At 34.8% G+C, this 240,692-nt stretch overlaps 5 protein-coding genes and 1 long non-coding RNA gene across 14 annotated transcripts; 3 read left to right on the forward strand and 3 right to left on the reverse strand.

Annotated features, from left to right (window-relative positions):
• Positions 1–835: 835 nt before the first annotated feature.
• LOC126809473 (acetyl-CoA carboxylase) lies at positions 836–90,599 on the reverse strand. Its single transcript, XM_050534081.1, has 41 exons — positions 90,435–90,599; positions 79,545–79,745; positions 57,443–57,569; positions 52,123–52,261; positions 50,827–50,936; positions 50,561–50,642; positions 50,265–50,363; positions 49,579–49,796; positions 48,866–49,075; positions 48,546–48,719; positions 47,579–47,740; positions 46,868–47,031; positions 46,370–46,624; positions 45,309–45,390; positions 44,377–44,447; positions 44,031–44,171; positions 41,462–41,590; positions 40,969–41,059; positions 40,430–40,645; positions 39,989–40,108; positions 35,541–35,730; positions 34,633–34,757; positions 29,832–29,945; positions 29,124–29,237; positions 28,631–28,720; positions 28,248–28,366; positions 26,556–26,708; positions 25,701–25,812; positions 25,320–25,433; positions 16,533–16,631; positions 14,457–14,516; positions 11,429–11,566; positions 10,083–10,160; positions 9,332–9,421; positions 8,696–8,767; positions 8,238–8,329; positions 4,640–4,751; positions 2,944–3,099; positions 2,299–2,445; positions 2,005–2,136; positions 836–997 (listed from the first exon to the last, which is right to left on the reverse strand). The coding sequence occupies exons 2-41, from the start codon at positions 79,736–79,738 to the stop codon at positions 836–838; spliced, it is 5,253 nt and encodes a 1,750-aa protein (XP_050390038.1). The 5' UTR covers positions 79,739–79,745; positions 90,435–90,599.
• Positions 57,622–68,524, forward strand: LOC130010671 (uncharacterized). The gene is made up of 2 exons (XR_008785937.1): positions 57,622–57,707; positions 67,604–68,524. It is a non-coding gene; the product is annotated as an uncharacterized LOC130010671 (long non-coding RNA).
• An 11,290-nt stretch (positions 90,600–101,889) lies between the features above and the next one.
• LOC126809860 (uncharacterized) lies at positions 101,890–105,413 on the reverse strand. Of its 4 annotated transcripts, XM_050534686.2 has the most exons (7): positions 104,722–105,413; positions 104,378–104,582; positions 103,953–104,250; positions 103,560–103,745; positions 103,146–103,424; positions 102,833–103,012; positions 101,890–102,705 (listed from the first exon to the last, which is right to left on the reverse strand). In XM_050534686.2, the coding sequence occupies exons 1-7, from the start codon at positions 104,822–104,824 to the stop codon at positions 102,391–102,393; spliced, it is 1,566 nt and encodes a 521-aa protein (XP_050390643.1). In that variant the 5' UTR covers positions 104,825–105,413; the 3' UTR covers positions 101,890–102,390. The 4 variants fall into 4 exon arrangements, with proteins under 4 accessions (XP_050390643.1, XP_055955207.1, XP_050390644.1 ...); XM_056099232.1 differs by lacking the exon at positions 103,560–103,745; XM_050534687.2 differs by lacking the exon at positions 104,722–105,413 and having other exon boundaries at positions 104,378–104,666.
• A 6,869-nt stretch (positions 105,414–112,282) lies between these two features.
• LOC126809858 (calcium-responsive transcription factor) lies at positions 112,283–150,367 on the forward strand. 3 transcript variants are annotated; one of them, XM_050534681.1, is made up of 13 exons: positions 112,283–112,325; positions 119,594–119,798; positions 122,407–122,667; positions 126,253–126,428; positions 126,558–126,747; positions 141,581–141,689; positions 141,950–142,090; positions 142,260–142,493; positions 142,857–143,007; positions 143,536–143,692; positions 144,056–144,195; positions 144,809–145,037; positions 146,296–150,367. In XM_050534681.1, exons 2-13 carry the CDS (start codon positions 119,609–119,611, stop codon positions 146,337–146,339), a joined length of 2,022 nt encoding a protein of 673 aa, XP_050390638.1. In that variant the 5' UTR covers positions 112,283–112,325; positions 119,594–119,608; the 3' UTR covers positions 146,340–150,367. The 3 variants fall into 3 exon arrangements, with proteins under 3 accessions (XP_050390638.1, XP_050390639.1, XP_050390637.1); XM_050534682.1 differs by lacking the exon at positions 112,283–112,325 and adding an exon at positions 112,365–112,728; XM_050534680.1 differs by lacking the exon at positions 112,283–112,325 and adding an exon at positions 112,365–112,682.
• Positions 150,368–153,717: 3,350 nt separating this feature from the next.
• LOC126809853 (repetitive organellar protein) lies at positions 153,718–228,467 on the reverse strand. Of its 4 annotated transcripts, none has more exons than XM_050534669.2 (20): positions 228,357–228,467; positions 227,367–227,525; positions 225,839–225,964; positions 223,154–223,402; positions 220,989–221,147; positions 217,632–218,681; positions 216,453–216,570; positions 215,727–215,878; positions 213,707–213,892; positions 206,306–206,456; positions 191,670–191,788; positions 189,228–189,398; positions 186,231–187,715; positions 165,057–170,141; positions 163,500–163,646; positions 159,198–159,319; positions 157,595–157,757; positions 157,363–157,426; positions 156,983–157,037; positions 153,718–155,511 (listed from the first exon to the last, which is right to left on the reverse strand). In XM_050534669.2, exons 2-20 carry the CDS (start codon positions 227,475–227,477, stop codon positions 155,379–155,381), a joined length of 9,846 nt encoding a protein of 3,281 aa, XP_050390626.1. In that variant the 5' UTR covers positions 227,478–227,525; positions 228,357–228,467; the 3' UTR covers positions 153,718–155,378. The 4 variants fall into 4 exon arrangements, with proteins under 4 accessions (XP_050390626.1, XP_050390624.1, XP_050390623.1 ...); XM_050534667.2 differs by having other exon boundaries at positions 153,718–155,490; positions 172,143–187,715; positions 228,357–228,466; XM_050534666.2 differs by having other exon boundaries at positions 172,143–187,715; positions 228,357–228,466.
• Positions 228,468–228,588: 121 nt separating this feature from the next.
• On the forward strand, positions 228,589–231,542 carry LOC126809861 (succinate--CoA ligase [GDP-forming] subunit beta, mitochondrial). The gene has a single exon (XM_050534690.2). It carries the CDS (start codon positions 228,832–228,834, stop codon positions 230,101–230,103), a length of 1,272 nt encoding a protein of 423 aa, XP_050390647.1. The 5' UTR covers positions 228,589–228,831; the 3' UTR covers positions 230,104–231,542.
• Positions 231,543–240,692: the final 9,150 nt, after the last annotated feature.

The raw sequence follows: 240,692 nt of genomic DNA on the forward strand, positions 1-240,692 counted from the left end.
TTGAATAACCCCCTATATTGACTCAGCGGTAACACCTATCACAAAAGTGTGTATGGAAATGGATTCAGTTACCCCGAAAACGTATATTTTGATAACAAACTCGATCATTATTATGATAAATGGGTAGAAATTGGAATTTAAAAGCCAAAACCAGCGGCCATTTTGTATTTGGGCCAATTTAACCAATTTGGGCATGGAATTTAGACTGGGACTTTTTTATGGTGATAGGCCTAATATACGTCTAGACCGACCATAAACCGTGGTCGGCATTTCTATTGCAGCAACTGCTTGCATTTATGTTATCTTGCCTGGACTAATAAGCTTATTTTGTCCCGTATGTGTGTTGATGATGTCATACCTAAGAAAATACGTCATAGAATCACCAATATTGGCATAATAATGGATATGATTCTGATAATGGTAGGCTACTAATCGTTGCAGTTGTTATGCCATGTATAATACTAAATATTTAATCTTTTTCTGGTCTCAACAAAAACGTTCTGAAATATGTGTTGGATACAAAGTAAATCCATGATTCTAACAGTTAGTAGTGTGAAAACTTGAAAAAAAATCCATAGGGCCAAATAAATTCGATTCGACTGTCCGAAAACTTTGAGGCCTCTAAAAAAATCCTCTTTGGCCAACTGATGGGTCGTTTTTTTCTGTAATACTACTGGGTGTAATCTATCATTTAAAACCAAGAAAGCTTAGTTTGCACATTTCTGCCACAAAAAACCCAGTTCCGACAGCCTATTAATATTATGTAAAGTGATTTTATTAAAACAGTGCATCAAGAGAGATAACTCATGGCATGTTCATCTTCTCCAAATCATAATCAAAGTAAAAACATGAAGAGTACCTTGTTAGGATCTTTATTACATAACCATGCTACACGGAACAAATGTTTAACTTCTTCAGCTAGACCTATTCTAGCTCCACTATTAGCTGCTATATAAATACGTGGTAAACCCAATTTTCTAGCTAGTTCAGATGCTCTCTGAAAAATGTATTTATAGTATCTAAACGTAAATAATAGGTCTAACAATAAAAAAACCAGCGGCTGCCAGGCAGGATACGCCCACATTTTCGAGAGATGGATAGAAAACAAGCTGAAACGAAAGTGATTTTTCCTACAATCAAGGGCCATAATTCAGGAAATTACAATTCGATATGCGCAAATATCGAAAGGAACCAAGATCTTTGAGTTATAAACTTACATTTCAAGTTTCAACAAAATCTGATAAAAATTGTGACTTCTATAGGATCCACAACCTTGATATACCATATTTTTACGCTATTTGAGAACGAACGGCGGCCATTTTGTCTGTCAGTTTTGGGCCGATTTTCACGAAATTCGAACTCAGCCGTCCTTAGGGTGTAACGGTGATATTTAACACATTTTTTTAAATCGGATAAAAATTATGACCTCTATAGGGTCCACAAGCCAAAAAACACGTTTTTGCGTACAATCAGGGGCCATAATTCAGGAAGTTGCGGTCTGATATGCGCGAATATCGAAAGGAATCAAGGTCTTTGGGTTATAAGCTTACATTTCAAGTTTCAACAAAACCGGATAAAAATTGTGACCTCTACAGTGTTCACAAGCCAAAAACGTGATTTTTCGTACAATCAGGGGCCATAATCCATGAAGTTACGGTCCGATAGATGCCAATATCGAAAGGAACCGAGATCTTAGGGTGATAAACCTATATTTCAAGTTTCATTGAAATCAGATAAAAATTGTGACCTGTAGACTGTAGACGGACGGACGGACAGGGGCGACGACAATATACGTCCACATGAAAATGTGGGCGTATAAAAACCCAAGCAGACGGCAGATTATATTCAAGATTAAAAGAAATCATGGGTTCTGTATGACAGCAACCCAAGGAAACAATGATGCTAAAAAAACAAAATCAATATTTAAGATGGAATGCTTAGTAAGTTCAATCTGGTCCACTGTAAAAATCGACCTGACAAAATGTGTAACATGGAAGTCTATACCTGAAATAGAATATCTTCTTGAGGACCAAATGATCCAATCTTATGTGTCATATCATTAGCTATAACAATAATCTCACGTCCTGCTGGATATTCTGGTGTTTTCATTGACATCTTCCAGCCAACCATTCCAATCTGAAAAACAAATTCACTTATTACAATATTTACCATGAAAAAAGTTCAACTGTTATCTGTTAAAAATTCAGGAAACATCTAATAAGTTTTAGCAAGTGAAATACATTCAGTATCCAACTTGTTGACCTCATTTTAATATTCTATTGTTAATCTCTAACTAACCTCGTTTTCACCAGGAAGTCTATTTTGTTGTAGAAGGTTACCATGGTTATCAACAACGAGTTCTATAGATTGAAATACATCATCTGTTGGTTCTATATCTGTCTGTTTAGTTTGGAAATAATATTCCTTCCATAATTTAAACAGGGCCTAAAATAAATTAAATGCATACAATAATTCAGATATCTTAAATCCACAGAAATATGAAAGATTCATAGTAATACAAACTAAAAATTTCATTTTTAATATTCATTGAAAATACATGGTAAAATATAATGAAAACAAAAATTGAAGAATGACTTGATGTCAGGATGCAATATACTCAATCTTAAAAGCCCTGATCACAAACTAAAGTTATCAAGTGGAAATCAAACCATACGGATGACAGAGGATAGGCTACCTACAACAATTAGAAAAAGTTTGATTGCGAAAAAATTGTATCTTTATTCTCTTTCCAGACTGAAATCCTAAACGAAAAGGTTGACAAATCTGGATTCAATTTAATGTAAGGTAGACATGATCTTGTGAATGACCAGCATTTTGTATGGGACGAATCCAGAGTAGGACATGGATTTGTGACTATGAAATTTGCCTTTTATATGCTCACACTCTTTTGGTGGGGACAAAGATATTATAAAATATACAAACCATTTTAAACATGTCCGGATAATCATAAACATAGGTTGTACCACTGGATTGAGCTTGAAAACGTTTTAATTGTAGATGATCTTTAGTTAAATAAGGTGAACTAACAAATAAACCATGATATGGTCCTTGTTTAGCTCCATAAGCTTGAAACATAACCTGTAATCAGTCAAACTATTAATCAGAAAACTCATCCTCAATCAATGACAATTAGTATTGAATGGAACTACAAATTTTGTATTAAGGTAATTGCTGCTTGTGGGATCCTTAAAAACACTCGTTGTAATGCTGCTCCTTGTTAACAGATTTTGCAGTTGTAATAAGAAATTAGGATTCTTCTCCAACAGCCAGTATTGGAAAATGCTGTATCTAAAATAAGCTGATACGGCACCATGGCATTTCTTCACCATGTCTATCACAGGAACCGTACAGATTTTTGTCAAAAATTTATGTTTTTATGAAAGATCAATGGCACAATGATCATGTGACAACCATTATTAAAATTGCTTTAAAATAAAATTCCGTAGGACTATGCCATAGTTGTTATTAATAACCACAATTTTAAAAACTAAGCCTCTGTCGGTATGTGTATCAAAACAAGCGGTTGCCATGCAAGATACGCCCACATTTGCAAGAGCTGGATAGAGAACAAGCTAAAAAACACGATTTTTTGTACAATAAGGGGCCATAATCCAAAAATTTACCGTCCAAAATGTGCAACTATCAAAAGGAACCCAGATCCTTGGGATATAAAGATATTTTAAGTTTCATCAAAATTGGATAAAAATTGTGATCTCTAGAGGCTCCACAACCTTGGTTTTACCTACTTTTACACTATGTGGGCGTATAAAAATAATGGTAAACACTATTTAAAACTAACTCTAACAATCGCTGGTTTATTGACCTAATTCAAACCGATGCATATCACGTGTCATAGGGATTTGGCATTGGAGATTGTTGGAAATATATATTATCAAAGACGGCGCGATTCACAATCCATACAGAGGTCATCTTCTTTCGTCATGTGGCTCAATTTGATGAAAGCAACTTACTGGACCTGTTATGTATATCAAGCTTGTTTTGTTTATTTACCAGATTATCAAAATTACCGTTAAATGTGCTAATTACTTGGATTCTGAACCATATGGTTGATTCTCGGTCACTAAGGTATGACTATTATTGTAGCCAACAAGCAAGTTAATTGACTCCTTAAATTAACAAGTAATAATTAACCAGTTGTAATTTAGATTGAATTAAGATGCCACAGTGGCCATTTCATTGTTTTATCAATAGGCTTTTTCAACCATTGAGCGACTGAAGCCGACAATAATGAGCCAAATAAGATTGAATTATTCAAATTTTGTTGTCAATGAGGTTCGACGTAAACAAATAAACTATTTCATCAGGTGCGGTAACTAATATTAAGTGATACAAAAATGGAGGTTCTTTTAATGTCGATAATAAAGACCTGTAAATAAGTATTTTCATCTGAATCCGTTTAATACACTTGAATTGAAATACATGTATGAGACACATGCTGAATATTTTTTTTATGACTTGCGTATAGATGTTTGTTCAGGCGTTACATACTTTTTTTCTTCATCAAGACAATAAAAAAACTACAACCATTTTTGTGTGCGGGCGGTGCCCAAGAAACAACTTATTTTATTTGAATTGCCTGAAGATATATAATATTTACCTGTCCTGTTCTTTGGTCTGTTATTTCTCTATATAAGTTTATATCTAGATAATAACCACTGTCATTAGTTAGAAATAATCTTATTGGAAAACTTGTTCCTGTTGTAGAAATTCTGAAATATTAATACATTATAATTCAATCTAAAACAAAATTCCTCTATTCCCAACAATCTTTTTTGTCACTGTTGTTACTCCGTAAATCCTTTCTCCTCACGGGTGTGTTGAGATACTCATAGACGTGGGTGGCTTCAAACAATGGTATACAACAAAACATACGCCCACAGCAGCTAAATCGTCCGAGCAGTGGACAAGGGTTGTCGCATATCTATTCTTTTGTAGGTAATTAGGGGAATTTAATAGACAATTTTATACAGATGACATTATAATTTTCGTCGTTTGAGGGTTCACAAGGTTCTAAAAACTAAAACAAGGCCGTAACTCTGGAAATAATCTACAGAAATTGTTGAAATTCGACAGGCTTTTTTGTTTTACTAATTCAAATCATGCATATAAATTTCATACAGATTGGATGATAACTTTTGTCGTTCGAACGTTCACAAGGTTCAACAAAGTAAAACAAGGGCCATAACTCAAGTAATTGACGGAAATTGCTGACATTCAATAGGCTTCTTCATTTTACTTATTTAAATGATGCATATGAATTTCATACAGATTAGGTGATAACTTTTGTTGTTCAAGCGTTCAAAAGATTCAACAAAGTTAAACAGGGACCATAACTCGAGATGTAATTAACAGAAATTTGCTAAAACTCAATAGGCTTGTTCGTTTTACTAATTTAAACGATACATATAAATTTCATACAGATCGGATAATAACTTTTGTGGAAATTGCTGAAATTCAATATGCTTCTTTCTTTTACTAATTTAAATGATGCATATAAATTTCATACAGATCGGTTAATAATTTTGTCGTTAAAGCGTTCACAAGGGCCATAACTCCAGAAGAAATTAATGGAAGTTATTGAAATTATATAGGCTTCTTCATCTCTCTAATGCAAACAACATATATCAATTTCAAAACAATCAGATGATAAAAGTAGTCTGTAGAGTATTCACAAGAAATTGTGGACGATGGACTGACTGATGGGGGCGACGGCAATATACGACCACATTTCCATGTGGGCGTATAAAAATGATGTATCACAATCGTAATTGTAAATTCATATAATCGATTCCTTGAATTTTCAAAAACCTTATCAGGGCCTTCATTGTCTGGTCCGATTTTTGGGATTCGGAATAATAATTGTTGATATAAAATATTCCGGACAGACACCTCCGTTCACCTATAGTGTCATATGAGAGCTACAGCTAGGCACGGCCTATAGGTGCGGAATCTGCTCTCCAAAAATAGCTTCTTTACCGGGTTAATATAAAAGTTTCCTGGCTTGCGTATCACAAAAGTTTCCTGGCTCACCCAACTTATACATAATTGTTTGCAGTATTACATTTATATAATAACAAGCACAACTTTTTAATTTTAATGACTACTGTCAGATATACCGAAAGACGCGCTATCACACGAGGAAAATAGATACAAAGTATGTATTGCATGTTTTCGAAAAGGTTCGAGTATGTCAAATATTGTAGGAGAGAAAATATTGGATCGCATTAAAAAATACTATATCGTTTCCCCTCTAACCCAATACCGTCCAAAATTTGAAATTGTGCAATTTGTGAAGTTGTGAGAGACAATCCTATCACCGCAGTGCTCGGGAAGGCCGCGACTAAATCAGTACCTTTCCCCTCGGTCGCCCCCGATGCCTTCAGAGGCCCAGCAGCTCTTGTCCCCTCAACGAAACAAAAGATAGGTTGCAACATAGGTTGTCGCATATTTATTCCTTTGTTGGTAATTAGGGGCCTTTACAAGACAGTTCCATACAGATCAGATTATAATTTTTGCCGTTTGAAGGTTCACAAGGTTCTACAAATTGAAATAAGGGTCTCAACTCTGGAAGTAATCTACAGAAATTGTTGAAATTTGACATGCTTTTTCGTTTCACAAATTTAAATGATGCATATAAATTTCATACATAGCGGATGATAACATTCATCAATCGAGCATTAACAAGGTTGCACAAAGTTAAACAAGGGCAATAACTCTAGAGAGAGAGAAATGGGGTTTAACGTCCACTCGACACAAACTAGGTCGTTTCGGGACTAACACATGGTTCAATTTTATTTCAATAATTCGCATGCACGTAGGGGTCTTTAGCAGTGGGAGGAAACCGGAGGACCCAGAGAAAACCCACAAGGTTGGACAGGCGACCCTACTCCTTGTCACGTACAACCGGGGAATCGAAACCCCGCCAGTTGACTCAATGGCAGACCGTATGATACAGCGCGCGTGTGCTAACCATTCGGACATCCAACCCCCACTAATAACTCTAGAAGTAATAAACGGAAATTGCTGAAATTTAATAGGATTCTTCTCTTTACTAATTTAAATGACGCATGTAAATTTCATACAGATCAGCAGATAACTTTTGTAAATTTCATACAGATCAGCAGATAACTTTTGATGTTAGAGCATTCACAAAGTTCAATAAAGTGAAACAAGGGCCATAACTCTAGACGTAATAAACAGAAATTGCTGAAATTCAATAAGCTTCTTTGTTTCACTTATTTAAATAATGCATATAAATTTCAGAAAGATCGGATGATAACTTTTGGTGTTAGAGCGTTCACAAGGTTCAATAAAGTGAAACAAAGGCCATAACTCTAGACATAATACACAGAAATTGCTGAAATTCAATAGGCTTCTTCGTTTCACTAATTTAAATAATGCATATAAATTTCAGAAAGATAGGATGATAATTTTTGGGGTTAAAGCGTTCACAAGGTTAAACAAAGTGCAACAAGGGCCATAACTCTAAAAGTAATAAACGGAAATTATTGAAATTAAATAGGCTTCTTCGTTTCACTAATTTAAATAATGCATATAAATTTCAGAAAGATACAATAGGATGATAACTTTTGGGGTTAGAGCGTTCACAAGGTTAAACAAAGTGAAACAAGGGCCATAACTCTAGAAGAAATAAACGGAAATTGCTGAAATTCAATAGGCTTCTTCATTTCCCTAATTTAAATATTGCATATAAATTTCACAAAGATCGGATGTTAACTTTTGGCATTAGAGCGTTCACAAGGTTCAACAAAGTGAAACAAGGGCCATAACTCTAGACGTAATAAACAGAAATTATTGAAATTAAATAGGCTTCTTCATCTCACTAATGTGAACAACATATATATCAATTTTAAAACAATTGGTTGATAACTTTTGGCGTTAGAGCGTTCACAAGAAATTGTGGACGGGGGCGACGGCAATATACGTCCACATATTTCTATGTGGGCATATAAAAAGGAGGGACTGTCAGTGAAGGGATTAGGCTATTGGAGCGAACAAGCATCAGAATCTGTGCATATAGATTTTAAGAAACTATGGATAGGGGAAAGTGAACTTTTTTTTTTAACCCTATGAGAATCTCAACACCAGGCAACTGATTGATATGTTTGTATATTCCTCATGTGATGTATCAACTCAAACTATATCTATTATTGGGGCTAAACATTATATATTACCTAATAGTAAATTTGAGTTCAGCTTGTAAAACTCGTAATTTCCACAATCTGCTACCATATCTCATTACCATATTACGTACTGTATCTTCTAGCTATAATAATAATAATATCATACAAGCTACAAATAAATTAATCAAATTTCATGAATTTCCAAACAAATGTTGGACTCTTACAAAGAGACAATTAGAGCAGACTTTACAAAAGTACAATAATATCAATATCTCCTTACACCATACACTAAGTTTCACAATATCATTATTTTCAAAAGTTACTGATGAAAGAATTAATTTAGTGTAAACTTTACACTATTTACGTCAGCAGTAATTTGAAAATAACTAATGACCAAGGAGATCTGACATTACAAACTGCATGGTTCTGTATCTAGCTAACTAACAACTGCATATTCTAATTTCCTATGTAAATATGTAAGATCTTTAATTTAGAAAATAATGTTTTACCTTTCCAGGTTCGGTAAGGGTTAAAGTTGGTACAAAGTTTAAGAAGATATGATTACAATCAGTTTTGATCGCCTGTAATAGAAGTAGAAATATAAGTCAGAGACTGTCTTTTAGCTTGCCCATGTAATAACCATTATTGTCACATAAATTTTGAACAAAAATAAACTGAAATGCTGTTAATAAATCATGTTTTAAATCATAAAAATTGTCGGTTTTGTTTTGTGTGTAGTGCAGTCCTCCTGCACTTACTATTAGAGTTAGAGAAGAGTTTTAGCCCTTCGTACTGCAGAATGTTCTTGTTCTTTTTTTTTCCCTGGATTTTATCCAGATTATGGCCCTTATTGTTTAAACTGTTTGACGTTTTACCTTATGACGTCAACTGGCAGACTATCGCCATTCAAGAGACGACCAACGTTAACATCAGTCGCTACAGGCCCAGAGCTGTTCAGCGCAGTGGACGCTTACAGCTGGCCCCCGGATCCATTCACTTCATCTGATATTTCTTGTTTATTTATTGTAATGTCTTTGTAGTATGTCTTGTCCGCAGGTTTGTTTTGTTGGTTTAGTTTGCATGTAGTGCAGTCCTCCTACACTTACTAATAGTTATACCGGTAAAATGATAAAAAGATTTCTTACATAAGAATGAGAAAAGGCTACTTCTAAAGCATCCATAGCTTCTAATAATGTTCTTTCACCTTCATTTTGTAGATATTCAAAGGATGCTTCCTGAAACAGACAAAATTATTATTGATATATTATCCTCAGTGAGTTATATTAATCATTTGGTACCAGAAGCTATGGATTATTATTATCCAGAGGCAGATTCAATGGGGGGCGCTAGGGGCGCACGCCCCCCCTAATTTTCCACAGTGCCCTTTTTTACTGCTGAAAGTGCATTTTCTCAGACTCAAATATGTCCGTTCCCAACCCGTTGTAGGGATCCCAAATGACTCAAACCATCGAATCAAACACACCAGTCTGGGAAATAGCTACAGATGCAAGGAAATGACGGATAATTTTCTTGGGACCCTGGGCAGAAAGTGCTTATTATCGAACTTAGTCAAGGTATTGTTGTGATAAAACTATACACCAAGTGTCCTTACTCTTACTAAATTTAAACTAAAGTTATCATGTAACAAAGCATCAACCAATCAAATTGCTTATCTCTGCTTAGTCTAAGCAGAAAATGCTCATCTTCGAACTCCATCGCGACATTGACCTAATAAACACCTAGACCAAGTTTGGACATTCTACCTCAATTAGAAGAAGAGTAATTGTGTTCCAAAATGTGGGACGGACAGACGGACAGACAGACCCATTTTAATAGTCCTCTGCTTTCTTCGAAAGGCGGGGGACAAATAAACATAAAAGTATGTCGCATACTTACTTTGGTAACAAGATCTGAATGACGAATAATAGATCGTACAAAAAAACGATAGTCTGTAACCTCTTGACCTTTCACAACCTAAAAAAAAAGATGTCAATAACAAATAAAAATACAACAATCCAAATGTAACCAATACAGCTGCCTCCATCACTTTTAAAAACATATACTCCACCAAAAGTAGGTAATACTGTTTTTTTATGGTACTGGCCGGTAATTAGTTACTTATCCAACACGGAGATACATTTTTACTATGTAAAACTATTGATTATTAACCTTCACTCCTTATTTCAGTCCTGGATGTATTGTCCAATATATACAGAACATTAAAGGACTTCATGCACAATTTTTATGGAAATATTAAGAAAATCTGATGATGTATGACAATTTTGCATACAACATTTTAGGTACCACGTCATGTATTTAAACTGTATTTAAAATTTTTGCTCTACGGAATAATTGGTAAAACACAGTATACAGCTTATTGATAGTGCAAGGAATAAGGTACTTTTATCTTGCATACTCTTTGTAGCACCATGGGTCTTTTTTTGTCAGATGTGGAAAGTGGCCCAGATGTTCAATTATCTAATTGATCAAATATGATATAAATTATTACATGTATAGTGATTAGTCATTAGCCTAATAATGTAAAAAACCACACTTATATGGATAGTGGAAACTTACACCAGAAATTTCACATGTGATATTTGTTTTCAACCTAGAATTGAATGTTTACCAAATTATAACTCTTTTTATGTGTAAATCTGTCACTCATTCACTCATTTTGATTTAAGTGCAATGTGTGATTCTAATAATTAGCCAAAGATATTAATTAATTCAATGCTACTAAGTTAAAGAGTAAAAATTATAGCAATTTTGCTACAACTTCTCTTTGAAGTACCAACTGCTAAGAAATCTTTCATTTGTACATGCGTAGAAGTTTTTACATACCATCTGAAAACACATTCCTTGACAGAGAGAGAGAGAGAGAAATGTGGTTTAACGTCCACTCGACACAAACTAGGTCATTTCAGGACTAACATATGGTTTAATTTTATTTCAACAATTCGCTTGCGCATAGGGGTCTTTAGCAGTGGGAGGAAACCGGAGGACCCGGAGAAAACCCACGAGGTTGGACAGGCGACCCTACTCCTTGTCACGTTCAACCGGGGATTCGAAACCACGCCAGTCGACTCAATGACAGACTTTATGATACAACGTGCGCACGCTAACCATTCAGCCATCCAACCCCCCTCCTTGACAGACGCTAATAATTAGTAACTTATCATTACAATACATTGACTGGATTAAGATCAGCTCTGTTTACAAGCCAAAATTATACAACATACCTTGGCCTTTCCAAAATATAAATGCATCTTATAATTTGCAGTAGGAATAATCTCTAGATCAAATTTACGTAATCTGTTAATCTCCAGCTGGAAGGCTAATCCTGGTTCCAGATGGCGATAAATTCTATCTTCATGAAACTGAAAAGACATTCATTTTATTATTATAGTAATATATGTAATGTATATCATAATTATCAAAACAGCACTCTTAACTATTACATTGTTAACTTGCGAATTGTGTCTATAAGCTTTTATTAAATTCAGATATACAATATTTACTTTATCTTAATAGTAGATCTGTGAAATATTTAGAAATAAGACATTAAAATGTATTTAATAATGACATGATGATCTACATACTCACTTCTGTGAAATATCAAAATTTTAAAACAATATACAATGATAGATTGCCAGGCAATGAAACATATGCCCCACAGCAGCTTATTAGTATAAGTTGTCCTGGCAGTCAACAAGGGTTGTCACAGATTTTTTCTTTTGTCAGTAATGAAAACATTTACAACACACTAAATGTATGAGTAACAACCCATTAAGTAATTAGTTCTGCCCTATACTAACATTTAATATAAAAGGGTAATAACTCTGGAAGTAATTATCGGAAATTGTTGAAAATCAATAGGCCTCTTCGTCTCATGACCATACACACTGTATATCAATTTAAAGTCAATCATCCCTAAGATATTTCAAAGTGATCAAGGGCCATAACTCTGGCAGAAATTATCGGAAATTGTTGAAAATCAATAGTCTTCTTTGCTGCATGTATCAATTTAATGTCAATAGAATGTTAACTGTAGCCTCTAGAGCATCCACAAGCAATTGTGGTTGCCGGACGGACGGGCAGGTCAATGACAATATACGACCATATTTTAATGTGGCGTATAAAAATGTTTCTCAGTTGAAATCATTTGCAAAATGCAACAGTAATAAAAACAATCATCTTTAAATAATAAAACGCTAACCAACTCCAAAATACAACACAAATATCAAGCAATGAATATTTGCCCACCAGTAGCATCTTTAAGTGGCTATTCAGTTTTCGGGTCAAGGGCAATAACTACACATAAATTTTGACATGATTCCTCTTTACTACTAGCCAAACAATATCAGCAAGTTGAAAATCTAAATTCTCAAAGATTCAAACATTTCTTGACAATTGAAAAGCAAATCTGAATTTTGATAGGATTATTCCATTTAAACAGTTGAAACCGTCCCAGCCAGTTTGAAATAAAATTTACAATCCCAAAACTGTGACCTGAAGAGCCTTTACAAGGTTTAAAGGACAATATTGGTGTCAGTCATTATAAAATATGTGATAGAACTGGTTAAATACATCCCAAATATAACTTTAACACAGAAATCATTGCTACGGGAGATGTGTAACAAGCACGTGAAGAAACAAGAAGTGATGACAAACATGACAAACACGAGTTATCCTACTATATAACTGATTGAAGCAACGAGCGATAACAGACACGCGATCGAATTTCATTTCACCGATAATTCAGTTGAAAATGAAAAGCTATTATATGAGACGGTGATAGGATATCTGACAATTCAAAAAAAGATTTGGCTGTCATTAGATAAAAGATAACGAACAAATTAGAAAAGGTCCATGCATTACCATGTTTTTATTAAGAACAGAATGAATAAAAACAGGGGAATGCACAGGATTTTTCTATTTTTCTCGTTTATCCTTATCTAGTGACAGCCAATTCTATTTTTGAATTGTAAGATACCCTCTCACTGTCCCATATAATAACTTTTCAACTTCAACGGAATTATCAGTGAAATGAAATCAGATCGATGGTCTGTTATCGCTCGTTACATCAGTCAGATACATAGAAGGATAACTCGTGCTTGTCATGTTTAGCGTCACTTCCTGTTTCTTCACGTGCTTGTTACACATCTCCCGTAGCAATGATCTCTGTGTTAAAATTATATTTGGAATGTATTTAACCAGTTCTATCACATATGTAATTATGACTGACACCAATACTGTCCTTTAAGTAACAGACTGTACAATAACTAAATTAATGTATCACTTTAAATTTCTAAGATAAGCCGAACACTCTCAGCAAGTTTGAAAATCTCACAAACTCTGACCTGTAAATTGTTTATAAGAATTTTGACAGATTGATGGACAAGAATATACTCCCACACACAATGTGGATATAATAAAATACCCTTGTCATTCATAAACTATAATAAACAAATACATTTACACCCCCAGCTAACACAGCCAAACATATATGATCCCTTTTACTTGTGTTAAGTCAAGTGCTGTCCATGTAATGCATATATACAACCATAGCATGATGTTATGTGAGAGATTCTTTAAACATTCTTTTCTACCTTTAATCCTGAACATGCGCAGTTATCAATTTGGAATCTACATTTTCAGAAATCATAGGAACGGTAAAAATACACACTAATTATTTGGTATGGTGATGTAGAGATTTAAGACGTGATAAATATGAGGTCTAGAAAGTAAAATAAATGACTAAAGAAAAATGCAAATCTCAAGCAAAGTGGGACAATTTTAATATAAAGAATAAATAAAAACAAATCTGAATATTATTGCCCCTAATAATATCAACTCTAATGTACTCTGTGTAATTTTAACTGTGGTCTATGTAATTCTAAATGTAGTCTATATATTATTTCTAAGTATACCGGTAAGTAATCTGTTTAAATCTAAGTATAGTCTGTGTATTATAAATTCTGAACATGTGGTTTCTTAATGCAAATTTTAGATGTGATTATTTAAATAAATGGAAGTTCTACAAATATTCCCCACAATGAATGTTGTCTAAAACTGTTAATTAGGAATGGGCTAAGCAACATATACATTGAATGCAAAAAGACATTAATGTCTGACAGAAATATTTTTAGAATCTAGAACCAGAGAAGGGTATGTTAGTAATGTGGAATAGTTATGATATAAGTATTTGTATTTATTTTGGGCAAAATAATGCCTTCATTCCAAGCAACAGTTGATAAGCTAGCTTGCCTTGACACTACATGAAGAAGAAGTAGAAGGATTATAGAACCAAGTACTCTCATTTTCCGTCTGCAATAAAATCACCATACAATACATTTGTTGACATATTTTATTAAATAGACTTTCACTAATGTCTATTGTCAGACATTAGTAACAGATGATGATATAGCTGAATATACCACTGTCTATGATGAGATAGCTGCTATATATTCTACAAGCCAACAATGAGCCTGATCTCCCACCTCAATCCCAAAATAAATAGATGACACTGATTTATTACTTATCGTTTATAATTGTACTGACCAATAAAATTGTTTAACTCTCTGCTTAACTTGAGCAGAAAATGCTTATCAAACCATGGACCTTATAATACATGTATTATAAGGTCCATGATCAAACTTAGTCGAGGTATACACCAAACTATACACTTGCTAACATAGAAGCAGAGTTAGCATGTTTCAAATGATTGATAGCTCAAATCGCCCATCTATGCTTAGTCCAAGCATAAAATGTTCTTCATCCATTTCCATCAAGACATTTACCTAATGAACATCTATACCAAGTTTTAACATTCTATCTCAATTAGAAGCAGAATTTTTGTGTCCCAAAAATGTGAAGGATACACAGACAGAGAAACCCATTTTAATAGTTCTCTACTTTCTTTGAAAGGAGTGGAACAATAAACCATAAAAGCTAAATGTAATAAAAAGGTTCAACATGTTACCATATATTGTAATACACAAACACTTTCATAGACACTTTAACATCAAAAAATCTTTGAATTGGATCAAAAAATAAAATTGTCAATTTCACTGGATGTTATTTATGTTAAAAGATAAAGCCAAAAATGAAAGTAAAATCAGTAAACAAGCCAACTTCTGCTTGATCTTTTCGTTCTGTTTATTCTGATGGTCACTCCATTAACATCTAAGGAAAAGTTTAAGAGTCTATGACATAAGAATAATAGTAAAATGCCAATCAAATGTTACCATAATCAAAGCATTTCAAAAGATTTTGAATCAAAGGTTTTGATTTGTCTAATACAGACATGTATTTTAAAGGGACTGTCCCGATTTGAACAGAGTCTCAAAAATAAAAGTCTGAGTATAGAGGAATGGTGTATTTACATTGTCTCAAATTTTCAGCTCAAAATATTGAGTCGTTTGGGCGTGAACATCAAAACTGCTTATCCGGACACATAACCCTTTTAAGATTTCGGGTGAATTTTTTCGTTGGATGACCTGATAATCGATTCCCGTTCCATCAGAGGTCTAAACAATGAATGACCCATGTGCTGTACTTGATAACGAAAGGTAAATTTCACCTACACATTATTTTTATGAAATAAAAGTCTGGTTTTATCCAGACACCGCATAATACAGCTTGGGACACTGGTCTCCATTTCCAGATGAAGACTGACGGGTTTAAGTTGTTTGAAAACGTATCTCATATGTTTTAGTTAGTTGCTCAGTCCTAAGTTAGAGGATTTTAAGGGATTTTAACACAAAATTAAGCTGTTTTATTCTCCAAAATATTATCGGGATTGGCCCTTTAACTGAGATGTAGCAGAGTGAAAAACTGAAAAATTAAACAGAACGAAAGTTTACAATTTGAATGACTTGATGTTAGGGTCGGGACATATTCTGAATGGGATTGGAGGACTAGGCATAACCTCTGTATAACCCCTCCAAACAGAACAATATTTCAGAAATTCTTTCTGGTATTTCAGTAATATCACTCATCCTCCTCATAGATTATCTTAGATTAGATCATATTTTGACAACTGTAAAACTTGTGTAGATATATAAGTTCATATCTTAATTCAGATCTATAATTTTCATCAATTTTGAAAAAGAAATAGACCATTCAATCGAAAACTGAAATAGGCTCAACATAAAATCATACAGAATCAATCAAAATAATATAGATTACAATCTATGCAATTTAGAAGGAATCAAAAGAATAATAATAATCAAGTTGTTGAATTTGTGAAAGGGACAAAACCAGTCTTGCTATTCTGATCTATACAAACACATCACACAAGTTGTACGTAGTAAATATACACGCCTATGTCCATGTACTTACTTCAAACTTAGCTCTGTATGTGAAATATTTAGGTATCTTTCTCTTATATAAAACGACAAATGTCACTCTTCTAATTCCTCTTTCATATAGAGCTGCTTCCTGTTAATAAAATACAGCAAATATTTTCATAAAATATTTTCCATACATGTTAGTTAAAAGGATAAGTCAGAATAAAAGTCAAATATATAGTCTAAAATCATACAAAATCAAAGGTAGTATTAGGCAAAAAAGATATGTCCAAAAATCATTCAAACTGATCAATTTTAACACAAGTTTCCTTTAAATTCTAAACCAATATAGTTGTTATAACCCAGGCATATAGTTTATCTCTTGAATCAACCAAAATTTTCATTTACAGGGATGCCAAAGACTTTTTTTTGCCACTGTAGATGACTTTATGGAAAAAAATAATTTTAGTTCTAACTGATTCATCAGTGATTGTAAATAAATGTAATGAAATGGGGTTTAACGTCCTACTGTTCTATTCCAAACTGGTCTAATTAAGACGGGCATATGCCATACAGTGTGCTATGAGGGAAATTTTGCCCTGACATGGGCACTACAGCCTACTCTTATATTGAATTCCAACTGTCAAGGGATCTTTTACGTGCAAGCCAATGTGTACACTGGTCCTTGGTTTACTGTCCCATCGAACGACTAGACAGCTGTCCTTGTCAGGCCCTCCGTCCTGCATCACCGACAAAGGGGAACCACGCTGGCAGGGCTCACACTGGCTATCAATTTTTTTCCGCCAAAATGGATGATAATTTTTATATAAAAAAAACTTTCATATTTTTTTCCGCCAACTGGAATATTTTATCTGCCAAAAATGTGTGATGAAAAAGACATCTAACAATTTTATATCTCAGCTAGGTTTATTATAAAACAATTACCGATATCTACAATAAAATATACAACAACTTTAAAAATCTGTCTTTCAATAATAGATTAGCAAAGTTTGGATTTCATAAGATCAGATTTTATTTTTGGTGACTTTAGTCTATTTGAACACCGTACTGTACAATATATTTTCAGTATTTACATGTCAAACCTCACCCAAGGATTGCCAATTTTCTATAAATTTATGTGTACAGTGGGCTTATTGTTATCTTCAGGTACCTTAAAAGTATCAGAATCTGAATCCCCGATAGAACGATATAAATTGCAATTCTATTTGTAAGAGATGCTTACAATTATACTCATCGTTAACTTTTAGAGCATTTTGGCGACGTTTGTTAATATTTATCTGTGTTTATATAATGTGAATCATTCATGTCAATTATGTCTATGATGTAATGTGAGTTATTCGGGTGAGCATGTGCGGTAGACGGGAAGTGAGTGACCGGTTGGCGGGAGTGAATGGCCGCTCATGGCGGGATTTTGATGTAATGTCAGAAGGAATAAAATGGTTATAATTAACAGTAATATTGTGGTCTTAACATGGTAGCAGAGCGAGGTTTTCCAAGACCGATGGAAAGTGATTCACGCACATTTCTGGAGTAGTAGGCGACAAAAGTGTTGAAAAATTATCACAGCTAGCGAACTGTCAAAAGTGACCTTGAACTTGAGTGTGAACGAGACAGCGATCAACAGGAAGTGAATTATTAAAAGTAAACCGGGACTAAAAGAGTTTTATAAATTGACAAGCGTAGTATAAATTCAGAAAATATTTAATGATTACAATTGTTGGAAACATTTTTGTGGCTTTAGTCATATTCATATGTAGTATTTACAGTATAAATGGAGGACTTTTAGAAGTAAAGCAGTCTGTTTGGGGTAATAGTTTGAGTGAAATAATATTAAACATGACGTCTGCGTACAAAGCCCCGCCTCTCTTTTCTGATAGTAAACCATATTCGAGATGGGTAGATGAGATCAAAGCTTGGCAGTGCCTCACAGACTTAGACAAATCAAAACAAGCGCAAGCTGTTGCATTAACATTTGATGAACATGATCCTAGTGGAATTCGTGACAAAGTTTTTAGTGACTTACCCTTAGAAACTTTGAAATCTGATGATGGAATGAAGGCATTAATTCAATACATGGATAAATTGTTTAAAAAAGACCAGCTATCTGAAGCATATGAAGTTTATACAGAATTTGATCGTTTCAGGAGACAACCAGACATGAAAATGGAGACTTATGTTTTAAATTGTTAAACAATGCTGGGTTGGATAATAAAGATCGTAAACTTGTATTAACAGGTGTGGATTATGCTCAACCTCTGACTTTATTCACACAGATGTGTTCATCACTAAAGAAATTTTTTGGTCAACAGGCTATTACGTGTACATCTGATAAAGCTGAATCCAAATCTAGTATTAAAGTGGAGTCGTCAGCACTTTTTAGTCAAGATGGCGAAGAAGAAATTTATTTGACTGGTAATAGGTGGTCAAGAAACAATAGTTTACAGCGTTCACTTATGACAAAAATTATAAGTTTAAAACATTCCAAAATAATACTCAAAGATATCAATCTAATCAAAATAAGCCTGTTGGATATCAATTTTCCAAAAAGCTGAATCTACTTGGACCAAAGGGATATCCACTTAGATGTAGCAGTTGTCAATCCATTAGACACATGCTAAAGGATTGTCCAGATTCATATGAAAAGGCTGTGTTGTTCACTGGTAATATTAAAGGACAAATGGAGGTTTTCACCAGTGAAGCTATGAATTGTGCTGTTCTTGACAGTGCCTGCACATCTACTGTTGCTGGAGAAGGTTGGATGAACTGTTATCTAGATAGTCTGAGCTCTCAAGATTTAAATAAAGTTGTGCGTCACAAAAGTGATACTATATTCAAATTTGGTGGCGGTCAGCGGATGAAATCTCGTGAAAAAATTACATTTCCGTGTACCATTGCTGGTGTTCAGTGTGATATAACCAGTGATGTTGTAACAAGTGATATACCTCTTTTACTTAGCAAGGAATCCATGAAAAGAGCTAAGGTCAAATTAGATTTGGAGAATGATATGGCTGAAATTTTCGGAAAAGTAGTTCATTTACATTGTACGGACGCTGGACATTACTGTGTTGAACTTCAGCAAAATGATATTCTGATAAATGAGACATTTATTAGTACCAGTGCTAATACCAGTGATAAACTTAAGACTGTAGAGAAACTACATAAACAGTTTGCTCATCCCAGTGCCGAAAAATTGAAAGCTCTTTTACGAGATGCAACGATTTATGATGATGAATATCAAAAATGCATAGATGATGTTACCCATAACTGTGATGTTTGTAAAAGGTACAAACGCACTCCACCAAGGCCAGTTGTGTCGTTACCAATAGCGTCTGATTTCAATGAGGCGGTTGCTATGGACCTCAAGAAATGGAAGGATGGGATTTATTTTCTTCACATGATCGACATGGCTACACAGTTTTCAATTGCTAGTGTTATACACAATTAGACTCCATCCGTAATTATTGAGCAAGTCATGACGAAATGGATCGGGGGAGGCTTTGGAACTCCAAAGCGTTTTCTAGCAGACAATGGCGGAGAGTTTGCAAATGAAGATTACAGAGATGTGTGAGAATTTGAATGTGGAGGTTCTTAATACTGCTGCTTTTAGTCCATGGCAAAATGGTATTTGCGAAAGGAATCATGCTGTAGTTGATGATTGTGTTGCTAAAATATTAGAAGACTTTCCAAATATGAAGTTACATATTGCTCTAGCTTGGGCAGTGAACGCTAAGAACTGTCTTCATATGGTGTATGGCTGGAGCCCATACCAACTTGTTTTTGGAGCCAACCCAAACCCCCCATGCGTCTTTTCAGATAGGCTACCTGCTTTGGAAGGTACAACAATAAATAAAACTTTTGCTGCACATCTTAATGCCCTTCATTCAGGTCGTCGAGCATTTGTAGCGGCCGAGTCTGCTGAACGTATCAGGCGAGCGTTAAGACATCAGGTTTGGGTTTCTGGCGAATTCTTTCAACATGGTGACAATGTTTATTATAAGCGCGATGATTCAAACAGGTGGCACGGCCCTGGCCGAGTAATTGGACAAGACGGCAAAATAGTTTTTGTAAGGCATGGAAGCATTTATGTAAAAGTACATCCTTGCCGATTGATACGTGTTGGTGATGAATTTAAAAACTCTTCCCTCAGTGAGAAGTCAAGTGTAGGAAATGCTCCAGACAACATTATAGACACACCTGACAACAGACATAAACCTGACAGCAGTTTTGCTTCTTTTCCAGAGGAAGAAGATGACAATAATCCAAGTCATTTATTAACACACAATGAAGTTAATAATGACAATACTACTGAAAATAATGACTTACCATTAATAGAGAATGCAACAGAAAATAGAGGAGATTCCATTAAAATTCCTCATGTTAACGATCGTATTAAGTATAGATGTGGTGACGATCAACCCTGGACAACAGCTACTGTTATAAGTAAAGGCGGCAAGGCTAGTGGTAAATATTGGTCATATTTAAATATACAGAATGAGGACACAAATACCAAAAAGGGACTTGATTTTGCCAGTGAGAATTTAGAGTGGGAATATACAAATATAGATCAACAAACAAACATCGTACAGTATCAGAATTTATCTTTGGAAAGTGAAGTTCAGAATGCCAAACCAAAAGAACTAGCAAATTGGAAAACATTCAATGTGTACAATGAGGTAAAAGATGAAGGACAAAAAACTATTAGCACCAGATGGGTGATCACCAATAAGGAGGTTGACGGATCAGTAATTGTTAAAGCAAGACTTGTTGCTCGTGGTTTTGAGGAGGAGAGTGTGCGTTCTGACTCGCCAATGGCGTGTAAAGAAAGTATTTGATTATTCTTTGTATTAATCTCAATATTAGAATGGAGTCCAAATTCTATTGACATCAAAGCTGCCTTTCTACAAGGAAACCAATTTTTAAGAGATGTATATTTAGCCCCACCACTTGAAGCCAATTGTGAGGGAATTGTTTGGAAATTGAATAAGTGTGTTTATGGCCTTGTTGATGCATCTCGAAATTGGTTTCTGAGTGTGTCTAATGAACTTAAATCTAAATCTTGTGTACAATCTATTGTAGATCCTGCATTTTTCTTTTGGTATGAAGATACCTCTCTTGCAGGTATTTTCATCTTGCCTATTGATGACTTTATTTGGGCTGGAACTTTAAAATTTAAAGAACAAGTAGTAGATCATATGACTGCAAAATTTGTGACTGGGAGAATACAAGAAAACACTTTTAAATACATTGGATTAGAAATTAATCAGTCTGATGAAGGAATTACTTTACATCAAGAAAATTACATTAACTCGATAACACAAATCAGACTTGCACCTGGTCGTTCAGGAAGGAAGTTTGATAACTTGACAAATGATGAATTTAAACTTTTGCGTGAAATCATTGGACAGGTAAATTGGGTATCTACCCAATCACGTCCCGATTTGTGTTATGATGTACTGGATCTTACTGTTTCTTTAAAACAACCGCTTGTAGAGGACATTTTAAAAGCAAACAAAATGGTTAGAAAATTAAAGGGAGATGAATGTAAACTTTTATTTCCAAAAATGAGTTTGTTACAAAATCTCAAAATTGTCATATTCTCGGATGCCTCTTATGCTAACATGAGTGATGGTATATCAAGTGCTGAAGGCTATTTGGTATTTATTGTTGATGACAACAAGAAGAGTGCACCTACTGCTTGGTCATCACGAAAAATTCGACGGGTCGTTAAAAGTACTATTGCTTCCGAGACTTTGGCAATTGTTGATGGTATTGATACTGCATATTTTATTAGGTCTCTTCTAAGTGAAATGTTATTTAAAGATGTCAAGTCAAATAAAATTCCATTGATATGTTTAACTGATAACAAGTCAATCTATGAAAACATTTATTCCACTAAATTAGTACAGGAAAAGAGACTTAGGATTGATATTGCAAGTATTAAACAAATGATAGCTAATGGTGAATTACTAAAAATTGAATGGATACCTAGTAGCAAACAAGTATCTGATTGTCTTACAAAAAAGGGTGTATCCAATAAACAGTTACTAGAAGTTTTTAATTCAGGATCTCTGAATTTAGTTTATTAGTTCTTATTACACTGTATTTAAATTAGTATATGAGATGTTATGTTTATGTTTGTCTGTTTATTCTCAAATGGTTACTTTTAAGACTAGGTAGTCTCTCTAGAGGTTTTGTTTGTATTCCTATAAAAATAGAAAAAGGGGAGATTGTTAATATTTATCTGTGTTTATATAATGTGAATCATTCATGTCAATTATGTCTATGATGTAATGTGAGTTATTCGGGTGAGCATGTGCGGTAGACGGGAAGTGAGTGACCGGTTGGCGGGAGTGAATGGCCGCTCATGGCGGGGTTTTGATGTAATGTCAGAAGGAATAAAATGGTTATAATTAACAGTAATATTGTGGTCTTAACAACGTTAATATGATACAAATGGTGAACTGTTTTCTCTCACAAGAATTGTCACTATTATCGACCAGGGGTGATAATATAATTTGAAATAATGATATTCTATCGGCATGCTTGTATATTTTAAATTCCGTACATGAAGCCACTGTAAACGGACGGAATTCAGCTATCAAAATATTTAATTCTCTTTGAAAGGAACTTTTGGCCATCTTGATTACATGTATTACCATTTTTTTTTAAAGACGAAACGAAATATCAAATAATCACCGCTTGGATTAATCATTAGGAGTAAATAATGACTTGAGATAGGCTTTATATACACCATTGGCAATTATCAATCAACTAATCATTAATCCAAGACAACTGATTAGTATTACTCATTGACGCGATCCGGATTATCAGTCAGTTGATTAATTTATAGTATCCCGCCATGTGATTGACACTCAATAATGGTTAATCCAGTAGACGTGGTACAAGGGTTAATCAGCGAACTGGATGTATGAGATGTGTTGTTGACGTTTGGGAAAGTAGGACGAGGGGAAATGTGTAGGGAGTGAAGTGCTGTAAAGGGATAGTTAGATGTATTATGAATGGTTAGAGTGGCTGTAGTGTTACGGTGAAATACTATGCCGCCATCGTAACACCACAGCTTTATGATTTGTTAGACAGGAGTGATGTAATGGCTCTCAACAATTGGGTATGCTGGTACCGTCGCAACGTAGCCGTGAAATATATATTGTGGGGGGGAAGGGCGGAAACGGAAAAATATACAATGTTGACAGTATGTGCCAGGCATGATAGGGAGTGTGTGGGAGGGTCACCCTCATAACATTTTTTTTTTTTAAATTTCAGTTTTCTGTAAGCAGTGAAAACACTATTTTGGCATTGTTTGCGGGGTTAAACCTAAAAATCACATTAATACACCTATTGCACGATATTGTGAAACTAGCTGACGAAGACAGCTCGGGCGGCGATTGTTCGACTCAGGGCTGCTCTGTCAGTATCTAACAAACGCATTTAGTTCGCGTACAACTTTTAAAAACCGAATGTCAGTATGGTATTTCTCACATAATTGGTTATCGCAAAAACAGAGTAAACTGAAAGCGAGTAATCTCGACTCAAACCTATAGTCTATAGCCTACTTACAGTACTACACTCGTCACTAGGCTTCCTATATTATTGTTTGTGGACGGTTTACTACTCAGTGATAAGCCTGCGCCGCAAAAAGAGGTCTCGCCTTTTATTATTAGTATAATGACTTCCTCATGTGCGGCAGGTTAGTTTGCTTCTAAAAACACTGTTTTCCGTTCCAAAAAATACAAAAGTAATTTTCTACCAGATGACCATGGTTCTTTCACCGAGACTAGATAATTTCTCTCGGTGTAAGGATATAGCTATGGATAAGTTCATACAAGGTCAATAAATCCGCGGTCACTTCGGGTCACACTGTTGAGAAAATAAACCGATGGGTTTGTTTAGTAGCAAATCGAGCGTGAATCAATTGAGTTTGTACTGAAAAATTTTTGAGTGATATGTATGAACTGTCTTCACACATTCGGTTTATAATTAGCGATACACAGGTACAGTGGCAAGTGTTGTACTTCACAGACTGTTTACCTCCGAACTACCTCCGCACGAAATCCCCGATTTGGGTACTTGTTAAAAGAAAAAGAAATAGTACCTGTGCGCATGCCAGTAAAAAAAAACTAAGAGTTCGCGCATAAAAATGCCCGAACGTACCAGGCGCCAGGTCATCCAGGATAAATACGATTAGAATTTTAAGATTTCTTTCCGCCAGTTCTAAAAAAGTATCGTCATTACCGCAAAACATTATCGCCAAAATCAAATTTCAATCGCCACTTTAGGGGGGTTGGATGGCTGAATGGTTAGCATGTGCGCGCTGTACCATAAAGTCTGTCATTGAGTCAGCTAGCGTGGTTTCAATTCCCCAGTTGTACGTGACAAGGAGTAGGGTCGTCTGTCCAACCTTATGGGTTTTCTCCGGGTCCAACGGTTTCCTGCCACTGCTAAAGACCCCTACGCGCAAGTGAATTATTGAAATAAAATTAAAACCATGTTAGTCCCGAAATGACCTAGTTTGTGTCGAGTGGACGGTAAACCCCATTTCTCTCTCTCAATTGCCACTTTCATCATATTTTTATCGCAAATTGCGACTTTGGCGACCGACAGTGTGAGCCTTGCACACCGGAAAATCAGGATGAACTTTCTTGGCCAATGCAGGAATCGAACACTTAACTTCCAGGCTAGCGAGCCAGTGTCTTACCCACTTAGCCACCATGACCCCCAAATGTAATAACTTGAGTAAGATTGCTGAGGGAGCAAAGTTTTAACTCATATGAATTATACCTTGTCATTAACACAGACTTACATTTTCTTTACAGAAAGCTTGAAACTGACCAGAAATAACATCATCATTTAATTCAGCATGACTATGTATACCAATATTTATAATATGAATAGGATCATCTATATCTGAGGTACTCTGAAAAATCAAATACAAAATGATCATTTATACTAGAGCAACTATCATTTATATTAAAGAGGAAGTAAAACGATGTAATTATCTAAACATCATAAAATGCGGCCATTTAGCAGAAAATTCAAGCATTAGCCTACTTGAAAAAGTATATGTTAAAGTTCTTAAAAACGGCTAAATAAAACTGAGTGACTACAGTATTTATACAGTATGAAATATAACAAATACTTCACAATTACAGAACCAGATGTGGAAAAAAAAAATAATAATTACCCGATTGGACAAGGTTTCAGCATCCAGATCATAACCATTATCATGTAATCCTATAGCTGGACTATTAGGGGGGGATTCACAGTTAAATCTCTCCAATAAATAATGAAAGTTTCTGAAAAACATAGTGTCTTGTTTAGCAATTATAAAGACAGAATGCCAGGTAACAAATCATACGGCCACAGCAGTTTAAGGGAGAGAGAGAGTAATGGGGTTTAACTTCCACTCGACACAAACTAGGTCATTTTGGGACTAACACATGGTTCAATTTTATTTCAATAATTCGCTTGCGCGTAGGGGTCTTTAGCAGTGGGAGGAAACCGGAGGACACCCATGAGGTTGGACAGGCGACCCTACTCCTTGTCACGTACAACTGGGGAATCAAAACCCCGCCATTTGACTCAATGACAGACCGTATGATACAGCGCAGCACGCATGTGCTAACCATTCGGCCATCCAACTCCTCCCCCACCCCCCCCGCCACAGCAGTTTAAGGCTGTTGCTCATTTATTCTTTTGTAGGTAATGTGAGCATTTACAAGAAACTAAGAACATGATCAACAACAACCCATGAAGTAATTTTCAGAAATAATTCAAATTTGATTGGCTTCTAATACTTCGTAGTGCTAACATTTATTATACAAAACATGTTCTGGTAATCAGATGGTAACATTAGCTGCTCGGAGTATCAGAATATAATAGGTTTCTTCGTCTCATGAACTTAAACACATCATCATCAGAATGTTGTTTTTTTTCCAAATTGATCAAGGTCAATAACTCAATGTGGGTACATAAAAAAAAAATCAGAATTGTAAATCTAATTGATAAAAAATTGATAATTTTTTTTAATAACACGTACGGTTGAAATTCTTCAAAAGTATTGAAAGCTGCCATGACACCCATTCTTTGACATATTGGTGATTCTTCAAAATGTTCAGATGATCCAAAATTTAAGTCATCATTCATAGGAGCCAGACGTAACAAACCGCTATCAAACCGTGTAACCATCAATCTAAAAATAAACATCAAACATTCAGTTCCTTTAATGCATTTACTATTATATAATTATAATATTTTAATCTTATTTTCAAACAAATTTTCCAAAAATGAATTCCAAAAAGTTGGTATGACCTTACTTTTTCTTTTGTAGACAAAATACATATATTTGTCAAATGAAGTGATGGGATTTCGCCCATATATTCCGTACATGTTTGAAGCTATTTTCCAAACATCCTAAACTGTCCGACCAGGAATATGCCCAATCGTTGATAATAGGCTAGATTGATTAGGTAATTAAGTGATCGACGTATTTATCGTGTTCTACCAACTATACACCTACCTTGATTAACTACTTAATCTACCTTGATTGGCTAACTTAATCATTTGTTGGACAATTCATCAATCCAATCCTGATCAGAAGTCATTGCTTCTCCTTTGTCGGACTATATATCAATCCAATAAGAGTGATTATAAACTTAATCTATGTGATTAACCCATGATTTCTCCATTGTCGGATGCTTCAATCTCCTTGATGTCGGTCGACAACACATAGGAATTAGCCATATATGTCACATATCCTAATAGTATATAACACCCCAAATCAATATACATTGTATCCAATAACTTGTCTGTGATATTTCTTCAGTGGAAGCTGAAGTTAAATAAAGCTATTTCACACACACGCAATGCGGTTATAGTACAAAAACTGAAATGAAAGTAGAAATCTCGCAAGAGATGTGAAATTAAGAGATGTACACATGCTGAATCTAATACGTCTGATGTCGGAGAAAAGATTCTATTTTGATGGCATATTCACAGATCTATGATCATATTTTGAATGGGATTTATGTTTTTAAATAAATAAATAAACACGCTAAGAAATGTTGACGAATATTTTGATTGGAATAACGTAAGTAGTTAATTGTTTTAGACAATAGCGCGTGCTAGAGTCGAATGTGATTATTTAGCAGTTGGTGTCACCCGCTCGTTGTGGTAGAGAAACATTTACTGCCAAATAAATTTCGGGATGTCATTTTTTTACCTTCCGTATTTAAGTGGAAACAGAGTATAAGACGAATGCCAGACTTCTGCTCAAAAATGTATCGACTTATGACCCGAAAAATATGGTAATTTGGGGGGAATTTGAAACAAGTACGGATCTGTAGTAGTCGGCACATTTTAATTCTATGGTATTACGATGTCATGTAATTTTGTAGCAATATTATCGACATAAATTTGAATACTGTAGGGGAATTAAACATGAAAAATAACGAGGTGCACCTATTTTTTTTTATTACGTATGAATTTAAATATTTTGTTGACACGTGATTCTTAATTGTGGTTTGAAAACACCTGCTTAAATAATGATAAGAGTTATGCCCCTTTATTTCCGGGAAAAAATGAAATCCCATCACTGGTCAAACGTCATATTTTAATTTTTTATTACACAGTAATGTTTGTAAAATAGCTTTAATTAATGTCCGCTTCCACTGAAGTCATACAACCAGCATGATTTACACAGCAATACGGCAAAAATTATTTATACACTGACCTATTAGGATGTGATCTGGGTAATAAGAATCTAAATTCTACAATACACAAACCATTATCTAGACGTACATGTTGTAAACAATTTAGTTCATAAGCAATATAAGCTCTTCTGATATATACCTAAAATAAATACATAGTAGACATTAAACACAATTATATCTATGTTCAATTAGATCTATTAAAACAGAATCAATAAAGTACATTATTGGTAATATGCAGACAATATGACATGTGAAAACCATGTCTAAATTATTACTGAATGTAACAGTAAGCATGGTGCATAATGTAGGGTATTCTACCTGTTTAAACAACATTTGATGCCAATATCTAACTTGCTTATAATTTTGGATGGGCTTCTGCATGGATAAACATTTTTATTCTTACCTCTAAGGCAGCCATCTTTACAAGATCATTTTGATGAAAGAAAAACTCTTGCAAAATATCATAAATGGCAGTTTCTGAATTAATCAATTTCTATAAAACAAAATAATAATATAGATAATAAAAACAATATTATTTGATAGTGTGAATAAAATCCAACCATACTCAGAGTTGCTTGGAGGCGCTGATCAATATACATCTACATAAATTAAAACATGTCACAGTTAGATAAACAAGAAAAAACAATTACGATATGATTAGAATTACAGTACACAAGACTGTTAAAAAATTAGGAATCAGACATACTTTCTTTAAAACTAATAATAAAGTAAATTTTCATGAAGTAAAGCTTTGATAAAAAGGTTCCGTTTTAAAAATTATTCTTTACACATTCTGCTAGCTTTTCTATTCTGATATCCCATTTCATAATAACTGGACAGGATCATGAAAGTATAACGTAATATAAATATGTAATATCATTCAAGACAACACCAACCTGAAGATTTTCTGGACAGAAATCATGGCCATACATATCTACTGCTGAAAGGAAGATGGACTCCATTTGGTTATGTCGAAGTTCAAATGGAGGCTGATGCGCAGCTATTAATACCTGTAATAATAAGGGTAATTTTCAAAGAAACTTAAAAGGCTTTCTGATTTCTTAATTTATTTCAATATCATCTGGCAATCTGAATAAAACACAGATCCTATTTCGTTTCGTTTTTTATAGTTCAAAATTTAGTTTTACTTGTCTTTACTACACTAGGAACTAGAAGAGTTGTTATATAACCTGTGTTCTGGTTGATGTGAGGGATTAGCCAATGAAAAAGTCTGTTACGGCGAGTTTTTGGCGTGCAGTGCACGGAACTGTGGGTATCCCAGTAGAAACATCAATGCGGAATAGTAAATCAAACGTCTGATGTCATAGGTCAAAAGCCGCTCGTATGACCCCTGACACGACTTCCCACTACAACTGGTCAGATCATCATGTTGTGAAGGCTATCAAAAGTATAAAAATACAAAACGAAATATACATCTGTATTTTAATCAGATTGTATCATCTGGTTACATTCAATTTCAAATGAAAATTGAAACAAACCAAATCAAACCAGTTTAGCAGTTGCCAAGAAAAATGCATATTTAGGGATAAATTATACAAAACAACTTCTTTGTAAAGTCCACTAATACAAATAATCAACCTTACTTGTCGAGCTCTAAGAGCCACTTTAGCATTTTCTGTTTTATTAAGTTGTGTTAATTCTGATAATATTGTAGCTAGTTCATCCGTTAAACCAGGTTCTTTACCACACAGATGATCCTAAAAAAATAACATTAATAAATAATTAACTTGCATACATCTGTCTCAATAACCATGTTTAACTGTCATTACCCATCTATACTCTTCAAAAAAAGTAGGGGATATTCAGAAACAATACAAAACTGCGGAAATGCACTGTTGTTTCATTAGAGGTAACCAGTGTATGTTAATAACAGGCCAATTGCCTACACATGAACATAAACAGTTCATATGGGCGGCTTATCTGACGGCCCTATTTCACTCGCAAAGAGATACACTGTCAAAAGTGAGAATGGGTTGCCAGGAAACGAAACATATGCCCACAGCAGCTAAATCGTCCGAGCAGTCGACAAGGGTTGTCGCTTATTTATTCCTTTGTAGGCAATTGGGGGCCTTTACAAGACAGTTCCATACAGATCAGATTATAATTTGTAGGTTCACAAGGTTCTACAAACTGAAACAAGGGTCTCAACTCTGGTAGTAATCTATCGAAATTGTTAAAATTTGACAGGCTTTTTCGTTTTACTAATTTAAATAATGCATATAAATTTCATACAGATCAGCTGATGATCACTTTTGTCATTCAAACGTTCACAAGGGTCATAACTCCCATAACTCTAGAAATTATTGACAGAAATTGCAGAAATTCAATAGACCTCTGTTTCACAAATTTAAATGATGCATATAAATTCCATACATATCGGATGATAACTTTCATCAATCGAGCATTAACAAGGTTGAACAAAGTAATAAATGGAAATTGTTGAAATTCAATAGGATTCTTCTCTTTACTAATTTAAATGACACATGCAAATTTCATCCAGATTGGCAGATAACTTTTGATGTTAGAGCATTTACAAGGTTCAATAAAGTGGAACAAGGGCTTAACTCTAGACGTAATAAACGAAAATTGCTGAAATTCAATAGGCTTCTTCATTTCACTAATTTAAATAATGCATATAAATTTCAGAAAGATCAGATGATAACTGTTGGTGTTAGGGCATACACAAGGTTCAATAAAGTGAAACAAGGGCCATAACTCTAGACATAATAAACTGAAATTATTGAAATTAAAAAGGCTTCTTCATTTCACTAATTTAAATCATGCATATAAATTTCACAAAGATTGGGTGATAACTTTTGGCGTTAGAGCGTTCAAAAGGTTCAATAAAGTGAAACAAGGGCCATAACCCTAGACGTAATAAACGTAAATGGCTGAAATTCAATAGGCTTTTTTGTTTCACTCATTCAAATAATGCATATAAATTTCAGAAAGATAGGACGATAACTTTTGGCGTTAGAGCGTTCACAAGGTTAAACAAAGTGAAACAAGGGCCATAACTCTAGAAGTAATAAACGGAAATTATTGAAATTAAATAAGCTTCTTCATCTCACTGATGCAAACATATATCAATTTTAAAACAACTGGATGATAACTTTTGGCGTTAGAGCGTTCACAAGGGCTTAACTCTAGACGTAATAAACGGAAATTGCTGAAATTCAATAGGCTCCTTTTCGTTTCCCTTATTTAAATATTGCATTTAAATTTCACAAAGATCAGATGTTAACTTTTGGCATTAGAGTGTTCACAAGGTTCATCAAAGTGAAACAAGGGCTATAACTCTAGCTGTAATAAATTATTGAAATTAAATAAGCTTCTTCATCTCACTAATGCAAACATATATCAATTTTAAAACAACTAGATGATAACTTTTGGTGTTAGAGCGTTCACAAGAAATTGTGGACGATGGACGGACGGATCGACAGGGGCGATGGCAACATACGCCCACATTTCTATGTGGGCGTATAAAAATGGACATTTTTGATTTTTGTCTTAATAATGAGTAATTGCTCCACCAATCCTCAGACATTCAGCAATTTGTCGTGGCATGCTCCTAATCAACCGTCCAATCACGATTTGAGGCAATCCTTTTGCAGTGCCACTGCTAATTCTTGCAGTGTTATGGGTTGATGTTGACGTCGACAAAGACGTCTCCCGATCATGTCCCAGACATGGTCTATATATTCCTCCCCACACTATAACAGACCCACACCGAATCTGTCATGCTGTCTGACGTTAACGTTAGCATGACGCTCATTTATACACCTCTAAATGCGAGCACGCCTATCGGTGAAATCCAGAGAAAATCTGGACTCATCTGAACATTATAGCGCCCATCGACGATTACCCCAATTTCTACGCTGCCTACACCATTGACGTCTGTTTGCCATGTGCTGGCGAGTTAATGGAAGCACAACATATGCCGTTCGCCCTCAATTTCGCAGAACCTGTGTACGAATGTATCGATCCTGGGCTTGTGTAATCGCTCTATGACGACCTGAACGAGGTCTATCATCAACATTGTGTGTTTGTTGGTACCGGTTCCACAGTCTGCTGATCACAGACTGGGACACATTAAGCATTTTGACTACTGCTCGCTGTGTAGAACCCATTTGAAGCATGTAGACGTTCATCATGTTGAAGACGTCTCATTGCAAATTAAACGTAACACACTAAAGCAAAGATACGCTAAACAGTAAATCTTATGAAAGAACCGATAGGAAAGCAAACATGGATAGGATAAACCAGCACACAACAGTTTTCATCAACCCTTCCTTGAAGTGTCAAATTTGACAATGAACCCCTCCCACGTGTATGGCGCTATTGCGTGTCGCAAGTGCAGCTCAGTGGTTCTGTTGGGGCGATAAGTTCTTCATTTGTGAACATACTCTCAAAGCATGTCAAGTGTCCATGACTATTTATCATATCACAACCTGCATAGGTATTTGCATTTCAATATCCCCTACTTTTTTTGAAGAGTATATATGAAATGTCATCTGTAATCTTAACTTTTAATTTTGAAATAAAATGTGCAAAGTACACATCAATCTTTCAACAATTCTTAGTCACATGGATTTGCATACAAGTAAAATACAAACATATGCAGATGAATTTATATAAGCTTCGGCTTGTTTTCAAATTCATTATATCAGCACATTGTATATATACATGTACTTGTCATACTCTAAATAATTGTTTAAACAAATTAAATATAAAATATATAAATTAATATCTATAAGTTTATATAACAAGCAAGAATACCATATTAGCATTGCTGATAGCTAATACATAACAAATACATTAAAACAAACCAATATTAAAATTAATCACATCCACAGCAAACATGAAGCATATTATTATAGACATTTATTTAAAATAAACAAACAAAAATTTGTCTTCATGTAATTAATTTTTTCTTCTTCTGAATTATGTTCTCTTACCTTCAACAACTCATTCTGTAAGGACAGTATTTCAATAATAAATTACACAACAAACTGTTTTTACAATTTAAAGATACTTTCTCGCGAAAGTATTTAAAGGGTAGTTATTATCAATAAAAGTATGGCAAATTTGGTATAAATGGAAAGTAGAGACTAATCTTACTAGAAAAATACCAGATTCCCTGAAAAACATCCATGAGGCGAGCAATGGGCAAAAATTGTCAGGGTATCACTAACTGGCAACCCAATGGCTTATTGCCTGCCAGCTTGAAGTTGGCAGAAGATAATCCAAGAATTTACTTAGGCTTCAATATGTATGGCAAATGGACAGTAAGTAACGACAAATACATTCTGAATATGGACCCTCCCTCAATCAAGTTACATGACAAACATGGCTTCTAAAAAAAGATTTTTTTATATCTTAGGTATTTGCTTGTGATTGCAATGTTTTGAGAGGGATTTGAAGCAAATTTTTGATAGATTAAACATGCATTATGCAAGAGCAAAATCTGCTTATTACAAGTCTTTCTTTAGGCCTGAAATGTTATCTAAATTATCAATTAGACATTAATTAACTTATCCAGACCATAATAAACTCTTGATGTCAAGGCTAGCCTTCGATGTTGGCTGGATTAGATTCCTATATATGGCGCTTAACGGCCATTGATAATTAAATCAAAACAGTGGATAATCGAGACTATGCTGTTTATATTAATGATTTTAGTAATGATGACCGAGACTATGCGAAAATTTCACCCGCTTCGTTCTCGGCTCATGGTGGATCAATTTGACTAAAATTTTCAGCAAATTACCTTTACACTATCTAGAATTTAACTATTATAGCGAGAACTGCCATCTCTTTATCTTATCTCCTATAATGTATTTTTAATTAGTTTGAATATGTTTTTAGTCCAAATATATCATCAAATCACCCAGTTTGTGCGCGGGAAGGCATCTTTAAACTAAATTTTTTCTGTATTTACTCATCATTCCAGTAATATTAGAATTATGTGGTTTAATCAATAGGGTTTAACATCCTACTTTTCTTCCCCAACTAGGCTAATGAAGACATAAGTTCAGTTAAAATTTATGAACTGAAAAATGTTTGAAATTTATCTACACTCAATAAGAATAAAGTCACCCCAAATCTATATAATTTGTGTATGGGCACATAATTTAGAGATCAAACCATACTGAAGCACCTGTCCAAGTTAAAAAAAATTGAATACAAATCTGAAACTTTCACAAAAAACCTTGTCCCAAGGGTTGCTGAAATTGTTGACAACACAAAACTATTCTATTTGATACACATTTACATATCAATATGCCACAGAAGATCACACAAAGCATTCTATACATATATATATATATTATAATAAAATACTCAATAGCTCAAGCAAGTTCAATATATAAAAGGTGAACTTACAATTAACATTATAACCATGGTGTTTTTAAGTTGTACTGCTAGATGTGAAAATATTGTAGCTACAACTGTTGCCATATCATCTTTATTTCTTTCACGTATCTGATACACACATTTATCATAATGACCTAAAATAGCAGACACATTAAATATAAACCTTCTTAGTACTTCCTGTAAATTATGCTTCATGGTCAAGATATAAAATACCAAACAATGGGTATATTATTAGGGATGTGGTTATAACGGCCCTATGCCATAATGGCCAAAAACAGGTTTGGTCAAAACGGCCATACTTTAGTCATAACGGCCAAACAGTTTGGTCATAACGGCCAATAAATTTGGTCACAATAGCCCAAAAATTTAGTCGTAAGGGCCAAACATTTTTAATTTAATGAAAAACAATATATTTAAATAAAACATCGATGTGGTGCTACAGTTATACACACCATGTGTCCTGGAGGCATAACAACCCAATTCAACCCGGAAAATTACATGCTGTAAAGTGTAATTGTAATTCAATTGAAAGAGGTGAGTACTAATTAATCAATTGATTAGATAATCCCTAATTAGGTACTTCACACCCTCTGATCTGATTAGGTGATTTTTTTTATTAACTAAAGGTAAAAGAAATGCCCATCTGCAATCCATTCAGAGAAAATCCAGATAACCTAATCAGAGCAGCTAACAGAATAAGAGAAAAAAAACATGTATTGTGTTAGAAAATTTCTAAGTTATTTATTGTGATGAAAGTTATAATTACAAATTACAATATCGTGTTACAATATTACAAAATTTGTTATATTACAAAATATATTTTAGGTTTTAATTAAGCTATATTTACAAATATATTTTAGGTTAAGCTATATTTACAAATTTATTTTATAGGTAAATGAAGATGCAATACCACCTACCTTGTTGAAACTGCAACTCCACCTTCAGATATTGTCTGAGTAAATCTTGTACGACTGACTTCATGTGTCCACGTATACCACTTCTATATCGTTGTACTAATTGTACTATACCCTGAGTTGTCATAAAGAATACATCACGTTCGGCTCGTCTAGTTAAAGTAGCAGCATAGCTATCAATAACATTAGCTATCTGAAAATATAAAAATATGTTTAAATACAAATATGTATAAATGCGCAAATACACAAATGGTAAATGCATTTCGGATACCGTTTGTAAGTATCAAAATTTATTGTTATGATTTTTCGCTATATATACAAAAGAAAATGAACAAGCCAACAGTGAGGCTGATGCCCCCTGCCGAAATCTCAAAATAAATAGATGACACATTAATTAATCGCGCATTTATTTTTTTCAAAAGTATTGAGCAATCAAACTATACACAAAGTTTCATCACTCTCTATCAGATAGAATTAAAGTTACCTTGTCCCAAAGCATCGACCAATGAAATTGCTTAGCTCTGCTTAGCTTTAGCTCGAAATGTTAAGCATTGAACTCAGTCAAGACATTCACCTAATGAACATCTACATCAAGTTTAAACATTCTATCTCAATTAAAAGCAGAGTTGTTATGTTCCAAAGTCTTGACCAATCAAATTGCTCGTTGCTCCTTAGCCTAAGCAGAAAATTCTCATCATCGAACGTAGTCAAAAATAGAGAGAGAGAGATGGGGTTTAACGTCCACTCCACACAAACTAGGTCATTTAGGGACTAACATATGGTTTAATTCTATTTCAATAATTCGCTTGCGCATAGAGGTCTTTTAGCAGTGGGACGAAACCTGAGGACACTCATGAGGCTGGAGAACGTAGTCAAGGTAATGATAAAATGAATCTATACTCGGAGTTTCATCACTCTCACTTAATTAAAACTAAAGTTATCGTGCCCCAAAGAATCAACCAATCAGATTTCTTATCTCTGCTTACCCTAAGCAGAAAAAGCTCCATCAAGGCATTGACCTAATGAACGCCCACACCAAGTTTGAACATTCTACCTCAATTAGAAGTAGAGTTATTGACCTAATGAAAGCCTACACCAAGTTTGAATGTTCTACCTCAATTAGAAGGAGAGTTATTGTGTTCAGAAGTCTCGACAAATCAAATTGCTTATTATCGAACTTAGTCAAGGTATTGATGTAATGAAACTATACACCATGTTTCACCACTTTGACTTAATTAGAACTAAAGTTATCGTGTCCCAAAGCATCAACTAATCAAATTGCTTATCTCTGCTTACCCAAAGCAGAAAAGCTCTTCTTCTAAGTTCATCAAGGCATTCACAGCTCAAATAGAAGGAGAGTTATTGTGTTCCAAATTCTCGGCCAATCAAATTGCTTATCGCTCTGCTTACCCCGAACATAAAATGCTCATTATCGAACTTAGTCGAGGTATTGATGTAATGAAACTATACACCAAGTTTCATCACTCTCACTTAATTAGAACTAAAGTTATCATGTCCCAAAGCATCAACCAATCAAATTGCTTATCTCTGGTTACCCATCTTCGAACTCCATCAAGGCATCGACCTAAAAAAACACCTACACCAAGTTTGAACATTCTTGCTGAATTAGAAAGAGTTATTGTGTCCCAAAAAGTGTGACGGACAGACGGACGGATGGACGGACAGACGGATGAACCCATTTTAATAGTCCCCTGCTTTCTTCGATAGGCGGGGGATATGAATTTCATAATAAGTTCTACAGGGCTATGATGCACTCACTGTATGCTAAATACATAACAAGATCAAGACACACAAATATAACCAATATTTTTTTTACATGTTTACATGAATAACCAGTGGCTGCCAGGCAGGATAAGCCCATATTTTGCAAGAGATGGATAGAGAACAAGCTAAAAATAAACAGGATTTTTTGTACAATCAGGGGCAATAATCCAGAAAGTTATGGCCTGAAATGTTCAAATATCAAAAGGGACAGAGATATTTGGGATATAAAGGTATGTTTTAAGTTTCATCAAAATCGGATAAAATTGTGACCACTAGAGGGTCCACAGCCTTCGTATTACACACTTTTACACAATTTGCGTACAAAGAGCAGGCATTTTGTTAGGCAGTTTCATTTCGATTTTCCCGAAATACAATTCAACCTTCAGTATGGTGGAATGATGATGTATTTAAACATTTTTTTAAATCGGAAAAAAACTGTGACTTCTAGAGAATCCGCAAGCTAAAAATGCGATTTTTCGAACAATCAGGGGCCATAATCCAGGAAGTTAAGTTAACGAACCAAGATTTTAGTGTGTAATGGTGATATATTCATCCGTTTTTTTTTTAAATCAAATAAAAATCGTGACCTCTACAGGGATCACAAGCTATTAACGTGATTTTTTGTTCAAACAAGGGCCATAATTCAGGAAGTTACGATCCGATATGCTCCAATATCGAAAGGAACCAATATCTTTGGGTTATAAACATGTATTTCAAGTTTCTAGCGGGTCCACAACCTTGATTTACCAGATGTTTAAACTATTTGCGAACAAGGGGCGGCCATTTTGTCCAGCAGTTTTGGCCTGATTTTGGCGAAATTTGAACTCAACAAACATTACGATGTAACGGTGATATATTCAAACATTTTTTTAAATCGAATAACAATTGTGACCTCTAGAGGGACCACAAGCTGAAAACGCGATTTTGTGTACAGAGGCCATAATTCAGGAAGTTACGATCAGATATGCGCGAATATTGCAAGGAACCGAGATATTTGGCTTATAAACTTGTGTTTCAAGTTTCATCAAAATTGTATAAAAATTGTGGCCTCTAGAGGGCCCACAACTTTGATTTACCAGATGTTTACACTTTTTGCATATGAGGGGCGGCCATTTGGAACTCAACCATCCTTAGGTTGTAACAGTGATATATTCAAACGTTTTTTTTAAATCAGATAGAAATTGTGACCTCTATGGGATCCACAAGCTAAAAACGCGATTTTTCGTACAATCAGGGGCCATAATTCAGGAATTTATGGTCTGATATGTGCAAATATCGAAAGAAAGCAAGATCTGTGGGTTATAAAGATGCTTTTCAAGTTTCATCAAAATCAGATGAAAATTGTAACCTCCAGAGAGTCGCCAACCCTGATACACAATATTTTGACACTATTTGTGAACGAGGGGCGGCCATTTTGTCCGTCAGTTTCGGTCAAATTTCTACAAAATTCGATATCAACCATCCTTAGGGTGTAACAGTGATATATTCAAACGGTTTTTTAAATCAGATAGAAATTTAAACCTCTATGAGATCCACAAGCTAAAAACGCAATTTGTTGTACAATCAGGGGCCATAATTCAGGAAGTTATGGTCTGATATGTGCGAATATCAAAAGATCTGTGGGTTATAAAGATGCTTTTCAAGTTTCATCAAAATCAGATGAAAATTGTAACCTCCAGAGAGTCGCCAACCCTGATACACAATATTTTGACACTATTTGCGAACAAGGGGCGGCCATTTTGTCCGTCAGTTTCGGTCCAATTTTTACGAAATTCGAATTCAACCATCCTTAGGGTGTAACGCTGATATATTCAAACAGTTTTTTACATCTGATAGAAATTGTGACCTCTATGGGATCCACAAGCTAAAAACACGAATTTTCGTACAATCAGGGGCCATAATTCAGGAAGTTATTGTCTGATATGCGCGAATATCGAAATAAAGCGAGATCTGTGGGTTATGAAGATGAATTTTAAGTTTCCTCAAAATCAGATGAAAATTGTAACCTCCAGAGAGTCGCCAACCCTGATACACAATATTTTGACATTATTTGCGAACGAGGGGCGGCCATTTTGTCGGTCAGTTTCGGTCCGAAATTCGAACTCAACCATCCTTAGGGTGTAACGGTGATATATTGTAACGTTTTTTTAAATCAGATAAAAATTGTGACCTCTATGAGGTCCATTAGCTAAAAACGCAACTTTTTGTACAATCAGGGGCCATAATTCAGGAAGTTATGGTCCGATATGGGCGATAAACCAAATCGGATAAAAATTGTGACCTCTACAGTGTTCACAAGCTAAAAACGTGATTTTTCTTACAATCAAGGGCCATAATCCATGAAGTTACAATCCGATACATGCCAATATCGAAAGGAACCGAGATCTTAGGGTGATAAACCTATATTTCAAGTTTCAATGAAATCGGATAAAAATTGTGACCTGTAGAGTATTCACAAACAATTGGCGACGACAATATACGTCCACATAAAAGTGTGGGAGTATAAAAACAAAATATCACAAAATACATATAATGCATCCCAAATAATCTAATCTTATATAGCTCTGGTGTTTATCTTATTTACATATATTTATCCTCTCATAATTTCCTAAAACCATTAAATTCTTGTATGAGATTCTCACTGCAATGTAACAATTGAAATTTACCTGTTGACTAGGAAACTGACATAAAACTGATGTAATATTACTGGCATAAGAAGACATCAGTTTACGTATAGACCTCTCCACTTTAACTGGAACTCGACCAGAGATCATGGATATTAATTCCTGAAAATCAAAAACATTCTGAATGTAAATTTGCCAATGTTAACTTAATAGTTTCGTTAAGTATATTTACATAATTGAAAAATATTCAGGGCTAAAAATCAGGTCACATAATTTATCAGAGAGTTACATGACAGGAGTTGTATAGTTTAACTGCTGGTGATGAAAGCATGGCATGGAAGCAATCAAACAGTTCAGCTAAATATTTGGGAGACTAAATAATGGGGTATATGAGCAACTGGAGCCAGAGAGTGACATAGGTTTCATAGCTGTACTTTCGGTTCAGGGCTGTATACAATAAAAGATAAAAGAACATGAGTTTACCTGAAGTTCTAACAGAGGTAGTGAAGGGTCTTTGAGACATTTCATCATAGTTTCTACAGTAGCTGATAAACGTTCTTTAAAATAAGGTTCTGGTATGATATATCCTGAGAGTATATTTTCTAGTAAAGTTCTAGCACTCTGAAATACTTGATGTAATTTATCACCATGTGTTGATGGACTGCTAGATACAGGTAATTTATCATTAAATGGTTCAGCCTAAAAATGAATACCAAAAACAAGTTAGATACAGATTAACCTGTACAGTGTATCTATAAAGAATACTGTTATTATTCATTGCATATAAAGTATATGTTGATGTTTGCTAGTGTAGCAGTCTCTGTCGTGTGTTTGTTGGTTTTTATACAAAGGCAACAATAAATAACTATAAACAATAAATAATTTTGTATGTCTTAAGAGATACAACTCCTTTGATCTTGATGAGCAATGTAATTATTGAATTCTTAATATACAATGCACTGATCTTTGCTTTGCAGGATGGATGTGAATAAGTTTGTATACAATGAGAGAATGTAGAGTACCTGTTGAACACGACTAGGATCATCTAGTTTAAGATGTGCTACAACACTACCTGGTTCTAACACAGCTCCAGGTCTTTTAACATAATGAACACTGTAATTAAATCAAAATCTTTAAATCAAAGATGCATTATGTAAGATTTCAATAAAGAGCTGACCGTTCTCGCAATAATAGTTAGAACCTAGATAATGGAAAGGGAATATATTGAAAATTTGAGTCAAATTACTTCATTCTGAGCGACATTGGGGCTGTTTGGAGAATAGCGGAGTCTCGATTGTCATTGCTACTGATGTTACAATAGTTCATACAAAATATACTTAGATGGGGCAATAATTCAGACCTTTTTTAAGAGGGGAACCGACTAGAGGAATGCACATTAAAATATAGAATTTTGTATTAATGAATATATGATGAGTTTTTTTCAAAACAAACACCATTACCTGAGTTTATTGTGCTCTTAAAATATTGATTTGTATAAGAAAGAGAATTACTTACCAGCCACTTTCTGTGACAGTCAATTCCATGACCATCTTCATAACTTCTATTTCAGCAAATACATCACCAGCAAAAACATGGCCACCATCATCAACTAAATAATTGATCAATTTACCAGCTGAAGAAGATCTGAAAACAATATAAAATACACAAGCTTTTAACTTTAAAATGGGATGTATCAATTTGAACAAGCCAACAGTGAGGCTGATGTCCCCCGCCGAAATCCCCAAATAAATAGATGACACATATTAATTAATCGCACATATATTTTTTTCAAAAGTATCGAACAATCAAACTGATTATCAACTATACACGAAGTTTCATCACTCTCTATCAGATAGAATCAAAGTTATCTTGTCCCAAAGCATCGACCAAGGAAATTGTTTATCTTTGCTTAGCTTTAGCTCGATATGTTAATCATTGAACTCGGTCAAGGCGAACATCTACATCAAGTTTAAACATTCTACCTCAATTAGAAGCCGAGTTGTTATGTTCCAAAGTCTTGCCCAATCAAAATGCTTATTGCTCCTTAGCCTAAGCAGACAATTTTCATCATCTAACTGAGTCAAGGTATTGATGTAATGAAAATATACACCAAGTTTCATCACTCTCACTTAATTAGAACTAAAGTTATCGTGTCCCAAAGCATCAATCAATCAAATTGCTTATCTCTGCTTACCCTAAGCAGAAAATGCTCATCTTCGACCTCCATCAAGGCATTGACCTAATAAACACCTACACCAAGTTTGAACATTCTAGGTCAATTTGGAGAGTTATTGTGTCCCAAAAAGTGTGACCGACAGACGAACCCATTTTAATAGTCCCTTGCTTTCTTCGAAAGGCGGGGGACAATAAAAAATTATCTACTTAATTAGAACTAAAGTTATAGTGTCCCAAAGCATCAACCAATCAAATTGTTTATCTCTGCTTACCCTAAGCGGAACGGACAGACAAACAGACAGACGGACGAACCCATTTTAATAGTTCCCTGCTTTCTTCGAAAGGCGGGGGACAATAAGCATGAACATTTACTCAATTCGAAGATCAACCAATCAAATTGTTTATCTCTGCTTACCATAAGCGGAACGGACAGACAGACAAACAGACAGACGGACGAACCCATTTTAATAGTTCCCTGCTTTCTTTGAAAGGCGGGGGACAATCAAAGTAGGAGAGTTATTGTTTTCCAAAGTCTCGACCAATCAAATTGCGTATCGCTCTGCTTACCCTGAGCAGAAAATGTTCATTATCAAACTTAGTCAAGGTATTACTGTAATGAAACTATACACCAAGTTTCATCAATCTCACTTAATTAACTAAAGTTATCGTGTCCCAAAGCATCAACCAATCAAATTGCTTATCTCTGCTTACCCTAAGCGGAAAATGCTCATCTTCGAACTCCATCAAGGCATTGACCTAATCAACACATACACCAAGTTTGAACATTCTAGCTCAATTAGGAAGAGAGTTATCGTGCCCCAAAGTATCAACCAATCATATTGCTTATCTCTGCTTACCCTAAGCGGAAAATGCTCATCTTCGAACTCCATCAAGGCATTGACCTAATAAACACATACACCAAGTTTGAACATTCTAGCTCAATTAAAAGTTATCGTGTCCCAAAGCATCAACCAATCAAATTGCTTATCTCTGCTTACCCTAAGCGGAAAATGCTCATCTTCGAACTCCATCAAGGCATTGACCTAATCAACACATACACCAAGTTTGAACATTCTAGCCCAATTAGGAAGAGAGTTATCGTGTCCCAAAGCATCAACCAATCAAATTGCTTATCTCTGCTTACCCTAAGCGGAAAATGCTCATCTTCGAACTCCATCAAGGCATTGACCTAATAAACACATACAACAAGTTTGAACATTCTAGCTCAATTAGGAAGAGAGTTATTGTGTCCCAAAAAGTGTGACGGACAGACAGACGGACGAACCCATTTTAATAGTCCCCTGCTTTCTTCGAAAGGCGGAGGACAATAATTTTTGGAAGTACTTTGGGTTTTGTACTATTAAACTCTATACTTGAATGTTAAGTTTGAGCAGGAAATTATAGTCTAGTTTATATTCACAAAGGATTATGAAGAAAATTAGCAATTTCTGGTAAAGGGTTTGCACCAACATATTTATTGTATTTGAGAAAGTTATCTTTTCTGTTTCTGCATACACTTGCAATGCAATATTGATTATATGTTTTGGGTGATAAACTGGTACTTGAATCAGAATTTCTTTCTTTACCATTCAAGGTGTTTCATGTTAGCACTTTTTATCTTGGTGTTCAGAGTTTAAACATTATATTATTCATATAGTGCAACATTGGAGATTGGATTTCAAACCTTATTAGGAAGAAAATGAACAGGGAATTTGAACTTGTTTCTATTAAACATCGCCCACACAATATAGTCAAATCTTTCAGACATGTACTGAAAATTCATAAAAAATAGCAGATAGGGCTGGTCAATCATCAGGAATTTCAATTATTTAATTTTTTTGTTAGAATATATTTTGAAGAAGAGATAAAGAAATGGGTTCTACTGTTGACGGGTTGTCCAATTTCATACCTTAATATAGTTGGATCATTTTCTTTATAAAGAACACAGGTTTTATTGCCTATAGTAATTCTATATGAGCTAATTTGTTCTTTCATGTATGTTGTATAACTAGAACCATCAATAGATAGTAACAATCCTCCATCTGTTAATCTGTAAAACATTTCATTTTCATAATATCAACAATCTGAAAGTCAAGTATAATAAATTATAGAGTTTGAAAAGTATTGCTGACTTCAGCGAAAAGTTTAACCTCTAGCTGGCCGAGCATTCCTAGGCTAAATAATGTATTCCTGAACAGAACTTATTTAACTATGTTACAATCCAAAATATATAACTTTATCATAGAAATTATTACCTATGAGCCTCAACATCCATATGGGAGTTATTGATACACAAAAAATATCCATTTGGTCCTGTTTTTATAACCTTTAAAATAGAAATATCAGATATTAATACCAATATCTAAAATATGATTTTCAATATCATGGATAATTTGTTGAAATTATTTATTTAAATATTCTTCATACCTGGCAAATAGAAGTAATTTATACATTTCAGTACATGTCAAATGAGAGAGAGAGAAGAGAGAGAGAGAAGAGAGAGAGAGATTTAACCTCCACTCGACACAAACTAGATCATTTTTGGACTAACACAATTTTATTTTAATAATTTGCTTGCGTGTAGGGGTATTTAGCAGTGGGAGGAAACCAGATGACCAAGAGAAAACCCACGAGGTTGGACAGGCGACCAGCGGCCCTACTTATTATCACGTACAACAGGGGAATCGAAACCACGCCAGTTGAATCAATGACAGATCTTGTGATACAACGTGCACGCTCTAACCATTCGGCCATCCAACATCCCATGCACTGAACAAATTTCTAGCTTAGTTATCAACACAATCTGATTAAAACACAGATCCTATTTCGTTTCGTTTTTTATAGTTCAAAGTTTTGTTTTATTTGTCTTTACTACACTAGGATCTGGAAGAGTTGTTATATTACCAGTATTTTGGTTGAAGTGAGGTATAAGCCAATGAAACAGTCTGATACAGCAACTTCTTGGCGTGCCATGCATGGAACTGTGGGAAAACCACGAGAAACGTCAGTGCTGATTGATTAATCAATGACTGACGTCATTGGGACAAAAGCTGCTCGTACAGCCCCTGACACGACCTTCTAGTACAACTTGTCAGATCTTCATGTAGTGTAGGCCATCGAAAGTATAAAAAAACAAAACGAAATATAGATCTGTATTTTAATCAGATTGTTATCAACATAATCTTACCTCCATACAGTATTTCATTCCTTCATAAATAAATTCAACACTGACATTATTCTTCAAGGAGAAAGACGGAAGAATCTGACCTCTAAATAAAATAACAATCAAGTTTTAGAATATAATGCAACCAAATGATAAAGTAAAACACACACCAATTGGATAAAACATTTAGCCACCTCACAAAAATATGGTTTTCAGAAAAAAAAAAAAAAAAAAAATATCTGATGCTCAAGGATGGTTTCAATTTTTTCAAAGGATTATGAATGACTGTTTGGTACCTTTGGTAACTAACTATTTGGTTCCCTACTACACAAGATATGTTAACTATTTGGTACATAACTATACGACATGTTATCAATTTTATTTCATTAATTTGCTTGCCCGTGGGGTCTTTACACTGTAAATCAGGTATCATTTAATCTTGTGTATCTAGCATTAATTTCTTTCACATTCGTTGAATATCAAATCTTTGTTTAAAAATTTGTAAAAATCATTTAAAATCACCCAAAATCATCTAATTTGTACTTGTGTCCAGTTTAAAGCTGACTGATTAATTTTGATAATGAGTGTCCAATTTACAAATTTTTAAACAAAAATTGGATATTAAACGAATGTGAAAGAAATTAGTGCTAGATACACATGTACAAGATTAAATGATACCTGGTTTACAGTGTTAGCAGTGGGAGTAATCCGGAGGCCCCGAGAAAACCCACGAGGTTGGGAAGGCGACCCTACTTTGTCACGTACAAGCGGGGAATCGAAACTACACCACTTGACTCAAAGACAGACCTTATGTTGCAACGCATAGCGTTAACAATTCAGCCACCCAACCCCCCTCTATACAAGATATGTAAACTAACTTTTTGGTACCTAACTAGTAGTAACTACACTACATATGTTAACTATTGTCTTGGTTTATTTTGCATCAATTTCTACCTAGAAAGTCTCCCCAGTTATAAATTTTAATATATGTACCGGGTACATCATTGAAACATTCTCCATTTATAATCAATGAATCATTTCATAACAGGGTTTACAGAGAATTCATTTTTGAGTTTAAAACCTACTTTTCAAGTGAAGTTTGGAAATCTGTAAAATTACTACGTATTTTTTTATCAGCAATGTGTAAAGCTCCACATATGACACCTAGTATTGTATCAGGTTTTTCAGCTTGTACTTTCTCAGCTATAAGTTTATCTAACCAAGCTGTTGTTATATAATTCTGTTGATACGCTTCAGTTTCTAATAGTTTTATAAGATATTCTACAGTGGTTCGAAAATCACCACGGATTGACAGTTCCTTCAAAGCAACAACCAGGTTCCTGAAACATAACAAAAGATTCACGTACAAATACTATTCTTTACATCATACATAATTTTCATGCTATATCAATTACAGGTGGGAAGACTGGAATACCATGAAGGGATAAAGTGTCTAATTCACAAGGATTTGACAATCAGCTAGTGTGAGGATTGAACATGCATATGTACGATTACAGATCTAGTTGCACCGAAACACTACGACCGAGTGATCCATATATTTCAATAAATCTATCACAACTTACTCTCTAGCATCTTCTCTATCCTCTCCCCAGGAAAAACAATGTCCAAACTGTGAATCAGCAAATTCATGTAAACCACCTGATGCAGCCACACTAAAATATCCCCATACATTCTTATTACTTCTGAAGTTCAATTCTTGTACTGTACCAGAACTTGGTTTAAATCCCTACAAAAAAATTTAATCAGAACTTCAATAATAAACAAAATGTTTGGTAATAAGTGTATCTACTTACGGTCTTACCCTGTACAAAAGTTATCATCAAAAGAATTGATTAATGTAAACTTTACAGTAATTTCATCAGTCACAATTAAACATATTGCCTGGATAATCAAGGCAATATTTACACAATTAAAATAGGCTAAACTTGTTCATCAAATGCAATTGATTTTCGGTTATAATAAGGCACTTACAAAATGTTCATTTGCGAGAATGGGTATTTAGTTGAAGTCTGACACAAACACATATTTAATTACATAGGTGTAATATTTGGCAGTATCCCTTTAATATGAATACGTTATTGTAAACAGACTGAAAACAGTTCAAAGGCATCTTCTTTGATTGGCATTTAGTAACTGAACATATTAACACAAGGTACAATTTTATGGATACACATTTGCTTGATAAAGACGAGAGTATCCTCGTCGAAACGTCGCTTAGTATTAAACTCAGTTCTAAGACAGGTTATATATCTCCAAATAATGTTAATATTTACCTCATCTGGGTTTTCACTTGTTATTCTAGCTGCTATTACATGCCCTTTAGGTACAGGTTCAACTTGTGGTGAGTCAAAATCTATCTTATTTTCACCCCATGGTTCTTCACCATATAAACAACGGATATCTTTAATTCTGTATAATGGTATACCCATGGCAATCTGTAAGTAATCAATAGGAACAGCTTCATTTAAACTTTTCCATCTCTGTTAATCATGTTTTGGAGATCTTCATGGCAAATATTTACAAAATTGGTAAAAACATTATTTGTTGAATTTGTCAAGAATTTCTAATTGGAAATCGAACAGTGCTATTTGCTCTCAATTTGAAATCAGTCATGCTTAACAATGAGCCAAGTATATCCAGACAATCTTATACGATATATTACAGAGTCAGGAAAAGGACCCAATCAGATGAAAACACAGATTCTATTTCTTTTGTTTTTTATAGTTCAAAATTCCGTTTTGTGTTCACTACACCAGGATCTTGAAGAGTTGTTAAATAACCAGTGTTCTGTGGGATATGTGGCATTTGCCAATCAAATAGTTTTGTTCACTCAAGTTCTTATCATGCAGTGCGCAGAACTGTGGGTAAACATTTGCAGCAAGAGAAAACAAAACAAAGCAAAATCAATTGACTGTCGTCATAGGGTCAAAGTCGCCCACATGACCCATAACGCGACCTCTAACTACAAACAGAACGAAATATAGATCTGTATTTTAATCCGGTTGAAAATTCAAAATCTTGTGAGATTGGCCAATATATTAATAGTCTTATACAAATCATTCTGTTGATTAATATATCACATTCTCATGTATTTGTGCACCATTCCGAGATAAAAACCCTATTGATTCCAAATTGTTGCAACTGTTTCACACCACTATTGCTGATAATTAACCAAGGTTTGTGTTTAAATAGTATATAAGAGAAATTCACAGTTTGTATGGAGGTTGACTATAAACGTACCTGAAGTTGTGCAGATGGTAAATTGACATCTGCTATCATTTCAGTACACGGATGTTCTACTTGTAACCTAGGGTTTAACTCCAGGAAATGGAAGTTATCTTCATCAGCATTATATAAATATTCTACAGTACCAGCACTCACATATCCTACCATCTTAGCTAAGGTTACAGCCGACTTTAATAGAAAATATAATCAAACAAGTGCTTTTTATTTTCTTTCTACACATCAACAAAATCTGCAAAATCGGCCTTAATAAAGAAATTGAAACCATTGGTTCCCAACATGAAACCAATATGATAGATCAAAAAACATAAATGTACCTTTTCCATTTTCTCGAAAACTTCACTTTTGGAAATGATTGCTGGAGCTTCTTCAATGATTTTCTGATGACGACGCTGAATTGAACAGTCACGTCCAAATAAGGAAATAGCATTACCATACATGTCTGCTAGAAGCTGTACTTCAAGATGTCTGGCAGCAGATGCAAGTTTCATTATAAATATTGGAGATCCTTGTACTTCTGCCTGTACCTAAAATCATGAAAAATATTTGTTTATTATTTTTTAAGTTGTATATTTGCCTACTATACCATGTCCTAATATTAACAGAAGAGAACATAGCAGTAAATTAGAAGGTATTATTTTTCTAGAACCATCAACAGAGTTTCAAATGTTTACAGAATGATTTTGGCTTGTTAAAATGATTACACAGTCGTACATTTACAATTCTCCAGACGAAAGTCACACTGCTGTTTATCAGGAACATGAAAAAAGACATGAAAACCATGCCTCCATTAAACAAAACAACAAATAAAATATGATCTTTAAGTGGCATTTAGTGATTGGGGTACACAATAACAGAACACAATTTTTATGGGAAACAATCACTGGTTTTATTCTAATAGCACGACGTTTCGACAAGTATCCTCTTATTGTTATCAAGCTCGAAACGTCGTGCTATTAGAATAAAACCAGTGATTGTTTCCCATAAAAAATGTGTTCTGTTAAATAAAATATGCTAGTGTTCTATGTACCTGTCTGAAAAGATTTGGGAATTCTTCAGAATTTTCAGCTTTTCTAATACCCTTTCCACCACCACCTTCTGATGCCTTGATCATTACAGGAAATCCTATTTTTGTAGCTGATGCTAAACCTTCATCCACAGTTCTAGTACAACCTTTATTATAAATTTCACTGGGCACATTTAACTTTCCCGAGGACTTCTCAGCTTCAGTAAGTTGTAGCTTTAATCCTAAAATATTAGATAATGTCATTGGAAGTGCATTATATGGATTGAAAAGGTTAATAATTATAATTATCTATAAATAATGATGTAGTTGTGAAATGCTCACATACATTCAACAAAATCTTGTAAACAATTTAACGAGGTCTGAGGATGGCAAGTCTCTTTCAGAAAATATGACAGATCACAGAGAAACAACACATGAATAACCTTTTACACTCACAGTGAACCTGCAATTCCAAGAGCAATATAAAATGTCTGTATAATATTGTATATTAGCTTAGTTACCCAACATTGATTTCCTGAACTATAATAACGTGATAATCATTCAATACAGCACCAAATACAAAATAAATAGCACCCTTAAATTTTGTGTAAAAACATGGTTATTATGAAGTAATTTTAAAATTTATAAGTACAACTGTTTGATTTTCTATAGGAAACAAACACAAACAAACAAACATCCTCTTATAATACCTGAACCACTCCATGGCAATGTTGGAACATCTGCTGTTTGTGCTACTATAGATGAAGCTATTTTATCTCCTAATGACCACATAGCATTTTCTGGTGGACCTGATTTTTAAAATGTAGAAGTGGGTTAATCAATCTATTACTACTTAAAGCAAATCCCATTATCAAAAACTATTCTTTTATAACAATCATTTTTAAAGAACTATTCTTTTATAAACAAAAATATAACATAATCAGTTATTTTTAAATATATGTGAAGAGATATATTTTTAAATACATGTGAAGATATGTAAACTTACCAATAAATGAAATGTCATTCTTATGAAGGAGTTCTGGCAGTTTAGGATTTTCAGAAGCATGACCCCATCCTGCCCATACAGCCTGAAATTTAACATTAGATATTCAAATTCACTTCAATTTAAAAATATCCGAATTTTTTTCAAGAATCACACGAAAAACACATAATATCTACCCTCTACAAAAGGAATTGAACTTATCAAGAAAGAATTCTGTGTCAAACTTTAAATATCAGTGGAATAGTACCAATAATAAGTAGAAATCTTACCTGGACTTGTGTTCTTTTAGCAATATCTAATATCCTTTCTACATTAGCATAATTATTATTGTTAGAACCACCTGGAACTGGTACATACTGATCAGCCATCTTAATATATTCTGTAAGAAAACATATAAAACATATAAAAGCACAGTTTAACGATACATTCCCGGGTACAAACTTGGTGATTCTCAAAACATTGCAATTGTCAGGGAACACCGGGCTATAAAAAAATCAATCAAAAGAGGTCATGTTTGTATCACGTGACACAATGGGTGCGAAGTCGGAGGAGACTTCATTGCATACAAAAGACGATGTTGCCTTTATCGCTGACTATTTATTACAAATATAGAAGCCTAATTAAATTCTCGGATTATCCACTGCCCGGGTCTTTTTCCGTGATTTTTAACTCAGAAAGTGTTGTACGTCTAACTCATCAACATGTACATCAAGCGCTCAATCTCTGCATGCAACCTTCGACGTCACGAATGCAGAAACTCCTAATCGTCGGGCTGTCGATTAGGGAAACCCGTACATTTTCGTCCCGTATGCGCCCCATGGGTGTTTTTGAGGGAATCCAGTATTCTTCTAGTAAGACTGGATATTTCTACTTTCCATATATACCAAAATTGCCATACTTTTATTGGAAATAACCACCCGATAAATACTTTTCTGGGAACATAGCTTTAAGACCAAAATATGTGTCTACTTATTATTTATGGTTATATGTATGTAGGCACTATGTTTTTCTGTTCTATATCAATATCAATGCTAACTATTAAGAACTGGGCTCCACGAGGCGGAAGAAACATGCAGGTTCAAACTGATCAACAGTAAATATTCGCTTGGCTGCTACTATCGTTGTGAGAATGACATCTATGTGAGTTAATTAGCTCTCAATTTTAATTTTTTTTCTACTGCAAATTAAATTCTAAAACACTTTTTTTATTGAATTATTAAGAAATAAAAAATAAAGGTGTTGGAAGTATATCTGCATAAAAAAATATTTCCTATTTAATGTCAATGGGTAGGCCTACATAAAATAGTATGCGAAGGTGTGAGTAAACAGCACCAATTCTGCCCAGACCAGTTTTGTGTTACTACGTCCAATGTAAAGAATGCATGTGCTATCAACGCCGTATGATGTGACACGACATATACACCTATACTGCACATGAACTTATAGGTCAGTCATCTTGCTTAAACAGGTTGATGCTGGAAAGCCTCGATTCGAGTCTGGGACATTCAAATCTTAATAATTTACAATCAAGCGATTCCCTCAAAAACATCTTTAAAACATTTTACCGGCATTTGCTTTCAGATCTTCTGGTGTAACCATAACAACAAATCGTATTGCTCTTTCATTGCGAAATATTTCATACGCCCATCGTCTGACAGAGCGCATACATTTAACAGCAGCAATTCCATTATTGGCTACAAGAACCTGAAAAATTTGATAAGAAAAATAAACTTACATTTGATTTAACATATATCACATGTTATAAAAAATATCTTATAAATGTCCACATTTTCCCCACCAAAAATCGAGCTATTCTGATCAAAAAGACTTATATTATGAGCCAGGGGAGTATAGTACTGGTAATTACATGTAGCCGATCATTGGGATATAAAGATATGTTTTGGGATATAAAGATATGTTTTAAGTTTCATCAGAATCGGATAAAAATTGTGACCTCTAGAGGGTCGACAACCTTCGTATAGCATAGTTTTACACAATTTGCGAACAAAGAGCGGCCATTTTGTTGGGCAGTTTCATTTCGATTTGCCCGAAATTCAAATTCAACCTTAATTATGGTGGAAAGGTGAAATATTTAAACAGTGTTTAAAATCGGAAAAAAATATTGTGACCTCTAGAGAATCCGCAAGCTAAAAATGCCATTTTTCGAACAATTAGGGGCCATAATCCAGGAAGTTAAGTTTGGGTATCCGCGATTATAAAAAGGAACCAAGATCTTAGTATGTAATGGTGATATATTAACACGCTTTTTTTTAAATCGTATAAAAATTACCTCTACTTAGACCACAAGCTAAAAATGTGATTTTTTGTTCAATCAAGGGCCATAATTCAGGAAGTTACGATCCGATATGCTCGAATATCGAAAGGAACCAATATCTTTGGGTTATAAACATGTATTTCAAGTTTCATCGAAATCGGATCAAAATTGTGAACTATAGAGGGTCCACAACCTTGATTTACCAGATGTTTACACTATTTGCGTATGAGGGGCGTCCATTTTATCTGGCAGTTTTGGTCAGATTTTCACGAAATTCGAACTCAACAGACATTACGGTGTAACTGTGATATATTCGAACGTTTTTTTTTAAATCAAATAATAATTGTGACATCTAGAGGGTCCAAAAGCTAAAAACGCGATTTTTCGTACAATCGGGGGCCATAATTCAGGAAGATATGATTCGATATGCACGAATATAGAAAGAAACTGAGATCTTTGGGTTATAAACTTACATTTCAAGTTTCATCAAAATCAGAAGAAAATTGTGACCTCTAAGTTATTTATAGTTTACATGAATTATCAACAGCAACCACTGAATAAGTTGGGAATTTTTTTTTTAGCCTGATATTGAGAAACCTACACTTGACACAATATCAGTACCGTGAGAAACCTACACTTGACACAATATCAGTACTGTAATATCTGTATCAGCAGATTTTATGCAGGAATCTGATGTCGGTAAAACCTGTAGCATATCAGCACCCATATACGCCCATAAACAGCAAAGCCGTCCATGTTAAATCTTGAATCATTCAATAAATCCAATAGAGCAAGTTTTAAAAAATCTATTATGATCTCTGTATTAAGTTTTAAAACTTTGTGACCACAAAAATAAATACGCGAAATGCATTCAATAATTGGAAATTCAATGCGCAATCTGTGGAAATCAAAGCCACATTTGTCTATATGTGGGTGTATAGCTACTGGCTTATTATGGGAGAAATGAAATAGGGTTTAATGTCCTATTGTTCTGCTCCGAACTGGGCTAATGAAGACGGGCATATGCCATACAGTGTGCTATGAGGGAAATTTTGCCCGGACAGCTGTCACGTATGACAATATCTTTATTAGATAATGATAGGTTACAATGTGGTTTGTCGTGGATGTACTGAATAATACATATATATTCACGCTGGTATTGCTGAATGTTTCAAGGTCACAAGTATTTGTACATTAATAAATATAGTATATATGTTATTGTTGTTTATTACAGTTTATGACAACTGGTGAACATGTTTTCAGATTGTGGTAATAAAGTTTGATTATAAACAGTTGATTTTATTGTTATTTGTAAGATGTATGATAGTTATTATTTGCCAAGGTTGAGTAATCCACATGTCTGGTTGCAGATATGATTGCATTGAATGCATGTGAACTGCCTGTTTTGTTGTCGTGATTTGATTGGTTGTGAGTGAAACTGTAGTATACGTGGTGGGAGATATGAATTTATATTGTCACTCTAATAATGGATTTTGGGAGAATCACACATATTCATTGGTCATATCATTCATGAATCATTCGTAAAGATATATTTCAACTAAATGGGTGTTAGACTGTGTGTCTCGTTGGTTTTGACTGTGTGTCGTTATAATGGTAATCTGTGTGATTATGAGCAATAATTAGTACATTTACTTGTAAGTATTGTTTGATTTTTGTAATGTTGATAATCGTGGATGAATAGAAATAATTTGATTATTTGTTAAACATTGTGTTATGTTTTATAGGTGACCTGATTGTGATTGTGATTGTGATTCTGATAATGTTAATGTGCTACGGATAGTGTTACCTATATTGTTAGTCTGGTCGTTATTGTTCCAGTTAGTTATTTTATGGTAATTAAAAGATATACACGAATGAATAACTCATCAACCTTATCATCTTAATCATCTTAATCATCTTTTTAAATGTGCCGTGGAGAGTCAAATAGTTGGTGACTGCTGTGTGCGCGTGTACCATCAAATCGTCATCTCATCAACATATAAACGTGATTAGTGGTCTTTTGAATCGGTGGAGACGGTGATATTATTAGAGAATAATTACATAAATATATATATATATATACATATTATAATTGTATTGACATATATTGTAGTTATATAAAGATATTTAAATTATACTGTGTTTTGTTAATGTGAACTATAAGTACATGACTGTCAATCCGCCCCAAAAAGAACCAAAGGTCCAATTTTGTGACAACAGCTGCACTACAGCCTACTCTTATATCGAATTCCAACTGTCAAAGGAATCTTTTAAGTGCACGCCAATGTGTACACGAAACCTCGGTTTTTCGTCCCATCCAAATGATTAGACAGCTGTCCTTGTCAGGCCATCCGTCCTGCATCACTGACAAGGGGGGACCACGCCGGAAAATCTGGATGAACTTTCTCGGGCAATGCTGGGATAGAACAACCGACCTCCAGGCTAGCGAGCCAGCGTCTTACCCACTTATCCTGGGAGAAGAATATACTTGATCAGTCACATCAAATATACATTCCCACGAAAATATTTATCAGAGAGTTATTTCCAATAAAAGTATGGCAATTTTGGTATATGGAAAGTATAGACATTCATGGGGTGCGCACAAGACAAAGATAGGTTGCCAGCCAACGAAACATACGCCCACAGCAGTTAAATCGTCCGGGCAGTCAACAAGAGTTGTCGCATATTTTTACTTTTTTCGGTAATGAAACATTTATAATACACTAAAATCTGATTAAGAGCAACAACTCAGAAAACCATTAGAATTTGTTTGGTTTTTATAAAGTTCTGCCCCATGCTAACGTTTTGTATACAAAACTTTTAATATCATGGATTTAGCTGTTCCAAGTCATAAAAATTCATTGAAAATCAATATACTTGTTCCTCTGAAGATCTTAAACTCTGTGTATCAATCTGAAGTCAATCGGATATTAACTTTGGCCTCTAGAGCGTCCACGATATTTTTCAAAGTGATCAAGGACCATAACTCTGGCAGTATTTATCAGAAATCACTGAAAACCAATAGGATTCTTCGTCTCATGATCTTAAACACTGTGCATAAATTTAAAGTCAATCGGATATAAACTTTGGCCTCTAGAGCATCCACAAGATTTTTCAAAGTGATCAAGGGCCATAACTTTGGCAGTAATTATCGGAAATTGCTAAAAATCAATAGGCTTCTTCGTCTCATGACCTTAAACACTGTGTATGAATTTAAAATCAATCGGATATTAACTTTGGCCTCAAGAGCGTCCACAAGATTTTTTGAAGTGATCAAGGGCCATAACTCTGGCAGTAATTACTGGAAATCGCTGAAAAACTATAGGCTTCTTCGTCTCATGACCTTAAACACTGTGTATAAATTTAAAGTCAATCTGATATTAACTTTGGCCTCTAGAGCATCCACAAGATTTTTCAAAGTGATCAAGGGCCATAACTCTGGCAGTAATTATCGGAAATCGCTGAAAATATCAATAGGCTTCTTCGTCTCATGGCCTTAAACACTGTGTATAAATTTAAAGTCAATCGGATATTAACTTTGGCCTCTAGAGCGTCCACAATATTTTTCAAAGTGATCAAGGACCATAACTCTGGCAGTATTTATCGGAAATCCCTGAAAATCAATAGGATTCTTCGTCTCATGATCTTAAACACTGTGCATAAATTTAAAGTCAATCGGATATAAACTTTGGCCTCTAGACCATCCACAAGATTTTTCAAAGTGATCAAGGGCCATAACTCTGGCAGTAATTATCGGATATCGTTGAAAATCAATAGGCTTCTTTGTCTCAAGACCTGAAACACTGTGTATAAATTTAAAGTCAATCGGATATTAACTTTAGCCTCTAGAGCGTCCAAAAGCAATTGTGGACGCCGGACCGACGGACGGGGGCAACAACAATATACGACCACATTTAAATGTGGGCGTATAAAAATCTATTGACATCCCTAAACGACAGGCTATCAGTTTAGTTGTCTGCTTGTGTGACGTGTTGATCAAATGCCTAACAGTTTTGAGAACATTGAGAGAATTAAAAGTCCAATAGACTATGTGATTAAATGCCGGGGGAAAAAGTTGGCAGAGGATAATCCAGAAACTTACTTGGGCTTTGATATTTTATGGTAAATGGAAAGCGACTAAAGGCATCTGTAACATTAATGGAAAAGTTACATTGACTGTCCAGTTACTGCCATTAACAAGCATATTATATCAAAGCCACTATATTAATTAATGCAATCATATGGGGTTTACATCATCTTACTTTTCAGCAACAATTGGGTTAATGAAGATGGGCACTATATATAAATAAAGCTATTGCATCTGATGACAGATTTCTATACTAGTGTAATCAAGGCAAACAGAAGCAGCTGGCAATACTTGTCAAATAGTTGATTTAAAAGGTCAACTATATATATCATTCAGTAGACATGTGTTATAAAGGTTTTCACTCAGCCAAGAATAAATGGAATAATAATCCTTCAGACTTCAGTCACGACATTTTACTCAGTGAATATTAAATACAGGTCTCACCTTACTCACACCTCAACAGTATCTAATCAGCTATTTGCAGAGTACATGTAAATGCCAAATAATATCTAAATTAATTTACCTTGTTGATTACTTTATTTCCTCCAAATTTCTTTACAAACTCCTCTGGTGTAGCAACACAAAAATCTTTTAAGCTAGCACGTCTTGATAATCTGTTTGTATCCAAATTGACTCCGGACATAGTGTGCCTTCAAAGAAAAAACACCATTTAATCATGTTTAAAACAAGACTTGCTAGTCAGCAGCTAATTGAACATGTATATGAGTTAATTAATGTTCAACCTCTTCCAATATCAACAGGCATACTAAGGATATTTTTAGTATCAGGTAACATGTTTTACTCCATATTGTTTTTATTACCCTGCAGACTACAGGTGAGCAGACTGGTTGTAATAGCCGTACACATAAGTAGACATTGTATATCTGTGTAGTATATATAGAAGCAAATCAGTGTTAATACTAGATTATTATATTTTTTCTTTGTTTATTGGGATTAACAGTTTACATATTACTGTAGTTCAAGGTAATAAAAGAGTAGACGAATTCAAAAGATATGTACTAAAAGATGCATTATATAAGATTTAGATCAAAAGTTGGACGTTCTTGCTATAATAGTTCAAAAAATAGATTCATATAATGAAAAATGAAAATATTGAAAAATTTCAGTCAAATTACTTTATTCTGAGCACAGTTATGAGTGAAGTTTTGATAAGATAGTATCGATGGTCAAGTGCCATTGCTACAATAATGAACATAGTCTCGATTTTCCATTTTAAATTAAATTATTAAATGGTGCAAAGGTTTTAATCCATAGGCAGATTTAGGCCTGTGCACACGAAGGCCCTGTCTGTCTGCAACAATCTGTCAGTCAATTTTTTGCTGCCAAAACTTGTGGCTTCCATCAAAGTTCTAAACAGAAATCTGTCATAAAAGCAAGCATTTGGAAATTTTATCCATCCTAATGAAATTTGGAGAAAATCTGTTGGACTGTATACTTTGCCTCAGATCAATGGTGATATATTTCACAGCTATGTGAAATTGCTAACAAACAATTCTTGGTAATGTGCAGACCATTCTACCAGCTGATTTGAGCTGATAACTAATCAGTCACATTAATCCTTAATCTTCATTAAATCCGCTCTGTTGGATGCATTATTATCTCACCAGAAATTGTATCGAGTAAAGCACAAAAAATATATAGATGAGAATAAATATTATCATTGCAAAAGCTACAAATTTATTGGATGCATGAAACATTCATCTTTAGGTAAAGCCCCACAATGACTGTTGGCTAGGTATGTAAATATTATTTATTCACTTTATCAATAATAAGCTTTACTAAAAATAAAATAAAATTTAAAAAAAATCTTTTACCCATCCAAAATTTCAACAACCTCTGTGGAACTATTTTCCATATTATGAGAATTTTCAGAGACTGGTACATAATAATCCATGTCTGTTTCAAATGCAAGCACCTTACATAAGAGACATATTATAAGCAATGCCAACAAAATGTACAAATAACCTGTCCTCGCTGTAAGTAATGCAGACAAATTCTTCAAATAACCTGTCCCCTCTAGCAAACTTACAAATATCCATACAAATAATTCACCAAGTAACATTGTCACCACTTTAACCGAACTTATTAATCTATAAGATTAATTAGCATTATCTTTAAAAATTTAAAATCATGTGTACATGTCAACATTATAAAATGAAATGATTTTCAGTTTTAAAAAAACTACTTTTATATATTCAATTATAATTCTGTGTAATGACTACTAATTAGAATAAGTTAAATAACCCCAAATAAATGATAACAATTTGTTCTAAATCAAATATTTAAATGTTCCATCAACAATACTTCTAGTGAATGGCAATGTTTATTAAAAGATAAACAAGCCAACAGTGAGGCTGATGTCCCCCACCGAATTCCCAAAATAAACAGATGACACATATTAATTAATCGCACATTTATTTTTTTCAAAAATATCAAGCAATCAAACTGATTATAAACTATACACTAAGTTTCATCACTCTCTATCAGACAGAATCATATTTATCTTGTCCCAAAGCATCGACCAATGAAATTTCTCAGCTCTGCTTAGTATTAGCTCGAAATGTTATCATTGAACCTAATGAACATTTACATCAAGTTTAAACATTCTACCTTAATTAAAAGCAGAGTTGTTATGTTCCAAAGTCTTGACCAATCGAATTGCTTACCACGCCGCTGACCCTGAGCAGTAAATGCTCATTATCGAACTTAGTCAAGGCATTGATGTAATAAAACTACACATCAAATTTCATCACTCTCACTTAATTGGAACTAAAGTTATCGTGTCCCAAAGCATCAACCAATCAAATTGCTCTCTGCTTACATTAAGCAGAAAATGCTCATCTTCCAACTCCATCAAGGCATTGACCTAATAAACACCTACACCAAGTTTGAACATTCTAGCTCAATTAGAATAAGAGTTATTGTGTCTTCGAAAGGCAGGGGACAATTAATATTAATAGTTAATAGTATAGTACAATAATATACATGTAAGAATTAATTTCTACTTGTCAGCATATATTACACATGACACAAACTTTATTTTGATCCAAATCATCCTATATAACCATGGACCCTCTTTTATAATGTCCATGAGATAACAAATACTGACATGTCATTATTTCCTTACTCAAGCTTTAACACTGCTCAGACAGGGTCGGTTTAGAATTTACTGAGGTGAACACAACAAACACATATTATACGTCCCTGCAACTAGATTTATATGCTCTAAAATTAGTAAACAAACCCAACTCCTGTTAAATCTTTTGTCACATATTGAAACAACAGATCAAGCCCGATTTTCACCTAAATTAAAGAAGTCAAATATAAACATTATTTCACTACCTGGGTTTCATTATATTATTGTATAAACAAGTTCATGTTAAAACAGTATATTCTAGAAAACTTTAAAATTATGTACAAGAGTAAGCTTACATCAAAACATCCTGTTTCAAACATGTGTCCTGAACTCCTGGCTTCACCAAATGTATAATGACCTGTCTGTGAACTTTTGATCTTAAAGAGACATTAGGTCTCTCTCAATGAATTATAATAAAAAAATTTGAAGCACACATTTTTACACAAAGCCTTTCGGTACTTATTCAAAGTATTTATTCATGCATAAAAATTTAACATTTTTAAATGAATGTTATGGTTAACTCAACCATACAACTTACGTTTATATAATTTTAGAAATAAATACAAAAGTTAGACCATGTTCAAGTTTAATTAAAGATGCATTATGTAAGATTTAGATAAAGAGCTGGTCGTTCTTCCTGTAATAGTTCTAAAATAGATAATGAAATATAAATAGTTTGAAATTCATTTACTCTGAGCGAAGTTAGGAGTGTTTTTAGTTTTGAGTTAAGTCTTGACTGTTAAATACCATTGTTACGATTTATAAACAAAGTCTCTATTATCCATTTTAACCATAAATTATTATATGATGCATGTGTTGTAATCCATTCAATATTCTAGAGGGTTGATTATGGGCTTATATGTGAATATCTAAATAAAATTTAAATTCCCCCCCCCCCACCAAAAAACCCTGCAATATGCAGATTTAGCTCTTGCATTTTTAATGGACAATGCAGAGAAAAAAAAAATTAATAGACACCAGCATGTTTAATTTGTATATTTGAATAAGTTTAGATTAACCAGGAGATGGTGAGGTTTTAGTTTTTGTTCATGTATCTATTCTAAATAAAGAATCTCCTACGAGTCTTTTTTGATATAAAAAATATCAACACAAGTTGATAAATTAAAAAAAAAAAGGAGGCTTTATACATATATACAAGTCAACAGGGAGGAGGATGTTCCCAGTTGAAATAATCCCAAAATAAATAGATGACGCATATTAACTAAACGCACATTTATTTTTTTCAAAAGTATAGAGCAATCAAACCATACACTAAGTTTCATCACTCTCTATCAGATAGAATCAAGATTATCTTGTCCCAAACCATTAACAAATAAAATCGGTTAGCTCTGCATAGCTTCAGCTCGAAATGTTAATCATTGAACTCAGTCAAGACATTCACCTAATGAACATCTACATCAAGTTTAAACATTCACCTGATAGACACCCACGCCAAGTTTGAACATTCTACCTCAATTAGAAGGAGAGTTATTGTGTTCCAAAGTCTCAACCAATCAAATTGCTTATCACTCTGCTTACACTCCGCAAAAAATGTTCATTATCGAATTAGTCAAGGTATTGATGTAATAAAGCTATACACCAAGTGTCCTCACTCTCACTTAATTAGAATGAGAGTTATCGTGTCCCAAAGCATCAACCAATCAAACTGCTTATCTCTGCTTACCCTAAGCAGAAAATTCTCATCTTCGAACTCCATCAAGGCATTCACCTAATAGACACCTACGCCAAGTGTGAACATTCTAACTCAATTAGAATGAGAGTTATGTGTTCCAAAGTCTCAACCAATCAAATTGCTTATGACTCTGCTTACCCTGTGCAGAAAATGCTCATTTTTGAACTCCATCAAGGCATTGACTTAATAAACACCTACACCAAGTTTGAACATTCTGGCTCAATTAGAAAGAGAGTTATTGGGTCATTCCATGTCAACTGGACTAATGATGGGAACATGACCCCCTCCAAAAAAATTATAAAAAAATATATGTTATAGTATATGGCCTTTAACTAAGAAATCTGAAATTTTACCTCTCTAGGTTGGAAACTCACTGAGATATGGCCATTTGAAATTAGGGTACTAAAACAGATCATAAATTCAGTAATTTTTTTCAGGTTTTCGGATGCTTTAAACTCACATTTCCAATAGGAGTAGGACTCTCTAACTTTGTAATCTAAGAGATCTTTTGGTGAAGATTTGAATGTAGCATCACACTAATTGTCCAATGCATACTGTTCGCACCACCAGGTGGCAAAATGTGGAACAAATGAACTATTCACTTTTATTTTCAGGATTTCCACAGCCTCTGGCAAAGTCACTATCGTATACACAAACTCCAAAATTGGCATAGTTAATGTCAGTCTTTTTTGATATAAAAAATATCAACACAAGTTGATAAATTAAAAAAAAAAAACGAGGCTTTATACATATATACAAGTCAACAGGGAGGAGGATGTTCCCAGTTGAAATCCCAAAATAAATAGATGACGCATATTAATTAATCGCACATTTATTTTTTTCAAAAGTATAGAGCAATCAAACCATACACTAAGTTTCATCACTCTCTATCAGATAGAATCAAGATTATCTTGTCCCAAACCATTAACAAATAAAATCGGTTAGCTCTGCATAGCTTCAGCTCGAAATGTTAATCATTGAACTCAGTCAAGACATTCACCTAATGAACATCTACATCAAGTTTAAACATTCACCTAATAGACACCCACGCCAAGTTTGAACATTCTACCTCAATTAGAAGGAGAGTTATTGTGTTCCAAAGTCTCAACCAATCAAATTGCTTATCACTCTGCTTACACTCCGCAAAAAATGTTCATTATCGAATTAGTCAAGGTATTGATGTAATAAAGCTATACACCAAGTGTCCTCACTCTCACTTAATTAGAACTAAAGTTATCGTGTCCCAAAGCATCAACCAATCAAACTGCTTATCTCTGCTTACCCTAAGCAGAAAATTCTCATCTTCGAACTCCATCAAGGCATTCACCTAATAGACACCTACGCCAAGTGTGAACATTCTAACTCAATTAGAATGAGAGTTATGTGTTCCAAAGTCTCAACCAATCAAATTGCTTATGACTCTGCTTACCCTGTGCAGAAAATGCTCATTTTCGAACTCCATCAAGGCATTGACTTAATAAACACCTACACCAAGTTTGAACATTCTGGCTCAATTAGAAAGAGAGTTATTGGGTCATTCCATGTCAACTGGACCAATGATGGGAACATGACCCCCTCCAAAAAAATTATAAAAAAATATATGTTATAGTATATGGCCAATGCATACTGTTCGCACCACCAGGTGGCAAAATGTGGAACAAATGAACTATTCACTTTTATTTTCAGGATTTCCACAGCCTCTGGCAAAGTCACTATTGTATACACAAACTCCAAAATTGGCATAGTTAATGTCAGTTTGTCTTATATCAATTTACAAAAGATTCTAAGTCGATGGGATATATACTTTTCCAAATATTCAGTCTCGAAATTCATTGCACACTGAAAACGTACAAAATATACCCATTTTCACCTTAAATTTTAGCCATGTGGGACAGAGGTTAAATTCTTAAAAATTTGATAATAAAACTTCAAATACCCTACTATAGGATATATTAAAGTCCATCTTGTGCATTTGATGGCTTATATTTTTAATTGGCACTTGAAATCTGTGCGGTGATGAAGCTTTAATGGCTGTTATCCAAATTGTTGACTTTTCATGTTGATTTTAAAATAACTTCTAAATGACCTATACTCCTCAAACATGTCGGTTTAGAGTAACCTTTTACTAGATTACAAATATGTATATAGGTAATCATTTTGGATGTACATTGTATTGTTCCAATTTTGCCTCCAAAATGAGAACAAAATGGTTAATACGCTTCACGAATTAGAAAAATGGGTTTTGATGATCAGATTGAAATTATTTCTGAAAGACTTAGACCCCTTATATTTGTCATTTTAGATCAACTCTTAACATAGAATAAGAATAAAGACTCTTTGGGTTCAGGGAATATCGTTTCAATTTAGTTTTGCTTTAAAAACGGGTGAAAGCGTGGTTTGTCTGCCTAGAAAGTCGAAGTACGACCTTATGTAGTTTCACTATCACTAGACTACAGGCCGCAATTCTTAACGCATCGTCTTGAAACTATGTATACAAGTTTCTTCTTATACCCTAAGGATGTTCCCTATTTTTTTTTGGTGCGTGCCAGACCCCCAGTAGCAGAGAGCCACGCTCAATTTTTGCATGTGTCAAGCCATGATTCTTAATGGATTGTCTTGAAGTTGTGCATATTTATTCCTTTTACCCTAAGAATGATCGCTATTGTGTTTTGTGCATGACCAACCCCTAGGGGCAGAGCCACGCCTATTTTTTCTTTGTGTGTCTGTACTTTTCATACCTTTACGATGACCGCTATTATTTTGGTGCATGCCAGAACCCCAGGGGCATAGCAACGCCCATTTTTTTATGTTTATTGCCTAGGGGACGCAATTCTGAATGGATCATCCTGGAGCGTGACAGGGGTCCGGCATGCATCAAAAGTTCAGAATTGCAACCTGTGGCCGATAACACTGAAATCTGGTGTTGCTGTGCCCCTGGGGGTCGGGCATGCACCAAAAATAATAACAGTCATCCTTTGGGTATAAGGAATATATATGAATAGTTTTCAAAACAATCCATTAAGAATTGCAGCATGTAGGCAAAAAAAACACACAGACACACTAAGAAAAAATGGGCGTTGATCTGACCCGGGTTGGGCAAGGACCAAAAACAATAGCAAACATACTTAGGGTATAAGGAATAAGTATGCAAAGTTTCAAGACCATGTGTTAAGAATTGCGGCCTGTAGTTTTCAAGTGTTCAGTGATAGTGTAACAACATTATTGTACTTCAACTTTCTAAGCAGACAAAACAAGTTTTCCACTGTGTTTGAAAGCAAAATTAAATTGAAACGATATACTCCCTGTAGCCAAATGAAATGAGTCTATATTCTTATTCTACATTATATAAGTTGCTCTAAAATGACAAATATGAGGGGCCTAAGTCTTTCAGAAGTAATTTTAATCTGGCTGTCAAAGCCCAATATTCCAATTTGTAAAGCGGAATAACCATGTTTCTCATTTGGGAGGCCAAATAAATATTAGAACAATACAATGTAGATTGCATATTTGTAATCTACCCAACACAAGCATTTACTCTAAATAGACACGTTTGAGGGGTATAGGTCATTTAGACATAATTTTAAAATCAACGTGAAATGTCAACAATTTTGATGATAGCCGTTATAACTTTATCACTGCACAGATTTCAAGTGCCAATTAAAAATATAAGCCATCAAATACACAAGATGAACTGTAATGTATGGTATAGTAGGGTAATTGAAGTTTCATTCTCAAACTGTTTCAGAATTTTAACCTCTGTCCCACATGGGCAAAATTGAAGGTGAAAATGGATGTATTTTGTACGTTTTCAGTGTGCACTGAATTTCGAAACTGAATATTTGGAAAAGTATATATCCCATCGACTTAGAATCTTTTGTAAATTGATAAAAGCCAAACTAAAATTAACTATGCCAATTTTGGAGGTTGTGTATGCAATAGTGAATTTGCCAGTGGCTGCGGAAATTCTGAAAAAAAAAGAGTGAATAGTTCATTTGTTCCACATTTTGCCACCTGGTGGCATGAACTGTGTGAATCACACATTGTGTGATGTAAATTCATAATCTACACCAAAATTTGTCTTATATTACAAAATTAGAGAGTTCTACTCCTATTAGAAATGTGAGTTTAAAGCACCTGAACACCTGAAAAAAATTACTGAATTTATGATTTGTTTCAGTACCTTAATTTCAAATGGCCATATCTCATCGAATTTTTGGCATAGAGAGGTATAATTTTGGATTTGTTAGCTTAAGTCCATGTACTGTAACATATATATTTAATAAATTTTTTTGGAGGGGGTCATGTTTCCAACTTTCCGAAATTTGGTCCACTTGACATGGAATGACCATATTGTGTTCCAAATTCTCGGCCAATCAAATTGCTTATCGCTCTGCTTACCCTGAGTAGAAAATGCTCATTATCGAACTTAGTCAAGGTATTAATGTAATGAAACTATACACCAAGTTTCATCACTCTCACTTAGTTAGAACTAAAGTCATCGTGTCCAAAACATCAACCAATCAAATTGCTTATCATCTTCGAACTCCATCAAGGCATTGACCTAATGAACACCTACACCAAGTTTGAACATTCTAGATCAATTAGAAAAAGAGTTGTGTCGCAAACAGTGTGATGGACAGACAGACAAACAGACAAGCCCATTTTAATAGTCCCCTGCTTTCTTCGAAAGGCGGAGGACAAAAAATAAAATAAAATTCTTTGGTATAGATTTAATTTTACTGAACCTGACTACATTACGGTGTAGTGATACATCATTTTTTGACAGCAAGTCACCCATTCTATATATTGACCCGGTGTATCCTTTAAAGACCACATATGATGAAAAACCAAAATTTCATGTACGTATAGCCAATGGTTACTATATCCACTTTACGGGAAGTTCACACCAATCTGATTAAAATTAATTTGTCTGTTAACATTTAAGTATCAGACACGCCAAAACGCTTTTCAATTTTCAATTACGACCTTAATCCGGTTGATTGGCTGGTGACGTCACAGGCACTACACATAGTATATACATTATCTAAACAATATATCACTGTCTGTACAAAATATCACTGTCTATACATACCACCAGTTGACAAGTGTCTATTGACGGTCAAAATACCATGTGACTGGCCTAATCATAATCACCGAATTATTGTCTTACATTGTTATAGATTAGACATTTGTGATTTGAATATTTTAGAGTGAATTTAAAATGCCGTATCAAGCCGTAGATCCATTTAAGCGTCTCAAGCAATTCGCACATTTACCGGTAATTTGGACAACCCCGTAATACTTGATATCTCAAACTATTCTCTGTAAGTACAGAAATACAAATGGTGCCAGTCATTTGTCGATATATTCATTATTAGCTATATATAAATACACAAAGAACAACTTTTATCATAACTCCATTTGAAATTCACAGCAAATATGGAATTTTCCTATGACTATGCATAACAATAGATCGCCCTCATTTCTCAGCCAATCAACGCTGGGAATCTTATTACCATGTATGGTTCCATGCACACACACGTTCAACCTAGAGTGATGTCTTTGATCTGGCCGGTGTAAAAAAAGACAGTTACTTAATCATCGAGGTGTAAATTAATTTATGACCCCATGTCTGTGCAACTTTAGTCGAATTGATTAATTAATGACATTAACGACACTAAACTTGCCATATTATTATCAATACACAAAGATAGTTAGATGACCCTTCTCAATCTGTTATTCAATTTAGATGGTTACCAACAAAATTTATTTTACAGTTAATTCTAAAGTATATTGAGATATTTTTCATATTTCATTTTCACCATCTATTTCAGAGTAATGAAGTCAAATCCGCATGCAGAAAGAAAGGTGCCGTACGATGGCTACAGGAAAACGAGATACAGTTGGCTACTCTGATAACGGATCGTCATGTTTGACTTTTAAGATACATTTTGTATGACCACATCTTTTTACTGCTGTACTCGGGAAATTACTACCACAATACTCTTCTGACGAAAATGTATCTCGAATCGTTAGGACTGCACATGATGGTAGAGGAACTTTAAAACACAGTATTAAAATCACTGTCGTGAGAAGAGAGCAGGAACATTATAAAACAATCTAAATTACAAAACAAGTTATTCCGTAGTCAATTGTTTTATTTAATTAGGGGATTAAGGAATCAGTCAGGCATTAATGAATACACACGCCGGCTGTATATAACTAATTAAGGAATAAACATTCCGAATATGCATTCAGTCACTGTGACGTCACTGGCGACTGAGGGGATTAAGAGTGTTTTCGACAATTGGCAAAGTCGTTTTTACGGGAGGTGGATAAAGTGGATATAGTAACCATTGGCTACACGTACCAGAAATTTTACTTGTCCATCTTATGTGCACTTTAAGGTTATGGGGAGTATTGTAATTGGTAATTGATTATGGTAATTGAGAACTTTTATATTACTGGATCCAAAAAGTAGAATATTATACCTCTACTTCTAAATGTCATTCGAGGAACTTAGTTTCTTTTTGATTAAAAAAAGTAGTTCCTTTCTAATTGACCAATCAAATGTAAAGTGATATCTCCTTAGGAGATTATGAAATTTATCACACAATCAATATCTACTGTAGAATGTGTTATTGGGTGATAAAGTCCTGTTGACCCCATTTAAGTGTAATCTACTATGTAATTCTTACACTGTTTGTACTTCTTATTCTATTTATTTACCTGTTTATAAACAAATTCCAAAAATATTTCAAAGAAAAAGTTCATTTCATTATACCAGTTACTAGTACCTGTCAATGTTATATAGAACTCTTTTTTTAACAACTTGTATACATCAATATCACACAGTGTAAGCTTACATTCTACACAGAAAGATCACCAAATCTTATGTTTACATGATAGTCTGATAATCTGTTCACGTGTTATGTCGACCAATGCTTCTTCTCAGAAGGTTAAAGACAGGCTGCAAGACAATGAAGCTACATCGTCCGGTCAGTCAACTAGAGTTGTCACCCATTTTTTCTTTGGTCAGAAATGAAACATTTACAAAAACTAAAATCTGATTATTCAAAGTAATCATGGGCCATAACTTGGACAATATTTATCAGAAACAATTGGAAATCCATAGGATTTGTCATCTTACGACCTTAAACATACATTATGCAAGAGCTAAATCTGCCTATTGCAGGTCTTTCTTTAGGCCTGAAATGTTTTCTAAATTATTAATTAGACTTTAATTAACTTATCCTGTCCATAATCAACTCTCGATGGCATCGGATTTCTCTGATATTAAATAGATTAGAACAGTTCAGCCATATTTTGTTTTTTAAGCCAAAAATGGAGGAGCGAGACTTAGCTTCAAACAACCAGCACTGTGGTTGAAATTATTGCACACGTCTTGTCAAACCTTTAAAGGCTAATATCTTCACTCGCGATAGAGTAATTTGAATGAAATTTTCAAATTATTCATTTTACATTATCTATTTTCGAACTATTATAGCAAGAATGGGTAGCTCTTTATCTAAATCTTACATAATGTATCTTTAAACATGGTGTATAAATTCAAAATCAATTGGATGATAACTTTGGTCTCTAGAGCATCCAAAAGATTTTTCAAATTGATCAATAGTCATAGTAATTATGGGAAATCGTTAATAATCAATAGGATTCTTTGTCTCATGACCCTAAACACTGTGTACACATTTAAAGTGAACAAGGGCCATAACTCGGCAGTAATGATGGGAAATCGTTAAAAATCAAAAGGCTTCTTTGGCTCATGACCTTAAACACTGTGTATAAATTTAAAGTTAAACAGCTATTAACTTTAGCCTCCAGAGCGTGGACATGATTTTTCAAAGTGATCAATGGCCATAACTCTGGCAGTAATTATCGGAAGTAATTGAAATTCAACAGGCTTCTTCATCTCAGGACCTTAAACACCGTGTATAAATTTAAATATACAACCACATTTCAATGTGGATGTACAAAAACTATGTACACACAAGGATTCTATTAGTCAATGCTCAACAAATCTTCTGTTAAAGGCTCAATACCACTCTTGTTGTAACAGAATAATATGTCCCAATCTTTATTCTGGTCAACAAATTGTACTATTTTACAGTATTCCAATTAATTGATGATACAAATTTCATCTTAACACACCTACATGTAATTTAAAAAATTGGAAAAATTAAACTAACTGATTTGACAAGCCTAATCTAAACCTTTTCAAATGTGACTTGGATTTAAATATATTTTCGAACCCTCTGAACAAGTAAAATAGGATGTAATGGATAATTTACACAACAGGTAGGACACTTAAACATCTAATACTTAGAATAAGGCTAATATTTATTTACTGGAGCTGTCAAGCCAGCAAAAGTGTTATTGTCCCTTTAAATCACCTTAAAGGGCTATTATTATTCATCCAAAAATCAATGACAGCTAATTATGCTAGATAAAGAACATTATAACAAATCTCAATACTGGTTCATCGATAGCCAGTTTACAAACTGAATTTTAATTGCCATCTTCAACTGCAAAGCAGACCCATTTTGATCAAATGCTGTATTGAATAATTTACTAATTCCCCCCCCCCCCATTTTTTTTATTAAACTTTCATATGTATTACATGGTCAAATGTTTGGTATTTGAATATTTCAAAATTTTGAATTTCGCCTCTGATGTTTTCCGTGCCGACAAGGATGTTTTCGAGTGTACGCGCGCACGCATGCGCGTCACATCCCTACTTTCGTGCACACCAACTTAACACTTACCGGGTACCTGGCCTATGGGCCCAAGCACAATTCCAAAAAATAAATTTTAGGGCTCAACCCATGGGGGGCAGGCGGTGGCCATTTTCCCCGAGGGTACATAAAGTTAAACAACAAATAGAGATGGAACTAGGTGTTCGATTTTAATTTTGAGACAATTTTTGGATGCCCCGAGGTCGGAAATGGGGGAGTAGCCGAAGTTTCAAAGAGATAGGACCATTTTTAAAAAAAAAAATCCACCATAACGTATTTAGGTGCTTTTGACTTCGCCCATGCGCTACGCTGGAACCAAAGGTAGTATGAGTACCAAATTCCGGCGAGGAACTTTTCACGTTGGTACCTAGGTGCCAAGATAATTTCAAGGCGATACCTGCATTCGTTCAATTCAAGTCGTTTGTTCTTGGCACGGCTCCCGGTCACTTTTTTTTATTTTAAGTACAATTACGGCTTCTATAAGGGGAAAAAAGTCGAATTTCACTACGACACCAGTACCGATTGTCCGAAAACCATGAAATTTTGACAAAATACACCCATTACCACCCCAGACTCTGTGCTTTAGTCCCATTTTGATACGATTAAAAAAAAAAAAGAGTTTTAGCAACAAAAAAAAACGATTTTTGGAATTTAATATTAGTTTTAATTAATTTTGAAATTGCAAATTCAAAGGGATTTTATCGCCTCTTCTGTATGTGATAGGTATTAGTACTATTCACATTATCCTTAAAAGACAATTTTTTAAAATGACCGGAATGATGTTTGCGACACTAAAATCCGAAATCGCCCATTTTGACCTTTTTTGACTGCTGAGGCATCCTTCCGGTGGTCAAAATCTCTGGAATTTCTAGCGGCTGGCTGCGCCGCGATGATATTGATCACATATTAAAAGAAGAAAATGCTCAGATATCAAGAACAATAAAAAATCGATAAAATAGGGCAATTTTTTAAGCAAAAAAAACATTGATGGGTGGGGGTGGGCTTCGAATTTATTTTCAACATTCTCGGAATCCCACACTCTTCTATTTTTAATATGTGTTAGTTAGAATCCCAAGGTACATTTTGTGCAAATTTGAAGGCAATTAGCTTTAGTGAGAAATGTGAAATCCAAAATGGCCGCCATGCAAATTTCCAAAATTCTATTTTTTCCTCTAGTTTTACAGTTACACAGGGGCCAAGGTGGTGTCTAAATCTTGATCATCTTCTCGTTCTCGTTTACTTTTAAGTGCTACTCCTCTCTCATTAGCAAACATAATCAAATGAAACTTGACAAGGAATACCAGTCACTTTTGGGGCTTGTTTTTATCTACTTGTAGGTTGCTCAGTCCTTTGTCAAGCTATGGTATGGCATGCCTCTGAACCAAAAATTTCACGGCGTTGCACCCCCACCTCTAAGTGCGTGAGGTCGGTCTGCCTACCCTCACTTGGAGACCCCAGCATGTCTCTGACCGAACCGAATGACGGACAGGGGTGACCTCAATATACAACCATATAATAAATCAAAATCAGATTTAGAGTTTAGTAATTTATATTCAGATAAAGTGACACATTATCCGTGTGACAAACCATACATCATCTGTGTACCTGTCACCGACAAATTATAATAAATACTGTCTATTTACAACAATAAATATAGTTAGGCCTATATATAAAATATAAAAGATAATAAATAACTTATGTAACCTGTCTTGTGAAAACATTAGACAAAAACAGAAGACATCCATCATTCATAATGTTCACTGTGCAGTAATTTTATTAATATATTACCTCCCTCATGATATTACAGGAGAGAAGTTCAGCCATTGCAGATTCTTTACACAGGACCTTATTCATTATCTAGTAATCAAAACGTTCCACAATTCACCTATAACAAATTAGAATGCTGAGTATGATGTCATCAGGATAATTGTCAGTCACTGTTTATAAATGAAATGAACGTCCTACTGTTCTGCTCCTATACTGGGCTAATGAAGACGGGCATACGCCATACAGTGTGCTATGACGGAAATTTTGCCCGGGCTGCGGCACTATCGCCTACTCTTATATCGAATTCCAACTGCCAAGGGACCTTTTACGTGCATTCCAATGTATACACAGGACCTCGGTTTTTTGTATCATACGAAGGACTAGACAGCTGTCCTGGTCAGGCCCTCCGTCCTGCATCACTGACAAGGGGGAACCATGCTGGAAAATCTGGATGAACTTTCTCGGTCAATGCAGGGATCGAACACCCGACCTCCAGCGTCTTACCCACTTAGCCACATGATCACCCACTGTTTATAAACAAAACCATGCGATCATACTATAAAGATAGGTTGCCAGGCAACGAAACATATGCCCACAGCAGCTAAGTCGTCCGAGCAGTCAACAAGATTTGTCGCATATTTTTTCTATTGTCGGTAATGAAACATTTATAATACACTAAAGTAAAATCCGATTGAGAGTAATATCTCATTAAGTAATTATCAAAAAATCATTAGAATTTGTTTGGCTTTTAGTTCTGCCCCATTTACACTAAATACGATTAAGAGTAACAACTCAATAAGTAATTATCAGAAAACCATTAGAATTTGTTTGGTATTTATAAAGTTCTGCCCCATGCTAACGTTTAATATACAAAACATTTAATATCATGGATTTAGCTGTTCAAGTTATCAAAATTCATTGAAAATTAATATACTTGTTTATCAATCTAAAGTCAATTGGATGATAACTTTGGTCCCTAGAGCATCCACAAGATTTTTCAAATTTATCATTGAAAACCACTGGGTTTCATCGTCTCACTACCTTAAACACAGTGTATACATGTACATTTAAAGTCAATTGGATATTAACTTTAGCCTCTAGAGCATCCACAAGATATTTCAAAGGCCATAACTCTAGCAGTAATTATCGGAAATCATTGAAAATCAATAGACGTCTTCGTCTCATGACCTTACACACTGTGTATAAATTTCAATCAGATATCAACTTTAGCCTTTAGAGCTATCAAAAGATTTTTCAAAGTGATCAAGGACCATAACTCTCATGACCTTAACCACTGTGTATAAATTTAAAGTCAGTCGGATATTCACTTTACCCTCTAGAGCGTCCACAAGATTTTTCAAAGTGATTAAGGGTCATAATTATGGCACTAATTATCGGAAATCGCTGAAAATCAACAGGCTTCTTCGTCTCATGACCTTAAACACTGTGCATAAATTTAAGGTCAAGTGCACATTAACTTTAGTCTCTAGAGCGTCCACAAGTAATTGTGGACGCCGGCCGGACGGGAGCGACCACATTTCAATGTTGGCGTAAAAAAATGAAGACTATTAGTATTAAATTATTATTGCAAGTTAACCATCATGTCATAGCAGGAGTGTCAATTTAAGATGATACGATTGGTATTCAAGTTGAGCATGGTTGTAAATATATCTGTAAATAGCGGTTGACCCGGTGCGACAGTGTGAGATGGTTCCTGGTGTGTGATTACCGTTTAGCCGAGCGCATGCCCAGTTGTAGGAGTCAGTTCACACCGTTATGGACGCGGTGTGCAATGACTCCCCATGATAGGATTTCCCCCAAGATTTTCTTACGGTCAAATCGGTTTCTACACTATTATCTACCAATATTTACATTATTACTACCTGGAGAGGGTGTCGAGTTTCTATTGTTTGTTTATTTCGATAACTGAAATACAACTTGATGATCTTTATGTGAAAATTTAATATAAAATACTTGTCCCTTGTATAATCTGTCATGATGATCGATCAATTGGTACTACTTGTCTACTACAAATGATATAGTCAATAGAAAATGAGAGAATATTTGGGTGTGAGTCAGTTGTATTTTACGTCCGGTTCCACCGAGGTGATATCGCAGACAATAACATATTATATGTGTGAGTTAGTTTTATTTAACGTCCGCTTCCACCGAGGTGATATCGCAGACAAAACATATTATAATTATAAACATTCTTTTATACCTGTGATAAATGAAGCCACGGGAATATCAAAGGCCTTAATCTGTCTTTGGAGGTGAATTAATTGACAATTTCAAGCCAATCATCAATTTGTATGGTTTCCACTGATTAACGTGTAGCCTTACGCCTAATCACTAAACAACGGCAACAAATCACGAATGATAGAAGTATCAATTTCAAGTTAATCAACTTAGATCTGTTGATCGTGTAATTACTGATCACTAAAACAACAGCCAATCACGATAACAAGTATGTTTATTAATGACAAAACTCTAACCAAATACGCAATACTTTTTCCTGAACTGATCAGTGATCAGGAACCATCTCACTATGCCAGAAGTAGATATAGCTGTGTTGTTAATGAAAACCAGGCCTATGTTACTCCCCTGTCCGAGCTACCCCTATACACCAAATTTCAGCCTCGAGACAGCCCTAGTGTTGCTGCCAACCCTGAACAGACAGACAAACAAACAAAAAACATTCACAAATATTAGTATAGACAGGTACTGAAAGAAATATAACACAGCAAGTTACGCCCACATTTTGCAAGAGATGGTCAGAGAATGAGCTTTAAAAAAGGCGATTTTTTGTACAATCAGGGGACATAATTCAGGAACGAAACATAAGCCCACAGCAGCTAAATCGTCCGACTGGTCGACAAAGGGTTGTCTCACATTTATTCTTTTGTCGATAATTGGGGGTATTTATTTACAAGACAATTTCATACTGATCAGATTATAATTTTCGTGGGTTTTTATGACGTTATGAAGTCAAACCTCTGGGTCATTTAAGAGTTAAATGATCTGTGTAAATTTCATACAGATCAGATAATAACTATTGTCGTTAGATCATTTACAAGGCGCAACAAAGTGAAACAAGGGCCATAATTTCAGAAGAAATTAGCGGAAATATCTGAAATTCAATGTGATTCTTTGTTTTACTAATCTAAATGATGCATATAAATTTCATAACTTTTGTTGTTGGGAGCGTTCACAAGGTTCAATAAAGTGAAACAAGGTCAATAACAAAGTGAAACAAGGGCCATAACTCTAGACTTAATTAACGGAAATTGCTGAAATTCAATAGGCTTCTTCGTTTGACTAATTTAAATGATGCATATAAATTCCATACAGATTGGATGATAACTTTCAATAAAGTGAAACAAGGACAATAACAAAGTGAAACAAGGGCCATAACTCTAGACTTAATTAACAGAAATTGCTGAAATTCAATAGGGTTCTTCGTTTGACTAATTTAAATGATGCATATCAATTTCAAATAGATCGGATGATAACTTTTGTTGTTAAGAGCGTTCACAATGTTCAACAAAGTGAAACAAGGGCCATAACTCTAGACATAATTAAAGGAAATTACTCAAATTCAATAGGTTTTTTCGTTTCACTAATTTAAATGATGCGTATAAATTACATACTGATCAGATGATAACTTTTGTCGTTGGAGTGTTCACAAGGTTCAACAAAGTGAAATAAGGGCCATAACTCTAGACATGATTACCGGAAATTGCTGAAATTCAATAGGCTTCTTCGTGTCACTACTTTAAATGATGCATATAAATTCCATGCCATAACTCTAGACGTAATTAAAGGAAATTACTGAAATTTAATAGGCTTTTTCATTTCACTAATCTAAATGATGCATATAAATTCGATACAGATCGGATGATAACTTTTGTCATTGGCGTTCACAAAATTCAACAAAGTGAAACAAGGGCCATAACTCCAGAAGAAATTAACGAAAATTATTGAAATTAAATAAGCTTCTTCATCTCACTAATGTAAACAACATATATCAATTTCAAAACAATCAGATGATAAATGTAGTCTGTAGAGTGTTCACAAGAAATTGTGGACGACGGACGGACGGGGGCGACGGCAATATACAACCACATTTCCAATGTGAGTGTATAAAAATGGGATAAAAATTGTGACCTCTAGAGAGTCCACAACCTTGGTATTAGTATTACTTTTACACTATCAATCTCCTAAACAGAGTTGTCTTCCCTTGCAGTCCAAACTATCTTTGCTAATGGCTCATTTGACTACGCCACCAAGATTCTTCGTGTTGATGGACAATGACAAACAATACGATTTAAAACAAATAAATGATAATATATTTTTATACTATTACCATATTTAAATAGAAGTGGGGTCACAATTGCAAAGTAACAATGTATTTACAAATATTACAGCGATCTCTTTCGCATAAGATTACCGGGTTAAATGGTCGGAAATACGAACTGCACATGTCGTCGTGCTAATTTTAGAAGATAACACATGTGGATTTGTTTACCTTTATAATGCTATCGTAAGGCCTGATACATTTACACACGAAACATGCAAAATTAGACTGTTTTCTTTCGGAGGGGTAATAATTGATGATATTTTCCCCTAAAATTGACTAAAACTCATCAAGTGTTTATAACGCCAGGAACTTTTCTGACAGATGTCATTTTCATCATATAGTCAATCACATGACCAATGACCTCTAGGTCAACCAGTGTAGTGCATGAGCCGGGGGCAGAGTCAAATGCTGGATAGCAAGACTTGTGTGGAGAGTGTTACACTATTGGCGTACGTGGAGCAGCCATTTTGTCTGGTAGTTTCGATCCAATTTTCACGAAATTCGAACTGACCCTCATTATGGTGTAACAGTGATACATTTAAACATTTTTTTTTAAATCAAATAAAAATTGTGACATTTACTGGGTCCACAAGCTAAAGATAGGTTGCCAGGCAACAAAACATACGCCCACAGCAGCTAAATCATCCAAGTGGTCAAGGGCCGTAACTCTGGAAGTAATCTGCAGAAATTGTTGAAATTCGACAGGGCTTTTCGTTTTACTAATTCAAATAATACATATAAATTTCATACAGATCAGATGATAACTTTTGTCATTTGAACATTCACAAGTTTCAACAAAGTAAAACATGGGCCATAACTCTAAAAGTAATTGACGCAAATTGCTGAAATTCAATAGGCTTCTTAGTTTCACTAATTTAAATGATGCATATCAATTTCAAACAGATTGGATGATAACTGTTGTCATTAGAGCATTCACAAGAGTCAACAAAGGGAAACAAGGGCCATAACTCTAGATGTAATTAAAGGAAATTGCTGAAATTCAATAAGCTTCTTTGCTTTACTAATTTAAATGATGCATATAAATTTCATACAGATCGGTTGATAACGTTTATCGTTAGAACGTTCCCAAGGTGCAACAAATTTCAGAAGAAATTAACGGAAGTTATTGAAATTAAATAGGCTTCTTCATCTCAGTAATGCAAACAACACATATCAATTTCAAAACAATCAGATGATAAATGTAGTCTGTAGAGTGTGTGGACGACAGACCGACGGACGGGGGCGACGGCAATATATGACCACATTTCCATGTGGGTGTATAAAAACACAATTTTGCGTACAATCAGGGGCCATAATGCAGGAAGTTACAGTCCAATATGCGCAAATATATGAAAGGAACCAAGATCTTTGGGTTATAAACAAAAATTTCAAGTTTCATCAAAATCAGATAAAAATTGTGACTTCTAGAGTGTCCACAAGCTAAAAATGAAGGGGCCATGAAGTTAGAGTCTGATACATGCCAATATCGAAAGCAACCAAGATCATTGGAAGATAAACCTATATTTTAAGTGTCGCCAAAATCAGATAAAAATTGTGACCTGTAGAGAGTCCACAAACGGACAGGGGCGACAACAATATACTTTCACATGAAAATGTGGCTGTATAAAAATTTTAATTCATTTCATATTTTTTTTTAACTATTGTATTAAATGTCATAAGACTTAATCTTTCAATAATCATGCCAACAAATTCTTTGTAGAGAAGGTATTTGATATAACAGACAAATCCATAAGAAGTTATATTATCAGCATTATAATCACTTTATATTAAAGGGCTAATCCCAATATTTTTTGGAGAATAAAACTGCTTAATTTTGGGTTAAAATCCCTTAAAATCCTCTAGGGCCGAGCAATTAACTCAATATTTCAAACAACTTAAACCTGTCAGTCTTCATCTGGAAATGGAGGCCGGTGTCCCAAGCTGTATTATGCGGTGTCTGGATAAAACCAGACTTTTATTTTATAAAAATAATGAGTAGGTGAAATACGTACTCCGACTTTTATTTTTGAGACTCTCTTGAAATCGGGATAGTCCCTTTAAACATGTAATATTATGTCTTTAGATAATCAAGATAATAAATATACCCTAGATAAGTCATTGTGTTAACATCAACATATTGAAGATAAATCAAAATTAAGATCAAACCATGATAAAGCTGGCCTCAGTGCATGTAGATGTACTACATGAATATTCCAACACCCACTGGTTTCTTTGTGATTATCTTAAAGTTGTAAAAAAGTCATTATGATATAAAGCTTGTGATGCATGCATGCATGCATGCAGACAATATTTGCTATACTATATTTGCTATCACACCTATTGGTGTGATGACAGTACATGGCTTTCGATTTGAGAGAGCTGACACCAATACATGTATATTCCTCGCTATTTAAGATTTGAGAGCATGATTTTCTGTTCACATAGAATATCTCGACGCTTTATCTAATTTTTTATACTTCTGAGTTCTGTTACTGTAAATCTAGATTAGAGATGCAATAATAGACATCAACAGTAATAGGCCTATACTACTTCCGTCTGTGATATTTAGCTAATTGGTAAATGTAACTTTCAAGTATTTTCTCATAGTACATACAAACTGTTAAATTTGTTGATATTTTCTACTTTTAAATTTCAAATGAAATTGTAAGTTGACATTAATAAACACAGTTCTATTTGACATGTAATCACGCTGCTCTTTAATAGCAAATATCAAATTATTGATATTAAACTGTCTCTAGGTTGATTTGTATTTTTGGTTTGAGAGATCTATGACTCTGGAAATCTGAAGGTTAAAAGAAGTGAACTCCAAGAACTAATATGACACGCTAAAGAAAGATTGATCGCTTCAGGCAATATATTACAATAAAAACTGACCTCATGCCTGGTTTAGGTGGATTATGTGCTTCTGGACTAGAAAAATGTGAAGAATCTGATGCATCATCTTTAACAGCATTATTCTGATGTTGGTCCGCTTCAGCTTCAGGCAGACCCGAGTCCTCTTCTGCATCTATTGATTCCGATATATTAAATAAAACCTTTTTGTTGCCTTCTTTTCCAGTCTGGGCCATCTTTAGTCTAAAATACATTAAAACATTTGAAAGCCTCCAATAAAAACAGTGTCAACAAGTTAAAAAAACATATCTTAATTCATATATGATCAAGAAAGTTCAGTTATTGTCATATGTGGCATTCTTACTATACAGTAGCTACATTAGAACTTCACTGAAATAATAACAGTCAATTTAAGATGGTTTAGAAACAGATTGAAAACAAATATCTGATAGATAATAACAGAGTGTCAAATAATTTAATTTTAAAACATTAACATTAATAAGCAATCATGAAGTGTTATTATTGATAAATTCAAATTGTAAGACATATCAAAAGTGAGACATTCACACACTGCCCTTTGTGTACCCACCAATAGATAAACTAATTTATATAGACTGTGATTATATAGTTCAGTTCAGAACTTTACTACAAAAAATTGAGATAGGCCGGACATATGATTGCCTCTGGGCAGATGCTTTGATTTATTTAACCTTATGCCAGGGCTAAATCTGTTTATTGCCGGGAGTTTTGATACCTTCAAACATTATATAAATTTATCATTTAGACATCATTCACATGACATGCCCATAATCAACACTCTAGATCATCGAATGGCTTAGATATTGAGTGGATTGGACAAAGTCTGTCATATCTGTGTTAAATGCTAATATGGCCAGAAATTGCCTATACACACATAAGGGGACTGGTAATTGAAATTTTGTTTTTTATCTTGGCAATGGTACGGTACTTAACAGTTGTGAATATCAACTTTGGGCAGAGTTTCCATTTGCCAATGGTCAGCAATTCATTGCTATTTCTTGTCAAAACATCAAACATTCATTTCTCATCAAACTTTTAAATTATTATACTGTATGTATAGCAAGAACAGCCAGCTCTTTCTCTTAAGCTCGCATAATATACTGAGCGCCATGGAAAACGCATCACTTAGTTTTTTGTATAACAAAATGATCCTGTAAACATCTTATTTATTTTGCTTTAATCAACGGTACAAAGTCAGAGTGGTCAAAACCAAAAGTACGACACAGATGTCAGTAGCATGTGTGTCCTCCGCGGGCTCTTACGCACGCTGTGCAGCGACATCCATGGAATTTACCTAGGTTTGAAAGAAGGCCTGGGGCAAATTGTTCCATTCTTGGACAAGAGCAGCTTCTAAAGCAGCAATGGTGTGCATCTGTGGTCTCCGATACAGACGGCGTCCAATCTCATCCCAGACATGTTCTATCGGTGCCATGTCCGGAGCCATGGCTGGCCAGTCCAAGACATTGATGTTGTTAGCAGCCAGGTAGTCCATACTAAAACGGGCAGTATGCGGACGTGCATTATCCGGTTGGAAGTGCTGAAGCTATGGGTGCGCTCGAAACATCGGAACAACAATTGGTTGCAAGACATCATCACGGTAGGCTAAAGCATTAACGCGACCCCTGCAAATGTGTAGGGCGGTCCGGTGATGAAATGTGAAGCCTCCCCACACCATTACACTTCCCCCACCCCATCGATTCATTCCGAAGACGCAGCAGTCTGCAAGACGTTCCCCAAGACGTCTCCACACACGTTGACGGACATCAGTGTGATAAAGATGAAAGCGACTCTCATCACTGAAGAGCACACTTTGCCAGTCTACTCTTCTCCATGTCTGGTGTCCTTGAGCCCATATCAAAGGCCGCAGACGGTGATGATCCCTGAGGATAGATCCAACATAAGGTCGTCGTGCACGGAGTCCTACGGTGTTGGCACTTACTGGTCCTTGTCTTCTGACGACTGCTGCACCTGTTTGAGTCGCTGGGCGGAATCTGTCACGCAGATGAGTGATCCAGATGTAGCGGTCTTGAGCCTGGGTTGTAACGAGTTGTGGACCAGGACGTTGACGGTCACGTGTTGATCCAGTAACTCGAACACATTCCACCAACCTTACAATAGTGGACTGATGTCAATTGAAGTGTCTGGCAATAGCATGTGTAGACATGCCAGCCCTGGACATTCCCATGGCTTCATTCCGTTGATTTTCAGTAAGTTTCGGCATCTCTAGCTCGATTCCTTCATACGTCCAACAACAAATTACGACAGATTTGACGTTTCACAGTTCATGTACTGCACATTAAGTTGAAAACATGCTTTTAAAGGCTCACACACAATGCTGCACATGAATATTGGGTTTTTCATGTACATCTCGTGCAATTTTTTTTTTGCACACAGGCCGATATTTTTTGCGTTTGGGAGCATTGTGTGAAACAATAGTTCATAGTATTGCATAATATTATACATACAAAACCACCTAGTAATAAAATATTTGGGAAAAAAGTGATGCGTTTTCCATGGCGCTCAGTATATATCTTTATGGTCATTCCATGTCAAGTGGACCAATTTTGTGTAAATTGAGATTTACAACTGACTACCTCAAAAAAAAATCTGGAAAAAATATACGTTAAAGGGCCAATCCTGATAATTTTTTTGAGAATAAAACAGCTTAATTTTGTGTTAAAATGCCTTAAAACCCTCTACCTATGGGCCGAGCAAGTAACTCAATATTTGCGATACATTTGCAAACAACTTAAATCCGTCAGTCTTCATCTGGAAATGGAGACCGGTGTCCCAAACTGTATTATATGGCGCCTGGATAAAACCAGACCTTTTTTTATAAAAATAATGTGTAGGTGACATTTACCGTCCGCTATCAAGTACAGCACAAAAGGTCATTCACTGTATAGACCTCAAGAAACGGGAATCGATTATCAGGTCACCCATCGAAAAAATTAACCCGAAATCTTAAAAGGGTTACGTGTCCAGATAAGCAGTTTTGACGTTCACGTCCAAACGACTCAATATTTTGAGCTGAAATTTTGAGACAACACAAGGTCAATACACCATTTCTATATATTTTGGTGCTTAAATTTCATATGTACTCGGACTTTAATTTTTGAGACTCTGTTCTAATCACCATCTGAAAGAAAGGTTGCCAATTGGTATTAAAAATTCTCTTATTTCTGTTAGGTTTTCATCTCTGTTGTTTATATACTTCTAAAGTGTCTAGAAACTTGGCAATGTAATAGAACTGCATACATAGATTATGATTCTTTGATCAAATTTGGGGTAGGGGGTATCCCTACTGTAGTTACCATCAAAGTTGAAAAAAAAAAAATAAGCAATTATTTTATTTTTCACGACTTTGAAGTGCTCTAGAAACAACATTGTTGTGTCTTGATGTCTAAAAATTGCATACTCCCAGGCTTGTCCCACATAATCAAACTGACAACCAAAATAGGCATTTTCACAAGACACCAACTTTAAGGCTTACTAATGTATCTTTGAGATACTGCAATTTTTAGACTTCTAGACACAATGATGGTGTTTCTAGAGCACTCCAAAGTCGTGAAAAATAAAGTACTTGCTTATTTTTCCGACTTTGATGGCAACCCTTTCAGTAGGGATACCCCCTACCCTAAATTTGATCAAAGAATCATACTTCAAAATACCGGAACGTACGATTATCTTGGATTAATGATTACTAATAATTCTAGCTTTAAAACAGCATTTTGTGACCAAATTTTAAAAAAAAAACCTGACAAGCGTGGTATGCGATAAAACAAAAACTATGCTGTACTGAATCCCTGCCCTGTACAGTAATGATAAAACTTTATCATTCTATTGTTAAGCAGATAGCCCTTTATGGGACAGGGATTTGGGGTACATACATTATCAAAAACAAAAACATAATTAATATTAACAGATGGGGAATAAATTTTAAGAAAATAGAAATACGATCAACATATCCATTTTAAATATGCCTAAGTGTGCCAGTAACATGGGATGTCTCTGGACATACATGTATACATATGTATCAGCGCAAGCTTCTTTAATTTAAAAGATTCTTCTCAGGTAATAAAAACAAACTCCTTGACATGACATTTGTAGCGGATTATGAACTTTCTTGTAAAACTACTGGTTCAAGAAAATCGTTCATAGGATTGTGATTTTAACCAGATATTTTGAACTTGAACAAAATGACCTAAAAAAAATAGTGAAATAAAATCTGCCACCGAAAACAATTTTGTCGATCGATCCATAAACTTCGGACGTAAGCCAGATTTTTATGCGATACCATTCTATCTGCAATGAATTAAGTCAAAGGCCCATAAAGATGCACTGACTTTGATTTGGCTTAGCACACACGATCTCGAGATAGAGCGTGGTTGTTATAAAAATTTTCCGCCACATGCACGTTTATGTAAACAATGTAATAAAAATCAAATAGAACTATCTTCGAAATTCAAAATTTACACCAATTTTCAAAAGCACATCTCGTGCAATATGATGAATGTTTTAAATCCCCCAAACGAAATTGCTAGTCCGGTAAAGTTGCTTCATATTATAAGCATCTCCAAGAAAGAGCATCAGAGTTACCTGTTAAACATACATTATGAAAAGGGGATCACGTGGCTAAGTGGGTAAGACGCTAGCTCGCTAGCCTGGAGGTCGGGTGTTCGATCCCTGCATTGGCCGAGAAAGTTCATCCAGATTTTCCGGCGTGGTTCTCCCTTGTCAGTGATGCAGGACGGAGGGGCTGACAAGGAAAGCTGTCTAGTCGTTCGGATGGGACGAAAAACCGAGGTCCCGTGTACACATTGGCGTGCACGTAAAAGATCCCTTGGCAGTTGGAATTCGATATAAGAGTAGGCCGTAGTGCCGCTGTCCGGGCAAAATTTCCCTCATAGCACACTGTATGGCGTATGCCCGTCTTCATTAGCCCAGGTTAGGAGCAGAACAGTAGGACGTTAAACCCCATTTCATTTCATTTCATTTCATTTACATTATGAAAGAGCTAAATCTGCCTATTGCAGGTCTTTCTTTGGACCTGAAATGTTATATAAACTATTAATCAGACATTTATTAGCATGAAAAGACCGTAATCAACTCCCAATATCATCTTATGTGTCGGATTTTCACTGGATTTGAATCGGATTTCCTGCTCAACGCTCATTGATGATTTAATCCGAAAATGGATAATCGAGACTATGTTTTTTATCGTACCAACTTTAGTAATGATGATCGAGGCTAGGCCTAAAATATATCGGTTCAGAGTCTAGCAGTTTGACTGAATTCATCAGAATATTCCCTTTTACATTATCTAGTTTTTAACTATTATGTTGAGAACTGCCAGCTCTTTATCTAATCTTCCATAATGTATCTTTAACCAACACCCATGTTCAATATAATATGTTTATTATACTAATACTTAAGGTAGAAATAGTTTGTTTACTTTCCATGCTTGCTTAGATCATTTTCGTTTTAGCTCTATACTGATTTTCATATACTGACCATCTTTTGATGCTAGTAGACCTATTATATAACATTGTACATCCATAAATGATCACACCAGATGTTATGTTATAATTGTATGATCAACTTTACTTTAAACTGTGTATGCTGTCCTTGGTGGATGCAATGATACAATAAGATTTAACCTTATCTTGTCTTAAAAGCTCAATACCACTCTTGTTGTAACTGAATAATAATATTACTAAAATATATTCTTAATAATAATTGTGAATTATGTATTGTAAGATTCTAGAAAACCCACAATTGGATTTCCTTAATTTTTGGTAAGAAACACAGTTTAACTCAATATGATAAAACAATTATAAATCTTCAGACTGGTAATGTGCAATACAGGAATAATTATTTTATGGTTAGTGTGTGTAATAATACCAAATTGACAATAAAACTCCCAAATTTTGTAAGGTTAATTTTTAAGATAAAATTTTCAGTCAAGTATTACGGTACATGTATAGTGAAAATCTTGCTATGAATTGAAATTATTTGTGTTTGCTATCCAACACTGTAAACCCAACCTTTCCCGATCCAGAATCACGAAATCAGATTGATTTGAGAATTTTTATACGGGTTCTTTCTCTGGCAGCAAAAAAAACAACGTCAGTACGATTTCAAAATCAGAAAGGCACTTTAATCAAATCATTCTAGAAAACGACTTACAAATGGATCAAAGCAATTTTTTGTGAACAGTATGTTGACACATTAGTGATTAATTCATCACAATTCCAAGACATTACGAGAAGGTTTAGAGTCTGTACACAGTCTATGCATCAGTATGTGGTGTGTCCACCACGAGTGTCAATAACAGCAACACAGCGCCTTGTACATGGAGTGGACCAGACGATTGATGAACACCATTGGCACTTGGAACCACACTCTCAGAAAAGCCTGGCCCAATCTATCGGCTGTGTTTGGTCTCGGTACGATCTTATTAAGTCTCCTCTGAATTTCATCCTAAAGATGTTCAATCGGGTTTAAGTCCGTACTAAGGGCTGGCCAGTGCATAATTTTGACACCGTTCTGCTGTAGTAAGTCCTGAGTAACACTGGCAGTGTGGGCACGGGCGTTGTCATGCTGGAAAACGTTTCGATGAAGTGCGAAATGTGGAATGACGTGGGGTCTGAGAGCTTGATCGATGTAGCGCACTGCTGTAATGCCGCCTCCTCTCCCTGGACCAAGATTTTGGAACACCACAGGACTCACTCTCTGGTTCAGGCCGACTCCACCCCAAACCATTATGCTTGGACCTCCCCATGAGTCTTGTTCCATGACACATTGGTTAGAATATCGCTGGCCACGTCAATGCCATATTCTGGTCCTGCCATCTGCAGTTGTTACGCAATACCGACTCATATGTGAACAGAACAGATCTCCATTGTCTGTGTCGCCAGTTCTGATGTTGTTGGTGAGGGGAGAGGATTGGTCCACGGTAAGGTCTTCGGCAATGAATGTTCTCCCTGGTGAGACGCCGGCGCACTGTATCGGTACTGATGGGTCTTCTGTGTGTTCCCACTGTCTGATGTGCTGTCTCAGATGCCTGTGTGAAGGGATTCCGCATGTGCTGTCGCACAACATGGTGGTCTTGTCGCCTTGTGGTAACCCTTGGTCTACCAGTTTGGAGTCTCCAAGCGCCTGGTTCCTCAGAGCTGTCGTGAGCCGTGGCATGCTGCTGATGTTGTAGTGTGAATGATTCAACCTGGTATGGGGGTGCATTTTACAGGGCTGGTCCATGAGTTACATGAAAATCATGGAGAACACATTACCATCTCAGAAGTCAGGTTGCGTTTTTGAGAACATTTCCTGCGTTCAATTCTGTGTTTGGGAAGGAGCCTTATTGCTCAGGTAAGGTTGGAGATGTGGTCACAAATATACAATAAAAACATTTGGCAAGTTTTATTCCGCAATGCGTCTATTCAGAGTAACATCTGACGTTTCTTTTGCTGCTTAGTATATTAACCTTCACACCACTCTAAGGACAAAAATCATTTACCCACAGCTGCATCTCTGAACTTTCAACAAAGTTGTGAACAAAACAATAGACCTTGTGTACAAAACAATACACATCAAAATAAATTAAATTCAGTCAATTCTAGGAATCATGAATTTTTTCAAATTCCAGCATCTTTTTAGTTTTCTTAAATGTAACTTACATTGTAAGCTTACAGTCGCTATCTTTGCACCGTAGATTACAATCACAATTCCACCAGTATTCTAAAATAAACTTGACTATAGTCAAATCGGCTGATTTTCCTAATTGTTACGTTTTTATTAAGACTTTAATCTACGCAAGTTGACAAATCGATATAATTTCAATGGTCCATTCAACAATATGCTCCCAAACCTCCTAGTAAATTCGCGACTAACGGACACTCATTTACTTCACGCCCTTCTGGTGCTCTGTGCTCATTTTTGCTTTTGTCTGTACGATCTGAATAACATTAATAACAAATATTTTTTTATGTCCCGGTTTCTTACATGAATAATCAGGAAGACATACTTCAACATCTTCATAAAGATTTTATAGCAACAGTCTTACTGGTTTTTTAGGGTTTTTTAAAAGAGCTACAGTTCTATGTTTGTTCTTGCAATAAAACTAATATGTATGCAAACTGTCTAGTTCACGCTTCCCTAATATAATATTGAATTAAATATGAAGGGAGGCAACTCTATTCGTTATCATCGGGAGGCAGACCACCATTAATTCTGTCCTCTTTGCCCATTTCCAACTTTTCCCCAGATTTTTGTTGAGCCGAATGCTTTTCACTACAGACAGAGGAACAAATGGTCATGTCTTTGCACTAAAATTTTTATGAGGTTGACCACCAAAATTTTGAGATACACAAGCTTGGAGAAGCATACTAAAAACATGTTGTAACTAGTTGCCGTACATATCACCGCAGCCAACCTGACAACCCTGTTATCCTCCTGCCTCAAAATCATGAATATTTACCAAAACCTGGCAGAAAACCCTCTTCGTCCATTCTTGACCCAAAAAATCAACAAAAATAGGCATGCAACAGGGTAGTTATTTTAGTAGGGCTCTCATATTTTCATTACTAAAGTAACTAGCAAAAGGGGAGAAAAGAGACAGAGAGAGAATTGCTGTAAATAGACGAACTACAATTTGTGGGTACCGAGATGGTGAAATTTAATGGTGGTCTGCCTCCATAGGGACTCAGACTAGTAATTATTTCCCCTTATTTCATGATGGACGAATGTAGTGCGAGTTATAAATAGACAATTTTTCCCTTAATTTTTTTCTCCCCTCTTCCTGCATTTTTGGGTTGACTTTTTGGTCTAGAGTTGGAGAAGATAGGTTGCCAGGCAACAAAACATACGCCCACAGCAGCTAAAACTTCGGACAGTCGACAGGGGTTGTCACATATTTATTCTTTTGTAGGAAATTAGGGAAATTTAATAGACAATTTCATACACAGATGACATTATAATTTTCGTCGTTTGAGGGTTCACAAGGTTGTAAAAACTAACACAAGGGCCGTAACTCTGGAAGTAATCAACAGAAATTGTTGAAATTCGACATGCATATAAATTTCATACAGATCGGATGATAACTTTTGTCGTTCAAACGTTCACAAGGTTCAACAAAATAAAACTCTAGAAGTAATTGATGGAAATTGCTGACATTCAATAGGCTTCTTCATTTCACTAATTTAAATGATGCATATGAATTTCATACAGATTAAGTGATATAAGTTTTGTCGTTCAAGCGTTCACAAGATTCAACAATGCTAAACAAGGGCCATAACTCTAGATGTAATCACAGAAATTTGCTGAAACTCAATAGGCTTGTTTGTTTTTCTAATCTAAACGATACATATAAAATTCATACAGATCGGATAATAACTTTTGTCGTTAGAACATTCACAAGGTACAACAAAGTGAAACAAGGGCCATAACTCACGGCGTAATTCAATAGGCTTCTTCGTTGCACTAATTTAAATGATGTATATCAATTTCAAACAGATCGGATGTTAACTGTTGTCATTAGAGTGTTCACAACATTCAACAAAGTAAAACAAGGGCCATAAATATGGATGTAATTAACGGAAATTGCTGAAATTCAATAGGCTTCTTTGTTTTACTAATTTAAATGATGCACATAAATTTCATACAGATCGGTTGATAACTCCAGAAGAAATTAACGCAAGTTATTGAAATGCAAACAACATATCAATTTCAAAACAATCAGATGATAAATGTAGTCTGTAGAGTGTTCACAAGAAATTGTGGACGATGGACAGACGGGCGGGGGCAACGGCAATATATACGACCACATTTCCATGTGGGCATATAAAAAGGGATCAAATTTGCAATTTCATAGCAGTTTTGGGTAATACTGATGATATTACAGCGGGGGAATAGGGGGTGTAAAGTGTCTTTCTGCAGAGCAATCATTGTGTCAGATTAAGTGAGGTTTTCACCCCAGTCATCAAATCCCTGTAGCAAAAAATCTGAACGGTCAACCCAATACCCCCTGTTGAAATGCAAACAACAAATCAATTTCAAAACAATCAGATGATAAATGTAGTCTGTAGAGTGTTCACAAGAAATTGTGGACGATGGACAGACAGACGGACGGACAGACAGACGGACGGGGGCAACGGCAATATATACGACCACATTTCCATGTGGGCATATAAAAAGGGATCAGATTTGCAATTTCATAGCAGTTTTGGGTAATACTGATGACATTACAGCGGAGGAATAGGGGGTGTAAAGTGTCTTTCTGCAGAGCAATCATTGTGTCAGATTAAGTGAGGTTTTCACCCCAGTCAACATCAAATCCCTGTAGCAAAAAATCTAAACGGTCAACCCCCTATAAAATTATGATGAGGATATTGCCGAATGGGGACGACAAATGTGGTCCCCATTGTGCCTATAATTATAAAGATTTGAACCCAATGGGCAAATAATTACTAGCCTGAGTCCATAGCATGCCAAAAAAAAAAACCCAAAACAATCTCCAATTATATCCAATGACCAATGAAATAATTATTGGTAACGTTCTTGTCAGACACTAGTACTAGTAGTAGTACTAGATCAGATGTATGTTTTTTTATAGTAGATTACTAGATACCGGTACTTCGTTTTCAAAATTAACTGAGGGTAAACTAAATTGTAGCTACAGACAGCTAGAAGAGATAAACCAGCAGACACGACACTTCATACACACAAAACACGGGCATTGTACTATTGTAGGTAATAAATATTTTTTATCAAATAAATTCAAGGCCAGAGTGTATCATGTATGGATCCGGGTCAATGAATTATTTACGAAATTGAAGTTTCAGAATATTAGCCTAACCTAAAAATGAATGAGGAACATTTAGTTACGGTACAAACCTGTATGATAGCCAGATCCAATACGAAAGAAGCTATACAGTCTGCTTTTACCTATCCATAACTATAACACGTTGGTAAATTCAAATTTAAATGACGACACCTTAGCTTAACAGCATACGTAACAATAACACTAGAGCTAATGAAACTTCGTCCATTCAAGATCGGGTGATAGTGGCGTGAGTAAGGCATGCGTATTCATGTTCACGGGCCAAACCATACCGTCCATACTCTCGGTTATCCAGGTTGTTTTTGTTTTTGTTTTTTACCGACAGTCATAGATTTATACTATGAACACTATTTATAACTCTATCTCTATGGATGCCGACAATACAATAATATATGTTTTAAAGAGTTAGATTAGAAACATTGAAAGCTAAAAATATTGTTTTATAACCCCTTTGTTCAAATCGCGGTACGATTTGATCATGACCTGGAGACTTTTAAGTTAGTGTTCGCGGTTTGAATGATTTTGGGACCAATAACTTGCAGGGCATGACCCAGATGGGGTGGGGGTAGCGAGTGGGCGACTGCCAGGGACATCCAATCAAAGAGTGCCATTAAAAGTAATTAAGCCCGTGAAAACGTTTGAATGGTAAAAAGGTTTCCCTTAGCAAAAAGTCCTACAGAATACCAGTGTAAAATTCTATAGAAAATCTATAGAGTTTTTTGGGGGGCGTGTGAAAACGTTTGAATGGTAAAAAGGTTTCCCTTAGCAAAAAGTCCTACAAAATACCAGTGTAGAACTTATTTATTTTTTTTTGGGGGGGGGGGGCGTGTCCCATTTTCTATAGGATAAAATTCTATAGTGTTCTACAGAATTTTGGGGGCCTGTAGGAAATAATGGCCCCAACTATTCTACAGTTTCTGTAGCGCACATCCTATAGTTTTTCCTACAGATTTATGGCAAAATTTCTATAGGAAAATACTATAGTATTCTATAGGTTTTTTTATTGAACTTTCTGTAGGAAATTCTACAGTTATGTATAGGAATGAATACTGTAGTATTCTGTAGTTTGGGAATTGGGCCACTATAGTTTTCTGTAGGAATGGGTACTATAGAATTCTATAATTTTTTTTTTATTAAATCTTATTTTGGGAATAAATATAGTTGGCCCATGATTTCTTCTAAATTGATAAGCTTATTTTTCTCTCATGAATTCTTCTAAATTGATAAGCTAATTTTTTCTCTCATGGATTAATCTGAATTATGTTGATGATTCACCAGCCGGAACCATGAAAAGTTCTTTTCTTGATAAAACTGAAATATAGGGAAAAGAATAGGTAATAAAGTTAAATAAATAACAAAATCACATAAATCTTATCTAATTAAAGTAATTTAATATTATTGTTAAGAAAGTAATTTTTTTTTTTTTTTGGGGGGGGGGGGGGGTGAAAACGTTTGAAAGGTAAAAAGGTTTCCCTTAGCAAAAAGTCCTACAGAATACCAGTGTAGAATTTGTTTTTTTGTTTGTTTTTTTTTGGGGGGGGGGGGGGGCGTGTCCCATTTCCTATAGGATAAAATTCTATAGTGTTCTACAGAATTTTGGGGGCCTGTAGGAAATAATGGCCCCAACTATTCTACAGTTTCTGTAGCGCACATCCTATAGTTTTTCCTACAGATTTATGGCAAAATTTCTATAGCAAAATACTATAGTATTCTATAGGTTTTTTATTGCACTTTCGGTAGGAAATTCTACAGTTATGTACAGGAATGAATACTGTAGTATTCGGTAGTTTGGAAATTGGGCCACTATAGTTTTCTGTAGGAATGGGTATTATAGAATTCTATAGATTTTTTTTTTATTAAATCTTTTTTTGGGGAATAAATATAGTTGGCCCATGATTTCTAAATTGATAAGCTTATTTTTCTCTCATGAATTCTTCTAAATTGATAAGCTTATTTTTTCTCTCATGGATTAATCTGAATTATGTTGATGATTCACCAGCCGGAAGCATGAAAAGTTCTTTTCTTGGTAAAACTGAAATATAGGGAAAAGAATAGGTAATAAAGTTAAATAAATAACAAAATCACATAAATCTTATCTAATTAAAGTAATTTAATATTATTGTTAAGAAAGTAATAAAGTATACTTATCTTTCTATCTTTAATCGAATCTGTGAAAAAACTCACTATTCTCTTCAGTTTCTTGTTAATACTATATTAAGTTGTTATACACTGAATTTTTTAATTTTAAATTCAGCTAGTGGCCAAACAGATTTCAAGAGAGTACATTGGCTGTTTACTATAGTTTGTCGACAGGTATGCACGGTTGATCTACGTGGCTTCAACAAATATAATTTGAGTAAAGAATCTGCTATAGTCATTAAAATCTAACTAGCAGGATCGCCTAACAGTCAGACTGTGTTCAAATAAACTTTGTCTTTATTTCATTGACTTATCTGAAGAATAATTTATTATCTGATATTTTTATTGTGAACATCTTCATTTACTGGCATTTTTTGGGGGGTGGGGTGGGGAATTCCTTTGAGTGTCAACATGTATCACTATTTCATTCATTTTATATACACTATTTTATACTTTATATTTTATTTTTCGTGGTAAGCTTATTTTGGTTTGTCATTTGTTATCACAATAAATTAAGGAAAACTGCATCCAGGAAAGTTATGTTGGAAAAGTTTACATAATTCACACAAGTGCATCAATATATAATTGTAAACTATAGTATGAATAAAAGACATCGCCAATTTATGAAATCTGTAGTATAGAACATTGTTTCTACAATATTATGTAGGAAACTATAGTAGGCTAATTTTTAAAATGGTTTAAGTACAGTATACATATAAATTTTACAGAAAACTATAGAAGGCTCATGCATTATCTTTTTCTCCACAAAATCTATAGCAATTTTTCCCCCTTAGTTTTCTACAGCATGTCATAGAAAACTATAGGAATATACTACTGACTTGAGACAATAAGTTAGTTCTATAGAAAACTATAGTTTTTACCACCAAATCTATAGGAATCACAGCTGACACGAGAATTCATAGTTAGTTCTGTAACAAACTTCAATTTTCAGCACAAAGGCTATAGAAACTGAAGGATTACTCAACTGACTCGAGGATACAAGTTAGTTCTATAGAAAACTATAGCAGCACCAATGAATCTGTAGGTTTATTTTTTTCCCAATAGTTTCTTACAGTATTCTATAGAATTCTATAGGAAAATACACTTGGAAAATATTCATCTACCAATCCTACACAAAACTATAGTTAGAATTAGAGTTAGAATTTCGTAAAAATCGGACCGAAACTGATAGACAAAATAGCCGCCCCTCGTTCGCAAATAGTGTCAAAATATTGTGTAACAGGGATGTGGTCCCTCTGGAGGTCACAATTTTCATCTGATTTTGATGAAACTTGAAATGCATATTTATAACCCAAATATCTTGGTTCTTGTTGATTTTCGTACATATCGAATCGTAACTTCCTGAATTCGTAAATTCCGGGAACGAACGAACGATTCTAAATAAAACTTGCAATGACCGTACATTAATATATGAACATCTGATCTTCATTAACATAATATAATATTGGTTCTTAATAATTACGCATTTAGAATAGGCTAACTCCTAACATTGTCCGATGAGAGTTACTTTCCTTTGCCAACTTCCTTTTTAAATAATAATTTATGGGATTGGTCGATAAAAATAGCACAATCATTAAGGGCAGATAACTTGAAAACGTGTCTCCCCAATAGATTTACCCAGGGTATAGTGGAGTAGAACGGAATGATTTGGTGGTAAAAACTATAGTTTTCTATAGAACTAACTTATTGTCTCAAGTCAGTAGTATATTTCTATAGTTTTCTATGCCATTCTGTAGAAAACTAAGGGGAAAAAAATTTCTATAGATTTTGTGGAGAAAAAGATAATGCATGAGCCTTCTATAGTTTTCTGTAAAATTTATATATATACTGTACTCAAGCCATTTTAACAAATAGCCTACTATAGTTTCCTACATAATATTGTAGAAACAATGTTCTATACTACAGATTTCATAAATTGGCGATGTCTTTTATTCATACTATAGTTTACAATAGAATTTAGTGATGCACTTGTGTGAATTATGTAAACTTTTCCAACATAATTTTCCTGGATCCAGTTTTCCTTAATTTATTGTGATACCAAATGACAAACCAAAATAAGCTTACCACGAAAAATAAAATATAAAGTATAAAATAGTGTATATAATATGAATGAAATAGTGATACATGTTGACACTCAAAGGAATTCCCCACCCATGCACCCTCCAAAAAATGCCAGTAAATGAAGATGTCCACAACAAAAATATCAGATAATAAATTATTCTTCAGATAAGTCAATGAAATAAAGACAAAGTTTATTTGAACACAGTCTGACTGTTAGGTGATCCTGCTAGTTAGATTTTAATGACTATAGCAGATTCTGTACTCAAATTATATAATTTGTTAAAGCCACTTATATAGGTCAACCGTGCATACCTGTCGACAAACTATAATTAACAGCCAATGTACTTTCTTGAAATCTGTTTGGCCAGTAGCTGAATTTAAAATTAAAAAATTCAGTGTAACAACTTAATATGTTAGTATTAACAAGAAACTGAAGAGAATAGTGAGTTTTTTTCACAGATTCGATTAAAGATAGAAAGATAAGTATCCATGTAATTTATTACTTTCTTAACAATAATATTAAATTACTTTAATTAGATAAGATTTATGTGATTTTGTTATTTATTTAACTTTATTACCTATTCTTTTCCCTATATTTCAGTTTTACCAAGAAAAGAACTTTTCATGCTTCCGGCTGGTGAATCATCAACATAATTCAGATCAATCCATGAGAGAAAAAATAAGCTTATCAATTTAGAAGAATCCATGAGAGAAAAATAAGCTTATCAATTTAGAAGAAATCATGGGCCAACTATATTTATTCCCAAAATAAGATTTAATAAAAAAAAAGTCTATAGAATTCTATAGTACCCATTCCTACAGAAAACTATAGTGGCCCAATTTCCAAACTACAGAATACTACAGTATTCATTCCTATACATAACTATAGAATTTCCTACAGAAAGTGCAATAAAAAAAAACTATAGAATACTATACTATTTTGCTATAGAAATTTTGCCATAAATCTGTAGGAAAAACTATAGGATGTGCGCTACAGAAACTGTAGAATATTTGGGGCCATTATTTCCTACAGGCCCCCAAAATTATGTAGAATACTATAGAATTTTATCCTATAGAAAATGGGACACGCCCCCCAAAAAACTCTAGATTTTCAATAGGACTTTTTGCTAAGGGTGTACGTTTCGATACACATACAGATATCGGATCGTTATCAAGCAAAGGGTATTTTATTGATTTATTTGATTAAAGTCGTTGTATACATATTATTGTTCAATACTATGCCAGAGGAATGACGAAACGATGCATATCTATAATTTTAATGAATCTCCACATCTTGTACAATTAATGATATAAACAAACGATGTTAATCAAAACAACGATGTAATACAAACAGTCATTTTCCCTCCGAACTCCCAACGACCTCTAGCGGACACTAAAGGAACTAAAAGCTATTAAGAGTTACCTCCAATTAACTACTTTGAATAATATATAATTACTATGACTATCACATTTCGAACATATCCCCTCCTTGATGTGTTTCCCAATAACCATCAACAAAATAACCTACAATAGAAAGTGATCTACAATACACTGACACTAGAAACTATGACAATGATCTACACTAAAGAGCATTTTGAAACTATTTACGATTTAACTACCGGTATATGAAACGAATGTCTATAATAACTAGCAATGTCTTTTTATCAAACTGTCTCTATTTCCGATAACGATACGATTTCAAAGTCTATTTAACGAGACGATTAACTATTATTCGATGTCTACACAACTAGTATACGGTGTATATGCCTCTAAATGACTCAATCTGTGAATAGGCCTTTTAAATACCGACTGACCTACTTGAATGTCAACGACTCGAACATGACCATCGCACTGCCTGGAAATGTTTTAATTGACTCTGCCTAAAGGCCACTTTCCACGAGGGCTGTGTGGGTCTATAGCTATAACTAAGTCAACGATCTCTAAGTTTTTACTAGAAACATATCCCCTTTTTACGATTATTAAGAGTGGTCAGAAATTCCCGCACACACCGTCGCCAAAACTGCTTAATAAGATCCTGAACATGTCGCGAAGACGAGGATTAAATTTCAAATAATCGACAGATTCAGGTGCTAATTACTGTCCACTACATTGTCCAAACAAAAAATGGTTAGGCGTGAGAACTGGATCATCGGGGCTATCACTAACATAGCATAATGGGCGCGAATTTAACAAGCCTTCAGCGTTTATAATTGCTGTCAATAGCTCCTCATCAGTTATCTCTGCATTTCCTAATATCGAATCTATAGCTTTCTTCGATGTCTTGATAAGCGACCCAAACACTCCACCGAAATGTGGAGCTAGTGGTGGAATAAACTTCCAGTCGATTCCTCTATTAGCTAAAGAACTACCAATTTTATCTTGATCTAAAGTAAGAAACAATTCTCGAAGTTCACGGTTGGCACTTACGAAATTAGTACTGTTATCCGACACTATACTTGGATAGGTTTGCCTCTGCGACTAACAAACCGATCGAAGGCACAAAGAAACTGCCAGTGTCTACTCCATTATATCTCTAGGTGTATAGCGCGCGACGATAAGACGGCAAATAAGCATAAATAACGCTTAGTTCGCACTTTACACGACCTTGTACTGTCAGGTACGGTCCTCCATAATCGACTCCAACTCTTGCAAGCGCTCTGAAAGGTACACCTAAACGCATTTTAGGCAATGGGGCCATAAGTTGTTCTACTGGTATTCTTAATCTCCGACTATTTAACTTCTTTAATCAATTCACGACCACGAAGAATCCAATACTCCTCTTTTAAACTAGCGAGGGTATGGGAAGTTCCACAACTATGATTTCCTAGTTCATGATAATAATTAACTATTAAGCGATAAATCTCATGTTTCTTTGGTAGAATAACTGGATTACGACAGTCAAACGATAAATGTTCAGCTTTCTGAAGTCGACCATCTGAAGTCGAGTCGAGGAATGGCTTGAGTTGCACAAGACTCGATTTACTATCAACCATATTTCCCTTTTCTATACACCTGATCTCATCAGCAAACGAGTCATGTTGAGCATATCTATACCAATAGTTTTCCGATTCTATCTGTTCATCTATCTTGAGAATACTATCTCTACGGCGATCATCAACGGATTTACAAAGATTATTAAAGAATCTAAATACCCACGAAGTAACTCTGACTAAATGAATCCCTTTCGAATATCTAACCGGGTTAAGTCGACCTAGATCTGACTTCACTGGAAAAGTAACAAATGCGGAAGACGCGTTTTGACGAATTTCCTCCGATTAGTCCGAAGCGGCATCTGGAACGATTAAATCTGTTTTCGGCCAATTACAACTGTCATCTACAGGGGCGGATTGGGGAGGACCGGCCCGGGCTTCCGTGTCGGAGCGGCTCCTTTTACTGATCGCGGAGCCCGGATGGGGGGTCCGGGGGCTCTCCTGGAAAATTTTGAAAAATAAACCCCAAATATGCGATTTGGTGGCATATCTGATTATAATCTCTGTCAAATAATATTTGTCATAAATCGATTAATTTATGCCAAAACTTTACAACCATCAACCTGTGAAATTATCATATCGTCTCATTATGCAGGATTCCTAATTCCGGCCCACACCCAGCACACCCGGCCCAGAAAGTCTATTATACCAGCCCATTCCAAACTCCAGTGATGGCTTGGCGGCCCGTTAAAGCCACCGGCCACATACAACATGATCATCATCGCTCCATGGCCGGTCCAATACCCCCCACCCCACCCATATAATGTTCAGCAGAAAAAGGTTTTTTAGACGAATTGGACAAAATTATTTTTTTCATTTTTTTACGACCGGCCCTTCGGGCGATCGCCCAATCGCCCGATGGCCCAATCCGCCCCTGGTCATCTAAAAGAAAGTCTGGATCATGCCACCACAACTTACTATTACTTAGAGCTTCAACCGATATGCCTCTGGTAGCTAAATCCGCGCTATTAATTTTCGTTGATGTGAACCTTTACTGTTCTGGAATGGAATGACTATGAATTTCTCCTATTCTATGAGCGACGAAAGGTTTGTAAATACGAGACTCGTTACGAATCCAATAAAGGACATTCTGACTATCGGACCAATACGTAGCATCTGTCGAGGGCACTGATAAAGTTTCACAAACTGTGTGAGTTAAACGTAACCCTAGGACTGCTCCTGAAAGTTCTAATTTTGGAATTGATAATGTCTTAAGCGGAGCGACACCCGTTTTAGAAGCAACTATAACTACCGAAATACTATTATTGTCATATTCACATCTTAGATAACAAACAGCGGCATAAGCTTTTTCTGACGCATCTACGAATGTAACTGACGCATCTACGAATGTATGAATCGACCGACTATTAACTACTAAAGAATATGTGACAAGGCAACGAGGTATTCGAATTAGGTCCAACTGCATAAGCTCATTAAACCATTTGTTCCAATATGATGATAAGTTGTCTGGTAACTCTGTGTACCACTCTAAACCTTGAATCCACGCAATCTGGATACCTGTTTTTGCACGAATAGTAAATGGAACTAAAAAGCTCAAAGGATCGAATAGAATACTTTTCTGGGAACCCATCTTTAACAGTACTGTAATCTGATGTCTCACTTCTATGGCTTTTGGTATTGACGAAACACTATCTAATAAATCATCCACATACATCGAGTTGAGGATTGATTCTGAAGCTAAAGGGAAGGCTTCTTGATTTACAGTGGCATGATGACGAATAAGTGCTTGAGACAGAAACGGGGACGAAGTATTTCCGAATACTAAACGTTGGTACTCGAATATCTTTACAGGTGCGTTTTCGTCCAAATTTCTCCATAAAAATCTGTGATACTTTCCAGGGGCGGATCCAGGAATTTTTGCAGGAGGGGGTTTGCCAGGTTCCTGAGACAATGTATCCCCCCCCTCCCGCATGGTCTCTATCGTCATTTTGGCGTATATAAATACACATTGAGCTTTTTAAACAGAGAAATTCAAAACCTCGTTTGACGTCAATTTTTATTATGAATTAATACAATGACATTGTGATTCAATTTCATGGATGCAAAGCATTAATTTTGATATCACATAATGTCTATATCATTATCTCGTGCTTTGAGTGCCCATCCTGTCCCACATCTCACGATAAAGGATAAAGCTCACGGCCAAGAATTTTTTTATGTAGCTGAGCGGGGGGGGGGGGGGGTCGACCCCTCTTGATCCGCCCCTGCTTTCTGTCATCTTGGTCTATCTGTATTTGTAAGAATTTCTCGGTGATATCTGCAGCTATTGCTATCTGGTTACTACGGAATCTAATTAATATATCCAGTGCCGGACTGGGCCCACCTGTCCACCTGTCCGTGACAGGTGGGCCTAAGCTCATTAAAAAAAGGTGGGCCTAAGCCTATAAAGAAAAAAGAAAAACAGAAAAAGAAAAAAAGAAAAGAGAGGGGGGGGGGAAGAAAAGAAAGAAAGAAGGAGAGTACAGGACAGGAGAAGGAAAAGATAAGAAAAAAATGACTGACAAACAACACAAAAAAAGAAGTGTACTACAAGGAAAGAACTTTATGAGTTTGACCTCATTATACCGAGAACCGTGTAATTCATCTTTTAACCTCTACTTAGTTCAGGAAATCAAAAATTTGCCTTCTTCTGCTTTGGTCTGAAATGCTTGGAAAATGGGTTTGAGGTTGTCAATTTTCAAAATTTTCCATAGGGGGAGACACCCCCCTCCCGACCCCGTTTGCCGCGCTTGTGACGCGCTGAAGGCGCGTACTTGTGTGGGCCGTGGTCAATGACCTGACAGGTGGGCCTTCGGCCCACCAGTCCGGAACAAATATATCTAAAAGTTCTCGCTGTAACTTTGGGTCTGAATGAATACAATCATTTAAAGATTTACCTTCATATCGAGCGGCTGCGTCCAGGACTATTCGAACCTTCGTTGTCTCTTTATTTAGGCGAACTACAGCGAAATGAGGAAGATACCAAAAAGTGCTATCTGAAAGCGATTTAACTTCTGCTGTGTAACCTTTAAGCAAATGATCGTTCATTATTCTTTTATACTCTTCTGCGATTAGAGGACGTGTCTTTTAAGATCTCTCTAAGGTTTTTAATCTGGATTCTGGTAACTCGTAATTATCTTCAAGAATAGGCTTATTTTTCTTCCATGGAATTTTAACTCGATAACGATTATCAACCAGTTTCATCGATTTATCTACACGATCGAGTATCTCTTGTTCTACCGGTGTGGCTTGTTTACTACTGACGACTATTGTAAAAGTGTGGTTTTCGGTGGGTTTTTTAATCTGAATATAAGAGAGATCCAATATTGTCGTTTCAAAGTAATTTATTAAGTGAAGATAATCATTATTCAAATTCAAACATTAATAACAATATAACGTAAATACTATGTAAAGGATGGTGTAGCTTATAATAATATATATACATAGGGTGGTGTAGCATATAATAACAATAATAATATATGTATAATTTCAATGTAATACAATAGAGCTAACTCGCTTGTGAAGAGGTACAAGTTACTGATGTAGAATTTCTTAAATGTACGATCCTTATTAAATGTAACTAATAAATATAACTATTAAATCTTTATTAAATATAACTATTAAATCTTTATTAAATATAACTATTAAATCTTTAGTAAATATAACTATTAAATCTTTATTCTCTATTTAGCAACAAGTATTAATCGAAAATAACATATACCGTACTTTTTAGTCACTAATTATTTCCACTAATCTAAATAACACATTTCTTTAATAAACAAGTAATCTATCGAATATATAGTACTTTTCCGTCTATTAAAAATATATATTGTAAAATATTCGCTAGAAGTTAAACAAGTAGTAAATCATGTAAATCCTTACTTTTCCGTTTAATTTAGCGCGAACCATTTCTAATTATTTTAGACATTAATTATCTGTTATTGAAACATATTTAAACAAACAAGTATTTCGTCGACAAACGTACTTTTCCGTTTTAATAAATATATATATTGTAAAATATTCTCAAGTAATTAAACAAGTAATGAATCATATCAATTCTTACTTTTCCGTTTATTAATTAATATTTTACGTAGATGTAGAAATATCTATTAATGTAATACTCGATTCTACTAATCGTATTGATCCGATATAAAAGGATATAATTCTAAGTCAAAGGTTAGAATAAAATATATATAAAGTTTAAACAATTAAAATATACATAGAGGCTTACCTGAATATAAGAGAGATCCAATATTGTCGTTTCAAAGTAATTTATTAAGTGAAGATAATGGTGAAAGTTTAGCTAGATATATTTGATTCCCTGACAACTCATCCCAAAGACAACTCATCCCAGACAACTCATCCCAATAAAAGACAACTCATCCCACTTTTAAAGACAACTCATCCCAAGTCAAAAGACAACTCATCCCAAGTCAAAAGACAATTCATCCCAACTTTTAAAACACCCGACTCATTCCAAGTTACAAATAAATACCACAAATAATCACTAATATATGAATTTATTACATCAACAATTTATTAAATTATACATTTATGTATGAATTTATTACATCGACAATTTATTAAATTATACATTTATGTATGAATTTATCACATCAACAATTTATTAAATAATACATTTATGTATGAATTTATTACATCAACAATTTATTAAATAATACATTTTATTATAACCTCAACAATATTATCAACTAATACATTTTATTAGGCCAGTCATTTAGTAATTTAGTCTGTCAGTTTGTCGTTCAGTCAGTCATTTATTACGTAAGTCTGTCCTTCAGTTCGGTCCATATATCCCCCCACATCTTTTTAGTAGCTGGTTGGTGCTTATTTCCTGACTGGTATATAAATTCCAAAGTTGAAATAACTTGCTTTGTGTAGTTCGTGATTGTTTTTTCTGGTGTCTTCTTAATTTTCCTTCTGAGACCATTTTCATTTGTGTCGGTAGCTGCGCTGCTTCTTTATACAACAACGATATCAGTAGATAAAACTGTAAATTCCCTTTTCTGGCCTTTTGGTTGATTCGATTATGCCATCCCTCGATGACTTTTCTAAAAAACTTATATACAGCATCTTTCTGGCTGTAAGCAGTCTACAAAAATATAAAAAACTAATTGTGAATAAAACATAGACTAATTGTGAGTAATACCAGACAGTTGTGAATAATATCAAATAATAATATCGTTTTCAAATACTCAATTATTTCAAAAGTAACATACCTGAAGTCCGTTTTCTTGGATCTTTCTCCAAACCGCCTGACCCCAATGGAACGCACAGTCATGTATACTTGGGTTGTCGAAAACTGACCTTAAAGCCTGCCAGATCCCTGCCTCAAAATCTGCAACAAAAGCCTGCACTGCAGGGGCTGATGGTGTCATATCCATGATGGCCTTGAATACCTGTGAAGATTAAATAAAATTGTTAAAATGTCTTTGTTTGTAGTCAGTAATATGTCTTTTTTTACCGCTGACCTAGTAATAAGTCTTTTTTTTACTGCTGACCTTAATAATATTTCTTAAAATATTTACATACCTTCTTGTAGTCTCTTTTAGACTTTCCTGACATCAGTACAAACGCCAAGGGAACTTGCTTGATACTTTCACCAGATTTTAAAAAACTATGGATTGACAATAGCTGGTAAAATGGTTTGTTTACTATTCTAAAAGTACCATCTATATACCATGTCTTAGCTTTTCCAAGAAGTTCAATTTGCTTCTCTGTGGCAAAAAGTAGGTGTCGGCCATCTTTTGTGTGTATGTCTTTCTGTAAAAACACCTCCGGAATAGCTGTTGCCAAAAACTCTTCATTGATCTAGAAAATAATGGTGTAATTATTATTATTGCTTATTATATTGAATATTTCTTATTATACTGATGTCATTATTCAGTTACTATGAAAACTGATGGTAATATTTACATAATATGTCTTTTTGTACTTATTCCGTACCTCAAAATCAAGATCTGTTGGATCAGCTGGTCTCTCTTTTTGTCGGAACCGATTACAATATCGAAGCAGGTTCGAATAAATGGGTCTGGATGCCTCTGGTTCTCTGTTATCCACATGCTCAGCTAGGATATTATCAACAATATTTTGTGCTGGCTCGAAGAGTGTCATAGGTGCCTTTACTTTCAACTAAAAATATAATATAATTTCAAAATATAATACAATGTTTAATTTCAAAATATAATACAATGTTTAATTTCAAAATATAATACAATGTTTAATTTCAAAATATAATACAATGTTTAATTTCAAAATATAATACAATGTTTAATATAATACAAAGGTGCCTATAATATGTAATGAAATTTAATATGTCAAAATATAATAAATGTTTACCTCAGCCTGGATCTTGACTGCTGTCAATATTCCTGGTTTGGCGGCGTGGGAGTGCTCTGTGTTGGCGTTGTACGTCCCGGCTCGTTCCTTTATAATAACTGGACAGAGGGTTGTTTTGTTGCGAATACTACACCGCCATTCAGTACTGCCCTTGTTCTGCCTTTTCATGGTAAAGGTGTGTCCGTCACTGGACACAAGCTTCCTTTTCCCTCGTTCGGTACCATTATCCACGACCTTGTATGTCACTATTGCTTCTGTTGTTGATAAATCGTCGCCTATGGACTCATCCGTCAATGAACTGTTCATAATAAAAATACAATAAAAACTGAATGTTAACAATATAAAAAAACTTGTATAGATTATGATATAGGATAAGGATAATACTAAAACTTGTTCTGGATGTGATAAACTATGCTTGTACTTACTTTTCCTGGATATTTTCTGGCATATCGACATCAGGGCAAACGGATAAATGGAATGTAGTCTGATCAACAGGTAAAGACAGTCTTGTACTCTCCGCCCTCGGTGAAGTAAAACTCGTGGTTTCATCAGGTGCTGAACATTCAATACATTTGAAGGCCACCATTGTCAATTCTTTAACCATCCTGCGGTACTGAGCTCTAGATATATCTGAAAGATACAATATTTTTAGTACAATAGTGTTGAGTTTTGAATTGAGAATACAATAGAGTTGAGTTTTTAATTTAGTACAATAGTGTTGAATTTAATACAATAGCTTTGAATTTAAAAAACAACATTAAAGTCTTACCAGTATTACATGTCCTATGCTGCCATCGTTCACACCCGTCACACTGAACAGCCTCCTGTCTTGGGCGAACTACTGACTCACAAACTATACAGCTATCAGACATTTTGAAAAATGATACAGAAATATTTGATTTCAGTATTTTTATACAATACCCCAGCTTTGACACTTACTCAAACCATTGTAATTAGCATTATGATATTTGTCTTTGATGTGCTTCACCAATTTAATTAGTTTGTAATAGGGGTAAATACTACAACTCAGTTTAGTTAATCGTTGTTTTGTTAATTGATTTTGTTTGAAGTGCTTCATGATGAAAGAATAAAACAAACACATCTACCAATGTGTTAAAACAACAAAGTACTAAAACAGTAATACAAACAGTAATCATCAATTTATTACAACAACAATATCAATTTGAATAAAACAAAGAGTAATCACCAATTTGATTAAAACAACAATATCAATTTGATTAAGATAACAAATTCTGATTGGTTATGGTCTGAGTGGTCTTCAAAGATAGCAATTGTATTGAAACAAATATCACTTATAAGTTATATTTGTTGGGATGAGTTGTCTTCTAACCCATGGTTTAAAGTTGGGATGAGTTGTCTTTTATAGTGGGATGAGTTGTCTTCTAACTTGGGATGAGTTGTCTTCTAACTTGGGATGAGTTGTCTTATATTGGGATGAGTTGTCTTGAGATGAATTGTCTTTGGGATGAGTTGTCTGGATACCATATATTTATATCTTCCAAAAATCCCGGCAAATATTAGAGATGCCACGTGTTGGATTAATCTCATTTTTTGATTGGTGGAAGACCATTTACGGAAGACGCCCATTACTCGATACGAAATCTGATTGGCCGGATCTAGACTCGCTTGACTTAATATGTCAGGTAACGACTACGCGAGTAATAGCGTCAGTGTAATCCTAGGTATTGTTTTTAAAGTTAAAGCTGTCACCATTAATCTTACTTAATTACTTTAAAATAAACAACCAATAAAGGACCCTCTATTCAAGTTCTTCTATATCAGTATACAATTATATAATATGCTTAAGATCTATTGACACCAAATCAGCGTCAAGGTTGATTTATGCAATATAGACTCGACGTCTTTAATAAACATTTTTAAAATGCATAAGAATAAAATATCTAAAATAAAATATATTGCATATTTTGTCAATGTACACTGTTACACTATACCCATAGACTCTACATCCCACATCTAAAGAAGTAATGTGTTAGTGTCAACTTCCAGACTGCTCATTATATTAAATGTCCTAGCATAATGTATAATGCCTATACGATTGTGGATCTAATGCTCCTAAACAAGTCCAACCGAGTAGCGTAAGACGTGACAAATCATACATGGATTTCTATTTTTTGAATACAAACGATCCAGAACGACCGGTGTTAATATATATTATATTTTGGTTTTGACGTGAATGACGATCTATTAAAACCTTCTACTTCTTCTTGTGCTTCTGTTCTAACTTTAACTTATGCCGACAGCCATCTATCAAGCGAAACAATATTTTCATCTTTTTTCTCAGCAACGATCCAACGCTTGAAATGTGTCACTTGAATTGTAGATAGGTTTGATTTGACGATACAATAAAACATTGAATTAGTCTCGAACTCTTCGTTTCTGCCGTTATCTTGAAGACTGATGATGGCTAATTCTGATATTTATCAGCGAACTCTTCTATACTTTTTAAATTGGGACTAACCGGTTTCATTTGACGGATTGTATCTAGGCTAAATGCATAAGAATACCTCGACGCTCACCTCCGAATTTATCTTCAAGGCGTTTCTTGATTGCTTCATAGCCTACCTCTGACCCTGGAAAACCCTCAATAGTTTTAAGTGCATAGCCTTCTAAACATTGAAGAAGTTGTAACATTTTATATGCTGGACTGCATGTTGTTATATCTATACATTCAAAAAACGCATCATTAAAAATCTGATAAAGTTTCTTATCACCCGAGAATTTAGGCACGTTGTTGTTGTTGTTTATTACAGATTTAATGTCCAATACAATGAATATGATATTATGGACAGGTTGATTTAATTAAATTATTTACAATTGAAAATTGTTAAAAACACAAATTTAAAAAAAAAAATTACTCAATAAATGCGATGATACATGTCCTTATCAATCTGCTGAGAATTATTAAACTTTGGTGCGCTAGTATAACAAATTGTTGACTATTCGATGACGCTCGATCTTTTGGCGAATTCTTATCATGGGGTACGGGGTCAGGTTCTGGTGAAGAAATATTTTGAATCGGAGTGCTAGCTTCACTGTTATTGACACGATTTGGTCCTGTATCACTTGACAAATCGGCCCCGTTTGTCGCGACGCAGGAGCGCCATCACGTAGTGATCTCTAAAACTATTATGGCCACTTCCGCCTTCATTTCTATCGGGTTTGGAGCTCAAAGTACGGCAATAAACTCGTTCTAACTTGACTGAATGAAAAATCTAACATACCTTTCGACTTTGTGGAATAACAATCTATAATTCTACTGATCTTTTTTTTGAAAATCTTATCGGATTCCTGAGAACAGATGTAGGCCTATTTTCTTCATGATCACCATCAAAACATTGAAGAATCCATTATGTCGTAAATTTTATGTTAATTAGATTGCCATTACTTAGATTTTCCTTTTTCTCACTGTTTTATTGTCGATTTGGGATGATACGAATATTTAGTATATATTAAAGACGTCTCTATTCATTTGACGTTTAAACCTATATAATGTACATGAATTTTAGGTACTATTTTTTTTTTGCGGATGAATACAGCTGTTCTGTAATGCTTAATATTGATCTGTAACATTAAGAGTTAAGTGGATTTATCTCCCTTTCATGATTAATAATAATGTTCTCATGAGCCGTTTTTTTTTCGGCATGAAGCCTTAGTGCATAAGGTACTTATATGTGTATCTCCCCTGTTGGGAGCTATGTATACTATTATATTTTCTTACTTGACTGTCATTTGGGTTTTCTCTCTTTGTTTGCTCTGTACCATGTCCCCTGTGGACCCTTGATTTGAAATAAAGCTATTATTATTATTATTGTATTCTGTTGTAGACTGTGGAAATTTTGGATCCATGTACGTGTGTCGACGCTTTAAACCTTCTAACTGTTTAATTCCATTTTTTTCATTGAAGATTCTTATATTACAAATCTTTCCTTACACTAGAAACGTAATCACTGGGTGGCATAATCGGAGTTATCTCTCTTGAACCAGCAATAGGCCTACCCGAACTCAGTACTTTCGACAATACATTCCTGGTTCTTTCAACAACTTTGATAACCGAGGGGTCATTCTGAACAAAGTCTAATTCTGCATCATATTTATTTTCGTCAATGTCACAGAGAATTAATAAAAGATCTATAACGTATTCTTGAGATGACAAAACCTGTCCTAGAAGTAGAACGAATACGACGGCTAGATTCAATTTCTGACTCGACCTCAGAACATAATAATACAGTCCAGGCCCGTAGCCAGCTTCCTAGGTTCGGAGGGGCAGTGGAGTTTTTAGGGGGGGGGGGGCACAGTCTATAATAGGTATTTTAGAGCTATGGTCGGCAATTTTTATTTGGGGGGGGGGGGGAAACATTTTTTCGAGGGGGGGGCATTGCCCCCCCCCCCCCTCTGGCTACGGGCCTGATACTGTCAAATTAATTCTGGCCTTTGTTAATTGTGTTTTCAACTTATGTTTCTTCTTCAATAATTCTTCTAATCTATTATCGCTATTATTACTAGTATCTTTACTTGTGTTAACTGTCGCTTGGGGCAAGTTGGGGCGAGCGCGACTGGTTTCGCGCCATTATAATATATTATCACGAGTGTCTGTATATCTGACATTTTCTATGCTGACGTTCGATGACGATTTTCGATGTTACTTACGATTAACTAACCTCTCTCTGCTACCAGAAATATGTTTGATACTATGCCAGAGGAATGACGAAACTATGTATATCTATAATTTTAAACATGCATTATGCAAAAGCTAAATCTGCCTATTGCAGGTCTTTCTTTAGGCCTGAAATGTTATTAATTAGACATTAATTAACCGATCCAGACCATAATCAACTCTAGATGGCATCGCTAGCCTGTGATGTTTAGTGGATTATGGGCCGATTTACTGCATAACTTTCCTTCACGATTTAACGATTAAATGGATAATCGAGACTATGCTGTTTATCGTACTTACTTTAGTAATGATGATCAAGGCTAGTCGGAAATTTCAACTGTTTAGTTCTCGGTTCATAGTGGATCAATTTGAATGAAATTTTCAGCAAATTGCCATTACACTATCTAGTTTTTAACTATTTTAGTCAGAACTACCAACTCGTTATCGAATCTCCCATAATGTATCTTTAATGAATCTTCACATCTTGTACAATTAATGATATAAACAAACGATGTCAATCAAAACAACGATGTAAGGCAAACAGTCATTTCCCCCCGAACTCTCCACGACCTCTAGCGCAGGGTGACCAGTGACAATTTTCCCATAACATAAGATCTGAGTTAAAATAACACTATTTTTTACCTATAAAAACACTAAATTCATAAAAACAATACCCCCCTTCGGAAAACTCCTCGTTTTTGTTACTCAAAAAAATATTCAAAGATAATTATGGGTTTTTTTCTTGATTATATAATAAACTTTTGTGTAATGTAAAAGGTAGGTAACATGCACTATGCTACATGTTTGTGATACAATGGCGATTTTCTTGAAATAGTAGGCCTAAACCCCGCCGTTAGTCAAAGTCTATCGCCTATCCTACTAAAAAACAATTTAGCTAAGTAGATCTAGATAAGAAATTGCTTAGTCGACAATAAATTAATAACCATCGAAACAAACAAATATAATATAGACCTAAAATCATTGTATTTCTACCTAATAATTTTCATATTATAGTAAGGTAAAAAAAAAAAAGAAACAGCCTACCTTCCAATTATATTTAAGAAAGCCTGCGTCGTATCTTATAGACATACCGTAATCAATAATCACAATTATCTATAAGAACAAAAAAGCACAAAAACCTTACCAAGTCTCAAGTAGATTGCCAGATCCAAAATAAATTTATCAGAAAGAGATGGGTCTATTTAAGAAGAATAAAATTAAAAATAGCCAAACATAAATGATTTATTAGACTTGATTTTTTTTTAAAAAATCGAAATAATTGATTAAAAAAACTTTCCAATATAAAAACACTAGATTTGTAGGTTTTTTTCAAAAACATTCACTAGAACACTAGATTTGGACAAAAACACTAGAACTGGTGTTAAAACACTAGCGCTGGCCACACTGCTCTAGCGGACACTAAAGGAACTAAAAGCTTAAAGAGTTACCTCCAATTAACTACTTTGAATAATATATATTAATTATTGACTATATCTCATTTCCAACAATTATAATACAATTCAGTACTTTGAAATGAACAAAATTTAAATTAGTCAAGAGTCTTCCTGCAGAAACCGGAAAACAATAATAAATGATTTCCACCGCTAGTTTCTGAGAATTACCCATTCTGAACATCTGAGACACGCTGCGGAGAAGTATCTCAGACACAGTCACTAGCCATGATATTCATATCACGTGATCGACACATCACAGGTCATGACATTGGCGTCAATGGGTCATGAGGTCAATTACATTGTAAACAATAGGTTTATCTTCAGTATTGTGTCCGTTGCACCCATAAAGACTATATAATTCGTACAGTCCCAACATGTTCTCTCTTCTTCCAATGATTTTTTCACAAAAATAACATCTACAACTCATAGAATTGACGTTGTCTTCAATGACAGCGTCTGCGAGGGTTGTTCATAGAGGCCGCCATATTGCACTATTTTGTGCGTCGGTCGGGTCTATTTCAGATATACACAATCAATTCTGTTGATGTTTTTAGCGTTGGGATTGACTAATAGTTAACGTGTTTCAGTTCTAAAACAAATATTTTAAACTTTAACGCAAATTTAGAAAATAGCCAAATTCTGGCTGGGATTACTGAGCAAAATGGCCATTCACTGTATACGTGCGAAAAAAAAGCTAGCCACCAATTAATTTTTGTACGTTAGTTACGTACGAGAATTACCGACACGTCAGTTTGTTGAAATTTAAACCCACTTTTAAGACCTACGGCGATATTATAAAGGCCAATATCATTTGAAAACGCTTAAATGGTGATGAAAATATCTTTGCTAATTTATATTTATCACCCAATAATACATTCTACAGTAGATATCGCTTGTGTGATATATTTCATAATCCTTAGGAGATATCGCTTTACATGAATTTGATTGGTCAGTTGAAAAGGAACTACTTTTTTTATTTTCAAAGAACAGTTTATTTCTTATTAAAAGTTACTTTTTTTATATTAAAAATGAACTATTGTTATTCAATTGACCTTGATTGAAACACTGGGTCAATATAAAGGACTTTCAATGGTTGAATTGCTGTCAAAAAATGATGTATCACTACGTCGTAATGTTCAGTAAAAGTGAAATCTACAGCAAAGAATTATATTCATCTATTTTTGCATGTAAGAAGGGATTGGGTGATAAATAAAATCTCCTACTCGTCTTTTTTGATATCAAAAAATATCAACACTCGTTGATAAAGTAAAAAAAAACAAACTCGGGCAGAGCCTCGTTTTTTGTTACTTTATCAACTTGTGTTGATATCTCCATATATTCACCACAACAATATATTATATATCGAAGATATAGGGAGAGAGAGAGAAATGGGGTTTAACGTCCACTCGACACAAACTATATATAGATCATTTCCGGACTAACACATGGTTCAATTTTATTTCAATAATTCGTTTGCGCGTAGGGGTCTTTAGCAGTGGGAGGAAATCGGAGGACCCGGAGAAAACCCACGAGGTTGGACTGGCGACCCTACTCCTTGTCACGTACAACCGGGAAATCAAAACCCCGCCAATTTGACTCAATGACAGACCGTATGATACGTGCTAACCATTCGGCCATCATTTACATGTAAATGATGTTTATTGTCACAGATTCACAGTATTATGTATGTGTACTATATATAGTCCCTAACGTTCTTGCAAAATTAATAAATAAAATAACTATATAGAAATAATTAAGTCCCTATAGGTTACTCAATTTTTACTCATGTTTGATATTATAAGTTTTTTCTGACCATCAGACTTATGCAAAATCTTCTCCCAAAAGTCCAGGAAATGGCATTTCAAGGATACTGGATTCAAAAATTTCTCCGGAGGACCATGCCCCCCCCCCCCCTATCCTCCTAGAAAACTCGCACCTGTGGACCTGCGGTGCTCGGCTCGTGGCTGCATCAGTCAGTCTTATTTCTGCTAAACACCCCCCTCCTCCCCTCGCCTCACAAAACAACAAAATCGATATATACGCTATTGATGTTAGGATGTTAGCTATATAATTCAAGCGAGTTCTCTCCCAAAGAAGATTCCATTGATTTTCTCATCATACTGTGAATCGAATTATGATTCCCTTTCACGCATGCGTAGTAACTACTGACTTTTTGCCTCATTTTGGACGCCATATTGAAGACGAGGTTTGGGCGATTTCGAGGTTTGTGACTCGTTTTCGGTATAAAGTACCTGCCCTAGAACGTCCGGGTGTTGTTATCAAATAAATATTTTGGAAATACATCTATCTAATACGTCTGTCAACCCCCTTGAGTAACAAGATACATATAGATTTGGTCAAAATGTGTCGGATACGTAGTGCTGCTAATGTATTCGCATTTATTGGGTCACGAAAGGGCTGTCATCCATCTGAGCCAAATCGCTTACTACTTACTTCTAACTACACGGTCTTGTTAATCAGTTTTCGTAGCTTGGTTGACAGATGACCGGAAATTGCCAGGTTTATAGCTAGATGTAATGAATTAGGGCTAATAGTAGGCCTACTGCCAAACCTGAAATGGTATGAATATGAATAACAATACTTACTCTTGGGGTCTTAGGTTAAGGTAGGCAAAAAAAAAGGAAGGGGTTACACATCCGTAAAATAAAATGCACTGACTGTTGTTAGAATGAAAGACAATAATTTCTACTGTCTGTTCCAGGCGACACTATACGACTCGAAAATTGCTCACTATTTCTTAAATTTTTAATTAAAATGGTCAAAACTTCACGACCTACCTTGAATTGTCACCCCATTACTTTCTTCGTCGAACCTTAACGCCTATAAGTTTGATAAAATCCTTTATTCTCTTGTAAATTTTTCATTTTTTCGACACAAATCAATTTCTCAGAACATAAAGATTACCACTGCGCTTGCGTAAGTTGGGTCACTCGTATATCAGGTAGGGGTATAAGGTATTCCACAAATCAGATGCATCCGGTTAATAAAATTTGTGCGGGAGGATTCGCCGGTTTGTTTTGCGGCAGTGCGACAGCGAGGGGTGTGTGTGTGTGTTTAGGTTTATTTGGTTACCTGTATTTTAACATTCCTTAGAGATATTCATAGTATTGCATGTCTCCTAAAATATTCCCTACAGAACACTTATTTTCAGCATTAGATGGCCTGGTAACCTGTCTGATAAAGTGTAAATTTGTACAATATCTTATAATTTTATGGACTTAAATAGTTTTGATTAACAGTATCTATTATTATTTATATTCGCGTTCCACAGGCACACAAGATTTGTTTCAGATATTTGCGTAGAATAGATAGAAAAAACGAATCGTAGAAAATATAATTCCTTGAATAACGGATAATCCTTTCATCACATGCATTTGCAAGTGCACGATGATGTGTGTATATAAGAAGGTGGATACTGGGTAAGTGATTATTGTTATTTACAATTTCAAGATGAAGATTACGCGAGATGTGAGCCAATGTATTAATCGTTTATTTACTTATTTTGAGAAACAGAGTAACCTGAATTATAGACGGTATAAAAGTCCCAAAAAAGAGATTGCTTACGCATTGAATATACCCTTAAAATCTGTGTAAGGGGCTTTGAAAAATGACATCTACAACGCAGGAAAATAATAAAAAATAGCAGGGTTAACAAATGTTCAACAAAATTAGATAATTTTGACCTGATGACAATAAGAGGGACCATCCATAAACTACACGACAATGGCTAGTATGTAAGTGGAGTTCATTTAAATATGTTTCATCATTGCTATTTGACTTTTACACATATGCCATGTTCTGCATTACATAACCTTGATTTAATGATTATATACTGAGCGCCATGGAAAACGCATCACTTAGTTTTTCGTATAACACAATGATCCTGTAAACATATCTTATTTATTTTGCTTCTTATTGTGAACAAAATTCAAATGGGAACACATCAATAACAACACATTTGTACACTTATGGATGTTTAATCTTTAATCAACGGTACAAAGTCAAAGGGGTCAAAACCAAAAGTACGACACAGATGTCAGTAGCGCGTGTGTCCTCCACGGGCTCTTACGCACGCTGTGCAGCGACGTCGCATGGAATTTACCAATGTTTGAAAGAAGGCCTGGGCCAAATTGTTCCATTCTTGGACAAGAGCAGCTTCTAAAGCAGCAATGGTGTGCATCTGTGGTCTCCGATACAGACGGCGTCCAATCTCATCCCAGACATGTTCTATCGGTGCCATGTCCGGAGACATGGCTGGCCAGTCCAAGACAATGATGTTGTTAGCAGCCAGGTAGTCCATACTAAAATGGGCGGTATGCGGACGTGCATTATCCTGTTGGAAGTGCTGAAGTTGTGGGTTCGCTCGAAACATCGGAACAACAATTGGTTGCAAGACATCATCAATGTGAAGCCTCCCCACACCATTACACTTCCCCCACCCCATCGATTCGTTATGAAGATGCAGCAGTCTGCAAGACGTTCCCCAAGACGTCTCCACACACGTTGACGGCCATCAGATAAAGATGAAAGCGACTCTCAGTCTCATCACTGAAGAGCACACTTTGTCAGTCTACTCTTGAGCCCATATTTTAGCCACTGACGGTGATGATCCCTGAGGATAGCTCCAACATAAGGTCGTCGTGCACAGAGTCCTACTTCTCTTAGACGACGTCTTACGGTGTTGGCACTTACTGGTTCTTGTCGTCCAATGACTGCTGCACCTGTTTGAGTCGCTGGGTGGAATCTGTCACGCAGATGAGTGACCCGGTTGTAGCGGTCTTGAGCCTGGGTTGTAACGCGATGTGGACCAGGACGTTGACGGTCACGTGTTGATCCAGTAACTCGAACACATTCCACCAACCTTACAATAGTGGACTGATGACAATTGAAGTGTCTGGCAATAGCACGTGTAGACATGCCAGCCCTGGACATTCCCATGGCTTCATTTCGTTGATTTTCAGTATGTCTCGGCATCTCTAGCTCGATTCCTTCACACGTCCAACAACAAATTACGACAGATTGACGTTTCACAGTTCATGTACCGTACTGCACATTAAGTTGAAAACATGCTTTTAAAGGGCTCACACACAATGCTGCACGTAAATATTGGGTTTTTGTGTGCATCTCGAGCAATTTTTTTTTGTGCACACGGGCCGATATTTTTTGCGTTTGGGAGCATTGTGTGAAACAATAGTTCATAGTATAAGTATTGCATAATATTATACCTACAAAACCACCTAGTAATAAAATATTTGGGAAAAAAATTGATGTGTTTTCCATGGCGCTCAGTATATATATAACATATAACGACGTTACGCACGTCCCACCAGTGAGTGGATTGAAATTTGTTTGCAGCTTTGATAACATGAGATATTGTACTTGCATGCAGAATTATTAAGAATGGTGACCTTACATCGTCCTCCGCAACAATGCAATTCCCACCAGGTGTCACTAGTAAAAACTCAGTTCCACGTGACCTTATTGATGGTAAGAGAACCGTATCGGTATTAAATTCTATATTAACGACAAAAACTAACGTTTGTCAACACACGAGTTCATAATGAATGTACAGGAAAACTGTGCTATAAGGTCAACAATGAGGTCACGTGGGACCGCCGCGTCTATAAATTATGTCCCTTTCTCTCTAGCGAGGACGCCCATAGAGATAATTCAAGGTAAAAGCTTAACACTAAAATTTGGACGGCAGTCAAGTTGACGGCATTGAAAGATAATAAATCTGTTCTTATCTGTAATGTTAAAAAGGGTTAAAACATTCATTTATGAAAGCTTTTACTACACCTTATAACATTTTAAAGTGTCTCCACATTAAATCAAAAATACTTTAATTTTAGCACAAGAAAAGACCTATGTCGCCCGAAGTAACACCAATTTTAAAATCAAAGACGTTAAGCGTCTGTTCCTGGAGGCCAAGGCTAGTGTGACAATTGGAGACTGGGCTAAGGCATGTCAATTTGTCTGCGATATCACCTCGGTGGAAGCGGACGTAAAATACAACTAACTAAGAAGAAGGCATGTCAACGTCATAGACAAGGTGGAGGATCAGTTTTGGGAAGCTGGAAGATTGAATGAGGAAGTACCATCAGTCGTGATTTCGTTCCGGAGTGACAGCGAGTATGAGTGTGAGAGGAAAGGATTTGGGCGACAATTTCAGTGGAGAGTGTGATAGTGAAAATGTTGCTGAGAATATTGATGGCGGTGGTGTTGCGAATGAAGATTCGAGTGATGATGATATAAACGTGTGTAGCGTATGTGATTGTGAGAACCCACCGGGAAGTGAATCGGATGCGATTGTGGATTGGGTGGGCTGTGATTTGTGTGAAAGGCGGATGCATGTGAAAGTACTGGGAAAGAGATTGATAAGCGCAAGTGTGGTGAATTGTGTAGATTTTTTGCACAAATTGTACGATAGATAGCGTGAATGTAGGCCAGACAACTTCTGTAAAATATATTGTATATAGTCGGGGCATTTTCTGTGAATTTGTGTAAATAAATGATTTGTATAAAATAGTTTATTTTCAGTTTTCTTGTTTGAAAGGTAGACTTGCAGAAATTGAATTAAGTTCAAGATGAATCAAAAAGAATAAATTAAATCTTCTTTGAGCGGCATTTAGCAATTGACATACGTAAAACAAAAAACATAATATGGAACACAATTACTATTTTATTTAAAGCGACGTTTCGTTGAGGGTTCTCAACGTTTTTTTGGGTTTTTTTGAGAACCCTCAACAAAACGTCACTTTAAATTAAATAGTAATTGTGTTCCATATTATGTTTTTTGTAATAAATTAAATGTATAACAAAAAAACACCCGTGGTCTGAATACAAAACACAATTACGTGCCCTTGATCTATCAGTTGACCTTGTGTAGCTACAATGCCGTTCCGTTTTCTGTCATATTATCACTTGCTTAGGGGCATTTCACAAAATAAAAAAAAAACTAAATCAAACAAGAAATAGAGTAGGCTATCTATAAAAATATCTTAGGAGCGCCCCCTTTTCAATTGGATTAAAACTTTTCAAAAAAAAAAAAAAAAGAAAACTCTATCAATATATTGCCAATTATGGTGGTCCACCAAGGTATATATCTTTCTAAAAAGTGCTACAAGACCACGATTTAGCAGTCTGAAAATAGTATTAAAAGTCGTACAAAGCCGAATAAAATCGACAATTATATATCTTATTATTCCATAGCCAGATAGACAATTCGTTTGAATTGTCATTTAACCTACTTCCAAATTTCCATGATGTGTCGCTACAATATTGAATCAAACTTTGTATGTAGTTTATATCAATTTCCAAAAGCCACTGGAGTGGGGCGGCCAATTTAATATCTAAGGCAGTGGAGTAAACAAATGTGGTCTGAAACCAAATAGCAAATTTATATTACCTCCCGTAAATAGCTCATTAAAGCAAATTATATTCTACTGAGCCGAAACAACTATGTAAACATGCAAGTAGGACGAAATGACCCCAAGTCAAATCCACACCCCTGTTCGATTTGGTTTATTCCAAATAACTAGGTCAAGCATGGGCTTTCTTCATTACCGCAAAATAAACAACGATTTTTCAAGAGAGAAAGGTTATATTATATAGCTTGGTCTGAAATTAGTTAACGTGCGGTAGAAAGTAAAGGGGTGACAATTTCAGGTATGTCGTTACGTTTTAACCATTTTAATTAAAAATTGAAGAAATAGCAAGCAATTTTCGAGTCGTAGTGTCGCCTGGAACAGACAGTAATAAGAATCATATATAAATTAAATATTGTGAGGTTGGTATGTCAAAGAACAAAGTGTTTCAAAGTCCTGTTGCAGGGAGGTGGGCATCATGACAATGTACCGAAGAATTAAAGAGAGGAGGATTATGTGGGCACCTCTATTGTCTTGTTTTTCTGGCAATCGAAAAGCCATGCAAATTGACAAATAAAAACAAGGGTCGATCTTGAACTCTTCTTACTGGTTTATATAGGCCTACTAGTGCTGGTTATTGCCACTGCAGTCACGATACATATTGCAATTAGTGCTCAAAGAAATAAGACTGTTTTATATCACAATATTGATGTGTATCAAAATAAGGACCAAAACAATTTGAAAGTGTTTGTGTACCTTGTAAGAGTGACAGGTTGGTTACTGAAGCGCCAAAAAAACCCTCCATAAACAAGAATCACGATATATATCGATTCATCGTCTCACGATTCAGTACACGTTTTGTGAGACTTAGAAGGTGAATCGTGATACATCAATTCAACGATATATCGTGGAGCACTATATACAACTATTGTAAAGCCAATAAGTAATAAACGTTAGTGGGATTAGAAAGAGCTAAAGAAAAAAGCACTGGAGAATTGTCATGCCTATAAACCGGAAAATTTCAAAATATTACTTACAGTCGATATTGTAATTGACATTGCATTGTTTACAAATAAGCACACTGATTGACAATTTATATACGCCCACATTGAAATGTGGACGTATATTGCCGTCGCCCCCGTCCGTCCGTCCATCCATCGTCCACAATTTCTTGTGAACGCTCTAACGCCAAAAGTTATCATCCAATTGTTTTAAAATTGATATATGTTGTTTACATTAGTGAGATGAAGAAGCCTATTTAATTTCAATAATTTATGTTTATTATGTCTAGAGTTATGGCCCTTGTTTCACTTTATTGAACCTTGTGAACGCTCTAACGCCAAAAGTTATCATCCGATCTTTCTGAAATTTATATGCATTATTTAGATTACTGAAACGAAGAAGCCTATTGAATGTCAGCAATTTCCGTTTATTACGTCTAGAGTTATGGCCCTTGTTTCACTTTATTGATCCTTGTGAACGCTCTAACGTCAAAAGTTATCATCCGATCTTTCTGAAATTTATTTGCATTATTTAGATTACTGAAATGAAGAAGCCTATTGAATTTTAGCAATTTCCGTTTATTATGTCTAGAGTTATGGCCCTTGTTTCACTTTATTGATCCTTGTGAACGCTCTAACGCCAAAAGTTATCACCCGATCTTTGTGAAATTTATATGCATGATTTAAATTAGTGAAACGAAAAAGCCTATTGAATTTCAGCCCTTGTTTCATTTTGTTAAACCTTGTTAATGCTCGATTGATGAAAGTTATCATCCGATATGTATGAAATTTATATGCATTATTTAAATTAGTAAAATGAAAAAGCCTGTCAAATTTCAACAATTTCTGTAGATTATTTCCAGAGTTGAGACCCTTGTTTCAGTTTGTAAAACCTTGTAAACCCTCAAAACGACAAAATTTATAATCTGATTTGTATGGAACTGTCTTGTAAAGACCCCCAATTACCTACAAAGGAATAAATATTCGACAACCCTTGTCGACCGCTCAGATGATTTAGCTGCTGTGGGCGTATGTTTTGTTGCCTGGCAACCTATCTTTATAAAAAGACACCAAAAATGTGTAGCACCATTATTTTTTTCAGATATTCTAGAAAAGAATGACCAAAGATGACGAAAATACTGTTAGTTCATCAGACATGGTTATGGTTGGCATACCAGTTACCTATGTCACATCTTCGACGCAAGGGACACAACTTTTTGCAAATCCAACTGTTAAATCAGAATTGTTAGAAAACAATACATCTGACCTAGTCAATCCAGGAACAGTACTGACAACATTGAATTCAAGTAAATATATTAATTGGTTGAATATCTATCTGTAATATAAAACCTCTTTTACCAAAGATTGAATGCTTCTATACTTAATCCAGGGCTCAAAATTCACGAAGCCATCGCGGCCATTGCTGTCGTAACCATGGGAATGGCTGTCGATAGGTTTAAAATAGGCCGCCAAAATTGCGGTCGTAAATTTCGGAGAAAAATCAATAAAAAATACGACAGCCATTGGCCGTAGAAATACCTCAAATTGCCGTCGATAGCACTCATATTGGAAGCCAAATTCATATTGTGTGAGATGCGTTTTTTTCGTAAAAATTGGCTAGCTCAATACCTCCCATGATAATTGTCTTTTAAAGCATGACTGTTCGTGTTCTGTTTCTACGAGTAACGTTACTAAAAATAGAACAAATTATCAAATCAGAAATTGTATGATTGGTAACCCAACATAGAGATCTCTTGAGACGCGAGAAATTACGAGATGGAAACGTGCAAATTTTGACAAGTACGAATGTCAGAGAAAAGATTCTATTTTGATGGCATTTTCTAGGGTTTATGATTATATTTTGAATGAGGGATATGTTTTCAAATAAAGAAATACACAAGCTAAAAATATTTAGAAATGTCTGCAAATATTTCGATTGGAATATAGTGTAAGTAGTTTTGTTATCTATAGTTGATCGCGTGCGAGTTAAGCGCTATATTTAGCAGATGACAGACGATGTCACTCGGCATTGTGAAGAGACGTTTTCTAACAAAAAAAAACGTTTCGAAATGTGAATTTGTGTTTTACCTTCATCCATAGGCTATGTCAAGCGGAGAAGGAATATAAGACGGAAACCGGGCTTACACAAGAAAAGAGTATCGACATATACGGTAAATGAATTACTTTGTGTATATCGTCACACGTGGAGGAAGAGAATGGAGTTGTCAAGTAGACCATATGTGCGCAGAATCCCCGAATAGCATAGCATAATTATCAGACGTTTTAGGGCGAGTGTCATTAAAAAATCGAATGTCGTATGTCATGGAAATCTCAATAAATTATAAAAAAACTAATGTTTTGAGAATCGTTAAATGTTGAAAACACTTGCGCAGTGTCCGCATCCGTTTTTCACTGCATTGTGTATGCGTTACTTTTACTTTGTTTTTAGTCCACAATAAATTGTCAGTTGTTACTACATGTAAAGCTTAGGCCTACTAAACGCCTGAAATTTTCCACTACCGCGGCTAATTGCCAGACTATAAATAGGTTGTCATATTTTTAAAAAACAAATATTTTTAGAAAACTCTACAAAACTTAATTTCTAAAAGCAAGAATAAAACGATCTATAAATAGATTACTGTCACTGTTAGGCCACAAATACCACAGACAATCGAATGCTTGAATGGAAGATAGTCAAGATCATTTAGTATTTGTTCAACTGTTCGAACTTACAATACAAGACTTGAAGACTGCACCTATGTACGTCCGCTGCAGGTGATATTTGAGAATTTTCTTACACAAGGTCACAAGCAGACGCTTTTTAAACATCTGCGGTTGTATTTAATTTTTATCCAAAAAGGATGTTGTTTTGTTCGTTTTGATAAATCTATATTATAAAAAAAGCAAAGTTTAAAGTGTATGAATAAAGCAATTCTTACCCACAAGTCTTACTCACACTGTAGTCAGCTTTAATGCATTTATATTTAATTTATTTAATAGCAAAGTGACATTATTATTAAATATCGCGATATTTAACTATATCGTTGAAAAAAATGCCAATATCGATATCGTCCCTTTTTGCAATATCGTACAGCTCTACCCCACAGCATCGCGCACTCGAGTGATAATATAAACAATTTTACTATTATATCCTCTCTATTTTAATATTATTTCATCACATCATACTTGTTTCATTTTGAGACTTTGTTTGTGGAGTGATGAGGTTAATACTGTAAAACAATTAATTTGTCAATCAGTTGAGGCTATTTAATGCTTGGCAGTGAGTGCTAATAACGTACACAAATGTCAAAACTTTGAGCGGTAATTTAAAAAGTGCTATTTGAAATATTTATGTGGTCTTGGTGAAAGAAAACAATGTTGTGGCTATCATTCCTGGGTTTGAAGGTCAGGCATCATATGAAAACGAATACCGATTAGTAATTTTTTTAACCGGTTGGCGGTTGAACAGTGCAACCGAACCGTGACCGGTTAACCGAGTGACCGTTTACATCTTTAGTCTCTTTATAACATGATTTGAACCAAGAGCGGATTCAACTGCATGGCTTCATTGCATTATTGAAGTTTATTAAAATTTTCAACAGATTTTAAAAAATGGCCTTCAATAATCTCAAAATTGTAAAAATGGCTTTGGTGTTGAATAAAATGGCCTTAGAAAGGCTTTGCTGTCTACAGCCGTTTTTCAAAAAATGGCCTTAGATACAGATCAGCGAATTTTGAGCCCTGTAATCTTACTCATCTATGAAGTATTTACCACCATCTCTAAATTATCAAAGTAAGGTGCCCTTTTTTCTTTCTGGACACATTGATTTAGTGGGATTTAATATTTGAACTTGAAGGTTCATTCACTTCTATTACTATTACATAGTTCATGATATTTTCTAAAATTCCTTTCAGACCATTCCACATTGCAGAGTCTTCTTGCCACACCAATAAACAATCCAGTTTATAACTCATTAGATCAAATACAAATTATTACAGTCAATACACCATCAGATCTATTGGCTGGTGGTTTTACTGATGGAACAGGTCGATTACTTCAAGTATTACCCAGTGGGCTGGGAACAGGTTCCGAATATGCTACTATTATTGCAGTTCAAGACCCCTCTGAGTATTTACAGTTAAAAGATGACACAACAGATATTACTGAAAATTCTGGTTAGTAGTGCTTGTAATAAATTAAATTTATATTTGTCGTTATGGTCCTTGGGAGCTTAAAAAGCTTCATACCTTCAGAATTTCCAGATTAAGACCAGTTGTGGAAAGTCAATCTGATTAAAATACTGATCCCATTTCGTTTCGTTTTTTTTATAGTTCAAAAGTTCGTTTTACTTGTCTTCACAACACTAGGATCTGGAAGAGTTGTTATATAAACCGCGTTCTGTTTAATGTGAGGGATTAGCCAATGAAATGGTCAGTTACGGCGAGTTCTTGGCATGGCATGCACAGAACTGTGAGTAAACCACTAGAAACGTCAACGCTGGTTGATTAATCAATGGGATAGTACTTTTATTAACTCCATTGATTTTCCGCGCGAATTAACTTTAAATCTTTCAGAAATATTAGTAAGTGATATTAAATCCTTTGACTTTGTTCCAAATATAATATGTCGACCCAAAGATCCCTTATGGATGAATGCACATCTTAGAAAACTGATAAGATAAAGAAATAGAACTCATAAAAAGTCAAAACTATTAAATGATTCGTACAACTGGTACCTATTTAGACAAAAACGAAATTTAGTTACAAACGAAATATGAAAATCCAAAAAAGCCTACTTAGATAAAATTGATAAATTAATAAACAAAAATAACTTTAAGGAATCAAAATGGTGGTCTTTGATCAAAACATGTCTTTTAATAAGGGAAATTCTGAATATAAACTACCGCCACTTAAATCGAATGATACTGTCTATTTCAAAAATGTTGATATGGCAAATCTCATGAATTGTTACTTTGTGTCCCAGTCAGTAACAATGCTCTCCCTTTTGTTACAACCTATAACACAACCTATAACACGACCATAAACGACCTCTCTGTAAATCAATATGACGTTGAACTTACGCTCCTAAAAAAGAAAACATCTAGTGGTCCTGACAACATTAATTATATTATTTTGAAAAACATAGCCAATTATCCAAACTGCTGGAAGGAAGCTAATATAGTTCCGATATATAAGAAAGGCGATATTCATGATTGTTCTAATTATAGGCCTATACTCTTCTCAGCTCGATTGGAAAAGTGTTTGAAAAAATCGTTTACAAAAATATTTTTAATTTCACTGTACGGCACAACCTGATAACCCCTTTACAGTCAGGCTTTCAACCAAATAATTCGTCCGTTTACCAATTGATTGAGATGTATGATTATAAATGTAGAGCCATTGACAATGGATATGAAGTCGAATCCATCTTCTTTGATATAAGTAAAGTGTTTGGTCGTGTTTGGCACGAGGACCTATTGCATAAACTAAACTCAGTAGGTATTAGAAATAAAACTTTAAAATAAATCAAAAATTATTTATCGAATCGAAAACAAAAGGTGCTAAATGGTGGCCAGAGTTCTTCTTTTCAAAATATTGCTTCTGGGGTACCCTTGGGTTCCATTTTAGGTCTTTTACTATTTCTTATTTGCATAAATCATATTGTAAATGACATTGAATCTAATATACACTTGTTCCCTGACGACACTTCTCTTTTTTGAATAATAAATAACCCTAAAGACACACAAGACATTTTAAATAGATATATTGAAAAAATATTTCAATGGTCAATTAAATGGAAAGTGGATTTTGACCCATCAAAAACTGTAAGTTTAACTTTTTCAAGAAAATTATGGCCCTCAAATTTTAAATTATCGCTAAACAACTCAAATATAAACGATGAAGTAAGTCACAAACATTTGGGCCTTTTTTTCAGTAAGTCGTGTAACTGGGATGTGCATGTAGATTATCTTACGTCCAAAATAAGCAAATTGATAAATTATCTGCAAAGTTTTAAATACCGTCTAAAACGAAAAATGCTAGAAACTATATACAAGTCATTCATTCTTTCAATTTTCGATTATGCAGATTGTGTATGGAATAATTGTTCTAAAGATAAATCAACCCCAACCTGAAAAACTTCAACTCGACGCATTGCGTACTATAACCCGTCTTCCACATGGTACCTCTCGTAACATACTTTATACAGAAACTGGAATCTGCGGAGTTTACATTCCAGTCGAATAGCATAACCAGGAAAATATTCTACTGAACACTTAACACATAAATTTGTGATTAAAACTGAGTTTTATTCACTTATCTATCAACAGTTATTTAATTACCATTGAAATTGATCAGATCATTGTTTTGACGATTGACTCAGTAAAGGTGTATAACATGGGAGATTAGCAGTTCATTAAATGCTATATCCGCTGGGAAAGGATATCGCTTCGATCACGGTCAGAAGACTAATCCTTGGTTGTTATTGGGAGTTGGAAGTACAATGAAATAGTATGATTGGGACTGGCTTCACCGGTTAAAATCTGTAATAGTGAGCTTCCCGTATAACAGAGTGCAGATTATAAGGAATATAGAAGAAAAATATTGGTTCTTTTAAAAGTTGGTCGTACATGTGTACGAGAGTTATCCGTAATACTGAATTGGTTGAGTCAGAATTCACTGTATATTATACATTGGCCAAAAGCTTAACTAATACATTTCTAAAGAACTGGGTCCACCAAAGCAATACCACCAATTGATAATGCATGTTGGTAAAACATACGTGGCAGGTACATTAATGTGCACAATTTTAGATAAGTTGGACAGGCAGAGGTTCTTTGGAAAAAACTGACAAAAATGGACTTGTCTTTCTGACTATCAACAATCGTAATTGCCATTAAAAAAATGTCCATGGAAAAAGAGAGACACTAACATTATAATCAGGCCGGGAAATAAAGATTTTTACTAATTTTAGTTATACCTGACAAAATATCCACACTAAGCAATGAAAGACAAATCTGTGCCACATACCAGAGGGATTGTATCTGAAAAACCTTAAATTGTGTCTGAAGTTCTGTGACAGGACTCGTATATTAAGGCTTGGATTTAATAGATTGTTTTTATACGCCCATATTCTCATGTAGATGTACTATGCCATCGCGTCCGGACGTCCATCTGTCCACAATTTGTTTGTGGATACTCTACGGGTCACAAATTTAACCCGATTTTGATGAAACTTGAAATGCATATTTATAACCCAAAGATCTTGCTTCCTTTCAATATTTGCGCATATTTGATCGTAACTTCCTGAATTGTACAAAAAATCATATTTTTAGCTTGTGGTCCCGCTAGAGGTCACAATTATTATCCAATTTAAAAAAAAAACAACGTTTGAATATATCACTGTTAAACCATAATGTTGGTTGAGTTTGAATTTTGTGAAAAACGGACCAAAACTGCCGGACAAAATTGTCACCCCTCGTACGCAAATAGTGTAAAAATCTGGTATATCAAGGTTGTGGAGCCTCTAGAGGTCACAATTTTTATCTGATTTTGATGAAACTTAAAACATATCTTTATATTCCAAAGATCTCAGTCCCTTTTGATATTTGCGCATTTCAGACCATAACTTTCTGGATTATTGCCCCTGATTGTACCAAAAATCATGTTTGATTTTAGCTTGTTCTCTATCCATCTCTTGCAAAATGTGGGGCGTATCCTGCCTGGCAGCCACTGGTTATCTATTTAAATACTTATTTACAGAAATGGTAGAATCTCTAGTATCAGCAGATGGTGTATCAACAGAATTAAGTAATGTTGTATCAAGTGAATCTGTAGCTCAGATACTGATGCCCCCTCCCCCTCCTCCTGTCACTAGTCAACAGGTAGAATTACCACCTGATTGTCCATCTTGGGCTGCACGACTCAAAGACTGTGAGGTACGTATCTAGCTATTGGTGCAAGCTACATAGATAAACAGAAGTAGACATCATTTATCTTACAAAACACTGTAAGGAATATGATCGTGAACCTGAACTACAAAATGATTGGTTTTTTTTCTCATTCAGAAAATTGGTGATTCTTACCGTGGTTATGTGGAAAGTGAAGTAGATTTAGATCTTTTATTAACATATCATAAACAACAAACTCAGAGTTTCTGGGGTACACGACAATCACCTAGTCCAGGAAAACCATCAACAAGACTCATGTGGAAATCGCAATATGTTCCTTTCGATGGCATTCCTTTTGTTAATACAGGTATAAGCAAATGTTTTATTTTTTCATTTGGATGAATCTGTTCTTTTGAGATATCCACATTGCTGGTATTTATAAATGCTTGTACATGCACTGTAACATTGGTACCGTTTAATCTAGCGTAAATAGCGTTAATTTCTACTCTTGTGTCCAATTATTCATAAATATTGTTGAATTTCGGCGAATAGTGCTCAATTTGTACTTCTATCGAATTTCAATCTCACTGTTTAATTTTGATTACCAAGAGTCTAATTAACTAGTGTTTAGTTTCTCGACACGTGTTGAATTATAAGCGTCCCGTCTAATTAGCACGACTGTTCAATAATTAGTTGGACTGTTCAATTTCCCGAGCCGTGATTAAAATCAGTCATGGTGTCCAATTACGCAAGGTGTTCAATTTTGTTGTCAAACATCTAATTTCACGTGCGATGTTCAGATATTATGATGTGTTTAGTTGTTGGTCATTGTTCAGTTTTACCGCCGAATGTCTATTTTGCCGCATTATGTTGAAATACTGTAATAAGTGTTAATTTTAGTACTGGTCTGTGAAATATTATTTTTCAGTATTCATACGACGGCAGGTATCAGTACAAATGTCGCGGAGGTTTGACGAAACACGATTATCGTGCCACGATAGTCGTGTGACACAACAGGCCTCAGTGTAATTTTACATGCAAAATTAACGGTATTTATTTGTCATAAACAATCGATGTCGAAACGATATAATGCCACGATGTTATGAATGTTGAATATTTTCGTTAATAATATGGACGCGTTAGTCCACGTTGTATAGTGAGAACACGCATGTTCACATATTCTGCACAATATATATGCGGTTATATTTCCAACCAGTCATGTAAAGCTGCATGTCTAGTACATTTTAAAGGACACGTATGCATAAGACTATACATGTATTACACAGTTTACATATTTATGCTGTGTTCAAATTGTTTTGCATATTTACTGTATTAAGAGTGTATAGTTAAGAATTACTCTTGAATTACGGCAAAGATAGACTTTAAATTGTAAACTATAAAGGTATTTTGGTTATCGGTCTTACAAATAGAAATAAGACATAAATAGAACTTGCAACGGGATTCGAAAGCGCTTTCAAGTCAGACGTAAGCTCGTACTTACCGTAAAAATGAACTTAACGCAACACAAGTCTCCGATGTAAGAGAATATTAGTTAATTATAACCGCTATCAAATCCACAGAAAAATCCAAGGCACTCGTTTTATTTTAGAAAAGAATAACTGTATTTCGATCGAAGAGTCTATTCCACATGAACCCCAAATCAATGATGAACTGTCAACTTGTTATGTAGTCATTCACGTGCAGATTGGTTTGAATAACAGAAATGTCCCGTGTATAAAAGATCAAAGAATAAAATTGCACATAGCCACTTTGTTTATCTAAAAGGGGGCTCCTTAGCACTTTAAGGAATTATTTTTGACCCAATATTAACCATCGCCAATTTTTTTAAATCATGGGATAAAGTCAATCAACAAACAATACGGGTCTACTTTATTACAAAAACATTGGTGAACTTATCATTTTGTCTAAAATCATAACGCTAATCAACAAACAATACTATTGTTCTTTATTACAAAAACATCGGTGAACTAATCTCAGTCGTGATGGCGAGCCAAGCTAGTTGATTATTAGGTAAATAAAACAATATAAACAACCAATGAGTAAAACTGATTTATTCCAATCAATTATACGAGTCAAGTATTACCGTAACCGTGTACGAGTTTGCTTCTGAACAGGTTAACTGATACCCGTTCAACTTGTAAATTCCAAATACAAATTGCTTACCGTATTCATGCCATAGACACTAATATCCTAATTAAAAAAAAACGTTCCGTTTCCAATAATTATCACAGACACAAATATTAATTTTGATTGTTTTATCCACATACAGTAGAACTTGCCCGGGTGTGCACTCCTAATCAGCGAACACTTGCTTCAACGAGCACCCCAAAATCCCCCCCCCCCCCGATCGATTTTTAAGTAATTTAACCCCTACTAAACACGCACCTGTTCAACGCGTGCAACGGGCATCACGATTAATTCCCCCCGTAAAAATTCTACTGTTTCAACGGTCACTCCTCTAACGCGGCCAACGGTCACTATTTTACTAATAAATTGAAATTCAACAAAACATCGCCCATTCAACAGCCATTGTTGAATGATACCATCTTGTCGTTCTTTCTTTGTAACACTCCCGCTAATCCCGTGAGTAGTAGTTAATTAACTGGACCCCCACTGATAAGGTAAAAAGAAATGTAAAAATAACAATCAACCCGGGATTATCTGTTAATTAATCTTTTGTTTTATTAAACGACTAACCTGATCATTGTTTTCACGCGTAACGACACTGTAAATCTGTGATAAAATCAGCGATGGTTTTTTGTTCATGTGCTTTTTTGATAAAATAAAATTAATTCATCGATTTTCTTCACAAAAATGGATAAATATTATCGAATGCATCACAATGGTAGACAGTAGTTGAAGGTTGTTACAAAATGACAAGTTTACAGAAGTTATGTTCAAGATTTGAGTAAAGAATTTTCTTTCGGCGCAAGATTCAGCAACGGTCAAATTTATCGATGCAAGTATTGATGTTCGCTCCCAATGCACCCAAGCGTAATTAATTTATGTCAGCACAAAAAGCACCGAGATTTTATTAAGTGGTCACGTAATCGCTAAAATAGTTGGGGTAGGAAATACTCAAATTCACGGCATTTTGAAACGCTTTTAGATGCTATGATTCGGTATGATGAAAGTAAAAGAAATATTGGGGGGGCCAGAGATCCAGTATTACTTAACAAACATGTATACGCGACTACTTTAAATTCACAACTACTGTGTGAACCATCGTAAATTATAAAGGCATTTCTTCGATTATGAACAAACTACTTAACTTTCGTGTGTGTTTGAAATCAACTCCCGTCCAATAAAATATCCCAAGTATAAAAATGTTCTCTTGACAAATTTGACTATTTACTTGTATTTTCGACTGATTCGACGACAAGAATGATTTCGTTACGTGTTGGACGACCCCATTGCAGCTGTTGAGGGGGTGGTTTAATTTTGACAGATAGTTTGATAACCACGTGTTGCAATGAAAACAAAGCGCGATCATTACGATCGTTTGAGTTTGGGCGACGGAAAATATCAACTGAAGATTTATATGGAAACCATGGACCGTATAGTCCCGTTGGTTGGATTCTCTGCCGCTCGCACGAGACATGACGAGATCTCAATTGTCAACAGCAAATCAAGCGATGTGATATTTGACAAAGCTGGAATTTATACAGATTAATTTCTCGAACTTACAGTATTCTTACATGGTAATTTTTCAACCCAATAAGTATTCCTATCTGGTAGTGACGAATTTCTCCAGTTTAGAACTTTGAAATTTCCAAATGCAGCAGTTGATAATTGTGGAATGATCGATTTCAATATTTTTTGTAAGCACTTTGGTTTTGCTAAATACTCCAAATTCCCGCATGGACGAAAGATTTTAAAATTATGAAAATAAAGTTCAGGAATAATACTGTACGGAATGATGATTAATTGTGCAGAAGTAAAAATTAAAAGAATGTTTTAGTAGGTTTGTTTTTAACGAAAACTCGACATGGTTTTTTCGAATTCACATGGGCGCGTCCGAAGTAAACAAAGACGATGTGTTGATACATTTACTACATTTATAGTAGTCTATCTATGTATGGGTTACAAAGAAAAAAAGAGTAGCAAGATTAATAAAAAATATTATGAATTGATTTATGTTTCTTTGCTTTTAAACATAATACTGGTAATTGCGCGAGGGGAGGTAATTTTATTTTAGTCACGATTGTCCGGTCTATTTTTTGTTGCGGCACAGAATTCTGAAGGCTTCGTGGACGTTTCCTGTGCATACACGGTCCATGTTGAAACCATTGATCGCCAGTCTATCCAATTTTATTCACAATGAAAATATCACTGATACTCGTAAAAATAAAGTCATATATATATATATAAACTAAAAATATGTTATTAATTTATCATATTAAAGATAATCATGGGTAATATTTAAGGCCCGTAAAACAAATGTAATTGTTGTTGTGCAGCATGTGTGTTCAAAAGAAAATGATTTCGTCCGAGTAGCTAATTAACACAAAATATTTCAAAAGGTGTAAAGTTATAAAATTTGCAGAGATTTTACTAGAATGTAAAAGACGGCAACAAAATCAAAGAATACGGACAGTTATGTGTGTGAACGCCCAAACTCAATGCCGAGCCGAGATTTGTACTGTAGCTTTTTCTTAAACCAAACTTGAATTGTCGTAAAAGTGCCGATTTGCTATGCTGTCACCCCTTATACGAAATGATATCTCCCGGAGAGTGACGTAATCAGCTTCCATATTGGTATTTTTCTGTGTCAAAGTTTGTGGGAATTCAATTATTTTCAAGAGAGAACTTTTTTATTCGTTGGGATAATTAGTTGTGCAGTGGATTTTATTTAACGGGAGTTGATTTCAAACACACAGGTAAGTTTATAATAACGAAAGTTAAGTAGTTTGTTCATAATCGAAGAAATCCGTTTTAAATTTACGATGGTTCACACAGTAGATAAAAAGTACATGTATTGTTATTGTTATACTACATGAATAAAAAATATATGCGATCTATATCTTTATTTTTTGTGGTAGGGGTTGGGGCAATATTGGATAACTCTAGTCAAAGAGCACCTCCATTAAACATACATTATGCAAGAGCTAAATCTGTCTATTGCAGGTCTTTCTTTAGGCCTGAAATGTTATCTAAATTATTAATTAGACATTAATTAACTTATCCAGACCATAATCAACTCTAGATGGCCTCGCTAGCCTGGGATCTTAAGTTGATTTACTGCATAACTTTCCTTCTCGATTAAACGATTAAATAGATAATCGAGACTATGCTGTTTATCGTACTGACTTTAGTAATGATGACCGAGGCTAGGCAGAAATTTCATTCGCTTAGTTTTCGGTTCAAAGTGGATCAATTTGAATGAAATTTTCAGCAAATTGCCTTTATGTTATCTAGTTTTTAACTATTATAGTGAGAACTGCCAACTCGTTATCGAATCTCCCATAATGTATCTTTAAGCAGCTAAATCGCTAATATTTGGGACCTAGAAATTGACACAAGTGGGTCGTAAGTCATATAATACTGTAATATGAATGTATATAAACTGATTTACATTCAATCGTTTCCGTTTTTACTCAAATTTCAAATCAGTTATGTTCCGTGAAATAAGCCAGCAGTCTCAATCGAGTGCAAATTCTTAGCGTCTGGTTATTCCAGTCTACATACGCCGTTTGGTTTGCTGCAATATTTCTAGCCTCGTTCCTCTAGTCTCTTGATAGAACTAGGGCTGAAACGCATTATGGTACACGATTCGTGTACCAATGGTAAAATATTTATTTTGTCTTAAATATTGGATATCAGAAGCCCACCCTTTTCCGGTAAGATCACAGCATCAATGTTGTTTTAAATTGACAAATAATTCGTGTTTAAATGTTGAAGATTTTGGATGATATTGAGTTAGAGACTTAGCTCCTTTAATACAAGTTCTACTGTACACACAGAGTAAACACATCTAACAACCAGATCTTATGAATTTGGACCTCTTCAATAGTTATAAAGCAGATCAAAGAGTGTAGAATAAATTGCTTAAAGTGCACATAAGATGGGTTTGGGAACATTTGGATATGTGTAGCCAATGGTTACTATACCAACTTTACGGCAAGTTCACACCAATCTGATTGAAATTAATTCAGTTATCTTCTCTCAAAGTCGTAAAAATGGACCTCCTGTGAAAACGACTTTGCCAATTATCGAAAACACTCTTAGTCCCCTCAGACGCCAGTGATGTCACAGTGACTGAATGCATATTCGGAATGTTTATTCCTTAAATACCTATATACAGCCGGCGTGTGTACTCATTAACGCCTGACTGATTCCTTAATCTCCCTTAGTTCTTAATTAAATAAAACAATTGACTACGAAATAATTCGTTTTGTAATTCATTTTAATTTAAGATCCAATTTAGATTGCCTACAACTTTTAAACTTTGAAGTCTTGAACTCTTAATTAATTTTTTACAATATGGAACTTATTGGACGAACACTTTTAATATGTAAATAATATACCGGTCCAGCTATGTGTTTTTTACTGCGAGCACTTCGCTTTTCCACATAAAGTGTAGTGTCGTTAATATTTGTCATTAATTAATCAATCCGACTATAAAAGTTATACAGGCATGGGTCATAAACTAATTTACACGTTGGTGTTAGCAGTGAGTGTTAGTGGGATTAAGAATGTTGATTAGGTAATTATCTTTTTTTACGCCGGCCAGATCAAAGACATCACTCTTAAGTTGAACGTGTGCATAATACCTCATGAACGAACTAATGGTAGAATCGTACACCCACACATTAATTGTATAAAACCATTAAGTTTTACTCATCAGTTGTTTATAATCATTATTTTTCCAATAATTATTGCTCACCAGTGTTTTTGTAATGGCGTTTAAACAACAATCGTTTATCTTCTTTTTAATAAAAGTATTTTACAATTGCATTGACAGTTTAATCACCCACCAAACGGCACAAGGAACTCCACGTATGATCCCGTGCAATTTTCGTGCCAAAGTTTAACCTCAATTACTACACCCGTAGTACATGTAACCGTAAATGGTAATAAGATTCCCAGCGTTGATTGGCTGAGAAATGAGGGCGATCTATTGTACATGTTATGCATAGTCATCGGAAAATTCCATATTCACTGTAAATTTCAAATGGAGTTACGATAAAAGTTGTTCTTTATGTATAGAAATGGTCATTATTATTATATATAGCTAATAATGAATATATCGACAATTGACTGGCGTCATTTGTATTTCTGTACTTAATATATCAAGTATTACGGGGTTATCCAAATTACCGGTAAATGCGCTAATTTCTTGAGTCGTCTTCATTTGACACGTGGCCTATTTAAACAAAGGCAGCTTAAATGGATCTACGGCATGATACAGCATTTGAAATTCACTCTAAAATATTCCAATCACAAATGAAAGACGATAATTCGGTGATTATGATTAGGCCAGTGACGTGGTAATTGGACCGTCAACAGACGCTTGTCAACTTGCCGTGTGTATTGATAGTGCTATGTTGTACAGACGGTGAGATATTGTATAGATAATGTATATCCTATGTGTAGTGCCTGTGACGTCACCAGCCAATCAACTGGATTAAGGTCGTAATTGAAAAATTGAAAAGCATTTTGGCGTGTCGGACACTTAAACGTTAACAGCGGACTTAATTTTAATCAGATTGGTGAGAAGTTGCCGTAAAGTTGATATAGTAATCATGGGCTATACATACATGTAATTTAGATTTTTGATCTTACGTGGTCTTTAACAGAAAAATCATGCTTTATAAGTTGTTAAAAGGGCGTGGGGCTATTTAAGGAATGACGTTTGTGCACAATACAATGAAATAATTACCACCGGTGTAAAGAATTATTTTGACAGAATATGTCAACTGCAAATATGATGACTAAACATCAGTTTGTTCAGAAGACGCTCTGCATGCGCGAACTTTCAAGTCTGTACCGATTAAAAAAATTAAACAATCCCATATATCCACATTCTTAAAAACTGGAGGGTTACCGTAACACAGTAATCGCAATTACTCGTTAAAATTGGTATTACATATAACGGGTGGAGTAGGGGTCCGGCCAAATCACGATGAATAACTTCTTAGTCATATTGTAAGTGTAACTGTGTTTTCTTTATTTTGACATTCTGCTAATTGAGAAACCATTTGAGTAATAAATACAGGTTATTGAATGGACTGAAGCTACATGTAAAATCACAAATACATCAACATCTCTTTTCAAAATTTGTAATTATTACTACTGACAATTAACAATAAAAGTCATATTGTCCACACGACTACAGCAAGGTAACAGTTTGTTTTTAAAGGGGCGTCTACGTTCTGTCAATCGGTTTCTTTTGATGTTACGTGTCAATTCTCATTATGGAACTTTGATTGACAGTATGCATCCACCAGACTCTTTGGTGCCAAAATTTCTAACGAAGACATTAATTCCAAAGAGCTATTTCTGCCTAGAAAGTATGGCAGCATAAACTCAGTATAATTTTATGATTGGCGTCGCCATTCAGTCTGACGAACAGTTCCGTTTGACTTTTCAATTCCACCTTACTTGTTGTTCTATAACCCCTAATCTAAAATGCTCTTTCGATCTCATCTAATATAGTACATGCCACAAAAACATCGAATTCACTTATTTATGATATTGAAATCCCCATTCTTTATTAAAAATGAAACTTAAATATATGATACAATTCCTTTTTAAATTGGCTTTCTATGAAATAAAGTTTGGCAAAGTTATGCGTTACATATAAGCATGAAATGTATTTAGTAGGTTTTATTTGATCTTCAGCGAAAAAGGGTTGTCGTTCTATAATAATAAAAAGAAATAAAAAGTCTGAATTATTAGTTTATTTTCACGTTTTGTCTTACAGAATAGACATTTTGTTAGCTTTTGACACATGTGTATTAATTCTACAAGCCTTCTGTGTTTATTGCCCGAGATAATCGCACTACCCTTCAACCCAAAATGCTTTCTATAGATCCCATATTATGTAATATACATGTATGATTGGTGCAATACATATGCTGTTAGTCTTAATTGCGAAGACATTTAAACAAAAGGATTTAATCCGGGTAGGAGTCGACGTGTACACACGTAAATCAGATGCGTGAGATTTATCATTCGTGGATGTGTTGTCAGTGTGGGAAATACTGTTTTAAATGGATATATAAATACACGTTTTATGATTGTGGACGAAACGGTATGTGCATCTCAAGAAAGCTTTGCTTCGGAACCGTCCCGTCGCCATTAAAAACCCAACATCTGTTTCACCGTTTATTGCTCAGGTAAAGTTGAGGATGTGGTCACAAATATACAACAAGCCAACAGTGAGGCTGATGTCCCCTGCCGAAATCCCAAAATAAATAGATGACACATATTAATTAATCGCACATTTATTTTTTTCAAAAGTATCGAGCAATCAAACTATACACTAAGTTTCATCACTCTCTATCAGATAGAATCAAGATTATCTTGTCCCAAATCATCTACTAATGAAATTGATTAGCTCTGCTTAGCTTCAGCTCGAAATGTTAATTTTTGAACTCAGTCAAGACATTCACCTAATGAACATCTACATCAAGTTTAAACATTCTACCTAAATTAAAAGCAGAGTTATGTTCCAAAGTCTTGACCAATCAAATTGCTTATCGTTCCTTAGCATAAGCAGAAACTTCCCATCATTGAACTTAGTCCAGGTAATGATATAATGAATCTATATTCAGAGTTTCATCGCTCTCACATCATTATAACCAAAGTTGTCGTTCCCCAAAGCATCAACCAATCAGATTGCTTAACTCTGCTTACCGTAAGCAGACGATCTTCATCATTGAACTCCATCAAGGCATTCACCCAATGAACGCCTACACTAAGTTTGAACATTCTACCTCAATTAGAAGGAGAGTTATTGTGTTCCAAAGTCTCAACCAGTCAAATTGCTTATCGCTCTGCTTACCCTCAGCAGAAAATATTCATTATCGAACTTAGTCATGGTATTGATGTAATAAAGCTATACACCAAGTGTACTCACTCTCATTTAATTGTCCCCCGCCTTTCGAAGAAAGCAGGGGACTATTAAAATGGGTCTGTCCGTCACACTTTTTGGGACACAATAACTCTCCTTCTAATTGACCTAGAATGTTCAAACTTGGTGTAGGTGTTTATTAGGTCAATGTCTTGATGGAGTTCGAAGATGGGCATTTTCTGCTTAGGGTAAGCAGAGATAAGCGATTTGATTGGTTGATGATTTGGGACGCGATAACTTTAGTTCTAATTAAGTGAGAGTGATGAAACTTGGTGTATAGTTTCATTACATCAATACCTTGACTAAGTTCGATAATGAGCATTTTCTGCTCAGGGTAAGCAGAGCGATAAGCAATTTGATTGGCCGAGACTTTGGAACACAATAACTCTCCTTCTAATTGAGGTAAAATGTTCAAACTTAGCGTAGGTGTTTATTAGGTCAATGCCTTGATGGAGTATGAAGATGAGCATTTTCTGCTTAGGGTAAGTAGAGATAAGCAATTTGATTGGTTGATGCTTTGGGACACGATAACTTTAGTTCCAATTAAGTGAGAGTGATGAAACTTGGTGTATAGATTCATTACATCAATACCTTGACTAAGTTCGATATTGAGCATTTTCTGCTCAGGGTAAGCAGAACAATAAGCAATTTGATTGGCCGAGACTTTGGAACACAATTACTCTCCTTCTAATTGAGCTAGAATGTTCAAACTTGGTGTAGGTGTTTATGAGGTCAATGTCTTGATAGAGTGCGAAGATGAGCATTTTCTGCTTATGGTAAGTAGAGATAAGCAATTTGATTGGTGATGTTTTGGGACATGATAACTTTAGTTCTAATTAAGTGAGAGTGATGGAACTTGGTGTATAGTTTCATTACATCAATACCTTGACTAAGTTTGATGATGAGAATTGTCTGCTTAGACTAAGGAGCAATAAGCATTTTGATTGGTCAAGACTTTGGAACATAACAACTTTGCTTCTAATTTAGGTAGAATGTTTAAACTTGATGTTGATGTTCGTCTTGACCAAGTTCAATGATTAACATATCGCGCTAAAGCTAAGCAGAGATTAGCAATTTCCTTGGCCGATGCTTTGGGACAAGATAACTTTAATTCTATCTGATAGAGAGTGATGAAACTTAGTGTATAGTTGTTAATCAGTTTGATTGCTCGATACTTTTGAAAAAAATAGATGTGCGATTAATTAATATATGTCATCTATTTATTTGGGGATTTCGGCAGGGGACATCAGCCTCACTGTTGGCTTGTTAGAACTAAAGTTATCGTGTCCCAAAGCATCAACCAATCAAATTACCCTAAGCAGAAAATACTCATCTTCGAACTCCATCAAGGCATTGACCTAATAAATACCTACACCAAGTTTGAATATTCTAGCTCAATTAGAAGGAAAGTTATTGTATTCCAAAGTCTCGGCCAATCAAATTGCTTATTACACTGCTTACACTGAGCAGAAAATGGTCATCATCAAACTTAGCCAAGGTATTGATGTAATGAAAGTATACACCAAGTTCCATCACTCTAATTAAACATACATTATGCAAGAGCTAAATCTGTCTATTGCTGGTCTTTCTTTAGGCCTGAAATGTTATCTAAATTATTAATAAGACATTAATTAACCTATCCAGACCATAATCAACTCTCAATGGCATTGCTAGCCTGCGATCTTTAGTCGATTATGAGCCAATTTACTGCATAATTTTCCTTCACGATTTAATGATTAAATGGATAATCGAGACTATGCTGTTTATCGTACTGACTTTAGTAATGTTGTTCAAGGCTAGGCGGAAATTTCAATCGCTTAATTCACAGTTCATAGTGGATCAATTATTCGCGCATATCGGATCGTAACTTTCTGAATTATGGCCCCAGATTGTACGTAAAATCGTGTTTTTAGCTTGTGGACCCTATAGAGGTCATAATTTTTATCCGATTTAAAAAACCGTATTATTTCGTGTGTCTAGTCGTTCGGATGGGACGAAAAACCGAGGTCCCGTGTACACATTGGCGTGCACGTAAAAGATCCCTTGGCAGTTGGTATTCGATATAAGAGTAGGCTGTAGTGCCGCTGTCCGGGCAAAATTTCCCTCATAGCACACTGTATGGGCGTATGCCCGTCTTCATTAGCCCAGGTTAGGAGCAGAACAGTAGGACGTTAAACCCCATTTCATTTCATTTCGAATTTCGTGAAAATCGGCCCAAAACTTACAGACAAAATGGTCGCCGTTCGTTCTCAAATAGCGTAAAAATATGGTATATCAAGGTTGTGGACCCTATAGAGGTCACAATTTTAATCCTATTTTGATGAAACTTGAAATGTAAGTTTATAACCCAAAGATCTTGATTGCTTTCGATATTTGCGCATATCGGACAGTAACTTCCTGAATTATGGTCCCTGATTGTACGAAAAATCGCGTTTTTAGCTTGTGGACCCTATAGAGGTAATAATTTTTATCCGATTTGAAAAACCGTATTATTATATCACCGTTACACCCTAAGGACGGCTGAGTTGGAATTTCGTGAAAATCGGCCCAAAACTGACAGACAAAATGGCCGCCCCTAGTACTCAAATAGTGTAAAAATATGGTATATCAATGTTGTGGACCCTCTAGAGGTCACAATTTTCTTTTGATTTTTATGAAATGTAAGTTACAGGCCTTGACATAAGGTTAAATAAGGGGATCAACGAATCGTTCTCCTGGTTTTTAAATGAGGTGATCAGTTTTATGATCGCCTCAAGACACAAGGAGATCAATTGATCTCCTAAAATAATCACCAATTGTGCAGTCCACCTGCCTTGATATGACGGAATAAATTTCCACGATGCACTTACGGATCACTCTGACTTCGGCTCTCCGCGAAGCTCGTAGTTCTTGCAGAAAAACCTGATTGAGACCGAACCATGAATTTTTATACTATAGATATCTATGGATCGAACACGATTTGGTTAATTACTTTCAATCTTGCGTACACGAAAATTGAATGCTGAATTTTGTTTTGAATAACACAGGAATTGATGTAAAATAAGGTGAACTATTCGTCACTATCCGTTCGTCTGCTGTTCATATCGTGATCGAAATTTTGATCCCCCTTGTTTACATTTTGGTGATCGGCAGGCGATCGACCGGTTCGATCTCCTCTTATGTCGAGGCCTGAAGTTAATAACCCAAAGATCTTGGTTCCTTTCGATATTCGGCATATCGGATAGTAACTTCCTGAATTATAGCCCTTGATTGTACTAAAAATCACGTTTTTAGCTTGTGGTCCTTGTATTTTATCTGATTTAAAAAACATGTGTAAATATATCACCATTACATGCTAAGATCATGGATCCTTTTGATAATCGCGGATACCCGAACTTAACTTCCTGGATTATAGCCCCTGATTGTTCGAATATTGGCATTTTTAGCTTGCGGATTCTCTAGAGGTCACATTTTTTTTTTTCAGATTTTAAATATTTCACCATTCCACCATAATGAAGGTTAAATTCAGATTTCGGGAAAATCGAAATGAAACTGCCCAACAAAATGCCCACTCTTTGTTCGCAAATTGTGTAAAAGTAGGGGTCACAATTTTTGTCCGATTCTGATGAAACTTAAATCAATATATCCCAAAGATCTCAGTCCCTTTTGATATTTGCGCATTTCAGACCATAACTTTCGAGATTATTGCCCCTGATTGTACAAAAAATCCTGTTTGTTTTTAGTTTGTTCTCTATCCATCTCTTGCAAAATGTGGGCGTATCCTGCCTGGCAGCCGCTGGTTAACTATTATAGTGAGAACTGCCCACTCGTTATCTAATCTCCCACAATGTATTTTTATCTCACTTAATTAGAACTAAAGTTATCGTGTCCCAAAGCATCAACCAATCAAATTGATTATCTCTGCTTACCCTAAGCAAAAAATGCTCATCGTCGAACTCCATCAAGGCATTGACCTAATTAACATCTACACCAAGTTTGAACATTCTAGCTCAATTAGAAAGAGAGTTATTGTGTCCCAAAAAGTGTGACAGACAGACGGACGAATCCATTTTAATAGTCCCCAGCTTTCTTCGAAAGGTGGGGGGCAATAAAAACATTTGGCAAGTTTATGCCCACTCGTTATCTAATCTCCCACAATGTATTTTTATCTCACTTAATTAGAACTAAAGTTATCGTGTCCCAAAGCATCAACCAATCAAATTGATTATCTCTGCTTACCCTAAGCAAAAAATGCTCATCGTCGAACTCCATCAAGGCATTGACCTAATTAACATCTACACCAAGTTTGAACATTCTAGCTCAATTAGAAAGAGAGTTATTGTGTCCCAAAAAGTGTGACAGACAGACGGACGAATCCATTTTAATAGTCCCCAGCTTTCTTCGAAAGGTGGGGGGCAATAAAAACATTTGGCAAGTTTATGCAATGCGTCTATTCAGACGCTGCTTAGTATATAATAGCTTAGCAATCATTAATAAATGAAAAAACACGTTCAAAGTAGTTTAGTTTCTCACAATTCTTAAAAAATTTATACAGGCTTTAACAAAAGTTTAATTAGGTATCGTTTCAGTCTGATTAAAACAAAGATCCTATTTCATTTCGTTTTTTATAGTTCAAAATTTTGTCTTTACTACACTAGGATCTGGAAGAGTTGTTATATTACTGGCGTTTTGGTTGAAATGTGGGATTAGTCAATGAAACTGTTCTCTTACGGCGACTTCTAAGCGTGACATCCACCGAACTGTGGGTAAACCACTAGAAACGTCAGTGCTGATTGATTAATCAATGTATGACATCATAGGGTCAAAAGCCATTTGTACAACCCCTGACACGACCTTCTAGTACAACTTGTCAGATCTTCATGTAGTGAAGGTCATCGAAAGTATAAAAAAATGAAACGAAATATAGATCTGTATTTTAATCAGATTGGTATCGTTTCAGAGTGCAATGACCCATTACATTATTTATATGATATAAATTGTAATATTATTACTGATGTAATTTTTATATCTTGTCTGATATGATGTTGTTTGTTTTTCATGAAATATATAGATCAATAGGATTTTAGTGTAGTATTCCAGTTGACAATATTTCTTATTTCAGGTAGCAGAGCTGTTGTTCAAGAATGTCAGTATGGTCCTAGAAGAAAGGGAAATTGTAAATCTAAAGGAGACCCAGATACAAGAAAATTTAAGCAAACATGTCCAGCTAGGTAATAATCAATTACATGTACTTGGTTAATGAATGGGGTCGTCTCTGATTTCATTTACTTGTTTTTGAGCAATCCCTTTTGTAATATGGTATTGTTAAAATAGAAATCATTAAAGCAAGAGATTCATCCATACAATATCAATTGTAGATATCCATCATTAGTGTTAGAGATTTTAATAGTTAAAAATGAAATATTCCTCATAAATATCAGTTATGTAGTAATAAAGTAAAAACATACCTAGTACTGTATTTTTATTATAGAATATACGTAAAAAAGGTCAGAAAATTTCCAGAATTTGCTGTCGATTTTCTGTATCTTGATAAGAAGTCTTTGAAAGCTGCAATGGATAGAGCATTTCAAGAATTAAAACAGAGAGGAATAGATGGTCTAGGTCAAGAAAGGTTGGTAATTTTGTTAATTCTAATTATTTGTTAAATTATTTTTTATAGTACTGAAAATATGCTTATGGGTGCAAATGAATCAGATGGTTTTAATAATGAACCACTATGCAATATCTTCTGCAAATTCTCTAGAAATTTAGGCACCTACTTATTCTAAAATATATTTCAGACATTATGTGCAATTACCAACAGAAAAGGCTCACCAGTTTCATGATGAAGGATCGGTTGGTTCCCTATTAACAACAGCACCTAGTAAAACTGTTGATACTTTCCCTGAAGAAGAAGAAGAAATACCCCAATCAGGCTTGTCAGATTCTAATATTCATCCTAAATTAGCTATTAAAATACGAGAACTAGTAGCTGCAGGAGAGACTGGTGTGTATACAATTAGAAAACAACTCCGGTAATTAAATACTTTCATCTTTTTATTATATAAACATTTAAAAATGATATTAGTGAAGTGATTAAAAATTCTCCTTTCCTTCAAGCTACAGTTGAGTAATATTCATGCACACACAAAATACTGTTGTCATACTCTGTTGTCACCTCTGTTGGTTAACTTTATCTTTTGCATGGTCCAATAGCGCTGTTTGGCTACTTGTAAGTAATAAGCCTGTTAAAATCTGTTTTTGTCTAAAAAGTAATTGCAGAGCTATGGCCCTTTAACAGAAGCCTTTCATACTTTCTTACTATTGTTATTCATCTGCTTATAATTTAAAGGTACATTGTTGAGAGTTTTATTTAGGTGTTCATCAATATTTTGCAGATGTTATGTAACGAAAGATATGTATCCTGGTACAGATATGCCAGAAAGACATGACTGGACATTATTTCCTACTGTTAATAACATCAAAAACCACATACATCAAGCTCTTAAAGACATTGAAAATGGGACACTGGCTCTCACTGCCACTACTGTAAGTTATTTTCCTCTTGATTACTAAATTTACTTGGTCATGGAGATCTCTCAGGATTCTAAAAGCTAGATTTTAAGTATGTATCTGGTCATGATCAAATTATCTTTAGTTGATTTACATAATTATGATGCTGATTGATAGAACAACATACCATCTACCAATATTTGGGTAATCAGCAGCCAATCATGCGCAGAAAATGAGGTCATTTTGTATCCCTTATATAGTTTAAAATGAAACTGAAATATTTAATTTTAATCTGAGTGGTGGCTTAGTAAGACGTTAGCTTGATAACCTGGAGATCCCAGTGTTGGCCAAGAAAGTGCATTGTAGTTTCCAGTGTGGTTCCCCCTTGTCAGTGTACACATTAATGTGCACTTACAAGAACCCTTGACTTCTGAAATAAGAGCTGTTTGTAGCAATGCTGTCCAGTCAAAATTTCTGTCATAGCATACTGCACCCCTTCAAGGAATGCTGCTTTAAAGATAATAGAAAACTAAGAAAAGCTAATGAGATGTTTTTATATTGTAGGTAAATGTAGAGATTATAACAAATACAGAAGCTAGCGCTTTACCACCACCTAATTCGGATACACTTGGTGCTGGAGAACCAATTGTCTGGCCTAGAGTTAGTGGTACACCTATACCAGAAACTGTAACTGTTACATTAACACAAAATGCAGGAGATGGTAATACTTTTAAACGGACCTCAAAATGTTGATTTCCTTTCTTGTTTATTTTGATTTAATCTTCTTGTATTCACATTCTTGTAAATTCTTGAAATTTATATAACCATTACAACATGAACTGCTTCTGTAAGTTCAACTGTATCAAAGGCTGTCTAGAAAGAATAATTTAAACTGTTGGCTGATGTTACAAAAAGAACATTAATGGCTCTTCGTTTACATTAGCTGTATATACTAGGGTATAGTACGGTAATTAGTTTTCTATTGAGTTTTTTTTTTTGCGATCTTTGCTTGGAATATTAATGGTTTTACTTTTCCTAACTCACAATGTATTATTAGTGTTATTATTTTGCTGGTCTATTTCAGATGGTCACCATGTTATATCAAGAATAGAAACACATTTAAGTGATGGTACAACTCATGTTAGTAACACTATTACACCAGAAACTGCTCAATTATTATCACGTTTACATCCGGGAATGTTTCCTGCTGGAAGTCTTTTACAAGTAGGTACCATGGTATTATATTAATATAATAGTCCTTATTTTCTTGGTAATTATATCTCCCAAAGCGCGTTGGCAAGAATGTTTTGACTGGGGCAATAGCTCCATAAGAAACTGATAGTCAACACAGAATTACAATTATGGTTCCTCCTTGTGATAAATGAAACGATTCCAGTAAGTTTGAAATATAATTCTCAGATACTCTTGACTTTCAGTGGAACAGTCCATGTTCAAATTGAATACTGATCTAAATCATAATTTAGGAAATATAATGTAGCAATTATCAAATAATAAATAGCCCGTACCTTTAGTGATAAATGGGATTTTAACACTCTAATGATAAAAGTTATCATCCAGTCTGTATGAGATTTATGTGCATTATACAAATTAGTGAAACAAAGAAGGCTATTAAACGTTAGCAATGATATATCATATAAAGATTTTGTTAGGCTGACTGCTTGGCAGACTTAGCTGCGGTGGATGTGTTTAAATCAGAAACCTATTAAAGCTTTTCCACATGAACATCCTCATTTGTCCTTTAAAGACAGTCTGGGAATAGGAAAGATGATAAAGATGACTTTATCATTTGTAAGAACATATTTTTTTGATTTATCAGAATGGTGATTTAGTGGTGGGTAGTACAATGAGTAATACAATGGTTGAAGATACAGATCATACTGTTATGGATACATCTCATGTAGAATCTGCTCTAGGTTCTACAGAACCACCACTACATATAGTAGATGAAACCTGTTCACATATAATGGAAGAAGATGAGCCATTACAATCAAAAACAGATGATTTAAATGATACCTCAATGGTAATAGGAACTTATGACTGTACATGTAAGTCTTTCCATATAATATTGTAATGTTGTTGGGATTGTCCCAGTATCTGCAGTTTACAGATATTCTAGATATTTTATACTGAACCTGGATTGCTTTTCCCTATTAATTAACAAGGGGTCTTAAGGTAATTTTATATGTAAATGATAACTGTAAAGTGATTAGAGATAGGTATCTCAAACATGAATAGTCTGCTTTATCTGGACTCAATTTGATTGGTAACATGAATTATAATATAGAATAGTGTAGCTGCTAGCCTTACTAAGGCCATGTAAAAGTGATACCTTGTTTCTTCTCCCCATGCTCTGGGTAAACCTAAGAGGGTGTGCAATAAACACAACACAAACTGTAATTTTCAACACAAACTCGTGTAAGGCCTTTATACACTATGAATTTGGTATGCTTTCTCATTCTGCATTGGCCGAGAAAGTTCACCCAGATTTTCCGGCGTGGTTCCCCCTTGTCAGTGATGCAGGACGGAGGGCCTAACAAGGACAGCTCTCTAGTCGTTCGGATGGGACGAAAACCCGAGGTCCCGTGTACACATTGGTGTGCGCGTAAAAGATCCCTTGACAGTTGGAATTCGATATAAGAGTAGACCGTAGTGCCGCTGTCCGGGCAAAATTTCCCTCATAGCACACTGTATGGCGTATGCCCGTCTTCATTAGCCCAGTTCGGAGCAGAACAGTAGGACGTTAAACCCCATTTCATTTCATTTCGCTTTCTCATTCATATGATATACACTTAATAGTAAGTGCAGGGGGACTGCACCACACAAAATTTACACAAAAACAAATACACGGACAGGACATCATACTCAGGAAAACACAAACATACAGACAATTCAAAAAAAGTGAATGGATCCGGGGCTGGTCGTAAGCTCCACTGCGCTGTACAGTCCTGGGTCTATAGTGACACAGACTTCACTCAAATTTGAAAACAATTAGGAATACAACCCAAAGAACCCATTGTGCAATGCCAGCATGAGTCATGATCTGCTATATGCTACACGAAATACGAATGTAAGCATATGTAGTAAAAATCAACTATACAAGTAACCACATCAGTGAAATGTATAAAAAAGTAGTCTAAACTCTAAATTCAATCAAGAAACGCTTCAGTATTCAATACATATAGGGTACATGTTCCATCCATCACAAAAACAAAACTGAATACAAAGAAGCAAATATGTTTTGAAAGAAAGCGTCAAAGGCTAGGGAATAATTAAGTGACATATGTCTCTCTTTTTTTTTAACAGGTGATAGTACTATGGATCCTCTAGAATCAGCTGCTAATCTGTGACCATAATCAGTACTTCTGTTGCTGAAACAAGGGTTTTATTAAATGTCTCTTCTTAGCTCATTTCAATACATTATGTTCTCTTTCTAGTGAACAAGTCATGTGATTTTTTATACGCCTACTCTTAAAGTGGATTTATATTTTTGTCACCGGTCTGTGCATTTACAAAATTTCATTTAAATGTCTCTTTGTTAAGGTTGCAAATTGATTTTACATAGTTATTGCCCTAGTGTATGAGGTTAGTAGGGACTTGCTGAGATTATTCCACATGTCGTAAAGAGAAGTTTTAAAATTCATTGTGGCTTAATCATTTAAAGCAGTCAGCAGAGTTATTGCCCTGATCACCGAAACCAGGTAATCTATTCAAGTTTATATTAGGTTATCTATACATCACAACAGGACATTTTTTTGTCTTTGTTCAAACAGCTGTTGGCGAGCATATATTCAGTGCCCATTTTTAAGATCAAATCCTTATAGCATTACAATGACCTTATTAACTGAGAAATAGAATTTGATGAGAAGAATTAAATAAAAATTAGATCCAAATAAAAACACCCTGCTATTTGTAACATTGTTATTGTCCCCCGCCTTTCGAAGAAGCCCTGACAAAGACAGCTGCCTAGTCCTTCGGATGAGACGAAAAACCGAGGTCCCGTGTATACATTGGAATGCACATGAAAGATCTCTTGGCAGTTGGATTTTGATATAAGAGTAGGCGATAGTGCCGCTGCCCGGGCAAAATTTCCCTCATAGCACACTGTATGGCGTATGCCCGTCTTCATTAGCCCAGTATAGAAGCAGAACAGTAGGACGTTAAACCCATTTCATTTCATTTTGTTTCAAAGAAAGCAGGGGACTATTCAAATGGGTTCGTCCGTCTGTCTGTCTGTCTTGTCCGTCAGTCTGTCCATCACACTTTTTGGGACACAATACTCTCTTCGAAGATGAGAATTTTTGGCTTAGGGTAAGCAGAGATAAGCAATTTGATTGGTTGATATACATGAGACACAATAACTTTAATTAAGTTAGAATGAGGACACTTGGAGTATAGCTTTATTACATCAATACCTTGACTTTAAAGTTTGATTATGAATATTTTCTGCTGAGGTTAAGCAGAGCGATAAGCAATTTGATTGGTCAAGACATTGGAACACAATAACTCTCCTTCTAATTGAGGTAGAATGTTTAAACTTGGTGTAGGCGTTCATTAGGTGAATGCCTTGGTGGAGTTCTATGATGAAGATTATCTGCTTACGGTAAGCAGAAATAAGCAATCTGATTGGTTGATGCTTTGAGGCACGATAACTTTGTTTATAATGAAGTGAGAGCGATGGTACTCAGAATATAGATTCATTATATCATTACCTTGACTAATTTCGATGGTGAGAATTTTCTGCTTAGGCTAATGAGCGATAAGCAATTTAATTGGTCAAGACTTTGGAACATAACAACTCTTTTAATTGAGGTAGAATGTTTAGACTTGATGTAGATGTTCATTAGGTGAATGTCTTGACTGATTTCAATGATTAACATTTCAAGCTAAAGCTAAGCCGAGCTAATCAATTTCATTGGTTGATGCTTTGGGACAAGATAATCTTGATTCTATCTGATAGAGAGGGATGAAACTTAGTGTATAATTTGATTGCTTGATACTTTCGAAAAAAATATTATAAATGTGCGATTAATTAATATGTGTCAACTATTTATTTTGGGATTTCAGCAGGGGACATCAGCCTCACTGTTGGCTTGTTAAATATTTTATTCGGTTTTATCAAATGTAAATGGTGACCTAATTAAGTTGGTTTTTTGTCCCCGCCTTTCGAAGAAAGCAGGGGACTATTAAAGTGGGTTTGTCCGTCCCTCTTTCTGTCTGTCTTTCCGCCCATTGTGTTTCCGCTCGTCTGTCTGTCCGTCACACTTTTTGGGACACAATACCTCTCCTTCTAATTGAGCTAGAATTTTCAAACTTGGTGTAGGTGTTTATTAGGTCAATACCTTGATGGAGTTCGAAGATGAGCATTTTCTGCTTAGGGTAAGCAGAGATAAGCAATTTGATTGGTTGATGCTTTTGGACACGATAACTTTAGTTCTAATTATGTGAGAGTGATGAAACTTGGTGTATAGTTTCATTACATCAATACCATGACTAAGTTCGATAATGACCATTTTCTGCTCAGGGTAAGCAGAGCGATAAGCAATTTGATTAGTCGAGACTTTGGAACACAATAACTCTCATTTTAATTGAGTTAGAATGTTCACACTTGGCGTAGGTGTTTAATAGGTGAATGCCTTGATTGAGTTCAGAGTTAGAAGATAAGAATTTTCTGCTTAGGGTAAGCAGAGATGAGCAATTTGATTGGTTGATGCTTTGGGACACGATAACTTTAGTTCTAATTAAGTGAGAGTGAAGACACTTGGTGTATAGTTTTATCACATCATTACCTTGATTAAGTTCCATAATAAGCATTTTCTGCTTAGGGTAAGCAGAGCGATAAGCAATTTGATTGGTCGAGACTTTGGAACACAATAACTCTCCTTCTAATTGAGGTCGAATGTTTAAACTTGGTGTAGGTGTTTATTAGGTGAATGCCTTGATTGAGTTCAGTGTTAGAAGATAAGAATTTTCTGCTTAGGGTAAGCAGAGATAAGCAATTTGATTGGTTGATGCTTTGGGACACGATAACTTTAGTTCTAATTCAGTGAGAGTGAGGACACTTGGTGTATAGCTTTATCACATCAATACCTTGACTAAGTTCGATAATGAACATTTTTTGAGACTTTGGAACACAATAACTCTCCTTCTAGTTGAGGGGGAATGTTCAAACTTGGTGTAGGCGTTCTTTAGATGAATGCCTTGATGGAGTTCGATGATAAACATTGTCTGCTTATGGTAAGCAGAGATAAGCAATCTGATTGGTTGATGCTTTGGGGCCAATAACTTTAGTTTTAATTAAGTGAGAGTGATGAAATTCCGAGTATAGATTCATCATATCATTACTTTGACTATATCTGATGATGAAAATTTTTTACTTAGGCTAAGGATCGATAAGCAATTTGATTAGTCAAGACTTTGGAACATAACAACTCTGCTTTTAAATGAGGTAGAATGTTTTTAAACTTGATGTTGATGTTCATTAAGTGAATGTCTTGACTGATTTCAATGATTAACATTTCAAGCTGAAGCTAAGCAGAGCTAATCAATTTCATTCATCGATGCTTTGGGACAAGTTAATCTTGATTCTATCTGATAGAGAGTGATGAAACTTAGTGTGTAGTTAGATTGCTCGATACTTTTGAAAAAAATAAATGTGCGATTAATTAATATGTGTCATCTATTTATTTTGGGATTTCGGCGGGGGACATCAGCCTCACTGTTGGCTTGTTACAAGTTGATTACCCTCTAAAGATCATAATATCCTCAGTTTATCAACCAAGCTTGTTGTCAGTTGATGAACTGTTGAGTAAATTTTATCAAACTGTCACAAATATGTCTTTCATATATTATTATTATTATTTATGTATGTTAACTGCTCAAAATATAAAAAATGTAAATAGTATTTCTACAAGTGACTCACTATTTCTAAAATAATTTGAAGCATTCTTTTTGTCCTAGTGTAAATGTTTTTGTCATCCTTTTAACATTGTTGTCTAATACATTTAGGAAGTGACTTCTTTTTCATTTTTCACCCAAATTTTCTGTTTATCAAAATTTGAGTACTGGTATTTGTTTAAGATAATCTTGTCACACTAACAATTTTAATGTTGTCAAGTGTAATTGTTTATGAGCATAATGATGTATGCTTTAAATACTTGAAAACAATGAGTTGAATGTTGTTGTGATAGATAAGGTTCAGTAATTTAAGAAGGTGTTAGTAAAGAACGAAATCTTAGCAGATTGTATGTAATGTAAGTTAAGATAATATATTATATTGTTTAAATGTGATATTGTTTTCATGGTATATTTTAATGCTTATTGTTATTAATATAATGTGAAGCTGTTAAGCTTACAAAATAAAAACATTAAAATACTCCTATCTTAGTCCTCTGATTTGTTTTACCTTTGGATAGTCACTCCAGAAATAACTATATTCTCAAGCTCTGTTAAAAGAAAATCGTTATATTGTCGTCGCCTCGGACGTCCGTCCGTCCACAATTGTTTGTGAACACTCTACAGGTCACAATTTTTATTCAATTTCAATGAAACTTGAAATATAGGTTTATCACCCTAAGATCTCGGTTCCTTTCGATATTGGAATTAAGGATAATCCCTATTGTTTTTGGTGCATGCCTGACCCCAAGTGGCAAAGCCATGCACATTTCTTGAATTTATTTGTTTGTCATCTACAGACAGCATTTCTTAACATATCACCTTGAAACTTAGCATACTTATTCCTTCTTGTTTGTGGTGAATGCCCAACCCCCAGGGACAGAGCCACGCCCATTTTCTTTTTGTATGTTTGTGTGTCACTTACAGCCCTCAATTCTTAATTGATCGTCTTGAAAACTTTTTTTTATACTTATTCCTTATACCCTTAGGCTGACCTCTATTATTTTTGGTGCATGCCCGAGCCCCTGGGACAGAGCCAAGCCAAATGTTTGTGTGTCTTGTGTTTCGTCTACAGGCCGCAATTCTTAACGGATCCTTTTAGAACTTTGCATATTCCTTATACCCTAAGGATGGCCCCTAGTGTTTTTTGGTGATTGCCCAACCTCCAGGGGCAGAGCCACACCAATTTTTCTTTGGGTCTTTGTGTGTTACCTACAGGCCACGATTCTTAATAGGTCGTTTTTGAACTTGGGATATGTATTCCTTATAGCCTAAGGTCGACAACTGCATGTCCCGACCCCCAGGGGTAGAGCCACGCCCAATTTTTGTGTTTATTGTTTACAGGCTGCAATTCTGAATGGATGAACCTGGTACCAAGCATATGTATTCCTTATAGCCTAAGGGTGGCAACTATTGATTTTGGTGAATGCCCCGACCCCCAGGGGCAGAGTCACGCCCAATTTTTGCCTTTAGCGCCCGAAGGCCACAATTTTGAATGGATTGTCTTAGAACTTGTATACTTATTCCTTATACCCTAAAGATGGCAACTATTGATGTTGGTGCACGACTCCCTCCTTTACGCCCTGCCCTTTCGATGGGGCCACACCCACCTTTTGTTGATATTTTGTTTGTAAATTATATACAGGTTGCAATTATTAACAGATTTGGATCCAATTCGGAATGATCCAGCATAGAGTTGTACCTATATATATTGGTCCATGTCCAACCCCCAGGGGCAGAGCCACGCCCAATTTTTGTGTTTTTTGTCTACAGGCTGGAATTCTAAATGGATCATTTTGGAACTTTGCATATTTATTCCTTATACTTTAAGGATAGCAACTATTTATTTTGGTGCATGTTCCGACCCCCAGGGGGGATCACGTGGCTAAGTGGGTAAGACGCTGGCTTGCTAGCCTGGAGGTCGGGTGTTCGATCCCTGCATTTGCCGAGAAAGTTCATCCAGATTTTCCGGAGTGGTTTCCCCTTGTCAGTGATGCAGGAAGGAGGGCCTGACAAGGACAGCTGTCTAGTGGTTCGGATGGGACAGAAAACCGAGGTCCCGTGTACAAATTGGCATGCACGTAAAAGATCCCTTGGCAGTTGGAATTCGATATAAGAGTAGGCCGTAGCGCCACTGCCCGGGCCAAATTTCCCTCATAGCACACTGTATGGTGTATGCCCGTCTTCATTAGCCCAGGTAAGGAGCAGAACAGTAGGACGTTAAACCCCATTTCATTTCATTTCCGACCCCCAGGGGTGTGGTACTACATCCACTTTTTTGTTAGTTTTTATCGATAAATACTCTGCAGGTTGCAATAATTAACAGATTTTGTTCAAATTCAGCATATCAATCATTTCAATAACAGAGTGGTATCTATTTATATTGTTCCATATCCAACCCCCAGGGGCAGAGCCATGCCCAATTTTTGTATTTATCGTCTACAAGCTGCAATTCTGAATGGATTATCTTGGAACTTTGCATATTTATTCCTTATACCATTAACACAGCAACTATTTATTTTGGTGCATGCCCCAACCCCTGGGGCAGTTTCACTTTTTTGTTAAAATATTTTGGCAAAACAAACCCAACGCCTAGCCTTCTTTATCTCTTGTCATATTACAGTCATTTCATATTTCATTCTCTTCATTTTAAAAAGTACCATATCAATCAAAGCAGGGATGTGGCTTGTTTGTCACCTATAGGCCACAATTCTTGAAACTTTGCATACTTATGCCTTATACCCTAAGGATCATGCCTATTGTGCATGGTGCATGCCCAACCCCCAGGTCCAGAGCCACACCCATTTTCTCTTTGTGTCTCGCCTACAGGCCGCAATTCTTAATGGATTTTCTTGAAACCTTTTTTTATTTATTCCTTATACCCTAAAGGTGACCTCTATTATTTTTGGGTGCATGCCCGACTCCCTGGGACAGAGTGAGAGAGAAATGGGGTTTATATTAATCCATATCCATATTTTTGTCTTGTTTAACATCTACAGGCTGCAATTCTGAATGGATTATCTTGGAACTTTGCATATTTATTCCTTATTGCGTAAAGATAGCAGTTATTTATTTTCATGCATGCTCTGATCCCCAGAGGTCTTTAGCAGTGGGAGGAAACTGGAGGACCTGGAGAAAACCCACAAGGCTACTCTACTCCTTGTCACGTACAACCGTTGATTCAAAACCATGCCAGTTGGCTCAATGACAGACCTTATGATACAGCAGGGACGTGCTAACCATTCGACCTGATCCCCAGGAATGTGGACCTATATTGCAGCGGTACCATGCTCTTGTTTGATATACTAGTACCTTTGGCCATGATTAGGAAGCCATTCAGCTGTCTGGATAATCAAAGTATTTCAGGAGATTTTTTTTAATTTTTTTATATCAAGGGAGGGTTTTTTATTTGGTATAGTCAGCCAATAACATTCTGCATATTACTGATCGAGCCCAATACAGACTGTTTATTTATGAAGATATATTAAAGTAAATGCACTTTAATCCCAGCATTCCCCAAAATAATAACCCTCCAAATTATTTAAAGTTTCATTTGTGAAGGCTTTACACAGATGGGGGTCAGATACCTTTGAGTATTTGATAGTTCTGTTTTGCCATACCTTCTATCCATTAAATGTAAACTTCTCCCAAATTGATAGGAATGGTTGATTTTTTTTTTCAGATTTGTTTAAATGATGTTGCTTAGCCATACCAGCATGACAAATTAAAATGGAAAATATATATATTTTTTATAGGTTTCCTCCAAATTAATTAGGTGTTATAAATGCTTTTCATTAGAGATTGTAAAAATAGTGACAATAAAATGATGCCATGTTCTGGTTTGCATATTTTTAATAATTGAATTTAATACATAGCCTTCATTAATTTATGATAAAATAATATTCCTCTTTATATACAATAACATTATATTCATTAACAACCAAAACATTCAGGCAACTATTTAAAAATACATTATGCAAGAGCTAAATCTGTCTATTGCAGGTCTTTCTTTAGGCCTGAAATGTTATTTAAATTATTAATTAGACATTAATTAACCTATCCAGACCATAATCAAATCTAGATGGCATCGCTAGCCTGCGATCTTTAGTGGATTATGAGCTGATTTACTGCATAACTTTCCTTCACGATTTAATGATTAAATGGATAATCGAGACAATGCTGTTTATCATACTGACTTTAGTAATGACGTTCAAGGCTAGGCGGAAATTTTAATCGCTTAATTCACGGTTTATAGTGGATCAATTAATTTTCAGCAAATTGCCTTTACATTATCTAGTTTTTAACTATTATAGTGAGAACTGCCAACTCGTTATCTAATCTCCCATAATGTATCTTTAAGAGTAAAGCTGAATGAATTATATATGTATAATCAAAGCAGGCTTCACATTCTATCACATATATACATAACAATAGGCTGTGATATTTGTGTGTACAAGCCACAAGGCTACATGTATACCTACAAAATCTTTAAATAAAGCTGTTCAGATGTACATTAGCACATAATAGTAGTGTATGGATGAAAATATACCAACAAGCTCTCCTTTAAATGCTCAGTACAAATATCTAGATTCATATCCCTTTTACCTTAATTGCATTTTTGATTCATACATAATATGAAAAAAAAAAATATACAGATATATATATATTATTGTTATTTTACATATTTAACTACTAGTATCCAGTGTTCAATTATATTTAAACTATGTTTTATAAATATAGGATCTTAATTATTATGCATACTTACAGTAATTATTATGTACATATATCTAAACATGGAATGTGAGAATTGTGAAGTGAAATATCCCACATTATTCTCTTCGATATGAACTAAACATGAAAGAACACCACAAAAATAAATCAAATAAGTTTACAAATAACACAGATAATCAAATATATTACATCTATATTTCATAAATTTTTACTTGGTTAAAATAAATTTTAAATTACAATAAAATCTATCATATACACATCATTAAAAAACAATCATACATGTACATTAGAGAAACACATTAGGATAAAATTTGTAATCTATCACGTCAAATTTTTTTTTAACTGATAGAAAGTATTATTTTGCTAATGGAATTATTTTGTGTTATCTACATGTGCTCCTGTAAGCCCAAATCAAAACATATCGAAGTCATTTCATTCAACTGATGACACAATACAATTGTTTTACATAATCACTAACATAAATATAACAATCTACATTCTTTTATTTATTTTAAGAATGCAATCATTTTTTCCACAAAAAAAATTACTTCATTTCACAATAATAATGAACAAGATTCTCTGATACAATTAATTTTGTCCAGCTAACATATCTGACCACACTGGCAACACATTAAATATGTAGAAAAGAAATTTCTATCACAATGTAATTGGAGTTTAATTATCAAAGCTATTTCCACATCTTCACCAGGCCTCGTCTATTATTTTAGCACATCACACAGGGTACCACATATTCTTCTATAACTTTATATAAAACCAGTAAAGCATGCTACTATGAGGATATGTACGAGAACAAAATAGGCCCACAAACACTTGCGTATACCTGGTCTGAACCGCATAATTCTGGTAAGCTGTCGGCTGGAAAATGAGAAGTATTGCCTGAAGAAAGAATTATACAAACGACTATATGATAAACCTAATACCATGCAGTGAGTGATAAGATAGAGGACAGAACAAAAGCAGTGTTAATAATAATAAACATATAATAATTATAATACCTTTATATTGGAAAGTTAGAGAATAGCTGACTTTCAAATATAGTTATTAATCCAACTCAAATCAAGTTCAGTCTTTACATAATGTATAATCATATCAAATTTTGACCATTTACAGCTTACTATATTATTTGAATACTACCGGCAAGTTCCCAAATGTATGTTTGAAAAGCCCAAGTCAATCTTAAATTAGTTGGCTTGCAAAATAGGGTAAATAAGTTGGCTTAAATTAGTTGGCTTGCAAAATAGCCTTTGTTCATATTTAACGATATCGAAGGGTAAATAAGGTGTATCACTTGAATGTGTTTTATATAACAAAGCCTAAACTGTAAGAATTTCTGAGTAAATAATTATGTCTAAAGGCTGATTAATGAAAGCTATATATTCCAATAGACATAAACTTTATTGTCAATTTAAAAGGTTAAAATGTCTTAAAATAAAATTTTCTTTACTTCCAAAACTATATCTCTATTTTCCAATATTCGTATCAGCTTAACGACTAGACAAAAACAAAACATTATTTCCTTATTTACATATAGAAATAGAATGCATAATGAGTTTTAACACTTCGTTACGAGAAATATTCATTGGAATCTTTCACTGTGTGATTTCATAATCAAATTTTCAAACATCGTGTCTGAAGTTTAGCATTACGGTAATTATAGTTATATTTACAGTGGTTGTTTATTAATAATATTATCTAAATCCATCGAAATCTGTGAATAAATATTTAAAAAACTATTTTCTTTAATACTGTTTAATATGAAGAAATATTAATAAAATTACAAAATTTATTTTTTTAAATATCTATATATTTTACATTGGCCATGTTATTCACAGATGCAGAATACAAGACTGCAAAATCATTGATTTTTCAAGATATTAGTCTTTTTCAAGATATGAATGTAAAATAATATCAGATACTGAATATAATCATTAAATTTTTTCAATGTCATGAAGATAAAAAAATAAAATCTTGAAAAATCTGTAACGCATTGAAACATAGATAAGTGATTAGCTATTTATATTGGTACATTGCTAGCTAGTTTAAGAAAGCATGGATTTAGCTAATATATAAAGCAGAACATTTAAATAGAAAAAATTAAAACAGCAATATTCATACTTACAGATGCATAATTTACAAACCAACTTACATAATAATATATTTCAAACAAAATTATGTCATTCTACCTATCGGGTAGCTAATATAATCCTTTGATAGTAGTGATTACTCTCAAAACAGTATTTTACTCATCAATTGTCATTATACCGAACATAATTCTTTGAAAGTAATTATTCTTAAAACAACATTTTACTTATAAATTATAAATGAATGCAAATAGGTTAATACATACTTTTTAACTTTCATCCATCTTTGTAATCTACGACAATATCCCATACCATGACGTGCTGAAATATTTCAATAAATTAAATATTGTAGGCCTACTATATTCATAATACTATCAGTACATCACATCAAGGTATATATACACCATGTGTGAGAGGGCTACTTAAATTCACTCTGCAAATGTTCATTTGCAAGTGTGACACCCACAAGAAATAAAATCCAAATTTCATGACATCATGCAAAGCACAGTAACCCTTGTAGAAACTGAAGAATAATGTGCTGTTACAGATGGAAAATTTTGTTCATCATTCCTCATAAATTTTAATTAAATTTCTTTTAACCATTTTATCATATCAGTAATTTTTTTCTAGATCTCTTTAAACTTACTCAACATAGGATTATATTCTCTTATTCTAGACTCATTTTCATCTTCTTCTATCTGTAATCTCACCTACAATAATATAATATATATAATCACACATTCTGGTATGTAGACATTTTCCAGATGATAACACAGTAAGCCGGCAACAGACCTATCTAAGAGTGTCATTGATAAAAAGGTGTTAAATGACGCTGCAAAAAGTTTTCTCTACATATGGTTCTTTCAAAATCTACAAACCTCTGGTGATAATGGTTTACTGGCATGTAATAATAACTGATCTTGTGCTTCACGTAGAGTTTTCTCTATTTCTTCGCTTCTTTTTTCCTCAGCTTGTAATCTTTTCTGTAGTTCATTTTTAGTCTGTACTGCTTCTTCTTTTAATCTTTCGCTCATTTCAAACCTAAAGAAGTAAAATAAAGAGTCAACTTTCAAATTATTGAACAATATGATCTCCCATTAGCTGTTTGCTATGTACATTACATGTTAACAACTACACTGACATCCAAAAGAAACTATACCAAGATACTGATACACAAAACATAGGCTGGTCAGGCTCTCTTATAAGCAAACCTGGAGCAAAGTTGGCAATACCTCTAAAATTAAATTTTCCTGAGCAAGTTTTAAAAAGAATACAAATGAAGTTTGAAAAATTCCATTGACAACACTGTCTAGGATCTATCCTTTACTTTATGTCGTAGTAAAGATCCCTTTGAGAATTTTGTACTGCATTGTGTTCACATAATTTGAAATCTAACACAAAATGTGACGCGAAAGATATTTCTGCAAAATGCGGTCAAAATTTATAATCTAAAATTTTGCAAATTCAATAGCGACCAAGTTCTAAAATATTTTATCAAGAACTTGTTATTGAGTTAACAAGATTTTATAAATTTGAATGTCAACAAAGAGAAATCTCTGAAATTTTCTGAATTTTGATATATCTAATATATAAAGATAGGTTGCCAGGCAACGAAACATACACCCACAGCAGCTAAATCGTCCGGGCAGTCAACAAGTGTTGTCGCATATTTTTACTTTTTTTGGTAATGAAACATTTATAATACACTAAAATCTGATTTAGAGTAACAACTCATGAAGTAATTATCAGAAAACCATTAGAATTTGTTTGGTTTTTATAAAGTTCTGCCCCATGCTAACGTTTAGTATACGAAGCTTTTAATATCATGGATTTAGATGTTCAAGTTATAAAAATTCATTGAAAATCAATATACTTGTTTGTCTCAAGACCTTAAACTCTGTATCAATCTGAAGTCAATCGGATGATAACTTTAGCCTCAAGAGCGTCACAAGATTTTTCAAAGTGATCAAGGGCCATAACTTTGGCAGTAATCAGAAATCGTTGAAAATCAATAGGATTCTTCGTCTCATGACCTCAAACACTGTGTCAATCGGATATTAACTTTAGCCTCTAGAGCATCCGCAAGATTTTTTGAAGTGATCAAGGGCCATAACTCTGGCAGTAATTATCGAAAATCACTGAAAATGAATAGACTTCTTTGTCTCATGACCTTAAACACTGTGTATAAATTTAAAGTCTGTCAATCGGATATTAACTTTAGCCTCTAGAGTGTCCACAAGATTTTTCAAACTGATCAAGGGCCATAACTCTGGCAGTAATTATCGTAAATCACAGAAAATCAATAGACTTCTTCGTCTCAACACCTTAAACACTGTGTATAAATTTTAAAGTCAAGCGGATATTAACTTTAGCCTCTAGAGCATCCACAAGCAATTGTGGATGCCGGAGCGATGGACGGACGGACAGGGGTGACGACAATATATGACCATATTTCAATGTGGGCGTATAAAAAGAACATACCGTTGTTTGTATTCTTCAATCTGTGACTGATCTGGTATAACACGACCTGGTACAGTCGTTGTAGGCGAAGAATGAGCTTTCTGGAATGTCTCTGTCACAACTTTTTTCTCTAAATCAACAACCTTATTAATAATATAAAAACAAGTATAATAAAGTATTGTCACCACTTTCTTCTCTAAATCAACAAGCCAACAGTGAGGCTGATCTCCCTCTCCGAAATCCCAAAATAAATAGATGACACATATTAAGTAATAGCACATTTTTTTTTTTTCAGAGGTATCAAGCAATCAAACTGATTATCAACTATCTATACACTAAGTTTCATCACTCTTTATCAGATAGAATCAAAGTTATCTTGTCCCAAAGCATCGACCAATGAAATTGCTTTGCTCAGCTTAGCTTTAGCTCAAAATGTTAATCATTGATCTCAGTCAAGATATTCACCTAATGAATATCTACATCAAGTTTAAAGGAGCTAAATAGCTAATATTTGGGACCTAGAAATTGACAAAAATTAGTCACAACGCATAGAATAATGTAATATGAATGTATATAAACTGATTTACATTCAATCGTTTCTGTTTTTACTGTAATTTTTAATCAGTTATTTTCGGCGAAAATACACCAGAAGCCTCATGTGAATGGCAATCTTTAGCGTCTGTTTTTTCCAGTCTACACCAATGGTATTTATTGCGCATGCTCTCCAGATAAGAATATAGCGTCACCATTTGACATGACTTGTGGAATATGTCTAGCCCTGTTCTCAAAATGCTTATCACTCCTTAGCCTATGCAGAAAATTCTCATCATCGAACTTAGTCAAGGTAATGATATAATGAAGCTATAATCGGAGTTTCATCACTTAATTATAACCAAAGTTATCGTGCCCCAAAGCATCAACCAATCAGATTGCTTATCTCTGCTTACAGTAAGCAGACCAATCTGTTTCACAGAGGATTATGAAAGTCTTCTAATATCTCTGTAAAAGATGACTACCTTTAACACATGACGTCTCATCATGCGGCGTCAATCATTGGCTCAATGGCGCGTGCATTGTTTACATAAGACCTTACTGGTTCGGGGGGATTGGAGCCTTTTACTCATTTTAATACCCATTTACACTAAATAGGAAATAATTTTTACCTACAAATACGTCAAACCTCTTCATTTATTTTTCTAATACATAAAAAAAAATGTTTTAGAATTTAATTTGTCGGGGGAAAAAAGTTAATATTTATGGCTCATTAAGTCGCATCGATGTCATCCTTATCAGTGATTGTCGGGGCCTAGCGAATATTCACTGCTGATCAGTGTGTATGCAGACATGTTTATCATCGAACACCATCAAGGCATTCACCTAAAGAATGCCTAAACCAAGTTTGAACATTCTACCTCAATTAAAATCAGAGTTATTGTGTTCCAAAGTCTCGACCAATCAAATTGCTTATCACTCTGCTTACCCTGAGCAGAAAATGCTCATCTTCTAACTCCATCAAGGCATTGAACTAATAAACACCTACACCAAGTACGTTCTAGCTCAATTAGAAGGAGAATTATTGTGTTCCAAAGACGCTGCCAATCAAATTAATTATCGTTTTGCTTACCCGGAGTAGAACATGCTCATTATCGAACTTAGACAAGGTATTGATGTAATGAAACTATACACCAAGTTTCATCACTCTCACTTAATTAGAATTAAAGTCATCGTGTTCCAAAGCATCAACCAATCAAATTGCTTATCTCTGTTTACCCTAAGGAGAAAATACTTAATTAGAACTAAAGATATCGGGTCCAAAACAATCGACCAATCAATTTGCTTATCTCTGCTTACCCTAAGCAGAAAATGCTCATCTTCGAACTCCATTAAGGCATTGACCTAATAAACACCTTCACCAAGTTTGAACATTCTAGCTCAATTAGAAGGCCGGACGGACGAATGGCGGACAGACAGACAGACAGACATTTTAATAGTCCCCTGCTTTCTTACATTAATTTCAACATCTAGAAGAGAGAGATTAGATGGTTGAATGGTTAGCATGTGCGCGCTGTAAGGTCTGTGATTCAGTCAACTGGGGTGGTTTCGATTCCCCAGTTGTACGTGACAAGGAGTGGGTTTTCTCCGGTTTTCTCCCACTGCTAAAGACCCTTATGCGCAATTATTGAAATAAAATTGAACCATATGTTAGTCCCAAAATAACCTGGTTTGTGTCAAGTGGACATTAAACTCCGGTTTCTTCCCACTGCTAAACGCCCCTACGTGCAATTATTGAAACAAAATTGAACCATGTTAGTCCCAAAATGACCTAGTTTGTGTCAAGTGGACCTTAAACCCTATCTCTCTCTCTCTCCCCGACAAGGGGGAACGCAGGAGAAACTCTCTGGGTCAATACCAAATTTCCTGGTTAGCGAGCCACATTTGTTTACATTTGTGTTTTTGATAAAACTTTCAAAATATGCACCAAATGACTCAACTGATCGTTTGCCATTGACATTTTACCTGATTTCAGTCTTACACAATTTTAAAAAAACCTTCAATTTTATGACGTCACTTTAAAAAAATGTAGGTCAAATATCATAATTCTAAACGAACCAATTGATTGTGAATTGTGAATGCTTTCCAAATATATGGCGATATTGAAAATTGGATAAAAATTGTAGCACTAGTAGGATTTTAAAGATTGACTTAAATTTTCAAAATGGCGGCACTTCCGGTGAATTTTAACTTTATGAGATTACTATAAAACGTTGATAAATGATAGACAAATATTTTTAAATAAGGAAAAATTAAAGAAGTTGAAAAACTGACTTCATCTTCAAAGGCAGGATACGCTCACATTTTACAAGAGATGGATAGAGAACAAGCTAAAACCAAAAATGATTTTTTGTACAATCAGATGCCATAAGCCAGAAAGTTATGGCCTGAAATGCACAAATATCGACAGGGACTAAGATTTTTGGAATATAAAGATATGTTTTAAGTTTTATCAAAATCAGATAAAATTTTTGAACTCTAGAGGGTCCGTTTATACACAATTTGTGTACAAAGAGCAGCTATTTTGTCGGGCAGTTTCATTTTGATTTTCCCAAAATTCAAATTCAACCTTCATTATGGTGGAATCGTAATATCTAAATGGTTTTTAAAATCGGAAAAAAAATTGTGACCTCTAGAGAATCCACAAGCTAAACATGCGATTTTTCGACCAATCAGCGGTCATAATTCAGGAAGTTACGTTCGGATAAGTGTGATTATCAAAAGGAACCAAGATCTTTATGATAAAAACATATATTTAAAGTTTCATCCAAATTAGATAAAAACTGTGGCCTCTAGAGGATCCACAACCTTGATATACCATATTTTTACACTATTTGCGTACAAGGGACGGCCATTATATCCATCAGTTTTTTTTGTCCGATTTTCACGTAATTCGAACTCAACTATCATTAGTGTATAACTGTGATATTTTCACACATTTTTTATTTTTTTTTTTAAATCCGATAAAAATTGTAAACATGCATATTAAGTTTTATCAAAATCGGATCAAAATTGTGATTTCTAGGAGGTCCACAACCTTGATATACCAGATGTTTACACTATTTGCGAACAAGGGGCGGCCATTTTGTCCGACAGTTTTGGTCCTATTTTCACGAAATTTGAACTCAACCATCATTAAGGTGTAACGGTGATATACTAAAACCTTTATTTTTTAAAATCGGATAAAAATTGTAACCTCTAGAGGGACCAGATGTTTACACTATTTGCGTACGGGGGGTGGGGGTGGAACGGCCATTTTGTCTGGCAGTTTTGGTCGGATTTTCATGAAATTTGAACTCAACCAGCAACACGGTGTAACGGTGACATATTCACGTGAACCAAGATCTTTGGGTTATAAACATGCATTTCAAGTTTCATCAAAATCGGATCAAAATTGTGACCTCTAGAGTGTCTACAAGCTAAAAACGTGATTTTTCGTACAATCAGGGGCCATGATCCATGAAGTTATGGTCCGATACATGCCATTATCGAAGGGAACCGAGATCTTTGGGAGATAGACCTATATTTCAGGTTTCGTCAAAATCAGATAAAAATTGTGACCTGTAGTGTCCACAAACAAATTGTAGACAGACGGACGGACAGGGGTGACGGCAATATACATCCACATGAAAATAAAGAATAGCTGCTCATGGAGCGCTATCCTTGAATATATAACATTACTGCTTCAATTGGTGAATCACTCCATAAAGATGACATTCCTCATTATTATCTGCACATAAAGATAAAATTTTAAAACAAAGAATACATTACCTTCATCTGTGTAGACATATGTGTTTGGTAAAGTGTTCTATATTGAGTTTTCATTGTATTCCATTCACTTTCTTTCTCTCTAAGAGCTTTTGACAAATGTCCTAATTGATCATTGAGGTAACTTCGATCTTCTGCTAACTGGCTCACCTAAAATGAGTGTATAAACATGTATACCAATTAATGTTATTTAAAACCTAGATCGGAAGTGTCACATTTCTTTTAATGCATGTTATTTATGCTAACTCCATTAAACATACATTATGCAAGAGCTAAATCTGATTATTGCAAGTCTTTATTTAGGCTTCAGATGTAATAGAAATTATAAATCAGGTCTTTATTTACACAACAAGCACAAAATCAACTCTGTAGACCCACGGATGGCTTGGATTCGGCTTGGATTTAAACAGGATTTCATTGATTGGTTAAATTTTTCAATGGCGTCGTAAGCGGAGATTAACCGTTACGTTGACGTCATACTCCCGGAAATTTTAGATCGAGGCTAAATGATAGAGTGTACGAAACAAGGCCGCTGTTGCGCGAGGCCGCATGTCAGTCAATTTGATTGAAAGTTCGATATATACGGCCTCGATATTATGTTTAGTTGTGGTTAAAATGAGAGTTTGGATGTCGGTATTATACGCTCTTTTGTCACTTGCATTTACAGAAAAATTATTGAAATTGATAAACATCGCAGCTAACATCGCAGCTAACATCACCCCAGTTGAATTGCAGCCCCATTGGATCATTGTTTCCTATTTGTCTGCTTCGGGAGTTACGTAGGCCTACCAGTTACAGTACAAGAGTACATGCAGGCTAACAAGAAGTCGGCTATAATTATGCCTCATTGATTTGGTCCATTCCTTTCAAACTTTCGCTTCTTATCTATATATTAAAGTCTTATTTTTAATTTGTAGTAAAAATAAATGTGATACGAATTGAATTGCAACCCCGTCTCAAACCGAATAGGCCAACGGTACCACATTCATTGAAAACGTTACTTGATAATCGAGATTATGTAGGTGGAGTTAACGCCTGTCAATCAAACGATCGGCCATTCTCGGAGACGGTGAAGAGAAAGTTGACTCCTATTTCTAGTCAAAAATTACAATGATGATAACTTTTTTCAGAATCAAGTAATTTGACTGAAATTTTCAATATATTCTTCTTTCATCATCTATTTTTGAACTGTATTAGCAAGAATGGCCAACTCTCTATTAAAATTTCCCATAATGTATCTTTAATATGTAGAAACAATTATCATATTCTGGGCCTCTGAAATTAGTATAACATTACCACTGAATTTGATTTGACAGTCAATAAAATCTTCGAGAGATTAGTTCATTTAACCAAATAAAAGAGGCTTCTTATTTGCTACCAGAGTACAAACAAGGACATTTCAATACATTTTGGGAAAAGTTAGTGGATAAAACTGAAATGAAGCACAAAATTCAAGCTATAATTTCCAAATAGACATCTACTTTAAATAGACTGCTTAATTAAAAAGAAACTATATAAGTGACATGAAAAATGATAAAGATTTACAAAAGAAAATTTTACCTGCATGGCAAGTTGTTGACATCTTTGTTCTCGTCTTTCATGATTATAGTGTGCTTGATTCAAGTCTACTAATGATTTATTCTTCTGTTCTATAGCCTGGTTAAACTGTTGTAGTAATTCATCATACTCCGACTGGAATTTACTCATTTGATCTCCGCTAGAAGAAGCAATCTCTAACTGGGACTTCAATGACTTGGCCTCAAAAGTTAGCTGTTGGACGGAACTTTTCACTTCTGCCAGTTCTTGTTTCAATTGAGCATTTTCATCAGTTACACTACTACCCAAACTTTCTAAATCATTAACACGTTGTTGTAGAGTATCTTTTTCTCGTGCAAAATGGTCTTTTTGTTCAACTGTAAGGCTAATCTCTTTTTCCATGCTATTCATTTGCTGGAGTTGGTCATGGAGCTCTTCTATTTGTTTGGCCATGTTGTTATTGTCATTGAGTGATTTGTTGTACTGTTCATTTAACTCACTGAACTCTACCTCTAGAGTATCCAAAGACTGGAGTCTAATGCTCAGCTCTCCTATCTGTCTATTACATTTGTCCACGGTTAATCTTGATTGTTCTAATTCAAAATTGAGTGTTTTATTTTGACTCTCAACTTCTGTTAAAACTTGGCGCATACCATGCTTTTCAACCATCTCAGATTTCAAATTTTCCACCATTAATATGGATTGTTCTAATTGACCTTGGAGTGCTTTATTTTGATTTTCAACTTCTGTTAACACTTGACACTTGTCATGCATTTCATTTTTTTCAGATTTCAGATTGTCCACCATTAATCTTGATTGTTTCAATTCAACATGGAGTGCTTTATTTTGATTTTCAATTTCTAATAAAACTTGAATCTTGTCATGCATTTCATCAACTTCGGATTTCAGGTTTTCTATAAGGATATCTCTCTTCTCTAAATCAACACGCATCAACTCGATTTCTTGACACAGATTTTCTGATTCTTGAGTCTTTAATGACATAGATTCAAATGAAGTAGTCTGTTCAGCTGCCTTTTCCTTTTGCAAGTTCATGAGTTGGGCTTGGACTTCTTCAAGTTCTTCTTCAAATGCCGACGATTCTTCAAGTTTCCAGTTTAAACCATCAATTCGTTCTTTAAGATTTTGATTTTCAGAATAAAGTGACTTCATTTCTGTTTGGTAGGTTCCAATTGCATCCCTTTCTGTTTCAAGAGATTCAATTTTTCTTTTTAGACCTTCAATTTCTTCCTTGCTGGTCTGTTTTCCTCTTCTTGACACTAACATATCTTCTCTAAGCCCTTCCATCTCTTCCATAAGTTCATCTCTTTCAGATTCCAGTTCTACAATTCGACTATGCACCTTTTCTTGATCTTTCACTTGAGTTCTGAATTTTTCAACCTCTTGGGCTAATTCATTTCTTTCTTCTTTAACTTGATCTAACTGAACCCTAGTTGTCTGAATTTCTTTTATAAGTTCATCCCTATCTCTTTCTAACAGATGTATCTGCATTTCCATCCCTTTGGTATTTGATACACTTTTCTCCAAAGAGTCTTCTTGTAATTTGCTAAGCAGGAAAGTTTTTTCTTCATTCTCTCTCTTCAGATTTCTAACAGCTTCCCTTAGTTCATCAGTCAATATCAGAAATTCCTGATTATCTGTTTCCAACATGCCATAATGCTGGTGAAGACTTTCAAGTTTATTTCTCAATGTTTGAGAATCATTGAAGTAACTTTCATTCAATTCAGTTATCGACTGATCAACGAGAGATTTCTGTTCTGTTAATTCAGATCGAATGGCTTCTGATCTGTCAAGTTCATCTTTTGCTTGCTGAAGTTTACCTTTTAAAGCTTCTATCATATCTACTTGATCTTTTAATTTGTGGTTCAGAGTTTCGTTATTCAACAAAAATGTTTCATTCTGAACCAGCAATTCTTTGTTATTCTTCTGCATTGCCATTAGTTCTTTATCAGCTGTTTCCAGTGTGTTTTTAAGATATGAATTTTCTCTTAACAGTTCCTCGTTGGTGGTATTCATTTCATGTATTTTAGCTTGAAGGGTTTGAGTATGCTGTTCTGAATGTTCCTTTTCTATCATCAAGGATTCTTCAGTATATGCTGATCTGGTATCAAAGGTCTGCTGTAAAGTATTAATTTGCCTGTTCAGATCTTCTGCTGATATCTTGAGCGCCGAATTCTCATTTAGAATAATATTGTATTCTTCTTCTTTTCTTTTAAGTTTTTCTTTGACTTCATCAAATGTTCCAGATAATGGCTGGCTGTTTTTCAAGGATTCAATTTCCAACATCAATTTATCATTTTTATCCTTAAAGGCCTTCAGTTTATGTAGCATTTTTTCGCACTTGACTTCAGCAATTTGTAGCTTACCCTTCACATGCCTATTTTCATCTTCTAAAGCAGCACATTTAGCTTCTGATTTTTTTAACTTCTCAGACCATGTGTCAGATGGAGAAGAGACTACAACAGGAGCAGTAGTCTGCTGTAACCTTTCTCGAACCATTGGAGATTCAATCCTTTCAACATAATTAATTTCTTTCTGCTGTTCTTTTGCATTTGGGTTTTTACAAGCCTCCAATTCATCAATCTTCTCTTGAAGCAATTTGCCATGATTAGTTAATTTTTCTATTTCTGTCAGATATTGAGAAAGTCTATCCTGTATTTCTGTTTCATGAAGTCTAGCTGTTGCAATGATCTGTTCCAGTCCTTCACACTGTCCTTGTAAAGTTTCAATCTCAGTGCTCAATGTTACCTTCTCAGCCTTCAATTCTTCTAAACTGGATGTTAACTGATTATTCTGTGTCTGCCATTCTTCTGTGGAAATTTGGGTTTCCTTTAACAAATGTTGTAAATTTTCTACTATTTCCAGTTGCATCTGAAACTCTTCTTTGATCAAAGTTTTCTCCTCTTGTAACTGACTATTCAACTTTTCAACTCTCGACTTCTCAAAATCAATTTCTTCATACTTTAATTTCAAACTTTCATATTCCATGGTTGTTTCTGTAAGAGACTGTTTTAATCGGGAGTTATCTTCTTTGATGACCTCAACATCTTCTAAAGCTGTTACTTGCCCTAACGATTGAATCTGTTCATTATTTTCAATTTCTGATTTCAATAACTTATTTTCTTCCATTAAGGATGTAATACGATTTTCATAGTCAATGGTCTTTGTTTTGAGCTCTGTGCCATCAGAACCCGCTGCTTGCATTGTGTCTTTAAGCTTCTTCACTGTCCCTTGTAACAGCTCCTCCTTCTCAATAAGTTTTTGTTGTAAAGTGTTTAAGCTTTCAACATAGACACTAATTTCTTCATCTTTCGCTGTTTGGATTTGTTTTATTTCATTTTCTAAATCTTGCAATTTAATCTCCAAATCATTGTTTTCTTGAAAATCTTTATCATGGATGTTTTGTAGCCTTTGCAGATCTAGATAAGCCATTTCCAATTTATGTGACATCTCTTGCTTTTCTTTTTCCTGAGCATCTTGCTCTTGCTGAAGTTTGTTTATATGATCATTCAACTTCTCAACTTCCTGCAGTTTTGCATCGACTGACTCGTTGCTTAATATCACCATCCTCTCTTTTTCGCTAGTTAATTCAAGCTGATATTCTTCTTTCTCAGAATACTGCTCTTGAAGAGTTTTATATCCAGAATCTATCTGTTCAACTTGTTTCTTCAGCTCTTTGATATACTCATCTTTCTGGTATAAAGTTGAGTTATAACCTTCTTCAACTTTTTTCTGTACAGACATATCTGCCTGTAATCTTTCATACACCAATTTCAGTTCCTGGATCTCTAATTTTAAGTTTGTTGATTCGCCTTTTAGCACATCTATTTCAGTTTGTTTCTCTTTTAACTGCTGTTCTGAGGTGTACGTAGCATCTGTAAGTTGCTGAACCTGTTCTTGCAACTGCTGACAATATTCAGCATAGGACTGTAACTGTTTTTGTACTTCACCTATATCTTCGCATCCTGATGATTCAGTTGTTTCTTTCAAACTCTTCAATGACAATCGCTGTTCTTCAAGTTCTGTCACTGTCTGTTCTACACCTAATTCAAGTTGCTCATTATTTTGATTTTCTGCACTTAAAGAATTTTCCATTTCTGCTATTTTTTCCTCAGAATTTTTTAGTTGGGATTTGAGTTTTTTAACAGTTGCTATAGCTTTTTTCAAGGTAAGAGTTTTTTCTTCAAGTTGTTTCGTTTTATTTTCAAGTTCCATCTTTGCACCATTGAGTTCTTGAGTGATCAAACCCATCTGCTCATCCACATCAGAAAGCTGGGTTAATCGATCTTCCATTTCCTGAAAATTTCCAAGCAGTGATAATATTTTGTCATCTTTCTTTTTAATTGCTACAACTGATTCCCGTAGAGACTTTTGTGACTCGTCAAGTCTGGATTGAATTTCTATCAATTCACCTGCATTCGTTTGTAATTGTTGATTTAACAGCTGTATCATGTCTAACATTTCTTTCTCTTTTTCTGATGAATTTCCTTGAAGTTGCTCAAGTATATTGTTGGTAGTGTTTAACTGTGAATGAAGACTTTCTATTTCAGACCTTTGAGTTTCTTGGACAGATAAAGATATCTGCAATGACTGCTCAAGAGTTTCAGCTTTGAGAGGGTATTCTAGGAGTTCCTTAGATTTTTCTGATTCAGCTTCAAGCTTCCTATTTGCAGAATCTAACTGAGATTGAAGACTCTCTTTAAGGGACTTTTCAGATTCCTGGTCTGATAAAGTAGTCTGCAGGGATTTTTCAAGTGCTCCAATCTTAAGCTGGTGTTCCTGTTGTAATTCTTTAGATTTATCCAGTTCACCTGATGATTGTATAAGTTGAGATTGTAAGGAAGACAAGGAATCCTGATAAACTGTAATTTCCTGCATAAGATGAATCATTTTTTCTTCAATTGTAACTTTACTGTTTTCCTGGTCTTGAAGCTGTTCTGAAAGGCTTTTGTTTTGTTTTTCTAAGAATGCAATTCGGTCTGACCATACAGTTTGGTCCTCATCTTTATACTTCAACTGTTCTTGTGAGGATTGGACATAATTTTGTATTTGTGAGTTCATCTCTGTTATAGTCTCAGTTAGTTGTTGAACCTGAAATGATAGTAAGCAAAATAACAGACTAGGTAAAATTTTTGAAGAAACTGAAACTTTGTGCTTTTTCATTACAAAAATAGTCAACAGGCATTAATTAATATTTGTATATCATACTTGCAAATTTATTCCACTGCTTAATTTTGTGTTTGCTTGGAAAAGAATATAATATAACAGATGCAGCAGATGTTACCAAACTTACTTTTTAATATTTAAATAGGTCAGCTATTGATTTTTTATCTATAATACTATAGCAAATACATGTTTTTCTGTGTGTTGCATATACATATATGTTAGTCATTTCATTAAAAATAGGTTGCCAGGCAACGAAACATATGCTCACAGCAGCTAAATCATCCGAGCGGTCGACAAGGGTTGTCGCATATTTATTCCTTTGTAGGTAATTGTGGGACTTTACAAGACAGTTCCACACAGATCAGATTATAATTTTTGCTGTTTCAGGGTTCACAAGGTTCTACAAACTGAAACAAGGGTCTCAACTCTGGAAGTAATCTACAAAAATTGTTGAAATTCGACAGACTTTTTCGTTTTACTAATTTAAATAATGCATATTAATTTCATACAGATCAGATGATCACTTTTGTCATTCAAACGTTCACAAGGTTCACAATCGCCATAACTCTAGAAATTATTGACGGAAATTGCTGAAAGTCAATAGACCTCTGTTACACAAATTTAAATGATGCATAATAAATTTCATACATATCAGATAATAACTTTCATCAATCGAGTATTAACAAGGTTGAACAAAGTGAAACAAGGGCCATAACCCTAGAAGTAATTATTGTAAATTGATGAAATTCAATAGGCTTCCTGGTTTCACTAATTTAAATAATGCATATAAATTTCACAAAGATCGGATGATAACTTTTGGGGTTAGAGCGTTCACAAGGTTCAATAAAGGGAAACGAGCCATAATTCTAAATGCAATAAATTTTATACAGATCGGCAGATAACTTTAGAGGTTAGAGCGTTCACAAAGTACAACAAAGTCAAACAAGGGCCATAACTCTAGAAGTAATTAATGGAAATTGCTGAAATTTAATAGGATTCTACTCTAAACTAATTTAAATGATGCATGTAAATTTCATACAGATCGGCAGATAAGGTTCAATAAAGTGAAACAAGGGCCATAACTCTAGACATAATAAACGGAAATTGCTGAAATGCAATAGGATTCTTCATCTCACTAATTTAAACCACATATATTAATTTTAAAACAATCGAATAATAACTTTTGTGGAGTTAGAGCGTTCACAAGAAATTGTGGACGGACCGACCGACAGACGGACGGGGGCGACGACAAAATACGACCACATTTCCATGTGGGCATATAAAAATGGAAGAAAGAAATTAAGCACTATTTATTATTAATAAAATAATGTCATATTGGTGTTTAGAAAGAAGCAATAAAGAACATTCACGTAATTGATAATGATATAATAAGTAAAGCCTACTTTCTATGTACATGTTTCCGCACACGATTTTTTGTATTTATATGTAGAGAAAATGTCTGAAAGGTTTTGGGAATCCCACATAAACCACATCATAAGTGAAGATTTGCCTTTACAGCATGGAGACTGACATTGTTTACTTTCAGTTGCCATCTTTTTATAATAATAATAATGCTTGGGCATGCATCTGCACACTTCACGTGAGAAAAAATGCTGCGGAAAAGTAGATCATCAAGCAACATTTGTTTTTTTGCTGGATGATTGTTTACATGGAAATGGTCCCATTACATTTGCATTAGACTGACTTTTTTGTTTACGGAAACGCATACATGGAAAGCGGGCCTTAACCTATGTTAATATGTGATAAATTTATGATGTTAACCAATATATAATCTACATGTAAGTAAAAGGATAAATGTATTTGAAATAGTAATTGTTCATTTCAACCAATTCCATATTGATAATGCATGATGTTAAATTAAGAGTATATATATTGTAAAGCTAGCCAACTAGATTTTGTTCTTACATTTTGTTCTTTCTGTAAGATTGATGTTGTGAGATCTTGAATTTGACTGCTTTTGTTTTCAATATCTATTTGGTAAGAATGAACTTCATTCTGTAGATGATCATAAGCCTGGGACATGGACTCCATCTTCTGATTGTTATGCATAGTAGCTTCATTTAAAGTTTTAATCTCATCATGTAACCTAGTAATATCATTTTGAGCACTGCTTGTCAGATTGGTTCTCAAGACATTCAGTTCTTGAACCTGCCCATTTCTCACATCAAGCGTTGCTTTGGCTTTTTCAACTTCTGTTTTAAGGTCCTTAATCTGCACTTTCATTAGTGATATCTGCTCTTCATGTAGATGAGACTGCCAGGCTTCATTATACAGTTTTGGATTAGCAGCTGTTTCCATATTTTCAGTGCCTACCATTAGTTCTTCAGTAACTTTCATATCCATTAAAGGCTCATGAACAAAGGCTTCTTTGGTTTCTGTCCTACTTTTTAACTGGATGCTATCAAGTTCCTTTTCGACTCTATCAAGCTTTTCTTGAGTCTCTTTCAGTTTTTTATTTAAATTCAAAATCTTGGCATCCCTTTTTTTCAGGTTATTTTGTAATTGGGACAGTTCCTTACTATAATTGGATGGATTGTCTTTTAACTTCAACTGTTCATTTAAGTCCAAAATTTGTGTATTTAGGATTGATATAATGTCTAGCTGGGATTTTCTTTCAGATTCAACATCACCGAGTTTGGAATGCAATTCTTTGATCAGCTCAGATTGTTCCTGAGTTTTTTTAATATAATCTTGTTCTTTTGTATAAAAGTTTTTCAATTCACTTTCCATTTCGTTATCATATTCTGTCATCTCATTAACTTTCTTGTGTAGATCCTGGATGTCTTTATCTTTAAGTTTAAGGATAGAATTCAAATGTTCTCCATTTTCTTTCCAAGCTTTGCTTTCCATCAAAATATTTTCTTTCTCTTGAGTAAGAATGGTGATAGAATTTTCTTTATCTTGAAGTGTAGAATTCAAAGAGTGCAGATTGGCTTGAAGTTGGTTTAGTAGAATGCTATGTGCTGCTATCTGTCCGTCTTTCATGTCAACCTCTTCTTGTAGTTGAATTACTTTTAAATTCTGGTCAGCTGATAATCCTTGCTTTAATAACTGAATTTCTTTTTGTGAATCATGGAGAGTCCAATCCTTCTCTAACTGGGTATCCTTTGCCTGCTGCAGTTCTTGATTGATGTTGGCCAGTTGATATTCTAAGTCATAATTACACAATTTCAGCCTAGATATTTCTTTCTCGGTGCTCTGACCTTCTACTTTCAAACTTAAATTTTCTTGGTCTATTACTCTAAAGTTTTTTGTTAACTCATCTAATTCACTTCGTTTCATGTCAAGAACTTGTTGGAGGCATTCAGTTTCCTGTGACAGCTGAATGATATGAGTTTCTTTCTTATCCAAAGCTTCCTGGAGATCTGCTATACTTTGGGTGTCAAATTCTTTATGTTGAAGTTGCTCAATTAGAACTTCTTTATCCTGAAGAAGATGCTTACTTGACTCCAAATTTGATTTCTGTATAAAACATGTTTCAGTTAAATCTTCCATCTTGGAAAGTGCATGGTCTAGCTCTGTTTGAAGTTTATCTATTTTCTGTTGATCGGTCGTTGACAGGTTGTATCTCTCCTCTTGCTCTTTGTGCATCTTATCAACTAACTGTTCGATAATAACATTTTTTTCTGACAAAGCTTGCTTCAAGTTGTTGGAATCCTCTTCAATCTTTATTATCTGATTTTCAAGTTCTATTATTTTTTCTGCTTTCGACTGGCTGTCAGAGGTTTCATATTCATAATCTTCTTTCATTTGATGGAGTTCTAAATCATTTTTTTCCTTCTCGGCTCTTAATATTCTAATGGTGTCTTGCAGTGTTTCCAATTTAGTTTTAGCAACATCATTTTCTTTTGTAAGGTTCTCAACTTGGATTTCAAGATCTTCTTTTTCAGATAACAGAGTCTCATACGTCAATTTCAATTCACCAAGTTCGTTCCACAGCCCTTCTGAATAGGCAGACATTTCACAATGATGTTTTTTCATTTCTATTATCTGTGATTCTAATTCAACTTTTTCTGTTTCCAAGAGTTGATAATGGTTGTAGCTGGTATCCTGTTCGGTATAGGACTCTTCCAAATTCTGCTTAGCCATTATCCATTTCTGGTTTAAAATATCCAATTCATGATCTTTTTGGCTAAGAATGTCACTGAAATTGCTCTGTTCTGTGGTCATGCAGGCATGAGCTTTTTCTGCTTCCTTTAGTTTATTTACAACAATTACCAACTCATTTTCTTTTTCAAACAATGTTTGTTGATGATAACTAAGATTGCTTTGCAGGTCTGCAATGCATTTTGTCATTTCCTGTATCTGTTGATCTTTTTGGTATATGTCAGTGGTATACATATTTCTCAATGCATCAACATTACTTGAACTGGTTGTTTCCAACCCTAATGAGTCTGTTGTTGATGATGTACCTAGGGAGTTGTCACCTGAGGAAGTCACTTCATCTAATTTTCTACGTAACACCAATATCTTAGCATCCCGAATCTTGATTAATTTCCGTAACTTGGCAACTTCACTAGTTTGTATTGCTGCTTCTCCCAATAAAGCTTTTTGGGACTCAAGTTTTCTAACCTGTAAGTCTTTCTCTTCAAGAAGTTTCTTAAGTGACTCTACTTCTTTGTGTAAATTTAGACTAACTTCTTTACCATCCACCATATCTGGAATGTTTGTACTTGATTGTGGCCTTGTTAGGGTTTCTACTTTCTTGTTAAGTACCAGGATTTTAGCATCTTTCTTTTTCAGCAGCTTTTGCAGTTTGGAGACCTCATCAAGACCATCCAAACTTTGAGCCCTTAAAGGTGGAAGTGGAGACATTGTTTCGAGAAGGTTTTCCTTATGGTCAAGCTCCTCACGCATATGAAACATATCAGCTTGTGTTTTAGACATAATATCTTTCAAGGCTAATATTTCTTCATCTCTCAAACTTATATCTGCTTCCAAATCATCTATGAAGTTACAACTTGAATTGAGTTCTTCTTTTGTCTGAAAGAGCATATCATCTTTTCTATGAAGTTCATCTATAAGGTCATCAAGTTCCAGTTCTAAGTCCTTCTTTTCACCAATTATAAATTCTATACGTTCCTCAGTTTGGTGTAATTTTTCAGTTAATCTGGCAATCTTCTCTCTTTCATATTGACCTGTTTGTTCAGTGCTGCCAACAGTTGAACTTTCATCATCTTCTTCTTCTATTGTATCAGCTTCCACAGATTTTTTGCGCAATTTGTAAACCTGGGTTCTTAATTCTGAAATCTCTTTGACTTCTTCCTTGTACCTTGTGGCCATGGACTGAGCAAGATCTTTTTCATACTGCAATTGGATTTGAGACTTCTGTACCATCTCATTTAAGTGCTGATTTTCAGCTTCCAAAGACAATAATCTGCTTTTAAGATGATTTGTGTCTTTAATTTCTACATCTGCACTTTCAGGGAAATTGTCCGGTATTTCTTTTATGACTATCTTTGGTATGTTGATGAGATTTCTCATAAATGTAAATATGTCACCATTAAGACTAGTAAGTTGTTCAGCATACGCATCACCTTTGCTAAATATTTCTTGCTGCAAATTTGATAGATGTAGGTTATAGTAGTCAATTTCTGATTGAATTGCTTGGGTACTGGATTCTTTGTCTATCACTGCTTGTGTCATTTTCATTACTTCTTGCTTTAATAATTCTATTTCACTGTCTTTTGTAGCAAGGAGTTGTAAATATTTCTTCTCTGTTTCCAAGTGTTTTTGTGCAGCATCATCAGTATCTTCAATTTTCTCGACCAGTTTAGAACTTTTCTCAATTAACATATTTTTAAGGTGTTTATTAAATGCTAAATCGGTTTCTGCGGTCTTTTGTCCTGAATCTACTGACTTCATTAATTCTTTATTCTGTGCAACTAACTGCGAGTTCAGCTTCTTCATGTCACTGATAACCGTTTGATTTTCTTGAACCATACTTCGCAGACCTGGTAATTCATCTAATTGTATGACTAGATCTGATCTTTCTGTTGATAAACTTGCTAACTGCTTTTCCAAGACATCTCTTCTTTCCTGTTCAACAAAAAGCTTAGCATTAGCATCATCTAGTTGTAAAAAGTCAGTTGTTTGTTGCAAAGTATTATCAGTAGGTTGTTGGTCCATGAGATTTGTTTGCAGCTCACTCAGTTGGTTATTTAACACGGTGATTCTGGCTTCTTTCTTTTTTAACATTTTCTTTAATTTAACAACTTCAGAAGTCACAGAATCTATAGAATCAAATGATGAAGTGCTGACACTTTGCTCAAATGATCTTGTTGTTGTTGCAGTCTGCTTGGATGATATCAGCTTGGACTCTAACTCTTGAATCTTGCGGCATTGTGACAATATTTTGGCATCCTTCTTCAAGTTAATTTTTGGCATTTTACCTCCCTCATTTACTGTGTTAGCTGCTTGGAGTGTAATAACCTTTCCAGCAGTTACTGTTTCTACAAGTGAAGCACTCCTTCCATCAGCTTGATTATTGTTCACAGGTTCATGTATGTCATCTGCTTTAACTGTTTCTTTCAATGAACAGTTTTCTTCTTCTAGATGGATGATTTTATCTTCATATTGTGAACTACGTTCTTGTAAATGTTTGAATTGTGTTTCAAGATGGGTTAATTGAGAGGTAAGATTTTCGTTGAGGGAATTTAATTCAAGTAGTTGATTTTTGGATGTTTGTAGATCAAATAATTCTTCCTTTGAAACCTGCAAAGTATGCATCAAAGTGGTATTTTGTTCTTTCATATCATCAAGATTAAGTAAAGCGTCACTTAACTGTTCTTCTAAATAAACCTTTTCTTCACTTAATGACTGCATGTTACTTTTCAAGGTATCTAGTTCATGGGCATTTGTATTACCGATTTCAGTGAGTTTGTTTATTTGTTCTAAATAATGCTGACTTTTTTCGGAACTATTGTTTAATTCACTATATAAGTTTTGTTCCCTATAAGTTAATTTGTTAATTTGGCCAAGTGCCAAGGCTATTTTCTCTTGTAATTGTTTATTTTCACTTTCACTCTCAGTTAATTTAGTTTGACACTCAATAAACCAGTTCCCAGAAACACTTAAACTATCCTCTTTTTCTTTCATCAAACAAGATAATTGATCAATGACTTTGTTCTTCCCTTCAACTGACTGTTTCATTTCTTCCAGCATTTTCTTTAAGGAATCAATCACATTTTCAGATTCTTCGATTTTGCCAGCAGTTGTCAATCGAATTTCTTTGTAGGTCATGGAATCAGTATTGACTTGAAACTTTAAGGCTGCCAGTTCACTTTCTAAACTATTTCTCTGTAACTGAATTTTTTCAAACTCAGATTTGATCTTCTGTAAATCATCACTGAGTAAGCTCTTCTCTTCAATCAATACAACTTCATTTCTTCTGAGGCACTGTAATTCCTGAGCATGGTCATTTAACACAGAATCTTTTTCTTGCATATGAAGTTGGACAGCTTGGTATTTCTCGTAAAGTTCATCATAACGCTTTACAGCTATGGAGTTCCCTTCATCTAAGGCACTTTTAACGAAATCTCGTTCATTTGGCAACTCTATAGTGGATTTATGAAACTGTTGTGACATATATTCATAGTTTATTTTAGCTTCATGAAGATCTGCTTCAGCTTTCCCCAGTTTTTGATTTGTGATTATGAAATCTTTTAAAACCTTTCCAACAGCAGAACACAGTGATACTTCTTTTTGAAGATTTTCATTTAAGGCTTCTTGAAATATGTCAAGCTGGAGATGCTGTTTCGTAATTAAAGATGTCATTTCCAAATTTGTTTGATTGGCTTCATCTAGTTGATTACTGAAGCTAACTGTTATGCCTGATAACTTCTGGTCCATGGTTATCAATTCTTCATTTTTTAGCTCCAGTTTACTAATGGCATCTTGAATTTCATTTTCATACATATCTGTCATGTCTTTGTGGTTCTTAATCAATCCATCCATCCTAGTCTTCAAATCGTAGTTTGTGTCCATCAAAGCCTTATGCTGGATATCTTTCTCGTTAATAGCTGTTTGTAGGCTATTAATCCTTTCCTGTTCCTTAATCTGCTGTTGCACCAATTTGGAATTAAGGTTATCTTCAGATAACTTATTTTTTTCAATCTCTTTAATCAAATCCTCTTCGTCAACATTTTGATTTTCCTGAATACTGATGACTAAAGACTGTAGAGATAGATTTTTGGATGCAAGATCCTCTATTTCAGTAATTAAAACCTGAATTTTAGCATCCTTTTCTACTTCAAGCTCTTTACACTTAATGGTAATATTGGTCATTGTTGATTCATATTCTTCAACTTTTAACCTTTTATCTTCTGATTCTCTTTGAATGATAACAAATTTATGTAAATTATGAATCATGGCTGAGGACATAGAATCTAAAGCAGACCTCACCCCTTCCATGTCTGAAACTATGATAGAAAGTTGATCTTCTCTTTCTACTAATTTTTCCAAAGTTTGAGTGTTGATTTTCTTTTCTTCCTCCAATTCATGTATAGTTAACTCCAATTGAGTCCTGATTTGTTCTTCTATCAGTGTTTTTACTTCTATTTTTTCTGACAACTGTTGGATTTCGGTATCCATTTGACTCATTGACACCTGGTTTGCTTTCTCTGCTTCACTGAATTCGGAATGAAATCTTTGTAGAACATCCTCTTTTTCTTTCACAATGCTTTGATTTTTGTGTAATTCGAAGGTCAACTGATCCTTAGTATCTTTGAAGCACTGTATCTCAATGTTCTTTTCCTTAAGTACTTGTTCTAGGTCCTGCTTTTCTTCATCCATTTCAGTCATTTTCAATTTTAAAGAAGAAACTAGAGAATTATTCTCAGATAGAAGTCTTTCTTTCTCATTTTCAAAAGTATGGAGATCTGATTTCAAAAATTCCATTTTTTCTTTTAAGGTTTTTTCACACAATCTTAATTCTTCCAATTCCTTCACCAACATCTCTATTTCATGGTTTTTATTCCCTTCTTCTGTTTGAGCTTCTGTGAGTTGTTGTTCTAACATCATAAGCTGGGATGAGAGATTTTCTTTGCTTTTATTGGTATCATCAACAATAGACTGCATTTTATCGATGTCTTGAGTAATATGATTTAGTTTTGCTAAAATAATTTCTTTGGCTTGTTCAAGTAACTGATTTTCTGATTTTGCTTTCTCCAGTAATGTTTTCAACTTAGTCTTGTCTTCCTCATATTTTTCTATGGTATTGTTTAAAGATTCTATTTTCTGAACGTAAGTTTCTTCTTTGTCACATCTTTCCAATTTTAAATCCGCAATCTTATCTCTGAGCTCAGATAATGTTGTAGATTTCTCTCTATTCTCATTTTCTAACAACTTTAGCCTATTCATGAGGTTTTCCTTTTCTTGTCTTAGATCTGTCAGTTCCTGGCTTAGTTCATAACAGGTCTGCTCAATAAGCTCCATTTCATTTGTTACCTCTGTCAAAATTGCACCTTTGTCAGCTAGTTTTACCTGATAATTGTTTACCTGATTTGTAAGAGTGGCAATAACACTCAGTTGTGATGATAGCTTATCTGTGGTAATAGACAACTGGCCATCAAGAATCCCAAGCTGTGTTTTTTGATCTACCATGACAGAATGCATTTCTTGATTTAATTCAGACATTCTATTAACTTCTAGCAGTAGTGATTTAGATCTGGTTCTTTCTTCCTCTAAACTGCATTTCAACTGATTAACTTCACCTAATTTGTTATGTAAAGAAATAGCACCCTTGTCCTCAAGTATGGTCAATTTATCCTTCAGTTCCAATATGAGTATTTCTTGTTCATCCAAAGAAATTTTTGATTCTTTTCCAGATATTTTTAACACAGATATTTTCTCAGCATCTTCTTTTTGATTCTTGTGTAATTCAGTAACAGCGAATTCACTTTGCTCAAGTTCGTGTTTCAATGCTGACAGTTGTTTAAGGCAGATTTCATAGGAACTCCCAGTTTTTTTATTCTTTTCAATCAACAGACTGTTTGTCCTTTGCAGTTTACCAATGTCTGTTTGAAGATTTTCAGACTGTGACTTTAGAGACTCTACTTCCTCTTTCAAACTAGAAATTAATGTTGAAGACTCCTGATCAAGTTTACGAACATCATCTCTCAAACTTTCATTTTGGTCTTTTAAGGTTTTAATGATGGTTTCCTTTTCTTCAAGAGACTTTTCAAGTGTGGCAGAAGCTTCTTCTTCTTCTTTCTCTTTCTTAGATATACTGGTTTGAAGTTGATTCTGTTCCCTTTGGAATTCATTGATTTGAAGAGTTATAGAATATAATGATTTCTCTTTGGTATTTATTTCTGACTTTAGGTTGTTGCATTCTATTTCAGCAGAATTCAGTGATTCAACTAGATCACAATTTTTTGATTTAAGTGAATGAATCTGTATTTCTGACTTATTGTTGATCTCAGAAATTACTTCTACTTGAATAAAAGCATCTTCAATTTGTTTTTGTAAATCAATATTTCTTGCCTCTAAACCCGTTATTCTTTGTTTCATATCTGCTATCTTTTCCTCGCCATCATGCTGAATTTTTTCAACTGATTTTCTCAGAGACTGGATTTCTACTTCTTTAGATATATACTTATCTTTTAATTGGTTAACTTCTATGGTCTTATCTTTTAACTGCAACTGCAGAGTCGTCTGATGTTCAATATTGTCAGATAAAGTATCCTTAGTTTTGGAATGTTCTTCCTTTGTAGCCTTAAGATCTGTCATCAACAATTCAACTTTGGAAGAAATCTCCAACTTTTCAGTAGTTACCTTTTCAAAATCTAACTGAAGACTTAACAGGTCATGTTCTTCCTGTACGTGAAGTTCATTTGCATTTTCAAGGAGCTCCATTTTCAGTTTTACATCATTTTTTAATTCTTCAATCAGTATCTGTAACTTTTGTTCGTCATCTGCCATTTCACTTATTTTTAAGGTTTTACTGCTTACATCAATCTTCAATTTCTGTCTTTCACGATCCATCTTGAAAATATTGTTCAAAAGTGAATAGTTCTTCTCTTTTACATCATCCAATTCTGATAATAAAATCCCATTCCTTGTTCTTTCATTTATCAGCAATTCTTCAATCTCCCTTCGGAACTCAGCATCCATATCATCATATTTTTTTGAAAACTCCTGAAGTTCCTCTGTTTTCTTTAATAACAATTCTTCTAACAGTAAATTTCGGTGGTTATTATCTTTAATGATGATGTTTAACTTCATCAAATCTTCTTTCAAGTTTTCAAACAATTTCTGTTTCTGGCTGATTTGGTTTTCCTGTGTGCATATGGTAGTTTGGTTTTCTTCACAAGCAGTTTTTGTGTCATTATGGAGTTTCTTTTCTTCATTCAACTTGATGTTTAAAGAGTCTACATCAGCTTGAAGAGATTTGACATAGTTTTCGAGGCCAGCTTTCACCTCTTCAATGCCATCACAGAGTTCTCTAAGATCTTGATATTTCTTCCTTATTTCATCAACTTCTGTTATAAGATCATCTTTTGTGGTTTGAAGTTTTTCTGTTAAATTTGCAATCGTAATGTGCATACCATTAATAATCTTACAGTTTTCGTCATTGGTGTTTTGCTTTTTGGTTAAATCCAGCTGAACTTTTGTTAGATCTTGTTGAGTTTCATTTAAAAGGAGAGTCTGTTCATTAAACTGCTTTTGTTTTTCTGTAATCAGTTCATTTGCAATGTCAAGTTCTGACGATAACTTAGTTTTGTTATCTGTAAAGCTCTGCAATTTCTCTGTTAATCTGTTTATGAGAGTCTGCTTATCTGCAATGATGGTGCATTTTTCTTGTATGGAAGCTTCCTTCTGAGTTAGTTCAGAATGTATGCTTGCTAGATCCTTTTCATTTCCACTTAAAGAGAGGCTCTGCTGTTTGCATTGTTTTTGTGTTTCTTCAATGCTTTTGGAAAGTTGTGATATTCTAATGCTCAGTGATTCAGTGGTTTGTCTTTCTTCCTCTAAATACTTCTTTACTTCTGTCAATTCTTCCGATAACGTACATTTGTCCTCATCAAGCTTCACTACAATTTGTTGCCTTTCTTCTAATTGCAAAGACAGTAGCATAATCTGCTCATCCTTACTACCAATTTGTTCAATTAGTGAATCACAATTTTTTTGTAATTCATCTAAAGATTCTTGGAATTTCTGGTTTTCGTTCTGAACTTTGGTAATATTTTCTTCAAAGTTTTGTCGCTCATTGATTTGAATGAATTCACTTTCTGTAGCCATTTTGGTTAGCTTATGACTAAAACTTTCTATTTCTTCTTCATAGGTTATAGTATTTTTCTCAAGACATGCCTCTGTTGTAGTTAATTTTGCTGTTAAAACATCAATTTCAGATGTATGGTCAATTACCGATTTCTCAAATGCTTCAGAGTATTCAGCTAACTCCCTAGCTTTTAGATTTATGATATCGTTAAGTTGAAGGATTTCATTTAATTTCTCTCCAAGTTTGGATTCTGTTGCTTCTAACATTTTCAGAGTCTCCTTCAATGTTTCATTAGATTTGTCCAACTGCTCCTGAAGATCTGCTGTTGTTTGTTGGCTATTGACTAAAGTTTCTGTAAGATCAATGATTTCCATATCTTTCGAAAGAATATCCTTCATTAGATCATCAATTCTGACCTTTGCATGTTCAAAATTTTGTTTTGTGCTCTGCAACACTTCTGATTCTGTAGTTTTAGACATCAATTCTTTATTAAATTCTTCATTAAGATTCTCTAACTTTTGTTGCAGAGCTATATTTTTAGAGGAGAGTTGTAAGGTATTGGAATTAAGAGTTTCAATGTTATTTTTATATTCTGTTGTTTTACTGAGACTTTCAATTAACTGTTGCTCCATTGTAATCAATTTCTCTTCATCAGTTTTAATTCTTTCTTGATCTGCTTCCAATATTTTGTTGAAATCATCTTTCATTTTTTGTTTCTCTTGAAAGAGTGTTTGATACTGTTCTTTCAAACTTGATATGTTGATTTTCGTTTTCTTCAAGGAATCTTTAAGATTTGTCTTTTCTACAAGGTGAATTTCAGTCTGTGAGGAAAACTGTTCCAATGTTATTGCTTTATTGTCCATTTCTGCTGTTAATATCACAATCTGGAGATCTAATTCCTTGTTAATCTCCTTGGAATAGTGCAGTTCTGTTTGAAGAGCTGCTCTCTCTTCATGTAATTCAGATATTGCCTGTTGAAGATTCTGGACAAGGAATGTCTTTTCTGTTTCAGTATTATCAAGTGACACTTCAAGTTTCTGTGTTTTTTCTTTCATTAGCAATACTTCTTGTTTCTCTGATATTAATTCGTCTGCCTTAATTTGGCTATTTTGCATCATAATGATTTTCTCCTGTTCCAAACAGCTCACACTTTCAGATAGAGTTTTAACTGCCTTGTCTTTTTGGCGTAAGGTATCTTCTAAAGCTGATACTTCTAGTAATAATTTATCCTTTAAACTGGTCATTGTTTCCAATGCCTTTTCAATTTTTTGGTTAGCATTTTGGGATTCCTCAAGTCTGGTTTTAAATAAGTCTATATCTTCTTCATGCTTAGCTAAAATATTCCATTTTTCTGATACCAGTGAGTCATATTTTTTCATTGCAGATGAGAGAGCCAATTCTTTGATTTTCAAAGCTGTATCTAAAACATTTAGCTGACTAGAGAAGCTATCCTTACATAGATTAATTGAGATCAATTCTTCAGAGAGCAAAACTATCTGATTAGCATTTATTTGTGCTGCATTTTTTAGTTCTGACACTTCAAGATCCTTTGACTGCAGATATTTCTCTAAGCTTTGCATTTTTTTTGTAGAATCATTGTAATAACTCTTCAAATCATCTATCTGTTTATTTTGTTCAGTAACTACATTCTCCATTTCAGTCTTTACTTCACTGAGGGAAATATCTTTCCTACTTATTTCACTGTTGAATTCTTCATTCTTCAGAGATAAATCAGCATTTAACTTCTGTAGTTCTTCATCTTTAAGTGAAATTGTATTTTGAAGTGACTTCAGTTCCTCTAAATGGATATCATTTTCTTTTACTGCAACTTTCAAACTGGTCTCTGATATCTGAAGCTCTGATTGTAGACGACTGAAGTCACTACTGTATTGTGTAACTAACTGTTGAAGATGTTCCAGTTCATAACCTCTATCACTAACCTGGGATTCCAGTTGGTGTATCTTGTTGCTTTTCACGCCAACTTGGGTATCCAGTTGTTGTATCTCATTATTCTTATCACTAACCTGAGTTTCCAGATGTTGTATAGTGTCTTTTATATCACTAACTCGAGATTCAAGCTGCTGTAACTCACTGTTCTTGTTACTAACTTGTGACTGCAGTTGTTGTATCTCATTGTTCTTGTCACTAATCCTAGATTCCAGCTGTTGTATTTCATTGTTACTTTCACTATTTTGTGACTGCAATTGCTTAATATCACAGTCTTTACTAATTATTTCGGAGATAACTTTCTGGATCTCATTTGCCTTATTACTGATTTGAGAATGCAAAAGCTGGATATCACAATCTTTATCATGAATTTGGGCCTGCAATTTTTTGAAGTTATTGTTCTGGTCACTAACATTGGATTCTAACTGTCTGACATAATTATCTTTATCATTAATCTGAGATTCTAAGTGGCTGATAGCTTTATCCTTATTGTTAACTTGGGACAGCAACTGCTGGATTTCATATGATTTAGAACTAATTTCAGATTGCAAATGCTGGATATTCCTGTTTTTAACAGTAACTTTGTTAGTAATTTTACTAATCTCACCGACCATTTCATTGTTTTTAGTACAAAGGGCCTGGAATTGGTGTTCTTTATCATTGAATTGGGAAAGGAGTTCATCAATCTTACATTTGCTTTCACTAATGGTGGATTCTAATTGACTGCATTCAGTTTTTGTGATGGTGAGATCAGATTGTAGTTGAGTAACTTCTTCAGCCTTAAAAACTAGCTTCTTTTTAAGTTCCTGAAAAGAATTTCCACCAACATCAATTTTGAATTGTAATTGCTTTATTGCTTCATCTTTATCTATGATAGAAGCTTCTAGTTCTTTTTTTTTATTATCTTGATCAGTTAACATGGATTTCAGCCACTCAATTTGTTCCCCATTATCTTTTTCCATCTGTTTAATACAACTGTCTTTTTTAATTAGCTTGTTTTCTTGTTCACTGAATAGGGATTCAAGATTTTCATATTCAACTGATATTGTTCCCAACTTTTCTGTCATTGTTTCATGCACAGACTTCATATCTTTCATTTCACATTCAAGGTTAAGATAGCTTTCATGCAAGGTTTTATATTCTTCCTTAACAGTTTCCACTTTTTGTATGAGTGTTTCATTCTCTGTGGTTTTGTTAGAAATTATTGAGTTGAAATCATGCAACTGTTCTTTTAGAGTTTGTATCTGATTACTAGAGTCTGAGTTTTGTTTCTCTATAAATAAAGACATGCTCTGTAGACTTGCATTGAGAGAGGAAATTTCTTCATGCTTCTGAATACAGACTGTATTGAGTTTACTTAGTTTCTCATGCAACATGGAACATTCATTCTTACTGGACATATTCCCTTCTTTCAAACTAGCATTCTGACTAATAAGATTCTCACACTTATTTTTCATTTCACAAAGTTCGTAATTCTGAGTGTCTATTTGCATGTTAAGTTTGTGTATGGTGTCTTGATTAACTGATAACTCAACACAAAGTTTCTGGTTTTCTTGTGATGACCTTTCAAAATTTTGACTTAAATCAGAAAGTTCTTTCTGCCCTAAATCCAATTGTTTCTTAGCACTTGTTAATGTAATTTCTTTGGAATTTATATGTTCTGTTAAATTCAAAATTTCAATGTTTAATTCACTAATTTTTTCTTTAGAGACTAGAATGTCACTTTTACTCACACTTATTATATTTTCTAAATCAGTTACTTTAATATTTAATTCATCACACTGCTGTAAAAGAAGAGTGTTAGAGTCAGTCAGTTGTCTCACCTTTACAGTTTTCTCCTCTAAGTGCTGTTCCATGAGGCTGAGCTTGTTAATAGCCTGTGATTTTTCATCGATGATCTTCTGAATTAATGATTCCTGGTTTGATATTTTCAACATAGACTCTTGGATATCTGCATTAAGAATCAGAATTTGACTGTCCTTTTCTGAACACAAATCTGACTTTTCACGTAGATCAGTCTGACTAGATGAAATAACAGCTTCCAATTTTTCAACACTTTGGGAAAGAGAGTCGCTGTACACACATCCTTGTTTAAGTTCTTCAGATAGTGTTTGGATTTTAGAATCTTTTTCTTCCAGTAAAGTTTTAGTCACTGAAGATTCAGAGTCCACAGAAGCTGATAACTGATTTAAGATTTGCTCTTTTTCACTAAGCTGAATATTTAAGTCCCTCACTTCACTATCAAATTGTCTTTGGAGGTTAGAAAAGTCAATTTGTAATGATTCGTTTTGAGATTGCAACTGTGTGGTTTCTGAAAGATGATTTTTAGAAACTGATATGATTTCAGTTTCCTTATTTTTCACAGAAAGTTTGTATTCCTCCAATTTCAGTTTTAAGTCGTGAAGGGCACTTTCACTATCACTACATACACTTTTAACCCCAGATAATTCATTAGTTAATTCAGTTACAGTTTTATTTTGAGTTTCACACAAATGAGTTAATTCATCACATTTTGCACTTAAATTTACACTAAGATTTTGTGACTCATTAAGTTCAGATTCAAGTCGTTTGATTTCTGACTTCAACCTGGTGTTTTCATTTTCTATTTGCTGTTGATTGTCTTTTTCATTTTTCATTTGGTCAAGTGTGGATTTTTCATGATCCGAAAGAATTTCAAGCTGTAACTTCAAAGAGGAAATTTCATTGTCTTTTTCACTAGATAATAATTTGAAATTTTGAGACTCAGATTTGGTTGACTGAAGCTCGGATTGTAGTTTAGTTAAATCCTCTTGTAAACCTAAATAAGACTTTTGTTGATTGACTAACTCAGACTCTAGCTCAGATATCTGTGATACTAAGGATTGGGATTTCTGTTCAAACTCAGCACCTTTTTCACTTTGACCCTCTTTAGCAATATCTAAATCTCTGGATAATTTTTTCACAAGGAGATCTAGTTCTGTGATAGAGTTTGATTTTTCTTTTAATGAAATTTGAAAATGTTCTATTTCCTCATCTTTTGTGGTAATTATATTTTGTAATTCCTTTATTTTCAATTGTTTCTGGTCAGCATCTTGAGAATGGAAGTGAACATCTCCATCTAAAACTTCATTCTTGCCAAGTATATCTTTAATTTCTATGTGTAAATTGTCTTTTTCGGATTTTAAATTTTGCTCAACCAATTCATACTGCTGTCGTTGTTCTTCACATTCCTTCCTGGCAGCTTGAAGTTCAGCTTGGTAATTCTTTAGCTGTTGGTCAAGAATTTCTTGTTTCTGTTTGGTTGTGCCCAGTTCTTGGTCAATCAGAGACTGTAAGACAGAAAGACCGTCAATCAGTTTTTATTTGCATCATCTTCTGGGTCTATACTGGTCTAGCTTTACAATTCTTGTGTTTACACTGGTTGTACATATGCAGATTTTTTTTTCCAATTAATTACCAAATAAGAAAACTGACAGTTTGTATGCTGCTTAAAACATGTTGAAATTAAGCAGCAAAATTTTCGAAATTTAATATTTTACTCATTTGTAGCAAAATTTACAAAATTCTGAAATAAGAACCAAGTGCTCAAAAGTTTTGAAAAACAAAATAATTGACCCTAACACCATGTTTTACCAGTGTAATATGTAAAGCTACCCCATGTACTGTGATTCATAAATATTTTATTGATTGGACTCAAAAATCTCTATACTGACAAAGTATACACTTTGTTACTAAGTTGAATACATTGGAAAAACACTATCAGTTGGTATTAAATTGTCTTTATAGGAATCACAGTTGCAAAATTATTAGTATCAGACATGTAGGTTATACTTCAGGTTAGTTCTGAGGGAATATCTTTATTATTCAAGAAAACATAAAATAAATCTATTGAAACAACTATGTTGAAACATATCAATAAGGATATTTTAATATATATGTAAAGAAAATGTACTAGAATTAATGGTATCATTTTAAAGATGCATTGTGTAAGATTTAGAAAAAGATCTGGCAGTTCTCGCTATTATAGTTAAAAAGTAGATAATGAAAAGGGAATATGGCCGTTTGAAGAACAGCGTAGTCTTGATTGTCATTGCTACCTTTGCTACGATAATAAGTCTCAATTATCCATTTTTCAATTAAATTATTAACTGTCAATCGTGTTTAAATTCGTTGAAAACCAAAACCATCCGATGGTCTGGAGAGTTGATTATGGGCATGGCATGTAAATAAATGTCTAATTAATGATTCATTTGAACACAACTTTAAATAGGACAAATTTCAAATATAGCGCCCAATTAAAATAAATAAAAAGTTAGGTTAGTTCAATTAGCTTAGTTTGTTAATTACATGCATTGAAGTAAAGAATGATGTTACAACTACAAGCACAAAGACCATACAAAAGAAAATATTCTGATTCTCAGACCACCCCTAGTCACTTAAACAGGGCTGCTTAACAAGTTTTTATATCAAAATAAAAAATCAAAGAAGTCTCATTAATCACTGCACGTAAATATTTTACCCTATTTACAGTAAGCAACTCTGTAAAAGTTTTTGAATGAATCCCAAAATGTGCCGTAGTCTCATTTATCAAGTATATAATCATACATTCCTATAAACAACATGATTGATGAAATAAATGTAGTGCCTTGTAATGTGACATTATGAGAAGTCATTTAGTCCAGTATTGATCCCTTGACAAAATAAAAACACAAAAATAAAAAATTTCCCTCCCGCACTATATTTTTGGTAAGGATTGCCTGAGAGCTGGGCCGGAATATTGTTTTTGTATGGTATAAGCAGTAAGCAGTATCAGATTTAAATTCCATCAAACCACTGTTTACCTTAGTTTCAGCAGCTAATCGTAACTCCTGTGATTTGGTTTCCAGATCTTTGATAAGATCATCTTGTTTAATTGTAATGTCTTCTAAATCGGCATTTAGACTAAGTATTTTCTCTTTTTGAAGTTCTTCGTTGTCAGTGGACAGGCATAATTTTTGCTGTAGTTCTTGTATCTACAATATAAATTATAATAGAGATCATCATTTATATTTCTGATATGACGACAATAACATCTCACAAGCTTAAAGGACGTATCAAACCTTATAATAGACGAAAATGGGTCTAAAAGTACAGAATAATATAACATGAATGTATATAAAGTGCTTTCTATTCAATTTTTTAAATTATAATAACTTCTGATCAATTATGTTCAGTGAAATATGTGAACAGTCCAAATTGAACGGCAGTCGTTTACACCTGCTTTACGTTTTTTTATTATTTTGTCGTTTGTGAATCAGCCATTACTGATTACTTCTGTATTGTCTTGTAGGGTATGTTTTTCTTTGTTCATTACAAATGACACCCGAAACAGTAGAGTTTAGACTCGTGTAGTGATTTTAAAATGTTCATTGTGTCTTATATATTGGATATTAGTATCACATATTTTCACGGTAAGATAACAACACCAATATTGAATTCTAACTTGTGTCTTTAGTTTCCAATATTATGGATAATACTGAGTTAGAAATTTAGCTCCTTTAAGAGGTTTTACAGATGGTTATCATCATCCTATTTAGCAAATAGTTAGCACAAATTTAAATCAATGGCTAATTTCCAAATGAACAGGTTAGGAGACATTCATTTAGAAGAACTTAGGGCTCACACTGTCGGTCGCCAAAGTCGCAATTTGCGATAAAAATATGAAAGTGGCGATTAAAATTTGATTTTGGCAATAATTTTGGTGATAATGTTTTGCAATACTGGCGATTCTTTTTGAGAACTGGCGGAAAAAAATCTTAAAATTCAAATCGTATGTATCCTGGATTAACGATTAATTGAGTGTCAATCACGTGGTGGAATACTATAATCAACTAGCTGATAATCCGGATTACGTCAATGAGTAATACTAATCAGTTGTCTTGAATTAATGATTAGTTGATTGATAATTGCCAATGATGTATATATAAAGCCTATTTCAAGTCATTATTTACTCCTAATGATTAATCCAAGCGGTGATTATTTGATGTTATGTTTCGTCTTTAAAAAATGGTAATACGTAATCCAAATGGCCAACAGTTCCTTTCGAAGAGAATTAAATATTTTGATAGTTGAACTGTGGCTTCATATACGGCATATAAGATATACAAGCATGCCGATAGGATACCATTGTTTCAAAGTATATTATCACCACTGGTCGAAAACGTAAGAACGAGTTCAATAGCGACGATTCTTGAGCGAGAAATCATTTCGCCATATGACATATCATATTACCGTCGCCAAAATGATCTAAAGGTGAACGACAGGTATAATTGTAAGCATGTCTTACAAATATAATTGAAATTTATATCATTCTATCGGGGATTCAGATTCTGAAAATAACTGTAGGCCTATTGTACACACAACACATAAATTTATAGAAAATTGGCAATCCTTGAATGAGATCTGACGTGTAAATACTGAAAATATATTGTGCAGTACGGTGTTCAAATAAACTAAAGTCACCCCCAAAAAATCTGATCTTATGAAATCCAAACTGCGCTAATGTATATATACAGAAAGATTTTTAAATTTGTTGTATATTGTATTTTATATATCGGTAATTGTTTTTATAATATTAATAAGCCTAGCTGAGACATGAAATTGTTAGATGTTATCTTTATAATTGTAAGCATGTCTTACAAATATAATTGAAATTTATATCATTCTATCAGGGATTCAGATTCTGAAAATAACTGTAGGCCTATTGTACACACAACACATAAATTTATAGAAAATTGGCAATCCTTGAATGAGATCTGACGTGTAAATACTGAAAATATATTGTGCAGTACGGTGTTCAAATAAACTAAAGTCACCCCAAAAAAATCTGAACTTATTAAATCCAAACTGCGCTAATGTATATATACAGAAAGATTTTTAAATTTGTTGTATATTGTATTTTATATATCGGTAATTGTTTTTATAATATTAATAAGCCTAGCTGAGACATGAAATTGTTAGATGTTATCTTTTTTATCAAACATTTTTGGCAGATAAAATATTCCAATTGGCGGGAAAACAAATATGAACATTTTTTTATATAAAAATTATCATCAATTTTGGCAGAAAAAAATTGAAAGCCAGTGTGAGCCCTGGAAGTACTTATATCCAGAAATAGACAAAAAAGTAATAAACAGGTCTACACAATTAATAACATATGGCAGGAAGAATAATTTGTCCATTTAAGAAAATAGCTCAGAAATATTTGGTGTCATCTCTATACATTAAAAAAAAATTTGACGAACCTTTTGCTGTAATTCTTCATTTTCTTTTTCAAAAGCTATATTAGGCTGCATTTCATATTCTATCTTTTCTTTAAGCCTTTTAATTTCATCATTCAGTTCCTCTTTGTCTTTTTCTGTTGCTAAAACAGACATAACAAGATAGGTTACCAGACAACGAAACATACGACCACAGCAGCTCAGTCGTCTGGGTGTCAACAAGGGTTGTCAATTTTTTTTTTCTTTTGTCAGTAATGAAAACATTTACAACACATTAAAATCTGGTTAAGACTAGTAACAACCCATTAAGAAATTATCACAAATTATTGAAAATCAATAGGATTCTTCATCTCATGACCTTAAACTGCTTAAACACTGTATAAATTTAGCCTTTAAAGCGTCCACAAGATCAAGGGTCATAATTCTGGCAATAATTATCAGAAATCGTTGAAATTCAATAGGATTCTTCATCTTGCGACTTTAAACACTGTGTAAAAATTTAAATGCTAACACATTGGTCTCTAGAGTGTTCACAATATTTTTCAAAGTGATCAATATACATAACTCTAGCAATCAATATCGGAAATTGTTGAAAATTAATAGGCTTCTACCTCTCATGTGCATTAATTTAGGGGTCATTCCATGTCAAGTGGGCCAGGGGTGGGAAAATGACCTCCTCGAAAAAATATGGAAAAAATATATGTTATTGTACATGTAAAAACTAGAAACCGTGCAAAATTTGTGGTCTGTAGCTTGAAAATTGACTGAGATACGGGCATTTGAGTTTCATGAGTTACCGATAAGTTTTCAAAACAAAATATCTATCAATAATTTACTTGAGTTCCAGAAATCTTATTTTGACCTTTATAGTGTAGATATACAGCTCCAATCGTGTAGATTACGAATTTGCAATCAGATTACAGGTGAGTGGTAGGGTTCGCATGCTACCTGGCCTTGAAAACCGAAAAACATTTTGTGTAATTGTATATTTTCTGGATTTTGTAGTGCTCCAGGAGCTACAAAGTAATAGATATAGACCCAAATTTTGGCCTATCCAGAGATTGCCGGTGGTTCTACATAAGAAATATATGAAAACACATCAGTCTTCACTAGATTACCAGAAAATTGGCCTCGAATATGTTTTCGAAAATTGCCTCATATTTTCAAGCCGAAAGAACCCGGTAGATGAGCACCTAAAAATCTGAAACTTGGTGCAAGTGTAGTTTGTACTAATGTCTCCAATATATGTTAAAACCATTCTTGTCCCATGCCATCTTGATATTTTTTCGATTTTTTCAAAATCTGTGTTTTGGCTCAAACTATGTCAATTATCGTATTTTTGAGTCGATCGAACCCGGTAGATAAGCACCTAAAAATCTGAAACTTGGTAGAATTATAGTTTGTACTAATGCCCCTAACATATGTTAAAACCATTCTTGTCCCATGCCATCTCAATAATTGTTCGCTTTTTCAAAATATGTGTTTTGGGCCAAAATGGGTGTGGCCGCCATTGTTTAAATGATCATAACCCAATAACTAATAGGTCAAAATTGCTTAGATAAGTATTTCTGGAATGGGAATTCCACAAGGATTCTAAGTCTACACTTATTTTTGACATCCAGGGGTGTTTTAAGAAGTGAAGACCTTTTGACTTTAAATTTGACCTTGAAATGAAATTTCAAGAAAAATTTAGCTCTACATGTTTTCTACACAATGTCAAACAAAGAATTGTAAGTATAATATCTTTTATAAGCATGTAAAATCAAGTTAAATATTCACATTTGAGGCTGAAAATCAGTGTCTTTGCACTTAAAGCAGGATCATAGATAAGCTGAAGATAGATAACTATGATTCAAATAGCAAGGCATCCTCTTTCCCATTCTAGAAATACTTGACTTATTGGATACTGGGTTATGGTCATTTGAATAATATCGGCCACGTCCATTTTGGCTGAAATCCCCAAAATTGGGTGGACCGTATCTCCAAAATCGTTAGTCGGATCAAACTAAAATTTTAAATATCAGCCTTTTTAGCCCTTATAAGCATAGAAACCAAATTTCAGCAAAATCGAAGGGGGTACAGTTTAAAGTAGCTAAGTCTCTAACTCAGTATCTTCCAAAACCTTTGACATTGAAAACACGAATTAGTTGTCAATTTTAATCAACATTGGTGCTGTGATCTTACCGGGAAAAGATGGGCTTCTGATATCCAATATTTAAGACAAAATAAACATTTTACCATTGGTACACGAATCGTGTACCATAATGCGTTTCAGCGCAATTTGTAACAAGTGACTCGAAGAACGAGGTTAGAAATATTCCACAAGTCATGTCAAACGGTGACCACATATTCTTATCTGGAGAGCATGCGCAATAAATACTATCGGTGTAGACTGGAATAACCAGATGCTAGAGATTGCCATTCGATTGAGACTTCTGGTGTATTTCGCCGAACATAACTGCTTTGAAATTAGAGTAAAAACGGAAACGATTGAATGTAAATCAGTTTATTTACATTCCTATTACATTATTATATACCTTGCGACCCATTTGTGTCAATTTGTAGGTCCCAAATATTCGTGATTTAGCTCCTTTAACTCATTGGGTGATAATTGACATGGAATGACCCAAAACACAGATTTTGAAAAAAAAAACCGAGAAAATATTGAGATGACAAGGGACAAGAATGGCGTTAACATATGTTGGAGACATTAGTACAAACTATAATTACACCAAGTTTAAGATTTTTAGGTGTACATCAACCGGGTTCTTTTGGTTCGAAAATAGAGGCAATTTTCGAAAATTTGTGTCTGAAACCATATTCGAGGCCAATTTTCTGGGAATCTAGTGAAGACTGATGAGTTTTCATGTGTTTCTTATGTAGTAGTACCGGCAATCTCTGGATAGGCCACCTGTAATCTGATTGCAAATTCGTAATCTACACAAAAAGTTCTTTAAGACTGCCAAATTTGACAGGATTTACCTTCACTAGAATGGTAAAAATAAGACATCTGAAACTCGAGTGAATTATTGATACATATTTTGTTTCGAAAACTTTTCGATAACTCATTTAATTCAAATGCCCGTATCTCAGTCAATTTTCAAGCTACAGACCACAAATTTTACACAGTTTTTAGATGTACAATAACATATATTTTTTCCAGATTTTTTCGAGGGGGTCGATTTCCCAAATTTCTGAAAATTGACCCACTTGACATGGAATGACCCTTAGAGTTTCTAACTTTGGTCTCTAACGTGGCCACAAGATTTTACAAGATAGTAATCAAGGGCCATCATTCAGGTGGGAATCATTAAAAATCAATAGGCTTCTTCGTCTCATGACCTTAAACACTGTACGAATTTAAAGTCAATCAAATATTGACTTTAGCCTCTAGAGCATACACAACCAATTGTGGAAGCCAGACAGACAGTGGCGACGACAATATATGACCACATTTCAATGTGGGTGTATAAAAATGGCCTGATATATGCAAATCATATGACAAAATGGGAAGAAATAACTTCAACACCTTCTCTGAAATGTACAACTAAAAATATTCACCTGTTTGGAAATGATCAATACATTTGACTGAATGGGTTATGTATCCCAATAAAGAATGCGACTGTTCAATTGTTGAGTAATTTCATAATTGCAATGGTCATTTACTACTTTAACATTGTCAAGTATATAGACATGTTTATTCCCGGAGGACTTGAGGACTTTGTGACAGCCATACTATAAAAAAACCCTGTAAGTTTGTATTTCTTCTACATATATATATATATGGACATCTAATTATTCAAAGATATAACCAGCGGCTGCCAGGCAAAATACGCCCACATTTTGCAAGAGATGGATAGAGTACAAGCTAAAAAAAACAAAACACAACTTTTTGTACAATCAGGGGCCATAATCCAAGAAGTTATGGTATGAAATGTGCAAATATCGAAAGGGACTGAGATCTTTGGGATATAAAGATATATTTTAAGTTTGATCAAAATCGGACAAATATCCTCAACCTTCATATTACATACTTGTACACAAATTGAAAACCAGTAACAGCCATTTTGTGGGGCATTTTCAAGAAATTCGAACTCAACCATCATTAGAGTGTAACGGTGATTCATTTAAACATTTTTTAAAATTCAGATAAAAATTGTAACCTCTAGATGGACCACATGCTAAAAACGTGATTTTTCGTACAATCAAGGGCCATAATCCAGGAAGTTATTAACATACATTTCAAGTTTCATCAAAATCGGATAAAAATTATGACTTCTAGAGTGTCTACAACCGTGGTATTACATGTACATACTTTTACAGTATTTGCGTACAAGGAGTGGCCATTTTGTCTGTTCAGATTTTTACGAAATTCGAACTCAACCTTCATTGATGTGTAACAGTGATATATTTAAATGATTTTTAAAATTGAATACAAATTGTGACATCTAGCAGGTTCACAAGCTAAAAATGAGATTTATTTCGAAACAATCAGGGGCCATAATTCTGGAAGTTACATTCGGATATGTGCGATTATCGAAAGGAACCAAGTTCTTTGTGATTTAAACATAAATTTAAAGTTTCATCAAAATTTGATCAAAATTGACGCCTTTAGAGGGACCACAACTTTGATTTATATATACCATATTTTTTGCACTATTTACGTACGAGGGACGTCCATTTTGTCCGGCAATTATGGTCCGATCTTTATGAAATTCGAACTCAACTGACATTACTGTGATATATCTGAAAGTTTTTTAAATCGGATAATGATTGTGACCTCTAGAGAAACCACAAGCTAAAAACGCGATTTTGTGTACAATCATGGGCCATAATTCAGGAAGCTACGATCCAATACGCGCAAATATCAAAAGGAACCAAGATCTTTGGGACATAAACATGAATTTCAAATTTCAGCAAAATCTGATTAAAATTGTGATCTCTAGAGGGTCCACAACCTTGATATACCATATTTTTACACTAGCTGCGTACGAGGGGCGGCCATTTTGTTGGGTAGTTTTGGTCTGATTTTCACGAAATTGGAACTCAATTGACATTACGGTGTAACAGTGATATATTCAAACGTTTTTTTTTAATCGGATAATAATTGTGACCTCTAGAGGGACTACAAGCTAAAAACACGATTTTTCATACAATCAGGGGCCATAATTTAGGAAGTTACAATCCAATACGAGCGAATATCAAAAGGAACCAGGATCTTTGGGTTATAAACATGCATTTCAGGAGCCATAATCCAGTAAGTTACGTTCAGATATGTGCGATTATCAAAAGGAACCAAGATCTTAGTGTGTAATGGTGATATCGCACAAGTTTTTTTTTAAATCAGATAAAAATTGTGACCTCTACAGGGACCACAAGCTAAAAACGTGATTTTTTCGTACAATCCGGGACCATAATTCAGGAAGTTACGATCCGATATGCGCGAATACCAAAAAGAACCAAGATCTTTGGGTTATAAACATGTATTTCAAGTTTTATCAAAATCGGATCAAAATTGTGACCTCTAGAGGGTCCATAACCTTGATATACCAGATGTTATACACTTTTTGCGTACGAGGGGCAGGCATTTTGTCCGGCAATTTTGGCCCGATTACCACGAAATTTAAATTCAATACACAATATGGTGTAACGGTGATACATTCAAACGTTTTTTTAAATCAGATAATAATTGTGACCTCTAGAGGGACCACAAGCTAAAAACAAGATTTTTCATACAATCAGGGGCCATGCTTCAGGAAGTTATCATCCGATATGCCTGAATATCGAAATGATCCAAGATCTTTGGGTTATAAACATGACATGCATTTCAAGTTTCATCAGATCAAAATTGTGACCTCGAGAGGGTCCACAACTTTGATATACCAGATGTTTAGACTAATTGTGTACGAGGTGCTGCCATTTTGTCCGTCAATTTTCGTCCGATTTTCACGAAATTTGAACTCGACCAAAATTATGGTGTAATGGTACATTTGAATGTTTTTTTTAAATCGGATAATAATTGTGACCTCACGAGGGACCTCAAGCTAAAAATGCTATTTTTCGGACAATCAGGGGACATAATTCAGGGGAAGTTACAATCCGATATGTGCGAATATAGACAGGAACCAAGATCTTTTGATTATAAACTTATATTTCAAGTTTCATCAAAATCGTAAGAAAATTGTGACCTCTAGAGGGTCCACAACCTTGATATACCATATTTTTACACTATTTGAGTACGAGGGGCGGCCATTTTGTCTGTCAGTTTTGGTCCGATTTTTACGAAATTCGAACTCAAACTTCCTTAGGGTGTAATGGTATAATATAATCTATGAAGTTTCGCTCCAATACATGCCAATATCGAAAGCAACCAAGATCTTTTGGAGATAAACCTATATTTCAAGTTTTGTCAAAATCGGATAGGAATTGTGACCTGTAGAGTGTCCACAAACAAATGTGGACAGACAGACGGATGTTCGGACGGACAGGGGGGACGACAATATACGTCCACATGAAAATGTCGGCGTATAAAAATTAGGATCTGTAGAGTGTCCACAAATTGTGGACGGATGGACAGGAGCGACAAAATAATACATAAAAATGTGGGAGTATAAAAATTGTATCAACCAAACTGACACATCTACGTCTGTACAGAAACCTAATTTGGTTCATACTTTGCCTGACTATAACTCTTTTTTATAATCTTTTCATTGATTTAGTAAAATAAGAAAAGATACAATTGGACATGTACAGTACGCCCGCCGCGACGCTTTGATGAAACACGATTATCGTGTCGTTTTTTGTTGAAAATTGCCACGATAACGCCACGATATTGCCACGATAAATAACTCGGTGTAGCAGTCGCTATCGTGTGCCACGATAGTCGTGCGACCCGATAGGCCTCGGTGTAATTTTACATGCAAAATTAACGGTATTTATTTGTCATAAACAATCGATGTCAAAACGATATACAGCCACGATGTTATGAATGTTGAATATTTTCGTTAATAATACGGACGCATTAGGTCACGTTGTATAGTTAGAACATGCGTGTTCACATATTCTGAACGATATATGCGGTTACATTTCCAACCAGTCATGTAAAGCTGCATGTCTAGTACACTTTGAAGGACACGTATGCATAAGACTATACATGTATTACACAGTTTAGATATTTATGCCGTGTTCAAATTGTTTTGCATATTTACTATATTATGAGTTTATAGTTCTGTTTCATTGAGTCTATAGCACTTGGATCACGTAAGAGTGATATGCGCATGCGTGGGTCATAGCTTACTTGTGTATTCTTTCGACTGGGTCGTGACAACAATTTGTCCGCTTTTATTTTGTATAATTACAAGATATAATTGACTTTACAGTCAAAATTTAGTGGTTTTATTTCAATAAATATACCCTGTATCACGCAAACAATTTTGCGATAACTTTTTTGACCATATTTTATGGTTTTTCTACATTTTCCTGACCATCTGTTCACGTCGTGAAAACCACGTTTTCCCAAAGATGGAGTCGAGGAAAACTAGTGCAGCCTCAGACAAGTTCGATCTAGCGGGCGTTATCTTCTCAAATGAGGGGGGAAAAGCGCCATTATCTGGTAAAAATCTTGCCAAGAATTTAAAGAAATCTACTCCTAAAACTGGCAGTTCTGATAAGTCTAAAACTGGCAGTTCTGATAAGTCTAAAAAGTTAGAAAACTTAGAAGATTTATCGGACATTGAGTGTAGTGGGAAGGTCAAGGACACCGCTGACGACAAATTGTCACATCTAGAGCCACCTTTGTTTGAGTTTTCTATGGCTGACATGATGTCTAAAATGACTTCAGCTATAACCAAGTCTGTTGAACAAATCGCCAAAGTACAGTTAAATATGAGAGATGATCAAAAGACTTTTTTAACATCTATTTTAACCGACAACAGAGCAGGTTTAGGTTTAGATTATGCGCAAGTTTCAATGACATCCGCTAACAGCCAAAATGTCAACATTCCCGTCACTGACGATGAACAGGACGATATTCGTGATCAAATAGACAAAGTTCTTAATGAAACTTCAACACACGAGGTTACTAATGTCACTGATAATGTCAATGAGGATACAGCTGATCTTTTGGATAATTTGCAACAACTCTACTCAGAGGAATTGAACACTGGACCGGAAATTAATCCAGATGTGGCAAAAATTTTCTCGAGTTTGCTAGAACAGAAAATTCCGGAAGAGAAAATCTCTAAAACAGAAGAATCGTTTAAAGTTCCAAAGAACTGTTCATTCTTAATTACACCAAAAGTTAACACTGAAATCTGGACAAAATTGTCCCCTCATGTCAGATCAGCAGATATTAAATTACAGAAAATACAGACCAGATTAACTAAGGGTCTCATTCCAATAACTGTGGTATTGGATAAATTAAATGAAACCAGAAAATCTAAAGAGAATTTCAAACATGATGATCTTCAGGATATTATTCGACAACTTTTTGATGCTTTCGCATTACTATCGTCAGCTCATTTCGAGTTGTCAATGAAACGACGAGATATTATTAAACCAGATCTGAACCCTGCTGTCAGAGGTCAATTGTGTTCTACTTCAAATAAGATCACGAGTAATTTGTTTGGTGATGATCTACCTCAAAATATCAAGGAAATACATGAGGTCAATCGTGTGGGACAAAAGTTACAAAAAACTGTAACAGACAATCACCGTATCCCAATCAGTCTCGTTATCAGTACAGATAACCTTTGTCTACTAGCTATGGTGCAAGTAGTAATAATTATGGTACAACTACACCTAAAGCCTACACTAATCAGTCAAAAAACTGGGCAGCCAAGAAGGGGAATCAAGTGAAGAAGAAATTTGCCAATCAGCGTCAGTAAAGACACAGGTGGGTGAGTATCACTACCAGTATTAATTATTTGATAATTTGAACCGTGACCATTTGAGATCATTGGTCACACTATTTAAAGGCGGTTGTTTAGCTACTAAAGTAGCATTTTGGCGTACTATTACGTCTGATCATTTTGTTTTATCAGCCATCCAAGGTTATTCTTTAGAATTGAACAGCATACCAAAACAGTTATATCCGCCTAAGCCTTATAACTTGTCTTTAACTGAAAGACGTATTGTTTCAGACGAGGTTTTGAAACTCAAATTGACTGGTGTGATTTCAGAATGTGTTCATGTTCAAGGTGAATTTATCTCAAATATTTTTATCACACCGAAGAGAGATGGATCTTACCGACTAATTTTAAATTTAAAAACCTTCAATGAAGAGGTTGCTTATTACCACTTTAAAATGGAATCTTTACAATCAGCAGTTAGTCTCATGACTCCGAATTGTTATATGGCATCCATTGATTTTAAGGATGCAAATTATTCTGTTAATATAAATATAAATGACCGAAAATTTCTTCGGTTTGTATGGGATAATCAATTATATGAATTTACGTCTCTTCCTCAGGGTTTAAGTCCTGCTCCAAGAATTTTTACCAAAATAACCAAACCCTTTTTCGCTTTTTTGCGTAAAAAAGGTCATCACAATTCTTCGTATATAGATGATTCCTTTTTGTGTGCAGGAAGTTATCAAAGTTGTCTTGAGAATATTAAAGACACTGTTGATCTTTCTCACCAAGCTGGCTTTATTGTTCATCCTGATAAATCAGTGTTAGAACCATGTCAATGCTTAGAATACTTAGGATTTATTTTAAATTCAGTCAACATGACTGTCACTTTAACAACACAAAAAATTATTAAAATCAGCACAGCCTGTACTAATTAAAAGGCAGCATCATCCAATTTATCTATTAGAGTTTTAAGTGAAACCATCGGTATGATGGTTGCAAGTTTTCCAGGAAATTTGTTTGGACCTTTATTTTATAGGTCTCTAGATAATGCTAAAAATAAAGCTCTTAAAGATTCAAAGGGTAATTTTGATTCTATGATGATGATTCCTGCTGACTGTAAAGATGATCTGGAATGGTGGATATCCAACATTATGTCAGCAAATCGTCCACTAATTTTTTCAGATCCAAATAGGGTTTACACCTCTGATGCGTCTAAAAATGGATGGGGAGGCACTTTTTTAACATCTACAACTGGGGGTCTTTGGTCTGTTGAGGAACAAGAACTCCACATTAATACGTTAGAGCTTTTGGCCGCTCTTTATACACTTCAGTCATTCTCCAGAGAAGTCTCTAATATTCATATTCACATTTTAGTAGATAATACTACAGCAGTATGTTATATTAACAAAATGGGTGGAGTATCTCCTAGCTGTAACTCAGTTGCACATAAATTATGGCTTTGGTGTCTGAGCAAGAATATTTGGGTTTCTGCAGCTTTCTTGCCTGGATCTGAGAATGCTGAGGCAGACAGGCAGAGTAGAATAGATCAAGATAATTTGGAATGGAAGTTAAATTCCATTTATTTTCAAAAAATTGTTAGTTTGTGGGGATTACCAGAGATTGATCTCTTTGCCTCACGATTGAATAATCAGGTTTCTGTATATTATTCTTGGCAACCAGACCCATTGGCTCTCGCCATTGATGCTTTTTCAGTCAATTGGATCAAACACAAATTGTGTTATGCTTTTCCACCCTTTTCCCTCATTGGAAAAGTGTTACAAAAGGTTAGCCTTGAAAAGACTGAGATGATTATTATTGTCCCTTTTTGGATCACACAACCTTGGTTTTCTGTGTTGATAGAAATGTTAATTGATTGTCCATTTGTTATTTCTAGGGACATATCCACCTTGAGTCATCCGAAGGAGTTTTTCCGTCATCTTCCGAAGCTACGCCTTCTAGCCTGTCGAATTTCAGGCATACAGTTATTAACGAAGAATTTTCGCCAGAAGTTAACAGTATCATTTTGCAGTCATGGCGCTCTGGAACAGTTGCGCAATACAATGTATACCACAGGAAGTGGTTCCAATTTTGTTTGTCACGGAACATCGATTCATTTTCACCCTCTTTGGGGTGTGTGTTAAATTTTTTATGTGATTTATTTCATTTGGGTGCCAGTTATAGTGCATTGAATTCAGCGAGATCAGCTTTATCGTGTTTTATTAATGTTAACAATAAACCAATTGGATCTCATCCAACTGTCATTCGTTTTTTGAAAGGTTGCTTTAATTTACGTCCATCATTACCAAAAACTTGTGTCACATAGGATGTGAAGTGTGTATTAGATTATTTGCAGTCATTACATCCAGTTTTAGAGCTTTCGCTGAAAGAACTTACTTTTAAATGTGTTGCTTTGTTGGGTCTTTTATGTGGACCGAGAGCCCAATCGTTACATTTAATAGATATAAGAAATGTTACATTATCAGATGTTTATGTTAAGATTCGTTATGGAGATTTATTGAAAACTTCTAGACCAGGAAAACATCAAGCTGAGTTGTGTTTAAAAGCGTTTACAGATAAGCGATTGTGTATTGTAACAATTTTGACTGCATATTTAGAAAGAATTAAAGTGCTTAGAAATGACTGTAATAAGTTATTCATTAGTTTTGTCAAACCTTACAAAGCAGTTACTAAATCAACCATTTCACGATGGATCAAATGTGTTTTAGGTCTGTCTGGAGTTGACATGACCGTTTTCACTCCGCATAGTATTTGTAGTGCGTCTACATCAGCCGCTTATCAGAGCAATATTCCACTGAATACCATTATGTCCACAGCAGGATGGGGTAATTCTCATACATTTGCACGGTTTTATAATAAACCTATTTTGGATTATTCAAATTTAATTTCTGTGACAGATTAATTTGAAAGGGAGGAAACAGTTCTTCTGATACTTATATTCGAGTTTTAAAATCTTTTAGATTATTTTTGTTATGAATGTACATTAATTTGTTTTTGTTATGAATGTACATTAATTTGTTTATATAAATGTGTACACATTATCTTATTGTTTTATTTCTTTTACCTCCTTGGTTTTAGAGAATGAAACTGACTTTGAAGTCTCACGTGATCCAAGTGCTATAGACTCAATGAAACAGAATTTAGTAGTTAAACGAGACTTACCAGTAAGTTGAAGTTTGACTGTAATTCTGTTTCATGGTCTATAGTTCGGAGGGATCATGTGCCCACCCTATTATTAGGGCAAGGTAGTTACTAGTTGAGTGATTTACCCACCCAGCACTTGGATAATTTCATTGCTCAGTGTTCATTCTCTCTTTGAATTATGACTCACGCATGTGCATAGCACTCTCACATGATCCCTCCGTACTATAGACCATGAAACAGAATTACAGTCAAACTTCAACTTACTGGTAAGTCTCGTTTAACTACTAAATTAAGAACTACTCTCGAATCACGGCAAAGATAGACTTTTAAATTGCAAACTATAACGGTATTTGGGTTACCGGTCTTACAAATAGAAATAAGACAAATAGAACTTGCAACGGGGTTCGAAAGCGCTTTCAAATCAGACACATAAGTTCGTACTTACCGTAAAAATGAAATGGACGCGACACAAGTCTCCGATGTAAGAGAATATTAGTTAATTATAACCGCTATCAAATCCACGCAAAAATCCAAGGCACTCGTTTTATTTTAGAAAAGAATAACTGTATTTCGATGGAAGAATCTATTCCACATGAACCCCAAATCAATGATAACTGTCAACTTGTATGTTGTCATTCTCGTGCAGATTGGTTTGAATAACAGAAATGTCCCTTGGATCCAAGATCAAAGAATAAAATCGCACGTAGCCACTTTGTTGTTTTTATTGGTTAAGACTACATTATGCCGCAAAGACCCAAAGTTGCCAGAAACCATGCAGTGTTCACCTTACAACAGGTCCATTGATTTATGGTTTATTTTATAATTTATGATACCGTTTAGACCACAATGCTTTACGATTTAAATTTTGGCATTCCAAGTTGATTATATATGCAAGTTTATATGCAAAAGGATATTAATTTGGATTGGTATTATTTTTATATTTGCCTGTGATAATTATTAAGGATATTTAACATCTACAATATGAATATAAAAGGTAAGGTAAATACGTACTATTTAAGAAATGACCTTTTGGCCCGACATACATGTACGAATACATGTAAAAGGGGCTCCGGCGCAATTTAAGGAATTATTGTTGACCCAATATTAACCATGGCCAATTTTTTAAATCATGGGATAAAGCCAATCAGCAAACAATACGGGTCAACTTTATTACAAAAACATTGGTGAATTTATCGTTGATCGTTAGGTAAATAAAACAATATAAACAACCAACTGGTCCTCTTCAATAGTTATGAAATTAATTAATCTAGAAAGCACATCAAAGAGTGTAGAATAAATGGTCTAACAGAAAATTCAGTTGTTAAAGGGGCGTGGGGCTATTTAAGGAATGACGTTTGTGCACAATATAATGAAATGATTTCCACCGGTGTAAGGCAGAATATGCAAATGACTAAACATCATTTTGTTCATAAGCCGCTCTGCATGCGTGAACCTTAAGCCTGTACCGATTTAAAAAAAAATATGAGTTTTACCGTAACAGAGTAATCACAATTACTCATTACAAATTGGTATTACATTTAGCGGATTGGATGGGAGTCCGGTCGAATCCTAACAACCCTGTGAAATCGCGACGAATAACTTCTTGGTTACCGTAGTCATATTTTAAGTGTAACTTTGTTTTCTTTATTTTCACATTCTGCTAATTAAGAAACCATTTGAATAATAAATACAGGTAATTGAATGGACTGAAGCTACATGTATAATCAAAAAGAAATCGACATCTCTTTTGAAAATATGTAATTATTACTACTGACAATTAACAATAAAAGTCATATTGTCCACAAGCACAAGACTACTACAAGGTAATAGTTTGTTGTTAAAGGGGCGTCTATGTTCTGTCAGTCGATTTCCTTTCATGTCACGTGTCAGTTCTCATTGTGGAACCTTGATTGACAGTATGCATCCACCAGACTCTATGGTGCCGAAATGAAAACGTCAGCAAGGTATTATCAGACTGATACGTGTCAATGTACATGTATTCAGCAAAGTTCCATAAACTTGTTGACGGTGAATTCTGACTTTGTGTGATTACATATCAGGAGACAAAGGCTTTTAATTTATTTGTGATTTAAACCAGAATTATTTATCAGTATGTGAATTACTATTTAGATGGATAAATCTACGCCCCCGGTAAGACTAGCATATATTGGTGTCATGTTATAATTTTTCAGTAATTTGATTGAATTTGTAATGGTCCATCGATGCAAGTCTTACAAATGTCGAACATATTAATGAAGTAATAATGTATCGGTATAAGCATATTTCTGTTTAAAAGATGACAATACCCGGGTTTAAATAACAGAATTACCCTGTGATATAACCCTATATACGGTCCATGATATAACAGATCAAAGAAACGCGTACGCCAATCTTCACACGTAGCTACCAACACATTAAGTGATCTATAATAACAATGTATAGCTCTACATGTACTTCATCTTAAAATAAACGATCAGAGGCATGGTTTAATTAAAACACCGAGTCACACCGTGTTTCCAACACCGAGGCAGTGCTATCGTGTCACTCGATATTCGCTCGGTGTTCACTCGGTAAATCACGGAATTCCACTATAAAAAACACGGTAATATCGTGTCCCGTCAAACCATCGTGACGGCCGTACTGTACCTTCTCTCAGTTCTTCTGTTTCCACCATCTTTACTTGCAACGAAACTTTTTCAGCTTCCAGACATGAAATTTTCTCAGTCTGTTCACTGACAGAATCTTGAAGATTTGTTACAGTTGATTCAAAATTAGCTATTTTCACTTTCATAGAAATCTGTGAAGGCAAAATGAAAATTCAATACAAGTAACATATATATATATCTCAACTAATTTTCAAAAACCAGCGACTGCCAGGCAAGATACGCCCACATTTTCCAAGAGATGGATAGAGAACAAGCTAAAAACAAAAGTGATTTTTTGTACAATCAGGGGCCATAATCCAGAAAGTTATGGTCTGAAATGCACAAATATCAAAAGGGACTGAGATCTTTGGAAAGATATAACCTTGATATACCCTTATTTTTGATATATCAGATGTTTACACTAGTAATTGCGTACGAGGGGCAGCCATTTGTCGGGCAGTTTTAGTCTGATTTTCACGAAATTCGAAGTCTACCATCATTAGGGTGTAATGGTGATATATTCGAAAGATTTTTAAATCGGATAATAATTGTGACCTCTAGAGGGACAACAAGCTAAAAACGTGATTTTTCGTACAATTAGGGGCCATAATTCAGGAAGTTACGACTCGATATGTGCGAATATCGAAAGGAACCGAGATCTTTAAGTTCTAAACATGCATTTCAAGTTTTAGTAAAATCGAATCAAAATTGTGACCTCTAGAAGGTCCACAACATTGCTACACCAGATGCTTACACCAGGGTTTCCACTTCAAAATTTTCACTGCCGGTCAGTTTTGATAACACACAAACACTTTGCAAAGTAAATTTGTATTTCATGTTTTTTATTCATGGTAGGGTATTGTGAATTCATGTGTCTATACCACTTTGTCAGCATGGGGTACACAAACCAGCGGCTGCCAGGCAGGATACGCCCACATTTTGCAAGAGATAGATAGAGAAAAAGCTAAAGATAGGTTGCCAGGCAACGAAACATATGCTCACAGCAGCTAAATCGTCCGGGCAGTCAACAAGAGTTGTCGCATATTTTTACTTTTTTCGGTAATAAAATATTTATAATACATTAAAATCTGATTAAGAGTAACAACTCATTAAGTAATTATCAGAAAACCATTAGAATTTGTTTGGTTTTTATAAAGTTCTGCCCCATGCTAATGTTTAGTATACAAAACTTTTAACATCGTGGATTTAGCTGTTCAAGTCATAAAGATTCATTGAAAATCAATATACTTGTTCGTCTCAAGACCTTAAACACTGTGTATAAATTTAAAGTCAATCGGATATTAACTTTAGCCTCTAGAATGTCCACAAGATTTTTCAAAGTGATCAAGGGCCTTAACTCTAGCAAAAATTATCGGAAATTGCTGAAAATCAATAGGCTTCTTCGTCCCATGGTCTTCAACACTGTATATAAATCTAAAGTCAATCGGATATTAACTTTAGCCTCTAGAGCGTCCACAAGATGTCAAAGTGATCAAGGGTCATTACTTTGGCAGTAATTATCGGAAATCGCTGAAAATCAATAGGCTTCTTCGTCTCATGACCTTATACACTGGGTATAAATTTAAAGTCAATTGGATATTAACTAGAGCGTCCACAAGTTTTTTCAATGTGATCAAGGGCCATAACTCTGGCACTAATTATCGAAAATCGTTGAAAATCAATAGGCTTCTTCGTCTCATGACCTTAAACACTGTGTATAAATCTAAAGTCAATCGGATATTAACTTTGACCTCTAGAGCGTCCACAAGATTTTTTGAAGTGAACAAGGGCCATAACTCTGACAGTAATTATCGAAAATCGCTGAAAATCAATAGGCTTCTTCGTCTCATGACCTTAAACACTGTGTATCAATTTAAAGCCAAATCGAAAATTAACTTTAGCCTCTAGAGCGTCCACAAGTTTTTTTAATGTGAACAAGGGCCATAACTCTTGCACTAATTATCGAAAATCGTTGAAAATCAATAGGCTTCTTCGTCTCATGACCTTAAACACTGTGTATAAATCTAAAGTTAATCGGATATTAACTTTGACCTCTAGAGCGTCCACAAGATTTTTTGAAGTGATCAAGGGCCATAACTCCGACAGTAATTATCGAGGCTTCTTTGTCTCATGACCTTAAACACTGTGTATAAATTTAAAGTCAATCAGATATTAACTTTAGCCTATAGAGCGTCCACAAGCAATTGTGGACGCTGGACGGCCGGCCGGGGGCGACAACAATATACGACCACATTTCAATGTGGGCGTATAAAAACAAACAGGATTTTTTGTCCAATCAGAGGCAATAAGCAGCGAAGCACAATTCCCATCGCCTGACGCCCGGGACAGGTTAATCATTTTGTTGGACAGCTGATATTTCGCATTCGGTCCGCCCGCGGACAGGCCGATTTCTCTGACAAATTCTTTGAAATTGAACAATACTTTGTGATCATTTAAAGCATTTTAGTTCCTGTGGGCACAATAATAATAGCCGAATAGACTAACTTCATTTACAACTAACTTACTAAGCACACCATAGTCCTACCCGTAAAATAAACGAGTATTGTCGAATGACAACATAACTTACCGAAGATACCACAATTATTTTTACTCTATTTTGTGAAAATATGTCCTCCTTTCAATGTCATTCACGGTATTTTATTGTTGAATGATAAATAAACAGCAATAAATAATGTTATAAGTGTTCATTTCACAAAGATTGCAAACGCCGTATAGCATTTTTACATCACTTGACTTCTCGCTCACTTTTTTACACGACCGGTGGTACTGTTAGAATTATCCCTGTTTCTTCACAAATTGTGTATACCCATTTTGATTTTTCAAAGGAATCATTGATTTTCTGATTAAAATATATTTTATGTAGGCAGAAATGTGAATAAAGCTAACTATACTGAGAGGTACCGGTAGACTGATTATCAATGACAATGTGTCATGGTGGTCCGTAAATCGCATGATCCAAAAAAACGCTATTTATTTGACTTGGTTAATGGGCACTAATATTGTATACTTTAATTTACATGTAGCATTCTTGTATTGTAATATTTCCTTTTCAATACGGCATACGCTTGAATGAGAAACCAGCGGCTGCCAGGCAGGACACCCCCACATTTTCGAGAGATGGATAGAGAACAAGCTAAAAAGAAAGTGATTTTTCCTACAATCAAGGGCCATAATTCAGGAAATTACCATTCGATATGCGCAAATATCGAAAGGAACCAAGATCTTTGTGTTATAAACTTACATTTCAAGTTTCAACAAAATCGGATAAAAATTGTGACCTCCATAGGATCCACAACCTTGATATACCATATTTTTATGCTATTTGAGAACGAAGGGCGGCCATTTTGTCTGTCAGTTTTGGGCCGATTTTCACGAAATTCGAACTCAGCCGTCCTTATGGTGTAACGGTGATATAATAATACATTTTTTTAAATCGGATAAAAATTATGACCTCTATTGGGTCCACAAGCTAAAAAAGCGATTTTTCGTACAATTAGGGGCCATTATTCAGGAAGTTACGGTCCGATATGCGCAAATATCGAAAGGAACCGAGATCTTTGGGTTATAAACTTACATTTCAAGTTTCAACAAAATCGGATAACCAGCAACTGACAGGCAGGATACGTCCACATTTTCGAGAGATGGATAGAGAACACGCTAAAAAGAAAGTGATTTTTCCTACAATCAAGGGCCATAAATCAGGAAATTACAATTCGATATGCGCAAATATCGAAAGGAACCAAGATCTTTGGGTTATAAACTTACATTTCAAGTTTCAACAAAATCGGATAAAAATTGTGACCTCTATAGGGTCCACAACCTTGATATACAATATTTTTACACTATTTGAGAACGGGGGGCGGACATTTTGTCTGTCAGTTTTCGGCCGATTTTCACGAAATACGAACTCAGCCGTCCTTAGAGTGTAACGGTGATATAATAATACTTTTTTTAAAATAGGATAAACATTATGACCTCTATAGGCTCCACAAGCTAATAAAAACGCAATTTTTTCGTACAATCAGGGGCCATAATTCAGAAAGTTACGGTCCGATATGCGCGAATATCAAAAGCAACAGAGATCTTTGGGTTATAAACTTACATTTCAATTTTCACCAAAATTGGAAAAAAATTGAGACCTCTATAGGGTCCACAACCTTGATATACCATATTTTTACGCTATTTGAGAACGAACGGCCGCCATTTTGTCTGTCAATTTTGGGCCATCCTTAGGGTGTAATGGTGATATAATAAAACGTTTTTTTAAATCGGATAAAAATTATGACTTCTATAGGGTCCACAAGCTAAAACCGCGATTTTTCGTACAATCAGGGGCCATAATTCAGGAAGTTATGGTCCGATACGCGCGAATATCGAAAGGAACTGAGATCTTTGGGTTATAAACTTACATTTCAAGTTTCAACAAAATCGGATAAAAATTGTGACCTTATAGGGTCCACAAGCTAAAAACGTGATTTTTCGTACAAACATGCCAATATCGAAAGCAGCCGAGATCTTTTGGAGATAAACCTATATTTCAAGTTTCGTCAAAATCGGATAAGAATTATAATACATCCACATGAAAATGTGGGCGTATAAAAAGGTTAAAAATCGGGAAAAAACGACTTTCTTCCAACGGAAGCAATGGAGTTGTGACACCTAAAATAACCTTTGCTTTTTGGCATACAATATGATGCAATTTGGTTGATTTTACACCACTTAAAGGCCAATATAGGCATCTCTGTATTTCAATCAGAACCTGTATCAGATAAATATTTTTTAAAATGTAAATTATCTAGTGAACAGGTTTGAAAACTCAGTTTGGTGCAGTCGCGGAAAATGGATCGATCTAACGGTCAACTCAGCTATCCCTTTATCAACCTCTCTTCTAATATAGCTTACTAGCTATCTACATCAGTGAAGCAATAGGCTACATTGTGGGATATTTAACTTCATTTTTGTATTGTTAAAAATGTGTAAAATGCTATCTTCAGCTGGCTAGAAAGATACTAAAGTATTTTCGCTGACAAAATAATAAACAAGAATTGTATATACCGTATTCAAATCAGCCAAGGATCAACTGACTGTGACTGTGATAAGAAATGATCATTCTTCGCAGTTTAACAGCAAGCGCCACGCAGAGTTGCACCCCCTGAAAATTGCTTCCATATTCAGTGACGGCGAGACTGATTTTGACATGTTATTTTTGTATGACAAATTGTCAGTTGAGGGATTTGATTATGGTACCATTGAAAATCCACTCAATAATATCACCTTTTTTATGTTTCTTGTTGAAATATGACGAGAGCGTTAACTGTCGTTTTTCAGACATTATTATTATTATTATTGGGTGTAGGGTCGGCTAGTTGCTACATATTTTATTCCATGTCAGTTTACTGACATATAATGCTTGAAAACTAGCCGGTATAATGACAGTTTTCGAAAGAATATGTGTCAAATAAACAAATAAGCCTGTTAACTTTTTTTTTTACACTGGGTATAAATCTAATTGATGGTTAAGATTTCGAGTAGAGTAGGTGAAGAAAGGGATGACACAATATTAAACTACACCGGTAACTCTTTTTGAAAGGAGATACAGAATATCGCCGGTTTCTTGATTATCGCATTGTACGTTTTAACTTGACTACAGTACACCGGATAACTGTGACGCTGTTTATTGTTGGGGGTGCAGTTTGTAAGCTCACCGGCTACCAGACCATTTATACTTAAGGCAACACAAATAAAATAAGTTGTTTCTCGGGCACCGCCCGCACGCAAAATTGGTTGCGCGTGCGGCCTATTTATTAGTCTTGATGAAAAATAAAAAATATGTAACGCCCGCCCGAACATCGATAAGCAAGTCATAAAAAAAATATGCCGCATGTTCTACATGCCCCATACGTGAATATCCATTCAAATGTATTAAACTAATTCAGATGTAAACGCTCATTTACGGGTCTTTTTTATTGATATCGAAAGAACCTCCATTTTTGTATCACGTGATTTTAATTACCTCCCCTTGTGAACTAGAATTTGATTCTTGTTGTAAACGCCGAAAGTCATTGACAACAATGCAATGTATTTCAATCATTCGATCTTAATCGGCTCATTATTGCCGGCTTCAGTCGGTCCATGTTTGAAAAAATCCTACTTATAAAACAATGAATCGTAGAACAGGTTAATTATTATAACTTGTGGCTACGAATACGATACGATGATAGTCACCATACCTTAGTCAGAATCTGGGTCATTAGCACATTTAACAGTAGTTTTGATAATCCGGAAAATAATAATTGGATTACACATTTGATGGTTTTACTGATGAGTTGTTAGTTAAATTTAAATAGTCATTCGATATAAACCCCAGATAGAACACCGAATATCCTGAGAAACACACCGAATAACCTGAGAAACAGTCATTTCCCGAATCCCGATGACACGTGACATGCATTGGTTGGAATTAGGTCAATCATTATAAACCAGCGATACTAGATTTAGATCGAAGTGTCGTTTACCGTGATGATTATTTTTGATACACATGCTGACAGAGGCTTACTCTTTAAAATATTGTCGTTATTATGGACGGCTATTAATAGTCGTACGGAATTTTATTTTAAACCAATTTCAATTATGGTTGTCACCATTACCATTAGTAAGCTACATTACGTGAATTAAATATGGAAAATTATTTTCCTTTCAGTCAGTGTTCAGTGTTTGAGTAGACTTGATTTTTGGGTTTATGTTCTAAGTATGTATAATATATAACTGAAAGCAAAACCGTAGACAAGTAATGACTTTCCCATTAAAAAAAAAAAAAAATACAAGGCCGCCCTCCCGCCCCAACAATTTTCAACAATAGGCAAATTTTATTTTGCACCATCCTCTAGCCAGAAATGAGATAAAAAAAAAAATAAAACGCCCTCCCCCCCTACAGTTTCAGCTGTCAGTTGCCCGAGAAACAAGACATTTATTTTGTGTAGCCTAAAGAAGGTGGAATCAAAATATAGCCGGCACAAGGAGCAAAGTAGGTGGGGAAAATCGCTGGACGCCAGCTCTTTATACCGTGCACCCCCCCCCCCCCCCGGAGTGATTTTTCGCCCAATCTGGGCCAATAATCCATGAAGTTATGGTTTGATACATGCCAATATCGAAAGGAACCAAGATCTTTGGGAGATATTTCAAGTTTCATTAAAATCAAATAAAGATTGTGATCTGTAGAGTGTCCACAAACAAATTGTGTAACGGATTAATGTTTTCCTCAATCACTAAATGCCACTTAAAGATTATTTGTATTAAAACAGCAATGTTTGAGGGCAAACATAGTATTTAACTGCTATGTACATCCAATTAGTTACTAGAATTTTAGTTTTTTAGAACTTACTAGATCAGATTCGGTTTGATTCTTGTATATTTCACTTTCTTCTGTTTGTTTTTCTAGGTCTATACAGCGTGATTTTACTTGTTCATTCTCAACTTCCAGATTCTTACATATCAATTGTAAATCATAGACTTGTCGAGTCAAATGTTCAACTATTTGAGTCTGTTTATTATCATGTTCAACCTGATTCTGAATAAAAGAAAACATTTTTTGAGGAAGGTAATTGGGATTATCTCTAATGTATTGTAACCAGCGGCTGCCAGACAGGATACGCCCACATTTTGCAAGAGGTGGATAGAGAACAAGCTAAAAACAAATGCGATTTTTTTGTACAATCAAGGGCAATAATCCAGAAAGTTATGGTCTGAACTGCGCAAATATCAAAAGGGACTGAGATCTTTGGGATATAAAGATATGTTTTAAGTTTTATCAAAATCGGATAAAAATTGTGACCTCTAGAGGGTCCACAACCTTCGTATTATATACTTTTACACAATTTGCGTACAAAGCGCGGCCATTTTGTTGGGCAGTTTCATTTCAATTTTCCCGAAATTCGAATTCAACCTTCATTACGGTGGAATCCACAAGCTAAAAATCATAGGCCATAATCCAGGAAGTTACGTTCGGATATGTGCGATTATCAAAAGGAACCAAGATCTTAGTGTTTAATGGTGATATATTCACACGTTTTTTTTTAAATCGGATAAAAATTGTGACCTCTAAAGAGACAAGCTAAAAAAGTGATTTTTTGTACAATCAAGGGCCATAATCAGGAAGTTACGATCCGATATGCGAGAATATTGAGAGGAACCAAGATCTTTGGGTTATAAACTTGTATTTCAAGTTTCATCAAAATCGGATCAAAATTGTGGCCACAACCTTGATATACCAGATGTTTACACTATTTGAGTACGAGGGGCGGCCATTTTGTCCGGCAGTTTTGACCCAATTTTCACGAAATTCAAACTTAACCATCATTACTGTGTAACGGTGATATATACAAACGCTTTTTTAAATCGGATAATAATTGTGACCTCCAGAGGGACCACAAGCTAAAAACTCAATTTTTAGTACAATCAGGGGCCATAATTCAGTTTTTTTTTTCTTTATGCGCGAATATCGAAAGGAACCAAGATCTTTGGGTTATAAACATGCATTTCAGGTTTCATCAAAATCGGATAAAAACTGTGACTTCTGGAGGGTTCACAACCTTGATATACCAGATGTTTACACTATTTGCATAATACGCCCACATGAAAATGTGGGCATATAAAAACAAGCCAACAGTTAGGCTAATGTCCCTCGCCATAATCCCAAAATAAATACAAGACACATATTAATTAATTGCACCCAATGCATTGACCAATGAAATGGCTTAGCTCAGCTTAGCTTTAGCAGGAAATGCTATCATTTAACTCAGTCAAGACATTCACCTAATGACCATCTACACCAAGTTTAAACATTCTATTGAACTTAGTCAAGGTATTGATATAATGAATTTATACTCTAGTATCATCACTCTCACCCAATTAGAACGGACAGGCCCATTTTAATAGTCTTCTTGCTTTCTTAGAAAGGCGGGGGACAAAAAGAATTATAATGCATTTTTAAAATATAAATCAATACAATTTCGAAAGTGGTCTATATAAATAAATGAGAAGTCACAGCCCTCTTTTTTACATAACCATTTATGGCTTAGTTTTTTCTTGCAATTTTAATAATAGAAGGCATTTAATGCAACTAGAAAATTGTTATATTATCAGGGAGGCTGATTCTTATTTATTGTTATAAAGGGTGGTACGATTGTTTACAGGTAACTATTCCATACTTTATTCTATTATGTTAATAATAGGGGCCATATAAAAAAATATTCTGGTTCTCAGATAATCCTGTGTCACTGTTTTTATATACCAGCTGATGCATTGAATAATTTCTTGTTTTGATGTATAACTGAACTGTTTACCTCTCTGATAAACATGTATTCACCATTCAGTCCATTAATTATGTATATTATGAATGTTACCTGATCAACATTATCTTGTAAATCTGTTACAATCTGACTAAGTTTTTCCCTTTCATCATTAGCAGCTTGAAGACTAGATGTCAGTTCGGATATATTTACATTTAAAGTTTCTTTTTCACTCTCAAGGTCTTTTATCTGACTTTCAAGTTGAACTGTAGATACAATACACAAAACATTAATGTCAACACATTTTATTTCAACAATTCACTAACATACAGGGATATTTAGAATTAGAAGGAACCCCGAATACCCAGAGAAAACACATCAGTTTAGGGTGGTAACCCTACATGTATGTCTGGTACAAGCATTGGATTGACCTATGATAACAGGTGACTTACCTCATTCCCTTTGAACATAACCCACAGGTTACTAGTATAGCAATAAAATCTATCCTTAGAACAAATTCATTAAGAAGGTGCGAGTTTCATACCCAATTTTGTCAGCTGCCATCTGATTGGCTTCCATGATATCTTAACAATTTGAAGAATAAAAAAATATTAGTTGTTCTTTTCTGCATTATTTGTTTAAAATGTTTTCAAGAGCACTTTGCTTATAACTGGTAAATCCCACCACCCCTCAAAGGTGGTTATAGATAACGGAAATAATTTGTGAATGATATTATAACTATTTAAGATGGCACGAACGTAATTATTACATAACATTATTTAAAACATTATCAATGAAGTAAGCATAGATTCAAAGATATTTTCTGTAGAGTTCTCTAACCTTGTAAAGTCTTCTGTTCTTCAAAGTCAACAAGTTTTAACTGTAAGTTACCCTTTTCATCTTCTAACTCAACCAACTGATTCTTTAAAGTAACAATTTCATCTGCAAGATTACTTCCCTGCAAAAATAATATCATGGGAATTGACACCATCCAAAATCAATTCTTTACCACATAGACCATTCACAAACAACGGTAATATTTTCAAATGAATGATGAAAAGACCCATTATAAGGTTTCAATTGATTTGTTGTGATCAGAAGTGACCAACCACAGTGTGTATTCCTATACAGACCTGAAGGACACAGAATATTGGACAAACGAACAAGGTACCATTTATTGTGTAACCTTATTCTAGCTGAATTCTACATTTTAAAAAGGGGATGGGTGGGGGGATGGGCTTATTTCAGCTGAATTCTTTGTTTCATGTGGTACAATGTACCTCCAATGTTTAATCTAGCCCAAAATTTTGAGACCCTTCATGGGTGTGCAAGGCCTTAAGCAGGGGAAAATTTGTCTGGTATGGATCAATTTGTATGTGGTACTTTTAAATGTTCTAGGCCAATTCCAGCATAGTGTATACAGGGCCAAACTTTTAGGGGTGTCTGGCAGGCCTTATACAGCTGGCAATTTGTCTGCCATAGGGTATTTTATATTTACCAGTCCATTTGAAGTAAACTTTAAATATATGTACTAGCCCAATTCTAGCATAGTGTCCACAGGGCCAAACATTTAGGGGTGTCTGGCAAGCCTTATATACAGGTGGCAAATTGTCTGCCATTGGGTATTTTATACTTAGCAGAATGTAACTTCATTTCAACTCCAAAGTTCACTGCAGCCCAAAATTAGTCAAACCATTTCTTGTGATCTGTGAAGTCCTATGCAGCCGAATATTCGCCTTGCAGTGTCTGTTCTGTACTCGTTGATATGTACCTTTTCATTTCATACTTTTCCATCCCATGAATGGCCTGGACCCTACACTTTTCAACCACTTTTTGTATCACAGCAAATCTGTTTCTCCATACTGAACTGACTGAGCACTTAATGTGTATATTATCAGTACGTTGGATAATGGTCCAAACAACTTGGTTTTATGCATGGGTGCAGAAGAGAATAGATTTACAGAAAGGGCTCATGATAAGCAAAGGGATACTGGTGAAATAAGTAAGTATTATACTAACCTGTCTAAGCCCTAAAAGTTCCTTTTCAAGGTGTTTTATTTTTGATGTCAATTGGGCTTTCATCTTTAACATCTTAGTTTCAGATTTATCAGATTTACTAGGTGTATTACTCTCTTCAGAAGATGCCTTCTTCAGAGATTCTATTTCTTCTGTTTTTTGTGCTATTTCAGCTTTCAGAAGATCCACAATTTTACATAGCTCATCAGTTTCGGCTGATGATGAAGAAGGTAAAAATGGTTGACTAGATGGCGGTTTACCTTCTTGTGACTTTTTAAGTTCATTGTAAGCTTGTTGATAGCGCTCTTGCAAGGCACTATATTGAACAGAGGCTTGTGCATAGGCAGTTTCATATTGAGTCAAGGACATTTGGAATGTTTGCATTTGGAGATCTTTTTCACTTAACTCAGTTTCATGTTTCTCAACCAATGTTTTCACTTTAGTTTCTAACTTAGTTTTTTCATCTTTCCACTGAGTTTCCATGTCAACGAAATTGGCCTGTAACAACATAAGCTGTTCAGAAGTCACTTGCAGTTTATCTTTCAGTGTCCTCAATGTTTTGCGATTTTGAATTAGTTCTTGATCTTTGCTGACCATTTCAGACTGCATGATCTCCACTACTTTAATTTTGCCTTCTAAAACTTCATTGCTGTCTTTAATCTTTTGTTCCATCATTTTCATGACAGTGTCTTCAATATTGACAGTACCCTTGTTCATGATGGATTGAATATCATGCTCATGTCTGTTGATGATTTCTCGTAAATCATTCTGACTCATTAACAGATCTTTATCTTTAGATGTAATACTATTCTGAAGTCTTTTAAGTTCAGTTTCTCTCTCATTAAGAGTTTCTTCGAAATATTTGTGCGATTCTGAAAGTTTCAAACTGAATCTTTCAGTTTCTACTTTTAGATCGTGATCTTTTTTTTGAAGCTGTTCTGTTAGTAAACTTATATTCTCTTCACTATTTTCAACTTTAGCTGTAAGTTTTGCTATTAACATAGCTTGGTCATGTATATTTTGGTCCTTGTCTTTTAAAGAAGTCTGAAGGATCTACATAAAAGAAATGAAAAAAAAAAAAAACAAGCCAACAGTGAGGCTGATGTCCCCCGCCAAAATACCAAAATAAATAGATGACACATTAATTTATCGCACATTTATTTTTTTTAAAGTATCAAGCAATCAAACTGATTATCAACTATACACTTAAGTTTCATCACTCTCTATCAAAGTTATCTTGTCCTAAAGCATCAATCAACAAGGCATTGACCTAATCAACACATACACCAAGTTTGAACATTCTAGCTCAATTAGGAAGAGAGTTATCGTGCCCCAAAGTATCAACCAATCAAATTGCTTATCTCTGCTTACCATAAGCAGAAAATGCTCATCTAATCAAATTGCTTATCTCTGCTTACCCTAAGCGGAAAATGCTCATCTTCGAACTCCATCAAGGCATTGACCTAATCAACACATACACCAAGTTTGAACATTCTAGCTCAATTAGGAAGAGAGTTATCGTGCCCCAAAGTATCAACCAATCAAATTGCTTATCTCTGCTTACCCTAAGCGGAAAATGCTCATCTTCGAACTCCATCAAGGCATTGACCTAATAAACACATACACCAAGTTTGAACATTCTAGCTCAATTAAAAGTTATCGTGTCCCAAAGCATCAACCAATCAAATTGCTTATCTCTGCTTACCCTAAGCGGAAAATGCTCATCTTCGAACTCCATCAAGGCATTGACCTAATCAACACATACACCAAGTTTGAACATTCTAGCCCAATTAGGAAGAGAGTTATCGTGTCCCAAAGCATCAACCAATCAAATTGCTTATCTCTGCTTACCCTAAGCGGAAAATGCTCATCTTCGAACTCCATCAAGGCATTGACCTAATAAACACATACACCAAGTTTGAACATTCTAGCTCAATTAGGAAGAGAGTTATTGTGTCCCAAAAAGTGTGACGGACAGACAGACGGACGGACGGACAGACAGACGGACAGACAGACGGACAGACAGACGGACAGACAGACAGACGGCGGGGGACAATTAAAAATAGCTGTTACATTTAATGTCAAGAAGCAATTTATAAGAGCTGGTTATTGTTTTTAAAATATTAATTTCCCTGATCTGTAGGCACAGTGTGAGCACTAGCCACTTTGCCAACAGCGATTTTTAAATCGTGTGTAGCAATAATTATTTTAAACAAGTCGCCACTTTGGTGAAAAGGCCTTTGTGGTCCTGTTACTTTTCCCTTTCTTCACATAGCACTTGTCATTTTAATAAATCATGGGAAGTTAATGTCTTTAATTTCTGCTCAAAGTTTTCTATACATTATTAGCACTTGCTGCTAAGCCTGAGATACATTGTAACTTCAACCGATTGACAAATTAATTGTCTTACAGTATTTATTAAAGATGGGTTCCCAGAAAAGTATTTATCGGGTGGTTATTTCCAATAAAAGTATGGTAATTTTGATATATATGGAAAGTAGAGATATCCAATCTTACTAGAAAAATACTGAATTCCCCGAAAAACACTCATGGAGCGTATACAGGACAAAAATGTAAGGGTTCCCCTAATCAACTACCCGACGATTAGGAATTTCTGCACGCGTGATGTCAAAGGTCACACACGAACATTGAGCGCTTGATGTACAAGTTGATAAACTTTATGAAGACATACAACACTTTCTGAGATAAAAATGACGGAAAAAGACGCGGGTAGTGGATAATCCGAGAATTTAATTAGGATTCGATATTTGTAATAAATAGTAAGCGATTAAAGACAACATCGTCTTATGTATGCAATGAATTCTCCTCTGACTTCCAAGAGAGGTAAGTCACGTGACGTAAACATGACCTGGTTTGATCGAATTTTTATAGGACATTCCTTCGCAATTACAGTGTTTGAGACGGATTTAAAGCGAAGTTATGACAAATTAATTAGTTTGAATATGTTTTTAGTCCATATATACCATTAAATCACCCAGTTTGTACGCGGGAACCCATCTTTAACCATGTTACTCCATAAACAAAATCTTACAAGGAAACAAAATAGTTTTTTTCTTCAGCATTTTTCAACACATTCTGTACTGTTTGTTAAAACCACAGCATAGAAAGCATTATCACTAAATACTGCGTGGATAATGCATTTTCATTGGATAAGAGATAAAATAGGTTTTCCGGATTGTAACTCCCAGCCAATAAACAAGGTGCATCCTTAAAATAGTTAGAGTTTGTGAAGGAGATATATGTATCTGTTGTCCCACATTAAATCTACCTCCAATCTCTAATATATTCAAATGTGTTCAGCACTATAAGTAATGTCAATACTACTAATACTTTACTTACTTCAATAACTTTATCTCTTCCTCTAATAACTTCATTTTTTTCACAAACATATTCTTGAAGATCCATTACTTGCCGATCCATTTCTAATATCTTATTGTTTAATTCAAGTAATTTTTTATCTTTATATACAATCTGAGCATACATTTCATTTATACCAGACTGAAATAATAAAAAAATATCCCTAAATCTAATTTAAAACCCTCACCTTTAAATACGGACAAGGACCTTTTATATTAGGTCAGTTGTGTATGCCCTACAGTAACAAAGTCGTTCATGCTAAATTTAAAAACATTGTCAACAAATCCCACAGAGCAAACTTTAAAACATCTATGAACTCTGTACTAAGCTTTAAAGTAAAAAATGTAAACACAAAAATAACTGAATGTTTTAAAATACAACGGGATTGATCCTTATGTCATTATAAAACAAACTTGACCAGTTTAAGATATATTTCAGGAATTTGAAAGGAAACAGGCTGATAAATCCCAAATATACATCAAATTATTCTGAATTTCCATAGGGTTCCTCATAACATGTATGTCCCTATTAAAAATCAAACCAATGTGAGAGTATAAAATAACGTACAGACCATTGATGCTATTTCGCCCATATATACCGGACATGTACTACTCTATTTTCCAAACGTCCGACCAGGAATATGCCCAATCTGTCTTGATTGGCTGACTTAATCCTATGTCGGACAATTCATCAATCCAATCCTGAACAGAAGTCATTGCTTCTCCTTTGACAGACTATTTATCAATCCAATAAGAGTAATTATAAACTCAATCTACGTGATTACCGTACCTCATGGTTTTTCCATTGTCAGACATTTTAATCTCCTTGATGTCAGCTGACAGCTTGTAGAAAATAGTCATAGATGTCAAATATCCTAATAGTATATACCCCAAATCAATGGACAATCATTATAACTTTCAAAATCCTTTGGTTCTTATTTACTGACCAATCCTCTACCAAGAAAATGTGACGAAGCTGACACACCATATAGAAATTCCTATCTACAGTAGCATTTTCCTGCGATCTCGATGTCATATACTGCGAAACTATCAATAGTGTAACCGGTCACATAGGAATATAAAAGACATGATAATATGTGGAAGTTGGTTTACGAGTGATGAAACTACCAATGTTTTGCTTTCATTTGCTGCCGTATAAACGAAGACGCCCAATTTTGGAGAAATATTACTGATGTGAATTACAAGCCGGAACAGGTCTGCATTTTTTTTTTCTATTGTATTACTAAAACACAAACACCTAATTGTATAGGAATATCACTGACATAAATTTGAGAGAGAGAGAGAGAGAGAGAGAGAGAGAGAGAGAGAGAGATGGGGTTTAACGTCTACTCAACACAAACTAGGTCATTTCGGGATTAACACAATTTTATTTCAATAATTCGCTTGCTCGTAGGGGTCTTTAGCAGTGGGAGTAAACCGGAGGACCCGGAGAAAACCCACAAGGTTAGACAGGCGACCCTACTCCATGTCACGTACAACCGAGGAATTGAAACCCCGCCAGTTGACTCAATGACAGACCATATGATACAGCGCGTGTGTGCTAACCATTCGGCCATCCAACCCCCCCCCCCCCCCGACATTAATTTGAATACCGTACGGGAATTAAATATGAAAAATAGTGAGGTGTACCTACTTTTATTACGTACAAATTTGAAAATTTTGTTTACACATGATTTTGGAGGAATATTACTGGCATGAGGTAGAAGCAAGTACAGGTCGGCACACTTTTTTACTATCATATTAAGAAAACACATAATTTTGTAGGAATATCTCTTGACATAAATCTGAATACCGTACAGGAATTAAACATGAAAAATAGTGAGGTGCACCTATTCTTATTACGTACGAATTTGAATATTTTGTTGACATGTGATTTTTAATTGTGGTATGAACCCATCTGCTTAAATAACGATAAGAGTTATGCCCCTTTATTTTCTGTAAAAATGTCCCCTGAGAAAAAATTTTGAAATTGCAACACCGGTACAGACAGACCAAATTTTTGAATTTGAAAAACAAAAAGACAAAGATGACAACAATATAAAAATATTTGTAAAAATAAATTGAAGATGTAAGTGATAAAAACTAGACTGCACAGTAATGAAAACAATGAGAAAAACTAATTCTTACATCTCCTTGACCCGATGATTGTAATTTTTCCATTGCACTGGTTTTCTGTTCTAATTGTTCTTTAAGATCAAGAAGGATGGTTTCTCTTTCAACTAAAATATTTTCCTTTGACTCAATTTGGGATTCACGAACTTTAATAATTTCATCTTTGTCTGCAATGATTTTATCTTTTTCTTCCAGTTTCTTTTGTAACAATTTCGTTTTGCCTCTATCTATCTGACTTGTACTCTCTACAACTTCTTGGCCAGACTGAAAAGAAATTTAAGACATTTGTGTTACAGAAATTAATATACAGTGCAGAACTAACTGTCCAAGAAAATGTCGAAGTCAATAGCAAAGATCTACAGAGCAACATAAAAATATATATAATGCCTCAAGTGCCAAATTAATGTGGATGTCAAAACAACTGTTCAAGTATGTGAATCTGTCAAAGAACATTGTCCTGATCAAGGTGGTGGTATATGGTACTCGAGAAAGAGTAAGCATATTTTCCCTTCTGCACAAAACCAAACATGTAGTTATGAGACCAAGACAGTCAGATGGTTTCATACAGCTATGTTCAATTCATTCTTCGTAACCTAGATTACCTCACCTACAGTACACTTCTAGTGGAAGTACTAAATTTCCCCGAGGTCCGACCTGGGCGGAAATGAAAAATCGCGGACGTCAGATAATCAATCCGCTCTGGCCACGCTCAAAATTTCGCTCTAAATTTCCTCCGCGAATTCAAGTAAACCGCCGACCTCCGCGATTATTTTAAACCGTCGCCCACCGCGAAATCTTAAAAAGTCGGACTTTCCATGCATGTACAGTCAGCACATCCATAGCTGGTTTGAAATGGGTTTATTTATCGTGCGATTCCACGGCAGTGATATTGTAGTCGAATATCGGCTAATACGGCATCCAAAAAAAAAAGATTGTTAATTTAACACGGTTAGACACGCAGATTTTACTGGCTTATATTGAAAAATAACAAATATCAAACAGGCTTTTAAATAATAAAATAAACAGAATTATGGGTGTACCGATATATTACTTCATCAATATGTTCGCTATTTCAAACTCATTCAAATTACGAAAATTTCAAAGTTTACACACATAGTACATAGATGCTGTTCTTACCGTGGGCGAAAGTTTTGTCCATTGAAATAGCCATTTCCATTCTGACAAATAAGTCACACAATGGATTTTAAAATGATAAATCACACCTGAACAAGTAATATATCTTCAGGTTTAAATCACAAATGAATTAAATGCCTTCATGTCCTGTTTTTAAGCACACATAGCCAGAAGTCACCATCAACCTTGCTGAACACGTTCATAAACACGTATTACTCAGATAATACCTTGATGGCCTTTTCAATTCGGCACCAAAGAGTCTGAGTCAATGCATACTGTCAGTCAAGATTCCTAATTAATTACGTGAATTCACACGTGTCATCAAAAGGAATTGATAATTGACTAAAATAGAAGCCCCTTTAACAACAAATTGTTACCATGTCGTATTCTTGTAAACAATACTTTTATTCTGAATTGTCAGTACGTAATCATTATCCAAAATAGTTGACCTCATTATTAAAGAACAATTACAATTGGGACGCGACCAATCTGGATTTTCACACAAAATAGGTGCTGTTGTCATGGCTAAATCACGAACGGGCTACGATGAATAGCACACCCCCACACCCCTACAATATACATCATGTATTACCAGTAGGTTACAAATACATGACATTTAATTTTGGGGACATAAAATTTATATTGAACGTTGGTTGCCGAATCGTCATTTTAATTGAATTATTGTTAAACTAAATATTGGGGAAAAAATATACCTTCCTCGCCAGTTATGCCAATTCGTTTATTTCTACGAGTATCGTTAAATTCTTGTTCATAATTAAAACTGATAATAAATCAGTATATAAAAAAATCTCCAGCATATTTTATGACATCCACGTGCAAATCGCTACCTTCTAAATACATGTATGTTTATTGTCGTCCATTTTCAGACAATGTTATCAGAATTCCAAAACATGGTTTCATTGTCTGCTTGTCGGATTAACTAATGACATCGAAAATTGCTATGTGTATGTGCTTTGTGGTACAATTCACGAATTAAATACCCATGTACATTATAAATGAATCCAGCATTACGGACATTTTAGGAAACGAATGCAATACATTGGTACACTTTAGTTATTTTTCAAAACGCAATTTGAAAAGAGTATTATGAATGAATTACCGGTGAACTAAAATGAAAAATATACTCGTGATATTGTTCCATTAGATATGTGTTTCTTTCTAATAACGTTGTGACAATATGGACTAAATTACTCTGACTATTTTGAATCACTGTGGACCATAATCCTCCGCGAATTTTATGTTTCCACCGACTATAATCCGCCGCGAATTTCATATTTTTTAGCGGACAACAATCCACCACGAATTTTATATTTTCGCAGACTTTCTTCCTCTCAGAACATCTCTAATTCCGCGGAGTGTATATGAGAAAAACATGGCGAATTTTGAGTGGAAAAACGCCCGCAAGGACTAATTTCATACTTCCGCTAGAAGTGTACTGTATTGGTGATTCAGTTTATAATTGCAGTTGTCCACAATGGTTTTGTAAATGCAGATACATTTTTGTTCTTTAATAGAATCATGTTCAAGTTGTGAAAATTATACTACTTTAGATTTGGAACTTGCTTCTACTTCTGGTGTCATTCCTTTCTTTGCATCTTCTAGTTGATGTGTTAATTTTGTTACTTGAGCCTTGGCTTGCAATTTCATTTTAGACATTTTAGCAGTGGACTCCTGAAACATCAATCAAAAAAAGTTAGTTATTTTTATCAAACAAAAAAAAGATGGCTTGTCAATTTTTATATCTTGACTAGATTATATGGAGTTTAATTTATAATATATTTTGCCATTTTAGTTATTTTTATCAAACAAAAAAAAGATGGCTTGTCAATTTTTATATCTTGACTAGATTATATGGAGTTTAATTTATAATATATTTTGCCATTTTAAAATGGATTACCATACAGTCAATACAGTGCAGAAATTACCTTGGCAGCAAGTAAATACAGTAGAACTTGTATTAAGCAAACACCCTAGGGAAATTTAAAAATGCTTGCTTAATGGAGGTGCTCTTTGACTAGAGGTATCCAATATTACGCGACCACTTTTACCTTCATTTGATAATTGTATCACTTTGACACATTCTTCAAGTGTCAAAACTTTTCAAGTAGGTGCAAGAACTTTACGAGGTGTAGTAATATTAGACATACATATTGATAAACAATGTCTTATCAATTCAGACTCTTTCTTATATATCATCATTGGCTTGGATATGAATAGAATATTGATTAATGGTTAAAATCATCAGCTTGGGGTGTTAGTAAACTTGTTAATTAGTGATAGTTAGTCCAAGCCAAGTGAGTAAATTGTGTCAAGATTAGTGACAGTTCAGTCTCGTTCGCTCAAGCGAGAACGTGATTTTTTGGTGCTTGTTGAAGCAAGTGTTCGCTGATTAGGAGTGCACGCCCGAGCAAGTTCTACTGTAACCACTTCAGAAAAGGTTATCACACCGTTACTCAGAAGGCCTTTTCTTCTTCATTAAAATACATTTCATACAAATTCTGTGATTTCAATAAACCAAACAAGTTTGTATTTTTGTTTACCATGGAAGGTACATGTATAAATACAAGTAGGAAATATGATTATGATGAGAGATCTAGCTATTGAGATATGACACTTCTACGTTTTTAAAGAAATACATGTTCCGTTTGTGAATTTCTAAATACAGTACAAACATAGACATGGGCTTTTTGGTTATCCATGTTAGCTCTAAAATCAATATCAAATTAGTCAAATTTCAAAAAATTTTATAGACAACTCTTTCAGGGAACATATTCATAAGTTTTAAAAGTCAAATATTAACAAGATATTGCCACATTCTACCAACTTCTCTGTACTGGTTCCAAGAACTCTATCCTGTTTCCATTAGTTAAATAGTTTTATCATAAATGGATTTGTCATCGAACAATTCTGAATTTTGACAGTGTTCTTCCTTGTTATCCAACGAACAATTTTGAAAAATATCTGTCTAAAATTGCATCTTGCAGAGTGTTCACAAGAAATTGTTGAAAAATACAGAATGACAAAATTGACAACAATATACATCGATATGTCTTACATATCATCATGTACTTACTTTAAGTTCAGCATCTTTTTTCTGTAGAGATTCTTCTCTCTCTCTGATCATGATCTTAAGATGCTCAATGAGCTTTTGCTGTTCAGCCATTTCCAGATCTATATCGGCCATCTTAACTTCTAATCTTTCTTTCAAATATAAAACTATTCCTCAAAATTTCTGAATTAAAAAAGCAACTAAGAAGCTTTAATGCATGATTTGCATAATCAGTAATTTACTTAAAATACAACAATTACCAAATAAAAGTTTATACTGAAATAGAAAGCTACTTACATGTATATGCCTATATAGAATTAACTATTAATTATCAGTCAAAACAGAATTTTAAAGTTTTAGTCATTAGTATTGTACAAATATTTGGTAAGATATTTGCTCTTCAAAGGAGCAAACTTCTTTGCCTTTGGTCACATAACTACTGAACAGGGTTATACATTTCCATTTTTACGGTACTAATAATCAAAAATTAAAAATAATTTTGATTATAGGCCTACATCAATATTAAGCAAACTGCAAAGATAAATCCAACATCATTTAACGGATCCCCATTTTTGGAGTAGGCCTACACTGATATATACTTGAATGCATATATGTAGGTCCCAGCATAAAATATGTTGTTTACCTTTACTTATTCATGTGAAACAGCCACGTCGTCATCTTCACTTAAATGTGTCAAGTAAACATGTAACATAACGTACCTCATTCTCAACTCTCCAAATAATCGAAAGTTTACTGATAGTTATCACTTACTTTAAACAAATGTACGTCGAAGCAAAATTTTAAGGTATTGAAAATCTACTTAATCAATATGTATCTGCACAATACGTAAAAATTTCACACCTGTGTGTTGACCTGCCTAATATGTCAGACTCAACATGGCATGTCATGTCATTTTTTTCCAACAAATCAGTCGTCGGCAGCATTTGGTAAAGCGGTTTAGGGGGTTTCAAAGGACTATTTTAACGTATCTAGTAACTAATATTCTATCCTTACCATGCTTATATCGAAAAAATCATAACTTTACGTTCATCGAAACATAATTATTTTAGTTATCATAGCTGCCGAGCTGGCAAAAATACGTCTCCAACTACACCGCCATCTTGGGTTACACAGTAAATCACGTGACAACAGTTGCTCGTTAATTGGAGTTAGTTCCCTTCTGTGTTGCAGCGTGAATGAGTATATTGCCTTGCTTCTTCTAATATTCCGTATTTAACTAACAATATTATCTGAAAAAAAAGATATTCTTATATATGTCCTAATATCGATTATAATAGGTTTTTCACGTAATGTTTCCCACCATTCATGTTTCTCGTTGACCAATCCGTCAGTACACGTAATCAAGTTTCGCAAAAACGCTCAAACCAGTATCAAGAATCAGCAACACATTGTACTTCCGGTATATCATGAGTGACGTTTAATGGAAAGGTGAACTGATTCTACCTTGGATTTTGTGACTCTTTCAGCAATGGCCTCTTTAATTGGCAAATGTTTTGGAAGGGAGGCATTGCATTTACTACGTAATCATTTGAACACTGTTAAACCTCAAGTCAGGTGCCTAAATCTTCAAGAATATCAAAGCAAGATGTTAATGGCAGAAAACGGCATAAATGTCCAAAGATTTCAGGTAGCTTCAAGTCCAGGAGATGCTTTGGAAATCTCCGAAAAGCTGAATGTTGACGAGTATGTAATCAAGGCGCAAATTTTGGCTGGTGGTCGGGGAAAGGGAACATTCTCAAATGGATTCCAAGGTGGTGTTCATTTAACAAAAGACAAACGTAAAGTAAATGAATTTGTGGATAAAATGCTAGGCCAAACTTTAGTTACAAAACAAACACCCAAGGATGGTGTCAAAGTATCTAAGGTCATGGTGGCTGAGGCTCTTGATATTGAGAGGGAAACTTACTTTGCTATATTAATGGATAGAAAATATAATGGGCCTGTCATGGTAGGTAGTCCAGAGGGGGGAATGGATATTGAAGAAGTTGCTGAAAAGAGACCAGAGGCAATTTTTACTGACCCCATTGACATCCTTACAGGTGTTACTCATGAACAGGCCCTGAAAATGGCAAGCAATCTTGGATTTGTTGGTGATAAACAGAAAGAAGCTGCTGCCCAGATTCTGAATTTATACAAATTGTTTGTTAAAGTTGATGCCACTCAGGTTGAAATTAATCCATTTGGAGAAACAGACACTGGGAGAGTTGTATGCTTTGATGCCAAAATTAATTTTGATGACAATGCTGCTTTTAGACAAACAGAGGTATTTGCCATGGATGATATGGCAGAAAGTGATCCAAGAGAAGTGGAAGCTGCTAAAAGTAACCTGAACTACATTGGATTGGATGGCAACATTGCATGTTTAGTAAATGGAGCTGGTTTAGCAATGGCAACCATGGATATTATTAAATTACATGGTGGATCACCAGCCAATTTCTTAGATGTTGGTGGAAATGTTACAGAGAAACAGGTGTACGATGCCTTTAAACTATTAACAGCTGATAAACAAGTGAAAGCTATCTTAGTAAATATATTTGGGGGCATAGTTAATTGTGCCACAATAGCTAATGGGATAACAAATGCTTGTAAATCTATTAATTTAACTCTTCCCCTTATTGTTAGACTTGAAGGCACAAATGTGGAGGAAGCCAAACAAATATTAAAAGACAGCAATCTACCCATTCTTTCAGCTGCAAACTTAGACGATGCTGCAAAGAAAGCTGTTTCATGTCTAAGTTAACTTATATTATGATATATTGGACTTTATCCACACCAAAACTGGAAGGTAGTTTGTATAAAATAGTGATTATAGATAGTGATAAAATTAAAAGAATTTAATGTAATGGAAAATGGTGCAATGTAATCTATTAATTATACGCCCTCATGGAAATGTGGTCGTATATTGCCGTCGCCCCCGTCTGTCCGTCCGTCGTCCACAATTTCTTGTGAACACTCTACAGACTACATTTATCATCTGATTGTTTTGAAATTGATATGTTGTTTGCATTAGAGAGATGAAGAAGCCTATTTCAATAACTTCCGTTAATTACGCCTTGAGTAATGGCCCTTGTTTCACCTTCTTGTACCTTGTGAATGCTCTAACGACAAAAATTATTATCCGATCTGTATGAAGTTTATATGTATCATTTAAATTAGTAAATCGAACAAGCCTATTGAGTTTTAGCAAATTTCCATTAATTACATCTAGAGTTATGGCCCTTGTTTCACTTTGTTGAATCTTGTGAACACTCGAACGACAAAAGTTATCCCCTAATCTGTATGAAATTCATATGCATCATTTAAATTAGTCAAATGAAGAAGCCAATTGAATGTCAGCAAATACCGTCAATTACTTCTAGAGTTGGGGGATCACGTGGCTAAGTGGGTAAGACGCTAGCTCGCTAGCCTGGAGGTCGGGTGTTCGATCCCTGCATTGGCCGAGAAAGTTCATCCAGATTTTCCGGCGTGGTTCTCCCTTGTCAGTGATGCAGGATGGAGGGGCTGACAAGGAAAGCTGTCTAGTCGTTCAGATGGGACGAAAAACTGAGGTCCCGTGTACACATTGGCGTGCGTAAAAGATCCCTTGGCAGTTGGAATTCGATATAAGAGTAGGCCTTGTGCCGCTGTCCGGGCAAAATTTCCTTCATAGCACACTGTATGGCGTATGCCCATCTTCATTAGCCCAGGTTAGGAGCAGAACAGTAGGACGTTAAACTCCATTTCATTTCATTTCATTTTACTTCTAGAGTTATGGCCCTCGTTTACTTTGTTGAACCTTTGAACGTTCAAACGACAAAAGTTATCATCCGATCTGTATGAAATTTATATGCATTATTTGAATTAGTAAAACAAAAAAGCCTGTCGAATTTCAACAATTTCTGTAGATTATTTCCAGTGTTACAGCCCATGTTTTAGTTTTTAGAACCTTGTGACCCCTCAAACAGTCGGACGATTTAGCTGCTGTAGGCGTATGGTTTGTTGCCTGGCAACCTATCTTGTTACTTAATTATCTCCTAATTTTCAGATCCAGAGAATATGGAATATTTACTACAAGAGTAAATGTATACTTAATGTCTATGTATGTGTAAAAATCAACAGATTTAATGATTATGTATGCTCTAATTAAATTTTATGATAAATTTAACCAAAAGCAATTAAATCATTCAAGAACCAAAACTATTAGATTAATAGTAATAATAAAAAAAATGGTGGGGGTGGGGTCATTAAAACAATAAAATAACATTTTCGATATGTTACACACCTCTCGCACTCCCTGGGAATGATTATGACGAAAACGACGGTATAGGTGTCTACCCTACCGCATCGCATGACCCGTTGCATGGTTTAAGTGAATAAACTGCTGAAACAGAAATGCTTTCGATACTGCTACTTGGGACATATTGTTGGCCACAGAATCAAGTTTTGTGGTTTTACTTTTGATCTCCACTCCTCAGATATTCTCCTTATTTAGGATTCTGACATTACTGTTATCTTACGTGGCCATGGGGTAATGACGAAATTCTTCCATTGGATAACACATCGTGCAGTAGAGATTAGATGTTTTTAATGTGAGTTTATCTTTAAAATAGACATTGGCCGCTGATAGTATGATGATACTATTACTTCGTATAGGCGGGACAAGGGCGACGTTTGATCTTAGACACACCTAGATAACAAGTATCATCCCTTAACCCTCCGTTTTTCGAGATAAAGAGATGGTGCTATATAGTTCCACGTACCAAAGCCCAACGCAAATCACATCAGGCAACAGTAAGCAAAATTGACAATATTTTTCATCAAAACGATTGATTATTGTTATTTATAATATTTCTGACACATCCAACTACAATTAAGCAGATAATCCTACTTGAAACGGGTATAAATCATCGTATTTAAAATCCAAATTTTCCGACGTGATTCCCCCTTGTCAGTGATGTAGGATGGAGGGCCTGACAAGGACAGCTGTCTAGTAGTTTGGATGGGACGAAAAACCGCTCTCGTGTACACATTGGCGTGCACGTAAAAATGGAAAAATGAACCTACATAACTTTACTACAAAATAACTGTACGGTAGTAAACCAGCGGCTGTCAGGCAGGATACGCCCACATTTTCGAGAGATGGATAGAGAACAAGCTAAAAAGGGCCATAATTCATGAAGTTACAATTCGATATGCGCAAATATCGAAAGGAACCAAGATCTTTGGGTTATAAACATGCATTTCAAGTTTCATCAAAATCGGATTAAAATTGTGACCTTTACAGGGTCCACAACCTTGATAACCATATTTTTACACTATTCGCGTACAACAGCGGCCATTTTGTCCAACAGTTTTGGTCCAATTTTTACGGTGTAACGGTGATATATTCAAACGGTTTTTAAAATTGGATAAAGGCTATTTTTCGTATAATCAGGGGCCATAATTCAGGAAGTTATGATCCGATATGCGCAAATATTGAAAGGAAACAAGATATTTGAGTTATAAACATGCATTTCAAGTTTCATCAAAATAATGACCTCAAAAGGGTCCACAACCTTGATATACCATAATTTTAGTTTTACACTATTCGCGTATAACCGGCTGCCGTTTTGTTCGGAAATTTTGGTCCGATGTTCACGAAATTCGAACTCAAGCTTCATTAAATTGTATTGGTGATATAATCAAACGTTTTTTTTAAATCAGGTAATAGTTGTGACCTCCAGAGGGACCACAAGCTAATAAAGGCGATTTTTCGTACAGTCAGGGGCCATAATTCAGGAAGTTACGATCTGATATGCGCAAATATCGAAAGGAACCAAGATCTTTAGGTTATAAACATGCATTTCAAGTTTCATCAAAATCGAATTAAAATTGTGACCTCTACAGGGTCCACAACCTTTATACCATATTTTTATGCGCCCACATTTTCATGTGGACGTATATTGTCGTCGCCCCTGTCCGTCCGTCCGTCCACAATTGTTTGTGAACAGTCTACAGGTCACAATTTTTATCCGATTTCAATTAAAGTTGAAATATAGGTTTATCACCCTAAGATCTCGGCTCCTTACGATATTGGCATGTATATTGCCGTCGCCCCCGTCCGTCCTTCCATCGTCCACAATTTCTTGTGAACGCTCTAACGCCAAAAGTTATCATCCAATTGTTTTAAAATTGATATATGTTGTTTACATTAGTGAGATGAAGAATGCTATTTAATTTCAATAATTTCTGTTTTTAACGTCTAGAGTTATGGCCCCTGTTTCACTTTGTTGAACCTTGTGAACGCTCTAATGCCAAAAGTTAACATCCGATCTATGTGAAATTTATATGCAATATTTAAATTAGGGAAACGAAGAATCCTATTGAATTTCAGCAATTTCCGTTTATTACTTCTAGAGTTATGGCCCTTGTTTCACTTTGTTTAACCTTGTGAACGCTCTAACCCCAAAAGTTATCATCCTATCTTTTTGAAATTTATATGCATTATTTAAATTAGTGAAACGAAGAAGCCTATTTAATTTCAATAATTTCCGTTTATAACGTCTAGAGTTATGGCCCTTGTTTCACTTTGTTGAACCTTGTGAATGCTCTAATGCCAAAAGTTAACATCCGATCTTTGTGAAATTTATATGCAATATTTAAATTATGGAAACGAAGAAGCCTATTGAATTTCAGCAATTTTCGTTTATTACTTCTAGAGTTATGGCCCTTGTTTCACTTTGTTTAACCTTGTGAACACTCTAACCCAAAAAGTTATCATCCTATCTATCTGAAATGTATATGCATTATTTAAATTAGTGAAATGAAGAAGCCTATTGAATTTCAGCAATTTCTGTGTATTATGTCTAGAGTTATGGCCCTTATTTCACTTTATTGATCCTTGTGAACGCTCTAACGCCAAAAGTTATCATCCGATCTTTCTGAAATTTATATGCATTATTTAAATAAGTGAAACGAAGAAGCTTATTGAATTTCAGCAATTTCTGTTTATTACGTCTAGAGTTATGGCCCTTTTTTCACTTTATTGAACTTTGTGAATGCTTTTACATCAAAAGTTATATGCTGATCTGTATGAAATTTACGTGCGTCATTTAAATTAGTAAAGAGAAGAATCCTATTGAATTTCAGCAATTTCCGTTTATCACTTCTGGAGTTATTGCCCTTGTTTGACTTTGTTCAACCTTGTTAATGCTCGATTGATGAAAGTTATCATCCGATATGTATGAAATTTATATGCATCATTTAAATTTGTGAAACGAAAAAGCCTGTCAAATTTCAACAATTTCTGTTGATTACTTCCAGAGTTGAGACCCTTGTTTCAATTTGTAGAACCGTGTGAACCCTCACACAGCAAAAAATATAATCTGATCTGTATGGAACTGTCTTGTAAAGGCCCCCAATTACCTACAAAGGAAAAAATGTGCGACAACCCTTGTCGACCGCCGGACGATTTAGCCGCTGTGGGCGTATGTTTTGTTGCCTGGCAACCTATCTTTATCCGATTTAAAAAAAAAAAACCGTATTATTATATCACCGTTAAACCCTAGGGACGGCTGACTTCGAAATTGGTGAAAATCGGCCCAAAACTGACCGACAAAATGGCCACCCCTCGTTCTCAAATAGCGTAAAAATATGGTATATCCATGTTGTGGACCCTATAGTGGTCACAATTTTTATCCAATTTCAACGAAACTTGAAATATCGGTTTATCTCCCTAAGATCTCGGTTCCTTTCGATATTGGCATGTATCGGACCGTAACTTCATGGATTATGGCCCCTGATTTGGAAAAATCGTGTTTTTAGCTTGTGGACACCCTAGAGGTCACAATTTTGATCTGATTTTGATGAAACTTGAAATGCATGTTTATAACCCAAAGATCTTGGTTCCTTTCGATATTCGTGCATATCGGATCGCATCTTCCTGAATTATGGCCCCTGATTGTGGTCTCTCCAGAGGTCACAATTTTTATCCGATTTAAAAAAAAACGTTTGATTATGTCACCGTTACACCGTAATTATGGTTGAGTTCTTAGGGAGATAAACCTATTATTTCAAGTTTCGTTGAAATCGGATAAAAATTGTGAGCCCGCACAGCGACACTATGGCGTACTCTTATTTCGAATTCCATCTGCCAAGGGTTGTTTTACGTAGTGTTCGGATATTCGAACAAGAATACTATTCGAATATTCGACGGGTCTTGAAATTTTTATTCGAATAGTATTCGAATACTATTCGAATATTTTCAATTTTTAATATAAATATATTTAAAGTGGATTATATTCAATTTATTTTAATTTCTAATTAATTATGAAATACGTGAAATTTCTGTTGACATGCGATCAATGTACAAGATTATATTTTAGCAATTGCCAGTGGATCTTTTACGTAAACTGCCAATTTGTACACAAGACCTCGGCCTTCCATGACATTGCAACAAGTATAGACGCGGACCTCAACCATACTCCAGTCATCTGCCATCTCCGTCAGATGCTCTTTTAGTTTATCCGAGGTATGTGAACCTGGACATGATTTCACTTCCAGAGTCTTAGCCACCATCTCCCAATCTGGTGATACAAAATGAGCGTTTAAATTAATGCAAGACTCATTTTGTTCATCTGATGTCCATACATCTGTGGTCACAGCGGCTAACTTCAGACTTGGGTCATTGCTGATTTGACGTTCGTCGGAACGAACGGCATCATAGATTTCCTCCATTCTTTTTTTGAGTGTTTTACTTGACCACAAATTGTGTGATGGATTCAGGGCGTCTACAAATTCCCGAAAATGGTCATTGTCAATAAGACAGAGGGGCTGATAATGCTTGGCTACAAACTTGATCAATTTCTCAGTGATGTTTTTTGATGCGCTGAATCTTGTCATACTTCTTGCTGTTGCCTGAAGAACTTTGTGTTGAACTTTTTAATTGGCTGAATTTTTCCTGACCCCACGTCCCGTGCAGAGGAAGTATCTGGAGCTTCGTAGTCATGTTTCAACTTTATGTGGTTCCAAAGATTAGACATGATGTGATATTAGTCAAGGCCATGGAGGTGTATATATTGTCAATATATACACCTATATGGTCAAGACAGCCAACTCCATCGCGGAACTAACTGGCTAACCAAAGTAGGTAACAAGCAACTTACCGAATAACTGTCTCTGAAGACGTTGATCTGTGTAGGGCTAGCACCCTACAAGCTGCGGTTAGGTAATCTAAGTAAGCTTTGAATGTAAATGTGGCAAGGGAAGTCGCTTTTAATAATATTTGAGAGCAAATAGAATAAATAATAGATATTCAAAAATATTCGAATATGGTAATTGCTATTCGAATATTCGAATATTATATTCGACGAGCGAATATTCGAATATTCGTGCCGAACAATAGTTTTACGTGCACGTCAATGGGACTTCGGTTTTCGTAGTACGTTGTCCCTTGCCAGGCCCTCTGTTCTGCACCAATGACAAGGGCGAACCACCCCGGTAAATCCAGATAAACTTTCTTGGCCAATGCCGGAATCGAACACGGGACCCCCACTTACTTACTCACTGCTCAAGCTATACTACATATTTAAAATCTTATGACCCGCTATGTATGTAAATAATATAACAAATGTTTATGTTTTAAACATTTTATTCAGGGATTGTGGGAAGGGCATAACCCACATGACCCCTCTCCGAACAAATCTGTCAACAAAATTTGAATACAAGAATCACTCTATTTATGTATATAGGCAGGACAAGAGTGGCTTTTGATCTAAGAGAGAGAGAGACACACACACACACCACGCATGGAAATGTATATTTCGTTGAATCAAGTAACATGTACTTGAATGGTAAAGCCGAATCTTCGAAATACAGAATCGTACATAATTCGTTTTTATACCCCCACATGGAAATGTGGACATGTATTGCTGTCACCCCCGTCCGTGCGTCTGTCGGTCCGTCCGTCCGTCCGTCCCTCTTTCGTCCACAATTTCTTGTCAACGCTCTAACGCCAAAAGTTATCACCCAGTTGTGTTGTATATGTTGATATATGTTGTTTACATTAGTGAGACGAAGAAGCCTATTTAATTTCAATAATTTCTGTTCATTACGTCTAGAGTTATGGCCCTTGTTTCACTTTATTGAACCTTGTGAACGCTCTAGCACCAAGAGTTATCCGATCTTTCTGAAATTGATATGCATTATTTAAATTAGTGAAACAAAGAAGCCTATTGCATTTCAGCAATTTCCGTTTATTACGTCTAGAGTTATGACCCTTGTTTCACCGCTTTATTGAACCTTGTGAACGCTCTAACATCGAAAGTTATCTCCCATCTGTATGAAATTCACATGCGACATTTAAATTAGTAAAGAGAAGATTCATATTGAATTTCAGCAATTTCCGTTTATTACTTCTGAAGTTATTGCCCTTGTTTGACTTTGTTCAACCTTGTTAATGCTCGATTGATGAAAGTTATCATCCGATATGTATGAAATTTATATGCATCATTTAAATTTGTGAAACAGAGGTCTATTGAATTTTAGCAATTTCCGTCAATAATTTCTAGAGTTATGGTGGTTGTGAACCTTGTGAACGTGTGAATGACAAAAATGATCATCTGATCTGTATGAAATTTATATGCATTATTTAAATTAGTAAAACGAAAAAGCCTGTCAAATTTCAACAATTTCTGTAGATTACTTCCAGAGTTGAGACCCTTGTTTCAGTTTGTAGAACCTTGTGAACCCACAAACGGCAAAAATTATAATCTGATCTGTATGGAACTGTCTTGTAAAGGCCCCCAATTACCTACAAAGGAATAAATATGTGACAACCCTTGTCGACCGCCGGACGATTTAGCTGTCGAGGGCTTATGTTTCGTTGCCTGGCAACCTATCTTTTATTTTTTGCTCCAATGACCGAAACATTGTAAACGCACTATATGCTGCCCAGCAGCCAGAGATTCAAGGGTCGTAGAAATAGAATTAATGAGTGGAAAGTAGGGGTGAAAACTGGATCAAGAAATATTCGAGTGAACTACGGTTATTTTACGTGCACGCCAACGTGTACACTACGCAGGGCCCCGGTTTTACGTCCCACACGAACACCCAGACACCTCCTTGTCTGAAGTCCTTGTAGTTATAGAAATCAATCGCATTCCCCTATGTCATAATTCAACATAGAAACACAATATTTTCGCTTCTTATTCCGATTATAATTGTGTTAGAATTGTGATGTCTGTATACAAATATACAAATATTGTGTTTTAGTTTCCTTCTCAAATAATCCTAAAAGCGAGCGATTTTCACTTGACAATATCACCAGACGAAGCACTAACGAGGATGCAGGAGCGGATCCAGGAATTTTTGCTGGAGGGGCCTGGAGGCTGGAGTCCAGCCATGAAACTATTCAATTTTCAGACAACTAGTATCATTATGTATAGAATTCGTTGTAAAACTAATTCGGAAAGATTTTGATTTAACAGATTTTACGCATTTTCGAAACAGGTTCCGAAGTATTTTGGTTCTGTTATGCAAGATCATTTTCGACGTTCCAAAGTAAAAGTTCGGTGCCAAGACCACCTAAAGATAAATTTTAAATGTTCCTATTATTAATTAGAACAGGTTTCGCTTTAGTTTTTATATTTTACGCTGACATTTATTACTTTAAATCTTCATAGTGCTAAAACGAAAAATGTGACCTTTTGACCTCTGTGGTCACAAAGATGAATTTAGCAAGTTTACATTTTTATTGAAAGTGTGATTACTTTCGAGCATTTTTCACCTTATTTTCATGATACAAGAATGACCGCGCATTCACTTTCAGTGCAAATGAACCCATTTGACCTTTGATCCCGAATATCGCGAAAACGCCCCAACGGCGGACTGATTACCACTCGGCATCGTATTCTACGCAAAATTTTACTCTAGAAAAGTTGGGCCTGGTTTTGTGCCCATTTGATGGATACCCCCGCGCGCTGAGCCTCCAGACTCTTTGTCAGGTTGAAATATTTTGAGAAACACACGGTCTCTATCATCATTTTGGCGTATATACATACACAGTGAGCTTTTTAAAGAGAGAAATCAAACACCCCGTTTGACGTCAATTTTTATTTTTGAATTAATACGATGACATTGTGATTCAATTTCATTGATGCAAAGCATTAATTGTGAGATCACATAATATGTCTAAATCATTATCTCGCGCTTTGAATGCCCATCCCGTCCGTGACACGTTTCTCATAAAAAGTGTTATTCTACAATTTTTTTATGTAGCTGGGTGGGGGTGGGATGGACCCCCAAACCCCGCCTCTGGATCTGCCCCTGGGATGTATCGTTCTCTAATACAAAAAAGTTTTTCGGTAATGTCAATATATAGGCTAATGCAGAGTAAAGCTATATGATTTTCAGTGTTTTAGTCCATTTATAATAATATATGACTTTGTTGATTTTGGTCTCCTCTGGACACTTAAAAATGCATTAATTAGATATTTATTCACATGCCAAACCCATAATCAACTCTTATCTAGACAGTTAACAATTTAATTAAATAATGGATAATCTGGACTTATCGTAACAACGGTAGCAATGACAATCTAGACTACACTATATTTCAAACGGCCATAACTCCGCTCTAGATGAAGTAATTTGACTGAAATTTCAACATATTCCCTTTTCATTATCAATTTTTTTAACCTATTATAACGAGAACTGCTAGCTCTTTGTCTATATCTTACATAATGCATCTTTTACAAAATCATCTTTTACAAAATCACTTTTAGTGCAATATTGTCTTCATTTTAGTTGGATTACGTATATTGCTGTAATAGTTTTCATTTTAGTATAGTGCTATACAGTCCTCCTGGAGGGTTGGATGGCCGAATGCGTCATACGGTCTGTCATTGAGTCAAGTGGCGTGGTTTCGATTCCCGGCTTGTACGTGACAAGTAGTAGGGTCGCCTGTCCAACGTCGTGGTTTTCTCCGAGTCCTTTGGTTTCCTCCCACTGCTAAGGACCCCTAATGAAATAAAACTGAACCATATGTTAGTCCCGAAATGACCCAGTTTGTATCGAGTGGACGTTAAACCTCATTCCTCTCTCCCTTTTAGTTCTGTATAGGCTTGGCTTTAGTATATTGATATATAGTTTTTGATTTAGCATTATGTTATATAGTCTTCATTTTAGTTGGATGGCCGAATGGTTAGCATGTGCGCGCTGTATCATAAGGTCTGTCATTGAGTCAACTGGCGTTGTTTCGATTCCCCGGTTGTAAGTGACAAGGAGTAGGATCGCCTGTCCAACCTCGTGGGTTTTCTCCGGTTTCCTCGGACACATGTCCCACTGCTAAAAGATTCCTACGCGCAAGCGAAT

Source organism: Patella vulgata, chromosome 2 (assembly GCF_932274485.2).
Source record: "Patella vulgata chromosome 2, xgPatVulg1.2, whole genome shotgun sequence".
NCBI classification, from domain to species: Eukaryota; Metazoa; Mollusca; class Gastropoda; family Patellidae; genus Patella; species Patella vulgata.

Bases quoted from the DNA above. Each gene is read 5' to 3' on its own strand.
- LOC126809473 (XM_050534081.1), bottom strand. From the start codon at position 79,738: ATGGCCCAGACTGGAAAAGAAGGCAACAAAAAGGTTTTATTTAATATA. The intron at 50,643-50,826 runs GTAAGATTTCTA...GTTAAATTTCAG, and splicing joins CTAAAAGAACACAAGTCCAG to GCTGTATGGGCAGGATGGGG. The intron at 41,591-44,030 runs GTATGAAATTGG...TATTGTTTTCAG, and splicing joins AATGATCCAACTATATTAAG to ATCTTCTTCAGCTGGTAAAT.
- LOC126809858 (XM_050534681.1), top strand. From the start codon at position 119,609: ATGACCAAAGATGACGAAAATACTGTTAGTTCATCAGACATGGTTATG. The intron at 122,668-126,252 runs GTTAGTAGTGCT...ACTTATTTACAG, and splicing joins AGATATTACTGAAAATTCTG to AAATGGTAGAATCTCTAGTA. The intron at 126,429-126,557 runs GTACGTATCTAG...TTTCTCATTCAG, and splicing joins CACGACTCAAAGACTGTGAG to AAAATTGGTGATTCTTACCG.
- LOC126809860 (XM_050534686.2), bottom strand. From the start codon at position 104,824: ATGTCTGATAGCTGTATAGTTTGTGAGTCAGTAGTTCGCCCAAGACAG. The intron at 103,746-103,952 runs GTAAACATTTAT...TTATATTTTTAG, and splicing joins CAGTCAAGATCCAGGCTGAG to TTGAAAGTAAAGGCACCTAT. The intron at 103,425-103,559 runs GTACGGAATAAG...ATTATTTTCTAG, and splicing joins CAACAGATCTTGATTTTGAG to ATCAATGAAGAGTTTTTGGC.
- LOC126809861 (XM_050534690.2), top strand. From the start codon at position 228,832: ATGGCCTCTTTAATTGGCAAATGTTTTGGAAGGGAGGCATTGCATTTA.
- LOC126809853 (XM_050534666.2), bottom strand. From the start codon at position 227,477: ATGGCCGATATAGATCTGGAAATGGCTGAACAGCAAAAGCTCATTGAG. The intron at 221,148-223,153 runs GTAAGAATTAGT...TTATTATTTCAG, and splicing joins AATCATCGGGTCAAGGAGAT to TCTGGTATAAATGAAATGTA. The intron at 159,320-163,499 runs GTAATGTATTCT...ATTATTAATAAG, and splicing joins ATATGTCTACACAGATGAAG to GTTGTTGATTTAGAGAAAAA.